Genomic DNA, 236,317 nt, shown 5'->3' with positions numbered 1-236,317 from the left:
GGCCTGCTTATTTACGTAAGTCCAGCAAGAAAAGCAATTGACCATAGAGGTTCTTTTGAATCTGCTTTGCGTGCACGTTTCATAAGGAATCCCCAGATTGAACTTTTACATGCCTCTCGAGACCAGGAGACCATGCCAAGAACATGCCATCAGACTTGTCTGTAATACTTATAGATTTGGGTCAGTTCCTCTCTTCTTAAGGTCCCCCAAAGATCCTGAGGTTCCTGCATCTGCTGGGAAGTGGCCTCCCTTACTCACCTGGTAAGGCTGCTGGGAACCGTGTAAGCAAGGTACCAGGCTCTTTTTCCAAGGGGCTTTATGGCTTCATAAAGTCAACCTTAGTTCCTTAAAGCCATCCAGTCATATCTGAGTCTATGCATGTCTTTCTCAAATACGACATTCCAATCAAAGCCTTGGTAATATAACCAATGTTCCCAAATGTGTCCTATTATAGTAAAGAAGATAGATTCTTAATGAACTTATGTAAATAACTATATTGCCATGAGAATAAGAATATTCACTAAGAGTTTCCAAATTCTGGAGGAATCAAGTAGGGATAAATGTTTGAATTCTACTTACAAATGCATCATTTACTAAATTGCTGTTAGTCATAGTATAAAAGGAAAGGTTTCTTTATATTTGGAGAACAAAAATTTAGTATTTCAGACAAAGAGTCATAAAAATTATAATCATATTCATCAGTTTATTCAGTTCCATGTGATTAATTTTTGTTGATCTTGGTCTTCTTTTAGCAGTTTTATGGAGCCATCAAGTTTTTCATTAGTGTTCTGTAATTTCTTGCCCAATTCAGTGGTATGATCTGAAAGTTATCAGAAAACTATATATGTCAAAAAGTCCATTCTATGAATCTTCTTGAAGATGAAGCTTTTTTGCAAAAGCATCAGAGTAAAACAATAACTGTTTATAAATAAGAAAAATGGCATGGTTAAAGATCTAATCACAATGCAGTTGACAAAGAAATTTGGTTATTTCTGCAATATACAATATTTTAAGATAATAACTAGAATTGTGATGGGTAATATTATATCAGGACATATCTGAAATTCAGAAATTTCATATAATTTCTAGAACATTTATATTAATAACGTTTATCCACATAATATAACCTAAGAAGGTTTACCAACACCCTTTGACAATGCTTCCCATGTAATTTAACATACTAAATAAAACTAATTAATTTAATATTGCTCTTTTGAGATGTTTCAGGGCCCTCTGAAACAGCCCAAAGTTAGCTAGAGGTCAAAAGGACTTCATTTAGAATTTAATTGCAGAAAGTTTGTCAAAGGTATCAAAATTTGTTTAAACACTTGGTCAAATAGGATCATAGGTCACTGTGAAACAATATTTATTCATGTAATCAAAGTGACAATAAAAGGTTTCAAAGGCAAATACAGAAATTTACAACACATTACTTAAAAGGTAAAAAAAACTTTATAATCTGTTATCAAAAGCAGATCGATATTCTAAGAAAACTCTGTCCTCTTAACAGAAAGAAAATCAAATTCTAGTTTCTTACCAGCTTACCTTTAATATTAAAAAGCATTCAGGGCTTCCCTGGTGGCGCAGTGGTTGAGAGTCCGCCTGCCGATGCAGGGGACATGGGCTCGTACCCCGGTCCGGGAAGATCCCACATGCCGCAGAGCGGCTGGGCCCGTGAGCACATGGCCGCTGGGCCTGCGCGTCGGAGCCTGTGCTCCGCAACGGGAGAGACCACAACAGTGAGAGGCCCGCGTACCGCAAAAAAAAAAAAAAAAAAAAAAAGCATTCACTCACCAAAGCTATCTTGAGAAAGAAGAACAGAGCTAGAGGTATCATACTCCCTGATTTCAGATGATATTACAAAGATACAGTAATCAAAACAGTACAGTACTGACACAAAACAGATACATAAATCAATGGAAAAGAAATAAACCCACGTACTTATGGCCAATAAATCTACAACAAAAGAGGCAAGAATATACAACGGAGAAAAGACAGTCTCTTCAATAAGTAGTGCTGGGAAGACTGGACAGCTATGTGTGAAAGAATAAAATTAGAACATTCTCTAACACCACATACAAAAATAAACTCAAAATTGATTAAAGGCCTAAGTGGAAGACCAGAAACCAAAAAACTCCTAGGATAAAACATAGGTTAAACAATTTTTGACATAAGTCATAGTAATATTTGGGGGGCCTGTCTCCTAAGGCAAAGGAAACAAAAGCAAAAATAAACAAATGGGAGCTAATCAAACCCAAAAGCTTTTGAACAGTAAAGGAAACCATCGACAAAACAAAAGACAACCTACCAAATGGGAGCAATATTTGCAAATGATATGACCAATAAGGGGTTAATATCCAAAACATATAAACAACTCATACAACTCAATATCAGAAAACCAAACAACCCAATTAAAAAATGGGCAGAAGACCTGAATAGACATTTTTCCAAAGAAAACATAGACATGGCCGACAAGCACATGAAAAGATACTCAACATCACTAATCATCAGGGTAAAGCAAATCAAAACCACAGTGAGATCCCCTTGGGAGACCCCAGTGACTGGGACAGGACCCTGAGAGGTATTTCTGGGTGCTAGTCATGTTTTATTTCTTTATCTGTGAGCAAACTACATAGGTGTACTTACTTTTTGACACCCATGATTTGTGTACATTTCTTTATGTATGTTACACTCAAATAAAAAGTTTACTTGAAAAAAAGAAACACAATGAGATATTATTTCAAAGCTGTCAGAATGGCTCTCATCAAAAAGAACACAAATAACAAATGTTGGCGAGGATGTAGAGAAAAGCGAACCATTGTACACTGTTGGTGGGAATGTAAATTGGTGCAGACACTATGGAAAACAATATGGAGGTTCCTCAAAAAACTAAAAATAGAACTACCATATAATCCAGCAATTCCATTCCTGGGTATATATCCAAAGAAAATAAAAACACTAGTTCAAAAAGATTCATGCACCCCAATGTTCATAGCAGGATGATGATGATGAGTATCAATAGCCAATATATGGAAGCAACTTAAATGTACATCAATAGATGAATGGATAAAGATGTGATATATATATATATATATAGGTGTATATATATATAGGTGTATATATATATATAGATAGATATAGATGTGATATATATATATATATAGGAATATATGTTCCTATATATATATGTGATATATATATATATACATATATATATAGGAATACTACTCAGTCATAAAAAAGAATGAAATTTTGCCATTTGCAACAACATGGATGGACTTGGAGGATATTATGCTTACTGAAATAAGTCAGACAGAGAAAGACAAATACTGTATGTTATCACTTTTATGTGGAATCTAAAAAATCAAACAAACGAATATAACAAAATAGAAACAGACTCCAATATATAGAGAACACACTAGTGGTTACCAGTGCGAGAGGGAATGGGGTAGGGGCAAAATAGGGGTAGGGGACTAAGAGGGACAAACTACTATGTATAAAACAAGTAAGCTGCAAGGATATATTGTACAGCACAGGGACTCTATAGACAATACTTTATAATATTGGGCTGGCCAAAAAGTTCGTTCAGCTTTTTCCATAAGATGGCCCTAGTAGCGCTTAGTTGTCTGTAACTTCATTTGAAACAATTTTGTTAGATTGTATTGTGACAGCTGTCACATCAGCGTGCATTAAAAAAAAATTATCAAAGTTGGTGAATCTTTGTGTAGCCATTTTACTATTAAAGATGGAAGAAAAAAAGCAACATTTTCGGCATATTGTGCTTTATTATTTCAAGAAAGGTAAAAACACAACTGAAACGCTAAAAAAGATTTGTACAGTCTATGGAGAAGGTGCTGTGACTGATCGAACATGTCAAAAGTGGTTTGCGAAGTTTCATGCTAGAGATTTCTCACTGGACGATGCTCCACGGTCGGGTAGACCAGTTGAAGCTGGTAGCAATCAAATCGAGACATTAATTGAGAACAATCAACGTTATACCACGTGGGAGATAGCCGACATACTCAAAATATCCAAATCAAGCATTGAATATCATTTTTCCAGCTTGGTTATGTTAATCGCTTTGATGGTTGGGTTCCACGTAAGTTAAGTGAAAAAAACTTTCTTGACCATATTTCCTCATGCGATTCTCTACTTAAAAAGTAACGAAAACGTTCCGTTTTTAAAACAAATTGTGACGGGTAATGAAAAGTGGATACCGCACAATAATGTGGAAGAGAAGAGATAGTGCAGCAAGTGAAATGAACCACCACCAACCACACCAAAAGAAGGTGATGTTGTGTATATGGTGGGATTGGAAGGGAGTCCTCTATTATGAGCTCCTTCCACAAAACCAAATGATTAGTCCCAACAAGTACTGCTCCCAGTTAGACCAACTGAAAGCAGCACTCAACAAAAAGTGTCCGGAATAGTCAACAGAAAACGTATAATCTTCCATCAGGATAATGCAAGGTTGCATGTTTCTTTGATGACCAGGCAAAAACTGTTACAGCTTGGCTGGGTACTTCTGATTCATCTGCCCTATTCACCAGACATTGCACCTTTGGATATCCATTTATTTTGGTCTTTACAAAATTCTCTTAATGGAAAAAATGTAAATTACTTGGAAGACTGTAAAAGGTACCTGGGACAGTTCTTTGCTCAAAAAGGTAAAAAGTTTGGGCTTCCCTGGTGGCGCAGTGGTTGAAAGTCCACCTGCCGATGCAGGGGACACGAGTTTGTGCCCCGGTCCGGGAAGATCCCACGTGCCGTGGAGCAGCTAGGCCCGTGAGCCATGGCCACTGAGCCTGTGCGTCCGGAGCCTGTGCTCCGCAACAGGAGAGGCCACAACAGTGAGAGGCCCACGTACCGAAAAAAAAAAAAAGGATAAAAAGTTTTGGGAAGATGGAATTATGAAGTTGCCAGAAAAATTGCAGAAGATAATGGAACAGTGAATACGTTGTTCAATAAAGCTCTTGGTGAAAATGAAAAATGTGTCTTTTATTTTTACTTAAAAACCAAAGGAATTTTTGGCCAACCCAATATTTTATAGTAACTTTAAGTGGAATACAATCTATAAAATTTTTGAATCACTATGTTGTACAACTGAAACTAATACAATATTGTATATCAACTATACATCAATAAGGGACTTCCCTGGTGGTGCAGTGGTTAAGAATCTGCCTGTCAATGCAGGGGACACGGGTTTGAGCCCTGGTCCGGGAAGATCCCGCATGCCACGGAGCAACTAAGCCCATGTGCCACAACTACTGAGCCCATGTGCTGCAACTACTGAAGCCCACATGCCTAGAGCCCGTGCTCTGCAACAAGAGAAGCCACCACAATGAGAAGCCCATGCACTGCAATGAAGAGTAGTCCCCGCTCGCCTCAACTAGAGAAAGCCCACACACAGCAACAAAGACCGAACTCAGCCAAAAATAAATAAATTTATTTAAAAAATTATACACAAATTCTTTTTGCACAGAGGCTTGACAAGGGCAATCAACAAGAGACTTTCAAAAAAGAATGTTGAATAAAGTTCAGTAGAGGGAAGAGAAATGGAAATGTAAATTTAAGGAGAAAAATGGAGAAAAAGAAGAACTTATTCAATAATTTGTTTAACTGGATGGTGGTAACAAACTACTATGTATTTACATTCCATTGGCTACTCTCAGAATGCTGTTCTGGTTTTGTTTTAAAGTTCGTGTTTAAAATACACCACATCTCCAAAGAAGACATACAGATGGCCAATAGGCACATGAAAAGATGCTCATCATCCCTAATTATTAGAGAAATGCAAATCAAAACAACAATGAGGTTCCATCTCATACCAGTCAGAATGGCCATCATTAAAAAGTCTACAAACAATAAACTCTAGAGAGGGTGTGGAGAAAAGCGCACCCTCCTACACTGTTGGTGGGAATGTAAGTTGGTGCAGCCACTGTGGAAAACAGTATGGAGGTTCCTCAGAAAACTAAAAATAGAATTACTATATGATCCAGCAATCCCACTCCTGAGCATATATCCAGACAAAACTATAATTCAAAAAGATACATGCACTGCTGTGTTCATAGCAGCACTATTCACAATAGCCAAGACTTGGGGAAAAAAAAGAAAAGACTTGGAAACAACCTAAATGTCCATCGACAGATGAATGGATAAAGAAGAAGTGGTACACATATACAATGGAATACTACTCAGCCATAAAAAAGAATGAAATAATGCCATTTGCAGCAACATGGATGAAACTAGAGATTATCATACTAAACGAAGTAAGTCAGAAAGAGAAAGACAAATACCACATAATATCACTTATATGTGGAATCTAAAATATGACACAAGTGAACATATCTATGAAAAAGAAACAGACTCACAGACATATAGAACAGACTGTGGTTGCCAAGGGGGAGGGGGGAGGGCTAGGGAAGCTTTGGGAGTTTGGGATTAGCAGATGCAAACTAGTATATATAGGATGGATAAACAACAAGGTCCTACTGTATAGTACAGGGAACTATATTCAATATCCTGTGATAAACTGTAATGGAAAAGAATATGAAAAAGAATATATATATAACTGAAACACTTTGCTGTACAGCAGAAATTAACACATTGTAAGTCAACTATACTTCAATAAAGTAAAAATAAAAAATAAAATAAAATACACTGCAAATATATCCTTTACAACTACAATCTTATAAAACTTTTAGTAATCAGTCTAACAGTGTATGTGTGAGGCAGGGAAAAGGTAGACGGACACATAGATTTCTAAAATTCTTTTGGAGGTACCTGAGCAAAAATGTTTGGTGACAACCACTGTGGGATTTGGAAACTTAAGTGGCAGCATGTAACCTCACTTCCCCTCAACCTGTGCTGTGCAGTGCAGTAGCTACTAGCCAATATCACTCTTGAGCACCTGAAATATCGTTAGTCTGAATAAGAAACAAATGCTATAAGTGTAAAATACATACTGGGTTTCAAAATTTAGTATTAAAAAATGTAAACTATCTCATCAATAATTTTTATATTGATTACATGTTGAAATTATAATATTTTGGATATATTGGGTTGAATGAAATATATTATTAAAATTAATGTCACCTATTTCTTTTTTAATGTGGCTAACTAGAAAAATTTAAATTGTATAGGTGACTTGCATTTGTGGCTCACATATTTCTATTGAACAGCTCTGTGCCTAGACAAATGCTTCCCACATCCCAGGCATCCCCAGAGCCCTGTAAGATTTTTGCAATATCTGCTATTACTGGTGGTACTATTATTATGTACTCAATATTGACTCACATTTTTACTTAAAGTTATTTTTAAAGGAAGCTACACATATCATGGGCTTAATATATGAACTCAAGTTGTTAATACACATTAAGTAAATATATAACCCTTAAAATAAAAATTGCTTGTGTCTCAGGACTTCCCTTGTGGTCCAGTGGTTGACTCCGCCCTTCCATTGCAGGGGGCACGGGTTCCATCCCTGGTCGGAGAGCTAAGATCCCACATGCCGTGTGGTGCGTCAAAAAAAGAAAAAAGAAAAAAGAAATGTTCTGTCTCAGTGTACCCCTGAAATCATGTTATGATGTGGTAGTAACAGACCCACATGTGTTGGGAAACTCTTCCCTGGATGAAGGAAGAGGAGTTTGGGGGGAATCTCTCCGGGTGGTAGAAGCTCTAGGCCCACTCCTGAACAGTGCTATTTCCGGCCACCCAAAGACTGGCCACCACGAGCCGTGGCCCTGGAGGCAGCAGTGAGGCAGAGTGGGATCTGAGCTTCCGAGGAGGCATGGAGCTGCCTCTCTTACGGGGATTCAGACAGTTTAGATGGCAAGCATCTCAGCAGCAAGCAGGTGGACTGAGTAATAAAGACCTTTCTTTATTTTCCATACCCCCTCAAACACCCACCTCAACACCCCATTCTGGTGTAGTACTCCAAGAAAAGAGTGCCCCACCTTGACATAGGGGCTGAAGTCAGGTTAAATTTGATTTAGAAAACAACGTGATTTCTTTTTTCTTTTTTATAAATTTATTCATTTTATTTATTTATTTTTGGCAGTGTTGGGTCTTTGTTGATGCGCGGGGGCTTTCTCTAGTTGCGGCGAGCGGGGCCTACTCTTCATTGCCATGTGCAGGCTTCCCATTGCAGTGGCTTCTCTTGTTGCAAAGCATGGGCTCTAGGCACATGGGCTTCAGTACTTGTGGCACGCAGGCTCAGTAGTTGTGGCGCATGGGCTTAGTTGCTCCGCAGCATGTGGGATCTTCCCGGACCAGGGCTCGGACCTGTGTCCCCTGCATTGGCAGGCGGATTCTTAACCACTGTGCCACCAGGGAAGCCCCAAACAACATGATTTCTGCCTCCAGGATTGTGAAGTAAAATTCAGATCCCTTACACACCTCTGCAACATGGGTACTGTTATCCTTATATGTAGATGGAACTCAGATGATGTAAGGGACCCCCCAAGGTCATGCAGCTAGCAAGTGACACATAGCTGACTTCAACCTTGGAGGCGTTGCTATTTCCATCTGCTCCCATTTTGCAATAGGCATCATGGACACAAGAGAGATGTGATCCTACCCTCTACACACTTGAAATCTAATTGGGACCCAAAATATTTTCGTCTTGTATTATCAGGAAAACATCAGAAAAAATTTTCACTGGCAAACATACATCCAACTCATTTCCATAAACAAAATTTAAAGCCATATTCAACATCCTTTTGGGCCCACAAAGTAGTTTCTTTTTTTTTTTTTAATTTATTTATTTATTTATGTTATTTTTTATTTTTGGCTGTGTTGGGTCTTCCTTGCTGAGTGTGGGCTTTCTCTAGCTGCGGTGCGTGGGGACTACTCTTCGTTGCGGTGCACAGGCTTCTCATTGTCTTGGCTTCTCTTGTTGTGGAGCACGGGCTCCAGGCGCCCGGGCTTCAGTAGTTGTGTCACATGGGCTCAGTAGCTGTGGCTCGCGGGCTCTAGAGCTCAGGCTCAGTAGTTGGGGCGCATGGGCTTAGTTGCTCCGCGGCATGTGGGATCTTCCTGGGCCAGGGCTGAAACCCGTGTCCCTTGCATTGGCAGGCAGATTCTTAACCACTGCGCCACCAGGGAAGCCCTAGTTTCTTTTATTTTAATATTTTCCTCTGACCACAAGGAAATGACCATTTGGCAGATATGGTAAAAATAGTCCAGGCTGATGTCTGACAGACCTGGATTCCACATCCTAATTCTGCCCTTCACTGTGTGACCTTGGGGAAATAATCTCTCTGGGCTGCAATCTCATTTTCAAAAAAGGAAAAGTTGTTTTGAGAATTAGAAATAATGTATGCAAAGGACCTTGCAAAAGTACCATAAGTAATAATTATGATGATGATTATAGTAAATGATCATTCCTTATGCCTCTTTGTCCTCAAAATCTTCCTTCAGCTTTAAAACAAAATGAGACCAAGGCTTTCGTCTTTCAAAGAAAAAAAAAGCCTAAAGGCTGTTTGTGTGGCTGCACCTGTCTATTCACTTACTTAGTGTCATCATTTCCTGGGAATCATACGATTATTTGCCCCTGGACATAGTTTCCCGGCAACACACATCTTGAGCCAATTCAGGTGAATTTTCTCTGTCATTATGGTCACCTGGCTCCTGCATCAAGCGGCTCCTTGCAACCTTCCATAAATATTAGAATTATGTTGGCTACAGGGAAACTGAGCAAAGGTTATGTTTATACACCGTCTTTCTCTTGGGATTTTACAACACTGAGCAAAGAGCCATCAGCTGAGGCCACCACAGTCTCTTTGAAAGCAGCTGGGTGGGTATTTTTGTGCCATGCAAACAGAGCAGAACAGATTTATTCCTAGGGTTTTCTGACCAGAAGCAAAAGGAGTACCCTCAGTGAATCCTCAACAACTATTGCTGATGATCAGAAGAGACCCAGGAAATAATCTGATTTTCCTGAACAAGGGTCTACCCTGACATTTTCTCTTTCTTTCCACTGGGAGCAGGCTGGCAAATACGTTTAAAGCAAAGTAACAGTCAAGTTATTGCTAAACCATTTAGCAAACAGTGTATGAATTTTCCATGTTTTAAGTGTAAATATTCTTCACTTTAAATTCTGTTTATCCTTCCAAGTCTGATTTTTAAAAAAAATTTTATGTTGTTTGAATCCCTGCAGGCAAGACTTTTACTTTGATATTCATCAAATAGGTTTTTGTGATTGCTAAGCAAACATATCATATTTTTAATAATGATGTATAGGTTTTTTAATTTGAAAAATGATGACAATTATTTTTGATAGGATTAAAATATTCCCTAATCTCACCACCATGTTATCAATTTGCTATATTTCTTTTTAATAGTTTTCCTATGTACAAATGGTGGTTTTATTTTGTATTTTTATATTCCATTGGCAACCTACTTTTTTCTTTTACCACTATATTAATTTTTCCATGTTACAACAAAACTTTCATAGCTACTTTTTAAAAAAACTGGCTTACTACCCAGTTAATTTGATAAAATCTATTAACGATAGAGTACTTGATCACTGACTATCGCTCAAGGACAATCACTCTAAGAGACAGACGTATGGGGCTTCCCTGGTGGTGCAGTGATTAAGAATCCACCTGCCAACGCAGGGGACACAGGTTCAAGCCCTGGTCCAGGAAGATCCCACATGCCACGGAACAACTAAGCCCATGCGCCACAACTACTGAGCCTGCGTGTCACAACTACTGAAACCCACACGCCTAGAGGCCATGCTCCGCAACAAGAGAAGCCACCGCAATGAGAAGCACGTGCATTGCAATGAAGAGTAGCCCCAGCTCGCCGCAACTAGAGAAAGCCCGTGTGCAGCAACGAAGACCCAAAGCAGCCGAAAATAAATAAATTAATAAATTTTTTAAAAAGGGAGAACAAATGTATGGACACCTAGGGGGGAAAAGGGGGTGTGATGAATTGGGAGATTGGGACTGACAGCCATATATACACTACTATGTATAAAACAGATAACTAATGAGAACCTGCTGTATAGCACAGGGAACTCTACTCAACGTTCTGTGGTGACCTAAATGTGAAGGAAATACAAAAAAGAGGGGATATATGTATACGTATAGCTGATTCACTTCACTGTACAGCAGAAGGGTCTTCAATTTGTATTGATAAGTAAATTACCGTTTGCTTGTAAGGTATTTTTGCTTATTCTGTACTTACATAAAAATCTCAAGTACAAACAATGTGACCTTGTGTACGTTATTTAGCTTCTAAACTCAGCCTCTTTATCTGTAAAATGGGAATAAGAGACCCTAGCTCAAGAAGATGTGAGATCAGTGCCTCTCATACGCTAAGCAATCAATAAATGCTATTGACAAATGTATGTTTTAAACAGGATTCATTTCCCATCAAAATAAACGGAAAAGGAACAGTTGGACTTTTCCTAACAGATGTCCAATTAGGTTACGATCTTGCCCAATGCGTAGGGGGCAGCTAAAGGAATGTAAGTTGTACAGTCAGTGGAGAATGTTATCTCCTGATCCAGCAGTGTCAAGCTTGCCTTCCTCAGCCCCTGCCAGCTCTGTCTCTGGCAGAATCACAGACCACAGTACAGCGGCACCTCGGGGCTCTGCACTGGTCAGCTCAGTGCCTCCCACCAAGCCTGCCCGTCCTGTCCCTCTCAGCTATCAAGCAGATCTTAATGTTTTCCTGCAAAGCACAGGACCTGTTATTTCTCTTTAGCCTTCAAATATCTAGATGTTATCCCAAACACAATTTTGTAATTTGGAGCCCACATTTGGAATTTATTGAAAGCTACTTTTCAAAGATTCTGAAATGCCTTTTACAGGCTCCGGACGCGCAGGCTCAGCGGCCATGGCTCACGGGCCCAGTCGCTCCGCAGCATGTGGGATCTTCCCAGACCGGGGCACGAACCCGCGTTCCCTGCATCGGCAGGCAGACTCTCAACCACTGTGCCACCAGGGAAGCCCCCAGAGGCATATTTTAAGCAACACTTTTTGCTCTGGGTTTTTCCCAAACCCACACATCTCAAAACAATATGCTTCTACTGCTATTTCTTACTAATCAACTTTGGACATTTAGTTTTAAGTTCCCAACATGAAAAACAAGAATTTAGCCCATTTAATCCCTCTCTCTCTTAGAGATATCATTGTTCTTAGTTCTTACTCTAGTCACCTCTGTATCTTCAATCAACATACTTAAGTCTCAACTTTGGCTCCAGTCACCAAGTGAAATGACCTGCTTAGTAAGCAGAGGATATTAGCATTCTAATTCCTTACCCTCTTCCCTTCACTTAAAGGCTGTACCTTTACTTTTACATTGTCAATATATAACATTATCATTCTGTTCTAGAAGCACCATTCAAACGTCCATAATTTGTCTATGAGTTCACCTTACAAGGTGGAAAGCTAATAACTTACATTTCCATGACGATGTGACCAAGTAAGTAGCATGCTAGGAGTCCTTCTCCACAGGGCGGGATCATGACCGCTGGTCACTTAGTGGAGAAGTTCCCTGCATCAAACTGAAGTGGGATTCTACCTTTTACCTCCACCAAATCCCTGGATCGTATCTTTGTGATTTTCCAACTCCTGGCTACTAGCTGATCAGTCATTGTCTTGGCATCTGTGTTTTGTCTCTGGCTTATTCCTTCCTTCTCAGTCTTTGTGAGCATCAGGAACACCACTCCCTTACCCTCCGCCTCCCCCTCAGCCCCCCACCTCTGCCTTCGGAATACCAGAACTCACTGCTCTGGTTCTCCCTAGGAAATTTGCTCACTTTCTTTAGAATAGCCTTCCATTTTAATTAGTTGCCAAAAATGAAACAAATTCAGGAGACTTCACACAAATTCTAGATTTCTGTCTTCTACTGAAAATGGTAAGATTGGGTAACTCTGGGCTCAAATTCTACAGCAATGGCCTAGGGTGCAACTGTACTAGCTTTCTTCCCTTTACCTGTCTGGACCCTATGGTAATGGGTTCTCAACCCTTGAAATATAGACTTAATCTCCTTGGCTCCAGCCCCACGCCTCACTCCTGCCCTGATCGGAAGCCTCTCTCATGTTCCACAGGGCAGGCTGTGCCCTCCTGGGCCATAGCCCCTCCTTATATATTCTCCCTTGTTACTTACTCAACAGGCGGTCCTCGGACCAGACCAGCCTCAGGGGCATCACCTGGGAGCTTTTTAGAGATGCAGAACCTCATGCCCCACCCTAGACTTATTGAACCATAATCTGCATTTTAATGAGCTCTCTTGGTGATTAGTAGGCCAGTTAAGAAAAGAGCTGGCCTAGGTTATAATTTCCCTGCCTTGCTTTATTGGGCATCCCTCGCTTTTTGTCCTCCTAAATTTACTGAATTCTCTCATTCATGGATGTCCCTCATCCCTTTCACTTCATCATCAATTTTGTGGATTTATTTACTTTCTATATTCATTTCTTTTCCATTGTTTTGTGGGATCTCTGGAGGCAAAGGGAAAACAATTTTGCATGGTCAGTAATTCAGCAAGCAGTTTGACAGTTTTCAGACACAGGTCTTAAAACACTAGAGTAATAGAAAGTGTTGCTATGCCGTTTTTGTTTTGTTTTGTTGGCTTGGTTGTGTTTTATAGCTGTTATCTCAGTAAGAACACAGATGTGAGAGGGGATGATAGATGTTTACGATCTTGATGAACAGCTTCTCATGTGAGTCTCCTGATGCCCTTTGGTTGCCTAACTGAGCAACGGCTTGTGTGCCTGTGGGCAGACGCAGGTGTTTGCAGCAAAGTAAGGGCTTACTGCAGGGTGCCAAGCAAGGGAGTGGGAGACAAGCCTCAGATCCACTGCCACCTGGTCTTTGAGTTAGGGGTTTTTTTTTTTTTTTTGAGTTAGGGGGTTTTTTAAATGGGAAGAACAAAGAAACTGGGATTAAGTATCGTCTTGTGACATTTCCTTTCTTTCATTTTTTAAAAATTGAAGTATAGTTAATTTACAATGTTGTGTCAGTTTCAAGTGTACAGCAAAGTGATTCAGTTATACATATATATATTCTTTTTAAGATTCTTTTCCATTATAGGTTATTACAAGATAGTGAGTATAGTACCCTGTGCTATACAGTAGGTCCTTGTTGTTTCCCTATTTTATATTACAGTAGTGTGTATATGCTAATCCCAAACTCCTAATTTATCCCACCTTCCTTCTATCCCCTTTGGTAACCAGAGGTTATTTTTCTATGTCTGTTGAGTCTATTTCATTTTTGTAAATAAGTTCATTTGTATCATTTTTTAAGATTCCACATATAAGTGCGATCATATGATATTTGTCTTTCTCTGTCTTGTGACATTTTTATTTTTTTGGCTGCACCAAGTGGCATGTGGGATCCCAGTTCCCCAAGCAGGGATCGAACCGGCACCCCCTGCATTGGAAGCATAGAGTCTTAACCACTGGACCCCCAGGGAAGTCCCTGTGACATTTCTTAATCGTAGTTTCAAGAGTCTGGATGCCTACAGTTAATGAGTCTCTGGTCTGAGGGTCCAATGGCCGGGTGATCTGTTAGCTCATCCTGCCCTAGAGAAAACAACCTGTATGTTAGTGATAAGTAATTGACAACAGCAACTTTAGCACATTAACGATGTTATTGACAACAGCAATTTTAGTCCTCTGACTCTGGTTGATTAGTCTTCAGTATGCACAGGACTGAGGTCAGAGGGGACAAGACAGGGAATAAAATTTTGTACAGAGAGGTTAACCATAAACTCTTCAGGGGAGCTCGTTTTTAGGGGGACCTGGTTTCAGTTGATTACTTTACACCTGAAAAACTCAGAGACATTGCTGCCTGTAAGACTGGTGGCCACCATTTTGCCAGAAGATATCAGCATTAAAAAAAGCAAACTGGAAATTACAATAAAGACAAAGGGAATGGAACAGCTTAGCAGAGTTGTGCAAAGCCATGTTTCTTTGTTGTTCTGGGTGTATTTGTATTTTTAGCATCACGACTGCTACTGTACATTTGTCCCAGCCAGTCATCCAAGTCTTTGTGGAAATTAACTGCAATGTTATGAATGTTTCACAGATGGATGAACCAAAACTGATGAGAAAACAAACTGGTTCTGATCTTTTCACCATTTGGGGAATCTGAGTTTTATCTGGCTGAAATAAATGTTTGCAATCAGAAACTGTATCATGAAGGATATTTTTTTTCCTGCCAAAAATGGAATACCCAACTAAAAGTGGCCTGGACTGGTGGTTCTCAAAATTGGCTGCACATTGGAATCACCTGGGAAACCTGACTCCTACATGGTGAAATCTGATTTCATTGGTCTGGGGTATGACTTGGGCCTTGAGAGGGATTCTCAAGTGCAGCCAAGGTTGAGAACCACCTGCTTAAACAATTCAGACACATTGTTTCGCTTAATCAGAGTCCTGGAGGTGGCATTGTAGGCATGGATGGGAGACTCAAGAGTGTTATCAAGGACCCAGGCTCTCCCCGACTTCCTCCTTAGTCATTCTCAGCATGTTGTCAGTGCCTGCCCTTCCAGACACAGATGGCTGCTATCGCTCTGAGCATCAAGTGTTCAAACACAGCAGGGAAAATGAAACCGCCTCCTCCTCTTTGTCAGCGAGGAAGACTTTCTAAGAAGCTCCCCACCGCCACCCACCCCAGGAGATTTCTCCTTATTTCTTTGGTTAAAACACAGCCACCCAAAGACCAACTGCTGGCAAAGAATGGCTTACATCAATTGTTGCTGTTACAAAACAAAATGAGGGTGCCGTTACACTAAGTAAAAAGAAAGGCTGTTAGGTAGGCAACCAACAGCGTCTCTGTAGCCTTGTTATCCAAAGCAAATTAGCCGATTGTGTTAGTTGGGTACCTAGGCTAACTTTGTTGGACTTATGAACAAATTGGACTTACGAACAAGCTCTAGGAACGGAACTCGTTCATATGTAGGGAACTTGTTCATATGTTAATGATGTAATTCATCATTAACCCGTGGAATACCATCAGGCTCCATTGGACCTGATATTAGTTTTTAAATTTCCTTTTGGAGCAGTTCTAACTATTTGTAAGGAGTAATCTTTTGACTTTTTCTTTCTTAGAGGTCTTCCAAAAAACAAAGGGAAAATTTAATTTTAAAAAATAGAATAAAATTCATTCTATCCTGGTGATTACCATATGGGCCACTGACGCTTTTATAAATCTAAGATACGTTAGGGGATTTTACTGATCTCAGTCTTCTTAGTTCAGGTTTTGCTATTTCATCACTTAGGAAATTCTTTTTTTTTTAAAATAAATTTATTTATTTTTGGCTGTGTTGGGTCTTCGCTGCTGCGTGCGGACTTTCTCTAGTTGTGGTGAGCAGGGGCTACTCTTTGCTGAGATGCTCAGGCTTCTCATTGAGGTGGCTTCTCTTGTTGCGGAGCACGGGCTCTAGGTATGTGGGCTTCAGTAGTTGTGGCACGCGGGCTCTAGAGTGCAGGATCAGTAGTTGTGGTGCAAGGGCTTAGTTGCTCCGCGGCATGTGGGATCTTCCTGAACCAGGGCTTGAACCCGTGTCCCCTGCGTTGGCAGGCAGATTCTTAACCACTGCGCCACCAGGGAAGCCCTGAGAAATTCTTTTATCATACACTTCAATTTTTCCCAGCTATATTTAAAAAAGGAATTAAATTATAAGAAAATGGAAAAATGATGGAATCACCTAAAAGGATGATGCAATGTCTACAAAAATGCTATATTGCAGTTTTCTTATTATAATGCCCAAAGTATTGCCTCATTTTCAAGAAGGAAAAAAAGAAGACTGGAGGGATTATCTTTATAGTTTGCTTTAAGGTTTCATAGAACAAGTTGAGAATTCAGAATTTTTCATTTTCCATCCATAGTGGCAAAAAAAGGGAAACTGACAGGGGAAGATGTTTCAAAGTTATTAGATGAATCAGAAGATAAATGCAAGGAGACAAATAGCAGCACTCTAGACTCTATTAATGATGGTGGAATTGGTCATATAAATGGAATCTCAGGTTATGAGTTTTCAGATCAAGTTATCGTAGATGAATTGTTCTCAAACTCAAGAATTAATGTGACCTATATATTCCTAAGGACACAAAAGCAATGTGCTATTTTCATCCAGTTAGTCATTTGACAGGAAGCATGTCATCATGCAATATTTTGTGACAAGAACTTGGACCGTCTTGTTTTGTCAAAATGATGTATGATGATATTCTTTCATCTTTTTTATTGGTTGTGCACCGGTGTTTGAGTTGAAGAGGTTTGGTATGTTTTAATTCTTGTCGACATTCCTAATAAAGTTTTCTTCTTACTATCCCTTTATTCTTCTGCAAATTAATCATAAAATGACTTCAAAAATATAATGAATATTTTTCTTGGAATATTGACAAAGAACATTCAGATTTCTCAGTTGTGAGCTCAAAATCCTTTATCAGTGTTGACAAGAGAAACATACTGATTATCTTGTTTAGGAGAGGCACTGTGCCAGGTTCTGACAATACAAGGAAACCCAGGTCTGCTCTTAAAGAGCTTATAACCCTGTTGGGGGTCAGGAATATAAATTCTCTTCCATGAGCTACAAATACCTCATTAGGGTTTTTCATTTCCAGTTGTAGTATATCCTCAGATATCCCCTCCCAGTGTTAATATCTTACGGAACGATAGTATAATATCAAAACCAAGAAATTGACACTGAAATAATCTGTACAACTTATTCAGATTTTACCAGTACAGAGTTACTTGTGTGTGTGTGTACCTCTATGTAATTTTATCACGTGTAAATCCTTGTGAAACCACCACCATGATCGAGATACTCAATTACACCATCACCACAAGACTTGTTCTCACTCATCCCTGTATAGCCACATCCCTCCTTTCCCCATCTTTACCTCTGGCAACCACTAATATATTTTCCATCTCTCTATTATTTCATGAATGTTATATAAATGGAATCATGCAGTGGAATGGAATCAAAACATCCTTTTGAGATTGGTCTTCTTTCACTCAGCTTAATTTTCTTGAGGTTATTCCAAATTGTTGCTTTCATCAATAGTTTGTTCCTTTTCATTGCTGAGTAGTATACCATGCACGGTATGAATGTACTATAGATTAACTATTTAGTCATTGAGGGACATTTGGGTAGTTGAGCTGCGGGCTTCCCTGGTGGCGCAGTGGTTGAGAGTCCGCCTGCCGATGCAGGGGACATGGGTTCGTGCCCCGGTCCGGGAAGATCCCACATGCCGCGGAGTGGCTGGGCCCGTGAGCCGTGGCCGCTGAGCCTGCGCATCCGGAGCCTGTGCTCCGCAACGGGAGAGGCCACAACAGTGAGAGGCCCGCGAACCCAAAAAAAAAAAAAAAAAAAAAAAACCTGCTATGAACAATCATGCACAAGTTCCTGTGTGAAAATAAGTTTTCATTTCTCGGGGATAAGTGCTTAAGAGGGCAATTGCTGGTTATACAGTAAGTCCCTTTTAGTTTTGAAAGGAACTGCCAAACTGTGTTCTAGAGTGGCTGTACCATTTTATGTTCCCACCAGCAACATGAGTGATCCAGTTTCTCTGCATCCTTACTTGTATTTGGTGTTATCATTATATTTCATTTTAGCTGTTTTGATAGGTGTACAGTGAAATCTCACTGTAGTTTCAATTTGCACTTCTCTAGTAATTAATGCTCTTGAACATCTTTTCATGTGTTTGCCTTTTGTATACCCTCTTAGTGAAATGTGTGTTTTCCTCATTTCTAATTGGATTATATGTTTTGTTTTTAATGCTGAGTTTATGAGTTCTTTATATATTCTAGATATGCCCAGCTACTATTTTTAATCAGCTGCTATAACATTTGAGGGAGAAATGATGTCATGAAGAGTCTCTATCTCACTGAAGCACATTAATACTCCTCCCTCTTTACAAAACCCATCTATATCAATTCCAATCCAGCTGTTTTCAGAGAACACTCTTTGTGGGGGCCAGTTTCCAACCTTCGGTGAACACTTTATTTGCCACTGATATGCTCCACACTACTCTTGAAGAATTGGAGTGCCACTCTTCATCTTCCTTTCTCTAGAACTTTTGTTATCAGGGCCACAAAAGCAGCTGAGATAATGTTGACCTGACAATTTTTGTTTGTTTTTAATTTTTTCCTCACTTTTCCACTTTCACTAGATGTATTTCTTCTGCTCACTTGTTTCTCTGCTTTCCCACAACTTTAGCTTTCCCCTGCTGTTGCTATGACACTTGCCTCTACATCCCTGTGCAGCTCAGTTCCTCAGATTAAAGAATTCTGCTTCTGTGTCCAAATTCCAAATATCAGGGAGAGAGATGGGATCACTGAATCCTGGGGTCAGTCATGCAATTCTGGTGCAGTGTGGCCTGCGGAAGTGACAGCAAGTGATATGTGACTATCCTGGGATGGTTCTCTGAGAAGGAGGTCTAAGCAAAAAATTGCTGTCATTTTTATTACAAGGACCATAGGAGTTAGAGAGATTAAGTGGTTCCCAGAGCCACATAGCTCCAGTGGTAGAGGCAGTATATAAACCCTAAGCCTACCAAGTTCCAAAGATTACACTGTATCAACTATGCCAATCACCCCACCAACACAGCTCTTGACCTTGAAAACCTGGGTCTCTTGGTGAGATCAACAAGCATCTACAATTATTGATATAATAGAGATACATACAATCCGACAGAAAAGTATACCCGGAGAAAACAGCAGACAGAGGTCTATTAAATGAAATACAATTTACAACTAAAAGAACAATAGCATTCTTCTCTTTCTAAAAAAGTTTGGCAGTAGTTTAAATTTATGCTTATATTATTACCCTCATTATAAAAATACATTAATGTGTTTATGAGCCCTTGGGTGAAATGGTTCAGTAACATACAAAGTTAATTCCATACAGTGTCAGAAAAAACCAGAATGCACAAATCCCTTTAAACAAGATACATGCTTTATGCAAGACACTTTTTGTTCTTTAATCAACATTAACTGACTTTCTAATGTTAGACCAATGTTGTATTCTTGTGATTAAGTCAATGGGGTAACTAAATAGTATCTTTTTTAATACAATGTTGGATCTGGTCTACTAAAATTTTTACTTAGGAGTTTTCTTCTATGTTCATGAGTGAGATTGGTTTAAAATTTTCCTTCTTAAAACTAACCTTGTCAGGTTTCAACATCAAGGTTATGACAGCTGCTATACTAGATAATTTGTAGAAGATTGTAACTTTTACTTGACTGTGATAGAACTTGACTCTTCACCCAGAATTTTAAATATAGACTAATTTTTAAAATTGGTTATAGACTATTCTGATTTTCTATTTCTCTGAGTCAGTTTTTTTCTTCCAGTTTTACTGAGACATAACTGATGTACAGTAGTGTATACGTTTAAGGTGTAAAACATAATGATTTTGGACTTCCCTGGTGGCGCAGTGGATAAGAATCCGCCTGCCAGTGCGGGGGACATGGATCCGAGCCCTGGTCCAGGAAGATCCCACATGCCGTGGACCAACTAAGCCCGTGAGCCACAACTACTGAGCCTGCACTCTAGAGCCTGCGAGCCACAACTCTGAGCCTGTGTGCCACAACTACTGCAGCCCGTGCACCTAGAGCCTGTGCTCCGCAACAAGAGAAGCAATCACAATGAGAAGCCTGCGCACTGCAATGAGGAGTAGCCCCCACTCACTGCAACTAGAGAAAGCTTGCGTGCAGCAACTAGGACCCAACCAGCCAAAAATAAAAATATAAATTAAAACAAAAAAACCCAATGATTTGACTTACAACACGAAGTAATTATCACAGTAAGTTCAATGGATATCCATCATCTCATATAGATAAAAAATTAAAGAAATTAAATATTTTTCTTGTGATGGGAACTCAGGATTTACTCTCTTAACTTCCATATATTGATATAACATAGCAGTGTTAATTATATATATCATGTTGTACTTTACATCCCTAGTACTTATTTGTATCTTACAGCTAGAAGTTTGTACCTTTTGACTGTCTTCATCCAATTCCCCTCCCTTCCACCCCTGCCTCTGGTAACCACAAATCTGATCTCTTTGTCTATAAGTTTGTTTGTTTTGAAGTATAATTGACCTACAATACTTTGTTGGTTCCCATTAACACAATGTGGTGATTTGATATTTTTATACATTTCAAAATGATCACATAAATCTAGTTATGATCTATCATCAAAGATATTACATAATTATTGACAATATTCTTCACACTGTACATTTCATACTCATGACTCATTTATTTTGCAACTGGAAGTTTGTACCTTGATTCAGTTTTTTTATAACAACTTTATAGAGACATAATTCACATACCATATATTCACCCACTTAAAGTGTACAATTCAGTGATTTTTAGTAAATTTAGAGTTGTGCAATCACTGCCACTATCCAATTCCGGAATATTTTTGTCACTCCAAAAAGAAACCCTGTACCGATCAGCAGTCAGCCACCCACCCTCTCCTCTTAACCTCCAGCCCGAGGCAACTACCAATCTACTTTCTGTCTCTATAGATTTGCCTAGTCTGGACATTTCATAGAAATGAAGTCATATAAAATATCATCTTTTGTGACTGGCTTCTTTCACTTAGCATGTTTTCATGGTTTGCCCATGTTGTAACATGTATCAGTACTTCATTTCTTTTTATTAACAAATAATATTCCGTTGTATGGACATACCACTTTTGTTTATCCATTCGTCACTTGATGGACATTTGGGTTGTTTTAACTTTTTGGCTATTATAGTTTAACGGTGCTCTGAACAATCATGTACAAGTTTTTGTGTGGACATGTTTTTATTACTCTTGGGTTTATACCTAGTTGTGGAAATGCTGGGTCATTTGATAACTCTGTGTTTAACCTTTTGAAGAACTGCCAAACCACCATTTTACATCCTACCAGTGACGTCTGAGGGTTCCAATTGCTCCACATCCTCACCAACACTTGTTATTGTCCATCTTTTTCATTATAGCCATCCTAGTGGATGTGAAGTTGTATCTCTTTGTGATTTGATTTGCATTTTCCTGTTGCCTAAGGATCTTGAGTATCTTTTCATGTGCGGATTGGCCATTTGTATATTGTCTTTTGGAGAAATGTTGATATATTTTAAGAGTTGTTGATACATTTTAGTTACAAGTTCCTTATCAGATATATGATTTCCAAAAAACTTTTCGCTTTCTGTGGCTTGTTTTTTGCACGTTCTTGATGGTGTTCTTTGAAGCACAAACATTTTAAATTTTGATGATGTTGACTTCACCTATTTTGCTTGTGCTTCTGGTGCTATACCTAAGAAACCATTACTTAGTCCAAGGTCACAAAGATTTACACCTACGTTTTCTTCTAAGACTTGTAGTTTTAGTTTACATTTATGTCTTGATACAGCTGGGATTTTTTTATATGGTGTGAGAGAGGGGTCCAACTTCATTCTTTTGCATGTTTCCAGTTGTCCCAGCACCGTTTGTGGAAAAGACTATCCTCTCCCCATTTACTTGCCCTGGCACCTTGTCAAAAATCAACTGACTCTAAGTGTGAGAGTTTATTCCTGGACTCTCCATTCCATTGATCTGTAGGTCTATTCTCATGCCAGTACCACACTGTCTTGATTAATATAGCTTTGTAGTTTTTAAATTGGGAAGTATGAATCCTCTAACTTGTTCTTTTTCAATATTATTTTGGCTATTCCAAGTCCCTTGATTTTCTGTATGAACATTTGGATTAGCTTGTCATTTTCTACAAAGAAGCCAGCTGGGGTTTTGATAGGATAGCATTGAATCTGTAGATCACTTTGGGGGGTATTGCCATCTTAACACTAGTAAGTCTTCTGCTCCCTAAACACAGGATCTTTCCATTTATTTGGGTCTTCTTGTATGTCTTTCAACAATGTTTTATAGTTCAAAGAATAAGTTTTGCACTTGTTAAATTTATTCCTAAGTATTTTAGTCTTTTTTGTAGAAACTTGTTCATTTCATCAGAATTTTCCAACTTACTGTCAGAAAGCTGTTTAAAAGTCTCGAATTAGTCAGTGTTCAACTGGAGAAACAGAACCGGTGGGAATATATATATTGATTTATTGCAAGAAATTGACTCACATGATTATAGAGGCTGCAAGGCAGGTCTGAAATCCCAAACCATAGGGGAGACCTTCAGGAAAGGCAGGCTGAAAAATCTCAAGGCCTGAGTGGAAGCTGCGATCTACAGGTGTGGTATCTTCTTCTCCCTCAGGGAACTATCAGTTCTGCTCTTAAGGCCTTTCAACTGATTGAGTTGGGACCACGCAGACTATCTAGGATAATCTCTTACCTTAAGTCAATTGGTTATGAACTTTAAAACAATCTATAAAATACCTTCACAGCAACACATAGGTTAGTGTTTGACTGAATAACATCTGTAGCCTAGCCAGTTGACACATAAAACTGACCATCATAAACCTCGTACCTTTAAAAAATCTGTACTGTTTTTGTAGTTAATAATTTCCTTTTCATTCCTAATATTACTTATTCATGCTTTTCTCTTTGTATCATGATTAATCTTGTCAGATATTTTTCTAATTTATCAGTCTTTCAAAGAACCAACTTTTGGCTTTCTGATTCCATTATGTTTACTTTCTACTCCATATGTTTTTGCCCTTTATGACACAGCTGCAGAGTAGGTAGAAATTGGTGTCAATTACAGGAACACTACAAGCAAAAGGCCACACTTTAAACTACAGGCTTGAGTTGTTTTGTTTTTTCCTTTATGCCTCTACTCAGCATGAATTTGGACTGCACACCTATGTAACAAAAAGCAACACATATACAGAAAAATGCCTAATGACATACACTAAAATGTTAACAGTGGTTATCTCTGGATATTAGGATTAGGGATGATGTTCTTCCTCACTCTTTCTTGTATAAAAAAAAAGTATATACTTCTAATAATTAAATACAATTCAATATTCTTTTTTAAAAAATATTTTATTTGTTTATTTTTGGCTGCATTGGGTCTTCATCGTTGGGTCTTTGTTGCTGCATGCAGGCTTTCTCTAGCTGTGGTGAGCGGGGGCTACTCTTTGATACAGTGCACGGGCTTCTCACTGCAGTGGCTTCTCTTGCTGTGGAACACTGGTTCTAGGCGCACGGGCTTCAGTAGCTGTAGCACACGGGCTCAGTAGTTGTGGCGCATGGGCTCTAGAGTGCAGGCTCAGTAGTTGTGGTGCAAGGGCTTAGTTACTCCATGGCACGTGGATCTTCCCAGACCAGGGCTCGAACATGTGCCCCCTTCATTGGCAGGCGGATTCTTAACCACCAGGGAGGTCCCAATTCAACATTCTTGATTGATCCTAGATTTGGCGGGGGGGAAGGCTAGAAAGGGTACTTCGGGGGAAATTTTTTTTTTAATATTTATTTATTTGGCTGCGCCAGATTTGAGTTGCAGCATGTGAACTCTTAGTTGCAGCATGTGGGATCCAGTTCCCCAACCAGGGATTGAACTCAGGCCCCCTGCATTGGGAGTGTGCAGTCTTGACCACTGGACCACCAGGGAAGTCCCAAAGATTTTTTTTTCTTAAAAGAAGTTTAATATTATATAGAAAAGGAATAAGTATGATATTTCTTGGTTTCAAAGTTCTGATTTGGAAGTTAAACCAGGTCAATACAAAAACCTTCCTTCAACCAAACAAAAGTAGGAGATTAAAAAAACCTTTTGCAGGGACTTCCCTGGTGGTCCAGTGGGCAAGACTCCACACTTCCACTCCAGGGGGTATGGGTTCGATCCCTGGTCGGGGAACTAAGATCCTGCATGCCGCACGGCATGGTCAAAGGAACAAAAGAAAGAAAAAACCTTTTGAAAATCCTTGGTGTTATCAGGTTCCTATGGATCTGAAATATAACACTCAAGGATTATATCCTTAAGTATTATATACTGTGGTAATAAGCAAGTTGAGGAAGTAAAAACAAAATACATGTCTATAAACATGCTTTCCAAAGTAATATAAATAAACTTTTACTTCAGGATCTTGAAATCAAAATTAATTCATACATAATTAATTCAGAATCAAACCTAATGACAAAGCAAGATGAACCAGCCAACAGCATAGTAACAATAGCTGATATGTATATAAAACATTACTATGTGCCAGGTAAGTGCTATTACCTCATTTAATTCTCATAACAACCCTCTAAAGTAGTTACTATTAATATACCCATTTTACAGATGAGTGGACAAAGGCTAGAACTTACCCAAGGTTATTTAGCTGGTAGTATTGCAGTGGTCCTTTGAGCCCAGGTAGTCCGGCTTTGAAATCTGTGCTCCTAACCTTTATGCTACAATGTTTCTCAATACCAGGTACTAATTAAAAAATCAGAAATGTATTCCTTCGCAACCTTAATCATCATGAGACAAGGAATATCCTTTGGCTCCTATACATCTAAATTTTCAACATATTTTGTTCCTTCCAACCTATAAAACTACCCTAGATTTTGAGCCACCTGATTTTATTTTACTACTATCCCTCTACCCCAACCTCACCCCTTGTACTTTGCCCTCATTAAGTGGCTGCATTTGTATTAAGTTCTGCTTAGAATACTAACCAAAAAATGTATGAAATACTTAATTAAATCTTGTTTTTTCAAAATAAAAGAGGAGTTAAACACTTTCCATTACTCTTCAACCACTCTCTTATCAAGGCTTCAAAGACTTGCTCAGAAAAGCACTGCTGATGCTGATAACCAGAGTAGCTTACAAGGAGCACATTACACGCTGGGCTGTAATGCTATCAAAACAGTACCTTCAATTCTCTTCTGTGTGTATACTGTGTAATAGGATGGGGGGTGGTAGAAATTACGGTAATAAATATAAAATATATTTTCTAGAAATACTTCCATTTCATGGAAATACAATGTGAAGACCATATCAAGCTAAATATGGAAATGTGAAAAAATTTTATTTTAAAAAAAAAGGCTACACAAATAATTAAAGGTAATATATGAAGAAACTGCCAAAACAAACAAAAGGTCTCATCTACAAAATTATTTACATGTTTAGGGCCCATACTAAAAAAAAAAAAACATGGTCCCCTTGGGCCAGTATAGACATAGAGAGCAGTCTATGGTAGCACACTTGGGAAGAGGACTTTTGTAGTACTTCCCAGTACATGACATGAACCAAACAAGGAAAACCCTACAAGGTACTTCAATGTTCAGAGGTTTTAAGACCTTGGCTTTGATGATTTTTAAGGTAAGAAACAAAAACAAATCAGCTTCCAATGGGACATGACAGTGGCCTCCAGTCAGTGACCATGACCACAATGCTTCTGAATGGCCCTCCATTTGGGGGCAGAGCAATCTGAAGAGATGATAGTTTTTACAGATGCCCTGCTACCTACACCAATATAATTACTACAGTATCTTATAAAGACAAATACCAGTCTTTAAACTCTTTTAAAAATATATAAAGAGTTTCCTAAAGATTTTTTTTAAAAGGTCTAGATTCATCAAAGATGAGTAAAAAATCCATTACTTTCCTAAGTACACTTCCTTACTCTATTCCTGATTAAATGCAAAAGCTGACAGTTTCTGATTCGTAGAAAGATCTAAAGGTTTTTGCTTTTTAGGCAAATTCAGATTCTCCTTCGTTTTTTCTTTCTGGTTTTCAGTTTCGTGACTATCATCGACCACACGTTTTCGTTTCTTTTCAGCTCCATCACTTGCAGTTCCTCCTTTGGCCTTGGCAGCCCATGCCTTTATAAAAATATTGCAGGAGAAAAGTTTTTAGGCATTAACAAAGAAATAGGAAGGACAAGATTTCGTTACTTTTGCAGGCAACATTCCTTTATGTAAAGCAGCATAATTAGCATTTGAATTGTTAAACTAATCATTAAGGGTTCTGTTCTTTTTTAAACAAATCTTTTATTACTTAATTGCAGGGCACGTTAAAAAATTTACATTCTACCTCTATAATATTTCAATCTAAACTCTGCTTGTATTTAAGCATATTAAGTGCAAAACACTATAACTGCAGGTACTTTTTTAGAAAGAAAACCTTTTAACATTATTATAGATTTCCATGCAGTTGTAGGAAATAATACAGAAAGCCACCGTGTTCCCTTTACTCAGTTTCCCTCAATGGTTGCATCTTGCAAAACTGTAGTGCGCTATTACAACTAGGATATTGACGTTGATAAAATCCCCTTTTTTATTTCTACTTGTTTGTGTGTGTGTGTATAATTCTATTGTAGGCTGTGTATTTACCACCACATTCAGGATACAGGACAGTAGTTCCATAAGCATGAGGATCCCACATGTTGCCCCACCCCACTCCTCTCCCAGGCCCTAACCCCTGGCAATCAGTTCTCTGTTCTTCATCCCCATCACTTTGTCATATCAGGAACGTTATATACAGTATACACTCTTTTGGGATTGGTTTCCACTCACTAAGCAAGAACCTAACAAGCTTCACTCATTTCATTTACCTCTTAAACCTCTTTTAATCTATAACAATTCCTCCTCCTCCTACTTTATTTTCCTTCCTAGTCATTGTTGTTGAAACGGGACCATTTGACCTGTAGTATTGTTCACATTAACAGACTGGATTTAAGAAATGTTTAAGGTTTACACTAAAAATATTGATTACATTTTTAAGTATTCAAGAACACAATCACAACTTTTGCCAAATCTCTTCCTCTTTTCCTAATAAGGTCTTATTCATTCAGATGTCATTTTATCTAATTCTTTACAATTTTTATCCTTTTATAAATACTTATAAAAAATGAGAAAGACAAAGATGCTAATGAGATTCTAAAGGAGGCTAGAGGTGGTAAGACCAGTTTCTAGCTTCCTAATTTTGCATTAGTTTTATTCGTAAAAACCAGCTTATCAAGGTAAGTAACTATGTCACAAGGTGCCCATGCTGCACGCAGTCATTCCTAGGGAAGGGAAGTCTGAGATTTATTGATACAACACACACAATCCTCCCCCTTGCAAAAGAAAGCTGCTCTTAGCCTTCTTTCACATGGCAGAAACTGACATGAGGAGCAATAGGTACAAGCCACCTGTCCTAATTTCCACATGAAAGGCTAGAACAGAACACCAGATTTTTCCCCCCAAAGCAGTATTCTCATTTAGTATTCAATGTGTAAGTAAACAGCATTTTAAGAAATTCTGCTTACAAGGACTTTAGAGTAGTAGTGTCCAAAAATGTGAATTAATTTCATTTTTACTTATTAATCTTTTTTGCTTTTGATAAGTAATGCACTTTTTCTTGGGGTATTCCCCTAACTTACAATATGCAGAAACTTATATAGATGTAAGCAGTACATCTGCCAAAAAATTAACCATCAGCACTAAATAATAATTATTACATATCCATAGGTTCAAAGCTGACATTTTGCTTGTTGTATTTCCTCTCCACCAAGAGTTTATCAGAATGCATTCAATTTCTAAAAACAGAAAAAGGCACTTTCTTTAAGAATTTTTAAAACCTGGGAATTCACTGAAGTCCCCATCTCAGTACAATTATCCTTACAAATGGGACCTAATGAATCTTAAAAGCTTTTGTATAGCAAAGGAAACTATAAACAAGACAAAAAGACAATCCTCAGAATGGGAGAAAATATTTGCAAATGAATCAACGGACAATCAAAGGATTAATCTCCAAAATATATAAACAGCTCATGCAACTCAATATCAAAAAAACAAACAACCCAATCAAAAAATGGGCAGAAGACCTAAATAGACATTTCTCCAAAGAAGACATACAGATTGCCAAGAAGCACATGAAAAGCTGCTCAACATCACTAATTATTAGAGAAATGCAAATCAAAACTACAATGATGTATCACCTCACACAGGTTAGAATGGGCATCATCAGAAAATCTATAAACAATAAATGCCAGCGAGGGTGTGGAGAAAAGGGAACCCTCTTGCACTGTTGGTGGGAATGTAAACTGACACAGCCACTATGGAGAACAGTATGGAGGTTCCTTAAAAAATTAAAAATAGAATTACCATATGACCCAGCAATGCCACTACTGGGCATATACCCAGAGAAAACTCTAATTCAAGAAGACACATGCACCCCAATGTTCACTGCAGCACTATTTACAATAGCCAGGTCATGGAAGCAACCTAAATGTCCATCAACAGAGGAATGGATAAAGAAGATGTGGTACTTATATACAATGGAATATTACTCAACCATAAAAACGAATGAAATTGGGTTATTTATAGAGACGTGGATGGACCTAGAGATTGTCATACAGAGTGAAGTAAGTCAGAAAGAGAAGAACAAATATCGTATATTAATGCATATATGTGGAACCTGGAAAAATGGTACAGATGAACTGGTGTTCAAGGCAGAAATAGAGACACAGATGTAGAGAACAAATGTATGGACAGCAAGTGGGGAAAGTGAGGGCGGGGGGATGAATTGGGAGATTGGGATTGATATATACACACTAATATGTATAAAATAGATAACGAATAAGAATCTGCTGTATAGCACAGGGAACTCCACTTCGCTGTACAGTAGAAACTAACACAACATTGTAAAACAACTATACCCCAATTAAACAAAAAAAACCCCTGGGAATTCACTGAAGTCTCATTCTCAATACAATTATCCTTACTTACCTTCCTTTCTTCAGTTGACAATACTCTAAATCGAACCATTCCTTCTTTTATTATGTCTGCTTCATCTGAAAAGTCAGGATTGTCAGACAAAATATTACATCTGTTTTCTTCCAGCCACATCTGGAACCCGGTCTTTGGCCTAAAATAGCAGTTATGTAAAAAAATTTTATAATTAAGACAGTCTTAAAAGTGCTTCATGATTTTTCAGGTTAGTGATTAACCATTAGCATACCTATATATAAAGTAAGAGAGACACAGTTAATTACACTTGTTAATATTCATAATTACATATTACTTAAAACTGCCTAGAGACTGCAGGAATAATGAGCTGAAAAAATCCTTTATAAGATCAATTCAAAGGGATTACTCACATTTGTATTTTCCAAGTACAGCAAAACTCTGAACTTTCAACTCTTTTATGAATGTTGACAGGCTCAAGGTCTCCAATCCTACTTCGCCCCTCTAGCCCAATATAACCCTTCCATGTATCTTTGGTAGCCTTTCTCCATTTCCCAAACCAGCTGTTGGAAATCCTCACCCCTGCCCTCACAGCTGACCTGAGAGTGTGGGTCCTTTCTTGTACCATTATTATGTAAAGCATGGACACAGCATACTTGTCAGTTTCATTAGATTTCAGTTCTGACACAAACTGTCTTTAGGTCACAAGTGAAGATTTAATGCAAACATTTAATATCTACTGAGCACTTTTTTTCTGTATAGCCTGTTGATAGTATAAAAAATGGAATCTTCTTAAATAAAAATTTCACTGTTTAATATCTAAATTAAATTCAGAACAAAATAGGAAAAAATAAAAACCACAGCTATCCCTTCAAATTAAATTGGTTAACATCAGATATTGGTTAAATGAGATACATAACACTAAAAATGAAACGGTGACTTTTCAATTTAGCTGATGTATTTTAAATAAATCTAGCATACAAGAGATCAAGAAATTTGGTAACACTGAGTTGGTGGACAAACAGGATATGGACAAATAGGAACTCTCATATTGCTGGGGGTGTATAAAATAATACAACATCCATGCAGAACAATTTTGCAATATCTATTGAAATTACAATTGTACATTAGCTTGAACCATACAGGAATCCATCTTACAGCTATAGGTATATAATATTCATATAAAGTTATTCACTGTACTACTATTTGTACTAGCAAAAGACCAGCAACTACCTTTTGTCCACCAGTAGAGAACTAAATAAATTATGGTATAGCCATTCAATGGAAGTAAAAAGATTAAAGAAACTCTTCATGTAGTAATAAGAAATCATCTGCAAAAGTTATTAAATGAAAAAAATAAGGCACAGAACAATGAGTATACTACCATTTCTGTAAAACTAAAAAAAAACAGATAAATCTAAGTGTACATGCATAGGATAATTCCAGAAGGCTATATAAGAAACTTGTGCAGTGACTATTTGTGGAGGGGAAACTGGGTGGGTAGGGAAAAGATTTACTCTTCATCACAAATCTCTTTCTATCTTTTGACTGTGTTTCTCCCATGTAACTATACTAACGATTTAAAAACAAACAAATGAAAAAATGAACTAATTATAAAATATAGTGTCCCAGCAAAACGTATCCACAATTTAAAACATGTATGCAGTTTATCAAAGCATACTTTAATAAGTAATATAAATAGACATTAATCAATATTTGTGGCTTCCCTAAAGTTACAAGTGTTCAGAATGCCTACTACCTGTGCCAATGTATTATTTACATGAATGAATAATAGGGCCACATAATTTTGTATTGCTACTTCTGTATGCCTTTTACTGGAATACTACATCTTGAGAACACTATATTTCTCTATGTACTGACCTTTGGTTTTCAGTGTTTTGAGGACACATAGCTGGGGTTTCAGATGATGGATTTTTAGGATTTTCTTCTTTCACTTCCTCAGTCCTATCAGCTTGGGAAGTTCTTTTCCGGAAAAAGGATGCTGCAGATGCCTGTAAAAACAAACATAATGAACACCGCAACAAAATCTAGTATGATTTTATATGTTACAAGCAAATTTTGAAAAATGTGGAGAAATATAACTATTTAGAATTCTTACACCAACATGTAAAGTCCCGAGAGGTTCTCTGTTGAAAATAAACATGTATAAACACACACACAAACCCCCAAAAAACTGTACCTCAAATTTCATGTATTCTAGATGAATAAAATTATATGAAATGGAAATTACAAATGATAGGTCTATTTTACTGACGACAAATCTGTGATAAAATACCAAAACTGGGACACAATCTGGGAGGCAAAATCAGAATACAAAACAAGGAAAGATTAGGGCTAGGCACTAAACCAACTGTCATTAAATAGGGACATGCATCAGAACCATTTGGAAAATGAAAAAAAATACAGATAGATGCATGAGTCCCTGTCCTGGGTCTACATATTTTTAAAAACTGATTCTGATGCAAAACCAGAATTGAGAACCATTGCCCTCACTAGACAATCACTTATAAACAACTGGAGCCTCCTGTCTCATACCCGAAAGAGTGAACAAAACTAAAGTAAGACAGACAGACTATGAGTTGTGTACTGCAGATGGGGGCAGGTGAAATCATACCTGCTTAGACTTTGGTTTTGGAACCAGAGGCTTTATAACTGGAGACTTTTCATAATTTGTAGCTCGATTAAGTGCAGTAGATTTCTTGGATGATTTGTTCATATTGTCTAAAATATTACTTGAACGTACTGAATTCACTGAAATGGATGGCTCTTTGGAATTGCCTGATACCTACAAAGCAAACTAATATTAGCATTTAATGTTTAAAGAAGAAAAAAAAATGCCAAGAGATTTATTTTTCCTTTAAATTTCTGTTAAGTTTGTATTGTAGTCTCACCTTCGGAAATGAATATATTTGGTATAATCTAAATTAAGACTGATGCGCATATTCCCAAATACCACATCCCCAAGTTTTGAAAACCTTCAAAACTGTAGGTTCTCAGAAGATAAGTAGAAAATGTAACTCCTGGTCCAAGCAGGAACTAGTGCTGCTTTCATCTTTGTTTATTTTAAAATATTTACTTATTTAAATATTTTAAAATTTAATCTGTTGCAGTCTTTAATGCCTCTTAAGTCTGGGGAGGGTCGTCTGGTAGTTTGGAAATATTTCTCTGTATGGAAATGTATTTAAATAATAGAAAACATCACTGGAAAGAGTTTACCTTGAAGGGGTTTATTCGTCCTTGGTTGCTAGAGGTAACTGCACCTTTCATAAGAAAGAAACCCTCACTTAATAGTGGTAAAACTCAGAAGACTTATGACTTCTATAAGAATTATGGAATATTTTAATCTGTATTATATGAAAATAATGTACTTTGCAACTTTAAAACTATAAATAACTATATATGACCTCCTTCCTATTTCTAAGACAAAATAAAAGCTATTAGATGATGGGAACTATCCCAATTTGCCACTATGAAATAGACAGATACAATATGTAGAGATCTCTTCTTTTCTCCTGTTACCAGGGAAGAATGGTGCCTTATTTTAGCTAGTTAATAATTCTACAAATGCTCTAGATCCCACCCACTCCTGCTTTTCAAGAAACCTGTGTTATCAATGGCTACACGTGTCATCTTTGACTTTTCCTTCTTTATTGGCTCAAGTTTCCCAACTTAAAGAAACAAAAACCAAACACGCTCTCTGCCACATCCCCTTCTCGCCCTCCACATAATTTTCCCTCACCTCCCCTAAGCAGCCAAATTTCTCAAGAGTTGTCTACACAGCTATTCCCATTTCCTCACTATTCACATGTTCCTCCATCCAATACATGGCTTCCAGCCCTACTACCCTGCAGAATCTGCTCTTGCTAAGAACTCAGTAAACCCTATGCAGCCAAAACTGGTGGATCTTTTCCAGCCCTCACCTTGTGTGACCTCTCAACAGCATTCCACATAGCGGAGTGTTCCTTTCTTCTTGATACTATCTCCCCTTTGACTTCTGAGATACCGCATTCCCTGGCTTACCTCCTTCCTCACTTTCTTTTGATGGTTCGTCCTCCTCCTCTCTAGGCCTAACCTCATTTTTCTCCTCACTTTGATCCTCCCTCAGTGCTCACTCACCCATACCCATGGTTTAAACTGCTATACTTATGTCAACAATTTTCACTTTATATCTCCATCCCAGAGATCCTACTTTCCTGAACAGCCAATAGTAACTCATCGTCCTCCTATCTAAACCCACGTTTTCCTAGTGTTTCCTGACTCAGTAAATGGCACCATCATTCACTCAAGTACTCAAGCCAGAAACTGACAGTTATTCTTCACACCCTGAACTTCCATCCTCTCTATATCATCTTCAGAAACACCTCTTCAATTCCCCCCATGCTTTCTACCAGCAATCACCACGACCCCAGTCTATTCAATCTCACTTGGGACTACCTCAGAAGTCTCCTTATACGCAGTCCTCCTCTTCACAGTGTGCCATACTCTGCCCCTCATTAAAACCTACAACAGCCTCCCAGCAACCTCAGAATAAAGGTCCAGATCCTACCATGGCCTACATGGATCTGCAAGGTTTGGCTCCTGCTCATTGCTCCAAAACCATTCAGCACCACTTCCTCTTTGCTCTCTGTGCTCTTCAAGCCTCTCTTACAGTCTTCACACATGCTGTTCCTTAAGCCCACATGCTTTTCTTCTGCTTCTGCTCCCACCCACCTTTGCCTGGCTGACTCATTCATCCTTTAGATCTCTGCTTTAAACATTCCACGTGGCAGCTTCCCTGGTGGCGCAGTGGTTAAGAATCTGCCTGCCAATGCAGGGGACACGGGTTACAGCCCTGGTCTGGGAAGATCCCACATGCTGCAGAGCAACTAAGCCCCTGCGCCACAACTACTAAGCCCATGTGCCACATCTAATGAAGCCCGCGGGCCTAGAGCCCGTGCTCCACAACAAGAGAAGCCACCGCAATAAGAAGCCCGCGCACCACAATGAAGAGCAGCCCCCGCTCGCCGCAACTAGAGAAAGCCCACGTACAGCAATGAAGACCCAGTGCAGCCAAAAATAAATTTAAAAAGTAAAATAGGGCTTCCCTGGTGGCGCAGTGGTTGAGAGTCAGCCTGCCGATGCAGGGGACACGGGTTCGTGCCCTGGTCCGGGAAGATCCCACATGCTGCGGAGCGGCTAGGCCCATGAGCCATGACTGCTGAGCCTGCGCGTCTGGAGCCTGTGCTCCACAATGGGAGAGGCCACAACAGTGAGAGGCCCGCGTACCACAAATAAATAAATAAATAAATAAATAAAATAAACATTCCATGAGGCCTTCCTTGGGGTCCCAAACCATCCCCCACCACTGACTAGATTACAGCCACCTGTTATATGCTCTTTTAATAATCTGTACACATGTAAAAGTATATTAAAATCAAACATATATATATATATGTATACTTTTTTTTTTTTTTTTGCTGTACGCGGGCCTCTCACTGTTGTGGCCTCCCCCGTTGTGGAGCACAGGCTCCGGAGGCGCAGGCTCAGCGGCTATGGCTCACGGGACCAGCCGCTCCGCGGCATGTGGGATCTTCCCGGACCGGGGCACGAACCCGTGTCCCCTGCATCGGCAGGCGGACTCTCAACCACTGCGCCACCAGGGAAGCCCTACATATGTATACTTTTAAAAGCCAGCTGGTACTATAATGTTTATGCAGGGATCAAACATGCATGTCTACTTGACCACTGTAGCCCCCCACCCCAGGCAAATACTAGACACAAAATAGGCATTTAATAAGTATTTGTTAAATGACCACTGTTTCACAAACATTTCTGATTAAAAACAACAACAACAAAACAGGCCCTGAAGAGTAAGGTGTATTTGAGTAGATGTATCACTGTAAAGGCTACTTCAAAATCTTCTCGATGTTACAAAATCCAAATTTTCTTACCTGACTTAATAGCTGGCATATCAGAGGAATTTGCACTTTTGAAAAACGGGTTTTCTCCTACAGAATAATTAAGATAAAACAATACAATGTAAATGGGAAGATAAAGTCATCTTCTGTAATCAACAATCAGACAGGAAAGACGTCTTGAAAAAGTATGGGTATTCAATTTCCCTCAGCCAAGTAAAAGGGGAGAAGTCACACACATGACACATCTCATCTTTCAACTGCCTTAAAGATGTTATCTTACCATGTTTATGTATTTCTGGTTTTTCTTCTATATCATCAGCTTCTCCAGTATCCTCTGAATCTTCTTCAACTTGATTTCTGAGCCTTGGCTGACTCCACTCTGTAGGAGTATTACTGTAACTAAAAGACAATGATATTATTCAATAAAGGGCTATAAAAAGACCAAGTCAATATTCAGGATGGTAAAACTCAAACATTTCTTACCCAGCATTCAACTTTTTTTTGAAATCCTCTTCTTCTTCTTCCTCTTCTTCAGCTTGGGTGGCTGCCGATTCTGCTGCTTTCTCTACAGCCAGTTCACTAAGTCTCTGGGCCAATATTAATCTCCGAGAACGAGAAGCATATTTAATGGCTAAATTCACAGCATTTTGAGTCATTAGATCAGCAAGTTCCACACAACGAAATTCCCGCTCCAGTTTACAAGAAAGCTAAAGGAAAAAAAGGGGGGAAAAAGTCAAATTATGTTGAGTAAAACTTTTTAAAAATAAAAGAATGATACCACTAGTAGAACTGAGAAAAGTCTTCTAGATATTGTATCCCTAATTCTAAGAGGCACATTTTTACACATTTTAACATCTGTCTCTGAAGTTGAGAACCATCTTACAATTGATGGTGAGCCAGTTTAAATGGAAGCATTTCTTTCTGTCTTAGTGACTTAAATAAGTAAAATACCGGTGCATTTCACAATCAACAATGAAATATGACATATCATTTCAAGTTACTGATTGCAAGGAGAGTAAGAGATTTATTTAAAAATTCAAAAATGGTTCTCCTAAATTTGTTTTCCTGCCCATTCCACCACCTGCACTCACAAAACAGGGTAGCAAATTGAAAGAAAGAATAAATTATAAATGATTTGTTATTACTTTGCCTAGAATTGGCACACAAATGCTACTAAGTGAATGTGGGTGGGCAAATAGATTTACCCATTAGCTTTTTAAGTATGATTGTCTATGATCTCTAACTACCAGAAACAGTTACACAACTTCCAAATTAGCAAACAACCTCCTTTTTCTTGCTCTATTTTTTACACTTACAATATAAAATGAAAAACATTCATTTATCATGACTTTTTCTTTTGGTATGAATTTTGACGACTCAAAGTGAGGCAACTGAAGTACAATGTGAGGAAAATAATATTTTGAAGACTACTAAAGGTCTCATAATTCACAGAAGAATTACTTTGTTACTTAGACACGTCAAGTCTGATTCATCAGCATAGATGCTTTAGATATTTACCTGCATGTCCTTCTCAAGTTTTCCAGAATCACTTATCTGTAAGCAGTACTTCTCAATCAGGGTAGTACTCTGCCTCAGAGGGCATTTGGAAATGAAAGTAGTATGGTTTTCCCAGTAATTAGGTGGAACTATGGGCATCTGCCTGGGGGCAGGAATGCTAAAGAACTAACAGGATGCTACTAGCACCCTGCTGAGGAACACTGCACCCCAGCGGAAAAGCTCCTCTAAGGCTAAATGGTAAATAAACCAAACATGTTTCCTTACATAAGCTGTAGAAAATAAAAAGGTTACTAGTTCATGTTGGTGTACAAATGGGACTTTGTGAATGGAACAAAACTTACTCTATAGTAAACTAATTAAATTTCTTTAATACTAAATGCAAGGCAGTGTTGCATAGAGGTGACAGTAGTGAATATCACCTTTTGGAGACAAGTTACAATAAGCTCTGTGGTCTCAGATATCACTTTGCCCTCAGAAGTTTTTTTCCTCAACTTTAAAATGGAAAGTCTGGGCCATTTACTCTCTTAGGAAATACTGAGGTGCACTATGTATCAGACACTACATCAGTGCCTGGCATACATTAGTGAACAGGACATGGTCACTGCCCTCAAGGTGTTTACAGTCTAGTGCAAGAAGAGCACAGAAGAAATTACATTATACTCCTCCTCATAAGCCAACCTGGAATGAGGACACAAACTTATGAATCTTATGTTTCAAAAAGTTTTTTATCTCTAAAGATAAATGTATTTAAATATCCAGGGGACCAAACCTGGTCACTGGCTACAGACAAACTTTTACCTAAGAGGATAACAAAAGGCAGGCATGTCTAAAAGCCTGATCAAAGTTCTTAAGACTGCTCAGCCTGCAGACCTAAAAGTCTACACTCAAACTTTATTTGCTGCACATGATAAGAGCAGGAGCTAGGGCCAGTCCTCAAACTTTATTAATAAGCATCTGAATCACCTACAGGGCCTATTAAAACACAGACCAGTCGGCAAAAACAAAACAGGGAGGTAGCACCAGAAGAGTTTATTTCTTCCTATGATCTTAGATACAAGGCAATGTCGTAAATATTTTATCTGCAACGTGAACTGGGAAACAGAACTTTTAAGGGAGAAAAACACCACCAGATACAACTTAGGAATTCTAGGTTGTGGAACCTGGTGCTCATTCACATCCCATTAAGAAATTCAACCTAGAGGAAAAAAATTAACTTTTCTTCCCCACTATACTTATTTTACTCACCGCAAGCATTTTCATTAAAAGTTCCTGTTGTTCTTTTATTGCTTGATTTTTAGTGCTCTCTTCATATTCATAACCATTTTTAGCTAAATAATCAAGGTGGTTGTGAAACATAACTGAACGCCAGTACTGTTCCTGCAAAAGTGGAAAAACTGCTTAGAGCCAACTATCAGCTGAATACCACGCAAGTGTTAAACATTTATCATATGACACCAGTTTCTGAATAAAATATTTTTTGAAATATTCCTTTCTACAGCTTATTTTACAATTCTAATGTGATATTATGGCTTGACTTTATCTTCTATCCTTAAACAAAAAAAAGGGAAATACAGTGACCCTTGAACAATGTAGCAGGCAGAGGTGCCTACCCTCTGTGTAGTTGAAAATCTGCATATAACTTATAGTCAGCCCTCCATATATATGCGGTTCCTCCATATTTGAGGTTCGGCATCCTCAGATTCAACCAATCTTGCATGGTGCTGTACTGTAGTATTTACTACTGAAAAAAACCCATGTATAAATGGACCCACACCGTTCAAACCCATGTTCTTCAAGGGTCAACTGTATATAGCATTTTAAAGTTTCCTAGCTATCATAGTTGATGCTCAGAGAACTTGGTAAACTAGATTTTTATAAGCTGATTTGTTTCTTGTTTAGAATAACTAACTGCAAGATATCGAATGACTTTTGATGACGCAGGGCTAGGAGTAAGGTGAGGCAAGCCTGGCACCTAAGGGTACAAAATTCATGAAGGCATTGTCCTCTTAGGCACTTGTCCAAGCCCGAGAGTGAGCGCCTTACCCTAGGGAGGCCCTGACAGTCACACCCATTTACCTCTTAGATAAAGTCCCTGGAAGCAGCCCTCTTCCCTCACAGCTACTGCTATTTCTTTAATTATAAAGTAATGAATACTCAACACTGGTCATCAGAATAATTTTAAATGTCTGTGTCACAGGCAGGGTATTATCAAACTCAGAGTGTCAAGGTAAGATTTGTGCATACCTCCATTTGTCCTTTCTCTGTGGCAGTCTGACAGTAAGGAAGCTTAAAGGGTAATACAGCTACAGCAGGGCGTGGAAGGGTGGGAGGAAATCGGGAACCTTTGCAAGGAATACACCTGTCAGGAAAGAAACAGTCTCACCATAAAAACTTTCCAAAATATCATAAAAACCGCTACATTATAAATTTTCCAAAAGTTAGTAACTTGGAATAATAATATTCCAATAGCTGGTTTAATAATATATAAAAGATTCCTCTTTTAAAAAAGTACTTTAGGCCTGATTAAGTATCAAAATTATCCCTCCACGTACTTCAAGGACTTCAAAAATCCCTCCTCACATCAGCTTTATTAAATTAACAATCACTAAAAGTGAAATCAGCTCTTTTCAGATTTTCCTTAGCAAAATGCCCACTTCCAAAATACAGAAATTGTGCCGTAAACACTTGTCATGGGATCCATGTTATAAAACAGATCGCCCTAAGATAAAATGCTGATAAAGCATATTCACTTTCATTCTTCAGTTTGGAAATATTGGTACTGTTGGTAGAAAGTGTCATATAAGAGAAAAAGAGGGTGAAATGTCCAATAAGTGTTTATTATTAGATATTGGTGAGAGTGAAGCAGAAAATCCATTATCATTATAAAAAGGTTATACTGTACATCTGCTCTGCTAAATGAAGGAAGGGTTGCCTTATGCGGTAATAGTTCCCTTGGCAAGGACTTTTCTGACTAGAATATGTAAGGCACTCATATATGCCCATCAGGATTGAGTATTAATGCAATTTATGAATTAAAAAGTATCCATTCATCAGAGTGATTTATATATGCAGAATACTCTTTTAATGTATTTACTCCAAATTATTTATAAGAAAAACATAATTGCACACTCTAAGTACTATAGATAAATTTTCTAATTTTCATAAAGTCATTTAAAAAACATACACCCTTGTTCAATGCTTACTAACAGCCATCCGGTAATATAGCCTTTTAATCAGGGCTTTAAGTTATGACTTTCTTGAAGGAAAATACTAAGTAGAAATTAGGCCCTTAGGTTTAAAATTTTTTTCATAAATATCTTCTAATATTATCAAATGTCCACTAGAATAGTTAAAAAATAAATAAGTGGCATTACCCAGGAATATTACATAGGCTCCCTTTCTAGTAAGATTTAAATACTCCCTTTCCTTCTTTTTGCGAAAATATAATAAAAACAAACATGTTTTTAGAGTTACAGTATTTTTTAACATAAATCCTCATTTCTTTCTACCTCCTCCCCTTTTATGATTTCCCATAAATCAGTGGTTTTCACCACATAGTATGAGGTGGCAATGTGAATACTGAGCATTTGAAAAATCTCTTGTAGTAATTCTGTTATGCACCTATTCACAAAACCATTTTAGTCATGCAAAACGGAAGACAGAACATGTGCATTCAGAAAGGACGAGTGCAATTACGTATGCATATATGTACATTAACAAAACTAGGAGGAACATTGGGAGTAATCTTAATTGCCTTAACATTCTTTTTTCTATAAAGTGACCTAGACTCTGTTTAAAAACATTTTACAACTCGAATACTTTATTTAGTCATAGTAAGCGATTATCATAAAGAAAAATTGATAAGGATTTTACTAATAGCTTTTTTAAAGCCACATTTACATCAAAGCAGAGCACCAATTCACATTTCTTATCCTTTTCTTAGCTCTAAAGACTTGAAGTAAAATGACCTTTTCTCTGTTAGATATCTCTTTCATGGAAGAAGAGGAAAAAACAAACTCATTTGACTGCTAATTTGATGGGTTCTGCCTACAATGAATGAGTTTCCTGGAAACTGGAAACTGTGGCTAAACCATTTGGAGGAGATAAAATGTGAAAAAATAAACCACAGTTTACTAAGGAGACAAAATTACTTCAATTCCTTTCCAAACAAATCACAAAATTTGTTCTCTTATATTAAAGAGTTGAAAAATATCAAACTGGAGAAAACGGGGGCCAATGTCCAGAATAAGTTTCTAAGAGTTAGTGAGTTTTGCTTGTCGTCTGTGTTGCGTGGGACTCTTTTCAGTGTTCGAGGGGATTTAACTCTTTTAGAGCACTGACTCAGGAGTAGATAATGATTTTACCAGCCAACTCTTCCAGGCTGCTGGCCCAATTTATCTTCATGTAGCATAGGACATGTAGTCAGTACTTTTAGCAAATGCTTGTTAAATGAACATAACTTGCAAAAAAAAGTCTGTTTTCAAGTGCATTAAATAACTCTTAAGAGTTTTTAAAAACCAAAGAGAATGCCTGATATGAAGTGCCTGCATAAAATATCGTTAAATAAATATGTTCTAATATCAAAAAATAAAGCAGAATAAGGTAAAAAACAAAACTAAAGAGAAAAGGAACACTGATGTTTGTAGAAAGCAAATTAGATTGTGGCACGAAAATTAGTAAACTCTCAGTTATGTATTAACCAGTGGTGACAATAAAAAAAATCTTCAGAGGAAACCATAAAGACAATTTCTGCTAAACTGAAGTTCATTTCAAACAGAGGTAGGAAATCAGATATGCTACACATCAGTAATTAAAGGCAGGTGTTTTGTACTGATTCAAATGAATTTTTTAAAAATTATTTTAAAAAAATTATTTTAAATTATTTTTAACAAAATGTATTTCCTCACCAAAAAGAAAGCATAAATGCTGCTGAATCTGGGTTAGAAAATGTATTTTAAATGGAAAGATTATAGAAACAGATAATCATTAACCATGAAATACAAGGCCTTAAAGTAGTGACGGTAAGAAAACTACTGTTGTTATTAACAACTGACATTCAATGAACACTCACTAAGGGCCAGGCACTGTTCTAAGTACTCCTACAACACTTCATCTTCACAGTAGTTCTGTGAGATGGGTACTAGCTTCATCCTGGTTTTAGAAATGAGGAAACAGAGGCACAGAGAGTCTAAATGTCATGGCCAGGGCTACACAGTGAGCATTTCAGCCAGGATACTGCAGCAGGCTCCAGCGCTGGACCATTATGAAATGCTGCCTTTCCAGAGGAGCAAGTGGTTTGCTATCTTTACCATGAACACTGAGAGCAAACGGAAGTGTGAGATTTAAATAAATATAAGAATGAATTTCTTTCTTTTTTTTTTTTCGGTACACGGGCCTCTCACTGTTGTGGCCTCTCCCGGTGCGGAGCACAGGCTCCGGACGCGCAGGCTCAGCGGCCATGGCTCACGGGCCTAGCTGCTCCGCGGCATGTGGGATCTTCCCAGACCGGGGCATGAACCCGTGTCCCCTGCATCAGCAGAAGGACTCTCAACCACTGTGCCACCAGGGAAGCCCAAGAATAAATTTCTTGATAGCAAGGATAATTAAGTCTCATTAAACACAGCAGCAGGCTACTAAAGATGGTTGTACAGTTTTCTTCCCTGGGCTTTCACGGACCTCTCTAACAATAGAAAGGAAATTAATCATCCTCTACGTGTGACTAAATGTAAGGAAAGCTGGTATGAGAAGCGCAGTAGGCCATACTGAGAAATGTAACTTCCAATCTTTGAAAAACATTCTTATTCAAGTTGATTCTTCCAGAATAAAGCCAGGAAAAAATGAAAAACATTCTGATCAATTTATCACAGTATATACAAGTACATATATTTTTCAGCATTATCTTCTCAGTGTTTCAAATGTCAGCTGTATGAGATTCCCCTCGGTAATTCAATTATTCCCCTAGAATAAGCCAGTCCTTAAGGGATAAGTTTATTCTTTCAATCTATTTATCAACTCAACTTCCACTGTTCCTGTATTTCAAGAGAAAATATAGGAACTTTTTTGCTACTAACTAGCTGTGTGATCCCAAGTTACTTAATCTTTTTGGGCCTCAGTTTTCTCACCTGTAAAAATTGGGGAAAAGGACCAGGAGTAAAGGCAGAGCACAGGAACTAGACCAAAAGAAACTGGTGGTTCTCATTTTTTTTATCCTGTAGGGCTGCTGAGCTATTGCAAAATGACCATGCATTCACAAGGGCACCATGAACTGTCTGCAGAATGAATAAAAGAGTTTCCACTTTATGTACTAGAATTTTCACATGCATGTACCTGATGTAACTTATAATACAAATTTAGGTTCAAATATAATCTTTAGGTCTACAGAAACTTCCTGCTATTATGGATTTTCTCTATCAACTGATACTCACTGTACAAGCTGCTATCATCTGTAGTTCATGAAATGCTTTGACATATAAAAGGACTCTTATGCTTAAAAATGTCAGGAGCCACTGGCCTAGACAATTTCTAAAATCCTTCCAAGTCTAAAAACTGTAATTTAGAGTCCATTATTTTTTTATCCCATGTTGAAAATTTTTTTAATTAATTAATTTATCTATTTTTGGCTGCGTTGGGTCTTCGTTACTGCACGCAGGCTTTCTCTAGTTGTGGTGAGCAGGGGCTACTCTTTGTTGTGGTGCACGGGCTTCCCATTGCGGTGGCTTCTCCTGCTGCAGAGCACGGGCTCTAGGCGTGCAGGCTTCAGTAGTTGTGGCTCACGGGCTTCAGAGCAGAGGCTCAGTAGCTGTGGCACATGGGCTTAGTTGCTCCGTGGCATGTGGGATCTTCCCGGGCCATGGCTTGAACCCATGTCCCCTGCACTGGCAGGCGGATTCTTAACCACTGAGCCACCAGGGAAGCCCTCCCATGTTGAATTTAAGTTAAATGTTACCAGCTGTAATTATCATGTCTTTTAATGAGAGTTAAAACTCTTCACAGATCTTAACTATAAAGCAAGTAAGAAAAAAAAGCCAGCTGTACAAATTATTAGGGGGTGTAAAAATTGAACTTGATAAAATAGTTTTAATATTAAATGAAAAACCAAAATTATTCATTGCAAATGAATAACTTCATGTACTTCCTTAAGATAATAATATTAACAAACAAAATGAATCATCTTACTTGAATAAACATTAGATGGAACAGTAAAAATCCTTCTAGATTAAAAACTAAACCTCTGATTAAGATAAAATATGAATTCTTTCATTCAAGTTACTAAAAACTTGATTCCTGGAAACAGACATGTAAAAATATCCCTGAGAACAACCTACACTCTAAGAACTGTTAGAAACAGTTAACTAGGGACTTCCTCGATGGTGCAGTGGTTAAGAATCTGCCTGCCAATACAGGGGACACGGGTTTGAGCCCTGGTCCTGGAAGATCCCACATGCTGCAGAGCAACTAAGCCCGTGCACCACAACTGCTGAGCCTGTGCTCTAGAGCCCGCGAGCCACAACTACTGAAGCCCGAGTGCCTAGAGCCTGTGTTCTGCAACAAGAGAAGCCACCACAATGAGAAGCCTGTGAAGTGCAACGAAGAGTAGCCCCCGCTTGCCTCAACTAGAGAAAAGCCCGTGTGCAGCAACAGAGACCCAAAGCAGCCAAAACTTAATTCGAATTTTTTAAAAGTTTAATAAATTCCTTCTGATACTAAATATGTCAATAATGGACTATCTGGAGACTTTGAAAACACACGACATACAGAAATAATAACTAGCAATTCCTCTATGATTTTCTACTAAGCTCAATTTCATATTCTTTAAGAAGACTATGTCTTCTCAAACATCCACACTGCCAACCAATGCCTTCAAAAATACCCTCTATCTTGCTTCAAAATCTGCCACCAAAACAGAAGGCATCAGACAAGAATTCCTGTCACCTTTCATCCACTAAATCTATCTGCCTTTGCACCTATCTTCTTCCCTCTCATTACACCTGATAAAATATCTTTTAAAAAATCATATAGGGCTTCCCTGGTGGCGCAATGGTTGAGAGTCCACCTGCCGATGCAGGGGACACAGGTTCGTGCCCTGGTCCGGCAAGATCCCACATGCCGCGGAGCGGCTGGGCCTGTGAGCCATGGCCGCTGAGCCTGCGCGTCCAGAGCCTGTGCTCCGCAACGGGAAAAGCCACAACAGTGAGAGGCCCGCGTACTGCAAAAAAAAAAAAAATCATGTATATATACCACATCTTCTTTATCCATTCAGCAGTTGATGGACACTTAGGCTGCTTCCGTAACTTGACAACTGTAAATAACGCTGCTACGAACACGGGGATGCATGAATCTTGTCCACTTAGTGTTTTTGGTTTTCTTCAGATATATACCCAGCAGTGGAATTTCTGGGTCATTTCTGGGTTTATTTTTAGCTTTTTAAGAAACTTCCATACTGTTCTCCACAGTGGCTGTACCAATTTACATTCCCAACAACAGTATATGTGGGTTCCCTTTTCTCCACACCCTTGCCAACATTTATTATATGTGTTCTTTTCCATGGATTATACTTCAAATAGCAAGTACTAGTTTTTCAGAAGGATAAATCCTAAAGACAGATTCACTGGATCAAAGGGCATATGCATTTCTAATTCTGATAGTTCTTGACAAATTGCCTTCCACAGGGATTGTGACCAACTTACACTCCCATCAGCAATACATAAACGTGGTTATTTCCCCACAGCCTCACCAGCTAAGAGTGTTATCAAATTTTCAGATTTTTCTAATTTAATAGGTAAAAAGAGAAATCTCTTTTTAGTTCTCATTTGTGTTTAATCTTACTGCAAGTGACATCAATCATCTTTTCATATATTTGAAAGCCATTTTAATTTCACTTTCTGATTATTGCTTCTTGAAATAGTCTCCACTTATAGTTTCTATGACATGACCCTCTTCAGGCGATTTTTCTCTTAATTGCTTAGTTAATCTTCCTTTTTCTCATTCAAAAGCTTCTACTCCAATAACTGACCTCTAAATGCTGGAATTTCTTTGGGGTTGGACTGATACCTTTTGTCTCTTTCTTCTCATTTATTACTATAACTTTATATACCTTCTATAATCTGATGATTCCCAAATGTATATAACCAGCCAAAATTTCTGAGTTTGAATCATATATTCCAATACCTTCCTTTTTTTTCTTTTTAAACTTAAGCATTTTCTCTTTCTTTTTTTTTTTAATTAATTTATTTATTTTTGGTCATTTTGGGTCTTCGTTGCTGCGAGTGGGCTTTTCTCTGGTTGCGGTGAGCAGGGGCTACTCTTTGTTGTGGTGCGCAGGCTTCTCATTGCGGAGGCTTCTCTTGTTGCGGAGCACGGGCTCTAGGTGCGTGGGCTTCAGTAGTTGTGGCATGCAGGCTCAGTAGTTGTAGCTGGCGGGCTCTAGAGAGCAGGCTCAGTAGTTGTGGCGCACGGCCTTAGTTGCTCTGTGGCACGTGGGATCTTCCCAGACCAGGGCCCAAACCCATGTCTCCTGCATTGGCAGGCGGATTCTTAAACACTGCTTCACCAGGGAAGCCCCCAATACCTTCTTCATATCTTCCTTTGGATATTGTGCAGGCTTAACACACCCAAGAGAGTATTCATTTTTATCTTCCTTATTTCTATAAATGGTACAACTCTTTATCTAGTAGCTTTAACTAGAAATGTAGTGTCATTGATTCTTCTCTCATTCCCAACCCCCAAACTACCAGCAAATCCTGTGTCTATCTTGAATCTGCTTCTCTTCATTTCCACTTCCCCACACTAGTTCCAGCCTACTCCGAATGATAGAGTAAGTCCTAATCCTTGTGACAACTAAAAACAATACCCCACATTTCTAAACATCCCCAGAAGAGTGGAAAAACCCCTGGTTGAAAAATTGGTCTCCCTGCTTCCAGTCCTACCCTTGCCAATCCATTTACCACATACATTTTTCTTTTTATAGTATAAATCAGAGTATATCATTCCCCTGGATAAAACACTTGAATGACTTCTTGTTATACTTCAAAGAAAATCCAAACTTCTCTATCATGGCCTATAATGCAGCCTATGTCTAACTTACTGATACCAACTTGGATTTATATTCCCTGCTACCTCTTGCTTCTTTGTACTCCAGCCATGTTTACATCCTTTTAATTCCTCAAACACACCAAGTTCTTTCTGAACTCACAGACTTTGTACATGCTGTTTACTCTTCATGGATTGCTTTTCAATCCATTCTTCCATAACAGACCCCCTTGGCCACCAGGTCTCATTCTAAATACTACCTCCATTAAAAGTCTTCTATGACTGGGACTTCCCTGGTGGCGCAGTGGTGAAGAATCCACCTGCCAATTCAGGGAACACGGGTTCGAGTCCTGGTCCAGGAAGATCTCACATGCTACGGAGCAACTAAGCCCGTGCACTATAACTACTAAGCCTGCGCCCTAGAGCCCACAAGCCACAACTACTGAGCCATGTGCCACAGCTACTGAGCCCGCAAGCCTAGAGCCTGTGCACCACAACGAAGTGTAGCCCCCACTTACTACAACTAGAGAAAGCTCGTACGCAGCAACGAAGACCCAATGCAGCCAAAAATAAATAAATAAATACATAAATTTATTAAAAAAAAATGAGTCTTCTATGACCATACTATCTAAAAAATGCTCTTCTGTTATTCTTTATCATGGGTCTGCTCAGATTAATGGGTAGTATTTATTCTAATAGTAATTAATATTTAGTTGTTTCTGTTATCTGTCTCCCCAATCAGACTATAAGCTCCATGAAAGCAGAGACTTCTTTGTTCACCAAGTATCTGTCCAATGTCACTGACAGTCTTTTAGACCAAGAAGATATCTGGTGTCAAAAAAGAGGTAAATACTCAACACAATACTGAATAGAGACTATATGTACTGAGAATTCTACACTTGCATTCAACTACTAAATTTCTACTAGCCCACTCCCCTATAACAATAATTAAGCTAAAAATCTCAAAAAGCAACTAAATTATATATTCAATTCTAAATCAAAGTTTAAAATAAAAGGCTATAATAAAAGATGAAATGTGATGTTTACCCCGAACTCCCCTCCCTATCTGGCTGAAATAATGCTAGTCACACTAATAAAATTGTTTTCTTTTCTTTTTTTTAGGCCATGCAGCTCGGCTTGCAGGATCTTAGTTCTCCGACCAGGGATTAAAACCATGCCCCCTGCAGTGGAAGCGCAGAGTCCTAACCACTGGACCTCCAGGGAATTCCCTTAGTTTCTATTTTGCTCAATAGGTTCCAAGTCAAGCAACTGGTTGAAAACTTCAAAGTGAATGTAAACAAATTCCTAATTTAGTGAATATGGAAAGCAAGTAAATGAGCTAAGGTTAAAGATTTTAAAAATACCTTTAAAGATAAGCATAATAAAGAATTTCAAAGTACTTTTTAAAAAGAGTCAACTAAGCATTTTCTAATAGCCCACCTCAGTTGCTGGGGATTTTCATGGATACCAACCACCCAGTAGTGATCAGATTTTCCTTTGCAGTGTTCTCTTGTGTTACATACAGGAGTCCATGTATGACCAAGTCCTCTGTTAAGCATTCGAACAATGCCTTCTGAATCCACGTAAAATGGGGTACCTATATACCAACAGAAAAACAAATCACTTGGAAACATAGCTACATATTTGTTAAATAACCTTTTTCAAATACACACACCAATCAATCAACTTTCAATTCAAAAGCAAAACAAAAAACAAACAAAAAAACCCAAACCAAAAAAATCCTCCCAAAACCCAAAAGGCAAATAATCCAAGATTATTTCCCATAAAATTTCACTAACCACATAGAGTAAGACCTAACTGAATCAGAGGAAAAAAAAATTGCATGTGATGTGACTAAAATTTATCCAAAAAAAAGAGGAAAAAAAACCCTGATCAATTCAGAGAAAACTATGCCACCTGCTGGAATACAGCAGTTTTTCAAAGCCAATTTCAGTAAAGAAGTTAAAATTGAATCTGAAGTTTCCTTGGTCAAGAGAGACTTGGAAAAATGAGGAGAACCTAATGCAAGGTGATGATGTAGACAAATCTGTCTTTAGTACTCTTCTTCCTCCCCCCTCTCTCGGCCTTGTCACTGTTCTGTTCCCCAACAGTTCCCCACTGTTCTGCTCCTAGACTTACCTAGGAAACAAGTAAGCATCCCTGTTTCCCACCTACTCTGCTCCCATTTCAGGAAGTACATGGCAAATTCCCTAATTATCCTTTTTTTATCTGTGACTTCACACCCCTCTTACTCTGCAAACAGCAGTTTCCTCAGGGTCTAGATCTGATTGGTAACTGGGAGAAAAAAATAAAGCTATATGAATGGAAGTTATTAATGGTCACATTATTAAAGCATAAGTGACTAATTAATATCCCAATAGAAAACACATCCAGAAATGGTTGGGTTTTTTAAAAGACAAACTGGAGTTTCCAATGATGTAATTAAAGGGCATGAATCTCCAATAATAGAAATATTTAAGCCAGAAGACAGGGTTAACAAGTGCCTTAAAATAAGGTACTCCTCAGTGTCCTTCAAATCATCTGTCATAACCCACTGTTAAGTGAGTCTACAACAGCACACTGTTCAACAGAAATATCATGTGGGCCACAAATGTAATTTTTAATTTCCTCCTGCCACATGACAAAAGGGGAAAAAAAGTGAAGTTAATAATATATTTTATTAAATCCAATACATCCAAAATATTATCATTTTAACATGTAATCAATATAAAAGAATTATTGAAAATTTTTACATTTTTTAAATTTCATACTAAGCCTTCAAAACTTGGAGAGTATTTTATAGTTATAGCACATCTCAACTCAAATTAGCCACTTTTCAAGTGCTCTATATATAGCCACATGTGGTTAGTGGTTACTATAGTGGAAATCAGTAGAAAATTCCTGATTTTCACGTAGAATCTGCTAAAAAAGCCAAAACTTGAACACTGATTTGTATCTCCTTTTTGCTAGCTAATAAACTTTCAGAAAAATTTATTTCCCTCTTTGTAAGTTTTCTAATCAGAATTCTGATGAAGAGATCTTGTACATAAAACAGTGGCTACCTCGCCTGGAAATTCCAGTTTCCAGCTCTGCCAATATATTAAAATAAATAAATTTAAACATAAAATATAGACAATTTATCTTTAAGCAAATTAATTAGGAATAAATAATGAAGCAATTTTCTTCTTGAGAAATGACTTTAATATAAATGAATTTATCTTGCCTTCAGCTGAAAAGCCAAGCCATACAAGGTAGGATTTCCTTGAAAGAGGAAGAGGATCACCATGTAAAATTTGTTTTTTCTTTTTGCCCAGCTCCAGCAGTTGAACTCCAAGGCACTGATCCCCATCAAATCCTGTACCTAGTGAGAAAATGTAAATATAAATCAGGTATCAAAGGTTTTTTAGCTATGATGTAGTTTAAATTATTTTCTCTGAATTGAATTTTATTTTGTGATAAATTCCTAAATTAGCAGTGCTTTTTATAGATAATCCACTTACCTGAGGCACCATTCAGGGATTAGAAGCAGAATAGTATGTTACGTGGACTATTTATATAAAGTGTTTATAAGTGGTATTCATTCACTCAAGAAGTATTTAAAGAGAGCTTACTTTGTACCAGGTACTGAGGCTACAACGGTAAACAAGACAAAGTCAGCGTTCTCATGAAACTCATATTCAGGTGGGAGAGGAAAAACTAATATAAAAAGAAAGAAAATACTAAGTGTCATGATCAAAGATGAAAACACTAATGTGATACAGAGTGTCAGACTGAGTGGCTACTTTAGATTGGACAGACAAAAGTGGCCTTTTGAGAAAGTGAAATTTAAACCGAGATATGATTTGCAAGTTGGAGTCAGCCATCCAAACGATAGGGGGAGGGGCACTACAGTAGACAGGGAAAAGCTAATGAAAAGGGCCTAAGTTGGGAACAAGCTTGGTGAGTTTGAAGAACACAAAGAAGCCAGTAGGGCCAGAACCAGTAACAAGAAAAAAAGTGGTAAGAGATGAGGTTGAAGAGGCAGGCAAAGGTCAGATCATGTAGGACCTTGCCACCTGGGATAACAAGTTTGATTTTTATTCTAAAGCAATAGGAAGACATCAGAGGATTCTGAGCAGAAGAGGGAAGTGATTGGATTTGTTTTTAAGAAATCACCTAGGTTGCTATGTGGAGAATGGATTGTGGCAGGCAAGAATTGAAACTGAAAAGCTAGTTAGGAGGTTATTCCAACAGTCCAAGAGATGATGTCTGGGTTGCACTGGGGTTTTAGGGGAGATAAAAAGGGACAGATGTGCAATGCGTTGTGTGAACTGACATGATAATGACTTTGCTGACAAAGTCAGAAATGTGGGGATGTGAGGGAAAGAAAGGATAACTCTTAACATTTCTGGCTTGAGTAGCTAGATTGATAGTATGCCGTTTACTGAAATGGAAAAACTAAGAAGCAAGTTTGGAGGGAAAAAGAAAGCCCAGAGGCTTTATTGTGACCAAGTTAAGTATGAGATAAATATCAAAACTCTACATAGAGATTTCAAGTCGGCAATTGGATATGTAAGTCTGGAGACACAAGGAGGGGGTAGGGCTGGTGATATTAATTTAGAAGTCATGAACATATAGATGTATTAAAGCCATGGGTGTTAATGAGATATCCCAAAGTAGTTTCTCAAACTGCATTTTTTGACCTGTGAGTCATGAAATCAATCCAGAGTTACAACCAGAATTTAAAGAAAAATGAAATCAAAAAGTAAATATTGTCCATGAGACTTTCATTCTAGTTATATCTGCAGGTATGTATAGAATAGCAACATAGAATATATTTCTCACTAGGGCTAAGCAGTCGAAAGACTAATAGCTCCTGACCTAGTGAAAGGAAGAGAAGGGGGCTGTGACTGCGCCCTGGAGTACTCCAGGTAAGAGGGGGGCACAGGAATAGGAGCCAGCAAAGGAGCTGAAAGAGTTATCAGCTCCTAAGGAAAAAAAAATCGGCGAGTGACATCACAGAAGCCAAGAGAAGAAAGTATTTCTGGTGGAATTATTTACATAAATAAGCATAAAAAGATCATCGCTAACCTTAATAAAACCAGCCTTAGCACAGCGATGGGGACTGAGGACAGAATATGAAGTGAGGAAAAGGAGGCAACAACTTTTTAAGTCACATTCAAAGTTGCTTTGGTCCTTCACACAAGGAGTTAGTTTATTTTTTGAGGCATTTAAACTCTGATAATTCTTATAAGATATAGACATGGAAGCAATTAACCAAACTCTACCTTAGAATTCTTTCTATAGTACAGTTTTTCTATAAATAAAATGATTTCATTTTCATTGCTATTAGTGAATACAACAAAATTCTGTACAAAGATTATACTGATTCAAATACTAAAATAAATGCAAAAGGAGATACAATCCAAAACAGAAAAAAAGCTTAAGTAATTTCCATTTTACTTCAGGTCATGGTAAAACTATAAAATAGTAGAAAAAATCTACCTCTGTGATAAACAATGACAAGCTGTTCTCCATGTCCTGCCACTGACACAACAGGCCCAGGGAGACTGAAGACCTCTTTCTGAACACCTCCAATGGTAAACAAGCGAAGGAGCAAGGTGCTAGTGGCAGCAGCAGCCCATCCCTGACCAAGACATATGGCTTCAATATTTTCATTCTGAGGCATGTCTACTATCCACTCTTTGCTTGAATCCCATGAACTAAAGTGCAGGCAATGAAGCTTGCTAAAAATTAAAACAAGACAGAAACAATCAAACTTTCACATTTGATATTTTATACATATATATAACTAATCATTACACCCAGTAACAATCAAATAGTTTATTTTTCTATTACACACAAATAATACAAAAATGGCTTTAAGAAAGTAATTATGAAATATCCTTAAAATGAACTATGTTAAAACCATTAATAGTCATGTTACTGAAGAATATTTAAAGATACAGGAAAATGCTCACAATATAATGTTAAATGAAAAAAAGCAGGATAAAATCAGCAGAGTGTGATCCTAGGCTGCAAATACGCACAAAAATCACAACCAAATTTTTAAAACGGAAGGAAGCATCAAAATGTTAGGCAAGAGTCCTCTCTTTGCAAAAAAGAAAATTCAATATGGGAGAACAAAGAGAAAAAGAAAAAAAAATCATAATCCCACCAGCAAGATTACCAACCACTGCTAACAATCTGATTTGTGTTTCCAGTCTTTTTTCTTTGCATATTTACATACATGCAAGTTATTATGAAACTTAAGCTTCAAAACGTAGATACCATAGTATTTAGAATCAGAGGCAGTACTGACTTCCTAAACAGTAATTTAAAATTCAAATTTAAAATAAAGAGAGATGAGGGACTTCCTTGGTGGTCCAGTGGGTAAGACTCCACGCTCCCAAAGCAGGGGGCTTGGGTTCCACCCCTGGTTAGGTAACTAGATCCGGCGTGCATGCCACAACTAAGAAGTCTGCGTGCTGCAACTAAAAGATCCCGCATGCCGCAACGAACACCCAGTGCAGCCAAAATAAATAAATAAATAAAAATAAAATAAAGGGGGATGGGAATTCCCTAGCGGTCCAGTGGTTAAGATTCCGCGTTTTCACTACTGAGGATGTGGGTCAATCCCTGGTCAGGGAACTAAGATCCCCCAAGCCACGCAGCTCAGCCGGAAAAAAACAGGGGTGGGGGGGTGGACCTAGACATTATCATGTTAATTGAAGTAAATCAGAAAGAGAAAGACAAATATCATATGATATCACTTATATGTGGATAAAATACAACACAAATGAACATATCCAAGAAAGAGAAACAGACTCACAGACATAGAGAACGGACTTGTGGTTGCCAAGCGAGAGGGTGGGTGGGGGAGGGAAGGATTGGGAGTTTGGGATTAACAGATGCAAACTAGAATATATAGGATGGATAAACAACAAGGTCCTACTGTATAGCAGAGGAACCTATACTCAATATCCAGTGATAAACCATAATGGAAAAGAATATGAAAAAGAATATATATAACTGAATCACTTAGCTGTACAGCAGTAATTAACATAATATTGTAAATCAACTACACTTCAATAAAATATTTAAAAAATAAAATAAAATAAATAAAAGGATAACATCGTATATGACTCTGAAATAATATATCTAGGAAAACAAAGAGAAGAACAATGATCAATCAGGAAACCATAACAATCTTAACAATCTGAAATCAAAATTGCACATGGAGCCAAGGGGGAAGGGGGATGTGAGGGGATGGATTGGGAGTCTGGGGTTAGTAGATGCAAACTATTATACATAGAATTGGATAAACACTGAGGTCCAACTGTATAGCACAGGAAACTATATTCAATATCCTGTGATAAACCATAATGGAAAAGAATATAAAGAAGAATGTATACATATGTATAGCTAAATCACTTTGCTATACAGCAGAAACTAACATAACATTGTAAAACAACTATACTTCAATTTAAAAAAACTGCCATGGAAATAAATGTTCTAATTATGTAAGATATTCTGAGTTAGAGACACTGAGTCAACAGTGATTATTTTAGTAAACTGATTTAATTCAATAATAAAGTATTGAGTTGATTTTACAATGTGTAAATTAGGAAACCAATTAAAATATTAAAATGACCCAATTTGGTGTTTCTCAGGCTTTAATGCATACTCTATCACCTGAGGATCTTGTTAAAATGCAGATTCTGACTCAGAAGGTCTGGGTTTGGGTCTGTGATTCTGTGTTTTCAACATGCTCCCACGTGACCCACGCCCCTAGTTTGTGGACCATAATTTGAGCAGCGAGGAACTAATATATCCAGTCAGAAGGATTTTAATTTCAAATCACCTGGGAGTTAGTAAAATCTATGATCAAGTGTATAAGCACTATGATCAGCTGAAAAAATTAACAGGGCAAACTGGCTGAAATAACAAAGCTGAATAAAATATTTTTTCTTCTTTAAAAAAAAATACAGATTCTGCATCCACTGCTTTTCCATCATAATTTTCTTCTCTCTATATCTACCTACCTACCCGGCAACCAACCAATATATCTAAGTTAAAGGTTTTCAAGTTAAAAAGTCAAAATGACAAATAGTACTAATAACATTTTTAGTGTGTTTTTCCTTTTTTTTTTTTTAAAGAGAAGTTTCAAATCTAATCTATAGTGACAAAACCCACATCAGTAGTTGTCCAAGGCTGGGATTAGATTAACTGTTAATTGTTAACAGTAGTTATATCTGAGAGAAGAATTCTGGGGGGAATTTTCATTTTCTAAAAATTCTGTACTACTTAAGCTTGCTTGTTTACAATTAATCCGTTTATTACTCTTATGTAAGAAGGGGTCAAATAAGCAAAAACAGACATATGTTCTGAGGTATTATGGGTGTGCTGCAATTTGTACTAAACTCTTCCTTCTGAAATTCCATACTATAAAAGACATAATTTTGTTTTTTGTCTTACAAACTTTTTGTACTGACTTTCAACATTTTAGTACAACAGTTCAACAGTAACAAATTCTTCCTAATAATCTTGAATTTACCTTGCTAGTTCATCAGTGCTTTCACATGCCAACAAAACAGCTTCATGGGAAAGATCCGCTACTGTATAATTCAAAGTGTTTGCTAAGTGTGTTGCATGGTGTATGGAGGTATCATGGAACTCCACATCTATGGCATTGTCTTGCTCATCATTATAGCAGCGAATAATTCCAATAGAGTTCCACACCTACAAACATGTAAGGTTAAATACAAGTCTGAGAAAGAGTAAAGTTCTTAGAATCAACAGACTAAAATAGTACAAATTAACAAATAATGTAGTCTGTATCAGGGATTAAGTTATGGGAGCAACCACAGCTTACTTACCTCTAAATAGTTTCAGGTAACAGTAGTAACATCGGAGCAACAATTACTAATTATTCTCTTCCTCATGAGAAGAAGGTACATATATACTTATTTATTAGCAAATGGAATATTTTACCTAATATTTAAAAAAATTATATTACTGTCATAAAAAAAATACTTTACAATTCACCTTTGGACAACTGAACCATTAAATTCATCAAACAAAACATTTCAAAAATGTATTTACTTACAAATATGACTGCATATTTCTTTTGGTCCAACTAGCTGGTTTATAGTTATGGCATAAATATATACATTTTAAGGCAGCATAGGACTTCCCTCGTGGCTCAGTGGTTGAGAATCCGCCTGCCAATGCAGGGGACACGGGCTCGATCCCTGGTCTGGGAAGATCCCACGTGCCATGGAGCAACTAAGCCCGTGTGCCACAACTACTGAGACTGCATTCTAGAGCCCGCAAGCCACAACTACTGAGCCCACGTGCCACAACTACTGAAGCCCATGAGCCCTAAAGCCTGTGCACTGCGACTAGTGAGCCCACGCGTGGCAACTACTGAAGCCCACATGCTCTAGGGCTCATGTGCTGCAACTACTGAGCCTGCATGCCTAGAGCCTGTGCTCTGCAACAAGAGAAGCCACCGCAGTGAGAAGCCCGTGCATTGCAACAAGAGTAGGCCCCGCTCGCTGCATCTAGAGAAAGCCTGCTCGCAGCAGCAAAGACCCAACACAGCCAAAACTAAATAAAAATAATTAAACACACACACACACACACACACACACACAAAACAGGAATTAAAAAAAAAAGGCAGCATAAATTGATACCATTTGGAAAACTTGTCTTCCACTCATGTACACTACAGGCTCACACTACGCAGGGTAGGCCCTAGTGTTTCCTTTCCCCTACCACAAATACAACTATAAAGTATCTGACAATATTAGAAAAATTAAGATCTATTACTTGATGATGGTTACTGATGGCAATAAAAAGGTTGTTTTTTTTTTTTTAATAAAACATCACCTTTAATATTTATCTACAAATTTATGCCAGGACCATACAATTTAAGAAGGACAACTGTCAAAGTCCTCAGTGGAAAACCTCAAATAATCAACAAATAAAAATATTAAACTTTTTTAGCTCTCAAACTTAAGACAAAAAGTTAATATAGTCATTCATCCATAAATATATATTGAATGCCTATTGTGCCATACCTTGTTCTAAGTGCTATCAGTAAACAAAACAGAAAAATCTCTGTGCTTCTGGAGAATATATTCCATTGGCATGGGGAAAAGGGGCAGATAGCTTTTTTTTTCATAGCACTTATCACCTTCTAATAGTATACCATACCAGTGGTTGCTTTCTAAAAAACACCTTCTAACTAGTGTGCTGGAATCAGTACAATCTCCTATATAAAAACTAATATGAGAAGTAAAGTTTGGAAGTATAGCCAAGAGGTACTACAAGATATACAGTCACATTTATTATGTTCATTATATGTCATTTTGCAAAGCAGAATTTTATTTAACACAACATTCAATAATAAGGTTGAAATAAGATTAAAACTGTGAGTTAACCATAAAATAAATCAAGCACAAAATTATAATCAATCAAAGTGTTCCAGGCCAGTTAACCACGGTTTTTAACAAATATTTTTACCACACAAAATTAACTGCAGTGAGATAAAATGCTTAAAAGTGAGATAAAACTATTTTAAAGTTACATGTAGATGAAAGGCTTACCATGAATCTGTGAGTGAGATGCAAGGGTGTAGAACCTGACTGGAATGGCTTTTGCCGGGGCGTTGGCATAGGACCATCATAAAATGGCCTTTGGGATGTTACAACTGGTAGATTGTGAATGCTGCCTGCCTGATCATCCTCCTCCTCTTCTTTGAGAAAACCAGAACCAGTTTTTATCATTGTAACATCTAGAAAACAAAGGATTATAATTAGAGAATCATAAATACCTATTACCTTGAAAAAGAAAAGCATTACGAAATCTAATAACCTTGTCCATTCATATTTAGTAATACTAACACTTTAATACTATTTGCCTCTTTCACTGTGTTAACATCTGCAGTGATCATTCAAAAGCAATGGAGGGTAAAACTGCTGGTACCTTAGCATGAATCAAAGCAGTGGCACCAATCTGTATTAGTAGTCAGTATATTGTTAACCAATTGCAGTAAAAATAGTAAAAATATTAATTTTATTAAATCTTGATCTTTGCATAGATTTTTAAAAAATGTTCTCTGTGTTAAAATGGGAAGTGTGCATAAAGAATTGTGATGGGGGATTTCCCTGGTGGTCCAGTGGTTAAGACTCAGTGCTTCCAATGCAGGGGTTGTAGGTTTAAAACTGGAGTTTTCAAGTGAAAATCAGAATAGTGAAAAACGTGTATCTGCCACCATGAGCTTGACTGCTTTGTAATATTTAAAAACTTCTGATGAGATTGGCGATGATACTAACAAATATTATTCTGGATAACGTGTCAATATTAGGAAGGTCTGCAAAGCTCAGGAAACAGTATTTTCCAAATTAACAATGCATATGTGAAAAAATCAAACATGGTAAAAGATCCATTCAAGTTAGACCAATGGATTTTAATGTAATAATAGAGTTGAAAAGTTCACCGAAAAGTTTTCAGATTCCACATTGCAAGTAATCTTTAAGAAATTATCATTTGTTGCGTTTTGGTGCAACATCGAAGAAGAATATCCGCAATTCTTTCAATAGGCTATTAAAATACTTCTCCTTTTTCAAACTACATATTGTGTGAGGTTAAATTTTTTTCACATACTTCAAACAAAAACAAATATATGGCAGTAGACTGAATCCTGAAGCACATGAAAGAATCCAGCTGTCTTCTATGCTAAGATCTGCAAAATGGTAAAATAATATCATTTTTCTAGAGTTGTTTTATTTTCATAAAAAATGTTATTTTCATATAATGAGTTTATTAATGTTACTTTAAAATGAATATTTTTTAAATTTCTCAGTTTTAATTTCTAACATAGTAAATAACAATAAATATAACTCCACAAACAATTTTCTTTGGGGTCCTCAAAAAATTTTAGGAATGTAATGAGCTCCTGAAACCAAACATTTGAGGAGTGCTATCCTATAAACCCTATATGCTTTAAATGCAGCACAACTTACCACTGTACACTGGCATTTCACTTGGTAATGTTCAAATGTGTTAATTTTAGCATATAAGTTGTAACAGTCACTTTATTTAAAGGTTTTTCATTACAATCCCAGTATCTTTAACAGATACCAAACTATTCAGGTTACCTATTTCTTTTTGTTTAAAAATTTTTAATATTTATTTATTTAATTGGCTGCACCAGGTCTTAGTTGCCACGTGTGGGATCTTTAGTTGCAGCACGCAGATCTTTTAGTTGCGGCCAGGTTACCTATTTCTTGAGTTAGCTTGGTAGTTTGTGTCTTTCAAAGAATTTATCTATTTTATCTAAGTTGTTGAATTTATGGACACAAAGTTGTTCATAATATTCACCTATTAAACTTTTGTTATTAATAGCAGTGCTATCTCACAGAAATATAATGTGAGTTACATATGTAACTTAAAATTTTCTAGTAGCCATAAATAGTAAAAAGAAACAGGTGTAATTAATTGTAATAATATACTGCATTTAAAATATAATTTCAACATGTACTCAATGTAAAAAACGACCAAGATATTTTACATTCTCCTTTTTGTACTGTCTTCAAAATCTGGTTGCATTTTATACTTAAAACACACCTCAATTTGAACTAGCCACATTTTAAGTGCTCAAAAGCCGTAAGTGGCTAGTGGCTATCATATTGGATAGTGAAGGTCTATGGGATACACGGTGATGATACCCCTTTCATTTCTTATATTAGTCATTTGTGTCTTTCTTTCTTGATCAATCAGGATAGAGATTTATCAGTTTTATTGATCTTTTCAAAGAATAAGCTTTCGGTTTTACTGACTTTTCTATAGCTTTTGGTTGTCAATTTCATTGAATTCTGTTCTTTATCATTTCCTTCCTTTTGCTCGCTTGGGGTTTAATTTCCTCTTCTTCTAGTTTGCTAAAGCAGAAGCTTAGATCATTGTTTTGAAACCTTTTTCAACATACGTATTTAATGCTATAGCTACATGCTACGAATCCAGTACTGACTTTACATAATAGTTTTAATAAAAAATTGAAAATATTGATCAGTAAGATGGATCATCACATTCACAAAGTCAATTCATACCAACTGAGTTTTCATCATCTTCTAGGATATGACTTCGCTGTCTAGGACGACCTGAAGCCAGCATGAGGTCATCATCATCTTCCTCATCATTTATAATCCGTTTTGAAAAAGAGCGGGTTTCGACTGCATTGTCATTTAGAAAATCACCAGCACTACTTGTATCTTCTCCATCAAAAAGATCATTATAATCCTTTTCTACTCTGCTAGATACCTTGAACAAATTAATACAAATTAGAAAGTATTAGTGAACTACTTAAACACAATTACTCAAAAGGCAATCTTTTAATATGCACTTATAAACTCTACCAAGTAAGCAAGTGCCTTGGTAAAAATAATTAACAAATATGTTTATGAGGATTGTATTATATTTATATAAGACCTAGTCCATACTTTAAATGCCTATAGTCTACGGATAAGGTGGAAGTATAAGACAGACATGTAAAGAAATACATGTGTATACCCAAATATAAAGAAAAATTTTATTCCTCACAATCATTCTCCAGAAAAGAAGTCACCTATGAGTACTTACAAAGTCACTCATTATAAGATATTCTCTCATTTACTTTTATTTTGAACAAGATACTGCTTAGGTAAGATGTTTACTTTAAATGATCTCAGTTAAAGCTTGTCTTTGGGGTATTTTTTGATGCTTATAGAAGTAAACAAATAGAACCAAAAGAAAAACAAAAGTGGCAAATAAATCCAACATTAATCATTGATTCCTAGGAACATGAACATATTGCAAGTACTGAATGTCACTGTAAACAATTTTTGAGATCACTTTAAAAAGTGAATAGTAAGCAGATACATTGTAAGGATCACAATTATTCCTACAGAATGAATAAAAACTGTACAATGTTAAGTCAATGGAAACTTATAGTTGGGTATAAAAGTCTAATGAGAACACCATTAATGGATTCAAAAGGGACTACATCACAAATCTTTTAGATGGAAGTGCATATAACTGTGTTCTGGAAAGTTGACATTTAAAGAAATGAGAGAACAGAAAAAATACTCCTAAATTCATATGTTTAAACAAATGATTTGAATAATTAAATTAATAACTATTGATAAATGCTATAAGAAGATATTTAACTATTTTATCCATAGTCCTAAAAGCTTATGTACTCAAGTTGGTCAAAAACTTTTTTCGGGAGGGGGCTTCCCTGGTGGCGCAGTGGTTGAGAGTCTGCCTGCCGATGCAGGGGACCCGGATTTGTGCCCTGGTCTGGGAAGATCTCACATGCCGCGGAGTGGCTGGGCCCGTGAGCCATGGCCGCTGAGCCTGCGCGAACTTTTTTCGGACTTTCTTATCAAAAATGAGGGTTTTAACTTACGGTGAGAGGTGTTGTAACAGAAACATGTACTATGAGGAGTAAAAGCAAAAAGGAGAGAGTGGGCAATTCTGGATAGAAGGGTTAAGGTTTTATAAGAGGTGACCTTTAAACTAAAATATTTTTAATTTTTTTTTTTTTTTTTTTTTGCAGTACGCAGGCCTCTCACTGCTGTGGCCTCTCCCATTGCGGAGCACAGGCTCCGGACGCGCAGTTGATTTACAGTGTTGTATTAATTTCTGTTGATTCAGTTATATGTATATGTATTCTTTTTCATATCCTTTCCCATTATGGTTTATCACAGGTTACTGAATATAGTTCCCTGTGCTATACAACAGGACATTGTTGTTGAACTAAAAATTGTTTCTTAATTTAATTTTCTTTTTTATCAACGTTAGACATGCATATAAATTAGTCAGTTATAAGATTTAACATAAAAATGAAAACAATCCTCTGCACAGCCTCCGACTTACTTCTCTGCTCTCAATTGTTTCTTTTGATACTTTCCTCTACACTTGTAAATCATATTCCAGTGAAATATTTTGATTTTTCAGTTTTAATTACCTATTTAATGATGTTACTAACTTCTTTCTGTTAAGAAAGATGAGGATTTGGTGCCATTTTTCAACCACCACTACTTCCCTTGTATGCATACACACCATTCACCTACTCCTGTCCACCCAATATAGATATATTCTCATTTTGCTTGGATCAATTTACAGTATTTAGATTTATTATAACCATGTAAATGCTATTCATAGCTGAACCCTAAAGTAAAGGAAATAAAAGCAAAAATAAATAAATGAAACCTAATTAAACCAAAAAGCTTTTGCATAGCAAAGAAAACCTTTGACAAAACAAAAGGACAACTTACTGAATAGGAGAAAATATTTGCAAATGATATGACCGATAAGGGGTTAATATCTGAAATACATAAACAGCTCATACAACTCAACATCAAAAAAACAAACAACTCAATTAAGAAATGGGGAGAGGGCTTCCCTGGTGGCGCAGTGGTTGAGAGTCCGCCTGCTGATGCAGGGGACACGGGGTCGTGCCCCGGTCCGGGAAGATCCCACATGCCGCGGAGAAGCTGGGCCCGTGCGCCATGGCACGGAGCCTGCGCATCCGGAGCCTGTGCTCCACAACGGGAGAGGCCACAACAGTGAGAGGTCCGCGTACCACAAAAAAAAAAAAAAAAAAAAAGGGGCAGAAAAGCTGAATAGACATTTTTGCAAAGAGGAAATGCAGATGGCCAACAGGCACACAAAAAGATGCTCAACATTGCTAATCATCAGGGAAATGCAAATCAAAACCACAATGAGATATCACCTCACACCTGTCAGAATGGCTCTTATCAAAAGGAACACAAATAACAAATATTGGCAAGGATGTAGAGAAAAGGGAACCCTCCTACACTGTTGGTGGGAATGTAAATTGGTGTAGCCACTGTGGAAAACAGTATGGAGGGTTCTCAAAAAACTAAAAATGGAACTACCATATGACCCATCAATTCTACTCCTGGGTGTACATCCGAAAAAAACCAAATACACTAGCTGGAAAAGATACATGCACCCCAATGTTCATAGCAGCATTATTTACAGTTGTCAAGTTATAGAACCAACCTAAGTGTCCATCAACAGCTGAATGGATAAAGAAGATGTGATATAGATAGACAGATAGATAGATACTGGAATACTACTCAGCCATAAAAAAAGAATGAAATTTTGCCATTTGCAACAACATCGATGGACTTGGAGCTTAAGGTATTATGCTAAGAGAAATAAGTCAAACAGAGAAAGACAAATACTATATGATATCACTTACATGTGGAATATAAAAAATACAACAAACTAGTGAGTATAACGAAAAGAAACAGACTCACAGATACAGAGAACAAACTAGTGGGGAGAGGGGTGGGGAGAGGGGCAATATATGGGTAGGGGATTAAAAGGCACAAGCTATACTGTATAAAATGAGCTACAAAGATACGTACAACAGGGAATACAGCCAATATTTTATAATAACTATAAATGGAGTACATCCTTTAAAAATTATGAATCACTATACTTCAATAAAAATAAAATAAAATAAAGAATTTCTCTGTTTTGGTTTTTTCTTACACGGATTCCCCAAAGATCTTCCAATCTCCTGCCTGAAAAACATAAGACTGGCTGACAACACTCTGGGAGCCAAGTATGAAAAGTGAGCTGGGAATTTCAACGTTCAAGTATATACATTTTCATTTAATCCTTTTCAGTACAGTATTCCTCCTTCACCCAACACCACTCAATTGTACCCAGTGTCCCTGGATCTGAATCTTTGGGGACTCAGGCAAGCTAAGTGGCACCTCAGGGGAAATAATGAACAAAAACAAGGAAATAGAAAAGAAGGCAGCATGTTTAAAGCAGTTCAGTCAGGCTGTGCAGCTAAGCATAAGAAGTATATAGTTAGCTCTAAGAGTTAAGGGAATTCATGACAGAAAAACTTAGGCTAAACTAAGTTACAGTTATTAACTAATTTTCATCTATAAAATATTTATTTAACTAAAAACACCTAGAACACCAGGATACTAAAAAATTACAGTTTTTCACAAAGGTATTCCTTGGAAAGCCATGAAATATTAATGGATATTATATGGAGGGAAAGAAGTTCCTTAGTAAAACGTATTTGGGAAACGTTAGGTTAAACAAGTTTAAACGTTCTTTGTGATAGAGCATTACTGAACATCTAATAACATAAATTATAATTTTCAAAGAAACTAATGTAGTTTGTGGTGTTTCCCAAATTCATATGACCACAGAAAGACTTTGAAGAAACTGTTCTACCCTATTACTTATTACCTTACTGCTTGACATCTTTCCACTGGGGTCACAAACATTCTCCAGGACTCCCAGATTTCCTTCTGCATCAGTATAAGCTATTTGACCACAAGTAGGATGCCATGACAGGCCACAAATTGCATAACCTTTCTCATGTTTCACCCTAAAAATTAAAAAGTGAATTCTTAAAACACTGTCAAGAAAAATATAAGCTATACATTTCTTTAGGTAAATTTTAGTTAGAAAAAGTTTTGATAAACATAGCTATATGTCTGCATTTTAACAATCTAATGATTGCAGATGTGAAATGTTTAATAATAAAAAAAACAAACATCTAATAGAAATAAGCAAAAAAGAGACAAAAGATTTACTGAATCATACCTTTCCATGCAATCTTTGGTTTCCACATTCCAAACTATAATTAAACCATTAATACTCCCTGCAGCTAAATATTGTCCACAAGGAGACCAGGTTACTATATTTAGGGTCTAGTAAAGAAAAACAATAAATAAATAATAATTTCATATAATTTAAAACTAAAAACTCATTTTATTACCAAATTCAAATTTTTATAACCCTTATTGTATGCAATTTCTAATTAAATCTGATACATAAACAGCAAGACAAAGTTTGCTTACTTTTTAACTTTCTTTTTCAATAATATTCAACAATCAAAGTAATAGCAGCTTTTACTTTATCACAAGAAAATTACACTAGCACAATTTTAAAAGCAAAAGCTAAAAAATGTTTTTATCCTAGAAAGAAAGACAACACAAGTTATCCTCTTAGCAGTCACCATCAAGATGAAGAGAACTAGGAAGTGAAGTGAATCGTACTAAGCCATTGCTGACCTACTGGGCCTCTGTTTCCTAACTGCAAAATGGGTATATATGAGAGAAGGGGGTGGGGGGAGGGAGAGAGAGAGAGAAAGAAACACAGACTAACAACCTTTCCTGCTCTAAAACTCCAGTGTCCATAGTCACAAGTCTCAGTGAAACTCACTTAACAATAAATATTACTAATAATGTGAGAATTACCTATTCTAATACTATGCTAGGGTTAAATTTGACTTCTTATAAATTAAAAGATTTTTCTTACCAAATTTCACAAAGGAGAAAGGTCAGATAGGACCTAGCAAAGACTTATCTACTAGTTATTCACTAAGTGAAGAAAGGCTGAGGGGTAAAAGGTGGACACATGCACAGCAGTCCGGAGTTGTTCTCCATTTCCAACAATATTTAGCTGTAATTGTATTAAAGAAAAGTATGCATTAACTATTCCCATTAGCCTACTGAAAGTATCACTTACAAAACCTACCTGAGAGATGAAATTATCTGAAAGATCAAATTGATTACTCCAAGTTTCTCTTCTATATAGCTTAACAGATTTTTCCACAGGAACTGCTAGTAACTATTAGGAAAGATAAATGATTTAAACAAAAGTTTACACTAAATTAAGTTTAAAGAGAAAAAAAAGCAGAAAATTCATCTAAATAAGACTAAAAAACATAAAAGCAAATTTGTATTTGAATTGGCAACTAACAAAACTCAGAAAGCTACTTAAAATTTTGATAAAGAATGGGTGATGGGGCTTCCCTGGTGGCGCAGTGGTTGAGAGTCCGCCTGCCAATGCAGGGGACATGGATTCGTGCCCCGGTCTGGGAAGATCCCACATGCCGCGGAGCGGCTAGGCCCATGAGCCTTGGCCGCTGAGCCTGTGCTCCGCAATGGGAAAGGCTACAACAGTGAGAGGCCCGCGTACCACACACACACACAAAAAAAAAGAATGGGAGATGATCATTATTGCTTGCACTGAAAGACAGAGAACTTATAGTCACTAATATTTTTAACACTATTTCTTAAGGAATATAAGCCCTTTGGATCTAAAAATTCATCTTATTTGCTGGCAGGAGAGAAACAGAGCCAAAATACTTTGAATATCTTTGGAAAAGGAAACTTATCTTCTTACATATACTTCCAAAAACAGATTAGTAGAAAAAATAAAACTGACATATTCTTTCCATGCTTATCAAAAAACGAAGAAAAATGTATTATTTATGAATAGTAAAACTATGTTTAATTTTTTTTTAATTAGATTGTTTCATAAGCAAAGAAGAAATACATACTGGATTTCCCAACTATCACTTTAGTGCAGAATGTACCCTTAAAAGTTTACATGACACAAAAGGTCATACATTGAAAAGAAAGTCTCCCTCCAATCCCTAAATCCTATTTCTACTTCCCAAAGGCAAAAAACATAAGCATAGACCATATAAGAATGCATATGTACTTATACACAAGTAGACACACAATTAAACAGTAGCATTCTATCTACTATCTATACCTACTGCTCTACAGCTTGATGTTTTTAATATATCTAAAGACTGATTATTCCATGTGAAGACACACAGATATACCTCATTCTAACAGTTGCAGAGTATTCCATTTTCAGGAATAAATTCCACAGTTTATTTAACCAGTTCTCTATTAATGAACATTCAGGATGTTTACAATCTTTTGCTACTATAAACAATGATACAAAATTTTCATTATACATACTCTGTAGTGCATATGAATAAATATGTTTATAGAATATATGCCTAGAACTAGTACTACTGGTCATTCATTCTAATAAAAACTGCCATATCCTCTTCCACACAGTATATATCAAACTTCTGATCTTTGACCATCTGACAAATGAAAAACAGAAAATCATATTTCAATTTGTATTTCTTTTAGTATGAAAGGTTGCATGTATTTTCATATGTTAAAAGCCATCTGTGTATCTTTTTCTGTACACTGTCTGCTCATGTCCTTGTTCATCTTTTTACTGGGATCTTATTGATTTATAAGAACTCTTCGAATATTAAGGAAATTAGCTCTGTCATATTGTTTCAAACTTTTTCTCAGTTTATCATTTGTCCTTTGACACTGAAATATTTATCTTTTTACTTTTCATATTGTTGAGTTTATAAATTTTTTCTGGAAATTTTCACATATGCAGAGAAGTTAAAAAGATGATACAGCAAATACCTATACAATGAGATTCACCATGTGATAGGAAGTCTCCAAGATGATTCTCAGTAATTCTCACCTCCTGGTATTCATGCCCTTTGCCAGTACATTTATTAAATCTCCTTTTCTCCACCTTTATAATACACTAAATTCCCATATATACTGGATCTATCTCTCTGTTTAATAGATATCTGTCTATTCATGAATTAGTATCACACTTTTAATTCCCATAGCATTATAATGTTATATCTGATTGAATTAGACTTTACCACTTTTGTTTTTCAAGACTTTTGCTTTTCCATATGGCTTTAGAATCAGTTCTATTTGGTTCCCCCAAACATCTTACTGATATTTTATATTGAATGCTTCAAAACTATAGATAATTCAGGGAAGAACTGATATCTTTATAACAAAAATTCATTTCTAAGAATAGGATATATTTTTCTATGTGTTTTTCTAAATGTTGCCATTTGCAACAACTTGAATGAACCTAGAGGGTATTATGGTTAGTGAGATAAGTCAGAGAGAGAAAGACAAATACTGTATGCTATCACTTACATGCGGAATCTAAAAAATAAAATAAAAATAAGTAAATAAAATGAATAAATATAACAAAACAGAAAGAGACTCAGAAATATAAAGAAGAAACTAGTGGTTACCAGTGGGAAGAGGGGAGGGGGTAGGGCAAAACAGGGGTGGGGGATTAAGAGATACAAACTATTATGTATAAAATAAATAAGCTTTTCAGCTTATCCTTTTGGATATATTATATAGCACAGGGAATATAGCCAATATTTTATAATAACTTTAAATGGAATATTACCTATAAAAATTTTGAATCACTATGCTGTACACCTGAAACTAATATAACATTGTAAATCAACTATACCTCAATAAATAAATAACGAAAAAGAATGGGATACATATTTTCTATTTAAGTCTTCTTTTACTCTTCTTTGTAGCATGTTTAAATTTTCTTTACATAGCTCTTTCACATTTTTTGGTAAGTTTATTCCTAGTTATTTTATCTTTTTTTAAAATTTTAAAATATTTTTTGATTTCACAGTTAGTGCATTATTTTCTCTCACCATGTTTTCTAAATGGCTACTGTTTGTATATAGGACTATAGGTTTCATATATTAATTTTGCTTCCAACTACCTTACTGAATTTTCTTATTAGTAATATTTTCCCCCAGTTGATTTTCTTGGGATTTCCTCATATATAAGCATTTCATTTGCAAATAATGAGCATTCTCCTTCCTTTCTTTCAAACCTCTCATATCTTTCTATTGTCTAACTGTATCAGCTAGTACCTCCAAAATGTTAAACACTAGTAGTAAGAGTTGATATAACAAGACTGTTTCCAAAGTTGCCCCATTAAACATGAATGTAGGGCTTCCCTGGCGGCACGGTGGTTGAGAGTCCGCCTGCCAATGCAGGGGACATGGGTTCATGCCCCGGTCCGGGAAGATCCCACATGCTGTGGAGCGGCTGGGCCCATGAGCCATGGCCACTGAGCCTGCACGTCCAGAGCCTGTGCTCCGCAACGGAAGAGGCCACAACAGTGAGAGGCCCACATACCACAAAAAAAAAAAAAAAAAACATGAATGTAAAGAAAAAGGTAAAATCAATTCATTCCTGCCAAATGTACTCTTCAAAAAAGAACCTTTAAAAAGTTGAAATGTTTCTTACAGCATTTCAATAATTAATTTGCTTGGAGCTCTAAAATTTATAATCTAAATGAAATAGTTACAATTAAAAAAACTATTCTTACATTCAAAGATAACAAGGACTGGAACATATAATTAAAACAAAATAAGGGACTTCCCCGGTGGTGCAGTGGTTAGGCCTCTGTGCTCCCAATGCAGGGGGCCCAGGTTCCATCCCTGGTCAGGGAACTAGATCCCACATGCATGCCACAACTGAAGAGTTCGCATGCCACAACTAAGGAGCCTGTGTGCTGCAACTAAGACCCAGCACAACCAAAGAAGTAAATAAATAAATATTTTAAAAACAAAACAAAACAAAAAACAAAATAAGAGTCACTCACCTTCCCACCTTTTGGCTGCCAAGCAAGTCTGCAGATTGATTTTGCATTTATCACATCATTGCATTTTTGCAGCAGTGGCCAACTGATAGCACATGTCTGATTTAAAAAAAAAAAGAAAATGTAAGTCTTGTGACTGAAAAATAATCTTTTTAAATAAATAAAAATGAAAAATAAAATGCCAAAAGAAAAAAAGAAAATTTATTTCCCCTTATGAAAATTCTCCCAAAAAAGATATGCAGCACTGAGTACATTTAATAAGTGGTTTCTTCAAACTGATAGATAGCTCGGAAAAAAGCAATTTAATTCACTTTAACCTAATTATAATATTTGATTTACCTAAGTTACTTTATGTTTTTCACAGTTATAAAGAGCACAAGTCTTAAATAATTAACTCAAATAGGAGTATTTCCTATGTAGAATAAGCAAACAGTATACTCACCGAATAAACGTACACAAACAAAAAAAACCCCAATACATTAAAATCTTAAAGTAACTATGAAAATAAACTTGAGAGATCTACTACGAAATGTTAAGGTGTCAAAGTCAATCCTTTTAAATAGTTCAAAAGTGAGGGAAGAAACTGTGGCTATGAGCTGAAGCATATCTGTGAGGGGTGTTTTCCTCATCAGCTACATCATTCCTAGAAATGCCAAGCCCTCTCTGATTGCCTCAGGAAGAATTCATTGTTCCCTCTGCCAATCCAGAAAGCATTTTCTCCATACCTCCTTTAAAGCTATTACCAGGCTGGGTCAGAGTAAGTTATGTGACTCTCCAAATCAAGTGTGGCCCATGCCTTACTTTCGTATCCCCAACACCTGGGGACCAACATATGGTAGTTAGCTTATAAATATATAATGACTGAATTTCCCTTTATGATTAGATACAGAATCAATTAGTCTTCAACATATTTACTTTTGCTTAGATTGTTGGGGAATTTAATCACAAAACCAGTATTTAATGCTACTCAAAAGAAACAAACTATGAAGAATTATTAATTTGGTCCAATAATACATTATGTAACGTCCAATATATGATGGAAATAGGCAAAAAGCTTTAAATTCAAATTGATGAGCTTACCTGATCTGAAATTTGCCACACCTTTACAGATCCATCACAACTAGCTGATGCCTGCAGAATAAAACAGTAGATTTCTCTATAGTTACAGCCATAATACTATATGGAGACTGGTTCAACTGATAAATTAAAGAGGCTTTTAACAATTGTGTGAAACTTTCTGCTAATTCTTTCGCAGTTTTAAACATATTCACAAAAAATGCAAAAAGAGAGGGAAAAAAATGATTACCAGAAAGATGTCCTTAGGGTCAAAGGAAAGACTTAAAACAGGGGCATCGTGTCCTCGAAATGTTTTCTGTTGGCTGCAATCCGCCACATCCACAACTTTGACTAGAAAATCACTAAGAACAAGTGTAACGTACATCAATAAATGTCAATACAAGACTCTCAAAAGCTATGACCCAAATATTTCAAAGTAATGAGTAAATGCCATAATTTCTTTATAGCAACATGTGAAATTTGGCACCCATATTACCTTTTAGTTTGGGTCTATAAAGATGCTAAAAACATAACTCAAGATTTCTCATATGTTAAAATATAAATACTTTTAGAAAGTGGCTTCCTTAGTTAGATCTTAAGCTTCTATTATTTGCTAATCTAATTACAGCCACAACCATTTTTAAAAGCATTATGCCTTTTACTCCAACTCAGCAATTCATCAATTACATTTTTTTCCTATGACAAATAAGCAACAAGAAAAACAACAAAAATCCTGATTGTACAGTCTAGGTTGTACCAAAAATAATTTTTAAAATTTTGTATCCAACTATCATCTTTCCCCAGTCTTTTCCAGCATTTACTGAGCAGCCTGTCGGCAAAGCAATATACCTCAATTCACAAAGAAGCACAAGTTTGTCATCAAAAACCTTTACCAGAAAGAAGACTTGAATATAATAATTAAATAACAACAACAAATAAGGTACAGAGTCCTGAAAATGTTACCCTGAATCCAATGAATGAGGCCATTTTGTTCTAATATTATTTCATTTTCTGATATCAAAGAGCCTTACCTAGATCCAGCAGCAATTTTTGCACCATCCCCATTAAAGACCACATGGTTTGCATTTGTGGTGAAGCGAGTCAATATACCATCTGGAACTCCTTCAGGAAACGTGTGCACTTGAACAGTATTGTTAGATGCTGCAGTGACCAATTTCCCATTCTAAAAGAAAAATGAAAGAAACATTGGCAAAAATTAGTTAATTAATTGGGAGTCTCTCCATAGTTAAAAATCCGGTAAAAAACAAAAAAAACTTATAAATGTAGTTCATGTCAAGAGAAAAATAATCAATATATAATTTTTCTGAAATGGCTATTAGCAAGAAAAATTTACTTGCTGCCTTTAGAAAATTTAATTCCCTCTTCATCAGCCAAACTTTTAGCCTCTGATTTCTCTTGTACTTCTGGCAAGAAAAATATTTAAATAGTGTTTTTGTGGATTCCCAAATGTCATAAGAAGGAGACTCAGAACAAGAAAACATAGCTAATCTCAATGAGGGAAGAGCACAATGGACACAATTAGTATTGCCCTGTGTTTCCAGAAAACAATCATTAGATGTGTTTTCAGAGTAGGGTAAAGTCTAAATGTGAATCCATGAATCCACGGCTCCTGTTTTTTTTTTTTTTTCGGCCGCACTGCAGGGCATGCGGAATCTTAGTTCCCCAACCAGGGATCGAACCTGTGCCCCCTGCAGTGGAAGCGCAGTGTTTATTTAGTGTTTTAAAAACACTAAATAGAAAGTTTTAGGATCCGAAAATGATCTGCAAACACCGTTGTTTTGCACAGCTTTTAGCTAAGAATCATAAAAGGTCAGGGATCTGCCCTACCACCTTAATTTTATTACTTACCCAGGAGGAATTAAGTCCTGATGGACTAAATCATAGTCTACCAACCTCATACACAATTCGATATATCATATGGTCAATTTATTAATTTATGTTAAATAACTACCAAAAGAAACAAACTACTCAAGTTTGTTAATGAACATACTTTACCCTATAGCAATAGGTCTCAGCCGTATTTGCGCACTTAGGACCCTTAGCTTATCTACAGCATCTGCTCCCATTCTAATGGGAAAAGAACCTGGTAATACAATGACATGTTACTATATAGCAACATTTGGGGAAATGTGTACATTTGTTCAAATAACAGTACAGATGATTCAAATTTGAACTGTGATAAATACCTTCAAGTTCAATTACTGGAAAACTGGTGAAAAATACTGTTTATGCCTACATTGCAACTACTGTATATAATTAAATCCATAATAAACTAAATTCATAATGTTGAAGTTAAGCTAACAATAATTTAAATGTGAAAACCAGAAGAGAATCAACAAAATGCTATAACCAACTCAACACAACACTGATACTGCTAAGTGTTCTTTGGCAAAACTGCAGAAACACCAACTATTTATTTGTGTGCATGTACAGAAATTTTGCAACCTTGGCTGTGCTTTACTTCACAGACAGATTTCTTAGTAGAATACTGACTAAGCATCCTCAGTTAGCTCTAGTAAATAATCTTGGTAATTCTTTAACAAAACTTTAACTAGCCCTCTATTCATGTGAAAATGTTAAAGTATATAACAGCACTAACTCACCTGGGAGACCTGAATAAAGGCCTTGCTTTGAAGTCATTTTCAAACAAATCTACTGGGAAACCAAATCACTACCAGTATACGGTATCAACTAGTAAAAATTTAAAAAAAAGAAACCATCAGAGCTGTGGTCCGGATCTGGTCAGACTATTCTTCTCCCTGGTGGATAGGGAGGAATGGAACCCAGCACATTATGACTTGGGCCCACTGTGTTCCTAACTATGTCATTTGACTTTCCTCTGAGCTTTGATTTTCCCAAGAATAAAATGGAGATAATTCCACATACCTCTCCTTACCTTTGTTAAAGACAACGTAAAATACTATGCAAGTGTTAACTATTACTACCTACAAATATGTTGATATATCCCAGTTTCACTATTTTGGAGGGTGATTTTTTTTCTGCTTTGTTCTCAAATAAAGCACCTAATTGTACTTCCCTATAGCACTGAATCCATAAAGTACGTATTTACGTATTTATAAGCAATTATGCTTTAAATGAAATTGTCAACTTTGCATGGCTATTTGGTAACATCATTTCATTGAAGAATTATAAACTCCATTCCTAAAGCCAAACATTTTAGCACTGAATATGAGCCTTGTAGTCAGCTGAACAGTGGCCCCTAAAAGACATGTCTAAATCCTAAGCCCAGGTACCTGTTACCATAGCCCTAGGAAACTACCATAAGCCCACTTTCATTTTTTTCTTCTTTAAAGTCTTTTTCATATACAAAAGCAGTACATACTTATTGTAGGAAAAAAAACACGAAACTGTCCTGAGCAGACATTGAGTTTCCCTACTCTTGTGAAGCAATTTCCATTAACATGTTGGGGTTAAGTCTTTTTAACTTTATTCTATAGATATGCAAATCACAAATATTTGTGTACTTAAACCCTTTATTTTAACAAACATAAGACTATTCTATAACAGACTGTTATGAAACTCTATTTTTCATTTTTTCAATTAATTGTAAACATCTTTTCAAATGAAGGTATACAGCACTCTCGCATTTTTTTAGTGGTTGCATAGTATTACATTATATGACTACCAAAATTTATAAAATGTATTCTCTATTCAGGGACACTTCAATTGTTTCTTTTGCTATTATAAACAATGGGTTTTACTAATATTCTTGTCCACAGAAATGAATGTGTGTACTTCCTTAGGGTAAATAGCCAGAAATGACTGTGTGCATTCTAACTGTGATACACCATTATCAATTTATTCCAAAAAAAGTTCATCAGTTATACTTCCAGCAACTGTTGTGTGAAAATACTGTGAGACAGAAAATATATATTGGTCTCTACCCTCAGTTCCTGGCACAGAGTTCCTAAAACCCTTGAACTGTCCTAAGTGATAAGAGCACCAGGAGCACCTTTTGTTCCAAACTTTGGTCTTTGACTGATTCCTGACACAAAGCTCCCAAATCCCTTGGAACTTTCTGGGTGATAGGAATGTCTTTTGTTCTAATGAGGTGTGTCTTGGTGGGCTACTGGATAGCTTCAGCATGGTGGCTGGTCACCAGAAAGATCAAGTCATGATCAGAAGCTTGGAATTTTCAGTCCCACACCCCTATCATCCAGGAAGGGGAGAGGGGCTGGAAATGAAGTTAATAATCAGTCATGCCCATGTGATGAGCCTCCATAAAAATCCCAATAACATGGAGTTCAAGGAGCTTCCAGGTTGGTGGTGCACCCCAACTCCACATCTCCATTCTCCAGACCTCACCCCATGTTCTCTTCATCTGGCTGTTCATCTGTATCCTTTATTATGTAATAAACTGGTAAACTTATTTCCCTGATTTCTGTGAGCTCTTCTAGCAAATGATCTTATCCAAGGAGGGGGTCATGGAAATCCCCATTTGCAGCCAAGCTGAACAGAAGTTGTAGGTCATCTGGGGACCTAATACTCGCGACTGGTGTCTGAAGTGGGGGACAGTCTTGTGGGACTGAGACCTTAACCTGTGAGGTCTGAGCTAACTCCAGTTAATGTCAAAATTGAACTGAATTGTAGGACACCCAGTATTGCAAAGAACTTATTGATATGGGGAAAACCCCATATATCTGGTGTCAGAAGTGTTGTGAGCATGGTAGTGTGAGAGTAAAGGAGAAACACAGGAAAACAGTTGTTTTTCCTTTATAAATACTTCTCCAAGCCCTCACTATTACTGGGATCAGGAATATTTTTCACCTTTGTCAATCTTACAGGAAAAAAAAATCCAATTGTTTAATTTGCATTTCTTTGCTTATTAGTGAGATTTAGCTCATATTTAATGTACATTAGTCATTTATATTTTTTCTCCTAGGAATACATTTTCCATTATATATGACCATTTTTTAAAAAGCATCTAAAGTATCTAAAGACCATCTCATCTACCTTAATGAGTCTGGGTTTGAAAAAAATATGAATTCTGTAGAAAGATTTTTTTTTCCTATCCAAATACAATACACTCAACTTAAAATTCATCACAAATAAAAAGGTTAGATACTTAGTTTGCAAAGTCCTTCTGAAAACATATCTCCATTCTCCAAGTACATCTCATTCCCATATTTACTTTACATAAAACATTAGAAATGTGAAATAAGTATATATCTTGAAAAAGTTAATGAAACAGTCCTTTTTTCCAGTACAATTCCTCATTATCTGAATTAGTGGGCTAAAAATTTGAAACTGCACTGAGTTTTCCTTCAAAGAAAAAAAAAGATACATTTAAATCTCTTAAAAGATAAAGTATAATTTCCTGCATATATTTTAATTGGCTCATCATTACTATCCATTAATCACCTTTAATAAACCATTCAGATTTTACCTGTAAAAGTTTTGGGCAAATTATGGCATTATTACACATTTTTTAATATTATTATTTCATAAGAGAAATGAAAAAGTTTATATTCAAAACTTCTATAAAAGTATTTTTCATCCATGTATAAAACATCACATGGCAGTAACATTTCATATCAGCTGCTGTAATTGTTTTAATACCTTCAAAGCGCATGAATATGCTTTTTCTCCAACATTAATGGACTTAGGATCATCATCATCCAAGTCTTCCCAAATCCTCACATCACCATCACTTCCACAAGTTACAATACAACTGTGAAGGAAACACACTCGTTAAAAAGTCACCCAGTTTTAGGCTTATTAATTTTTTTGGAATGCTACTTTATCTCTTTTCTAATAAAATCAAGGTATTAGCCAATATGTCTCCTCATTTTACATACATAAACCTCAATAACAAGGACTGTTAACCTCCTATTCTGTAAAATGAAAGGTAAATTTATGCTTCCTACAGTTTCTCCTTGGCATAAAATTCCTTATATATTTGTAACAATGTAAGAAAAATGAATGTAATCTCTGTAACAACAGGGACCAGGTCTACTTTGCTTACCATTGTGTCTCTAGCACAAAGTAGTCTCTAACAAATAGAAGCTTTGATAAATGTTGAATGAATAAACGGATGAATGGAAGAGCTCAATTATCCAAAGGCGATTATTCAAATGGCTATCTGTCAACTCCCAAATTGTTTTCTGAGTGCTTTTCTTCATGCGGTATGTGTCCTCTCTGGGCACATACAAAAGCAAATAAAATACAAAAATAAAATGGTAAATGGTGGAGTCTCGATGTGCAACCGATCCCAGGTTAAGATGGAGCAGGGAGCCAAGGGCCTAAGCCAGTGGCATGTGGCTCTGCACCAGTTCAGAGACCTGCCCACAGCATTCCCACTCAGGATACTGAGAAGTCAATGTCCATCTTGGACGTGTCTTCATCTTCCAGAAGCAGTGGAGTGCACACCTCTTGGAATCATGGCCCATCAGGCATTCAACATGCTCCTCAGTGCACAGAGCTGGAGAGGATCCCCTTGGTCTCTGCTGAGGCACCCAGGCAGAATGCCAGTGAAATGGGGCCACACTTCAGTATGTCGCTGCCTGACTATGGTGTGAGCTACTGCCCTCAAGTGACTTTCACTCCTTCCCAGATGATTTACACTCAGGGAATGTCTCCTACCCAGCCAGGAATGATGATTTTCAAGGGGCCCCAGGTGATGCCTTTAGGAGAGCCCAGTATTCCAGGGGTGGCCCCGACCTTTGGTGGGAATCTAAGGATGCCCCCCAATGGGCTGCCAGTTCTCACCTGCCAGTGGAATCCCAATGATGTCCCACATCAGAATGTGAACAATGCCTTATTCTGGCCTCCCAACAGTAACTTCTTAACAGAGGCCCTTTAACACCTAAAACATTATTGGATCCAACCATGCCTTCCACTGAGGCCCCGGCAATGCTCCCCTCTTTGGATCAGATGTTGCCTCCTAGAAACCGCACAACTTTGCGATGCCCCCAGCTGGATCCCCATTATTGCTGGCTTTGGAATCCCAGGGCTCTCTTGTGAGACAGCCAGTCTCCCAGGAAGACCCCTTACTACCTAAGCAGCCCTTACCTGCTCCACAGAGAGCAGAGCAGTACTCCGGGGCCCAAGAAAGGGCTCCCAGGAGAAGACCCCCAGTTTCAAGGCCTTACCGCTGCGACTATGAGAACTGTGAAAAAGCTTATACTGAGCACTCCCACCTCGTGAGTCACCAACGCAAACACACAGGTGAAAGGTCCTATAAATGCATGTGAGAAGACTGCACTTGGTCCTTCTTCCGTTCCAATGAACTTAGAAGACATACTCGGATACACACCAAATACCGACGACGTAAATGTGACCAGTGCGGCCGACAATTCATGAGATCTGACCATCTCAGGCAACACCAAAGGACTCGTATGCGGGTGCCAACATCCCCAGACCCACCGGCTGACAGTGGACGTACGGCTGGCTGGTCCTCCTGCTTCTGGTCTTTAGGTCAATCTGCTCTTCCCCTCATTTTGGCTTCTCTGCTCAGATCCTGCCTGCCTCTGACCAGCTAGTCTCTTTGGTAGGTGTAGGCTTTGATGAAGACAGAAAGATTATGAAACAGTGTGGAAGCCCATATGAGCTCTGGACCTAGTCGGGGCTCCTCAAAAACTGTCTTGGGTGTCCTCACATCTCTGGGGCCACCTACTTTTGTGCCAAGTTCAGCCACATGGGAAGATGGAGCAAAGTAGAGATTGGGAGCTTTATAAAAAGCTCTTTATCTTATGTCACTCCCAGCTTGAAACCCTTTAGCCACTCTCCTTTGCCTGCTACATAAAATCCAAGTTCCTTATCTTGGTCTTTGACAGTTTCCAGAGACAGACTATGTTCAAATCCTGAATTTACCACTTACTAGCCATGTGACTTTGGGAAAGGTCTTTGATCATTATGTCAGATTCTCTCTTCTGGTAAAAGAAAAACAGTATTGGACTGTTGTGAACACATCTTATGTACAAAATCAGATTCTCTCCGGCACTCACCAGCCTCATGCCCAGAGTTTGCCTCCTCCCATCATTTGCAGACTTGGATGGAATGCCCCCACTGGACATGGGATCTGGCACCTCAAGTACCCACTAGCAACCCAGGAATGTGGAAGAGTTAGTGCTCCTGGGGTAATATTTAACTAATGGGAGATGGGAGAAATCCAGGACGATAAATTCCCTCTTCTTCCCTCCCTTCCCTGAACTGGTGCAAGACACCATTTCTCCCAGTGGGGAGACCTCCCAAGTAGCCAGTGGACACACCTTCTGTGCCTCTTCCAGGCTTGTCATGAAGCAGACTCAATCTATCACCTGGCATTGCCTCCCATTTTTCCTGAGTCGAGTCCCTTTTCTCACTCTCAATGCTCTGTATTTGCATCACCCAAATAAAACATTGGTACTTAAAAAAAAAAAAAAAAAGGTGGGAGGGAGGGAGACGCAAGAGGGAAGAGCTATGGGAACATATGTATATGTATAACTGATTCACTTTGTTATAAAGCAGAAACTAACACACCATTGTAAAGCAATTATACTCCAATAAAGATGTAAAAAAAAAGAAAATAAGCTAATGTCATAAGAAAGCACACATACACACACACACACAAAACGAGATTTTCACATTTTAAAAAAAAAAGGGGGGGCTTCCCTGGTGGCGCAGTGGTTGAGAGTCCGCCTGCCGATGCAGGGGACACGGGTTTGTGCCCCGGTCCAGAAGGATCCCACATGCCGCGGAGCGGCTGGGACTGTGAGCCATGGCTGCTGAGCCTGCGCGTCCAGAGCCTGTGCTCTAAAACGGGAGAGGCCCGCGTACCACAAAAAAAAAAAAAAAAAAAAAAAAAAAGGTAAATGGTGCGACTTCCCTGATGGTCCACTGGGTAAGACTCCATGCTCCCAATGCAGGGGCCCCAGGTTCAATCCCTGGTCAGGGAACTAGATCCCGCATGCATGCCGCAACTAAAGAGTTCGCATGCTGCAACTAAGAAACCCACAGGCCACAACTAAGAAACCTGCAGGCTGCAACTAAGAGCCCACATGCCACAACAAAGGTCCTGTGTGAAGACCTGGTGCAGCCTAAATAAATAAATAATAATTTTAAAAAGGTAAATGGCAAAGAGAAGCCATATAAAAAACTATGGATGTTCAGAAGACAAAAATTAATTCCCACTTGGAAAATCAGAAGGGTTCATAAGAAAAGTATTTACATTGGGAAATTAAAGGACAGGTAGGACTGGATATGCTGAGATTGGTAAAAAGGACAGTTGCAAACAGACAAAACTACATGAACCAAAATATGAAGTTAGTAAAGCATAGGGGAGTTTACATGGAGCAGGCAGGCCAGGAAATTGAGGGGAAAAAAAGTAGATTGGGGTCATCCTATTTAAGATGACCTTAAGGCCAGAGTAAGGACCTTGGTCTCGGTTCTATAAGAAATAAATAAGAGGACTATAAGTCTCAGTTTGCCCAGGACATTCCTGATTTATGCATCCAGCTGGTTTGGCATTCGTCCTGATTTTTCACTTAAAAACACATTAGTATTAGTTGAATCAAAATTGGTGAGTTTGACAGACTTCTTTGCACTTCCAGCTTCTGTCATGATCTTGTTTGGTAGTATAACATGTGCAATGAATAGTGTTCTCACCTCAACATGTAGGTAAATCTGAAAGACAACCAGTGATAACCCATCTCTCCCTTTCCAACCCTTCCCTGATGTAACATAACACCTCCTTTCAAGGACAATAGGTGTTAACTGATAAAAAACTGGAGTCAGACAAGAGCCGCTAGAAAGAGCAATTTCTTTCCGTCTCCAGTGGTGATGGGAGGAGCATTTCATATCCCCGTCACTACTGGCTATTTGGTGTATCAGCTAGGTGCACCGAGGGAGATGTTACAGGTGCCAGCTGGAGACGCCAGTGGGAAATTGCAATGAAATAATAGCGGAATTAATGAGAAACATATGGAAGAATTAGAGTTAAGAAGTCCTTTGAAGGGCTTTTGGAGTAGTCTGAACATTCTTCCTACAATGTTTTGTCATTTACTGTAGGAATAAAAGTAACCACAGGGCTTCCCTGGTGGCGCAGTGGTTGAGAGTCCGCCTGCCGATGCAGGGGACACGGGTCCGTGCCCCGGTCCAGGAAGATCCCACATGCCGCGGAGCGGCTGGGCCCGTGAGCCATGGCCGCTGAGCCTGTGCGTCCGGAGCTCCGCAACGGGAGAGGCCACAACAGTGAGAGGCCCACGTACCGCAAAAAAAAAAAAAAAAAAAAAAAATCAAAAAGGAGTAACTACAGTTCAGGCATTCAATAATGGAGCTGGGTGGCCATTGTGGATACGGTTTTAGACACGTTCCTACATTACTAAGAACTTGAATTTTCTTAACTGTATCATACTCAAGGATACCACCAGCTGTTCTCAAAACAATATCTGAGAGCAGCTGCCAACTGCAACCTTATGGTCTCAAGGTCTCCCCTATAACTAGGCAACCATATTGGACCCTAATCCTTACTTAACAAGCACCCTTACTTCTTGCAACTCCAATTATAATTCTCACAAACAACATGTAATTTTGCAGTCTGTGCTGTTATAAGCCTCCCCCATTTTGTAGTCCGACAGAATGCAATTCAAATGCTTCTTTAATCTGTGTCTTCTGGGCTATAGTCCTCAGTTCGGCTCAAATAAAACTCTTTTATATTCCTCGCACAGATTGTTTATTGATTATACCCCTCTAACAGGGACTAGAATAACCCTGAGAAAATATCATCATTTAGGAATCAAGCAGAGGAAATAAATTAGAAAAAAAAGCTGTCAGAAAGTTAAAAACAATTTTAAAAAGAAAAGAGCATCACAAAAGGCAAGGGAGGATAAAATACCAAAAAGTTAGAATGGGCCACTAAATTTGACAAGCAGGCAGCTACCGTTCTGACAAAATAACTGATAATGTGAGATGCAGAAAGGAAGTGAACAAAGGGGAAATGTGGGGGAAAGCTCATATCATTCCAACTCCTCTGGAAGTAAGATTTCACACTCGTTGGCTTTCTTGATATACTAAAACTGCCATGCTGGTCCGAATTAAACAGTAAATCTAAGAACATTTATGTGCCGTTTTAGATATCAACCTTATTTCTATCTGGATGAGTAATTTTAGGCAGAACTGCTTACATGACATACAAGAATAACTTCTAACATTCACACCTGAAACGTTCTTTTTGTTTCTCAAAGTACCTTACCTCCCAGAATCATCAAAACAGACATCTGTGTGTCCCTCTGTGTGCCCATATCTCATCGGCTTCTTTGTAGCAGGCATTTTTTCCTTTACCTATCTGAAAATGTTTTATAAAAGTCAGTATTATTTTAAAGGACAGGAAAGCCGGGGGCTGAACAGGAAGAAGGGAGGTTAGTCTCCTGCGGGACACGCCCTCGGCAGCCCCTTTTCCCCCACCCGAGGGGCACAAACAGGGAATAGGGATGGGTCTGTCCGACACTAAGCCGGGAAGAGGACACGCTTCTCTTCGTTGGGCCGCACGCACGCGGGCAGCGGGAGGGAGCACTCACCGAAGCTCCGCGACTGAGGAAAGGCGACAAGGAGCAGCACCGGTGGAGGAGCAGCACGAGTGCATGGAGCTTCCCGCGCTCGGCGTGCTCCCACACTGCGCCTGCGCCGGCCCGCCCACGCCCGGCGCGGTCCCGACCCAGGTCGCTGGGCGGTGGCGTCAGCTGCGCGCCCGCCGGCAGGGAAAAAGCCGGTTGCTGGGTGAGTGAGGAAGAAAGGGAGGGACCCGAACACGGAAGTGGCGGCAGCGCCGGCGAAGCAGGTGGGGGCGGTGACTGCGACGTCTGAGATGAGAACCCCGCACCGAAGGGTGGGGGCTTGCAGGCAGGCATCAGTCTTAGAGGACCTACATGAGGTGCCGGAGTGGTTGGGTCTCCCTTCTCCAGCTTAGCGAGCACCCAGAGTGATGGCGGTGGTGATGGCGGCAGTTACTCGGACAGCCCCAGTTAAACTGCGCTCCGAGAGGTGAGTGGGGGAAGGGTGGTTGCTGCTTGGCCTTGCCCAGCGGAGTCTGCTTCTACTTTCCGGGCGCTCCTCACAGGCAGCCATATCCGGGTCCCCGTACGGGTCCAGCCCCTCCTTGGGACCCGGCTAGAGAACGAGATGTTTGGGCATGTTCTTTCGAGAAAAGGAAGCTGAGACCCTTCTCAAGCCTTTAATCTTGGCATCCTTGGCGCCTTCATCTTGTCATTTCTATACCGGTAAAGGAAGGAAGACTTAATCTCAGTTCATGGTTCCTGGAGGTCTGGCGTGTACATTAATGCTTACTCTATAGGACATTTTACATATATCCCTTAAGAAGAAAGTAATTCGGGATTCCCTATTCAAACCCCACCTAAAGTTCACTGAAGTACATATTTAGATGTAAAAGAAGAGCTAGAACTAAAGTATATTGTTGAATACTTCATTCGATCTTTACAATCTTTGCTAAGGTCTTGGCCATTAAGTTTATGCTTTGCTTGGGTCTTCACGTTCTCCATGTTGGGAGACCTGTCTCTGATGAAAACCTTCACAATGATATTTTTCGTGCTACCCACCTTCTATTCTCAATCGGAACTTGTTTATGACATAAGAGAAACGTTTTTCTGTTGTAGAGTTTTCCCCATTGTTTTTCAGTCTAGTTCCATTGGGAAAACTTGCGAACAGATTTAGACAAACCGTGGTATAGTTCTTACCGTGGTGGCATTGTGAAAGGTGTTGCTTTGAGTACTAGGGCTCCAAATAGGCTTGCTAGACACTGAGGTTTGGTACGTGAATGAAGAGGAAGAGTGGTTGGCTGAAAAAGAACTTGGGATTTGTGGAAAAATAACCAACCTATCCTTGATTTCCCACAAGAGCAAAAGATACCTGAGATGATTCTTTCCGAGTGACTTAATTTTATTTGGATAGCATTCGTTGTTTAGATAGACTGATTTCTAATTTTTTTTAAATCCAATATCACTGGATAGACTGGGGTTCAAGAAGAAGTCCGATAATACATCAAATAAATCATCGTGAGATTTCAGTGTAGTGCTTTTCAGAGCTCAGCATAAGAAGAATCTGCCAATTTGGAACAAGATTTATAGCTATAAAATGCCGTAACTATAAAATATGTTAACACCATGTGACTTCAAAACTATGAATGGTGTTTGCGCTTCTCTCCTTTCACTCTGCTTTAGCAATGAACACATTTGATTCATAGGGTTTTTTGTTTTGTTTGTTTGTTTTTTTACAAATTTCACATGTATGGAAAGAGCTTGGGCCTTAGAGTTGAACAATCCTAGATTTTAATTTTGACTCTGACAGTTACTCGTGTGACCTTGAATATACTTCTTTACTTTTACTGAATGTCAGATTCCTCATCTCTAAAATGAAGATGACACCTTCTTCCATATATAGAAGACACTCATGGATGTATAAAACTAATTGTCTTGTGTTATTAATGGGGTACTTTGGGTGGGCATTTAATGGTTTCATTTAAAATGGAGTTGTTTGAATCATTATCCATTAAATTTTTTCAACTGTTAAAAGATGTATTCTTGCTTTTGCCAGTATGTTTTCACAAGTCCATTTCTATTTCAGTCAGATTTTAAAAAGACAAATTTTAAAGTCCTCAGTGAATTCACAATCTTGGTGAGGGAAACAGACATTCAAATAATATGTACAAGACTAATAGTGTGGTAATGAAATGTGTAACTTAAATCTTAAATTGCCTGGTTATTTAAGATAATATAGCTTTTAAAAAGAAATCAGTGTAGCTGTCCGTCACCAATGTGGGTGTCAGGTGCATGTCTCATAGGAGTGGATAGCTGAATGAACTCACTGAAAATCATGCCAAGGTCGCAGCTTCGATTGCAGTGAAGGTTAGTTACCATTTCTCTGTTGTGACCATTCATAGTACCCTTAGGCTCACAAATATTGTTGTTCTCAAGGACAATAGGGTGAGAAAGCATGAATATATTACCGTTCTACTTGTGGCAGTATTATCTATAAATGTCATATAATCTTAGTTTATCCAGGAGGCATATCAGTATTGCCTTATGAGAGGAGTTTTTAAATTCCTTTTTAATAAAATATGTATTGATATTTGATGTAAAAATTATTAATCCTATGAAACATAAGGCTAGAAGAAGAGAGTAATAACAAAACTGAGAACAGAGTATTGAAAAAAAAACATTGAAGGCAGTTTAGAAATCTGAAGATTTTTATATCTCTGAAAGTGTCCTGAATCTTACCAGCCTATTTAATTTATTTTGGGGGTAAATAATACTTGTGCATGTATAAACTTTCTAAGGTGTAAAAGGGAATACAGGAAAGTCCTACTCTCAACCTACCCAGTTCCGCTGGCCAAAGACGGCTAATATTTGACTCTTGTGTTGTTACAGTGGCAGTGGATCCTTACTACGGCGAGACAGATATAATCATTGTTTTATGAATGAAAAAAACCAAGGCTCAGAAAGGTTGTGAGTTGTCCAAGGTCACACACCTAACCAACTGTCTGAACTAGAAATAGAACCCAGGTCTATTAACTTCTGATCCAAGTAGTCTACCATACTGCCTCTCCAAGTCATAACTGTTGCCATAAAACTTAGAATTTAGTTTTATCGGAACATGAAAACAATTTTATTTAATTCTAGAATAACATTATACTAGTTTGTAGGTAAAACTTGTTACCCAAGCTTAAATGTAAGCAGACGTAGTTATCATAAAGCAATGAAAAGAATAATCTATGATCGTTTTTTTAAAAAAAAAACTTTGCCTACTATTACTGTTGAAACCTGTTTATTTACTAAGTTAGCTTGTAAGAAATTACAAACTTTTTATAATTAAGTTTGGTTATTTACACCCATACTACTTTTCAAGAATTTAAAGCTTAAAAACACTTTTTAAAAGAGCATGTTTAGTATCAGGAGTAATAGAAAGTGCTTTATGATATCTCACAAATGCCAAAGCATCCTCAGCCTCAGGCTTTTGAGATGTTTTTGTCTGGATTTTCTAGCCTTACATGTAGCCTTTGTTTCCTTTCATTCTTTTCCCTTAATTTTGCCACTTTCCCATCTCTCATTTTTAGAAATTAGCTTATTCTACATGGAAGGTTCTGAGAAGACAACGTATTACAGAACGTAGTATGTATTCTCATTAAGCTCAATGTATGCTGTTTTCATAGATTTTAATCCTGGCAGGAAAAACATGGGGCAGCTGATGGTATCCAGATTTAACAATGTGAACACTGAAGCTAAATGAGATTCTAAAAGTCAGGAGAGATAGCTAGTAAGTGACAAAGTCTAAATTTTAGATCATGTTTGATGATTTAGCAACTCATGCTGTTGTTTCATCTGCACCATGCTTCATTTTTAAATATGGTATAGTGAAAAACTAGATTGTTAATTTTTTATAGATCTTTATAACTTAAAAATTTCCTCTTTAGACTAAATTGTACTCATAGGAAGAAAGACTACAAGGAAATTGGCCAAAATGTCTAAATTGATTGCCTCTAGGTAATTGAATTACAGGTTTTTTTCCTCCTTTTTGAACTTTTCTGAATGCTCCATATATTTTATAATGAGCATATATTATTTTTATAATTAAAAAATTACAAATTGAAAGGAAGAAGTACATCTGTACAATCCAATTTATTCTCTAAGAGTCACAATTGAATATCTTAAATATTCTGGTTTCTAAGATTCTGTTAAGGTTCTTGCGCTTTTAATTTTTAAAAAAATTTTTTAAAATAAATTTATTTATTTTATTTTTATTTTTGGCTGCGTTGTGTCTTCATTGCTGTGGACAGGCTTTCTCTAGTTGCAGCGAGCAGGGGCTACTCTTCATTGTGGTGCATGGGCTTCTCATTGCGGTGGCTTCTCTTGTTGCGGAGCACAGGCTCTAGGCGGGCGGGCTTCGGTAGTTGTGGCTCGTGGGCTCTAGAGTGCAGGTTCAATAGTTGTGGTACATGGGCTTAGTTGCTCTGCGGCAGATGGGATCTTCCCGGACCAGGGCTCGAACCCGTGTCCCATGCATTGGCAGATGGATTCTTAACCACTGTGCTACCAGGGAAGTCCTGGTTCTTGCACTTTTAGAAGTTTATAGTGCCAGCTCTTAGTTTTCTGTTCCCTCTTCACACTAAATTAACCCTCTTCAGTGACAGGTCCTGGACATTTCTCTTAATCTTTAGCTAGCATGCTCAGGGAATGTACACTTATTTTAATGTTAGCCCAAGTTAATGTTTCTCCCACAGTTTCTTCCACAAAACGGCTCTATGATGAGTTAAATAAAGGAAACTGTGGCTTAAGCAGGTTTCTTAACTGAAGGACCTCTTGGAACCTTTTGCTGAAGGTGCCTTGTAATCTTTCAGGGGGGAAGTGATTCCCAAACTTGTTTAATAAGGAAACCTCTGTTTCTCTAGAACATGTATATATTAACATCTTTTAGCACTAGTGTACACAGGAGTTCAGATTGGGGGACACTGACTTAAGCAAAATATAATTAGGAAAGTAAGTGGAGAAAGTTTGGAGAAGGGAAGGAAGGGTGTAGTGGTGCTAATCAGTGTGTGTGTGTGTGTGTGTGTGTGTGTGTGTGTGTGTGTGTGTGTGTGTGTGTGTGTGTGTGTGTGTGTGTGTGTGTGTGTGTGTGTGTGTGTGTGTGTGTGTGTGTCTGTGTGTGTGTGTCTGTGTGTGTGTGTGTGTCTGTGTGTGTGTTTTCCCAAATAAATCTAGTTAAGTCCCATGAGCCATGGCTTGGTAGCATGAAAAAGGAGATATTTTAAAATATTTACTGGAAAATGAACCTGTATTGCTTTCGTAATGAGAAAAAAACACTTTATACTTCAGAGATGTTTCTCATTTGAACAAACCCATTTTTTATGTTTTTTTATTAACATTCCAAGGAATTTACCTCTCTTGTACTATCCAGTATATTCCATTCATGGACTCTTAAGTGTTCCCATAGAATCCAACTCAAATATTAGGCTATGATCAAACATCAAGGGCTCTAACCCACAGAATCCAATTCAAATAACATGGACTGTGATCAGAATGCATTCAAGGAGTTTTGGGGACACATAATGGCAGGTAAACTTTGGAATCATAGATTTGATAAGGTAGTTCCCAGGGTTAAATAACTACCAGAATAATAAGTTATTTGTGAATTCTTTGTAGTATAGTAAATTATTCTTTATAACATCAAATTTAATATTTACATGAATTCTGGCCTTAGGTAGACATCAGCATTGTAGACACAGTAGTTCAATGAATGATTAATATGTACAATAATGCTCTGTTATCCAACATCATAGAGATACAATGCAGTTTCTAGATGAATGAAGTTTAACCCTTTAATTACTGGCTTTTAAAAAAGTTTTCAAGGAATTTGAATTAAAATCACCTTCCCAACCTTATTCAAGAGTACTAACTAAATGTTATTTAAATCTGTTGTTAGCATAGAAGGGTCACATTGGGTATTAATTCGTTTATCACTGTTCAGTGCAATTGATTATAGAACCTGGGATCAAATGGCTAGTGAATCTGAGAACTTGATTTTTTGAAAAAGGTTTAAATAAACTTGCTTTAGACGTTTGCCTCTTGCTCATTAAGAAATAACAATAAAAAAAAGTCACTGTGTATTCCCCAGGGCATTGTAACTTAGATGCCTTCATAAAAAAGTAATTATTGAATCAAGAGTCAAAGCACTTTCTCCCAAGTGATTCTTTCACCTTCTTTAAAAAAAAAAAAAAAGCTTCTTTGTAGTTACTAACAAAGATTGTTGATTTGTGAACATTTTTCAAAGTATCATCGTTGATTTCTATACTACATAAAGTTGGTATTAAAGTCACTTTTTTTCCATTTTGTATCTCATCTTCTACTTCATTTCTATGAAGTTTGTATAAAATTCCAACGATTAATGATAGGGTATTTGAAAGGACTCATTCAGATTCAGAACCTTACACTTTTTTTTTTAACATTCAGATTTTACATGTATAGGCAAGACACCAAAAGCAGTTTTTTAAAACTCATTTTTAGTCTTTAAAAATAAAAAAATTTTTTCACTAAAAGTAATGTTAACACATTGTAAAGCAATTATACGCCAATAAAGATGTTTAAAAAATTAATAATGTTATTTTTATTGAGAGAAATGTGATTGAATTTTTTTAATTTTATGAATTTTGATTTAATGCAACTTTTGGAAGAGATTAGAAGATCTTTTGCCATCTGTTTAAAGTGTAAAGATGCGAGAGTTATATACATGATGCATTTTTATCATTATTGTAATAAAATCATGGGATAGTGAAGGAAATTCTGAATATCTTTTTTTCTAAAAAGATCTCACCATAGCATAAGTTTTTTTTTAAGTTACCTGAACCATGAAGAGACCAGTTAAATGTTTTGTTTTGCCTTTTTTCTTAATGTATCTGCTAAGTAGCTTCTCAGAGCCAACTATTATCCCAATAAAGGTCATCAAACTTAGAACACTTGTCATTTTGTAAAAGAAAAATACATAACTTGTCTTAAAATTTCAGCAACTTAAGTACTTTGCCCTGAAATAACTAGCAAACCTCGTGTGTTATAAAATTTCTGTGATTGTGTCTATTTACAAAGTATTGTAAAGATTCTCTTACCTAGGATAATATAATCCACAAATGTATTCCAGCAACATGGAATCAGTTGCGGTGCACTAAAAGGGCACAAAGAAATGGAGAGGGTTGCCATCAAGTCCTTAGCTTTTTGGAGCTCCCACTCTTCCCTCAGGAATAGCACCTCATCAGACAAATAACCATCTCACAATGAGTGATGGGAACATTGTCAATCATATATTCAATATTCATAAATTTTAAGTTTTCTAATTTTTAGGCAAGTATAAATAGAAGTTAAATTTTCTTCCTACTTTGAAGATTACAACATTAAGTGACATTCTGGCCCATATAGTGATACGGTATATTTTACCAAATATATATATATAAATTTCTTTTTTTTTTTTTTTTTGCGGTACGCGGGCCTCTCACTGTTGTGGCCTCTCCCGCTGCGGAGCACAGGCTCCGGACGCGCAGGCTCAGTGGCCATGGTTCACGGGCCCAGCCGCTCCGCGGCATGCGGGACCCTCCCGGACCAGGGCACAAACCCGCATCCCCCGTATCGGCAGGCGGACTCCCAACCACCGCGCCACCAGGGGAGCTCCACCAAATATATTTTTTACCATAACAATTTATAAAAGTGGGACTTCTGAAGCATGAACTGTTTTCTATCACAAGAATGCTATGTAAAATTTATATAAGGCTGTAGTTCTTAGATACAAAAAGATAACCAGTCAAAAGAAGATTTTCTATGCATTAACTCTTTAAGTATAGGTAAATGTGTGGAAAATTCATCTAGGGCTATGGCATTTTTTGCTTTATTTTATGGATCCCTGCAGCATTAGCATACGTAAGAACAATTAACCTAAAATCCAGAGATACTTGATGGATTGCTACCTATTATGTACAAGTTGGTAAGCCTTGCTAAAGTAAATCTGTTATGTTAGCATGTAAACTTGTATAGAGTAAGGCTGGAAATCAGTTCTCTGAGGGAAAATGTCAAATTGTTCTGTAGCTTCATGGTCTGTTGAGTTTCAGCTGTATTTAGTGTATTGATCCTTTTTCATTTTGAAACATTAGTTATCATCCTGAAAATTATATTTGCTCATAAATTTTATAGTTAGCATGGGCTAGAGACAGAGGTATTTCTGTGATTTTTTTCCTTTATGAACCATTTCTATAAAACTGGCTTGGGCGCTATAATAAAACATATGTAATATCTGTTTCTTTTTTTAAAAAAGAAAAAATATGTTAAACTTTATTTTATACTTGGTACATTTAGAATCTGAGCTAGGTATATACTTCACATACATTATTTCATTTAATTCCCACCAGCCTAATGAAATAGATAGCATCAGTAACTCCATTTTACAGATGAAGAAACTGAGCTTTCAAGGTCATATGGCTAGTACAAAATAAACTGGGCTCAAACCATATTTCTAATGTCTGCCATCATTGTGCTATGGAACTGCATCCTTGTCATGTACATGTATAGAGATACTGAAAATGTTATAACGGTTACTGCTGGGTGGTAGGATTATGGATAGTTTTTACTTTTTTCTTCATAACTTTAAGTTTGAATTTTTCACAGTGAGTATAAAGTACTGTTATTTTTATTTATGGTCATCAAAATGATATGTGTACATAGGTTCAAGTTAAATTAAGCTGAAAAGCTTAGATAAGCTAAGTAATGCCGCATTCCTCTCCTACCCATCTCAAAGGCTTCTACTTTCATAATTTGTCTTTCTGGTATTTATCTTCACATTTCTAAATCATATGCTTATACTTCTCTCTTGATGCATCAATTATTAGACATTATTGGTTGAGTTCCTCTTCTGATAGAAGAGGATAGATGTGGTTATACGAACTAGTTGCTCTCCAGCAGCGCCAAACACCCTGTTGTCTGGAAACTTCCCTTCTTAAGCATCCCAGGAATTCACATTTCCTTTCTCATATGTTAAATACCTTGTTTCCTATGTTATGCCATTTGTTTTAGGTTTACACTCTTATTTTAGAAGAGCACATCCTCCAATATGAGGTAAAATTGTTGTTACTTTCATGTCTGAAAATTTCTTTATTTTATCCTATTTGATTGATTGTTAGGCTGGTTATCTTCAAGGTTGGAAGCTATCCTCTAGCTTCCACTGTTACTGTTGAGAAAACAGATGTTATTTTATTTACAGCCCTTTGTGACTTTTTTCCCTCAGGAAGCCTTTTTTCTTTTTTTGGCTGGGTTACATACATAAATCGATTGATTGAACACTTAACATGAGGTCTACTCTCTTTAACAGATTTATAAGCATACAATACTTAGAGTATTGTTGTCTATAAGGTAGGAAGACTTCGGTATCATCTCTTTATCTCTAGGGTTCTGACATTTTAGAATAATGTAACTTGGTGTGTATTTTCCCTTGTGCGGGGCACTCATTGTGCTCCTTCTGTATGGAGACTCATGTCCTTCAGTTCTGGGAAATTTTCTAATATATTTTCTTTTATAATTTCCCTCTCCATTTTGGTATTTTCTGTGAAGTCTGTATTGATCCTCTAATTTTCTTGTCTTCTCTGTCTAGTTAACCATTTTTTTCCTCTTTCCTATTATTTCCTCAGCTTACCTCCAACTTTCCTATTGAATATTTTTTTTCCTGCAATCATGGTTTTAATTTCCAAATTTTTCTTATTCTCTGATTGTCCCTACCTCATTTTATTCATTGGTATAATATATTCTTTTAACTTGGAAGAGATCTATTTTATTACCTGCTGCTTTCATGGTTACTTTTTTCTCCAAGTTCTTTGTTTTATTCGCTTGTTTATTTTAGAGGCTTTCCTCAAAAGTCTGGTGACATGCCATATTCTAGAGTAAATGAAGCACAGCAGTGCTGCCTGAAAGCACTATGTAAGTAGGCTGGGCTTATGGATGGATGAGCTTCACAGCATGCTTGGGTGGCCCTCCAGCTTCTTATTGGAGGATTTCCAGTTATCAGCATCTATAGGTCTTTTCTCTTTGGCCATTCTGTTTCTCCAGCATAGTATCTTCCAGTCTCCTATTAGGAGGTGTAAGTTTGGCTGCTGGAGTTCTAGAAGCTGGATGGAAGAAGGAAGCAGGGAATTTTCTTTCTGATTTTAGTCCCAAGCCTCCCATCTATCCTCACCATGCCTAGTATCCAAAGTCCTGAGCCTCTCTGGTTCAGCTTCTCCAAATAATATTGATAAATTTCCCATCTCCTCTAAGTATGAGAGTAACAACCAGAGACATCTAACTGCACATATGCAAATTTTCAACCTACCTCCCCATTTTCTGCCCTGTTCTCCATCCATACTTTCTGTAGCACCTCGTACCTCTGGGTGTCCTGGACTTTGCCTGCTCTGTTGGCTTGCTTCTCATCAACGTTGCCTTTGTGCCTGGTGTCACCTTCCTCTCCACTGCTGAGTCAGTCATTGCTCCTCTGTTCATTTTCTGTCCTTGTATTTTGTCACTCAGGTTATGGATATCTGCTAGTTTCATTGAAGATGAGGTTTGTTTTTATTTCTCATTTTCCCTTGTTTTGGGCTGACTTCTGAGAGAAAGATGGAGCAAAAAGATTTTCACATAGCTATTTTAAACTGGATCATTATTTCTTTTATAATTAGAGAAAAACAAAACTATTTTCTTTTTGAGAGGAAATCAAGTTATACTACTCATTAAGAAATTTAATATGGAATGCAGCAATTATAACTAAAGGAAGCATTGGAATCACTAAAACAGTTTATAGGAGACTTGGTTGTTTTTGAAGGCAGAGAGAAGTTAAGAGCTAGCAATGGAAGCAGGCCCTGGTAAAGGTGAGAATGTCATCAAGAGCAGAGGTACGGGGTGGGATAGGGAGGGTGGAGGGAGACGCAAGAGGGAGGATACATGGGGATATATGTATATGTATAGCTGATTCACTTTGTTATCCAGCAGAAACTAGCACACCACTGTAAAGCAATTACATTCCAATAAAGATGTTTTTAAAAAAGAGAGAGAGAGCAGAGGTACAGACTTAGCTTTGATATAGAAATAAAGGAAGATGAAGATGCTCACACCCAGTGGAGTAAAGTTGATCATAGAGTTAATAATCTGCTACTTTCATATTTTTAAAGTAAATAAAAACACCAGGTATTTTAAACCTTACATGATAACTTTTCACATTATTATGCTGAATAAAAAAGTTGAAAGTATGTAGTGTTAACAAAAAAATATCTGCTTGGGGCTCCTTTTTAATTTTTTATTTGAAAAATACAAGTGTAAGCTGTTAGTAACTAGTGTCTCTTCTGATCACTGACTCTTCATATACTTCAGCCTACTTTGTAGCTTCTGCCTGTTTATTTTTGTTCAGTGGAATTTAGTCAATGAACAACCAAAGCATGCTGTTGAATATAATTTTGGTATACTAAGTGATGATGTTTCTTTCAAATTTAGATTTTCAAATATTTTTTCCCTGTGGATTTTAAATTATTACGTACCAGTGAGCTCACTAAATCAAAATAATACGTATAATCACCCGATGCTATTCATTGTTTAGTAATGGGGTACTTTATATGGCAAGCCTGTGTCATTAGTTCACACTTTTAAGCACTTCCCAATTATATTTGCCTCTGCAGATGCTTGTTTCAAACCCTACTGCCATGAAAATAGATTCACATAGTTCTAAACATTTACTTGACTGTTGGGATTGTTAATGTTCCTCTGATATAATCAGAAGCTTAATCATGATCAGAATGTTGAGTACAACTGATTTTCTCAGTCTCAAAATTCAACTTTCATTTGTAAAATATTTGAGATTATAGAATCCCTCCCCCCAATTCTGGGCTTAAATCTTTTTCCATCTAAGAATAGTTAAGTAGTTTCTACCTATGACCAATCATTACTATTAGTCTTAATAAAACTTTATTTACATTATAAATTCTAGTATAGCTAGCCAATTTCATAGGAAAGGCATTGCCCTATAGAACTTTATCTGATTGTTTTTTGAAATTATCAAGAAGAATAGGGCTTTCCTGGTGGCGCAGTGGTTGAGAGTCTGCCTGCCGATGCAGGGGACGCGGGTTCGTGCCCCGATCCGGGAGGATCCCACATGCCGCGGAGCGTCTAGGCCCGTGAGCCATGGCCGGTGAGCCTGCGCGTCCGGAGCCTGTGCTCTGCAGCGGGAGAAGCCACAGCGGTAAGAGGCCCGCGTACCGCAAAAAAAAAAAAAAAAAAAAAAAAAGAATATAAGGAAGTGTATGTGTGTATAAAATAACAAATTTTTATCCAATTCCAAATTTTCTACAAACTGCCTAGACTGATAGTGAAGTTGACCAGATATTTAAATGAGTTGACAAAAATTGCGTTGGGAATTCTTGCATGACATTCCTAGTATTCAGTGATGATTATTTATTTAATAAATTCTTAACAGCTTTTATAACTTAAAACTGTTCATATTTTCAATCAATAGGAAAGAAAACAGAGAGAAGGAGGGTGGTGGTCATCATACACCAGCTCATAGGTTTCTCATCTCTTAACAAAGAATTTCTTGGTCTGCTGTGAAATTAAAAAATAAGGAGAGGAGAGATGGGCATAAGATGTACCTAAAAACCGGAAATTGTTCATATTTCAGATGTATATTTTGGCTGAGAGGATGCTTAGCTTTTTTGATTCACATCGAAACTAGCTGTGGGAAAGGAACTCAGATTCTTGACTCCATGGCACTATGGAATTATTAGCATAAGGTAAAGTAGTTTATTTAGGTGGGAACAAAATATCTTGGAACTGCCTTCCAACATTTCTAATAGTTTGTTTTTAATGTATTATCCTTTTTCATCTTTTCATCTTATGTATAATTGGGGTTTGATATATAATCTATACAATGTTAATGACAAACGATTAATGATCTTTTTCTTCCTTAGATATATCCAGAAAGTGCCCAGAAGAAACATTCTACCGGAAAAACTGAAAGAGCAGTATTTATAACACTGGAATTTGTGGACAGTTTGTTAAAATGGCAGAAAATAGTGAAAGTAATAGTAAAAATGTAGATGTAAGGCCCAAAACTAGTCGGAGTCGAAGTGCTGACAGAAAGGATGGTTATGTATGGAGTGGAAAGAAGTTATCTTGGTCAAAAAAGAGTGAAAGTTGTTCAGATGCTGAAACAGTGAGTGCTATAGAGAAAACTGAAGTTCCTTTAAGGAGCCAAGAAAGGAAGCACAGCTGTTCATCTATCGAGTTGGATTTAGATCATTCCTGTGGGCATAGATTTTTAGGCCGATCTCTTAAACAGAAGCTGCAAGATGCTGTGGGGCAGTGTTTTCCAATAAAGAATTGTAGTAGTCGGCACTCTTCAGGGCTTCCGTCTAAAAGAAAAATTCATATCAGTGAACTCATGTTAGATAAGTGTCCTTTCCCACCTCGATCAGATTTAGCCTTTAGGTGGCATTTTATTAAACGACACACTGCTCCTATAAGTCCCAAATCAGATGAATGGGTAAGCACAGACTTGTCTCAGACTGAATTGAGGGATGGTCAACTAAAACAACGAAGAAACATGGAAGAGGTCAACTGCTTCTCACATACCAGTGTTCAGCCCTGTGTCATAACCAATAACGATTCTTCGGGTAGAGGTGGTCCTGGGACTGGCTCTATAATGAACCTGGCTTCAAATAACAGTATAGAAGATAGTGATATGGATTCAGATGATGAAATTATAACACTTTGCACAAGTTCCAGGAAAAGAAACAAACCCAAATGGGAAATTGATGAAGAAACCCTGCAACTGGAAACACCTCCTAAGTACCATACCCAGATTGATTATGTCCACTGTCTTGTACCAGACCTCCTTCAGATCAATAATAATCCATGTTACTGGGGCGTTATGGATAAATATGCAGCTGAAGCTCTACTAGAAGGAAAACCAGAGGGTACCTTTTTACTGCGAGATTCAGCACAGGAAGACTATTTATTCTCCGTTAGTTTTAGACGCTATAGTCGTTCTCTTCATGCTAGAATTGAACAGTGGAATCACAACTTTAGCTTTGATGCACATGATCCTTGTGTCTTCCATTCTCCTGACATAACTGGGCTCCTAGAGCATTATAAGGACCCGAGTGCCTGTATGTTCTTTGAACCACTTTTATCCACTCCTTTAATTCGGACTTTCCCCTTTCCCCTGCAGCATATATGCAGAACAGTTATTTGTAACTGTACAACTTATGATGGCATTGATGCCCTTCCAATTCCTTCTTCCATGAAATTATATCTGAAGGAATATCACTATAAATCAAAAGTTAGAGTACTCAGGATTGATGCACCAGAACAGCAATGCTAGGAAAAGGGTAGGAACACAGGAGTGATTATATACATATTTTCATTTAATATTTTATTTTTCTTATTATGCCACTTTGAATTTTTCTACAGGGGCAGTTAAAGTCCAAAATAAACTTATGCCCTAAATTTTACTTCCAGATCAGTTTATTTTTCTTAGGATACAATAATTGTTTAACAATAATAATTGTTTAATAATTGTTACACATTAGGAGTTAATGGATATTTTTGACTAGGTGTTTGGTTTTTGTTTTTACCATGTAGATTGTATACTTAATTTTTTTCTTTTCTTAACTGTAATTTGCATATGATCCAGGGATATTTGAAGTTTGGTAGGCATTGCAAACACAGTTAAATAATCTGTATTTCATACTTTTCTTTAAAAGTAATCCTGTCCTTTCTTACATATAAAATGCTTTGTTAACCTATGCCATTGGCATTCCTATACATAGGATACAGTTTCCCCATCATCCTTTTCATTTGGTTTAAAAGTCTTCAGTAAAGCTGAGTGTGTTGTAATTTACAATCCATACTAATGTAATTGACTTCTATAATTTACTAATAGGGATGTTAAAGGTTAGCAAAATGGCTTAAAATCAAACTTCATGTGTTTTAATTTTAAATATTAACTGTAAAGCAGAATTACTAAATTTGATTAATCAGGTCGGTAAAAATCAAATGAGGACATGATATTTTGGGGGTGAATTTATTCTTCTATAATGTGGCATGGTCATTTATTATTCCTTGAGTAGATCTTTCTCTCAAACTAGGAAGAGTTACCATCTTCAGAACATAAGTATTGTTCCTTTCTCACTGGAAGCTTTAAAAATAATGGTAACACTATTAGTAACTAGTAGTTACTAAAGTAATAAAGCAACTAAGGTTTTTCTGAATTTACTTATGAACTGTTGCTTCTGCTTAGCTCTGTTTTAGAAACTCTGAGCCTGTTAGTTTGGAGAGATGCCACAGTTTATATAAACAGCCACAAATTTCCATTGGTAACCAAAGAGAACTAGGTAGTTTTTCATTATTTTGAATTGAGCTTGAATAAAGATTCAAGAAGTAAACGTGGAGCTCAGTATTCAGGGAGCTTAATAATGGTTTTGATCTTCAGGTTCCAGATAATTATTCCTATTTTCAGAACTAACGTCTTTAGTATGGCTTCAAAAAGGAAACATTTTGAGAGATACGTGGCTTATGCCATACTGAACAATACTGGGCACCAGGCGTAATATTTTGAATTTAACATCCCCAGAACGGGGAAGTATTTTTAGAAATGTTATATAATAAGATAGATGGAATGATAGCCTACTCTTCTTTTTTAAAGAATCAGTGAATAATAAATATCCTAGACAGTTATTCCTTCTGGTGAGTTGTCTACCCCTTTGTACAAGTTGGCATTTTTAATATCATAGTAACTGATTTCTTGATGCTAGTTTAGCTCTAGTAGGAAGCTGCTTCTACCTGTATTGAAAGAAATTTGACTTAGATTTCCACGTTAGAGTAGATGTTTCTTAAGCAACATTGCTTTTGTGTTGAAGTAGCATTTCCCTTTCCTGCAGTTCTGCTGATAACATAAAGATGGCATTTAAAAATAATTGCTTTAAAATAACTTTTTAGCAATTATCACAAAATTAAAATCTGTTACCATTGTCTTCTAACATATTTTTTTCTCAGTGATCTCAAGATTGTCTTGGTTCCAGTGAGGGTTAGCTACTAAAATGGCACCTCTCTTAGCAGTGATGAGGCTCGGGATATCAACACCAGTGTCAGGATAAATATCTCTTCTAAAGATGATATTTCCCTTTTACAAAAGTGGGACAGTCTCATACTACCTCATCTTTATTGTGGCGCTTTTGTAGATCACTGAGAAGCTTATCTTATTTACCAATATAGCACTTCCTAAATGTCCATCTTTGGTGAAAGAAAATTAATAGTATGGTAAGACTCTACCCATAATTATAGTTTTTTATCAGAATTTGATATTGAGACTTTCTGTTTCTATGAAACAATATTGTTTTAAATATTTTTCTTTTAAAAATAACTTTTTATCAATACAGAAGAACCTAAGGAATGACTAGCTAGTGAATATTCTGTTAAAAGGTAATTTTATAAAGAAAAATATTACATTGTCTTTTATAATGGTAAAAATTAGTATTTATATGAAAATCAAGATCTAAGTAGCCTTTCGTATATTCAGACTGGTTGCTTGTGATATATTTTCTCTGGCTTTCTTATTTTTTCACCTTCAAGGTATTGATAGCTGTTAACATTTTCAAAATACTGCCATTTATATAGCCTTGAAGTAGGTGATCTAATAAATGAGAGCAGGAAGGAGACTCATTTACGCTGAAACGGTTTGTATTTTTTCCTTTGGTATTTGCTACAGAAAAGAAATCGGGAAAGTAGAAATGTAAGATTTGAGAAAGGAATTGTTTACCATGAAGGAAAAAGAAGAGTAATAATAAATTTTTCAAAGCGTGAAGGAATTGGAATTTAGAAAGGTTTAACCCTTTCTCAGTGACTTGTGGACACATTTGGAAGAGCATTCGGTATTCAGAAACTTAACTCATTAAAAATGTAATTACTGAAATTATGTATAAGTAAATGAGTATAAGTTTTGAAAGGAACAATGTGGGGAGATACAAATGTATCAGGTTGGCCAAAAAGTTCGTTCGGGTTTTTCTGTATATGAAAAACCCGAACGAACTTTTTGGCCAACCCAATAAATTTTGTAACTAAGTTGGACATGGTGAGCGTTTGAAAAGTGTAAATTGCAGGGTTGAGAAAGCATTCAGCATGGTGGGAATGTGTGGCCCTTATTGGTGAGAGAGGATGGGGCTAAAAGAAACAAGATAAAATATTAAAATTAAGACTTTAGGCATTACCTCAGGGGATAGCCTTGATAGTGAAAGGGGACTACTTGATCACTAATAGCTAGTCTGGACCAGACACTTAAATGTGCTTTGGGAATCATCCTGCCCTAACCAGGAAATAAACTTGACTTTTCTATTTCTCTCTGAAGCTTTCAGGAATACCCCCAAGCCCCCCTCTCCTTTTTTAAGCTACAGCATCTTGATTCATACTATAATTCCTGAAACATGCTGAATGGATTTTTTAGGTTCCTTGAGCATTTTTGTATGAAGAATCATATCTGATCTTTCTATAACCATGCCATTCACTTAAATAATTCACAGAGGGAAGGGTTTAATTTAAAGGAAGACCTAATAGGAAGAAGATTAAAGGAAGCTTTTAGTCAGTCTGTGGCTAGATTTATTGATTTGGTGATCAGACCTGTGTTCCTTCCTGAATGTCAGCTAATGGCAAACTGTGGTCAAAAAAATGGCTTTCAGTTAAAAGTTTTGACTTCTTATTGTAAATAATATAAAGAATGTCTAAGTCATTAGAAATCCTTTTTAGAAAAGTAGAGCAAATGTGGCAAATAGGACTCATATCATTACACAAATTACATTTCTTTTTATAAGAAAAACACAAACCATTATCATTTATTCATGAGCCAAAGCCATTAGGAAGATAAATCAAGTTATCAGCTTCCTGTCTGTCTGAAGTTTGGATCATTTTATAGATCCATGTAATAAGAGAGCTTCCTTCCTATGAAACAAAAGCCTTGAGACCTAACTCTTACAAATATACTCTTAGTTTGCATTAAAAGTCTTTTTTGTTACTTTTAGCTATAATCAGAGTCAAATAGGTTATATATTGATTTTGGTAGAGCAAATTTAACAGGAAGTGGACTTAATTATATAATATTCCTGGAGATAACACAAGGGAAACAGTGTTTAAATGTAAAATAGATTGTGTGTTAGGTAATTTAATGCCCAAATGAATAAAAGATTTTAAGTCAAGCAGATTATTGTTTCTACTTTGGAAGAAAATCTTTACAATCTTAGTTTTACATAATCAGTTTTACATCCATTTTTATTTCTAAAGAACAGAAAGCACAAGAGGTTTTCCTTTTTTAATGGTCTACTAGAAATGAGCAACACTACAAGAGTCTGTCTATACTATCCTTAACACATTAGATATTGGAGACAAAATGGAGGTAACTTTTGGAAATGGTTTGGCTTTTAAATAGAAATGTAGACTAAATAGAATAGTAGACTAATGGATATAACCCAATGGAAAGGAATTTAAGGCACATGACTCCTGTTTCAAATAAAGCCAGTCTTTTTAATTTACTTTTTAATTTTGAATAGATTACTCAATCCTAAATCTTTGTTTACTTTCATTTCCTAGCACATAAAATATAGATAATAATACTTGTCTCTTGACTTTCTGAAGGTTAATTCTTCAGTTAAGAGGTGACCCTTGGAGCATACTTGAAAATAATTTCTGTACAGCTGTTAAGTACTAACGTGATGATAGGTTTTCAACGTATTCCCTTAGTGGACCCTGCAGATTCACATTCACTTCTTTTAGCCTGTAATAGGCTTTCTTGACTTGATTTGACAATAAAGATAATGGTACAATTTGAATTTATGGTTTAGACTCTGCAATTAGATGAACAGTTGCAATTTCCTCCTACCCTTAATAAGGTTTGTGTGAAATTGATGTTTGCCTAAGTTATTTTAAAAGTTGATTACATTTGCAGGAAGTAAAGATAATCACTTTTGCCATGGTTATAATCAAATCTAAGCTTTCAGACTTGAGAGTGTAAAACTCAAGGAGATTTACTTAAAGTATTCTGACTTTGCTAGAATTGGATAAATTCTGTATAAACCAAGTACGCACTCGATATATACTTGAATATACAGAGTTTAAGTAGTAACTTCACAAAGCTATTAGTACTCTTATCAGGCTTGTATCCACCCCTTACCCAAAAAGAAGTAGAGTGTTCCCATTTTTATTTCTAATCCTGAAGTTGAATGTTTCTTCTTGGATGTGAGTTCAAATAAATTGATCTGAATAAATTTTCGTTTCTTATTAATTAAAACTTCATATATAAAATCCAAAAGCTTTGTAGTTTTAAAAACATTGTACTGTATGTTACCTGGCACATTCAACTTTATATATGAGAAATTTAAAAATCTGTATTACACATTTTCCTTTCAGTTTTTTGTGTCATTTTGGGTCTTCCAGAAACATGTCAAGATGTGATTAAATGTGCAAGAGATTTATCGGAGGGGGATGGACACCTATGAAGAATAAATGAGAATGGGACTTCCCTGGCGGTCCAGTGGTTAAGACTCTGGGCTTACACACACATAAACACACAGACAAAAGAATAAAGGGGAAGAGAGCAGGAGAAGGTGGGGAAATCATACCAAACTGCATGTCTGACATCTGTGAAAGAAACTGAAGGAAGCATTGGGTAGGGTGGGCAATGTAGTTCTAAAAATGCTAGGCGTGGATGTAGTTCCCAACAGGTTACCTGTAGGAGCCCACATGGGACAGGAATGGCCTACCTCTAGAACTCCCGCCATGCTCGGTTATTGACTGGGAACATGGGAAAAGCTGGAGGTTGTTGGTCACTCTAATGCACGTGACCAGGAGTAGAATGAGACACAATGTGGGCACAAATTTTTTTTGACCATAAACTCAGTAATGAAAATTTTGTGTGCAACATTTAAAAATCAGAATTAATGCAAAACAAAAGGCCCTATGATGAGCAAAATATCAAAAACTTAAATATAGCACTATGTTGCTGACTTACTGTTGCTTCAGGCTTCCTATGGCACTGCTTCCCATGCCACAAGGCACTGCTGATTCACTGCCTCCCATTAGGGCAGGGTAGGTAGTTCACACTAGTGGTATTATTTTCCATAGGCCACTGCCCCTAACCAAAAACATGTCTTCCCCAGGCTTAGGTATTTGAAGTTTCTCTGTTGCTCATTTTTCAGAATGAGAATTATGTGTGCTGTGGAGTAAACCCAAACAAGTCGTTTAAGAAGTTTATATAAAATGTCCACCCACCGATCCACTAACAGCAAATGAAAACAAAGAAGTAAAATGTTGTAAGAATATTGCATACTTTTAAGTTTTACATTAAAATATATGTATGTTATGTGTGTATATTTTGTACACCACATAATTATGACATCTTCATTAGTAGCTAGCACGTTCCCTGACGGCTGGGGCCACGTGTCAATCCATCATCTTTTGGGCCTGACATAGAGTAGGTAGGTAAAGGTTTATTCAAGACTGAACTGTGGGAGAAGAAATACTGATCAGAAAAAAATCTGCAAAGACATCCGTTCCTTTAGTTAATATCGATTTGTCAAGCCATTTGCAAACGTCTTCCCCTTCCTGTATTGCTTTTAGCTCTCTCCAATTTTGGCCAACGGATCCATGTCCCGGGGTTAGGCTGCATTCTCACCTAGCCAGCTTCGAGGCCTGGCCCTAAAGACCGCAAGCGTAGGGAATCCAGAACCTGCCTTCAACCTTCTCTTCAGGAGACAAGTTAACAATTTCCGCCAGGGTGCCCAGAACGCCACCGGCCACTGGCGTTTCCTCCAGACTGCTCAGAACTCCGGAACATCGGGGCTCTTTCCTCCCGCCCACCGAGAGAAAACAGCCGCCCGGGAGCGAGCGCAAGGAACAGCCGCGCCGCCGGGGCCGGGCGGGCCGCAGTGCCACCCGGGCCCTGTAGGGGGCGCGCGCGGCCGGGCCCGGCCGACCAGAGGAGAGGCGGAGCGCGGGCGGGGGCAGCGCGCTCGAAGCTCTGCGCTTCCTGTTCCGGCGCCAGGAGGAGCCGCGCGCTGCTGGTGCTGCTGCCGCCCCCATCTCCGTCGCCGCTGCTGTCGGTCGGGCTGCGCTCAGTTCTTCAGCGATCAGTTCCCTCGGACCCATCGCCGCTTCTAGACCTTGCTGCGGGTTCGGATCTTGCCGGGTGAGGCTGCCTCGGCGCTGGCGGGGTCGTGGAGGGGAGCAAAGGAGCACGCCCAAGCGGGACGCGGGCGCAGTAACGGAGATGCCTGAGTCGCTTCTTTGGGAGCCGGGGGCTAAGGGTTTCTCCCTGTCGTCTTCCTCCCGGCTGCGGGATGTCGGCCCTCTCGCCCCCCAAGGAGAAGGCGTCGGAGGCGGGTGACGTCGCGCCCGATGGGTTTCTCCGCGCGTGACGTCAGGCCTGGCTGGGGGCGGGGCGGGGAGCGGCCTGGCCCCTCCCCCACCCCTTCCCGGGCAGGCGCGACCCGCTCGGAGGCCGGTTCGCTCCGGTTGATCCCGGACTCCTTTTGTTCGTTTGGCCCTTTAGGGCTGCCGGCCTCCCGCCCCTTGGCCCTGACCCCCTCCCCCACTCAGTAATTTCCAATGAAAGGGAGAGGGAGGCCTAAACAGATTCTTGGTGGAGTCTGTGACGCTAGTTTAAGATTTTTCGCATTGTGACGTTTTGGTCATTATTTTCTAGAGGAGTTGCTAGCAGATACCTTAGATGAATACCCATGACAGAAACGATGAGAAGTGTTGAGTTCTGTAATACTCCCTTTTTGTAGGATTTAGGAGCACTTGGTGGCTTTGGACCGTTTTCTTCTGAAAACCAAGCGTAGTGCTTTTAATAAATGAGGATTCTAATGTTGGAGCATCGAATCGTACTCACTTGACTGAAAAAAATTTTTTTTATAGCATTGCTACTAAAGAAATACTCGTACACGTGGTGGTTGTATGGGCCTCATTACAGGGGAAGGTAGCCTTCAGAAATCTTTCAGAAGTTCTTTGTTTAGGAGTGTTCTTTGGGCAGGGAGAACAGACATTTTTCTTGCTACTGGTGTCTTGAACCTCCTATTCAAAATTAGTTTGTTTCAGAAACTTGAGCTGTGTGTACTAGAATGTCCTTTTCCCATCTCCAGGAGGAACGGAGACCCAGAGACAACCCCTTAACCGAAATCCTTGGGACCAGTGTGTTTTGGAATTCAGAAATCTTTGGATTTTATCTTTAGATTTTAGAAAGACAATAAGGTGCAAAGATGAGAGATCACACCAGCAGAGTCGGGGCAGCATCCTCTAATCCAACAGTAATATTTGTTCAGCGAATAGGGGAGAATTAATGGAAACTGTAAAATAGCCTCAGGTCAGGTTTTGCCACCAAGTAAGTTTTATGCCAGACCTGGGAGCATTTCTTTCATTTTTAGAGGTTTCTGAACTGAGAACTGTAGATAAAGGTTTGTGGACCTATCGTAGCAATTTGTAAAAGCTAACATTTGTTGAGTTTTCGCTATGTGCCAGACAGTGACCAAGAGAGTTGTTTATTATGTAAGTCTCACAGCAAATCTATGAAGTGGATGCTACTCCTGTCTACTTTCACCTCTGGGGTTGGCACAGCTCAGCTTGTTCAGAGCCAGCCAGTGAAGTGCAGTGTTACGTAGTCTGTCATACTATTGGCGTTCACTCTTTTTAACCATAAGCAATATGCCCACACACAGAGGAGGACAAGATAATGTGTCTGTTTTCCGGGCACTTTTATTATAGGCACTTGATTTACCAGTCCCATTTAGTCTCTCCTGTTACTGGTCCGTTCTTTATAGTTGAAGTAACAGGTTCCTTCAGGTGAGCTGACTCAGAGACATTCAAACCTTGGTCTAGAGACTCTCTGCTAAGGCTTTCATATTCCTCCATTTTCTACATTCTAACCAATTGGAAGTGCTTACACCAGGGGTCCCCAACCGCGAGGCCACGGACCCGTACGGACCCGCGCGTCCGTGGCCAGTTAGGAACCAGGCCGCACGGCAGGAGGTGAGCTGCGGTGAGCGAGCAAAGCTTCATCTGCCGCTCCCCATCGCTCTCATTACCGCCTGAGCCATCCCCTCCCCCCACCCCCGCTTCCGTGGAAAATTTGTTTTCCGTGAAACCGGCCCCTGGTGCTGAAAAGGTTGGGCACTGCTGGCTTACACTTCCCACAGATCTCTTGTCCCCCTCTCAGCTTTTGCACAAACTTCTCCTTTCCCTAGGGCCTATCGTAGCTCTTCACCTCATTGTTCTCCCAGACTGCAAAGGCACCACTCCTCGGGACTCCTTGTCTGATACTCCTTTCCTTGATTCCTTTAGGAGCTTTTTGAGGTGCTCCCATAGAGCCCTGCGCTTACCCCAGGTAACCTACTGTTTAAATGGTAGTTCTCCGCCATACTGTGAACGCCTTTAAGCGTTTATTCCACGCAATACTATTCATTTCCCCAAGGCCCAACGCAGTACCTGGCACCTATGTTCCAATAAGTATCTGAGTGTAGAAAATACGGCTGACATGAGGTTGTGGGAAAAAAAAAAATTTTAATTACATGTTTTTAAGTAATTTAAAATGTTCAAAAACTTGTAGATCCCCAATTTCTTGAGTTGCCCAAATGTAAATTAGAGTGTATCTGATAAACGCCAATACTAAAATTTATCCTATATGCTCATTCAAAATTTATATTTTCAGTACAATATATTACCACTACTGTATCCTCTCTCCATACTAAACAAAACCATGCAAAAATCCTGATTTCCCTTAGTGACTCTTAATAAATGTGTTACTTGTTTATAACTGTAGATTATTAAATATTTTACTTATCTGTGAAGTAGTCGGGAATTATAACTGTTTTGCTGATGGGAAGATGGTCTCTGGTTAAAAAGTTTGCCTTTTTCAAAAGATTCAGATAAAAGGATTGGTGTCCATGTTTCATAACTGTGTAGTCCCATACTGTTTATGACTCCACTACAATTTGATGGCCTGTTGAAATATTCCTTTTCCAATAGTCACTAGTAATTTATGGAGTTCAACTTTTTTTAAACCTCCCCACGATGGAATTACCATTTTTACTCTAAAGGCCATACGCTTACAGAAATGTTTTACTTTTCTAGTGCATGTTGAAAGAAATTTTGTACTCTTGTTTTAAAATTGCTCCTCAGAAAATACAATGATTGGGCTTCCCTGGTGGCGCAGTGGATTAGAATCCACCTGCCAACGCAGGGGACATGGGTTCAAGCCCTGGTCCAGGAAGATCCCACATGCCGCGGAGCAACTAAACCCGTGTGCCACAACTACTGAGCCTGCACTCTAGAGCTCGGGAGCCACAACTACTGAGCCCTCGTGCCACAACCACTAAAGCCCACGCGCCTAGAGCCCATGGTCCGTAGCAGGAGAAGCCACCGCAGTGAGAAGCCCATGCACCGCAATGAAGAGTAGCCACTGCTTGCCACAACTAGAGAAAGCCCACACGCAGCAACAAAGACCCAACACAGCCAAAAATTTAAAAAAATAAAAATACAGTGATTATTCTTCACACATGTACTGCCATAAAGTATTAACAGAAAGTTTTGGAAGTGATAGCTTTAGATTATTCTGAAAAGAAAATTAAAATCTTCCTTGATTTTACACTTTTTTTTCCTAGTTCAAGGTTGCATTGGCCTCATCTTAATTAGCATAATCCATATGTTTGAGAATCGTTTTTTAGAAAATCTAGGGTTTGGAGAATCCCCTGGCTGTCCATTGGTTAGGACTTGGCACTTTCATTGCTGGGATCCCAGGTTCAATCCCTGGTGGGGAAGCTAAGATTCCACAAGCCACGCGGCACGGCCAAAAAAAAGAAATAAGAAAACCTAGGGGTTTTTGTGGTGGTTTTTTTTTTACATTCTGCAACTCTTCTCATATTGGAATAGTGATGTCCAACTCTATTTTTTATTTTTTTGCGGTACGCGGGCCTCTCACTGTTGTGGCCTCTCTAGCTGCGGAGCACAGGCTCCAGACGCGCAGGCCCAGCGGCCACGGCTCACGGGCCCAGCCGCTCCGCGGCATGTGGGATCCTCCCGGACCGGAGCACGAACCCGCGTCCCCTGCATCGGCAGGCGGACTCCCAACCACTGCGCCAACAGGGAAGCCCCCAACTCTATTTTTTAACCTTTTTATGATGAAAGTATTCTCCAAGTAATAAATTGGAATGTTTCCAATTAATATGAACACTGTTTATTCTAGGCATGGAGAGCAGGTCACTTTACTATGCAGTTCTGTAGAACAGGAAGTGACTTATTTCTAATCCCTTTGGTCAGGGCTTTATTATTTCCTCTGTCTTCCAGGATTTGATTTTGAATTTAAACTTTTGAAAGCCAGAGTTGTGAATCAGTTTGATATTATTAACTAATGGAATATATTTTAATGTAATGCTATGATTAATTAACTATAGTTTTTCAAAAACTAAGAGGGAGATGAGTAATTCTGAAAACGCAAACTGTAAGACCACATGAAATTCATTGAGTTGCTTAGTTGGTTAGGTTTTCTGCTCCAGAATTAGTGTGAACTTTGATACAGAACTATTTTCTGTTTCGAAAAGGCTCACCCTGTTTGAAAAGAATGTTAGTCTTAGGTAGACTTTAAACTTGTGCATGGATAAACTTTAGTCCTAAGAATTTACTATTGTGTGATGTGACATTTTAGTATAAAACAAACCTTAACATGGGAATGACTAGGTAATTGTATTTGCTATACATTCATGATGTGTTTTTTAATATTATGAATTAAGAGCAGGGTTATAGCAGTTGCAGCAGTAGGCTTCCTGTTCATTTTCTTTATCATTCCTCATGATAACCAAATCATAAATAATAAAATTGTAAATGCAAGGATGGCTCAATATTAAGCAATATATATGTAACTATATTGTGATTGATGGGACAAAGGAGAAGAACTGCAAGATCAACTCATTAGATGCCAAAAAAAATCATCTGAAGAAATTCAGTGTTGGATTTTTTATTTTTAACTAGCAAAATAGGAATAAATAAGTTTAGCAAAATAGGCATAGATAGAAACTTCCTTACTGTAATTTTTTTTAAATCTCAAAACTAAAAATGAGTCATATAAACATTAGAAGCATTGCCAGGAGAGTTGAGAAGAAGACTGCTGTGCTCACACTATCTTATTTAATATTTCATTGTTTAAGTCCTAGCTTAGGCCAAAGAGAAAAGAGGTGTAAGTACTGCAAAGAGAAGGTAAAATGATTTTTTGCTAATGACATAATCCTTTATCTGCAGATTCCAGAGAGTCAACTGAGAGACTTTCAGGATAAAATAATTCAATAATGTCACTGCTTACAAAAGTAACACACTAAAATTTGAAAGGCTTTCCCATATATGAACAACCAATTAGAAAATATAATGGAAGAACCAATTTACAACCACAAGAAAACGTTTACCATTTAGAAATCTAACTCAAAAAATGTGTAGGAGTCTTGATTTTTAAAAACTGAGTGGGGACTTCCCTGGTGGCGCAGTGGTTGGGAATCCGCCTGCCAATGCAGGGGACATGGGTTCGAGCCCCGGTCCGGGAAAATCCCACATGCCGCGGAGCAACAAAGCCCGTGTGCCACAACTACTGAGCCTGCACTCTAGAGCCCATGAGCCACAACTGCTGAGCCCATGTGCCACAACTACTGAAGCCCGCGTGCCTAGAGCCCGTGCTCCGCAACAAGAGAAGCCACCGCAATAAGAAGCCCATGCACCGCAACGAAGAGTAGCCCCCGCTACCAGCAACTAGAGAAAGCCCGCACGCAGCAATGAAGACCCAACGCAGCCAAAAGTAAAATAAATAAATTTATTTAAAAAAAAATAACTACTGAGTGATAATAAATGACAGTGATGGGAACTAGAAAGACATACCTTGTTCTTGAATGGGAATATTTTATACTTTAAATGTATGAAATGTCCCCTAAATTAATCTGTAAATTTAATGTTTTTTTGTTGTGTTGTTGTGTTTTGTTTGTTTTGTTTTTTTACAAAATGATCTAGAAAAAAATAAGCATGAAAATATTCAGGAAAATCTGAAATAAACAGTAATAGTAGGTCATAAAATTTGTTTAAAATTTAAAGCTGCCCTGATAAGATGAGATGTTATAGTGTGGATCAGTAGGAAAGAATAGAGTTCACAATACCTTTGGGAAATGATGGAGGCTCTATGACTTGGTGGTTAAGAGCCTTGGCTCTGGGGGCTTCCCTGGTGGCGCAGTGGTTAAGAATCCGCCTGCCAATGCAGGGGACAGGGGTTTGAGCCCTGGTCCAGGAAGATCCCACGTGCCACAGAGCAACTAAGCCCAAGCACCACAACTACTGAAGCCCACGCACATAGAGCCCGTGCTCCACAACAAGAGAAGCCACTACAATGAGAAGCCAGTGCACCGCAATGAAGAGTAGCCCCCGCTTGCCGCAACTAGAGAAAAAGCCCGCGCACAGCAACGAAGACCCAATGCAGCCAAAAATACATAAATAAATTTATTAAAAAAAAAAAAAGAAGAATCTGCCTGCCAATGCAGGGGACACAGGTTCGAGCCCTGGTCCGGGAAGATCCCACATGCTGCGGAGCAACCAAGCCCATGCACCACAACTACTGAGCCTGCGTGCCTAGAGCCTGTGCTCCACAACGAAAGAAGCCCACACACCGCCAAGAAGAGTAGCCCCTGCTCACCACAGCTAGAGAAAGCCCATGCACAGCAATGAAGACCCAACACAGCCAAAAATAAATAAGTAAAATAAATAAATTTATTTAAAATATATATTTAAAAAACAAAAAAAAGAGCCTTGGCTCTGCAGTCAGACGATACCTGGATTTGAATCTCTTCTCTGCTTGTCACTAGCTCTGACCTTAAACAGGGTAACTTGCTAAGCTTCCTTTTCTCCAGCTGTACACTGGGAGTGGTAATAGAATCTGCATCTATTAAACGAGATTATACACCTAAAGCACTTAGCATGGTGCCTGTTCCATGATATATTTACATATATGTGTGTATGTATGTATATACAGTGTTTGTTGTCAATAGCAACTGTATAATGTGTTAAAGGTAGCTTGTCAAATGGGTTCAAGCCCTGGTCCGGGAAGATCCCACATGCTGTGGAGCAACTAAGCCTGTGCGCCACAACTGCTGAGCCTGCGCTATGGAGCCTGTGCTCCGCAACAAGAGAAGCTCCCCCTCACCGCAACTAGAGAAAAGCCCATGCACAGCAACGAAGACCCAACGCAGCCAAAAATAAAAATAAATAAATAATAAATAAATTTTTTTTAAAAAGTAGCTTGTCAAGTCTGTTGAAATAAGATAGATTATTCAGTAATTGTTGTTTGAAAGAACAGAAAGATTTTAAACAAGTTAAACCATAGAAGTACTATTAGAAGGCATAGGTGAATTTTTTTTTGTCTCATATGACAGACATCTAATTTCCTTAATGTCTTACAACGCATTAAAAAAAAGATGTACTACTAAGTAGTAAAATGATCAAAGTCAAAATAGAGTTCATACTGTGTTATTCTATTTATGTGAAGTCAAGGAACAAGTGAAAACTAAGAAAGTGATTGCTGAGTGGTAAAGGGGAATTGATTGGAATGTGGCATGAGTAAACCTATGGAGTGAAGGAAATGTTCTGTCTTGGATGGTTACAGGGGCATATGCAACTGTCAGAGCTTGTTTACCTGAACACTGATACGTGCATTTTATTGAAAGTGAATTATACTTCAGTTATAAAAATTGATAAAAGTGGTCCAAGGGCATGTGCATATTCACAGAAAAAGAAGTCTAAATGTGGTATTAAATTTAAATGATGCTCTACTTTCCACTTAAAGAAATGTAGGTTAAAACAAGATGCCAATTTTTAACCTATTATAATGGAAAATGATTTATAAATTTAATAACATCCAGTGGTGAAGAGGAGTTTTAAAAAGGTAGAGTGTAAATTGGCATGGGCTTTTTGAGATGGATCTTAGATGACTTTACCTGTTGACTATGTATTTCACTTCTGTACTTTTTCCTGGTGATAGACTCGAAAAGATAGGTGTTTAAAGATGTTCACTGTGTCATTGTTTAAAACAATTCAAACTGTGAACAACCTAAACTGCCACCAACTTGAGACTGTAAACTAAATTATGGATCACTTTTATATGATGTGCAGCCAGTAAAAAGGGATGAAGTTTACAGAGGTGTATGAACTATTATGGAAATTTTTCCTATATAAAGAAAATCATTATATAAATGATTAAGATTCCATTTAAGTAAAAATAGTGTATGCATAGTTCCTTAAAGAATATATAAGAAATTAAACACTGGTTTTGAAATATTCCTTCTTTCTTTTTTTTTCTTTTTTTTTTTTTTTTGTTTGTTTGGTCTTGTTTTTAGGAAAATGTCTGATGAATTTTCGGTAAGTTGATGCATTTACTCTTCATAAGTTTTTTGGCTCTTAGAAAAAAGACATGGTCCTAACTGTGGGCCCTAAGTCTTCCAATGTAAAAGAGATGCAGTTTGTGATTCTTGGTTTTTGTTTTTGTTTTTGTTTTTTTAGCATGTGATTTTGATAGATGATTTGCCCTAATTTACTTAGCTATGTTTGAAAATGCATTCTGTCGTATTTATTTCTTTATGAATCCTTAAGTAAAAAATTTTTTAAAGGGTTACTTCTGTTCTCTTTTAACCTGATAGTGTTAATAATAGCCAACATTTATTGAAAATTACATACCAGGCACTGTGTTAAGTGCATTAAATGAGTTATCTCATTTAGGCCTCAGGTTAACCCTAAACTGTTTTGAAAATGAGGAAACTGAAGCTCAGAGAGGGTATATAACTTGTTTGAGGTAAAGCCAGGATCGAGATCACACTATGTTAATCAGTTGTATTTAGAAAACTTGAGCTTCTCTGAGGAATTTGCATTGTAAAGCTGCTGTTTGAGGTAACTCCTAAATTTTGTATTAAATGAGTTGTTTTTTAAAAAACTGAACAGCTTGGCTTTTGAAGAATCCCTGACCCTATAGCTTACTATCCTTTATGGGTTTGTAATTATGTTTGGCATTGCTTGTCCCTGAATAAGGTCAGTAAGACACGCCTGTTTTGTATTCCAGTTGGCAGATGCGCTACCTGAACACTCCCCTGCCAAAACCTCTGCTGTGAGCAATACAAAACCCGGCCAACCTCCTCAAGGCTGGCCAGGTTCCAACCCTTGGAATAACCCAAGTGCTCCACCTTCTGTGCCATCTGGACTCCCACCAAGTGCAACACCCTCCACTGTGCCTTTTGGACCAGCACCAACAGGAATGTATCCCTCTGTGCCTCCCACCGGACCACCTCCAGGACCCCCTGCACCCTTTCCTCCTTCTGGACCATCATGCCCCCCACCTGGTGGTCCTTATCCAGCCCCAACTGTGCCAGGCCCTGGCCCCACAGGGCCATATCCGACACCAAATATGCCCTTTCCAGAGCTTCCAAGACCCTATGGTGCGCCCACAGATCCAGCTGCAGCTGGTCCTTTAGGTCCATGGGGATCCATGTCTTCTGGACCTTGGGCACCAGGAATGGGAGGGCAGTATCCTACCCCTAATATGCCATATCCATCTCCAGGGCCGTATCCTGCCCCTCCTCCTCCCCAAGCACCAGGGGCTGCACCACCTGTTCCATGGGGCACTGTTCCACCAGGAGCCTGGGGACCACCAGCGCCATATCCTGCCCCTGCAGGATCATATCCCACACCAGGACTCTATCCCAGTCCCAACAATCCTTTTCAAGTGCCTTCAGGACCTTCCGGTGCTCCACCGATGCCCGGTGGCCCCCATGTGAGTGTTTAATTTGTTATTTAACATGCAGTAATAGTCCCATAAGCACAACTGAAAGATTGTCTCCACTTTCGGATGGAAGATTAGAAAGCTTTTAAACCTTTTTTAAAAAGGTGTGTGTATATTAAAAAAGTAACTTTCAAACTTCAGGTAAACTTAGGTAAAGCATTTAAAAGGATGAAAACAATATTCCTGGTACTAAAAATAGAAAAATTCCCCAAATATCCCCAAAGACTTTGTAATGTAGTAAGCAGTGTCCTCAACAGCATCCTTGAGGTAAACTCAAAGATGTGTTTCATTGGATTTTTTTTTTTTTTTAACATTTCTCAGTACTGTTTTATAGCATCACACCAAAGCACAAGTTCACTAAAAGTAATCTCTGCCAGTCTGGCTAGGTATAGAGGTAGATTTTTAGAGAATCCAGGGCAGTGAATGTGTAACGTTGCCCATCTTTCATGCAACTGTCCATAGTGTTTCTCAGCCAACGTTTTGTTAGATCCTTAACAGTACTGATCTCAAGATTATACCAATCTCTGCATTGCCAATTATATGTAATGCTGTGTGCTTTACTGTCAGCCAGGCTGGAGTAGGGTTGACATCTTAGTTGAGGACCCTTTCTTGGGCGTATGACCAAATAGAAAAGCACCCCGTTTCCCTATGAACTGAGCCAAGTCAGATGCTCCATAGGGGCGAAAAAATCTATTTATTCTTAACAAAGTACTAATCAGATCTCCAGCCAGATTAATCAAACATCCACCTCAATTGTAAAGGAGAAATACCTTAATAAAGTGCCCCTAAAACTTCTTTTCATTAGTGTAACTTTTTGCTCTCTATATATTGTCTTAAAAAATTATTTTTGTAAATTGTATGCCAGAATAAGTGAGATGATTAGCTGTTTGGCTTTATTAAGCAATAAGTTTATTTTAAGCCACAGCAAGGAGTTAATCAACTCCATTTACAAAATCTAGAAGTTTACTTTTTCTTTTTTCTATTGCAGTCTTACCATTAAGTTAACAATGGATGAAGAGATGACGCTTTGCTTTTTGAAGTACATATATATATATGCACTTGAATGCATATATAAAAATTGCTGTTTCACTATTCTTAGAGGGCATTCATGAAAGAACAACTCTTGCACCTCTCAGAAGATATCTGCCTCTTGTGCTTGGATGTATAGTACATCTGATGGAAACAATCAGATAAAAATGTAAAAGTAAATCATTCAAATGTGATTTTTATTCGGTTTTTATGGAAAGTTAAAGTAATTAAGTATATTGAATAGCTCTTTGATACAATTTGTTTAAAACAAATTTTCGATTTGTTTAAATTATGAAACTAAATACTTATCACTTTTTCCCCTAAATAAACACACTTTGAAAACAATCACATTGTCATAATTTAAACAAATGATGCCTCTCAACATCTTGAGCTGCTCTATCTATAGGATAAATAAACCTGGTCCTTCTGAGGTTATCTTTTGGATATACATTTTAAAACTTGGTAATTATTGTCAGATGTTGAGTTCATTTTTATCCTTGAGCTTTTAGTAAAAACTTCATTTTGAGTTCCACCTGATTTATTTTTAGCCATATGGGTCATACAGCTCTAAAATCTGCCCTTTATGGAAACTGTTTTCTTTTTAATGCAGGCTAACATGTATATGTAAATTATATTCTTAGCGAATTGGTGATCTCTTTGTACTTGTAGAATAGATTATGATGTGTCCATATTACTTCGGAAAGAGCTCAAGGACGGAAATATTTCTCTCCTTTGTCTTGAACCTCAAACTAGAAGAGACCCTAGGAACTGCTTCATAGTAACAAGTAATTTGCAGTCCTACAAAACACTCTTCTACAGGAGTCTTCCTGTAGTCCCCTCCCCCTCGGTTCTTTAGAAGGAGCACTTCCCTTCATTCCATCCTGATGCAGAAAACTGGCACACTCGAGGGGTCTATCACAAACACAGAAGTTATGTTTAGAGAACCTTAGTCACACAGACATGACTGTTCTCTTTGTACAAGCGTGATCGAAACACGTTACGTCTTTCAGAGTCTGGCTAAGCTATGTCATCGTCTCTTGCATAGTTTTCCTGGATTTGTAACGTGCTTATGGCTGACAGTTCAGTTCTGTATTTGTTGACAGGTAAGACAGGTAAATAGGTAGAAGAATGAGTGCCATCCTCAAAAATTATTCTCTAGCTGTGACACTGAGGATAATCATAAAGTGTAGATCTCTGCAATTGAGTTTAAAGCAGTGTGACTGTGTTACTTAAAAATAAGTGGTGTTTGTAACCTCCAGAATAGCTTTTTGGCACCTTATCTTTAAATCCGATTTTTAGATTTGGGATAGAACTGACCATGTTATTTGTCAAATTTTGAATGTATTCATTAGGTTCCTAAAATGTATTGTGACTTTCTTGACCAGTATATGAGAGATTTATGCTGGAGCTCTTACCTTTGCTTAGAAATAAAATATTTAGTAGTTTATTTCTCTTACAGTTAAAATGTCAAGAATGCCAAATGCTGCCAATTTAATGGTTTGATAGCTACCTCCTTTTAAGAAAGCAAGATTGTCACCTTTGAGAGGAACATTCAGTCTTTAGGCCTCCCTTAAGTAGATGATAGATTCAGGCTTTCAGAACTGAAACTAATCTGTTTAGATATTTTCAGACTGGGGAATGTTAGACAGCCCTTTCATAGTGGCACAGTCTTTCTTTCACTTCTTTGCAGGGACAAGTGGCAGCTATCTGCAACACTCTTGGAATCTGTTGTAGCCTTCAGTTTATAAGGCAGTAGCCTTAGAAGGTGTCATAGCTTAACTTATCAATCAATATCATAATGTCAGCTAACTCTGGAGGGATGAAAGGCAAAGTGAGATGGCAGCAAAGATATCGCTCCTTTTGGTTATTTTGGTTGTCCTACCTTGGAATAAGTTGACAACTCTGGCTTTAGATAAAATATTTAACACTAGAGAGGATAACGTTTGACTACAAGAAGAATAGGTAGCAAGTTTGGGAATCTCTTATTGTGGAGACCATTTACTATCAGAGAAGATCTTATGCTAAAGGATTTAAAGGGCCATGAATACAAGATTTGGAATTATTACCCCTTATAAGTATATCAACTGCTGGTGACCCATACTGCCCAGTGTGTCCTAGATGATACTGCCGTTTTAAACTTGGCTTTTTGAGGATTTTCCAACTGATTTTTGGGAAATTTTTTTTAAATATAAGAATTGAAATCAAAGGGAATAGAATTTACTTTTACATTCTTTTTAATTTTCAAGCATCATTTCTCAACTTGAGGGAGGGGCATCTCAATTCTTGTGGGTACTTGGGGGCAAAAGGTAGTTTTAGGTTCAGGGTGGAGTTAAGAAAAGCAGAAGTTGTTTCAAGGGAGGAATGGAGGAAAGCATCTAAGAAGGTTTTTTTCTTTACAAGGGAATAATGTTGCTTTTAAAACAAGTTATGCTAGGCTGAGATTGGTTTGTGGAAGAGGCTGCTTGTTAGAAAGTATGTTTGGTCTTAAAGGGATATGAAGTACGGAATATGCTGCCATTTGGACTTTCAGAGCAGGAATTTTAAGATAAATTTGATGGAGATAGTTGAGATGTGTTGAGAAATAGTGTCTCTGAAGTTAGAATCTTAGATTTTGAAATTTTGAGCCTAAAAATGACAATGAAAAATTAAAGTATAGACCTTAGGTCCTCATTCACACACTCAGTCCTCGAGAATGAAGGCTCCTTAAAGGAGTGCTTACAATGCCTTGGGTTGTCTGAACTGGACCCGGCCTGACACTTTTTCATGCTTTTGAAGATGGCTGTTTACAGCTGTGACTCCATAGCCCTGTTTTCTGTAAAGTAATATATTGATTATTTGGGAATAGACAATACATTTTTTTAATTACCCAAGGGCCTCCTTCATTCTTTGTCAGTTTTACTGTTTATTGTTTTCAGTAGAGAATAATAAAAGGGCAGAGAAGAAAGGGGGTGAATTTTGGGCCTTGGTCTGTCATACCACTACAATGGGATACTAGAATATTTTCTAGGAAAGAAGTCAGTTTTTCCCCTGCTGTTTTTACCTCACAGTTATTAGTGCTACCTGTTGTAGTCAGATGTACAGCTTTTGAAACTATTCGTGTGTATCAGCATAGCTCTACTCAGAGTTTCAGTTAAAATACTGTGCCTAGTTTGCATATCAATCAGTTGCCTACACTTCCAAAAGATTCGTGCCAATGTCTTCCTTCCTCACCCTGAATAATCTAGTGCTAGATTTATAAAATGCCTGGTTTATAAACCTTGGAAATTCAACCTAAGCACAGACCTTCAAGTGTTCAAGTTTTTGAAAAGCGTAAGGCTTGCTTCAGATGAATCACACTGATCCACTGTACTGTGCATAGAAAGTGGTGGGTGGCTTTCAGGGAAGACTATAATTTTATCTTAATAAAGCAATATTTAGTATTGAAGACAGACACTGTTTTATTTTCAGAATTCTGCCAAGTATAACAAAAATTGCCAATAAAATAATCAGTATTAAAGAAATGGCCATGCAAGCTTCTGGCAATAGACAGCATCTGAAAACTGCATTCATTCAGCAGACACTCAGATGTCAATGATCCAGGTGCTTTGCCAGATGCCAGAGATACAGAGACGAAGAGAATGCCTGTCTTTCAGAGGCTTACAGCCTAGGGGGAGGCATTACAGAATTGATGAGTACATCCAGTATTAGTTTACCTGGACAAACATATTTTAGTATTGCCGCTGGTGGAATTTATAGACTAGCCTTTGAGCATTTAAAGAACAAAGTAGGGCATACCTTTTTTTAAAGTAAGAAAATGCTTTCAAGACTGTAGAGTTTGTCAGTGCAACTATCAAGAGTGCAAAGTAATGGGATGTTTTTCCTGTAATTTTCCCCTGGATAAAGGCACTTTCACTGCCTGTCACTGATTAGTAGATCCTGATTTATTGCCATTAAGTAAACTTGACTTCTTATGCGTGTTCTATAAAGCATTTTTTTTCCTTGATATTTTTGTATTTTTTCTTGATATTGTGATTTTTTTCATTGACTTAATAATGACAAATTTAATGTATGTAATTGTCTATGCATTTTAAGTTAAACTGCCTAAAATGTGATTTGACACATACACATTTGTTTGTATTATGAACTGTAAGCAATCTGTTTGAGATGTTAGGTTTTATCACCTGCTGCTGTATTTGTAAACAAAGACAAATGTTGCTTTAAGACGTAATTATAATTAGGAATAGTCTATGGATGTGATACTTGATATTTTTTAAGATAAACTTGTTTGCTTTTGTGTATTACACCTGAAAAGTTTTTTTTTTAAATGTATTTTCATGGTTTCACAGTTTTTCCATTTCTTTTAATCTTTAAGCCCAATTCTGGGCTTCCCAGAGCAAGTCCAAAGCTTGATTAACTGCAAATTTGTTGTCATAAAGAGAGAAAGAAAAACAGCCCGAGACATCCCTCTGTATGTGATCTGCCATTCACTAAGGCATTTAAACAGGCTGCCTGGGAACAACCCCTCCTCCACAAACCATCTTTCAGCAACACATTGTCCACTGTGAGGATTTCCTTTTCTCCCTTCAAGGCTAGCCTTGCTTTGTAACCAAGTTATCTACACATGAAGTCAGGGAACTTTCCCTATCTGCCCCTGCTGCCACCACCCCGCTTTCTTTTATGAAAGATACTGCTATGCCTGTAGTAAGGGTCACATTATTAAACTTGGTATATAGTTGCTGTTTTCTTTCCACAGGAAAAGGTTTGCTAGCCTTTCTTGAAACCCATTGTGAGTGGGGCTATAAACAAGTGAATAATTTGTGGTATATTGTTTTCGGAAAGGATTTCTGCTTTTTGCCTTTGGACAAAAAAAAACATAAATTTTTAAAGTTGCATTTGATGTCTTAACATATCTCCTAAAAGTACCCACCTAAAGTGGAGCTGTGAAATAGGTAGTGAAATATAAGATCACTCTGGAGCAGGGCTGGGGGTTTCCCATCGTGAAATGACATTCCTTTGACCAACACATTCTTGCCTGGGTACCTGACACAAGCAAGTTCTTTTTTTACCACCATTTTAAAACTTAGCACTAGTCCTTTTGCAACAGTCCTTTTGCAAAATAGAATCCTAACTATAAGCTCATTTATTTTAGATAAGACAAGGCAATAGAATTCTAATACCAGAAGAGAATTTGGGCCTTCTCATAGAGTTTGTTCCTATCGCATTTGAACAGTATTCTCAATGAGGGCAGGTTTTTATGTTGATGCATTAAACAATTTCTTTTCGTACTGTATCTTGCAGTTCTCTGGGATTCCCAGAACGAGGAGGAGACAAAGCAGGTTCAGCTTAGTTCCTCTCTGCTTTCTCTAGAGCAGTTCCACTGTATGGCAGTTTGGGCTGCCATAACAAAATATCATAGACTGGGTGGCTTAAACAGTATAAATTCTTATGGTTCTGGAAGCTAGGAAGTCCACGATCAAGGTGCTAGCTAGTTCAGTTCTCAGTTTCGATGAGAGCTCTTCCTGGCTTGCAGACGGCTCCTCACTGTTTCCTCCCATGTGGAGAGAGAAGCAAGCTCTCAGTTGTCCCCTTTTATACAGACACTAATCCCATCATAAAGGCCCCATCTCCAAATACCATCATGTTGCAGTTTAGGACTTAAACATGGATTAGGGTGGCAGGGGCACAATTTGGTTCATAGCACTTACAGATAAGGTGTTTGAGGGGACACAAAGTTTTGCTGCTTTTAAATTCTTAAAAACTATTGTAGATGACCACATCTCTAGCTGAGGTTAGCTAAAATCAATCGAATCTCCATCCATCTAGAATTCTAAACTATGCTTAAAGTGTTAGTGTCACACAAGAAAAGAGGATTATTTAACAAGTTTTTGCTCTGCCTTGTTTTATATTAGGCCTTATTTTTTAAGATGGTCATTTGGATGAGCATTCCTTAAAGATAGGTAGATTTAAAAGACAGCCTTTTTTTTTTAGGGATAAGGAAATCTTTAAAAGAGGTTAAGTAGGGCTTCCCTGGTGGTGCAGTGGTTGAGAGTCTGCCTGCCGACGCAGGGGACACGGGTTCATGACCCAGTCCGGGAAGATCCCACATGCCGCGGAGTGGCTGGGCCCGTGAGCCATGGCCACTGAGCCTGCGCGTCCGGAGCCTGTGCTCCGCAGCGGGGGAGGCCACAACAGTGAGAGGCCCACGTACCGCAAAAAAAAAAAAAAAAAAAAAAAAAAAGGTTAAGTAAATCCCAAGGTCTCCTTACATGACAATGGCATCAAAACAGGGTTTGTCCACTAGATTATATTTTGCTCAGATATCCAGTACCCTTTATATGCAGTTCCTTGATTACCAATCTAGACCCTTGCCTTTTCTCTTCCACAAGACATCCTGACTTGTTCTTGTCCCCTTAACCACTGAGTAGATTCCAAAGCTATGGGAAAACTAGGAAAACACTCAACTGGTTAACTTTTTAGATAAAGAGGCCAAGTTAAACTGAGCTTCATGTATTGTCCTACTTCTTACCCAGCTTCATTTCCTGGGAGCTAGTAACTATAGCTCTTCTGTACACTTTACATACTTTAGCTCATGGAACTCTTAACACCCTGCATTTGAGATATACACAATCTAGGAGAAGACAAGTCTAGTTGACTGTTGAAATGCACTGTCCCAATTAAGACAACAAACCTCTAAGACAAGGACAGTTCTTAATCCTCATTTTACAGATGATGAAACTACAGCTAAGAGGTAGAGATCACATAGCTGGTATGTTATGGAACTGAGAATCCTAGGTGTGACCGATCACAAAGCTTTGTTCTGTTCCAGTTTGCTGCAGAATGCTGCTTTCCTAAGAACAGGTTCTCCATCTTACACGTGCCTGCCATGGTTGCCTTAGTGCTGTAGTTCTGCTTCCAAAATTGTATACCTGGAAAGTCAAATCCATCTAACATGTATTGAATGTTATGTAGCAGACCTTTCACACAGTTTATGTCACTGAATAAGTTTCATTAGATATTCACTTTAAAAATCTAGTGTTTGTTTGAAATGTATATCCTTAGTGTCTGGTGAATAAGCACAGTTCTTAAACTGCTAACTTGGAGAGTTGTATTTTCACAAACAAAGACAAATAATATTCAGAGGTGTAGCATTAAGAGTAGGTTAAAATATGGATGTGAGAATTGTTACAAAAGGTCCTGGATGATCAAATCACTGGTTTCAGCCCTACCGATTATTGAAGACACTGCTTATCCAGCTGCCCCAAAGTGGGAAAGGCTTGGACAAGGCTGTCAGAGCGGCTGAGACAAAAGAGGTTTCTGTTAGTAGTAGATGAGCAGCCAAGATGTACAGGAACTGTACAGAGGGTGGGAGAGTCCAAGGGAGGTTCTACCGAGTATGGCTTGACAGTTCTTTTTTTAAACTTGCTGATGCAGGACATGCTAAGTTAAAACATCTAAACTGTTGCTTAGTTACTGCAACACAGAAAAATCCCAAGTACTAAACTTAATGAATACCTGGATCCCTTCTTGACTGCACAAAGAAATCTTTACTAAAAAAGCCCAAACTACATGACGAACGATCAGGACTCAGTACTTGGTCTCTTTATAGAAGGGGGATGAAGAAGATTAATGTAAACTAGGAGAAGCCTGTTGACAAACTTCACAAGACTTCTTACCTGAAAGGTGGTAACAAGTCTCCACCTCTGGCGAGTCCGTAATAGAAATCTGATCAAATTCTAGAATACAGTTTTTCATGGTTCAGTGAGCAGCACAATTGCTAGGGATTCAAGGGCAGAGTTTTTAGTTTTGAGCTCAGCCTGGCAGTGTGATTTGGTACAATTGACTAGCTTCCTGTGCTGATTTACCTTATCTATAAAACAGATAATCATGCTCAAAATACTCAAAGCACCAGGAGGGAAAAATGGAACATTCTTTCTTGGAGGGATTCTATTTAGTGTACTAGCATTAACTAAAAGATTACACATCTAATATATAGTATCACTGTTAATGCTTTTTAAAAAAATCAGATTGTCAAGCTTGAAGGCTACACAATGTGATGATATATTTATTAAACACAAAGATTGCCTTATAAGTGGCCATACATGCCAGTTTGCCTGGGACAACTCTGGTTTATGTTGTCCAGGCGTAATTTTTTTTTTTTTTTTTTTTTTTTTTTTTTGCGGTATGCGGGCCTCTCACTGCTGTGGCTTCTCCCGTTGTGGAGCACAGGCTCCGGACGCGCAGGCTCAGGGGCCCAGCCGCTCCGCGGCATGTGGGATCTTCCCGGACCGGAGCACGAACCCATGTCCCCTGCATCGGCAGGCGGACTCTCAACCACTGCGCCACCAGGGAAGCCCAGGCATAATTATTAACAGTACCCTCCTTGCATTCTCAAAAGTGTCCCGGATTTAAGGATAAATTATATGGTTATCTTAACTATAACAAAATAGAATGCAAGTGAAGATTTTCCATGTTTGTTTCCTGAGATAAAAAACATCCTAAACATGTTTTAGCATAGAATTAACCTTTCCTTCACATATATTATCTAGGGTGCAACTTATACTGCATCTTATAAAGGTGAAGAAAAATATCCCAGTCACTTAATTGCAGCCACAATTGTCTTCAGAAAATCCCCAGAGAAGAGAGCACATTCTAGTCCTAGAACAGGAAGCCATGCCTTTTTTAAACAGAGAAGCTAGATAGAGAAGGGGAGATGGGAATAAGGCTTCCTACTTTTCTGGGCATCTGTCCAAAGGTTCTTGCCTCATAGCCTCAAATGTGTTTCTTTTCCCCCCATTCTGAAAGCAATTTCCCTTAAAGCTCCAAGTTCTTTCCTAACTTAATCTTCTCACAAACTCAGTAGCACTGAAAATCATGTCCAATTTTGGGGGTCTTTAGCTGCTACATACAAACATCACTAAATCTCTGGTAGAACTGCATTTCATTTCCTCCAGTCCTGGGCTGACACGAGTGTTTCTAATTCACAATAATGGTGGAGGGGAGGGGACAGTGAAATTATTAGTTCATAGGGTCCATTAGTGGCAGGAAATAAATGATGAAAACTTAAACCATTTCAGAAATATCTGTTGGCTGTAGTAATCGTTTTCCAGTTTTTGCTATTTAAGCACATTTTTTAATACTAGAACTTGGGATCTCCTGTAAGGATTCAGTGCTTCAGGGGTTGCCACGCTAGTCTTCATCAAGCTGTTGGTAGAATGTCTGCTGCCACGACCAAGTTCTCAGAACGATCAAGTTCTCTCACATGACTGCATGGCGAAGTACTTGGAGTTGCTGGAAACCATGTTTCCTCGGTGCTGGTGTGCTAGCACACTCCCTCGTCCCTCCTGCAGTTTGAGTCCTGCCCTTTACCACAGGCAGCGGCTTCTTAGCTTAGAATTCCGACAGCATTGCCATAAAAGTACATGTCCCCCACGGTGGTAAAAATCAGTTTTGCATCTTGACCACAATTTAGTGACACATCTGTTCTCAGCACACTATTATGCTGCAGTGGTTGTGAAGTTAGAATCGGAAACAGCTCACTGAAAACATCCGATTGAATAGAAAGTGAAACCTCAAAATAAGTTTGAATATCCATTTGCTGCTAGTACCTTTCATAACAAAGTACTTGGGAATCACATCTGACTTACTCATCAGAAAATTATTACTCTCAAACAGCCCATACTCTGTATAATGAAAAGCATATTAGCATTACCAGGGGGAGGGTTGGAAGGAGATGCAACTGGGATGGGTACATGGAGGACTTGTTAGAGTCTGATAATGTTCTATTGAGTGGGGTGAGGGCTATACATGAGTATTCGTTCTATTTATTTAACTCCAAAGATATGTAATACTCTTTTGTATGTACAATTTACTTGTTAAAGCATATGGGGCCTGAGCACCTAATAGTGAAAGGAAACCCCAGTTTCACCCAGACTCCCTTTGAGAAAGGTAGAAAGGCCAGGCTTCAGTGTGACTGATTCCTGAGACATGTAACAGTATCATAGGGCTGTGCCTAGCGTCAGTTTTTCCTTTGTCCTCATAACTGAAGATCTCAATTGCTTTAGGAGACAGATGGTTGTCATTAAGAACACAAAACATAAAGGGTCTGCATAGTGGTCCATTCAGTCTAGCATCCAGGCTGACAATGACAACAAGAAATGTTCTGTGAAAGAGCATAACTGGTACCTAAACCCAGCACGAGACAAGTGGAGAGGCGATTAAAAGCATTCGATTTTATAAGGCATTGTGTTAGGCTAGTACAAAGAGAATCACAGAATAAATATAGCCCCTCCCACACAGGAGGAGAGGATAGGGATGGTATGCTCCATGGTGATATTAGGATAAGTGGAGAAAAACGAGGAAAACACAGACTGAGGATGAAGTGGTGCAGGAGCGTGTAAAGAGCACAGGTTCTGGAACCTGACCAGCCATATACACCGCTTACTAGATATGTCACATTGGGTGAGTTACTTAACCTCTTGCTGCCTCCATTTCCTCAGCTATAAAAGGCAGATAACAATAATTCCTAACTCCATAGTGTTTTGAGAATTAAATGAAGTAATCCAGGTAAAGCACACAGTGCTTGATGTCATAACCACTCAACAAATGTGAATGTACCACGGGACCTGGAAGGCACTCTTCTAGGTGTTAACATTCTAGCAGAAGAAAGAGAAAAGTGAACAGGTCGTTTTCATTCGGTGTGATGTTCCAAATGCAGGAGATGCAGATGACTCAGAAGACCCAAGCAGCACCTGAGAGTTAAGCGGCTACCATATTTTGAGCACTACAGCCTCCTAAGGGCTTGCATCACATGATCCCGTTGAGTCAGGGGGTAAAATTCAGCTCTGTGAATGCAGAGCTGCATTCTTTCCCCTTTGCGATGCAGATCTCCATCAGTGATTCAAGGCATCTGGCCCTTCAGAAAAAGTCCTGTCTCAGAGAAAATGAATACAAGAGGGAGACTGTCCTCACCTCCAGCCTGTTTGCCCCTGGCCACATTTTCCTAATCACATCCATACTCTGTTTGAAAGCAGCTGACTTTGGGGTAGGCTAAGGAATGGTTATGTGAGTAAGTTTCCGGAGAGATGCGAGGCAAGCAGCTACTCTGGGGAGGAGCTGATTGAAGCTGCTTGAGTGTAACTATGTGTTCCCAACATTCCAGAGAACAGCTAGCCCCACCCTGGAACGGCTTTCCCAGCATTATTTCCCAGTGACGTCAGCAGCATACCTGCGAACACAGCTTGTTTCATGGCTGCCCACAGCTACACCATTCCTTCTTGCTGGCCTTTGGGAGTACACAAGACCTATTCATTACAGAGTCTCAGGCCACTAGGAACTCTGAACACCGCATTTTTAAACAGAGAGCCCTGCTTTTCCAAGGCTCCTTTGCTCCAGATTACATGAGAGACTTTAGCCCATATACAGGGATGCCAACTACTACTTTGATCAGGGAATAGATAAGAGAGGCATTTCTTGGAATGAATACGGGAGGATCTGAGCCTCGGATAAAGGGAATTGAGAAGACTTTGACCTAAGACAGAGGAAGACAGAACAGTCCTAACTTAAATGAGCAAAAATGTATCAGCACATAGAGTTTTTCATTCAACTGGTATTTTTAAAAATTTATTTATTTTATTTATTTATTTTTGGCTGTGTTGGGTCTTCATTGCTGTGTGCGGGCTTTCTCTAGTTGCGGCGAGCAAGGGCTACTCTTCGTTGCGGTGCGTGGGCTTCTCATTGCGGTGGTTTCTCTTGTTGTGGAGCACGGGCTCTAGGCTTGCGGGCTCAGTAGTTGTGGTATGCGGGCTTAATTGCTCTGCGGCAGGTGGGATCTTCCCGGACCAGGGCTCGAACCCGTGTCCTCTGCACTGGCAGGTGGATTCTTAACCACTGCGCCACCAGGGAAGTCCTCAACTGGTATTTTTATTAACCACTTGCACTGTGCCATGTGCTAGTAATTCAACAGTGAACTAGTCAGTTTCTGCTCTCACGCAGCTCACAAGCTAGTGGCAGAGACAATCATTAGATAACATTAATTGCACTTGTGATAAGTGATGGGGAGAGAAGCATAACCTAGTTTGTAGGAGTCCAGTAAAGCTCGCCAGAGGAAACAACATTTGAACTGCCATCTGAGGGGTGAGCAGGATTTAGGCAGGAGACAAATTGGGAGAAGGGTGCCAGGAAGACAATATAAGAGGGGCAAGAAGGCAGTCCTTGAGCGCAGGGAGGGAGGGAGGGCCGGGAGTGGGGGTACCTGCCTCCCTGTTGACGGTGCTGGGGCAGACGATGTGAAATGGAGCACACACAATAGGGTGGAAGCCTGGTGATCGGCTCTACTTCTTTCCCCCGTTTTGTCTACTAGATTAAGTCAACTATCTTCCTATTGACAAATGCAGAGACTCCAATAAACTCAGCTTCAAGTCTTTAGAATCCCTTGACAGTCCAGGGTAACCATACCAGGGAGATCCTTTTCATAGAGATCTGGGTTCCCTGAGGTCTCATTAAACTAATATTTTCCCAGCCTGGTGGAAGAGGAGGTCTTCAGTTTTATTTGTTTGTTTGTTTCTTAATTTCTTCAACTTTATCTTTTTATTTATTTATTTATTGGCTGCTTTGGGTCTTTGGTTGCTGTGCCCGGGCTTTCTCTATTTGCGGTGAGCGGGGGCTGCTCTCTGCTGAGATGTGCAGGCTTCTCATTGCGGTGGCTTCTCTTTGTTACGGAGCACAGGCTCTAGGCACACAGGCTGCAGTACTTGTGACACATGGATTCAGTAGTTGTGGCGTGCAGGCTCTAGAGTGCAGGCTCAGTAGTTGTGGCGCACGGGCTTAGTTGCTCTGCGGCACGTGGGATCTTCCCGGACCAGGGATCGAACCCGTGTCCCCTGCATTGGCAGGCGGATTCTTAACCACTGTGCCACTAGGGAAGTCCCCATAGATTTATTTCTAACCCAGAAAAGCTGAAGTCTATATAAGGTACACAAGGGAATTTCAAATCAACTGCTTAGTCTATGGCTGCCTTAGGAAACATCTACATTTCCTAGCCCTCTTTAAGGCCTTGCACAGAGCAGTCCCCTAGGGGGCATTTCCCAGGATGTGTTCTATAGAACACTAATTGCTAGATATATACCTCGAGTAGAGTTCCATGGGTCAGTAAGTTTGGGAACACTACGAAAGGTACCCCTACATGAGTGTGTTAAGGCACTAACAAGTCCTGCAGTAAAGAAACCCAATAGTTCCCACGTGTATTTAACTACGGGAACTTTTTGTTTGAATAATTATATTTCTATGGCAAGACTACAAGAGGGTATTGCTTATTTTTTTAAGATTTATTCAGTGTACACCATGTCCAAAGTAGGTGAGTGTGTCACAGAGAGATGAAGGAATAACAGACAGGGAGAGTTTAGTACATTTGATGTATAGTTTTAATATATTTAATTCTGTAGACGATAAGAAATGGATGGATAAACTCATAAGATACATCAAGTAAAGGTCAGAATTAGTAAATAGAACATGTGTGGGTTAAACATTGATGAAAAAGGGCTAGAAGAACCAAGAGTACATGAGGTAATAAACATACATGAGGGGCGCCTGGGCACTAAATATTCAACGATACATTCGATATCAATATTCATGAGTCCTTAATTCGGCCACCCATTAGTGATACCTAGTCTGGCTCCATGTGCCCTCCATGGCTGTTCAACAGACGATTTGACAAGCTACAACTGTGGCTATAACTTCATGTCTCCAACAGAGCAAGTATGTATCACTGACATAGGACCCCCTAGCTCGAACCTCAACTCTAGTCTTTGTATCTGCATTGCCAGCAAGCAGGGAAAGCTGACACAGCACAGAAAGAGAAAGACAGAAGTCCTATGAACATAGCACACCCCAGGATTTCAGTAGCACAGTCCTATCAATTCCACTGGTCCCTATCCTAAGTGTTTGTTTAACGTAGCCATTTCCACTCCCTTGTTTCTCACAGTGTGTTTTACATTGACTTAATAAACTTTGTGATCCAAGCACTTCGATTTGGTGTGTGATCTTTTATATTCCATGAACCCCGGGATAGCTTGCCTAGTAGTGTATTTAGAGGCTACTATTGGATGAAGGTAATTTTCCACATAACAGAGTGACACACATAGATTTTTTTTAAATTAGCTAATCTAGTCAATAGCATTGGTAAACCTAGGCTAGATTGATCAGGAAAAAAAAAAAGGAAGAAAACACAAACTACCAATATTAGGAATGAGAGAGAGGACATTTCTACACATTCTGCAGATACTAAAAGAATAAGGAAATATCAACAACTTCATGCCAATAAATTCAACAACTTACATGAAAGTGACAAATTCTGTGGAAGACATAAACTATCAGTGCTCACTCAAGATGAAATAAATAATCTAAGTAGCCCCATCTTTTAAAGAAATTGAAGTTGTAGTTTAAAACCTTCCCATAATTGTACAGCCACTTGGAAAACAGCCTGGCAATTTCTTCAGAGGTTAAACCCAGAGTTACCATATGACCCAGTAATTCCACTCCTAGGTATATACTCAAGAAAAATGAAAACATATGTCTACACAAACAACTGTACACAAATGTTCATAGCAACATTATTCGTAATAGCCAAAAAGTAGAAAGAACCCAAATGTTCATCAACTGATAAATAGATGAACAAAATGTGGTATATCCATACTATAGAATATTATTCAGCCATAAAAAGGAATGAAATACTGATATATGCTATAACATAGATAAACCTTGAAAACATGCTAAGTCAAAGAAGCCAGTCACAAAGGACCACACTGAGTATGATTCCATTCATATGAAATGTCCAGAATTAGCAAATCCGTAGAAGTAGATTGGTGGTTGCCAGGGCCTGGGGACAGGGGGGAAGTAGGGAATGACTCCTAATAGGTACAGAGTTTCTCTTTGGGGTAAAGAAAATGTTATGGCATTCTGATTGCAGTAATGAGTGCACAGCTCTATAAATATAGTAAAATCCACAGAATTGTACCCTCTAAAAGGGTAAACTTTATGCTCTATGAATTATGTCTTAGTAAAGCTATTATTAAATCAATCTATGTAATTCACCATATTAAAGACTAAAAAGGAAAAAAAATCATAATTGTATCAGTAGACACAGAAAAATACTTGGCAAAATCCAACATCAATTCTTGATTAAAAGAAAAAAACCTCTTAGCAAACTAAGAATAGAAAGGAACTTCCTCAACCTGTTATAGGGAATCTATAGCTAACATCATACTAAATGGTAAGAGACTGAATGCCTTCCCTCTAAAATTAGGAACAAGGGAAGGATGTCTGCTTTCATCACTTCTATTTAATATTGTACTGGTTCAAGCCAGTATAATAAGGCAAGGAAAAGAAATAAAAGACAATCAAATTGAAAAGAAAGTAGTAAAACTATTCATAGAGGACATGATTGTCGATGCAGAAAATCCTATGGAGTCTACAAAAATAGCTTATAAAAATAATAAGTGAGGTTAGCATGACTCCTGGATATAAGTTCAATATATAAAAATCAACTGTATATCAATATATTAGCAAACAACTGAAACCTGAAATTAAAAATCGTACCATTTACCCTCGTACCAAAAATGTCAAATGCAGAACAATAAAATTGACAGAAGTGCATGTCCTGTACACTGAAAACTACAAAATATAGCTGAGAGAAATTAAAGGAGACCTCAATAAATAAAGAGCTACTCTATATTTGTGGACCAGAATACTCAGTATTGTTAAGATGTCAATTATCCCTGAGTTTACACATAGATTCAATGCTATTCTAATCAAAACCCCAGCAGGTTTTTTGTATAAAACTTGACAAGCTAATTCTAAATTTTATTTGAAAATGAAAACAATCTAATAGCTAAACAACTTTGGAAAAGACACAGTAATCAAGACAGTATAGTATTGGCATGAAGACAGATCACTGGGGGAAAAATAGAGTGTGGAAACAGACCTACACATATATGGTAAATTGATTTTTCAACAAACATGTAAAAGTGATTTAGTAGAGAAAGGATTGTCTTAACAGTGCTGAAATATTGCCTATCCAAGGGGGAAAAAAGACTACTTTGATTCATATCTCACACCATACACAAAAATTAACCTAACATTTATAGACCTACATGTAAAACTTAAAACTATAAAACTTCTAGAGGAAAACATAGGAGAAATCTTTGTGACCTTGGATCATAATACCAAAGGCATGACCCATAAAAGAAAAAATTGATAAATTGTATTTCTTTACAATTAAGAATTTCTATTCTTTGAAAGACAGTGCTAGGAGAATAATAAGACAAGTTACTGACTTCAAGAAAATATTTGTAAATCACATAAAGGATTTATATACACAATATATTTTTGAAGTCTCAAAACTCAAAAATAAGAAAACAAAACCCCATCAATATTGCGTAAACAATTTCAACAGATAATTCATCAAAAAGATGAATGGCACAGTGGTTGAGAGTCCGCCTTCCGATGCAGGGGATGCGGGTTCGTGCCCCGGTCCGGGAGGATCCCACATGCCGCGGAGCGGCTGGGCCCGTGAGCCATGGTCGCTGAGCCTGCGCGTCTGGAGCCTGTGCTCCGCAATGGGAGAGGCCACAACAGTGAGAGTCCCATGTACCGCAAAAAAAAAAAAAAAATTATATATATATATATATATATATATATATGGCGAAAAAGAGCACATTTTAAAATGCTCAACATCATTACTCATTAGGGAAATTAAAATTAAAATCATAAAGAGATACTACTACATACCTATTAGAATATCCAAAATCAAAAAGACTGATCATACCAACTATTGTCATCAATGTGGAGCAGCTGGAACTCTCATATGCTACTAAGGGGAATGGAAAATGGTACAACCACTTGGAAACTAATTTGGCAGTTTCTTGAAAAATTTAACATTTACCTACCTTATGACCCACCCATTCTACTCCCAGGAGAAACATAAGTTTGTGCCCATATAAAGACTTGTACACAAATGTTCATAGTAGTTTTGTTTCTAATATTTCAAAACTGAAACAACCCACATATCCATCAGTAGGTGAGTGGATAAACAAATTGGGGTATATCTACCTAGCATTTGATATACTCAACAGCGGAAAATTACTAAGCAACTGATAGATACACTCAACAATATAGATGAATTTCAAAATAATGCTGAGTGAAAGAAGCCAAAAAAATAGTGCATACTATATGATTCCATTTATATACAATTCTAGCAAATGCAAGCTAATCTGTAGAGACAGAGAGTAGATAGTGGTTGCCTGAGGACAAGTAAATGGATTACAAAAGATATAAGGAAACTTTAGGGGGTTATGAATATGTTCATTAACTTGATTATGGTTTCACAGATGTGTACATGTTAAAACTTATGACATTATATACTTTAAACATGTACAGTGTATATTACATCTCAATTACTTCAATAAAACTGCTTAGGGAATTCCCTGGTGGTCCACTGGTTAGGACTCCGAGTTACCACTGCAGGTGGCGCAGGCTCGATCCCTGGTGGGGGAACTAAGGTCCCACATGCCTCGTGGCAAAGACAAAAAAAAAAAAAAAAAAGGAGTAGAAAGATCAGAGAATAGATAGAGTTTTCCAAAATAAATGGAGTACTTACTTAAAAAATAATAGCCAATATTTATTGAACATTTTTAAATGCCAAACGCTATGCTAGTTAAGAGTTACTACTTCCTTTCATTCCCGGTAACTTTATGAGGGAGGTACTATTGTTTCCATTAAGTAGTTCACTCAGATTACACAAGCCAGTGAGATGCTAAGCCAGTATGTGAACCCTGGACCATTTGACTTCACTACCCACAATCATAACCACTTGATAACATGATTCCAGGAGGCCTTCAAGGAATTTAAAGTCCAGGGGAGACAGAGACACCACCCCTCCCCAACTACAAGAGAATAACTGAAGGGGAAAGAAAGAGAAATTTTAGTAAAGCTGAAACTAATCTCTTGCAAGGTTCCAAACCAGACCATTGGCACTGCATGGGTAAGGCTCTAGATACAGAGTCATGGTGCTTCTATAGGGCCACTGGAGAAGAAAGGGGCTGGCAAAAGATGGGAAGCCTCTATGTAGACCAAAGGAGATTGGACTGTGCACACTCGGTGCAGGCAGTCCCACCAGGCAGAGCTCCCCCAGTTTCTGCCCAAGTTAAAGACAGTCAGAAGCAACTGAGCAGACATTGCCTTATCCCACTTCAGGAGTACCAAGAGAGGTGTTTTTTTTGTTTTTCTGTTTTGTTTGTTTTGTATTAATTTTTACTGGAGTATAGTTGCTTCACAATGTTGTGTTAGTTTCTACTGTACAGCAAAATGAATCAGCTATACATATACATATATACCCTCTTTTTTGGATTTCCTTCCCATTTAGTTCACCACAGTGCATTAGAGTTCCCTGTGCTATACACAGTATGTTCTCATTAGTTGTCTATTTTATACATAGTATCAATAGTGTATATGTGTCAATCCCAATCTCCCAATTCCTCCCACCACCCCCCCCACCAAGAGAGGTTTTTAACTGAAAGACCTAAGGTTTAGAACTTCGGGTGAGTCCTTTCACTGCTCAGTATTCCTACTTCCTCATCTCTAAGATGGGAAAGTTGAACTAGGTGTTGCTGTGGTTCCTTCTAGGTCTCACATGCTCTGTCCCAGTCTGTTATTATGGTTTTCCCAAAGAGTATGAAGGCTCTGATGGCCATCCATGAAGTGTTTAGTAAGGTGACTTGACTTCTCTCAGCAGCTCTGCTGATTACAGGAAAATGTACTGCGATTACAAAGCAGCATCATTAAATGACTAAAAAGGAAAATCATTAACTTCAGATGCCTTTATATTATTAGTTACTTTTCTGATTACCAAAGTAACAGAGGTGAATTATAGACATTTAAGAAAATTCAGACTGTGAGGAAAGAGTTAACACAGCAGGTCTGGTTGCCTACTCCCTACCTGTCTTCAAGGACCCATGATTAACCCTTGGCCAACCGCTGGGAATGTGGGCTTAGAGTGTTCTTTTTGTTAGTGATTGATGGGTTTCTTATACACACCTGGAGCAATGGACTGTGTCATACCTGCTTGTCAGGTTGCTTTGCACAAACATCAAAATCTACGATCTGCACCTGGTTTCATTATTAAGGTCCTGAGTTTCGGTTGTCATGGTTGGTTGCATAACAGGATATACCTATGTGACCAGCTCCCCATAAAACCTTTAGACTCTGAGACTCAAACAGCTTCTATGGGCAAAGACATTTCACACGTGTTCATAGTCAACAGTAAGAGAAAGAGTACTCCTGTGTGACCTCCGAGAAGGAAGGACATCGGAAGCCTGTTTTGAACCTCTCTGGATGCCATTAATGCATGTCTTTCTCCTGCTGCTTTTACTCTGTACCTTTGTTATCATAAATCCCAGTGAGTATATAACCTGCTATTGGGTCTCGTGGATCCTTCTGATGAATCACTGGAGGAAACACAAATATATCTATGTATATATTTAAAAATAACTATGTATATAGATATATTTAAAACCCAAATCCCTCCACCTAGATATAGCCATCTGGCTAACTTTAAAAACAGGTTTTGACTGCACGAAGATGGCACGTAAGGCGAAGAAGGAAGCCCCTGTCCCTCCCAAAGCTGAAGCCAGAGCAAAAGCTTTGAAGGCCAAGAAAGCAGTGTTGAAAGGCATCCACAGCCACGAAAAAAAGATCCGGACGCCACCTACCTTCCGATGGCCCAAAACACCGAGGCTCAGGAGGCAGCCCAAATATCCTCGGAAGGGCGCCCCTAGGAGAAACAAGCTTGACCACTACGCCATCGTCAAGTTCCCCCTGACCACTGAGTCAGCCATGAAGAAAATAGAAGACAGCAACACACTGGTGTTCATTGTGGACGTCGAGGCCAACAAGCACCAGATTAAACAGGCTGTGAAGGAGCTCTATGACATTGACGTGGCTAAGGTCAACACCCTGATCAGGCCTGATGGAGAGAAGGCATATGTTTAACTGGGTCCTGACTATGATGCTTTGGATACTGCCAACAAAATTGGGATCGTCTAAACTGAGGTCAGCTGGCTAATTCTAAATACCAAAGTTTTCCCTATAAAAAAAAAAAAACAACACAGGTTTTGACCTACTAAATCACCGTGTGAAAGTCCTTCTAAATTGTCAGAAGGCAAACAAAACTGCTAACTGATGATAAGCTGTATTGTGGCGTGAAGATTAAATTTTATGGAAGCCCCATATTAAGACTTAAAAGAATAATTTTGCTGTTTTAAATAATTACCAAGATTTATTGTACTTTGCTTTTGTGACATAATAATGGCTTAGTCCATTAAATTGGAATCCAACTTTTAAGCTTGATTGGGTTCTGATGGGAAGAAACAGGACACTCTATAAGAAATTGCTTTATAATATCCCCCAGGAACAGGTAGTGAAAAGCTGAGACTGCCTGTACATGAGAGTTTGGAGAGACAAGGGGGGGAGGTGAGCAAGATTAACTCCCCTGCCATGTACCCGTCACTCTTTAAATCCCCTTCTTTGACAACTTCCCTCAATAATCTTAATAATAATAACTAACATTTACTGAATACTTACTCTGAGCCAGACACTATTCTACGCACATGTTTTGTCTTAATCTTCATAATAGCCTATTCAGTAAATATTACTATTTTCTCTTTTATACAAATGAAGAAACCAAGGCTAAATATAATTGAGTAGCTAGTTCATGAAGCTAGTACGTGAAATGGGACTGGAACTTAAACCTGAACTCAGAAAGTCACCTGCTATATACTTCGTGTCTCTTTACATTCAATATATTCAAATGAGATGTCACTGATATAAAATGGAATTCGGACTAGGTTTTGCATCAGTCAGGGTTCTCCATGGAAACAGAACCAACAGGAGATATATATATACACACACACACACACACACATATATATAATATACACACACACATACATACAGTTGAAACGCTTGAACAATGCAGGTTTGAACTGCGTGGGTCCACTTTTACCTGATATTTTTCAATAGTAAATACTACAGTACTACACGGTCTGTGGTTGGTTGAATCCGTGGATGTGGAGGAACTATGGATACGAGGGCTGACTATATACTGGATTAAAGTGCACACTGTTGAAGGGTCAACTGTATACACACACACACACACACACACACACACACACAGTTTTATCTTAAGGAATTGGCTCACATGATTGTGAGGACTGACAAGTCTGGAATTTATAGAGCAGGCTGGCAACCTGGAAATTCAGGGAAGAGTTGATGTTGTAGTATTGAATTCAAAATCTGCAGGTTGGAAACACAGAGTTCCTATGTTGCGGCCTTGAAGGAGAAATTATTTGGGAAACCTCAGTTTTTGCTCTTAAGGATAAGGTCCAGCCACATTCGGAGAGTAAAAAAAGGACTGATTTAAATGTTAACCACACATAAAACTAGCCATCATAGTTGTGATCTTTCGTTTTTGAAGAGGAAAGGAAGGGTGGATCCCCAAATGTGATTTATCCAAGACTAACCCCAAGATGAGCCTGCTCCCAAGTGAACAACCAGACCCGTGTCGCAAGCCCCTCACCCTAGCCACAGCCGTGCAAGTGTGGCCTTGGCCAGAAGAGGGCACTGCCATCTACTTGTGTGACTATCTGCTTGGGAACCAATAGGGTGGAAGAGGTTTTGACACGACTTTCAATTAATTATTAATTTTGACAGCCCCTGAGTTAGCATAGTACAACCTTTGGGAGAATAAATGGCTGTGAACTTTTAGCGTCACTGTGAGACCAAAGCACCTCCCTGACATTACTCAAACCTGACATTCAATAATGCAAGAGGGTGTGGAATGCTCGTGTCATTTGGCTTTCCTGGTGCCTTAAAACTGGTCCAGCTGGGCAGAGTCAAACCAAACAGATTTTCCAGATCAGGACAACTCAGGGTGATGCAGAGGAAACAAAGAAGTTGGGCACTTGGGGACTGAGAGGAAAAACTGGGAGGACCCCTGGGGCTCCAGGCAGGTGAGGAATCTTCTGGTACCATACAGAGGAGGACAGGCTTGGGAGGTTACTCTATGTGTCTGGGTTTGAGAGAATAATATTACAGGCCCCTCTGGCAATACCACTCTGTCTAGCAGAGCAGTTAATCTAATCTCTGGATTCTTCATTGGAAACGGAAATTCACACCAGTATAGTTGTTCTTTAGTTCTCATTAATAATTAAAAGTCTCCCTCCCCTGCTTCCACGTTAATGACAGCTTCCATTCATGCAGCTTGAGACTTTGCAGAGGGCTTTCCCACCCACAGCAAGGAATAGAGCAGGTACTGATTATTTCCAGTTTACAGTTGAGGAAACACAGAGAGTGAGTGGTTTACTCTGGCTCCCCTGTAATCCAAGCCTGGGAGGTGACCAGAGGTCTGGGGCCTGATCTTAGCCCTGTGCTCTGTCCCCTATCAATACTACATTCCTGGGCTTCCCTGGTGGCGCAGTGGTTAAGAATCCGCCTGCCAATGCATGGCACACAGGTTCGAGCCCTGGTCTGGGAAGATCCCAAATGCCGTGGAGCAACTAAGCCCGTGCGCCACAACTACTGAGCCTGTGCTCTAGAGCCCGCGAGCCACAACTACTGAAGCCCATGTGCCACAACTACTGAAACCCACACACCTAGAGCCCCTGCTCCACAACAAGAGAAGCCACCGCAATGAGAAGCCCGTGTACTGCAGCAAAGAGTAGCCCCCGCTCGCCACAACTAGAGAAAGCCCACATGCAGCAATGAAGACCCAATGCAGCCAAAAGTAAATAAATTTATTAAAAAAAAAAAACCCACTACATTCCTAACTCTTGCCACTGCTGTTTCCAAGGTCTGTTAAAAGCTGAATGTAGGGCTTCCCTGGTGGCGCAGCGGTTGAGAGTCCACCTGCCGATGCAGGGGACACGGGTTCGTGCCCTGGTCTGGGAGGATCCCACATGCCATGGAGCGGCTGGGCCCGTGAGCCATGGCCGCTGAGCCTGTGCGTCCGGAGCCTGTGCTCCGCTCGCAACGGGAGAGGCCACAACAGTGAGAGGCCCGAGTACCGCAAAAAAAAAAGCTGAATGTATGCAAACCCTGTGACTCAGCAATTCCACCTGTAGGAATGTATACAGCAGAAGTGGGTGCCCACAGGCACCAAAAGGTATGTGCAAAACTGTTCATAGCAACATAATGTGCAATAGCCCCAAATGAAAACCAACCCCAAACCCCACCAACATAGAATGGATAAATGGACTGTGGTATACTTCTATCATGAATTCCATGTGGTAATGAGAATAATAAACAGAATCTATGCAAAATGTGAATAAATTTCACAAATATATATAAAGTTCAAAACAGTCAAAATTAATATAAAGTGTTGAAAGGTTAGTGGTTATACCTCAAAGGACTAGTAAATGGGAGGGGGGGATACAGGGGTCTACTGGGGTGCCAATAATGTTCTACTCCTTGACCTAGGTAGGAGTTATATGGGTGACATAGGTGTGTTCACTTTGCACAAATTCACTAAGCTGTATGTTTATAATTCATGCACTTTTCTGCATGTAAGTTACACTTCAATGAAAAGCTTTAAAATCCTGATTTGTCTAAATAAATTACTTTTGCATGAGCAACTTTAGTACTGCTCAAACGTAGCTCATCCCTGATTAAAGCAGACTTGCTTGTTGCTCTGCTCTGACAGTGACCACACCACCATTCCCCAGAGAGTTCCCAAAGGGTTGAGAGAGCAGGTCAACATCTGCCTTTGCAGTTGTGCGTGCAAGAATACATTTCAGGAGGCTGCCACATGGGAAGTTCAGCCCCTGCCTCCACTGCTACAAACATATGTTCATTCTGTGTGTCCAGAAAGTAAAAAAGAAGGAAACACGCAAGCAGGATAAGCCAAACACAGCAAACATCTCCCCCAAATGGCAAAGCTCCCCGGCCTGTCCCATTTTTAACAGCCAATGACACTAGCACTATCTTGCAGGAAAAACAAGAACTCTAACCCCAGCACCCTAAAGACGCAGATGGCACCTCTAGACAAGAGACCCAAAGCACAGGGCAGCAAACTGAAGCTGTTCAGACTTCCATGGTAGGGCCCGATGAAGTCATAAATGGAACCAGATTTCCTGTTTCCCAGAGTACAGCCTGCTTCTCATTAGCCCTTACTGCTTCTTACAGGGCCAGGGGGCTTGAAAATCTTAAAGCACAAAAGTACAACAACACGTTAGATCAAGGACTGGCTATCTCCATCCATGGGCCAAGGACGTTTAGTCTAGGGCCACACACACACACACACACACACACACACACACACCATACTCCGTGGCTCCCTCTGCTGCTTTGGAGAGCTTCTAACACCACTTCAGCTCCTTGTATCTCCTATGTCAGTTCCCAGGAGCAAAAGAGTGAGGATCTTGAAAACCACTTTGATAGGCAGCCACTTTCAGACTTTCTCCAACTGGATTGCATTTGGAAAAGCTGGCCTTCTTTTCTTCCCTCCCAACAGTCAGAGGGACTAGTTAGCCATACTTTTTGCACCTTTGCATGATGTGGTGGTGTTGTCAGGACTCTGGAAGCTGGGCCATAAAGTATTCTCGACCACAACAGCAGAAAAATAGGACGAGAGCAGAGGTCAGGACTGAGCCTGCTCGAGCTCCTCCAAAGCCTAAATGAGTACTGGCCGTAGCGGAGACACCCTAGGGTAGGCATAGCTGAAGCCCAACACCAGGAGTCAGGTAGATGGCACAACAACACACACACAAATGAGTTCACTGCAGCACTGTCGTCAAAGAGAAAAATGAGAAGCAAGTGAAGCATCCAACAACAAAATGTGTTACATTATATGATCTCATTATATACAATGGATTATCATGCAGCCATGAAAAAGAATCAGGCAGCTCTATACTAACTAACACAGAAAGTGGTCTACACTTTAAAGTTAAATGGTAAAGGCAAGTTGGCGATAACTACATATAGCATGATTCCATTTATATATTTTAAAAATCCTGTATGCATACACATACAATCTCACACACGCTAGCACTGTTAAATGATCTAGAAGGATACACACTTATCAGGTTACCTCTGGGGAAGGGAATGGAAGTAGGAGGTGAGGGGGAATCTTTCCAAATTTGCCATTTTTTGTTTCTATAGTATTTGTTTATGCTGTACCAGTAGCTCTATAGTAATTTAAAAAGCAATCTAAAAAACCAAGCCTATGGGAATCGGGTATGGAGGAGGCACATCTGATGGGGGTGGTCAGCACAGCCAGACAGGGAGACATGACCAAGTGTTGAGGTGCTGTGCCTTTTAATGTAACTATCATTAGTAAATTGTGTTATTCTGGAAGTATATTCCAGGCCAGATATTCTCTGGAGCTGCGTCAAAAATCAGTAGGAATGAGGAGTGTAGACTAGTGCAGGAACCGAATCAGCATCTAGCCTGTAGGAGGAGCAGACTCATTGGCACCAGAGATTGCAAAAGACTGGAAAAGGAACTGGAAATCAAATCTGGGATTGCCAAGGAAGAGCAGCACAACAAAATCTAAGTCCGGGCACTGAGGTGGCATGAGCCTTGGAGCGGGAGAGCCCAGAGTAGAGCACAAGATGAAGATGGGGGTTCAAAACCAGGGCAGCTAATTGATGTCTTCAGACTAAGCAAAATACTGGAACAGTGGTTGCCTCAGGTGGGTGGGGGGGACTGACTGGGAAGAAACACGATGGGACTTTCTGAGAAGATACAGAGATGAATGTCCCATATCTTGAAAGAAGTGTGGGTTATGTGGGTACAGCTATTTGTCAAAAGCCGTTGAACTGTATACTTAGGATTTGTGCATTTCAATGTATGTAAATTTTACCTAAAAAAACAGTAAACAAATCGAACCTTGGTTAGGTTTACTTTTAGTAGTGCTAGGAATTAGCAATTCTGAAACTACAAGCTGTATATTCTTGGGCACGAGGTAAGCGGGAGTCTGATTTCCAATTGTTGGGGAGAGAAATTACAGATACAGAAAAGGTGTTTTTTGCATTGGAATTGGAGTTATCCATATAACTATATATGACTAATATATCTCTATATATGCCTCCAATATATTTCTAATACATTATTAGAAATAATCTATTTATAGATAGAAAATAATCTATTTCTGTGTGTTTATGTAGGTAATATAATCTAATTCTGTCTGCTAAAAGGGACTAGAAGCAATGACACAGTGGGAATGAGCATATTTAACTCCCAGACCTTGGTTTCTAAATACCATTCCCCACTGAAGGAACCAGGGATCCTTGAGAAATGGCTTGTTCCAGGGTTGGGGGCAGGAAAAGTACAGGATGAGCCTGGAACATCTTGTTGAGCCAAAAAGTAAAGAAATACTCAAAGAATCATGTTGAAAGGACTCAGAAGCTAGCTGGATGGGGCTCCCGCTGGCCCGATCTGGGACAATCTTGCATCAAAATAAATAATATTTGTAATGGATTATACCCCACTAAACAAAAGAAGAATCCATATTGATATAAATAAATAAATGAACAAATAAATAAATGGAGGTAAAGGGAAACCTCTTCACTACAGTAGAACACCAAAATAACAGAGGTAGAAAACTGATAGGGAAAAGTTTGACAGAAAATTGGATAATTACTGGACTTCCCTCGTGGTGCAGTGGTTAAGAATCCGCCTGTCAATGCAGGGAACACAGGTTCAATCCCTGGTCTGGGAAGATCCCACATGCTGTGGAGCAACTAAGCCCATGCGCCACAACTACTGAAGCCCACGCGCCTAGAGCCCATGCTCCGCAACAAGAGAAGCCACCTCAATGAGAAGCCCGCGCACTGCAACGAAGAGTAGCCCCCGCTCACTGCAACTAGAGAAACCCCGTGTGCAGCAATGAAGACCCAACACAGCCAAAAAAATTAAAAAAAAAGAATGAGTCTCAAAAAAAAAAAAAGGACAATTACAGAGTTGCAAAGTATGCCCCCCAATTACTTATTGACTAGAAAGGAAAAAATAACAACTTCACAGTTATTATTAAGGCAGAAAGCACTTAATCAAGTAATCAAACCTAACAATGCTATATTGATATAAACCAATATCCAATACCATGTGCCTTGGATTGGGATACTTGGAGAAGGACACACCAACAATTCTGTGATATTCCTGCCAAAAATGCATAACCTGAATCTAATCATGGAAACATGAAACAAACTCACATTGAAAGACATTCTACAAAATAACTGGCCTGTACTCTTTTAAAATGTTAGGGTCAAGAAACATAAAGAAAAGCTGAAGGAATGTTCCAGAATAAAGGAAAATAAATAGATCTGACAACTAAATGTTGTGTGTGATCTTGGATTTGGTCCTGGACTTGGAGAGAAAAAAAAAAGTAAGGACATTTTGGGAACAATTGATGAAATAGATAGTAGTATTGGATTAATGCTTAATTCCCTGATTGTGTTAACTGAACTGTGGTAAGAGAATGTCTTCCTGGAAAATGCACACTGCAGTATTCAGCAGTAAAGGGGCACCACATCTCCAACTCACTTTTAAAAGGGAGGGAGGGAAGGAAGGGGTGGGAGGGGAAAGAGGGAGAGAGAGAGAGAGAGAGAGTGTGCACCCAAGTGCAAATAAGGCAAGAATGCAAATAAATGGATCAAAGATTGTAGGAGCTCCTTGTACTGTTCTTGTAATTTTTCTGTAAAATTGAAATTGTATCAAAACAAAAATTCCTCTTTAGCAAGTGGTGCTGGGAAACTTGGACAGCCACATGTAAATCAATGAAGTTAGAACACACACAGCATACACAAAAATAAACTCAAAGCGGCTTAAAGACTTAAATATAAGACAAGATGCCATAAAACACCTAGAAGAGAACATAGGCAAAACATTCCCTGACATAAATCATACCAATGTTTTCTTAGGTGAGTCTCCCAAGGCAATAGAAATAAAAGCAAAAAATAAACAAATGGGACCTCTTTAAGCTTATAAGCTTTTACACAGCAAAGGAAAGCATAAACAAAATGAAAAGACAACCTATGGAATGGGAGAAAATATTTGCAAATGATGCGACCAATAAGGGCCTAATTTCCAAAATATATAAACAGCTCATAAATTCAATAACAAAACAAAAAAAACAACCCAATCAAAGAATGAGCAGAAGACCTAAATAGGCATTTCTCCAAAGAAAACATACAGATGGCAAACAGGCACATGAAAAGATGCTCATCATCGCTAATTACTAGAGAAATGCAAATCAAAACTACAATGAGGTAGTGACTACCTCACACAGGTCAAACTGGCCATCATTAAAAAGTCTACAAATAATCAATGTTGGAGAGGGTGTAGAGAAAAGGGAACCTTCTTACACTGTTGGTGGGAATGTAAATTGGTGCAGCCACTATGGAGAACAGTATGGAGGTTCCTCAAAAAACTAAAAAATAGAGTTGCTAAATGATCCAGCAATCCCACTCCTGGGCATATAGACAGACAAAATATAATCTGAAAAGATGCATGTGCCACTGTGTTCATAGCAGCACTATGTACAATAGCCAAGACATGGCAACAAACTAAATGTCCACTGACAGATGAATGGATAAAGAAGATGTGAGATATATATATATATATAGATATAGATATATATAGATATATATATAGATATACAGTGGAATATTACTCAGCCATTAAAAAGAATGAAATAATGTCATTTGCAGCAACATGGATGGACCTAGAGATTATCATACTAAGCGAAGTAAGTCAGACAGAGAAAGACAAATACCATATGATATCACGTATATGTGGAATCTAAAATACAACACAAATGAACATATCTATAAAACAGAAACAGACTCACAGACACAGAGAACAGACTTGTGGTTGCCAAGGAGTGGGGGAGGGGAAGGGAAGGATTGGGAGTCTGGGATTAGCAGACGCAAACTGTTATATATAAGATGGATAAACAACAAGGTCCTACTGTATAGCACAGGGAACTAGATTCCATATCCTGTGATAAACCATAATGGAAAAGAATATATATATGTATAACTGAGTCACTCTGCTGTACAGAAGAAATTAACACAACATTGTAAATCAACACTATATTTCAATGAAATTTTAAAAATAAATTAAAAAAATAAAAAGATCCTCCCCAAAATGAAAGAAAGCAAACAAATCTACGGGTGTGGTCAGGAACCAGGCAACACTCTGGCACCAGCAGCCAAGAGGCCTGTGTTTCCTGCTGGGGCGGGAGCCAGTCCAAAGTATGGCCATTCCAGGGACTGCAGGAGGGGAGGGGTAGCCACCCTGTGGGGTAGGCTTAGTGGGCTGGAACTCGTGTTATGTAAATTTTGTCATCGACTAGACCACAAACTGGGGTGCAGCTCCTGGTAGAGCATGGAACTTATACCATCATGTCCTTATAGCAGAGAGGCCTTACAGCTGTTTTGTGTCAGATGACTCATAGATACGATGCAGCAAACAGAAAATCATTGGGAAATGTGTGGACTGTGGTCAGATTTCATCTCTTTTTATAAAACTGACTATTGTTTAAGTCTTCTGCTTTTGTTACAGCCCATCTAGAGATAGAAATGTGTTTGCATTTTTGCAAGGAGGCCTGAATTTTTTAAATCTGGTAAAAGAGTTTAAGGTTAAAAGAATTTAAGGTAAAATCAGTCAAGGTTTTCCCATTTAGCAGTAGCAGGAATTAAGGCATAAGCTTTCCCTAAGCAATTCCTTTCCAAAGAGAAGCATATGTTTAAACGTAATTCATTAATATCTCTTCTGTGGCCATTATCCAGTGTTTGGCCTTCTGCCACAGCTCTAGAGCACAGTGATTTCTTTTTCTCTGTCATCTCTTTTTTTCTTTTTGGCCAGAGATTCTGAGAATCTCTAAATCGCTAATTCTATGATTTCCTCTGGTTTGCCCCCAAAAGCTTAACAGTCTGATTTTTTTTTTTTCCAGGAAATTGATGCCCCACAAATCTAAGACCAATTAGCTGAAAATAAGACAGGCTTCTTCACACAACCCCTAGGTGGATATCACCACTGCCTTTTCTCAGAGTCACAGATAGCCAAATGGATCTCACGGGCTTCCCTGGTGGCGCAGTGGTTGAGAGTCCGCCTGCCGATGCAGGGGACGCGGGTTCGTGCCCCGGTCCGGGAGGATCCCACATGCCGCGGAGCGGCTGGGCCCGTGAGCCATGGCCGCTGAGCCTGCGCATCCGGAGCCTGTGCTCCGCAACGGGAGAGGCCACAGCAGTGAGAGGCCCGCGTACCGCAAAAAAAAAAAAAAAAAAAAAAAAAAAAAAAATGGATCTCACTACAGAAGTTCTTCCTAACCCTTAACTGGTGCTGGGGAAAGGCCAAGAGTGGCTGCAGTGTGTTGGGGAGTGGGACACACCGGAATTCACCTTCCCTTTCCCTCTGCCTGCCTGTGGGGAGTGTTTCTGACTCACGTCCCGGCTCAGGCAGGGCTCTGGTGGCCTAGGCAGCACCTGGCCGACGTTAGAGGGGGCGCTGCCCCAGTAAGGCCTACAACACACAGCTCGTTAGAGCGAGGCTGAGTCGTGGGGTATGGAGGCTGTTGGGTCCCATTCCTGCAACATAACAAGCAAACAGAGTACTGGCAGAGAAAATCCAGACTGTGGAGTCTGTAAAACTTTTTCAAGGCCAGTTCACAAAGGCATTCACCAGGTCTGTGAGAGTGAAATGAAAGGTTAACAGAGCCGGTCAGAACTGCACAAGGTTAGGTTAGCCCGGGGCTGACCTGAAAGAAGAGGCCTCTGGAAAGGCAAATACCTTTCGGGGGTCTGAAGTCTCCAGCAGAGGGAGGGCATGCAGCCTTACTTATAAAAAGGGCTAAAGGGACTTCCCTGGTGGTGCAGTGGTTAAGAATCCGCCTGCCAATGCAGGGGACACGGGTTCGAGCCCTGGTCCGGGAAGATCCCACATGCCACGGAGCAACTAAGCCCGTGTGCCACAACTACTGAGCCTGTGCTCTAGAGCCCGCGAGCCACAACTACTGAAGCCCAAGCACAACAAGAGAAGCCACCACAATGAGAAGCCCGCACATGGCAACGAAAAGTAGCCCCCAATCGCCGCAACTAGAGAAAGCCCACACACAGCAACGAAAACCCAACTCACACAAAAGTAAGTAAATAAATTTATAAAAAGATTTAAAAAATAAATAAAAAGGGCTAAGGATTGAGAAGCGACCTCTCTCAGGGCGACTGGGTAAATCTCTTACAAGCCTCTGGGCTCCAGCTTTAACTACTCTTGGTCTTGAACTCCTACCAGGACAGAGTTTACCAAAGCAGGATGTAGCCCTTCGTACCCTGAATACCAGGCAGAGAGGAGTGCTTTGAAACTGAGATCTGTTTCCAGGGCATAATTGGTTCAGATCTCTGAAACTGGAAGATGAAAATACGGTACATCTGAGAAGCAGGTTTGCTGGAACCTGAAGGTTCACGTAGAATAATTGAGACAGACCTAACTTGTTTTCTTCGTAGCTTAAAACCATTTCTTTCAGGCAATGATCTGAAGGGGAACACCTGGCCCTGAGACCAAACTAAGCGTTCATCCTTACAAGGACATGTTTCCGATTGATCAAATAGTAGGAGTCCACGCAAGCCGAGAATGCTGAGGCTAACACACTGGTGTGATGGCCACACCCACCTCCGGTATGGACACCACCTCCCCAACAGGACATCTTGAACCTGGCATTGAATATGCTATGAGAAACATGAAACATGTTTGTTTTCACTCTCATGATCAAAGGGTGAGAGATGCTTTCTGCCTTCTTTTTTTGGCCATGGCATGCAACTTGCGGGATCTTAGTTTCCCGAGCAGGAATTGAACCCGGGCCCTTGGCAATGAAAGTGCCAAGTCCTAACCACTGGACCACTAGGGAATTCCCACTTTCTGCCTTCTTGCCTTTGGTTAGTTTTCTCCCATTTCCCAAGCTTGGCTGAGGAAAAGAAAAGGTAGGAGAAACCTCGGAAGAGAAGAAACTTCCTCCTGTCCTCTCACAAATTTCTGTTCTGCTCCTGTGGCTGCGGAGCCAGGGCCTGGAATGGGTAGTCTGCTCACCCACATTCTGGTCATTTTCTTTCTAAAGTAGGATGACTAGCACCTCCACTTGTGTTGAACGTTTCTGTCCAGGGCCTGTGTATAGTCCTGCAGACGTGTCGCTGGCAGCAAGGAGGTGCCAGGTTTGGCTGTGTATGGTGAGATGCAAGTCCCTCTTGCCTCTGGGAAAACAAGTCAAAGGCAGGCCTTACTCAGGGTAGGCAGACCCCCTCTAAACCCAGTATTATGGGATGCAGAAGAGAGGAGAACTAACATTTGTTGGGGGCCAGCTAAGTGTGCTGGACACTTTGGTTATATTCTCACTTAACCTCGCAACAACTCTGAGGCAGACGGCATTATACCCATCTTACAGATAAGGAAACTGCAGCTGTGTATCTGATAAGGTACTAGATGCAGGACCTTAGGTAACCAGCAGAGTTAGGACTTGAACCCAGGTGGTACACGCAGAGGGCTGTGTGCTTTCCAAGGGGCTCTGCACGCTGTGCTCGCCTTTTCCACTGGCTTGACCTCCAGCCATTTGGTCATCTCTGGTCACCCAGAGCATCTTCAATCTTCCGTGAGTTTTTGCATATTGTTAGGAATGATGGAGAGGTCACTAGTGATTTGAATTTGATTTGAATTTCACCTTCTAGCTATATTTGATTTGAATTTTATATTTTAAATATACCTGGATTTCATTTTTTAGCATACATTTAAAACTATAATTAAAAACACAAACATGCAGCTGTGTTAGCTATCAAATCATAACAATGGAAAACACTGGCACAAACTTTTTTTTTAACATCTTTATTGGAGTATAATTGCTTTACAATATTGTGTTAGTTTCTGTTGTACAACAAAGTGAATCTGCTATATGTATACATATATCCTCATATCCCCTCCCTCTTGCGTCTCCCAGCCTCCAACCCTCCCTATCCCACCCCTCTAGGTGGTCACAAAGCACCGAGCTGATCTCCCTGTGCTACGCGGCTGCTTCCCACTAGCTATCTATTTTACGTTTGGTAGTGTATATATATGTCCATGCCACTCTCTCACTTCATCCCAGCTTCCCCTTCCCCCCCGTGTCCTCAAGTCCATTCTCTATGTCTGTGTCTTTATTCCTGCCCTGCCACTAGGTTTATCAGAACCACTTTTTTAGATTCCATATATGTGGCACACAAACTTTTGCTGACAAGTTTATGAGCAAATCCTGGAATACAGCTTCTTGGGCCCTCCCTGCTTCTCTCTCTTCTCCCTCTCTCTTTCAGCCAATAGGACTTTGAAGTATAATTTACCTACAGTCAAATGCACAATTCTTAGGTATACAGCTCATGAATTTTCACACATATATACTCCATATAACCGCCACCCATATCAAGATATAGACAATGTCCAGCACTGCAGAGAGTCCCCTTATGCCCTTTCAAGTCACTGGCACCCTTCCCCCATCACCATCTGACTCTACCACCATAGACTAGTCAGTCATGTACCACTGATTAGGAAGGTTATGGGTCTGCACTGACCTTTTATGTCTGTTCCTGTAACAAAGTTCTCCAAAATGCAGCACTCAGTCACACCAGACTCAGAAGCTTCTATTTGGTCCCTGCTCTTGTCAGGCCTCAGTGATCTTTCACAAGTGAATGCGTAACCTGTCACCTGGCTCTACTGCTTATAAAAAGTGTTGGGTAGTTCATGACTGACTTTTGTATCCTGGACAAGAAATTCAATAGTCTTAATTATGATTATCTGGAAACTTTTAAATGTTCTAGTACTCCTTTTTTCAAATTTCTGGATCAGTTTAAATAATAGGTGATAAGGCAAGCTGTTTTTGTTTTGTTTTCTAATAAATATTTGTTTACTCTTTGCAACTAAAATAAAGTATAGAAGTAAATTAAATGCTGAGCTTATGTAAGATTGCAATGGTCATACCTATATTAATTGTTCCAAATTTGGTATTCATCAAGACAATAATTTTTCCTCATAGATTAACTTTATAAGAAGTGAATGTTAAATAAGTTTTAACTTTAAATGTATACAAAAAAATTATTTAAACATTAAAAAAAATTAGGGTTCATATAAGATTTGGCTGAAAAAGTTATAATACTAAAAATTTGCAACCCACATCCTGGGACAAAATATTTCTGGACATAGAAACTTGATGGCCCTTAAAGTAGCTGGATTTTCTCTTCTTGACATGCAGTTGATCTCAAGCTTACATTCTTCTGGACCGCCCTTGTTCTTTTCCTATCCAGCTTCAAGTGATTTCTCTATTTGTGGGAGCAGTGGAAACAAGGTAGTTAATATTCTACCACTTTCACCAGGAGAACCCTACCAGTCCCCTTCCATGTAAGCCTGGTTTTTGAAAGCCCCTTTTGGAGAGTGTGTGTACGTGTGTGTGTGTGTGTGTGTGTGTGTGTGTTATTAACATCATTAGGGATTGCTGTTCTTATTCTGTGTGAGAAGTATTTTTCTATTCTTAAAAAAAAAAATAGTGAGACCGTTCTCAAAAGTCATTTCCTGAAATAAAGTGGGGAGGGAAGGCATGGGCGTGAGGGCAGTGAGTCATCAGAAGGCAGCTTGGGGAGAGCACGGGGTTGCTGGCGTGAGCTGGGGGAGCCTTGCTTAATCCTGCACAAGCCTCTCCCATCAGTGAGCTGAGCAGGATATCAGGCCCTTCTGATGTGAGAAGAGGGCCTCGTGAGAGGTCCAGAGGGGGCTGATGTACAGGATGGTGGGCAGCTGGGGGCAGCTGGAGGTACAGGGGGAAGGCAGACAGACAGGTTCTGGGATTTCGGCGGGGGCCACTCAGCTGCTGGAAAATGAGGCTCAGAGAGTTGCTTGGACTGTGTGAATCTGGACTTAGGATAGACCGAGCCGTAACACTTGGTTAGGTAACACACACTTCAGGCACCCTGCGCAGGGATGTGAACTGGATCATGGGAAAAGGCAAGACTTCGAAGTGCAAGAGGGCAGAGGGAGCATAAGGGGGCAACTCTACCATCAGCGCACCAGCCTGCGGCCCTGAGAGGAATCACGGGGCTCCCAACTTGGACTTGATTCAAGCAATTGCAGAGAAGAAGGGCCAAAGGGCAACCAGGAGGCCCTAACCAGAGGAAAAACCGAGGAGGAAGTTCTTAAAGAGGTTGCAGAATCCATGGTTGGGCAACTAGGGCAACCCAGTTCTGCTCCCAGCTAAAACTGGAGATCATGACTCTAGCAGCTGACCCTGTAGGTGGTGGGTGAGTGGGAGGATGATATTCTAGATAAAACCTAATTGACAGGGGCTTCCCTGGTGGGTCAGTGGTTAAGAATCCACCTGCCAATGCAGGGAACACGGGTTTGAGCCCTGGGCCGGGAGCAACGAAGCCCGTGCACCACAACTACTGAAGCCCGCGTGCCTAGAGACTGTGTTCTGCAACAAGAGAAGCCACCACAATGAGAAGCCGGCGCACTGCAATAAAGAGTAGTCCCCGCTCTCCGCAGCCAAAAAAAAAAAAAAAAAAAAAAAAACTGACAAGTCCCACTAGAGCTTTGAAGAAGGAATTAGGAAAGAGGGACCACGAGTTGCCTAGTCCCACTTGTATCAAATTTAGAGTAAGTCCCACATGACCAGGGACTTAGTCTAAGTTTTTTAGTCTAAGGTTTTTTTAAAAAATTAATTTATTAATTTATTTTTATTTTTGGCTGTGTTGGGTCTTCTTTGCTGCGCACAGGCTTTCTCTAGTTGCAGCGAGCAGGGGCTACTCTTCGTTGCGGTGCCGCAGGCTTCTCACTGCAGTGGCTTCTCTTGTTGCACAGCACAGGCTCTAGGCACGCAGGCTTCAGTAGCTGTAGCACACGGGCACAGTAGTTGTGGCTCACAGGCTGTAAAGCGCAGGCTCAGTAGCTGTGGTGCACGGGCTTAGTTGCTCCGCGGCATGTGGGATCTTCCCAGACCAGGGCTCGAACCCATGTCTCCTGCATTGGCAGACAGATTCTTTTTTTTTTTTTTTTTTTTTTGCGGTACACGGGCCTCTCACTGTTGCGGCCTCTCCCGTCGCGGAGCACAGGCTCCGGACGCACAGGCCCAGCGGCCATGGCTCATGGGCCCAGCCGCTCCACGGCACGTGGGATCCTCCCGGACCAGGGCACGAACCCCTGTCCCCTGCATCGGCAGGCGGACTCTCAACCACTGCGCCACCAGGAAAGCCCCCAGACAGATTCTTAACCACTGTGCCACCAGGGAAGCAGCTCAACTGCTCTGTCATTTGCTACCTTTGCTATCTTCTATTTCTCAATAATTAGGAGTGCATTGCAGTGAATAACAGTGGTCAAAAAATCAGACTGCCTGGCTTCATACTCTAGCTCTGCCACTTATTAACTGTGTGGTCTTGGCCAAGTTTTTTTGTTTTTATTTTTGTTTTTGTTTTTAGCCAAGTGTTTTTTTAATGTCCCTGAGTTTCTATTTCTTTAATTGTGAAGCAGAAATATTGATAGAAACAACTCATGACATAAATGTGATTAAATCAAATGTAGAGCCTTTGGCACAGGGTAAGGGTTCAATAAACATTTACCCATTGTGGTGATGAGGCTAGAAATAATAGCACTAGGAGTAATGATAGCGACAAACCAAACGGCAGTCAGGGACTTGTTTCAGGGATGGGAGAGTGGAATAGAAGTTGGGAGTGGTGCCCTATAGGTTTGGGCTTCCTTCCGTGGTTAATCTCTGGGCACCTCATCATCCCAGATTGGTTCCCTTAAGCCTGCACATAGCTCTGGAAATCCTCCTTTCCTTCAGTCTCTACTTTGGAACCATGACAGTGGATTCCTTCTACTGCTGGGACCTGACTGATCCAGTACCTGACGGTGGTTGTGTGTCTTTCCATCAGTCTTTCGTGCTAGGACTCAAACCAGCCCCTTCTTCCAACTCCCCCCCTTGGCTGTGGGTAACAGCATATGACTTTCAGTCATCCCTGACTGGTTCTTCCCTCTCCCTGAGCCCCCCACAATGCAACATCCTGAGACCCTACATTCCCACCTCACAGAATACCTCACGTCCTCCCCTCATCTCTCTTCCCATGGCTTCTCCTTCCCATTCAGGTCCTTCTTACTGCCCCCTTGGGCTATGACAAGAGCATCCTAACTAGACTCACAGCCTCCAGTTTCCTCCTCTGCACCCCTAATTCAGCCTCTGATTTGTCATCAGATTAGTCTTCCTAACTCTGGGGCTTTCAAAATTTTTTGGCCATGACTCACAATAAGGAATATATTTTAGGGACTTCCTGCGTGGCTCAGTGGTGAAGAATCCGCCTGCCAATACAGGGGACCCGGGTTCGAACCCTGCTCCAGGAGGATCCCTCCACATGCCATGGAGCAACTAAGTCCGTGTACCACAACTACTGATCCTGTGCCCTAGAGCCCGCGAGCCACAACTACTGAGCCCTCGTGCCGCAACTGCTGAAGCCCGCCCGCCTAGAACCCGTGCTCCACAACAAGAGAAGCCACCGCAATGAGAAGCCCGCGCGCCGCAATGAAGAGTGGCCCCCGCTCACCGCAACTAGGAAAAAGCCCATGTGCAGCAACAAAGACCCAATGCAGCCAAAAATAAATAAATAAATAAATAAATAAATAAATAAAAAATATATATTTTTTACCTCACAACCCAGTACACACATACAAAACACACAAAACAATACTGCACTCTGATATTTTTTTTATCGTGAGACCCACAAAATTGAATTTGTGAGCCACTAATGGATCATATCCCACAGTCTGGAAACACTGCCCCCCACAGAGCTTTAATCACGTCACTACCCCAGTGAAAGATGTCAGTAGTCCCCATCATTGACTGAATTTAGTACAAGTTGTTTGACCTGGCATCAAAGGCTTCTATAGGATGCCCTCAATTTGTCTGCCTAAACATTTCTCTCCCTACCTCCATTTATGGCATTTTAACCTCTCTGAGCTTTTGTGGTCTAATATATAGAATAAGAACAAAAATATTTCTCCAGCATGAAGGCCAGGGGTAGACCAGATGATACGTTAAGTTTCCTCTTTAAGGGCTATAATTCTGGGATTGTAAGTGCCCAATATCCAGTAACCAAACATACCTCCTCTCTGGTCTCCATACACTCCCAGATCTATGTCATCTATGTTCCTATTGCCCCCTTTAGCCATCTTCCTCCATCTCCCTCTATCTTCCTATGTTGAAATCCCATCAAAGTCTAGCAAGGGCAAAGGACATGGGAAGGAAGGATCAGAACATACTCAAGCAATGCAATTAGTCCCCTAAGAGTGGAGCCACTAAGGCTGGTATGTTACACACAGGTGGGAAGAAAGATGAGACTAAAGAGGTGGGCTAGGCTAGATTATGCCAAACCGAGACCCTCAGGCTGAGATTTCGTCTTAATTTAGAGGTCATGGGGAGTCACTGAGAGTTTCTGAACAGGTGTGATATGACCAAAGGTGAGGTTTAAGAAAACTGATTTGCCTGGAGCTGGGGCATCAGAGGTTTTTCAGTAGTAAAATTGACATAGCCTAGATGTAGTTGGTCTCATGACAGGCCGGGTCAGGGATGGATCCCAGAAATTCAGGCAGGCCGCATCAAGGAGGTTCAGCTTTGGCCACAGATAAGCATCCTGGAGAGCCCAAGGAACATGGTGTCTAGTTATAAGGAGCAGACTTGAGCAGAGGGCCAACAAGGTGCCTGGCTTCCACCAGCTCTGGCAACACAGTGCAGGGGCCCAGCCAAGAACTGGGACTCAGGGGCAGGAGGCCAGTCCTCGACAGGGCTGGTGAGAGCAAAGCTTCTGGCAAAAAAAGAAAAGGAACCACACCCTTTCCTCAGATCCTGTATGTGACAGTTTCTCTGCCAAGCACTTTTGCACACTGGCCTATCGGACTCCAAAGCCTGAAGTGTGAATGACACCAAACTGCTCCCAGTGCCTCTGAGGACAAGAAGCGAATTCTCTCTCCTCCTGTGACCTGGCAGTGCTTGTACAGAGTAAGCCTAGATAAATATTTGTTGGATCGAACTGAAAAGAGATGATCATTCCTATCACCCCATGGATATTGCTGCTGGTTCGTCTGTCTTGACTGGTGATTCCTGATGTCCTGGGCCTTACGCTGTTTAACTGAAAGAGCCTGAATACCAAAGCTCTGTGGAGGATTATACTGATACTCTGAATTCATTAACCTAAATGTATTTCTGGATGAAAGGATTCAGGTGTGGCTTTAACGACTGACTATGTGTGAACAGCCAAGGGAGAAATGAGCGTTAGTGTCGTCTTTCATCCCAAAGGCTTTGCGGGGCAGCGAGAGCTCAGCTCTGCGGCAAAACAGGAACTATAAATCATCATGAGATTTGTTTCCCCTCGTGCAGTGGGAGAAACCTGCACTATTATTATGTCTCTTTTCACGTGCCCTCTTCCAGATATATCTTGGTCTCCCCACCACCCAAGGTGCTCAGTAGATGGGTGGAGCCATTCGAGGAGCAACCGGGGTTGGGAGGAAGCTGAGTCTTGTGCTAGAGCTGTTGGGCTCTGTGTGGAGCTCACTGCAGCCCTGGCAGCTCTGGCAGCCCTGGCAGGGGAGGTAGCAGCTGGCTGTGTTCCCTTGGGAGCAGTACATTCTCGGGGGGCGAACGGGAGATATATGACTGCCAGGAAAAGGGTGTAGAACTGTTTCTCTTGGTAAACTGTCCATAATCGTGTATTATTCAGACTCCCTGCCTCCTAGTTATTCAATCAACACTTACTTACTAACAGCCCCTGTTAGTAAGAGCAAGAAAGCAGAGTGAAGGCAGGTCAATTCCATCTTTGAGGCTCCTAGGATATTTAAAAAATGAACAATGGCTAAATAAGATTTTAAGTAATAGTAAGTTTTAATGTTTGTGTATTTAAAATTAAAATTATATGATGAATACTGTCTTCTTTCCCTCCTGTAACTACAGCTTTGTGTCTGAATTCATAACCTCATTTGCAGGTAGTGCAGAAGTCCAAATTTGAGGCTCTTATGAATATGGGAACTGGATCTCTTGCCCCTAAACCCCCAGGCCTCCTGCCTTGTTGCCTACCAGGCCCAGGTGCACGGAGGACTGAACCACAGTTCGTATGGCTTTGACTAACATCAGACCGTCCACTGCTTCCATTCAACCACAGAGGCTCCCTTTGACTTCAAGTCTGGAGCTGTGAACTGCCCTGAGGGGCTACATCCAGATGCAAGACTCTGTCCTTGTCTGAAGCACGTCTCCTGGGTCATGAGAGTCTCTACTGCCAACTCAGTGCAAGCCAATAAACCATGCTACTTGGCTTGAGTTCTATCTATGTTTTCCTCACATGCACTTAAGCTGTGAGGACGCCCTATTTCTAAATGCTTGGACACACTCACCTGTAGCAACAGGAGACGAAGGGATTCCCCAGAGAGGCTCTTATGCTTAGGCACATGACACATACCTCTAAACCCACTGAGCCAGGAATAGGAGGTACCCTGATGTCCAAACACAGAAACACATGATTCGATGTCATTGTGATAATATGAGGAACCACCAAGCATCCTCTTTTAAAACACAGCCAAAGGGACCTAACCCAAAACATTAACACATCTACTCCGTAAGATTTTGGCTTTAGGGAACGATGGTCAGAGGGACCCATTTCTTTGGGATGGCTGAATCTGCCTCTTATCCAGCTTTGCGAGGACCCACCCTGGGGGCTCCTACAAGGCCAACTGACCTCCGACTCAAAACCACGTTGGATTTTCCTCACTCAGACCTTTCCTCTAAGAATCTCAAATCTGTTTCGAGCGAATTAAGGAGTTAGCAACCAACCTGTACAGTCCCCATAAAAAAAACAGGGGTTCTGTCTCTTCAAGAAGTGGGAAATCTGAGGCCCTGGGGCCTGTTCTGTGTCCTGGGGTGGCAGACCTGATTCCTGCCCCAGAGTTCACTGACAGTTGAAAATATAATGAGGTGGTGAGGAACGGGGAGTGACGCAGTTAGAGAGAGCTGTCTAAAGATCTCAGTAACCTGGAAACTACTGACGTGTAAAAGTGCCTACTGTTCCGAAAAAGCAGATAAGCAGATGAGAAAGAGCAGAAGGAATAACATAGACTCTATAGTATCATTAAAGGAATAAAAATGTTTTTTACAAACCTCATCTTAATTATAAGGAGGTACAAATATAATGACGAAGCTGCAAGAATTATGATTTTTTTGGGCAAAAAGCTATGCAATTTGGGGGCTTCCCTGGTGGCGCAGTGGTTAAGAATCCGCCTGCCAATGCAGGGGACACAGGTTCGATCCCTGGTCTAGGAAGATCCCACATGCCGCGGAGCAACGAAGCCCGTGCGCCACAACTACTGAGCCTATGCTCTAGAGCCCGTGAGCCACAACTAATGAGCCCGCGTGCCACAACTACTGAAGCCTGTGTGCCTAGAGCCCGTGCTCCACAACTAGAGAAGCCACCGCAATGAGAAGCCCGCACACCGCAACAAAGAGTAGCCCCCGCTCGCCACAACTAGAGAAAGCCCGTGCGCAGCAACGAAGATCCAACACAGCCAAAAATAAATAAATTAAATAAATAAATTTATTTTTTAAAAAAAGCTATGCAATTTTGTTTCCTCACAGGCTATGTCAAAGGGAAAACACTGAAAAAAAATTTTTTAATCCCAAAGGGAAAAAAAGACACAAGTGGAAGAAACACTTTTTTCCCAGACCTGATCGCACTTACATTTGAAAAAATAGTGCACCTGTATTTATTTTAGAAAGTTTCCACCTATCAGAGAAATGCTAGAAGACAAAGCTGGTTATTCTATGTTTGTCTGGGTGTTATCTCTTGAAAGAAAAGTATAAAGGAAGTACCATATCCATCATTAGTCACTGAGCTTTAGAAATACTTAGTCACATCACTTTTAGTGTGTATTTCTTTTTTTTTTTTAATTTATTTATTATTTTTGGCTGCGTTGGGTCTTCGTTTCTGTGCGAGGGCTTTCTCTAGTTGCGGCGAGTGGGGGCCACTCTTCACCGCGGTGCGCGGGCCTCTCACTGTCGCGGCCTCTCTTGTTGTGGAGCACAGGCTCCAGACGCGCGGGCTCAGTTGTGGCTCGCAGGCCTAGTTGCTCCGCGGCATGTGGGATCTTCCCAGACCAGGGCTCGAACCTGTGTCCCCTGCATTGGCAGGCAGATTCTCAACCACTGCGCCACCAGGGAAGCCCTAGTGTGTATTTCTAAAGGAAATATTGCCTGTTGCCTTTCTTTCTTTGTCTTTAAGAGTGGAAATTCTGGTATAGCTTTTATATGAATTCTGGTGGATTTGATCATAACTGGACCACCAGTTTCTCTGCCCACACCTGCACTCTTCATCACCTTCTTTATCACCAGTTAAAAAAGATTGTCTCGGGGCCTGGAGGAAGAGGCTTGTCCAGTAAGAACAGAATGGGTGAGGCATCTGCGCAGTACAACCCAGAGCCCCCGCCCCCTCCTCGCACCCAATACTCCAACATCCAGGCCAATGAGAGTGAGAAGGCCCAGCAGTTCCGGAGGCTCTTTGCCCAGCTGGCTGGAGAGGACACGGAGGTCAGTGCCACAGAACTCATGAACATTCTCAACAAAGTCGTGACCCGACATCCTGATCTGAAGACTGATGGTTTTGGCATTGACACATGTCGCAGCATGGTGGACGTTATGGATAGAGACACGACCGGCAAGCTGGGCTTCAAGGAATTCACGTACTTGTGGAACAACATCAAAAAGTGGCAGGCCATATACAAACAGTTCGACATTGACTGTTCAGGGACCATTGGCAGCAGTGAGCTCCCAGGGGCCTTTGAGGCAGCAGGATTCCGCCTGAATGAGCATCTCTACAACATGATCATCCGACGCTACTCAGATGAGGGAGGGAACACTGATTTTGACGACTTCATCAGCTGCCTGGTCAGACTGGATGCGATGTTCCGTGCCTTCAAATCTCTTGACAAAGATGGCACTGGACAAACCCAGGTGAACACCCAGGAGTGGCTGCAGCTGACCATGCATTCCTGAACGGGAGTCCCAGACCTGCCCCCTCGTCGCCTCGCTGTAGGAGTCACCTTGGACTCTTCAGTCTCCCCCAGGGCTGACCCTGTTTGCAGTCACATCTTCATGGCTCCTGCTGACCCACAGGCCTTTCTGTTCTCCCAGCCCTTGGCACCCGGATTCTCAGTCAACAGCCAGGGCCCAACATGCTTCAACACACCCTGCCCCAGCACACCCATTCACATCTACTCCATAACCCCTCTCTTGCCTCTGTGCCAAGCCCAACATTTGTGTTGCTTGCACACCCCAAGGGCCCTTCTCTCAGTTCTGGGAGGATCACTCCAGTCCCTACACACCCTGGCACACCCACCCAGTTACCACCCAGGCAGCTGAACTCCAGGCCATAACAGGTCACATGCCCCAGTGCCTTTGTCTGTATTCTGCTCCCAGCCTGCCAGGCCCAGGAGGAAATAAATGCACCCTAGTTGCTGCTCTCTCTGAAAAAAAAACCAAAAAAAAGGTTGTCTCCACCCCTTGCTATCAAGAATATTAGTCCTAGTGACTCCTTCCTTCATGTCTAAGAAAAGGGGATGCTATTTAACCATTTATTCACTTTATTCAGCATGTATTCATTCAGTGCCTGGTGGTGTTTTTTTTTTTAAGACCATTTTTATTTTCATTTATTTTTTAATTAATCTTATTTACTTTTGGCTGCGTTGGGTCTTCGTTGCTGTGCACGGGCTTTCTCTAGTTGCAGCAAGCGGGGGCTACTCTTTGTTGCGGTGCAGGGGCTTCTCATTGCGGTGACTTCTCTTGTTGTGGAGCACGGGCTCTAGGCACGTGGGCTTCAGTAGTTGTGGCGTGCGGGTTCAGTAGTTGTGGCTTGCAGGCTCTGAGCACAGGCTCAGTAGTTGTGGCGCACGGGCTTCGTTGCTCCGCGGCATGTGGGATCTTCCCGGACCGGGGCCTGAACCCGTGTCCTCTGCATCAGCAGGCGCACTCCCAACCACTGCGCCACCAGGGAAGCCCCGCCCAGATTTTTTTCTTTCTTTTTTTTTGATGGGGGGAAGACCCAGCCGTCCACAAGTCACATGGACTTCAGTGAAGCCCCATGAGGGCCTATGTTCTACATTAAGGCTCCTTGATGGCAAGCGACAGAAACCAGCTTCAGCAAGCCTAAGCAGAAAAAGGGGGGATGGGAGTGGCAGCAAGAGTGACATCGAAAATCCACATGCAGAAATGAGACTTGGCCTCTGAAAAGGCATGGAACCAGACATTTAAATACTACATCAGGACTCTCTGTGCGTCTTGTCTCTTCTCCCCGTGCAGCTTCTTGATTCATCTCTGCAGACCAGCTTGCTCTGCTCTTCATTTCATGTGGCAGAACATTTCACGTGACTCCCAAGTTTACGTGGTACAGATGCGGCCACACATACCGACTGACTGATGGTCTCTCAGGGCCCCAGATCCAAGCTCCCAGGTGAGAGAATCCAAATGCTCAGCTGGTTTCAAGAGTTTGCTCCTGATCTTATCAACTCCAGCTGGGGCAAGAGGTCTTGCCAACAGGGCTGCTGGACGGCGGGAGGGACTTCTGAGAGAAGTGGGCCGGAGAAGAAGTCCAGTAGATGTCTACCCTGTCACTTGTCTCTGCTGCTCTCAGTGTTGTTCGTGTTGGTCCCTCATTCCCCAGGTCTTTACTGTTTACGTCTCAGCTCCATTATCATCTCCCTGGAGACGGGATCCCTGACCATACCAATTAAAATAACACTCACCCTCTCTCCACCCCTTCCCATTCTCTCTCTGTTGTGGGCTGAATCATGTCCCCCCCAAATCCATATGTTGAAGTCCTAACTCCCACTACCTCAGAATGTGACTGTATTTGGAGAGAAGGCCTTTAAAGAGGTAATTAAGTTAAAATTAAGTCATTAGGGTGGGCTCCAAGGCAATATGACTGATGTCCTTATAAGAAGAGGAAATTTGGATAAAGACATGTATAAAGGAAAGACCATGTGAGGCCACAGTGAGAAGGTGGCCATCTGTCTGCAAGCCATGGAGAGAGGCTGAGAAGAAACCAACCCTGCCGACACCTTGATCTCAGACTTCCAGCCTCCAGAACTGTGGGAAAATACATTTTTATTATTGAAGCCACCCAGCCTGTTGAACTTTGTCACAGCAGCCCTAGCAATGAATTCCTTGTTTGATGTTTCCTTAAAGAGGCAGTTTAAACAGTGGTTGATGCCCAGACTGTGGCTCTGGGCTCTCTCAACAGTAATGGCAGCAGCTGGTGTGGCAGGTATGGGGGTTTTGGTGGAGTTGGGGAGAAGGCAGGCCTAGGTCAGGCTCCAGGGACAGGCAAGGCATGGCTCAGGTGGCCAGGCCAAGGCAAGGCTGGAGAATGGCCTTTCCACCTGCTTTGGTGCCAGGGAGACCTTTTTACTGGTGCTACTGTCTTCCCCATCCAAGAAGGGGTGGGGGGAGGGAGTGTCTCCCTGCTCCCCTGTACTCCTGAGGGGCTCTAGTTAGAGTATGGCAGGGGACCTTACAAACCAGCACTGAGCTTGTCACTGCCACTGACCCCATTTCACTTGTTGACCAGGCTTTGATGAACCCATCATCCGGTGACCTAGTGGGGGTAGATTTTGCAAAATGGTTGAGGCACATATTAGGCCCCCATTAAATACCTCTAAAATGAAGGGAGTATGTGCAAACAACCAGGAATAGAAATAGCACACAGGCACAATCACTTTGTCCTGGATTTGGAAATTTCTCTGCTTCACAGGATATATTGTGTCCTCATAACACCCAGTATCTCCTTCAGTCATGCCAGCCACATGTTCCACATGTTTCCAAGCTCAGAATCCAGTTGCGGGCATCAGATAGACCAAACGTCCCAGTGCCTGGCACAACTTCTCACTTGTCACCTGGATGTGTTGATACTCTGTGGACACAGACAGAATTGCCAAACTTGCCAGGGGTTCTCCAGGGTCCAAGATCTGTTTGTTTTCCCTTATCTGGCTGTTCCTGTATTCTGTTTTCTATAAGACTTACTATCAACATATTTTTGTTTATATCTCACACCTTATATCTCATAAGGGCTTCATCTTTCGTCAGACAGTCTTTCCTTATTTGGCCCAGTGTCATGCTAGTTTCTGGGTAGTTTTTCATCATCTCTTTTCTGGCTTGTTCCAGCTCACTCAGACTTTTTATATGTCCATAATTCTCCTATTGTCCTCTCTATATTCTTCCTCTCCAATTCTATTTTCCTATTAAAAATTTGGCTGTGCTTTCTCCCCCACTTTTTTTCTTCTCTCTTTTCTTTCTTTTCTTTTTTTAAAAAGAAAGCATAGTTACTCTACCTACTTTTTTTTTTAAATAAATAAATTTATGTATTTATTTATTTTTGGCTGTTTTGGGTCTTCGTTTCTGTGCAAGGGCTTTCTCTAGTTGCAGCGAGCGGGGGCCACTCTTCATCGCGGTGCACGGGCCTCTCGCTGTTGCGGCCTCTCTTGTTGCAGAGCACAGGCTCCAGACGCGCAGGCTCAGTAGCTGTGGCGCACGGGCTTAGCTGCTCCGCAGCATGTGGGATCTTTTCTTTACTCACTCTCTTTGCTTCCTTCTTTGTCTATTCTCCCCTGGCTCTCTCTAACAAAAGTTCCCCTCATTCAGGCGCCCTCAGGATCTTCTGGCATGCCACCAGCTTCCTCAAAGTTCCTCCTCCCCATCCTGGTGAGAGGCCTCTCCCAGGGTCCTTGCTTTCATGGCAGGGTCCTAAAAATCTCTTTATCAGTAGAAATCAGCCAAACTATTGCTCGAGGGCTAATACTGGGCTTGTCCCTTATTTCAAATAGCATAGTGATTTGTATATAGTAGTCACTCAATGATATTTTTATTGATGTTATTAGATTGCTTTTTACACTTATCTTGGAAGAGTTTTATAGGCTTTGGGTAGGATACTGTTGACTCATTTACTGCATGTATACAAATTATAAATTCCCAGGCACACCCGATCATAGCAAAACCCTTTTGTTAGCTCTAAGGGGCATGGATTTGACACCAAAAAGCGGTGCTTGGGGATGTGCAATTAAGGAAGTGAAGCGAAAAAGATGTTTGAGCACATGATGAGCCCACTAAGTAGCAAGGGCCTGAGCTTTATGTATCCCTGAAATGACCGAGGATTACTGGAAAGAAAGGCAAGAGGGTGACTCATCTCTTGTCTTCATAACAACTGCTTTGGCCATCCCTTTTTCTTATTACCAGAGGCTAGCCCTCTAAGGACAGCGATGCCACTCCTCGCCCTGTGGCCTCATGACTCAGTCTTAAGATTTACAGCATTTTCTGAAGAGGCAAAGGCCCTTCCTGTCGGCAACTCCTTTTTAATACTCATAGGTTAGTCACTTACTATGGATGATGCTTTCAAGTCAATTGGTTGCCAGGCACCCTCTTCAGAGAAGGGGTTATATTTTCATAAACAATCCCCAGCATACAGTGACTTCTATGTATAAGCCTAGAGGGGACAGCAATGAAAAAACAGTACCAGCCACTAAGGCACTTTCAAATGCATCCTAAAGGATGCAAGACACCTTCCCAATTCCCTCAAGTGAGTCCTTCATGTGCACACTTCCCTCCTATGGTAGAAAACTGGATGAAAGAATTCATCTTTACACAATGAATTATTTGGTTATTTTAGAGAGGACAGGAATTATTTAGGAACCAGATTATACCTGGTTTCCTCCCTAGTTTACATAAGCCAGTCCCTGCAAGGATTCACTGCTCCGTGTTTGTCTAGATAAGTTGTAAAAGTCAGGACTTCTGTTCTGTTCCTAGACATCGATGAGCTTGGATAACTGTCACTTTCCCTGACAGTAAAAATGAGATGATAATACTTATGTATGTCTTCCAACAAAAGGATAAGACAAAGTTAAAAGGAGAGTATACATAATATGACTTTCCTGTGCAAAATGTACTAAGGAGGGGCTTCCCTGGTGGCGCAGTGGTTGAGAGTTCGCCTGCCGACGCAGAGGACATGGGTTCATGCCCCGGTCTGGGAAGATCCCATGTGCCGCGGAGCGGCTGGGCCCGTGAGCCATGGCTGCTGAGCCTGCGCGTCTGGAGCCTGTGCTCCGCAAGGGGAGAGGCCACAGCAGTGAGAGGCCCGCATACCGCAAAAAAATTTAAAACGTTTTTTTTTGCTTTTTATTGTTTTGTTTGTATTTTACAAACATAGCAACCTATTAATTGAATTCTTCATTATTAAAATTTTAATCATTTTAAGAAGCATTAAATAGTTAACTAAGAGGGAAAAGCACTGAAAGTGATAAAATCAAACGGCCACAGGGTTTTTCTCCAGTGCTCACACTATGAATTTATTTACTTAGCAAATGTTGAGTGCCTACTATGTGCCTCTTTGATTCATCAGTGAATAATACAGCAAAGAACTCCGCGGTCAGGGAGGGGAGTAGAAGAAAGTCAGGGGGAACCAACAATAGACAGAAAAAAAAAAAAAAACAATAGACAGTAGGTACAAGAAATAAATCAATTCTGTAGCATGTTGGAAATTGATAAATACCATGAAGAAAAGAAAAATTAGAGCAGGGTAAAGGGGGACCAGCAGCACGAGGAACTGGGGAACTTTTGAGCTGCAATTTTGAATAAGGTGCTAAAATATTGAATAGTAGACTCCTGGAGAAGGGCCATTCGAGCAAAGACTTGAAGGAGGTGACAGTCGGTAATGGGAGGAGAGAGTTTCACATATGGGGACAGCCAGGCAAGGATGCTAAGCTCAGAGTGTGCAGGGATGGAACAGCTGGGGGCCCTTGTGGCCCCAGTGTGTAAGCAAGGGGAGGAGAATAGGAGAGAAGTCAGAGTTAAACTCCAAATATAAATGTTTGCTTCCTTCAACTTTCTTAGGGGCAATACAGCTTTATATATTACATATCCTTCGTTCTCTGACATCATAAGGCCCACGCAAGCAACATTGTCAGGCTACCTGGGTCACCTTAATGTAATGTCGGAGTTCACAGGAACGTTGCAGTCCATCATGAATCATACATTTTAAAAACATTAATGTATCTTAGTTTTCAGAGTTATTTACAGATACATGGAGTGATAAATATTTATATATCTAAATATATTCTGCGGACATAAAATGTAATTTGGACTTTTCATAAATTTCTACCCTTCGATCCTATTGTATCAGAGATTACACCACGAGGCCACATTTCCATTTTCCACTTTGGTTTACTGAGTGAACTCATTGCCCAAAACACAGAACACATGTAACTATCACCAAGTTACATCACAACTCCCAGTTGGCCAGTTCTAGCGAGGCCTCCTTTGTCCCACTGTGGGACTATGCCTCCCATAGTCCGTTCTGGTACAGAGCAGAGCCCTCCGCAGCCCCTCCCCTGCTCAGTTCACCCCAAAGAAGTAACCTGTGTGGACCATACTCATGCTAACAAACCAGTGTGCCGGCCACCTCACCTCACTCCCCTACCCCCCACCCCAGCCCCTGGCAGATGCAGCCTCTGCCCGCCCCTTGGGAAATGTCCATTACCTACATGAGGGAACTCCCAGCGCCAGTGGGTCTTCCTGGTGAGAACGCCAACGTCGGTCCCAGGAGTCTGCTCTGGAAATCTGCAAAGAGCCAGCAAGTCCTGGGGTGTGTGCAGAAGGGGAAAGGACAGACGCCTTATACCCCAGAGCTGTATTTTGTCACTTGGGCCTTGATGCTACTTCTCAAAAAGCTTTCACAAAGACAGCCCCATCAGTTTCTGGCCCCATTCCTCTCTCCCTGGGGCTCCAGCCCAGCAAAAGAGGCTGGACTGGAATTGGTTTCGACATCCCCTCCCTAGTTCTCTGTCCTTACTCCATTGTCCAGCACCAAGTCCCTTCCTCCTCTAGCCAAAAACCCAAAAGCTCCCAGACACAGGTCAAGCAAATACAGAGGCTTTCTCACATATGCTATCAGCCAGACACAGAATCCCACTATAAGATAGAAAACTGTCCCTCAGAATTGAAACACTGGAATCAAAAGAGCAAGTCTGCTCCTCTGTTCTTTCAGAGATCATTTCACGGTGAGGTCAATTCTTCTTTCCTTTTCTGAATGATCCCCTCCAACTTCTAAATCTACCAATTTTTGGTGGTCTGCTGGCAGTGGCGTTTTCCCTCCCTCCCTCCCTTCCTTCCATCGTTCATTGGTGTATTCTTTGCCTCAATCTGTGGAATAGCAAATCCCATTTCCAAAGGCTTATTTCTTAGACCCTGACATACTTTCAACTTGATCTGTGTTGTGATCTTGGTCATATCTAATTCTCTATGCCTCAGTTTTTTCATCTTTAAAATAGGGATAAAAATACCTACCTCCCCCCCCATATATGCATGTAAAGCACTAGGTATAATACAAAGCACATAAGAAGTGCTTGATGAATAGTAGCCGTTAATATTATCTAAACTTCATTTACATATACACATAAAATGAGATATATTTATGTATAATGGATATATATACATATATATATATATGAAATGATTACCACAATAGTTACCACATCCATCACTTCACATAGTTACCTTTCTGTGTGTGTGTGATGAGAATATTTAAGATCTACTCTCTTAGCAACTTTCAAGTATTGTTAACTATAGTCACCTTGCTATACATGAGATCCCAGAACGTATTCATCCTGTAACTGGAAGTTTGTGCCCTTTGACCAATATCTCCCCATTTCTCTCATCCCCCAGCCTCTGGCAACCATCAAACTATGTTTCTGTTTCTATGAGTTCGACTTTTTTAGATTCCACATGAGTGAGATCATTTCGGTATTTGTCTTTCTCTGACTTACTTCACTGAGCATAATGCCCTCAAGTTTCATCCATGTTGTCACAAATGGCAGGATTTCCTTCCTGCCATTTTTTATGACTGAATAATATTTCACTGTGTGTGTGTGTATGAATGTGTATAGATATAGAGACAGTATATAGCTATAGATATGTATCTCACATTTTCTTCATCCCATTCATTCATCCACGGACATTTAGGTTGTTTTCAGGTCTTGGCTATTATAAATAATTTTGCAATGAACATGGGGGAGCAGATATCTCTTCAAGATAGTGATCTGATTTCCTTTGGATATGTACCTAGAAGTGGAATTGCTGGATCATATGGTAGTTCTAGTTTTAAGTTTTTGAGGAACTTCCATACTGTTTCAATTTACATTCCCACTAAAAGTACACAAAGGTTCTCTTTTCTCCATCCACATCGTCTCCAACACTTATCTCTTGTCTTTTTGGATAATAGCCATTCTAACAGGCATGAGGTGATACTTCATTGTGGGTTTGATTGGCATTTCCCTGATGATTAGTGACGCTGAGCACCTTTTCATGTACCTGTTGGCCATTTGTATATCTTCTCTGGAAAAGTGTCTGTTTGGTTCCTCTGCCCATTTTTTAATCAGATTTGGTTTTTTTTGTAATTGAGTTGTATGAATGAATTCCTTACATATTTTGGATATTAACCTCTTCTTTGGATATATGATTTGCAAATATTTTCTCCAATTCTGTAGGTTGCCTTTTCACTTTGTTGATAGTTTCCTTTGCTGTGCAGAAGCTTTTTATTTATATATTGGCTGCATTTGGTCTTTGTTTCTGCACGCGGGCTTTCTCTAGTTGTGGCGAGCAGGAGCTACCCTTAGTCGCGGTGCACGGGTTTCTCATTGTGGTGGCTTCTCTTGTTGCGGAACACGGGCCCTAGAGTGCATGAGCTTCTGTAGTTGTGGCTCGCTGGCTTAGTTGCTCCACGGCAGGTGGGATCTTCCCAAACCAGGGATTGAACCTGTGTCCCCTGCATTGGCAGGCAGATGCTTAACCACTGCGCCACCAGTGAAGTCCCTGTACAGAAGCTTTTTAGTTTGATGTACTGCCACTTGTTTACTCTGAGCTTTTATTGCTTGTGCTTTTGGTGTCATAGCCAAAAAAATCATTGCTAAAATCAATGTCAAGGAGTTTTCCCCTGTTTTCCTCTAGGAGCTTTATAGCTTCAGGTCTTACATTTAGGTCTTTAATCCATTTTGAGTTAATCTTTTTTTTTTTTTGAAGTATAGTATAGTTTACAATGTTGAAGTATAGTTGATTTACAATGTTTCAGTGTACAGCAAAGTGATTCAGTCATATATATATTATTTTTCAGATTCTTTTCCATTATAGGTATTACAAGATATTGACTATAGTTCCCTGTGCTATACAGTAGTTCCTTGTTTTTTATTCTATATATTGTAGTATGTATCTGTTAATCCCAAATTCCTATTTATCCCCCCCTCACTTTCCCCGTTGGTAACCATAAATTTGTTTTCGATGTCTGTGAGTCGAGTTAATTTTTGTGAGTGTGAACTTAAAAAGAAATTCATCTTTGACATCCTTAGCCATTTCACTCAGCTATTACCCAGCTAAATGCTACCAAACAAATACCATTTCTCTTGGAAGCATCACTACTTGTTGTAACAACCTTTTTGGAGCCATAGCTTTATTTTATTTAATTCTTCCCTCCTTTATCAGGACTCTTCCCAATAGGAAGTGATTCACCATTTCAATCATTCATTCATTAAACAAATATTTACCAAACACAGGATAGATGCTAAGGATGCAGCGGGGAGCAAACAGCAAAACAATTTAGGGCTCCTAGTCTGAGGTGTGGACCCACATCACAGTTCATAAAGGGAATGAAAGCAAGGCCAGGAACAGGGAGCATCTCACCTAGCATCTCAGAAAACTGTGACCCAAGTCACTGTGCGAAGGCTTTGATGCTGAGAAGGGATTTAGGTAAAGTAAATGCAGAAGGGCTGAGAGTGCCTGAGATTCAGGCAGAAAAAGAGTAAACACAGTTAAAGCAAGTAAGCAAGCAAAACTCCCCAAAGAAACACACACAAAAAGCTTCGCAGACTCTCCCTATCTTGGTCTGAGGAGTTAGCAGGTGAATCTGGCGAGAGGGCGGTGAACCCCGATCTCCAGCGGCTGCGGAGGGGACCGACTGGACGCTGCGGGGATGGAGGCCTCGGGTCAGGGTCCCACCCGCCGCTGTTCCGAGTCAGGCGTCTCCTCTGCGCCCTGCAACCGCGGCGCCTGGGCGCCCGGGTGTCCAGCGAGGCCGGGGACTCGCCCCGCCTGGTCCGCAGAGCGAGGCCGTGGGTGGCAGGGGTGGCGGCCCCGCCCCGGGAAAGGCGGGCCTGGCCCGGCGTATTTGAGGCGCAGAGCCGGCCGCCACCCAGCCAGGACGACAGCACCTCTGCCGAAGCCACCCCCGCAGCGCGCGAGCTAGTGCCGAGGCGTCGGGTGAGTGGCGCGGGGCGCCGGGACTGGGGCGCGCACGGGCTTGCTGGCGGCTGAGCCTGTCAGGGCGAGGACTCCCGGGCGCTGCTCGGTGCGCGGCCGGGGCTTGACTTCCTGGAGGCCCGCGGGAGGGGGTCGCCGAGAAGGGAGAGCGGAGTCTGAGACTCGGGGAAAGTTAGCAACGCCTTACAAGGACTCACCTGCATTTACTCGAGGCGGACGGGTGTGTTACCCTCTGAGGCGACTGGGAGGCTCAGCCCCGGCGTCGCGCCCTCCCGTCGTCGGCCGCCCAGGGCCGCCGGCGGTGAGCGGCGGGCGCGCGCGCATCACCCCAGCCGCGCGCTCCAGCTGGGCGGGAGGAAGCAGGCCTTCCTGCCCCCAGTCCACAGAGGGTACTGCTCCCGGACTCTGTCGGGCGGCTCCACGACCCCTGACTTGGCTGTCGACCACTTGATCTTGCTGTGGGATGGGAATGCGCCCTGCTACCTGGCCAACAGGGTCAAGGGCTGCAGCCTCTCTCAGGATGCTGATCCCGTAGAAAAGGGTGCTGCCCCAAGGCTGAGTGGACATGTGCCCGGCTTGACAAAGACCGTACACCCTCAGTTTTTGCAAATCAGTGACTCATCCCTGTCCAGGTTTGGGCATTAACGATCTGTGCCGGGGATATGTGGGGTGTGGCACAATGTTGGTCCCAGGGTGCAGAGGCCTAGCTGAGGCGGGGGTGGGGAGGCTTTTCAAACATGTTTGAGCATTTATTCTGGATTGTGAGTTGCTCAAATCAAAGCACTAAAATGCATGCATTTTGAGGAGTAAGAGCTCAGGGACACAGGGCTTGAGGCCGTGCCTTAGGCTTCATTCATGCCCTCCCCTTAGCGATTCCTATTCCAGATACCGTGGAATATTTGTAAACTGACTCCTGGGAGTTGGGTTGCTGGACAATGAGGACAGTTGGACCTCAGTGACCCAGTCTGTTTCTAGGATTCTGGAAAGGGAATGGAAGAAAGGCTCATTTAGTTCTGAAGAAAATGATAGCAATGAAAATTGACCTCTTGGCACAGAGCATGAGAGAAAATTTTCACCAGCTTCCAAAATTCTGACTCATTTGCCTCAAGTTTATCTTTCATACTAGGAAATTGTTTCCATAAAAGTTAAAGTTTAATAATAAAAATTTATTGTTCCACAGTAGTCTCCTTTTCAGACATTGACTTTGAATCCCTAGAGGAGAGTCTTTCAATCCTTTGATGGCTATGCCTCATCCTTGATCTATGGGAGATTGGAGCTCTTTCCTAAGTTAATAATGTGTGGGCGTTATACTTAGAATCAGCATTTACTTCATATTCTTGGGAGAAGTTTGATGATGGGTCTTGAATGTTTTGAGCTTAGAAATATTAGGTGGTGCCTCACCAGGTTACATAAGAAGCAGAAAAGAAGGAGCATTGACCCCAAAAGCTAGTTTTTTGGGGGTTTTTTTTGTTTTTTTTTTTTTGCGGTACGCGGGCCTCTCACTGCTGTGGCCTCTCCCGTTGCGGAGCACAGGCTCCAGACGCGCAGGCCCAGCGGCCATGGCTCACGGACCCAGCCGCCCCGCGGCATGTGGGATCCTCCCCGACCGGGGCACGAACCCGCGTCCCCTGCATCAGCAGGCGGACTCTGCGCCACCAGGGAAGCCCTGGTTTTTTTTTAACACATGCTTTTCTTTTGTAAGTCACCAATGCCTTTTTAATTTTTATTTATTTATTTAAATTTATTTTATTTATTTATTTTTGGCTGTGTTGGGTCTTCGTTGCTGTGCGCGGGCTTTCTCTAGTTGCAGCGAGCGGGGGCTACTCTGCGGTGCACGGGCTTCTCATTGCGGTGGCTTCTCTTGTTGTGGAGCACGGACTCTAGAGCGCAGGCTCAGTAGTTGTGGCGCACGGGCTTAGTCGTTTCGCGGCATGTGTGATCTTCCCGGACCAGGGCTCGAATCCGTGCCCCCTGCATTGACAGGCGGACTCTTAACCACTGCTCCACCAGGGAAGTGCAAAAGCTAGTTTTAAAAAAAATGGAATAGCAAATTTCACTCTGTTGAGGGGTCCTTAATCAATGACATTTTGCTATGCCACAAATATGCAGAAGTGCTTTATAAAGACTTTTTACTTACTGCTAGTGAGGTCAAAGGCCAATATTGGTCTCACCTGTGATTTAGATACTGTTTGCCTAGAACCTTCATCAGTCAGACTCTAAATTTTAACTGTAATACAGATATTTATTCATATAGTAAAACTTGAGACTCTTATGTTACCTTAAATACCAGTTGGCTTGTAAACGTCATATACCTGAGACTCATAGTAACTGATCTAAAACTTAGCCTCTCTTTCCTGTGATAGTTTGGGACACAGGCTTCTCTGAGGACAGCTAGTTAACATTTTGTGTCTGGTGCCTGAATGGGTTCTTCTCATTAAATTCTGAGTGGTAAGCCTGCCAGGGCAGTAATTCCAATGTGCTGCTGACTAAGTATCATGTGTTCTCTCTTGACTGATGTTCAGCTTTTCCATAAGGGAAAAAAAAATCAGTAACTGAGAGGCACAAAGTAACTTTACCTTCCTTGATGCTGAGGAACAATGATGAAAAAGAAATCCTAGTAAAGGACCAGTTTCCTTTATTCTAACCAGCATCATTGAATTTGGCTTTGGTAAGTGAGCGTTCCTCAAGGCCTGTTCTGTGTTTCTGTAAGTCCAGGACGTAGACTGCCTGTCCTGTGTTCTTTGGGGAGGAGTGTGGGCAGTGCTTGGGGTTCTGAGGAAATACGTTTGTGATCTACTTCCCTTACAGCTCCTATAAAAGTTGGGGCCCTTCGTGGGCAGAAATTTCAGAAGTGCTCCTGGGAACCCTGGCAACTGAATTAATTGCTGCATGGGCCTAGAATAGCTTAGTACAGTGGATAGCTACTCTTTATTGAAGGGCAGAGCTGCAATTAACAACCGATTAAAGTGCCCTGCGTTCTGACTCATGTTTCAATTCCTTATTGCAAAGCAATACTGAACTACTTTCTGTAGGTTTTTCCAAATGTGAAGACTCAGGTAGTAGTTTTTAAATGTTTTTGTCTTTGACATAGTGTTTCTATCCTGGCTTTTCAAAATTCTCTGATTCTGGGAATGCCAGAGTTCACAAACCTATAGTACCTGTGGAGTGGGAAGATTTTTTAAATTTTACATTTGATTGTCTCTATAAGCTACTCCTCTAAAAAAAAAAAAAAAAGAAAGAAAGAAAGAAAGAAAAAAAAAGAAAATTTCCAGGCAAGTAGGGAAGATATTTACCCAAATAGATGTGTTGGTTTTTTTTTTATTCTTTTTTTGGTTCCTTTTTTTGTTTTTAAGTTCTAAGGTTGCTAACCTTGATTTCAAAAGAACATTGGTTAGAACCTGTTTCATCAGAGATCTGATGGTTGGGAGTTGACATAATCAAAACAATGCATACCCAATTTTTGGAAAAGTAAGCTTTATCGGTTTAAATGTGGTTATAATTAGCAAAGTGACTGTGCAAAATGCCATCCTTGTATTCAATATCACTGCACACTGAGTCACCCAGCTAGTTTTCTGACAAAAACATGATTTTTTTTAACTTATTCATTTTATTTACTTATTTTTGTCTGCATTGGGTCTTCGTTGCTATGGGCGGGGCTTCTCATTGTGGTAGCGCACAGGCTCAGCTGCTCCACGGCATGTGGGATCTTCCCGGGCCAGGGCTCGAACCCATGTCCCCTGCATTGGCAGGAGGATTCTCAACCACTGTGCCACCAGGGAAGTCCCCATGATCTCTTTTTAATTTGTTTACAATTTCAGCATGTTTATGCAGTTCTGAATGTTTAAGCCAGAGAATGAATTTCTAAATGAAGTAACTAACACTTTCGAAGGACTATACTTTAAAATTTCAAAGTGTGAGGTTTTATACTAGTGTAAAATCAGCCTGAATTAGGAGTCAGGATGCTTGGACCCTGGTCCTTGGCCTGCCAATGACAGAATGACTTTGGGTCACCACATTACCTCTCTGAGACTCAGTTTCCTCACCTTTAAAGTGAGGATATTAATTTTTCCCTGTCAATCTCATAAGATTATTATCAGAATCAAAATAGGTAAGGTATGTGAAAGTGCTTTGTAAACTGAAAAGCACCACATAAATGCAGGGTGTCATTATTCTAATGGGCTTGTCTAATGTGTCACAACACAATCCAAACACAACACAATCCAAATCCACAATCCAAGGACGCGTCATCCTTGGTGTCATGTGAAACACAGTAGAAATAAAGTGGAATCTGCTTTGTTTCTTAAATTGTTTGGGGCTAGTCGGAAAATAAACTGAATATGCTTGAACAGAAACTTTGAAAAGAATAAATGTTACATTTTAGAAATGTAAATGTCTTTGTGTGAGTTTCTGGTTATGATCAGCCTTTAAACACATCTAAGTTTAATTGGATTTATGTTAATACGACACTTTATGAGGCCAATGGAACAGATTTAGCTAGTTTTAACAATTGAAACTACCTTTCTGTTTTTTATTGACCTGCATAGGTACATTTATGTGAGGATACATATGCTAATTAGCCTACACCAGTGGTTCTCAAACCAGGCACAATTTTGCCCTCTTCCCGCTTCCCCCAGGGTTATTTGGCAATGTCTTAAGACATTCTGCATTATCACGATGGCGCGGGAGGGGTGCTACTGGCATCTTGTGTGTTGAAGCCAGGGATGCTGCTGCAGGTACTGCAATGCACGGGACAGCCCCTCCCTACAAAGTATCCCACCTGAAATGTCAGTGGTGTGAGGTTGGGAATAAGCCTGAACACAATGGGGATATTTAAAAGAAGTCAAAACACTTACAATGTTATTGCTGAGGCTTTGATACGTTGCCCAGGAGTGTAATCAAAGGAACTAAGCTTTCTGCCCACTATGAAGTTCAAGATTGTTTCCTACTGGCATCCAAAATGAGAAGCTTTATTTTCTTGACTTAAGAAATGTCCTTTCTTTCTCTTTAACAACTCTTAAGTTCTTTCCAGGGTAGCAGCACAGTTTTCAAGGCAGTGGTAGCCTTTTGGGGAAGGAAGCACAGAAGAGCACCTGACTTTTGCTTTAAAAGGTCAAATACTATATACTAAATACAGTGAATATAAGCCCTGGGAGAGTCACCATGACTTCCTAATCAAATTGCTAGCAGTTTCCATGTTGGAAGATGGGCACAGTGGTAACAGTGACAACCTGAGTGTTTCCAAATATATTTGAGAATGCCCAGATTAAAAGAGATGTGCAAAAAGAAAGAGTATTTTATCCTACAGCAGAGTAGGATAAAATATCTGGTGTATAAATAAAGCACACATTAAGTTCTAGGAGGAGGTCTGCCTGTTTGGTTTTTTAACAATAAAATCTAATATTTTACATTTTTAGGACCTATCAAGTAGCCACCATTTACTCAATTATTTTAAGAAGAATAATTGAGTAACTATCACAAATAGGCGACTTAAGGAGAAAGAGATTCTGATTGTTCAAGTCCAGGTAATTTTGGCCACAGCACCAGTGATCCTGAGCTGAGAAAACTCACCCAGACCTGAGGAGTCCAAAGCTACTCTCCTCCCCTCACCGCTAGAGAGCACCCGCAGCGGGAGCAGGTGTAAAACATCGTGTTTGGATGGGGCCTTGGCACAGGGGGAGGAGCCGGAGAAGCAAGAATGATGTCTCGGGGCTACCCTTTGAGGCAGCTGTGGGCAAGGCCAACCCTTTCTGGTAGCATCCTACCCAAAAATATTTTCCTCCACATTGTCTGACTTTTTTTTTTTTTTTTTCTTTTCTGCGGTACGCGGGCCTCTCACTGTTGTGGCCTCTCCCGTTGCGGAGCACAGGCTCCGGACGCGCAGGCTCAGCGGCCATGGCTCACGGGCCCAGCCGCTCCGCGGCACGTGGGATCTTCGCGGACTGGGTCACGAACCCGAGTCCCCTGCATTGTCAGGCGGACTCTCAACCACTGCGGCACCAGGGAAACCCTGACTTTTTTTTTTAAACCTTAGTTGTTTGTTATACTGCCAGACATTTCATTTGGAATAACAAGTATCTTTAAAAAAAAAAAAAGGGAATCATCTTGTGCCCGCCTTTCTTCTTTATTGCTCCACATCACAATCTCACCTTTCCTTCAAGGCTTAGCTCAAGCAACACTGTCTCTTCCCCTGTTAGAAGTCATCTTTCGAGTTGTGACTTCCCACAGCATGCAGTCTGGCTCACAGCGTCCATCACTTGTGACCCCCTTCTGGCCTCTGGACCCTTTGGCCATACATCTTGGTCGATTTCATCTTCAAACCCAGACAGGAGCCACCCGGTGCCTGGCCCAGAGTAGGCATAAATGTGTACAAATAAAGGAATAAATCAACAGCAGCAACTAGGTCTTGGAGGGTGGGGCGGGGAAGGCAAGGATTGTCTTTCAAATCTCAGTAGGAAGAACCAACTGCTTCCTCCCAAAACCCAGAGCAGGGTGTGGGGCTGTTAGAGGGAACCGGAGGGGAGGTGGGTGAGATTAATGCACTGAACACTTTTTATGAGGTGGTAGAAAAAGAACACAGGAAGGAAGGTGAAGGAGGACCAAAAACCCAGGACCGTTTACATTTGTTACCTAGGAAAGGGGCAGAGCATTTTATTCCCCCCTCTCCCACCTGCCTTGGGTCGCCTGGTACTCCCAGGATTCAGGCCACAGGCTAGTGTGATTAGAGTTTAAAGGTATGAGTTAAATAGGGCGTGGTGATCCAGGTGGAGTGCATCTCCGCCCTTTGATGAGACATTTTTGTGGTTCCCCGCTAATGATTTCAGCATATTTGAGGAATAGACTGGCTTGTGTTAGGAGAATGCCTGTGCACTGACTAGACCTGCACAATGAGCTGTTTGTGATGTTAAATTCATACGGAAACCAGTGAAATCTTTTAGGATCAATAACCTGTGTTTGTTTGTTTGTTTCTCCTTTCAGGAAAATGGCAGACAGTTTTTCGGTAAGTGTTTTATGTCTGTTTTCCTACCCTAATATGTATACAGTCATGCAGGTTGAAGGTTGTTTTTTTTTAACCACTCAAGTTTTCCTAACTCTCCCACCACTTGGCTTCCTCTGGCCTCACCCGTCCAATGAGGGCTTGTTAGCTGGAGTCTTGTTTTTCCAGCAACAGATTTGGGAAGAAAGCCAGGAAGAGAGAGGCCTGGGCCTCACTAACAGTAACCCCTTTACCCAAGGCCTAGGACAGAAGTGGGTGGATTCCACTGGCAGGAGCTGAGAAACCAGCTGAACAAAGGGCAGTGTGGTACAGTCTGAGCATCCTGATTTTTTTTTTTTTAAATCCTGCAGTGCCCTCTACTCCTCCTTTCCCAAATGCTGGAGTAAGAAGCAGCCAAAATAAATTCCTATTAGCATGCTTATGTATTCTCAAATTCCTTAACAGAATGACTCACACCACCTACAGCCAGGAGCTTGAGTTGTTTTCTAAATCCGGTTTACTTTCCGTCGTCATCCAGCCCTCTGTTTCTCTCTCCCCCTCCCCCAGACCCCATGGGCTCCCTTCACAGCCTCACTCTGCTGCCCCGATACCAGGTCTGGGGTTGGGTTCCTGATGCACCAAAGGGTCAGACAATCCTGGCAGATCATATTCAATCAACGTAGAAGTTTTTACTGAGTATCTTCCATGTACCACCTAGCGCTCTGCTAAATACTGTAGATGTCAGAGAGGGAGAAGGCAGAGTCTCCTCCTGGAGAGAAAGGACACAAACCGACACTGGCACAGCATCTTGCGGTCTATAAAGAGCCGTCCCAAATGCTGCCTCATGTGTTCCTCACAACAATCACATGAGATAAGATCATTATCCTTGTTACACAGACAGAGACACTAAGTCCTGTACAAGTGGCATGATGGCTCCAAGAGTTTGGGGCTCTTGAAGGATGGCACTGGATTTCAAACCAGATCTTGTGATTCCACATCCCTGTGTACAAGGCAGCTTCTCTGATACTAGCCTGGATGCCACTAAGTGGTGACTAACCTGGTGCACCTGAAGTGCAGTAGACATCCAGCCAAGGGAAGGCCAAGGCAACCAGCGCCAGCTTGGTGGAGGTTTTCCAGCCCACATGCATCTTGATTTTCATGATTGTTTTTCTCGTGTCAGAAAGTATGTGCTTTTACACAGAGGATGGCTAGCTCCTGACTTTAGCAAATTACGAAAAGGCAACCCTTAATGATCTGAGACGATGGGAAGCAAGAATAGAGTGATCAAGCATGTATAATCCTAAAGTCTAATTTTAGTCTTAGGAACTCAAAACTAATAGGTGGGGGAAATTTTATTGATATGAATTTCGTATCTTCAGCATGTCGCTCTAATTCTTAGATCACATATTCCTGAAAATTCTGTTGTGGTGAATGTCTTTCATCCTGTAACTGTTTATGTCTTTCTTTCCAGCTTAATGATGCCTTATCTGGGTCTGGAAACCCAAACCCTCAAGGATGGCCTGGTCCATGGGGAAACCAGCCTGCTGGGGCAGGAGGCTACCCGGGAGCATCCTATCCTGGGGCCTACCCTGGCCAGGTACCACCCGGCCCCTACCCTGGCCAGGGGTTACCCCCAGGGGTAACCCCTCCTGGGGGTTACCCAGGCCAGGCACCTCCAGGGGCCTACCCTGGCCCAACTGCACCTGGTTATCCTGGACCAACTGCACCAGGTGCCTACCCTGGGCCTGGGGTCTACCCACCTCCTGGACAGCCAAGTGCTCCTGGAGCCTACCCTGCTGCTGGCCCTTATGGCGTCCCCTCTGGACCCCTGGTAAGATGGTGTTAGTCATTTCGTATGCTTGACTGTGATCAGGACAAAGCTAATGAAGCCCGTAGCAATTGTCTGGAGCAGTGGTGCCATCACTTTGAGGTGCTGTGGCTGGGAGCTGGCTCTGGGTACTGACCTGCAAAGGGCTCCTGGGAGAGCTGAAGCTTTAAACTCACTGCTTACAGCTGCTTTGCAAGGACCAGCCACAGTGTATGTTGGTCCAATAGAAAAAATTGCTGCTCGTGTTGAGTTCAATATGTGTACTGTTAAAGAGAAGCTAGTGCATCTTTTAAAGGCATCTGTAAAGCAGCTTTAATATAAATCAAGTTAAGATCATAGCAATGGGGGAAGTTTTGGTTATTATTATGAATAAACACTGAGTATATAACATGTCCCAGCTGTGTGCTTCTACATGGATGATCTCATTCAACCCCATAAGCACCCTCTAAGATACTGTTGTTATCCCCACTTCACAAATGAGGAAATGGGGCAATAAAGAGTTATACAACCTTCCCATGGTCATAGAGGGAACCTTTGGGGGAACCACGGTAATCGGGTTTTTAAAAACCTTCTAAAGATAATTTTGTCATCTAAGGATTAAATTTTCACTTACATTAAAACCCATTTTAATAAATGAGTTCTAAGCATAAAACTCTGTGGGGCTCCAGCCACATCTCAGACACAGACCCTTCCCTTCCAAATAGTGTAGTTGGGAGAAAAGATACAGATATGAGGAAAGAGTTCAATAGCACAGGACTATTGAGTTCCGGGAGGAAGCACAGGACTAGTACAGATCAGACAGATCAGTGCAAGAGAGAAAAGACTTGGGTGATGGTCGAACCCAGGGGGAAACAATTTTACAGGAAAAAGAGAAGAGGCCAAGGACAGAGCATTGGGAATATTTACAGCACCTTGAACATAGAAGGTCAAGAAATATTTGTAAAATGAACTGGGGAAGGTATTAATTGGAAAGTGTCCATTCTACAAATATCAAGTACCTGCCACATTCGAAGCACTCCTCAGGGCCTTGTGTGAGTGGAACATAGGGGGCCTCAGAAGCCCAGAAGGTACCACAGTGCCTGCCCACAGGGAGCAGAACAACCTGACAGAGAATGTTATATGACAAGGGTCTTTCCAAAAAATAGGTGAAGTGGATGAGTTATAGATTGGGATGGGCCTTGTCATGAGAGATACAGTGCTCCGAAAGGGAACATGTTCTGCCTTTGGCACCAATTAACTGATGGCCTTATTCTCGATTATTAGCTGCAGTTGTGTAGGGAGCCTTCTCTCTCCAGGCCCTGGGCAAGGTGGCCTGAGAGTCTGAAAAGATGGCTAAAGTAGGGTTATGTGTTATTCACACATATTAAAAGCGGTTGAACTTTAGGATATCTTTTTCTTTCTTGCCTCAAGAAAACATGACTCTTTATTGATATATATATATATATTTTTTTTTTTAATTCCCAGAATGTGCCTTATGACCTGCCTTTTTCCGGAGGAGTCATGCCTCGCATGCTGATAACAATCCTGGGCACAGTAAAGCCCGACGCAAACAGGTAAAGAGCAAAGTCAGCAAGTCTAACATATTTACTGATTGCTTTTGGAATAAAGGGTGATCTGTTTTGAATTTTGATAGAGTTTTTAAAATGGCACATTTAGAATCTTGGCTATACCATAGTTTGGGATTTCCCCATAAATCAATACGCATTCCCACCAAGAAGACAAGGTTTCCCTCACTAAATCTTGTGTTTCTCCCAGAACCAGAATAAAACAGAGTTCTACTTTGTGAGGACAAAGAGGAAGAGCAGGAAAACCCATTCTGTTGGTTCTTCTAGGCAGTGAAAGCCTTAGAATTAAAGGAAAGTAGAGCCTTTGTAATGTAATGTTTGGCCATCCCTCCACCTCTGAGCCATAGATTGTCTAAAACACAAAGCCCATCAAAAATTAGGGTCAGGGACTTCTATGGTGGTTCAGGGGCTAAGACTCCATGCTCCCAATGCAGGGGGCCGGGGTTTGATCCCTGGTCAGGGAACTAGATCCCACATGCCTCAACTAAGAGTTCTCAGGTTACAACTAAAAAAGATCCCACATGCCACAGCTGAAAGATCCTGCATGTCGCAACGAAGATCATGCGTGCTGCAACTAAGACCCGGTGGAGCCAAATAAATAAATATAAAAAAAAAAAACAAACTAGGGTCAAAGACAAAAAGATGTCTAGTTGATCTGAGAGTTTAAATATTATACCTCTCGGGGCTTCCCTGGTGGCGCAGTGGTTGAGAGTCCGCCTGCCGATGCAGGGGACACGGGTTCGTGCCCCGGTCCGGGAAGATCCCACATGCCGCGGAGCGGCTAGGCCTGTGAGCCATGGCCGCTGAGCCTGCGCGTCCGGAGCCTGTGCTCCGCAACGGGAGAGGCCACAACAGTGAGAGGCCCGCGTACCGCAAAAAAAAAAAAAAAAAAAAAAAAAAAATTATACCTCTCTGTCCTCATAGTGGTACAAATCTCCCTGCAGTTGTGCAGGTCTTGGTGCACTCTCAGATTTGTGAGCTTGGCCGCCATTTCTGTCTTCATACCGGGTGAAACAGCAGAGTCACAGATTCCCACGTGTCGGCCTGGTCTACAGATAAGTGACAAGGTGGGGAACCCCAGTCTTTTGAGTAGACACTGTTTACTTAAAAAGTTTGAAAAGACTCTGCAAGTTAAAGACTTTGTAAAAATAAGTCAGCCTCTGCTATTGGTACTGGTGGGGTGAGCTCGGGGCGGGTAAGACTTTGAGCTCACTTAGGAAAATCCATGCTGATTTACGGGCTGCCCTGGGATGCTTGGCTCTGGTTATCACCACTGGTTATATTTATATATAATACAAGCAGGCTAGGGCTATCCTGAAGCTGTTCAGTATGTCTGTCCTTGAGGTTAGTAGTACTATTAAAGCTCCTAGATTAACTAATATCTGCTTCTGGGTCTTATAGACAGGACACAAAAGGTACAAATTCCAGCTGTGTACACAGGTTTATTTAAGAATCTATAAACAGCCCCTGTGAGTGCCTGTCATCTTGATCTGCGTGAATCGGCAGGAGCAACCTCCTCTGTTACCAGGAGGTGGACTCAGATTCTGATCTGATCGTTTTACATTCAGCTAACCAGTTCACTCCACCTCCAGCCAGCCTCCTCTGGTTCTACGTGGTAGTCACTACCCTAAGCCAGCTCTTTCTTCCACACAGCCTATACAGCTTCTCTCAGCACAATACTTCCCTACATAATAAAGCTTGTCTCACAGCAAGTTACACAACATATATATCCTCTGCCTGTGTCCTTATCCATCTTGCCTCCCAAAATAACATAGGACCCAGCGCCCTGATCCTCTGCAGACAGCACTCACGATTTGGTAATATCTGCTCTCCTCCTGCTGCAGCTGCTGTCACGCAGGACCACACTGGTATCTTTGCCTTATTTATGACTGTTGCACTAAAAAGGTTAGTTCCAATAACAATAGAGATGTTGACTGAGACTGGCAGGTCAAAACCAATTTTGGTTGAAATGATTAAGGTGGTAGTAAACTGAGAAATGTATTGCTTTGATCTGCAAAATCTATGTGAGCAGTTACATGAAAGAAAAAAATCCGTACGGCAGTAGAGTTGACAATTATCTTCCTTTTCACTGCTGAGAAAATACAGGCATTGCGTATTTAGTCAAATACAACTTCTATTGCCATTTGACCATATTGGTCCTTTCCCTGTGAATTTAATCATTGGTGGTTGTATGTGTCTGTTACTGGGTGAATTAAATACCCAAGGAATCATTGTTAGTAGGTCTAGAAAGCAGACCTTGCTTTTTTTAAAAAAATTTGACTCAATTGAATTTTTTTAAAAAATTTATTTTTATTTATTTTTGGCTGCGTTGGGTCTTTGTTGCTGCGCACAGGCTTTCTCTAGTTGTGGTGCACGAGCTTCTCATTGCGGTGGCTTCTCTTGTTGTGGAGCACGGGCTCTAGGCACCCATAGTTGTGGCATGTGGGCTCTAGAGCACAGGCTCAGTAGCTGTGGCGCACGGGCTTAGTTGCTCCACGGCACGTGGGATCTTCCCGGACCAGGGCTCGAACCCGTGTCCCCTGCATTGGCAGGCGGATTCTTAACCACTGCACCACCAGGGAAAAAAAATAGAACGCTTCATGAATTTGCGTGTCATCCTTGCCCAGGGGCCATGCTAATCCTCTCTGTATCGTTCCAATTTTAGTATATGTGCTGCCGAAGCGAGCACACCTTGACTGTTTCATGTGTAGAGAGTAAAAAGAATTACAGCTGAATAGAAGGATATGACCAAAGACAACGAGGCCAAAAAACTCAACACATATTGTCTTGTTTACTTTGAGATACTGTGGTAGTACATCGAATACAGTAGTACCCCCTTATCTGAGGTTTCCCCTTCCACGATTTCAGTTACCCAGGGTCAATCACGGTCTGAAAATATTAAATGGAAATTCCCAGAAATAAGCAGTTCATAAGTTTTAAGTTGCCACCGTTGTGAGCAGCATGGTGAAATCTCACGCTGTCCAGCCCCATCCTGCCCAGTACGTGAAATCATCCCTTTGTGCAGCAATATCTGGCCTATTAGTCACTTAGTAGCTCTCCGTTATCAGATCCACTGTCGTGGTACCCTGGTGCTTGTGTCCAAGTAAACTTTTACTTAATAATGACCCCAAAAGCAAGAGTAGTGATGCTGGCAATTCATATATGCCAAAGAGAAGCTATAAAAGGCTCCTTTTAAGTGAAAAAGGGAAGGTTCTTGACTTAATGGAAAGAAAAAAATTGTATACTGAGGTTGCTAAGATCTATAGTAAGTACAAATCTTCTGTCCATGAAATTGTGAGAAAGGAAAGAAACTCATGCTAGTTTTTTTTTTTTCCTGTCATACCTCAAACTGCAAAAGTTACAGCCCCAGTGCATAAGTGATTAGTTCAGATGGAAAAGGCATTAAATGTGTACAATATTTTGAAAGACAACATTCACATCACTTTTACAACAGTATATTGCTGTAATTGTTCTATTTTATTATTAATCTCTTACTGTACCTAATTTATAAATTAAACTTTATCATAGGTATACATGTATAGGAAAAAAGTGTGCGTGGATAGCTAGCCAGCTAGCTAGCTAGCTAAATAGATGTTTGGTTCGGTACTATCCATGGTTTCAGGCATCCACTGGGGTCTTAGAACATACCCTCTGCACATAAAGTGGAACTACTGTACTTGGCCCAGTATACTTTCCAGTTTGAACCCATTCTCTGGTTTATTTGCTTTCTGTTTAGAAATTTTTCCTGTATTTTATAAATGATTTGCTCTTTAGAAAATTTTATGTTCTTCACTTGATACAAATGTACAACTTGAATAATTTTACTAACTCTGGTCTTTGGTTTAAAACAGACTTGCTTTAGATTTCAAGACAGGAAATGATGTCGCCTTCCACTTTAACCCACGCTTCAATGAGGACAACAGGAAAGTCATCGTTTGCAATTCGAAGCTGAATAATAACTGGGGGAAGGAAGAAAGACAGACGGTTTTCCCATTTGAAAGTGGTAAACCTTTCAAAGTAAGTTATTGCTACTATTATTTATTGATAATGTGTATTTCTCATGGGGAATCACTCTTAAACCACAATGCACTGGAAATGAATTTTCATCAGCTGTCCTGGGACACCTAACCAGTACATTTGCTCTCCATACCAGGGGACAGGTCTCAGAAATAGTGGCACTCTCCCCAACTCCATTCAGGCACCTTACCATCACCCGTTACCACCCTTCTGAGTTTAAGCTTTTCTGGAAGTGAGAAAAATAGCATCTTTAATTTAAAAAGTAGAGTCTTTATGGTACAGTTGGGCTGAGACTTAATTCCTCAAAACAACATAGTTAGCATGGCAATCAAAACGAAATATTGGATTTCCCTGGTGGTCCAGTGGTTAAGACTCCATGCTTCCAATGCAGGGGGCGTGAGTTCAATCCCTGGTTGGGGAACTAAGATCCCACATGCCGTGTGGCATAGTCAAAAAAAATTTAAAAACCTAAAATTTTTAAATTCTAAAAGTAATACATACTTGTTTTATGAAAAGAAAAATTTATAGATTTTTAAAAATTAACTAAAAAGTCCTCCATCCTTTACTGCTTCCCCCATCCTCACAAAGGTTTCAACATGAGTAACTTTCCAGTGTTTTCTATGACAAGCAACACACTTTTCATTTTTAAGCACTGCTTCACAAATATTTATTAGGTCCACAGTATCAGGTAAGGGTTGACTATAGATTGGGTTATAAAACAGCTAGACCGGGCTTCCCTGGTGGCGCAGTGGTTGAGAATCCACCTGCCAATGAAGGGGACACGGGTTCGATCACTGGCCCAGGAAGATCCCACATGCTGCGGAGCACCTAAGCCCGTGTGCCACAACTACTGAGCCTGTGCTCTAGAGCCCATGAGCCACAACTACTGAAGCCCGTGGGCCTAGAGCCCGTGCTCCGCAGCAAGAGAAGACACCACAGTGAGAAGCCCGTGAACCGCAACAAAGAGTAGCCCCCGCTCGCCGCAACTAGAGAAAGCCTGTGCGTAGCAACGAAGACCCAACACAGCCACATATAAAAATAGATAAATTAATTTAAAAAAAACAGCTAGACCGCCAGCTCAAGGGCAGGGTCTAACAGGGACCATATTCTACATTTGGTGGACATCTTTCCTTATGAGAACATTGCCACCTAATAGTACTTCATTGTTCAGATGTGTAATAATTCAGCCTGTACCCTACTGATGAAAATTTGGAGTATGGAAATATTCCAAACAAATAAAACCGGGAAAGTTTTATTTATTTTACTAAAATACTGTGATAACTATCCTTATAAATCTTTGCTTCCTAGAATAACTTTACTCAAAGAATATACATGTTTAAAATTTAGATAAGGATATTGCCAAAGTGCTGCTTCCAAAAGGATGTAAGGATTAACACATCCTCTAACTACTGGGAGAGTGTTTCCCCTACTCTTGCCAAAACTGGTTATTATCAATCTTCATAACATTTGCCACTCTAAGTAGAGGATTCCTATTTTAGCATTTATTTTTAGTTTTAGTTTTAGGTGGTTGAGGCCATCCAAAAACTTTACCTAATCTTTTCCTCTGTGGCTTCAAATATATCCTTCTAAAAATTTTATCATTTTGTTTTGTTTAAATCTTGAATAAGTTGGAGTTTATTTTTGCTGTAAAGTTACTTTTTCTGACTTTAATTAGTTCTACAATTGATCATAAAGGTGAAATGCTGGACATCCTGAGCTCAGGCCACACTGGTTTTGTGATGAATGGGCATTCCTAACAGTTTTGTGTACGTGCCATTTCAGATACAAGTCCTGGTTGAAGCTGACCACTTCAAGGTTGCGGTCAATGATGCTCACTTGTTGCAGTACAATCATCGGGTGAAAAATCTCGGGGAAATCAGCAAACTGGGAATTTCTGGTGACATAAATCTCACCAGTGCTTCGCACACCATGATATAAAGGGGCAGATACTTTTTAAAGAAATGAAATTGAATGTAAACCTTACACATTTAAAAGTTTCATGTTCACTATGAGTGAAAAATTTTACCTTTATTCATCAATGTCCTTCTTGCAAATCATCCATTTAATAAAGAGTTACCTGTCTTCATATGTCATTTAATTGGGGCAGTTTATTCTTGATAATGCGCAATGGACTCAATGGAAAAGGACTCAATGGAAAAAGAAATATGTAGCAATGTTAATACTGCATCAGAGTCTCCCGAAGTTTTCAATATTTGTTAAACTATTTTTTAAAAAGGAGGGACTTCCCTGGCAGTGCAGTGGTTAAGACTTCGCCTTCCAATGCAGGAAGTGCAGGTTCATCCCTGGTCAGGGAGCTAAGATCCCACATGCCTCATGGCCAAAAAACATAAAACAGAAGCAATATTATAACAAATTCAATAAAGACAAAAAAAAAAAGTAAATAGGAGTAAATACTACCCCCAAATTAACCTCTCCAACAGATGCTACAAAGAAATTGTTCTATTTTCTTACTTCAGGAAACATAATATATTCAGGAAATGAGAAAAGCAGAAAGAAAAAGTTTACATATAGGCGACCCATAGACAATTACTGTTAGCATTCTGGTATCTTTCTCTGGACTCCTTTTAACTATTTCATCTCCCTAAACTATACTTCACTGCTTTCAAATCAGTAATGGATACCAATATCAGACAATCTTCCCGTGGGTTCTTTTGGTTTTATGAAATCTCCAGATTTATAGAGGGAAAAAAAAGTAGGTTTTTAATTAGAAATGTAATCAGCTTGAAAAAGTTAATAGTTCCCATTGGTAATACTCTCAACCATGCCTTTCTGCCCTTCCTTATTACCAGCAAGGCCAAAGATTAATATAATTTCAAAACCAGGGTGTGCTCACATCACCTCATTTTATAGGAGACCAAATATTATTTGATCTATTATTGTTTCTACAATACCATCTTCTCAAGTATTTTTTTGCCACAGGTTGTGTCCCCCAGGAGGCAAAGAGATTAGAATGCAAGAGGTTTATGAAGGAGTGCCCTTTCTCTCAACAGGTGTGGAGACGAGAAGGCACACAATTAGGCAGAGTAAGAAGTTGAACATCCATGCCTCAGCCTACACTATAGGGGTTATGAGCTGGGATGATGTTTTAGAGCTGTCAAGAGGGGGATGCCTTCATATTTTCACTTCAGTCAGTTGATACAGGCGACAGTCTGATCTTAGGAAACAGTCTGATCTTGGGTGAAGTGGCTTTCTTCACCTGAGACAGTTCTCACACGGGATGATTCCCAAGGACTGTCTGCTAGCAGCAGTTATAGCAACTAAAAAAATGAGTCCTTCAGTCCTAAAGTGGGATGTGAGCAGCACATCACGTCTCATTTCAAAAAGTATGTTAATTCCTTATTCTAACATTCTGATCTTGACTGTTGTAGTCCAGTGATTAAACAGAAGAACATAGTAAGCTATGGAGAAAAAAGGGAATTTGGTTTATACAAAATTACTTAAATCCTCTGAGCCTTGGTTCCTTTGTCTGTAAAACGAACTGTATAATACATTTTATAACACATCTTTTGTCTATAAAATGGGTTACTATGACCATTGAATAAAATATTGTTTGCAAAGAGGTTGTCATATAGTAGGTCCTCAATAAATGGAAATTCCTTTTTTTTTTCTTTTTGGAAAGGCTCTTGTTCTACCCAGTTTTCTTTCATTTTGTCTTTAAAGATTTTCTTAATACCTCATAATTCTAGAGTCCAATAGCCCAAGGACACTCTCTCTAGTTGTAGGACACATTGATGGCTGCCTACCCAACTCATTCCCTGCTTCCTAACAGTCCTGGTTTTACCCAGGTATAATCCCAGATAAAATAGGGAAACCTGATTAGTTTAATCAAACCCCAGCTGATCTGCAGATGGAGATGTGGCATTAGCTGGCCTAACCAGACTAAAGGGAAGGACACAGCTCTGATTACCACTAGCACCATCATATGACTCCAAAAGGACCCAGCTTTAGAGACACTGACACCAAGGATGCCAGAATGAACTATGAACAGATGTTGGACTTCAATGGCATCATTGAGCTGTTGATTGTAAAGTGCCTGAAATCACCCTGACAACTTGTGAAATAATAAATTTCCTTACTGTTAAGCCAATTCGAGTTCAATTCATTATCACTTAATAGCCAAAAGCTTTCTAAATGATTCAATAGTACATCTTATTAAACCTACCAAAAAAAATCATGTTTACTCACATTGTTTTATTCTCATCTACTTTATCCTTGAGGGCAAACATTATTTTATTGTTATGTTGCATTTTATTTTTTTTATTTTTTTATTTTTTTTTATTTCATATTAATTTATTCCTTCTACACCCTCTTCCATTACATGGATCTGAGTTTTTTATTTATTTATTTATTTATTTATTTTTTTAATTTTTTTACATCTTTATTGGGGTATTGTTATGTTGCATTTTAAAAAAAAAATTTATTTACTTGGTTGCGCCAGGTCTTAGTTGCGACAGGCAGGCTCCTTAGTTGTGGCTCCAGGGATCCTGAGTTGCGGCTCGCCAGCTCCTTAGCTGCGGCACACGGGCTCCTTAGTTGTGGTATGCATGTGGGATATAGTTCCCTGACCGGGGATCGAACCCGGGCCCCCTGCATTGGGAGCTCGGAGTCTTATCCACTGCACCACCAGGCCAGTCCCATTGTTGCATATTGCTTTATATAGATTCTAAGTCTTGGGTTGCTTGGGTACCCATCTCTTTTACATGTTCATGGCCCTGGACCCTTAGATAACCCTAACTTTTACATAAAATGTTTCTTTGTTCTGAATGTCTTGCTTGGATTATTCATTAATGGGCTGTTAAAGCTGCTTTTATATTTTGTTAAGACTAGGCATTCTGAGAATATGCTTCTAAACTAGCACCTCACATACTGCTAACTGCTCACATGGGCTTGATAATAAATACTGTCTTTTCCACAAGCCTAACATACCTTCCTCTGACAACAAAAGTAGATGTGCTTTCCCTTCTTGTTTGCAAACTCTTCACCTTAAAGGACTATCCATAAAGTTGCTGCTTGTTTGGTGAATACCTCGAACACTCACCTCATTTGCAAACAGAAATAACTGGATCCAGGTCTGGTGACAGCTTTAGCTACAATGAGTCATCTTGGTGCTCTGTTATTCTGATCACCCTGTCTTCTACAAATCCTGTAGTTAAGAGTTTCATAAAAGAGAAAATATTTCGAACGCATTAAGTGATTGATATAATTCTCTTTAAGGGAAGGCAGCATTTCCTTCAAAGGCTGTCAGTCACGTCAAGGGGAAAATGAAAAAAAAAATACAAGAATTTAATGGGAACCGCTTATAATTTAACCATGTGAAACTGCAGCATGTAAACTGACTTCAGAATCCAGAAAGCTCATCTAAAGAAACTCAACGTACCCTGGAAAATGCACTATGCAAAGCTGTTCAACATCAACAAATTTAAGAGTTCAAATTAAGAATAAAGTATAAAGGAATGCAAATATTTCTGTCAGAGTTTAACACTGTATTTTGATTAAATGAAAGAATGTTCATAAGCTCTGAGTAGGTATACTTAACATTTAAGCTTATACATTTTAAACAAGAGAGGCAAGGCACAGTACATTTTTATTCTGCATGGTTAATATACAAAATTTCCCCACTTCCCTTGAGATACAGTATCATATCTAAAACATACTTTGATGAACACTGAATATTGAAATAGTATACAGTTGTTCCTCAGAATCCTGGGGTGGGGGGTATTGGTTCCAGGACACCCCCCCTCCCCTCATACACATGCACAGATATCAAAATTCAAGGATGCTCAAGTCCCCAACAGTAGGCCCTCAGTATATGGAGGGCTGCTGTATGACACTATATAAATGGATTGAATGGAAGTGAACACAAATACATACTCTTCAACTTTTCAATATTCTAAGAATATACCACAGCACTGATAACATGAAGAAAAATGTCTGGATTTATTTTTAAATTCAAAATTCTTCTGGTTGATCTCCACTGAGGGGCTTTAGAGGTGAAAACGTAATCAGGTTACCACCAAAGGGAATGTGTCTGGTACATTCTTGATGTCTTCTTTCCACCTGAGTGAATGTATTACTGCAGTTTAGGCCTGGCTAGAGAATAAATTTAGAGAAGTCACTAAAGTAACCATCAAGAGTTTCACCAATTAAGTTTTCAACATTGCAAATTAGTAATGGATTAACTAATAATATAAATGACGTTTCTTATACACAATAAAAAGTTATTAATGACATGCTTATGCTACTTTCCATGGATCTAATTTCAAACATATAGTTTTTTTTAACTGAAAAGCATATTAGGAATATACGCCTTAAAAGGTGATTACTAATATGTAAATGGACTTCAGCAACATATGCAGGATGAATAAAACTGAGGCCACTTATGCAAATTCCACAAATCCTAGTCCATATAATTGTACTTCATAGGTCTTTTACTAGTGTGATCCTGCTGGGGTCCTTTTCTTTGTTCCCTCTCAAACCCTACTTCAAGTTCAAATGATGCACAGAGCTAGTAATAATGTGGGTCTAAAATAGACAGGTGGACCTATTAAAATAAAAATCCAAAAATATAACTTCTAAAATTTATGGAAGTGGAAAATAATTCACAGGGAGACTAAGTTTTAAGATACTAAGATTTATCAACAAGATAATATATGATAACTGTGAAGCAATTTTAATCATATTACTAATGTATCAAAAATAGAATATTATGATTCATTAACATCCAGATTTACTTATAATACCACATATTATCAGAACCAATCATTCAGAATTCAGCTCTGAGAACAAGATTAAATCAGGTTTATATAACTTGGCCTTATGCTGAAATCCCTGTCTCTCTAGGTCTCAGCCTAGGATTAAAGAAACCCAAGACTGGGACTTCCCTGGTGGCACAGTGGTTAAGAATCCACCTGCCAATGCAGGGGACACGGGTTCAAGCCCTGGTCCGGAAAGATCGCACATGCCGTGGCAACTAAAGCCCGTGAGCCACAACTACTGAGCCTGTGCGCCACAACTACTGAGCCCGCGCGCCTAGAGCCTGTGCTCTGCAACTTACAATGAAGAGTAGCCCCTGCTCGCCACAACTAGAGAAAGCCTGCACACAGCAATGAAGACCCAATGCAACCAAAATAAATTAATTAATTAATTAAAAAAAAAAAAAGGCGGCTTGGACTGGGACTTCCCTAGTGGTGCAGTGGTTAAGAATCTCCCTGCCAATGCAGGGCACACGGGTTCCAGCCCTGGTCCAGGAAGATCCCACACGCTGTGGAGCAACTAAGCCCGTGTGCCACAACTACTGAGCCTGCATGCCTAGAACCCATGGTCTGCAACAAGAGAAGCCACCACAATGAGAAGCCCGCGCACTGTAACGAAGAGTAGCCCCCGCTCACCACAACTAGAGAAAGCCCATGTGAAGCAACGAAGACCCAATGCAGCCAAAAATAAAATAAATAAATTTATTTTTAAAATAAATAAATAAAGAAGGCCAAGACTAAGAAGGAACAGTGTGGTTGCAGTAACACACTCCGTTCAGCTCCTGAGACGTAGCCACCCCAGAAGGCTGAATACAAAGAAGGCATCTTCGAAAGATAATAAAAGTCAACATATTCGGAGGTCCTTAAGGAATTAGTGGCTTAAGGACGCCAAGCATTTGCCAGGCTTCATGAGGTTAACAAAAATTGTTTCTGTTTGATCCTACATTTGCCTTAATGAATTTTTTATATTCTGAGATCGAAGATTAGCAAACCAAAGCCACTCCCTGATTTATTTTAGCAATTGGTCCTGGAAAATTTCAAGGTAAGGTTATAAACCAGAGTTGTTGACCATGGCCACATGTTAGAATCGCCTGACAAACATCCTAATACAGATCATTGAAATAAAAATATCTGGCAGTAGGGGTGAAAGCCAATGCTGTAAACACTTAGTAGGCAAGAGAGCACTATTCCATTCATGCCCTACTATTCAGTGCCAGCACCCAAGAATGCGAATCAGACAGCTCTGCCTAAAGAGGAATGTATAGTTAATAAGGGAAATAGATTCCTGAAAGTACAATATGTTTTAGGAATACAGTATCGTTTATTCATATTATACTCTTCAAAAGAGATTCAATGTGTGCACTGTATGCATTGTGCACCTGTGCCTATACAGAAATTAACATGCGAGAGATGAGAGCTTATACAGGAAGGCTTCACAGATGGGCAAATGTTTGAACTCGATTTAAAGGCAAGAGGTCACTAAAAGTAAAGGCTGGGGAGCTTCCAAATAAAATAGCAGGACATAAATATAGTAATCTAAAAGAACTAGAATGAAAATAAGCAATGACTGAAGGTAGGACAGACATCTCCCCAACTGTAAGCTTCAAAAGTACAGAAATCTTGCATTATATTTTTCATACATCACTGAGAACTACCCAGCATAATCCAAGCTACGTATTAGATGTTCAAGTATTCAACCACTTTGTCACAACAAATTTGATACATAAACCATATAGAGAATTAAATCTTCAGAGTTTAATACTAAAGCACACTATATTTTAAAGTATTAATATAACAATACAATTTTTCCCATTTTGAGAAAAAATGAATAAAAGTGGATTTCAGAGTAAATAAAACAATGACAAGATGTAAACTTTGCACGTAAATTGAAAAGTGAGTAATATTCATTTTATAAAACAAATCTGGAATATAAAGAACTTTTCAAATCAAGTTGGAAAACTTACTGAATCAAGAAGATGGCATTCAGTAGTGAGACTTTTATTATCAAATAGTACTGAAAAACAAAAAGGAATAATTTTTAACTTTTAAAGTAATATTCTCGCAGTTAAGTGTTGTTAGAAAGGAACAAAGCCTTGAAAGATATGAAAAATTCCATACATCATATGCTAAGAAAAATATGGATCATCTTATGCTATAATATTTTTTAAATGTAGTTAAATTTCTTTGTAAAATTCTCATCCTTAATTTCAGTATTAAAAAAGGCTTCTATAAATAAATCTCATGCTTGTAATTTAAAGGTACCCAAAAGATGCTAGAACATAGCTGGAGTGCCTTAAATGTCTGACCAAGGTTATAATGTTTATTTTGCCTTAGACCCCAGCCAGAAGGGCACCACGCAGTAGCAGATGAAAATAGTAGGTGAAACCATCACACATTATATTATAACAAAACTACAAGAGCCATTTCCTACTGAACAATCACAACACAGTAGGTGGGAAAAGGCACTAGGGCAGAAAAAGAGGGTGTTTTGAAGAAAGGTTTGAGGATGTTTGATGGAAAAGAAGAGAACTAAAAAAACTTCAGGGAATTTTTCTGAGTCTTCACAAACAACAAAGGATGCCACATAGTTAGGTCTAATGTAAAGTGCTGCTGACATCCAATATGGATCAGTATCTGTTGTTGATTTTTAATGGGTCTACCTCAAAAGGTTTGGGTGGATAGTAGGGTACCACAACACAAACTAATTCTCACAAGATATTTACTGCAAGTGTCCAATTCCTCAACCTTCATTCTTGGAAACTGTATCCCGAAGTGTTTATAATAATCTATACTTTAGTCCAAGTTCATTTATTTAACAAAGCCTCATTTATATATATTAAAAGACTTTACCTGACTGAGAAATTTTAGTTTCTTCTTCCTGTGAGATGTTATTTTGTGATGGTACATTTTTTTCAGGGCTAATCATCAAAACATCCTGTGCTGTAATTGAATTTAGCTCCATTCCATACACAACATCTGAAATTTCTTCCTTTTTGTTAGTATTAACATCATCTGCCGCTTTGCCAGCAAGGAGAGCCAAATTCATTCTTTCACTAGGCAAACAATTTATTTCAAAGTTTATCTTATTTACATCCTGGAAGTAAAAATGTTATTACATTTAATTACCCCAAATTGAAATAAACAGAAAAAGTCTTATTGCTATTAAAAATAAGAAATAATACAAGGATGACATTCTGAGCACAAGCTAAAGAACACCGTAAATCCTACCATCTTGCTTCTTGAACAATTAGATCAGATAATATTACAGCAATAGTACAAATGAAGGAAAGTTTCTCATCAAGTACCAACAGTCCAGCTCAGAGATTGGCAAACATTCCATGTGATAGGCCAGGTAGTACAGTTGACCCTTGAACAACATGGGTTTGAACTGCGAGGGCCCACTTATACGCAGAATCTTTACAATTGTAAATACTACAGGATCTGTGGTTGGTTGAATCCACGGATGCGGACCCACAAATATGGAAGAACCAAGTATAAGGGGTGCACCAACTGTAAGTTATACGTGGATTTTTGACTGTGCAGAGGGATGGCAACCCCTCATGCTGTTGTTCAAGAGCCAACTATAAATATTTTAAGCTTTGTGATCCAAAGAGTCTCTGCACAAACATGAACACTCTACCGTTATATTTTGAAAGCAGCCAGATACAATACATAAACAAATGACTGTGGCTGTGATACCATAAAACTTTATTTACAAAAATAATCTTGATGTGAGCTGAAAACCAAATTGGCACTATGATCTCAAACAAGTCTTTGAAATAAGAACTGTAATTCTATATGACTGCTTTAGATTTCCAATGGAAATTCTGGAGGTTGTTTATGGAGTTACTATATATAATGATATAAATAGATAACATACTGGGCTATCTAATGCACTGGAATAGGACTTACATGGTTTACTTCAATTAAATCTTGTAATCCAGGACACTTAGCATCTTCTACTATGCTGTTCCTGAAAAAGGAAAAAAGCAGCATTGTACTCAGATAATTAAACATTTTGCTATGTTTTGACTTGTGTTTTGAGACTATCCTTTATAGGTCAAAGATGCAGCCTCATCCAAGATCAGGCCTGTTCCAAATAGATTAGTTTTGGATGACAGCTACTTCAGGATGGCCTTACAAACCAAACGCATTTTCCTCAGAAAGCTCACAAGCTGTGACCGTGCTGGTCAGTCTGCTGGCAATCTTTTGAACCTCAGCCAAATCCAGAGCCACATACTAGAAAAAGTCAGGATAAAGCTTACTTCTGGGGGATTAAAGCATCAACTCAATTATTGTATGGCTGGAGTTGCCTACCTTTACTTGTTAGCTAGTTATAGCACAATATATTCTAATCCTGAAGTTCTTAACTTGCATTTTACTAGAAACATTTGTCTCAACCTCTTGGAGTCATTTAAAAATATGTATATATACTCTATTTTTCTGGTTTTCAGCTTCACTTTGCCTTCATTGTACGAAGTTGTTTATTTGTAAGATGCTCTTTCAGGACTATTATCAGAAATAAAGTAAAAAAATTTTTAAAGAGTACTTGTAATATCACTTAAATACAATTTTGGATCTTCTTAGTACAGGATAATGAACTACAGGGTATACAAAGTAAAGTAACTTGCATTTAAGAAATGACAATAAATTGGTATTTTATAATCCACAGATTTCTAAAACATCTAAAATAATTTAATTTAATAATTTAATTTAATTTAATCTACAAAGGCTAAATATACTTTAGTTTATACTGAAAACTAGAAATTTTATAACTTGTTCCATGAAATATTTAAAAAGAAAAACTTTCATTTGTTTCCCCATTGAAATAGTCAATGCATAGGGTGTTCTTTATTTTTTGACAACCTTGTTTGGTGTGACGGCAGAATATTCAATGCTGTCCCATCTCCAGATTAATAATAAATCCAACAGTGCTATCTTGGCTCCAGACTACAATTTTATTTCCTACTTAAAGTATCTTTTTCCTATCATATTTCTGGTACATTTATGTTCCATGAACAAGGACTATATAGGTAATTTTGATGCATCTTTGCAGAGGCAGTACTATGTAGCATAAAGAATGTAGGTAACATCCACTCTCACCAACTGTAAGCTGAATTTGGGTAAGTTACTAACTTTTCAAGTTTCCTCATTTTTTAAAAATGGAGATCTAGTACCTCACATGGTTGTTTTGAGGATTAAATGAGATAATATATGATAGGAACCTTGAACAATGTCCAGCCCATAATAATTGTTCAGTACATATTAGCTCCCCCTTCTCTCACTCTGCCATCTGTCAAGTCAGCAACCTCAAGGTACTTTCTATAATGGCCGGTACAAAAGTGCCTACCTCTCAACGACACTGCAGGGAGGTATCAGCACTGTTTTGTGGATGATGAATCTGAAGCTTAGTGAGTTAATTAAACTTGTCCTGAAGTTTCATAGCTAGTATGTCATAGAGCTGGTTTTGAGCTCAGATCTGTCAAGCACCAAAATTTCAGGCCGTTTATCAACAAAGAACACTATATTACTTCTTTTCTTCTTGGTTCTGCAGCATTTACTTTGCCCATCTAGATATGACCATTTACCAATCTGAAATGTGAAGCCCTAATTTCCTCATTTATAAAATAGAAGTATTGCCTATACGTTACAGGGTCATTGTGAAATTTAATAAACAATACATATCTTGCATACTTAACCAGGTTAACAATCTGAAATGGTATTTAATGTCTGCATCTGTTAAACTCTTAATATTAAAGAAATACCTGTTTCCAGGAATATTTGAAATCAAAGTCTTATCAACATGTTCACTTTTGGTGCCCTGAGGATCAGGATTCTCTGGTGATGTGGTTTGTCTTAGAACGCCCATCTCAGCCCTGCTCTCAGACGCAGTTTTGCTGGCAGACTTAGGTATTCTAAGTCGTTGAGAAAGACATTCAGAAGAAAGTCCTAGAAGATGAGAGAAATCATCTTAATACCAAAAAGCTCTTTCATTCATTTTTCACTATAACTAGGAAGACAGTGCAAATTCTTCCTATACCCCTACCTTTCTCCTATAAAATAACGTTTGTTAAAGTCAATGCCTGGGACTTTCAGTTAAAGGTAGTACTGAATACACACACTAAACTGCTTCCTCTTGACATTCCACTACTATAAACAGTAACAGATAATCTTGAAAGGTTGAATGCTACAAGGACAAAGCATCCTTTTTTAAGGTCAGTGGCTTTTAAAATTTGAAATATAATTTTCAAGGACAAAGGAAACTAAACCAGAAACAACAAAACTCAGAAAAATTTGGAAGCGTAATATAGATAGATGAGTGGGATATTACTTAGTAGACTCAAGAAAATAAATCCTAAGCCACTAGTCAGGAAAGATGTGAATCAACCCAGTTTATACCGCAGCACCTCTCAAAAGAATTGGTGGCCTCAAGAATCTCTGCAAGCAGAGGTAAAAACAGGAAGATTCGTTGAAAGTCAGTTTAAAGAACAATTAGTCCAGATTCCTTTCCTCATTATGCACAGCTGGGAGACTGTCAACAACCCCCTCCCACCACCAAGATAAAAAAAACTAGAGGCTTATCTCCCCAAAAAGGTGAAACAGGGCATCTCTGGTTTAGGGGATAAGGTTGAGAGACGGGTACTATATGGTAAAGGGGGGATTAAATGAGTATTATTTAAATTGTTGATACACTCAGTTTCCCTCCTCCCATGTGGTTCCTGAAAGACTGGAAGCCAGAATTATACCCTCCAGGCAACAGATCAGAAGGATCTTCTCTGGGGAATCTAACTAGCCCATGAGAAAAAGACTTAAATACAGTGATGGTGTGCAGGTTCCCAGCATAATGGTGCAGCTAAATCACCCCACAGTAAAGACCTTATTACCCACACACTGCCGTGCAGAGTCCCGCTCTTAACCACGAGCAAGCAGTGAATGATCATCAGACACCCGATGGAAGACTCTAATACGAGAGACAGAAACCAAAACCAAACAGATGAGAGTATCTTGGAACAAATTATCCAAGGGAAGAATACGTAAAAGCTATCGTTAACGTCTGTAGAAAAATAAGACAGTGCACTTATGAAACAAGTACAGAATGTTATAAAATGGAACATTCAAAGACTAAGAAAGAGTTCTTGGGAATTAAAAACATGATAGCCAAAAGGAAAGTTGAAGAAATTCAGGAAGTAGAAGAAAATGACAAGTACAGGAAAGAATGATAAAAACAGTCTATTTACCAGGAGAAAGATAAGAGTTTCTGAAAGAAAGATCAGAGAAAACCAAGGAAAGTACATCAAAGGAATAATTCAAGAAAAAAATCTACACCTTGTTTAGAGAGGGCTGTAAACAATACCCCAAGACTCCTTTAAGCATTGGAAGTGGTTGCCTTTAGGAAGTGACAAACGGGATGAGTGGGGCTTCCTGGGGAACTTCTGTTTTGTAACAAACCTCATATAAACTATGAGTTCTACAATTAAAACTCTATTGAGTTCTATAATTAAAAATCAATTTCAGAAAGATCAATTTTGATCAAAAACCTTGATCTCTCTGGTCATAAGTACCAAGATGGCTCCCTGAAAGAATAGACAGTGGTGGGCCCATAGTCATGGAAACCACTAGGATCCTTGGGAAGTAAGTAACAAGGACCCATGCCATTAGCAGTGAGGCAATTCCTGGAGTCCAGGGAGTGCAGCTGCTTGGTGTAAAGGAAACACACCAAAACCACCCACTAGGTGTGATACCTAAATTGACAGGGAGGTAATAATATACTTGAGGTGATAAATTTACATTTTAATGTAAATATTAAGTAGCAACTCAAGTTTATTGTCAGAAATCTTCCAAGTGGACACAGTTAAATAATAGGAAAAAAAACCCTTCTCCTGATTAGTACTTAAAGAGGACTTAGCCCCTTTCTCCTTGAAAATAAACATCTAGCACTTAAAGCATTAATAGAAGTGTCAGGCTTCCCTGGTGGTGCAGTGGTTGAGAGTCCGCCTGCCAATGCAGAGGATATGGGTTCGTGCCCCGGTCTGGGAAGATCCCACATGCCGCGGAGCGGCTGAGCCCATGAGCCATGGCCGCTGAGCCTGCACGTCCGGAGCCTGTGCTCCGCAGCGGGAGAGGCCACAACAGTGAGAGGCCTGCACACCGCAAAAAAAAAAAAAAAAAAAAAAAAAAAGTGTCTACCAAGATTGAAGGAACAGATTACCTCAACTATGACCTCTCATTATATGGCTTATATATAATTTCAATCTAGGTAAATAAATTCAATCTAATAAAGATAGCCTATGGAAAATAGCTATTGAAAAATACAACCAGAGTTAGAAAATCATAAGAAAGAATGGTTTCCTGAAGTAGTAAAAGCTGGTTACACTGCAATATTTTAAAATTAGGAAAATGGGGGACTTCCCTGGTGGTTCAGTGGCTAAGACTCCGCGCTCCCAATGCAGGGGGCCCAGGTTCGATCCCTGATCAGGGAACTAGATCCCACATGCCGCAACTAAGAGTTCGCATGCCGCAACTAAGACCCGGTGCAGCCAAATAAATAAATTAAAAAAAAATTTTTTTTAATAAAATAAGGAAATTGGTACATTTACTGTATTTCAAAACGATAATAGGAGGGGCTTCCCTGGTGGCGCAGTGGTTGAGAGTACACCTGCCGATGCAGGGGACACGGGTTCGTGCCCCGGTCCGGGAAGATCCCACATGCCGTGGAGCAGCTGGGCCCATGAGCCATGGCCGCTAAGCCTGCGCGTCCGGAGCCTGTGCTCCACAATGGGAGAGGCCACAACAGTGAGAGGCCCGTGTACCACAAAAAAAAAAAAAAAAAAGATAGGAGGAAAATTTTTACTCCAAATGAAAATTAAACCAAACCCACCTTCCATAAGCTATTTCTCAGAAATCACAGAAAACACATAAATCTTCATGTGAAAACTATTTTTCACCTCTTACACAAGCTCCCATCCAACCCAAATATTTCCGTTTAGTAGTCTCAGCAGAAAAACTAACCTGAGAATGACTTAACGGGACTTTCAATTCTGAAAAATCCAGCATCAAACACTATTTTATCCACTTCCTTTGGCATTGCAGAGGCTGCTGCCTCAGCATGTTCTTTCTGCTTAATTCTCTCTCTCACTGCATTTTTTATGGCAGCTAGGCGATTTCTAGCTGCAATTCTTCCACCATCATCCTGTTTGGGTTTACTCACTATACCTGAGACAACTTTTTTCTGTGAAGAGAAATTATGACTTATTAAAGGGATTCATTACCATCTTATAAGAAAAACAAATAAGGCATACATGGAATACTCAACACATTCATCATATACTTACCAAGCTCCTAATACGTGCTAAAATGCTTGTTGGGGGCGGGGGTTGGACTTCCCTGGTGGCGCAGTGGTTAAGAATCCGCTTGCCAATACAGGGGACACAGGTTTAACCCCTGGTCCAGGAAGATCTCTCATGCCACGGAGCAACTAAACTCGTGTACCACAGCTACTGAGTCTGCTCCAAAGCCCATGGGCTACAACTACTGAGTCCGAGTGCTGCAACTACTGAAGCCTGCGTGCCTAGAGCCCGTGCCCCACAATAAGAGAAGCCACCGCAATGAGAAGCCTGCGCGCCGCAACGAAGAGAGGCCCCGCTTGCTGCAACTAGAGAAAGTCCACATGCAGTAACGAAGACCCAAAGCAGGCAAAAATTTAAAAATAATAAATTTTTAATAAATAAATAAATAAAATGCTGGGGGTCAAAAGGTAAAGGACAAAGTTCCTGCCCTCAAGGAGTTCCCAGCTTCACAGTGGAAGAGCTAGATAAGGACACTGAGAAGAATAAATGTCGTGTTAGAAATAAATTCAGAGGGCTGAATTTATCAATTAATCAACCTTCAGAGGCACCAAGAAGGCTTATAGGAAGTAGCACCTGAGCTGAAATCACAGCTAGATGGGCTACAAGATGGGATGACGAAAGGGCTAAGTAGAGAGAATAGCATGTTTGCAAAACCAGAAATGAAAGAAAGCACAGAGGAGTTGGCAAGAGGTAAGTAACAGCTAATTATGATCCCTCACATGTAACCATTTTGAGGAGCTACATTTACACAGAGGACAAAGTAATAGAGGTTACTGATGATTTTTAATCAGGAGGTTAACATTATCAAATTTGCGTTCTGGAAAAGTCACTCTGTGTCCAGCCTGGAGAATGGATTGGAGGGTTACAAGCCAGTTAGGAAGGCGATTACTTCAGTGATACTGGAAAAAGATGCTAGTGGTTAGATTACGGAGGGAAAAATGGAAAAAAGTAAACAGATTCAGGGGATATGAGGAAGAATTGAGAGGACTTAGCAATCTTTTAGATAGGTGGAATGAAGGTGGTGAAATACAGAAAGGAAAGGACCACAGAAGATAGCCAGGTTTCTATCTTGGATGCCTGGAGGGATGATAATACCATTCTCTGAGACAGGGAAACATCGATGTGTGTGAAGATGATTTCAGTTTGGGATACACAGATTTTAAAGTATTACTGTGTCAGCAGTAAGAGTGGTTTGAAATACAGATTCGGGAATCATCGCCGAGTGGGTAAGATTGCGCATGAAGAATATGGAAGGAGAGAAGAGAGTTGAGGTAGGAACTGGAGTATCACAAACACTTAAGGGATAAATGGAAAGAAACTTGCAAACATGACTGATAAAAAGGGACAGAGGTAGGAAGAAAATCAGTATAAAATAATTTCAAGAAAGAGGGAGTAGACTGTATTTAATACTGCAGAGCGAGTAGATTTTATAATTAAGTACCTAATAACTGCAGCAATTAGTGGATCAATAACCTTGGTTATAACTGTTCTGGAAGCATAGAGGGGGTGAAGCTGAATTGCAGTGAGTTGGAAAGGTAAGTGGGAATCAAAATAATAAAGACAGAGTATAGACAACTTTTTCAGGAAGCTTGTCTGTGACTGGGAAGAAAGAAATGGGAATGGGGGAAGGAGAGGTACAGATAACTGTAAGAGATGTGGACCTCACAGGTTTAGCTGTTGTTGTTTTGCTTTTTCCTAATGTAAACAGAGATGAGACCCTTAAACATATCTAAAAACTGATGGAAAAAAGAGGGAAAGATGAAAACAGGATAAGTGATGGAATGAGAGGCAATGAATAGGAGGTAGAAGGGAATGGTAACAAAGTATAGGTAAAAGATAAATTTTATTTTATTTGTCCAATATCTTAACAGTAGCCTATAAATAAAGTAGGAGGAGAGAGACACCTGGTGACAAGGGGCAGAATTACAAGGCTCTGATATACTGCTGTACTGATACAGCCATTATCTGCATCACTGATGATATTAATGTTTCCAGGACTAAGTACTCAATAAGAAATATCCACAGTAGCTTCAAAATGTTCAAGCATCCTTCATTGTTTAGTAGATTTAAAACTCATTCAATCAATTTTGTCAATGTCCTTTGAGTCTTTGTCATAACAATTAGTAAAATAATTTTATTAAAATGTTTCTTTAATACCCTAACAGCTTAAACTCCTAAGAATTTAAAACAGTTTTGCTATGGATTACATAGCATGATAAAGTACCAATCTAGAAACCTGATTTTATAACCACAGACATTTTTCTAAAATCTAAAAGGAAAACTGGCAATGCTCTACTGTGGTTTGAGAAGCATTCATCTGAATCAAAAACTCTGAGTTTAAAACATTACTAGAAAAAATTCTACAAATAGATAAGAATGGAAGCTATCATGATAAAGTAATAGGAAATTTTACAAGACAAAGTATAGGGAAGAAGACAGACATTCTAAAGAGCCATTGTTCCTCTTTCTTTTCTATTTAAAAAATTATTTCAGGACGTCTGTGGTGGTCCAGTGGTTAGGACTCTGCGTTTACATTGCAGGGCGCGCCCAGGTTCGATCTGTGGTCGGGGAGCTAAGATCCCGCAAGCCACTCGGCATGGCCAAAAAAACCCAAAAAATCTTTCATTTTGAAATATATCACACAAAAGCACAGCCTACTGGATAAGAATAGGAATTCTGGAATGAGAAAGTCTGGCCTGAAACCCAGCTCCACCTTGGGCAAGTAACTTAATCTTTCTGGACCTCATATTCCTCAACTGTAAAATGGGGATAACAGTACCCACCTCATGAGGATTGTTGAGGATTAAATGAGTTAAAACATGTAAAGTATTTGGAACAACATTTGTCACATACTAAGCATTATATAAATTATCTAATTCTACCATTATTATTACCAAAAAATGTATAAACACAATTTAAAGAATAAAACACACACACACCCACTATGTAGCAACTCAGAAGCTCTCAATCAATCACAGCCCCAATTCAATCATAGCCCCTATCCTTCCTCCCTCCGGAAATAACCATCCTGAATTTTGCATTGCTCATTTCCTTTCTTTCTTCAAAGACAATCAGCACATTGTAAGCAATATATGAAACTTATTTTAAAAAATGATAAAAAATCTGAAGCTAAATGTTTATAAAGCTTGAAAATAAAAATTATTTAGAGTAGAAGAGTCTATATTAGAAACCCACAAACTTACCCGAAAAACTTTTTTGCTTGTATTGTTATTGTTTTGCCACCCAGATTCCTCAAGTTTGGTCAGATTGTTGAATTTTTGATTTACGTCTTCTATCTATTAATAAATAAAGCACAAGTTTATCAGATTAATGCTAACCACATTAAAATTACAAACTAATAAATTGAAGCTTCAAAAAAATTGAGAATGGCAACATAAAATTAGACTAAATCACCCTGAATTTAGTATTCAAGTGAAAAACTCTTATAAGTAAAATTGTTCATTGTTCTTTTTGGTCTTACAAACCTTCAAAATCTACACAGAGAATGTCATATATGGGGGCTTCCCTGGTGCCACAGTGGTTGAGAGTCTGCCTGCCGATGCAGGGGACACAGGTTCGTGCCCCAGTCCGGGAAGATCCCGCATGCCGCGGAGCGGCTAGGCCTGTGAGCCATGGCCGCTGAGCCTGCGCTCCGCAACGGGAGAGGCCACAGCAGTGAGAGGCCTGCGTACCGCAAAAAAAAAAAAAAAAAAAAAAGAATGCCATATATGGATAACTCTCCTAAATTATTTTTGATCACTAAATGGTAGGAGAGATATCCTAAATTTTTTTTGTTTCCTAAATTATACAATATGAATACAATCTCTCTCTCTTTGTTTACAGGACATCTTGGTTGCTTCCAAGTTTTGGCAATTATAAATAAAGATGCTATAAACACCTGTGTACACATATGTTTTCAACCATTTGGGAAAATACCAAGGACTGTGATTGCTGGATTGTATGATAAGAGCATGTTTAGTTTTGTAAAAAACTGTCAAACTGTCTTCCAAAGTGGCTGTACCATTTTGCAATGTACCACCAGCAATGAATCAGAGTTCCTGCTGCTCTCCATATTCACCAGCTTTTGGTGTTGTCAGTGGTTTGGATTTTTGCCATTCTAATAGGCATCCAGTGGTAGCTTATTGTAGTTTTAATTGGCAATTCCTTAATGATCTACGATGTTGAGCCTTATCTTGTCATATGCTTACTTGCCATCTGTGTATCTTCTTTGGTGAAGGGTCTGACCAGGTCTTTTCTCCATTTAAAAATCAGGTTGTTTGAAGGGTTCTTTGTATATTTTGATACAGATGTTTATATCAAATATCAGATACATCTTTTATAAATATTCATTTCCCAGTCTGTGGCATGCCTTCTCATTCTCTTCACACAATCTCATTTTAAAAGATTCAAATAATATCCCCATCCTTCTGGTATTTCCAATCTCCTCCAACGAGGTAACCACTGTCAACAGTTTGGTAAACTTGCTTCAAGTCCCCTTACTATGCATTTATATTCATATGTATTCTCAATCTCTCTCTCTCAAAAAAAAAATTTAAATGTCAAAACGACTCAGGATTACATTTATGATCACTGATTTTCAACAAGTTGCCACTGTAATTCAATGAGGAAAAGACAATCTTTTCAAGAAACAGTACTGGGAAAATTGGATATCCTCAAGAAAAAAGATGAATTTAGACTCTTATCTACACCATACAGAAAAACGAACTACAAATGGATCACAGACCTAACCGTAAGAGCTGAAACTATAACACTTTTAGAAGAAAACATAAGAGAAAATCTTTGTGACCTGTGGTTAGGCAAAAAGAGTTCTTAGACATGTACACAACATAAAAGAAAAAAAGTTGATAAATTGAACTTCATCAAAATCAAAAACACTTGGGACTTCCCCAGTGGTCCAGTGGTTAAGACTCTGCACTCCCAATTTAGGGGCACGGGTTCAGTCCCTAGTCAGGGAACCAAGATCCTGCATGCCGTGCAGTATGGCCAAAAAATACAAAAATCAGAAACATTTATACTGCAAAAGACATCATTAAGAAATTATAACAGAAGCCACAAATTGGGAGAAAATATTTGCAAATAATATTTCTGATAAAGGACTTGTATCCAGGATATATGAAAAACACCACTCAGTAATAAAGGCAAACCAATTTAAAAATGGGCAAAAGATTTTACTAGACATTTTGCCAAAAAAGACATATGAATGGCTAATAAGCACATGAAAAGATGCTTAACATCATTATCAAAACTATAGAAACACTTCTCACCCACTAGGATGGCTGTATTAAAAAAGACAGACAATAACAAGTATGGATGTGGTGAAACAGGAGCACACATTGTTGGTGGAGACGTAAAATGGAGTAATCACTTTGGAAAACTGTTTGGCACTTTCTTAAAAAGTTAAACATAAATTTACTACATGATCCAGCAAAATCTAGGTATCTACCCGAGAGAAATGACAATATATATCCACACTGATATTTGTATATGAATATTCATAGAGACTATTCATAATCACCAAAGAGTAGAAACAATATAAATGTCCATCAATTGATAAATATCGATACAAGCTACAACATGGATGAACCTCAAAAACATGCTAAGTGAAAGAAGTCACATACAAAAGACCACATATTGTATTATTCTACATAATGTGAAATGCCCAGAAAAGGCAAATCTACAAAGACAGCAAGATTAGTGATGCCTGGGGCTAGGAGTGAGAATGGGGATTGACTTGCAAATAGGCAGGATGGATCCTTTTGTGGTGCTAAAAATGTTCTAAATTTGGATTACGGTCACGGTGTGCAACTCTGTAAATTTACTGACAGTCATTGAATTGTACACTTAAAACAGGCAAATTTTTTTTAACATCTTTATTGGAGTATAATTGCTTTACAATGTTGTGTTAGTTTCTGCTGTATAACAACGTGAATCAGCTATATGTATACCTATATCCCCATATCTCCTCCCTCTTGCATCTCCCTCCCTCCCACCCCTCTAGGTGGTCACAAAGCACCGAGCTGATCTCCCTGTGCTATGTGGCTGCTTCCCACTAGCTATCTATTTTACATTTGGTAGTGTATATATGTCCTTGCCACTCTCTCACTTCGTCCCAGCCTACCCTTCCCCCTCCCCGTGTCCTCAAATCCATTCTCAATGTCTGCGTCTTTATTCCTGTCCTGCCTCTGGGTTCTTCAGAACCATTTTCTTTTTTTTTAGATTCCATATATATGTGTTAGCATACGGTATTTAAAACAGGCTAATTTTGTGATACACAGATTGTACTTCAATACAACTCTTAAAAAAAAAAAAAAAAGGCCCCAGCAGCCAGTTTGAAGAGGCTGTCATTGGCCAAAGCTGAGAAACGAGCATCAGTAAAGACAGTAACTGCAAATAATGAAAACACATCAAATATCTTTAAATCCATAAATTAACAATGATAGTAAGAAACACAGAATTAATTGACCACCATCAAAGAATACTAGTTAACCAACTCATCAATATGAAAACTGGTAAATGTATAAAAACTGCTCACAAAGTAATGCTTATATTATGACTACATAAACACTATTCACATCTGGGCCATAAAGTTATTGAGACTATTATGTTCCCTTACTCACTTTTCTCTAGACGTAATAATTGTTTTGCTTTTTGTTTGCTTAGTTGTTCATGTGTCTATCATCGATTCAGTCTAAACTCTGCACAGTAAGTATAAATCTCCTCTTAAGGACTTCCCTGGTGGCGCAGTGGTTAAGAATCGGCCTGCCAATGCAGGGGACACGGGTTCGATCCCTGGTCCGGGAAAATCCCACATGCCGCGGAGCAACTAAGCCCGTGCGTTACAGCTACTGAGCCTGTGCTCTAGAGTCCTAGAGCCACAACTACTGAACCCACGTGCCACAACTACTGAAGCCCATGCACCTAGAGCCCGTGCTCCGCAACAAGAGAAGCCACCGCAGTGAGAAGACCACGCACTGCAACAGAGTAGCCCCTGCTTGCCACAACTAGAGAAAGCCCACGCGTAGCAACAAAGACCCAACGCAGTCAAGAATAAATAAATAAAATAAATTTTAAAAATAGAAAAGAAAAAAAAGAATGCATTAAATCTCCTCTTAATAAAAAACAAATCAGGCATTTTACTCAGTTCAGCTTTCCAGAGACAGGTCTGGTAGAGCCCCTGGTCCCCTTGTGCTGATCAGGAAGTGCTGCTTCCTAAGCATGCTTCACACATTCTTGTCTCCCCTCGGCCTCAATTCTCTTGGCCCCTTGCTGGGGATCCAACCCACCTCCTCCTCCATTCTCGGCTTACTCCCTCATTTCTGTGAGGTACTTTCTCACTTAGCTTGCTAAGAAAGAGTGCTTAGGAGGTAAAATCTGAGACTGTGTGTGTTTGGAAAATGCCCTTCCACCCTCACACTTGATTGGTTGGCTACAGAGCTCCAGGTTGGAAGTCATTTCCCTCAGAAGTTTGAGGGCATTGTTCTCCCAGCTTTAAATGTTGCAGTTGAGAAATCCACGGCTACTGTGATCCTTGACCCTTTGTATGAAACTTGTTATCTCTCTGGAAGCTTCTACAGTTTTCTCTTCATCCCAAGGGTTCTACAGTTATACTTAATGGTATACGTTGGTGTGGGTCTACACCTGATTCACAGTGACAGGCACTCAGTGGGCTCCTTCAATCTGGAACTCATCTCATGCAGTACTGGGGAAAATTTTTAAACCATTTCATTGATGATTTTCTATTTTTTCAGTACTCCTTTTCTGGAATTCCTATTATTTGGATACTATACTTCCTAGATTGGTCCACTTCCTCCATCCAAATACCTTTCTTCTTATTTTTGCTTTGGCTTCTTTCTTTCAGGTTTGAGGCTTTCTTGAAATGTCTAATAGTTGTTGACTATAGGTTCCTGAAATAGTAATTTATATGCTTATTTCTAAAATATGCTCAAAAAGCTACAAAGTATCATCTCCTCCCATGCCTTTACTGATCTTCCTAGTGATTCCCTGTCTCATAGCACTTTTTTTTTTTTTTTTTTTTTTGGTACGCGGGCCTCTCACTGCTGTGGCCTCTCCCGTTGCGGAGCACAGGCTCCGGACGCGCAGGCTCAGCGGCCATGGCTCACGGGCCCAGCCGCTCCGCGGCACGCGGGATCTTCCCGGACCGGGGCACGAACCCACGTCCCCTGCATCGGCAGGCAGACTCTCAACCACTGCGCCACCAGGGAAACCCTCATAGCACTTTTTTACATTAGATTGGAATTATATATTTTGTCTAACTCACTAATCAAACTACAAACTCCTTTGAGGCCGAGAATGTGCCTTATTTTATCAACTCCTAGTACAATGTCTGGCACACGGTAGGAACTCAGTAACTGATGGATGAACGGAACTACTAAAGACTAGATTTACTCATCTTCTCACATGTAGAATCATTACAGATTATTCAACAGTTGAATATAATCTCAGTTTCCAACTCAAATAGAAATCATACTGACAATATAGGGGAGGAGAAGAAATCAGTCATCAAATTTAGACAGCACTTGGGACTTCCCTGGTGGTCCAGTGGCTAAGACTCTGCACTCCCAATGCAGGGGGCCTGGGTTCGATCCCTGGTCAGGAAACTAGATCCCACATGCCGCAACTAAGAGTTCACGTGCTGCAACTAAAGATCCTGCATGTCACAACTAAAAGATTTCCGAATGCCGCAACTAAAAGACCCCACATGCCACAACGGAGATCCCGTGTGCTGCAACTAAGACCCGACGTAGTCAAATAAATAAATAAATAAAATAAAAATTTAGATAGCACATTACAGTTTATTAAGGTGCTAATATCTCATTTAATATTACAGGCACAGGGACTTCCCTGTTGGAGCAGTGGTTAAGAATCCGCCTGCCAATGCAGGGGACACGGGTTCGAGCCCTGGTCCGGGAAGATACCACATGCCGCGGAGCAACTAAGCCTGTGCGCCACAACTACTGAGCCTGTGCTCTAGAGCCCACGAGAAATAACTTCTGAAGCCCGTGAGCCACAACTACTGAAGCCCACGTGCCACAACTACTGAAGCCCGCGTGCCACAACTACTGAAGCCCGCACACCTAGAGCCCATGCTCCACAACAAGAGAAGCCCCCGCTCGCCACAACTAGAGAAAGCCCACGCTCAGCAACGAAGACCCAATGCAGCCACAAATAAATAAAGAAATACATAACTAATATTACAGGCACATAAGTAGCTAATACTAACCCTTTTATACTACTGTTACCTCATTTTCAAAAAAACCAAAAAAACAAAAAAACAGACTCAAAGTTAACATATTCAAAATACTTGACCACATACCTGAAAACTAAGCATATCCCAAAATCCATCCAGATCTGTACAGGTAGTTTCCTTTTCACCTCGTTTATATTCACAATTGTCCACCAGTCCTTCAAACTGTTTGAACCTTTCTTTCATAAGGAGTCTTGTTTGACCAACTGCTGTGCGAATAAGATCTTTACCTAAAAGAAATATGAGGTTTTTAAAAGTTAAGGGACAAGACAGGACCTTTACTGCAAGCCAACCAGCTGATAAGACGACCTCATTCCAAATATCCTACAGTTACAGAATCAAATTCTTACTTTAAAACAAAACAAAAAATATCTACTACAAAACTTTGTCATACAAATATTGAGCATTTACTATCTGCTTCAATTCCTGCTAAAAATTATCAATATACATTCTCATACATATTGCTACACAGTAAAGAGCATTCTACTTCTCCTTGTATTTTATAAGAATTCAACGTCAAACAACTCACTGCACATCAGTATCTAAGGACTGATGTGGCAGTACACAAACGACTTTTTTCTAAATAGCTTTCCTGGATAGGTAAGGTTGGAACTTTTCAGAAAACTTGATTGATTTTGATTTGATTTCATATTGATTTAGGTAATTTTTGTTCAGAAAATATTTTTGTATAATTAAGCAATACCAGCTATAGCTGTCATTCATAAAGTCACAGTAAAAAAATCTAATAATAAAATAGGCAAATGTCTAACTCTCAGGAATCATAGTCAATATTCTAACTACTTATATCTTTTAAGTCAGGTACCATTTTAGCACAGAGATATTAGTGAACATATGTGAGATATGAAAAATTCTTGCTATTTTGAATAACAATGAAATTATAAAGTTGGACAACACTGGATTTTTGTGTTTCAAATAAATGTAACCATATTAAAAAAAATAAAGATAAGACATAAAAACATATAAATGTTCCCTCACCGTCATCTGGAATGTCCAATTCAAGCTTTCTGTCCCACTCAAGGCAGTGTGAAGTTAACTTCTCAGTTTCTGACTGGAGAGTATTTCTAAAATGATGACATACATTAGCACTATGACAATTATACAACATTAACTTCCCAGAGCTGATGCTTAATTATTTTATGAAATGTGATATGTTAAAATCCATAAATACAATTTGATATTCTATGTATGTCTATCCTTCCACACCTAAAACTTAAGTGGATGGTTAATGCCAAGAGCCCATTTTTCAAGCTAATATTTCTAGTCTTTTCTGTTCTTATTTTTCAGTGGCTAAGCAGAAAGAATCAGACATTCCTTAGTTCTGTTATTTTCCATGAAACTAAGGCGAATTCAATCGCCAAGAGTAAGATGAAGCTAAAAACTGTTAAGTCTCAAATTACTGTAAGTCTCAAATTACAGTGATAGGGCCTTAAAGATTCTATTAGGCTTTGCTTGTCCAAAGGCAGTGGTTCTCAACTGGGTCAATTTTTCCTACCAGGGAGTATTTGGCAATATCTAGAAGCATTTTTGATTGTCACGAACTGGAGGAGTGCTACTGGCCAGGGATGCTACAAAACGTCCTGCAATGCAGGGGACAGACCCCACAACAAGAATTATCCAGTCTAAAATGTCAGTAGTGCCAAGGTTAAGAAACCCAGGCTCGGGCTTCCCTGGTGGCGCAGTGGTTAAGAATCTGCCTGCCAATGCAGGGCACACGGGTTCGAGCCCTGGTCCAGGAAGATCCCACATGCCACAGAGCAACTAAGCCCATGCCCCAGAACTACTGAGCCTGCGCTCTAGAGCCCATGAGCCACAACTACTGAGCCTGCGAGCCACAACTACTGAAGCCCACACACCTAGAGCCTGTGCTCCACAACAAGAGAAGCTACTGCAACGAGGAGCCCATGCACCACAACGAAGAGTAGCCCCCGCTCGCCACAGCTAGAGAAAGCCCGCGCGCAGCAACGAAGACCCAACACAGCCAAAAATAAATTTAAAAAATAAAATAAATTTATAAAAAAAAAAGAAACCCTGGCTTAAAAATTTAAACTGTTTCTTTACAAAAACATCCAAGCAGGAAAACTGAGGCTAGTTTTTCTTAGAAGAATTTAGCTGCCTATGTCCAGTGGCAACAGGGAACAGCTTAATTAATGAGAAAGAGACCTGGCTTGGATCTGACATTATTTAGTTGGATAAATTGTTTATCATCTCAATGTCTCAGTTGAACAACACAGTGGATTAGCTAATCTCTGAAAGACCTTATAATCCTAAAACATTATGCTCTAAAAACAATTGAAGTGGTTCCCCAAAATATAAAAAGATACTCATTCATAATAGAAAGAATGGATAGTAGAACTAGAGTAAGGGGAATTCCCTGGCGGTCCAGTGGTTAGGACTCCAAGCGTTCACTGCAGGGGGCACAGGTTCGATCCCCGGTCAGAGAACTAAGATCTCATACACCACACAGCGCAGCCAAAATAAATAAATTAATTAATTAAAAATAAATAAATAAAATAAACTAGAGAAAGCTAATATTTTTTATCTGTTTGATTGGTAAAGCTCAAAAATTGTTAACATTGTATTGGAAAAGGTATGGGAATTTTCTTGCTGTATTCAAAGATAACAGAATGTAATCATTTTCTGTGTGATGTGGAATGTTAAGGCCTTTCTCGAAATGCAGGCCTCTGATATGCTTCCAAGGCATTTAGGTGACATGTTGAAGTTCCCCAAACAGGATGTTAATTTTCAATTCAGTTAGAGAAACATAATCCTATCTCATAATTTGGTGGGCCAAAGAGCCTCCTACCATCTCCCATTATCCTTCTTTTATAAAATAAACTTTAATTTAGTTCTTTGTGGAGGAAAAAAAAAGGTATGAGAAAATAGGAACTCCCATACCTTGCTGGGGGGAATGTAAATTGAGGTCCTTATATACTTGTACACGAGAAAATTGAAACATAATACAAGTTTGTTGTTGGCAGCCTTGATTGTAATAGTAAGAGACTGAACCCAATGTAAATAACCACCAACAGGGACCTATTAAGTAAATTATGGTATATCCATATTATTGGATACTATGTGGCCATTAAAGAACACACACACACACACACACACACACAAAACAACATGAGAAAGCTCTTTAAGTACTAAAATGGAATGTCTACTACATTTAACATTAAATGAAACAATATTAAAATATATATATATATATATTTATGTTAGTTTACATATGCATTATCTACCTCTGGAAATATTCACAAGAAACGAGTAACACTTGCCTCCGTGGAAGGTTCAAACTATCCCCTGGGAGGCAGAGTTGGGAAAAAGACTTCTCACTTGTACCTTTTTCTACCTTTTGAATTAGGAACCACATGAATGTACTAGTTACTGAAAAAAAATCATTAAAATTTAAAAGATAAATGAAAATCACCAAAATTCAATTTCCCCCAACTCATCTATTATATTCAGGTTAAAAATAGTATAATTTTGGTTTTAAATGTCTAGACATTGATACAAAATTCTTACACTAGGAACAAATGGACAAACCTGAAATATGGCACATCATGCTGTGGCTGAGATATCTGATCTTGATTTACTTCAAGTGATGGGACTTCTTCTTTTATTGAGAGGCCATCTGAATTTTTATTAGTACTTTCATTTTTATTTAAAACATGTTCTATAGATTAAAGAAAATATTACATATAAATTTCAAAGCAGTAACTCATAAAATGACATCCCCCACAAGACAAATTTTTAAAAAATCCTTAAATTTTTTTCAGATTTGAATTTTAAAATTTTATTTCTGACTCAATGATTTCATTCACCACATATCCTCTAAAGTGTCTCCTTATATTCATCTCCTCAAATTTACATTTATTTCCCCCCATCTTCTCAGTCTGTATTCCTTATTCCAACTCTTTCTCTCTCCAGATATCTTTCCCCATGTTTTCCCATCTCTCCTGACCCTGAGATCGCATCCCTGAACTATATGTTGAAAAGGGCTCTAAACAAATGTCTGATAAATCACAATCCAGAAAAGCAAGTAAAAAATTAATTAAAATACAATACCTTTATTCCAAACTGTTAGAGAACCCAAAGGACATTGTAGTTTACTTGAATCTTGATGTACTGTCTTGGCAGAGAAAGTTTTACATTTTTGTGCCAAGATTTCTTTTGTTGCTACAGTCTTATCACTAAAAACAATAGCAAAAAAATACTTTATGAAACATGAGCCTCCTATATCTAACTGAAGGATTTCAAAATGATGTTACTTTTTAAAAACCTGGGATTTAATAGAAATATGTTTCTATTTTTTTTTTAATGTGTCTTTCTGGAGGGGAAAAATTTAAACACCTAGAGTGGAATGTCCATCTTTACTAATTATAATGAGATCCAAAGACTGTGAAGATCTCCTCATGGAACATAAGCGCTCATAGTCTTGGATGCTGCTGAGCAGTTTCTAGTAAATTTGCCGCCAGCCAGTCTTTGCAAAACAACCTTGCTGTTTCTCTTAATGATTCCAACTGATTTTCCCCCCACTTTGCAAGTTAATTATCTTTGGCTTTAGAAGTAGTTTTTCTAAAGTAATACTTGGCAAAAAAACAAACCAAAAAAACCCCAAACCATGTCTGAACTACAGTACTATAGAAATCTCTTCCTTCTAAACATTTATTTCTAAGTATTATAATAAAGACACTTATAAAAAGCAAAAAAACACAAAGTGTACCATGAAAATAATGATAAAAACAATGTATAGGAAATACCAAAACTGTCAAATACATTACTGTAGCCTTCTGAAGAATTTTTTTAAAAGACCAAAGTTTCATGATTTATAATTAATATAATTTACTAACTAAATATTAACTTTTAAAAAGCACAGGACAAATCTAAGAAAGGCATTTGTTAACCATCTTAGCAAGGAATTCATTATTAACATTAAATTCTTACACTTCTGTGTTTAAAGGGGTCCAGGTATAACTGGGTGTCAAGAAAGCACTGGCACTTCTGGGAGTCATAGGTGTTACTTGATAGGTCTTCAGACCATCTAGTGGCTGAAACATAAAATCTTTAGGTGCAAAGGAATTCTTCCCCTTCATTTTTGCACTATTTGTCTTAGATAAATTTTCCATTTTTGATAAGACACCATCTGGATCCATTCCAATTGTTGTACTGGTTTGTGAATCCAAAGTACTTTCTTCACTATCAACTTTAAAAGAAATGGCCTAGATGGGAGGAAACAGAATGGAGTAAGAATTTCTCTTCTGGGGATATATTCAAACCAATTTTTACAGGCCTGAAAATATGAAAGTTGAGATATGTGTCCCTTGTGCATAATTTAGGAGAAAAAAATAAATACAATTAAATGTAAATATGGAATCAGTAGCCAGCTAACTAAACCACTGTCATGATCCAGAGAGACACAGAACCAATCCTCATTAAAAGGACTAAATAATAGGTTTTAAGTATTAAAATTAAATATATGAAAACTAAGGTGGAAAAATTACCCACCTAACAAACACCTACCTTTTTATTTAAATTATGTTGATAATTACAATGGTTGAGAATCAGAAATCCAATGTTTATTGGATGACTACTATTGTCAAGGACCAAATCCTCTTTTAAAATCACCTTGATTATAAATAAATTTATCATGAGAAAAATATTTTTCAGTGTGACGACACAGTGAGATTAACCATATAAAATGTGCTTATTTTCTCTGTCAATTTAATTATTTGGTTTTTTTAAAACTGAGATATAACTGACATATAACATTATATTAGTATCAGGTGTGCAACACAATGATTTGATATTTGTATATACTGCAAAATGATCTAGACGATGAGCCTAATGAACAACTGTCACTACACAAAGTTACAATTTTTTTTTCTTGTGATGAGAACTTTAATGACCTACCCTCTTTGCAACTTTCAAATATACAACACAGTATTATTAACCATAGTCACTATGTTTTATAGTGAATCCCCAGGACTCACTTTGTAACTGGAAGTTTATAACTTTTGACCACCTTCACCGATTTCACCCACCCATATAAACATAATTTTTAGAGGTTTTTACATTTCTGATTTTTAATTTTTAGTTAAGAATCTAGCCACATTTCTTATACTTTGGCATAACTTTTTTTCTTTTAAAATAAATTTATTTTTGGCTGCGTTGGGTGTTCATTGCTGCACACAGTCTTTCTCTAGTTGCAGTGAGTGGGGACTACTCTTCATTGCAGTGCATGGGCTTCTCATTGCAGTGGCTTCTCTTATTGAGAAGCATGGGCTCTAGGCACATGGGTTTCAGTAGTTGTGGCATGCAGGCTCAGTAGTTGTAGCTCGCGGGCTCTAGAGCTCAGGCTCAGTAGTTGTGGTGCACGGGCTTAGTTGCTCCACAGCATGTGGGATCTTCCCGGACCAGGGCTCAAATCCGTGTCCCCTGCAGTGGCAGGCGGATTCTTAACCACTGCGCCACCAGGGAAGTCCCTAACTTTTTTAAGGTTAAGGAACTGTGTAGCATGGATTATAAAACAAGGCATTGGGGCCTCAAAATTGTGGCTCTTTTTTGAAGACTCTACCATGTACTATGGTAGACGCTATCAGAAATGTTAGGTTATTTAATTCTTAAAACTACTCCATGTAGGTATTACGGGTTGGAGATGGGAAAACAAATTCCTAAGTTGTCCAAGGTTATATAGCTAATTGGAAGCAGAGACAATATTCAAACTCAGGCCTAGCTGAATCCAAAGTCAATGCATTTCACCCTACTCCATCCTATCTCTTAGCTAGTTCCCACATGCAGGTTTCGGTCAGCTGTGTTTTTATCACTTTTCTCTATTTCCTGTTAATCAAATTATGCTTTCTCTACCTATAAAACTCTGAGGATAAGACACCTGAAAAACAACAGTAAATCCTCCTGATGCTTCTTTATGGTTCAAGAGATTTTAACACATGTTGTAAGTTATCTTCTTGAAGCAGTTCTATAGGCTTAATTTCAATTTTATGAAAGTAGTAGTGAGATTTTCAAAGTACCTAGAAATAAACAGATGTTTATACTCTACCTTGTCAGGTTTTGTTTCTATCTTTTTGGCAGGTCTTCCTTGATTTGGTGTTTCTGCTTCATTAACTAAAATAAAAGTGAAATAAGCCATCCATTTAGACTAGATAAAAAATGCTGCATTAAAAGTACTAGGTAATTTGGGAAAGGAAAACAGGCAATAGGAATGTATATCAAAGAATTTTATGATTAAAAGTCACATTATAAAATAGGAAAAAAATAGATGAAATTTCCTGCCAAGTTTAGGCCATCTGTTTTCAAAACAAAAGTGTTAAGGTATTTTACCTTTTGCCTCTGAATATCAAATATGTATTTATTATAGAAAATTAGAAAAAAATTTAAAAAGCACAAAAACAACAACAATCAAAAATTTTACCCAAGCTTACACTACTCAGTGGTAATCACTATTGACACTTCAGAGTACGTTTTCCCAGTTTTTTCCTATGTTCACATTCATATACATATTTCAGAATTTCAATCATACTGTTCAGAGTTTGAGCTGATTATCTTTGCCCACTTAATACGAACCATGTCATTAAGTGTTCTTTCATACATTGTTCTTAAATGGTTACATTGTATTCCACCAAATGGATGGACTGTAACTTATTGGGGCCATTAATTTTTCACTTTGAAGCACTGCTTATACCAATTCAGTACTTAAACATTTGAGCACCCACGGGGATATCAGGGCACAAAACCTATCTTCGGGAATTAGAATCTCCATTTCCTCCTCTCCTACTCAAAGAAGAACATGATGATTTTAAAAATTGAACACAGGGGCTTGCCTGGTGGTGCAGTAGTTAAGAATCCACCTGCCAATGCAGGGGACACGGGTTCGACCCCTGGCCCGGGAAGATCCCACATGCTGCGGAGCAACTAAGCCCGTGTGCCACAACTACTGAGCCTGTGCTCTAGAGCCCAAGAGCCACAACTACTGAAGCCAGTGCGCCTAGAGTCCATGCTCCGCAACAAGAGAAGCCAATGCAATGAGAAGGCTGTGCACCACAATGAAGAGTAGCCCCCGCTGGCTGCAACTAGACAAAGCCCGCGCGCAGCAACGAAGACCCAATGCAGCCAAAAATTAATTAATTTTTAAAAATTGAACACAAAGAACCTTAAGTACCAAAACATCCTAGCTCAGTCACTGATCAAGAAATGTTCTTACCATTAGTAGCCCTTGTCACTGGCTTTCTTGCTGTAGTAGGCGGGACTGTTCTGGCAATCTGCTTTGCTGCTTGAGTAGCCGATCGAGTCATTCTCACTGGTGGCATTACAGGTTGTATAGCTGTGGGAACAAATAATAAAATCAAATGTTTGTGGTAATTTTAAATTATTGTTGTGGCAACATCAGAACTTACCTTTTTTCTCTTTGTCCAACACTTTCTTTTCAGAAGCCTGTCTTTGACCAGGTCGGATTGCTGGAACATCACTCCCATTATCAATCTATTCAAAATATTAGGTACTATGTGATTTAATTGCATAATGAACCAAACCACCACATTTTTAATGTGTAAATTGACCCCTCATCTGAAACCTGATATTGTAAATGACTCAGCAAAAAAACCACTACCCCAAATAAAATGAGATGAAGAAACAAGTTTTCCATTATATACATTTCCTTACAAGCTTTTTCAGAAACCTAGAATTTAGAAAATGCTAATAACCTAAGCTATTAAAAAAATAACTGACTATAATCTTCTGAGACTCCTTAAACATACCAGGCATGTTTTCAATTCAAGACCTTTGAATTTTGTCTAGAAAATTCTTCTCCTGGAAGAAAGCTCTTTCCCACAGTTCACTCTTCTATTTCCTTAAAGACTTCATTTAAAATGCCACCATCTGGGAACTTCCCTGGTGGCGCAGTGGTTAAGAATCTGCCTGCCAATGCAGGGGACACAGGTTTGAGCCTTGGTCTGGGAAGATCCCACATGCCACGGAGCAACTAAGCCTGTGCACCACAACTACTGAGCCCACGCACTGCAACTACTGAAGCCCGCATGCCTAGAGCCCGTGCTCTGCAACAAGAGAAGCCACCACAATAAGAAGCCTGCGCACTGCAACAAACAGTAGCCCCTGCTCGCAGCAACTAGAGAAAAGCCTGCGCACAGCAATGAAGACCCAACACAGTCAAAAATAAATAAATAAATTTATTAAAAATAAAATAAAATGCCACCATCTCAGTGAGGCCTGATCAAAATTCCACCCTACACCTACTTCAAAACTCCCCACCTCCCTTCTTCTTTTTTTTTAATCTCCCCCATAATACTTAATACTTTTGGCCATCTGACACACTATATAGTTCTTTTTTTAGTGCTATCTCTCATGTAAGCTCCTTGAAAACAGGGAATTTTGTTTGTTTTGCTCAGTTATATTCTAGAGCCTAAAGGAACATGGTAGTGACTCAAATTCATTGAATACATGAAACTTAGCTTCTTCTCCTGACAAAGAGGCATACTATTTCCCTCTTTGCCCACTTGACTTTATTTTAGTAATCCTCCTAATAAGCTTATCCATAACCGTGTTTTGAAGACCCAAAAGTTTATAACACTCACCCTGTATGCTTTATATCCCTATCTGCACTTCATGGTGACATGGGATGCATAATAGAAGCCCGGTAAACAAACAAACAAAAAAGAGTGTGGCACAGAGCTTAGTATAGATCTCATAAGGGATGTCTGCGCAAAGAATATTTTAAGTGACTATTTCCTTAGCATCTAGCCAAATCTGCTCTGCCACCATACCAAAACAGTGATTTTGGTAGTACTATCGACTCTAGTAAAATAATCACTACGCTTGAAGATGGTATTAGATTAAAAATAAATTTACTTACTCTGAGGAAAAAAAAGTACAATTTGTCATTTTAGTAACAATGACCTACTAACTATCAACCTTACCTTTGTCAGCTCCATTTGGTCTTTGGCCTTTGACCTTGTAATCCGTACAGAAGATGGAACAGCCTTAAAACAGTCAAAAGAAGATAAAGTTAAAAAAATAAATAAACTGGCAAAATTTACTTCCATGTTTCATTATGAAATAAAGTTTCCATTTTAAAGTTAAATTTTATCCTTAATAATTTATGGCAAAAAGAGACTTGCTAACTTAAATTAATTTTTTTTTAATTTAAATTTTAATTTTTTTCGGCCGTGCCGTGCAGCTTGCGGGTCTTAGTTCCCCAACCAGGGATTGAACCCAGGCCTCTGGCAGTGAAAGCACTGAGTCCTAACCCCTGGACTGCCAGGGAATTCCCTAAGTTATTGTTTTTTCTGGTTCTGGCTTGATTTAAATTATGTTTAAGTTAATAACTTCAAAACTTACCCATATTTTTCAATGAGGAGAGAGAAGAAATTTCAAAGCATATTTTCCAAGTATTAGGATCCTCATTAATGTGATTAGCTAGACATATTTAAAAGGGGGTAGATGAACAAACTAGAGTATTAGGATCTTTTGTTTTCTGTTTATGAAAAGATACTGTACAGCTTACTTCCCTAGCTTTGACAATTTGCCTTCAAATCTCATGATTATACACCTGTCCATTGTCAGTAAGAAAATGGAGACCTAATCACAAAATGTGAAAAAAATTTAGCATGAGAAAGACCAATTAAAAAATTATAAGGTATTTATCAACTCTGTAAAATTTCTTAAGAAACATAATCAGGGACTTCCCCAGTGGTCCAGTGGTTAAGAATCCACCTTCCAATGCAGGGGACATGGGTTTGATCCTTGGTTGGGGAACTAAGATCCCACATGCCACGGCGCAACTAAGCCCGTGCGCCACAACTAGAGAAGTCCACATGCAGCAACGAAAACCCAACGCAGCCAAAATTTAAAAAAAAAAACAAAAAACCCACAACGATGTGTCTCTTGTTCCTCCTACACATATTTTTAAGATATTTTAAAATAGTTGTTTACAGTGTAGACCAATGATTGGTATCTACATATTCCTAAAAAGACAGCTTAAATCTAATCCCAAGAGGTCTTCTTTGATGTTCCTCCAAATATAAGCAATCTATCCTTCCTCTAATATAAAGAACATATTTATCTGTATCTTTCCACCATGAACTACAGTTTATTAATTTTGGTCTCTTCTACAGTGTCCTAAGATCATACAGTGTAAATAAATCAAAGATCTGTCAAATGAATCATTGAGATTCATGAAGCCTAGAAAAACAAGCAATATCTTCGGCCTTTATATTATTCAGTTCTTATTTAAATCAGGAATGAGTATACAGTCAATGAGATCTTTTATACATATCTTTAAATAGCAAATCAGGGATTTCCCTGGTGGCGCAGTGGTTAAGAATCCGCTTGCCAATGCAGGGGACACGGGTTCGAGCCCTGGTCCGGGAAGATCCCACATGCCGCGGAGCAACTAAGCCTGTGCGGCACAACAACTGAGCCTGTGCTCTAGGGCCCACGAGCCACAATAACTGAGCCTGCATGCCACAACTACTGAAGCCCGCGCGCCTAGAGCCCATGCTCCGCAAAGAGAAGCCACCTCAGTGAGAAGCCTGCGCACCACAATGAAGAGTAGCGCCGGCTTGCTGCAACTAGAGAAAGCCTGCACAGAGCAACGAAGACCCAACGCAGCCAAAAATAAATAAATAAATAATAAAATAAATAAATAGCAAATCACCAGTGACTAGCAAGTTTACAAATCCAACTGATCTGTTCAAACTTCATCCTCCCTGATTCACTAACCATTCTCTTTAGATCACTCCTCCTTTAGCTTCTATCCTCCATTTTAGCTCTGCTGCCACTCTGACCAGTCCTTTTCAGCATATCACTGCCCACCTAAAGGTGTTCTCTAGACCTCACTCTTTCATAATTTTATATACCCTAATTGGAATGGTCTCATTTAGTCCTACAGCTTAAGTGTCCATTCATACTCCCAATATCATATCCAAAATCCACATCTTAGCATGGATCCCCATCCTGATTTCCTAATTTTTATTCCCAACTGCCTGATGTCTAGATGGCCCAAATAGGATTTTTTTTAAAAAGGGCATTAATATTCACCCACTTAAGCTTTTCTTGCCTTCCTCATCTCTTCTAGCAGCAGCAAAATTTGTATTATTGATCAAACTATTATCTTCAGAATCATCATCTTATCTCTAACTTTTCAACTTCCTCCACCCTTCACCATCTACTTGGTCACCAGTCCTATCAAATTTATCTCTTAAGATGTCTTACATGACACCTGTTAGAATGGCTATTATCAAAAAGACAAGAAATAATAAGTGTTGGTGAGGATATGGAGAAACAGGAACCCCTGAGCACTGTTGGTAGGAATGTAAATTGGTGCAGCCACTATGAAAAACAGTATGGAAGATCCTCAAAAAATTAAAATTAGAACTACCATATGATCCAGCATTTCCAATTCTGAGTATTTATCCAAAGGAAATGAAAACACTAACTCAAAAATATATATGTATCCCCATGCACGTTGCAGTATTATTTACAATAGCCAAGACTTGTAAACAACTCAGGTGTCCATCACTTGAGTGAGGTGCAGGGTAGGTGAAATGGGCGAAGGTGGTCAAAAAGTACAAACTTCCAGGTTTAAAATAAGTAATTCCCGGGAATGTAATATACAGTATGGTGCCTACAGTTAATAATACTGTATTGTATATTTGAAAGTTGCTAAGAGAGTATATCTGAAATGTTCTCATCACAAGAAAAAAAGTTTTGTAACTATGTGTGGTGATGGATGGTAACTAGACTAACTGTGGTGATCATCTTGTAATGTATACAAATAATGAATCATTATGGTGTACACCTGAAACTAATATGTCAATTATATCTCCAGAAAAATGATATCTTAAACCTATTTCTTTTTTTTGGTTTTTCGTTTTTTTGCGGTACACGGGCCTCTCACTGTTGTGGCCTCTCCCGCTGCGGAGCACGGCTCCGGACGCGCAGGCTCAGCGGCCATGGCTCACGGGCCCAGCCGCTCCACAGCATATAGGATCCTCCCAGACCAGGGCATGAACCCGCGTCCCCTGCATCGGCAGGCGGACTCTCAACCACTGCACCACCAGGGAAGCCCCCTATTTCTTCTTTTTAAACAAATGTCTCAGTCCACTTATCTCATCTCACCTATTCTATAAAGAATATTCACAATATAAACTCACAACTAGTCTTCCTATCTATAAATGCTTCCCTTTCTAGACTATAATCCTCAAGTCCAGCCTAATCTTCCCTGAGTATTACTTTGATAATGGTACAACCTCGTTTATAAACCTCCCTTGACTCTCCATATCCTAGAGGATAAATGCCAAATACTTTGGTATAGCATTCACTGTTCAGCCTGGCTCTACCAGCTGTCCTAGTTTTATCCAATCTCAACCTAAATATAGCTACATCAAGAGACCCTGTTTTCATCTTCTGAGTTACTATTATGTCATTCCCACCTCCTACCAGCTAATTAAATGAATAAAGGGACTCGGGGAAATGGTTATTTTAGTCATCTAATCTCCCAAAGAAAATTCCAGTTAAAAGGAATATATATCAAGTTAGGATACTAAACTTACCTTTTTTGGCTCAGCTTTCATAGTACTCTGGTTTGAGAAAAGAAAACTAGGAATATCAGGTCTATAAAGACCCACTTTAAATACTCCTCGTTTAGCTTTCTCTCTCTGCTCTTTCAATTTTTGAAGCTGCTTTTCTTCTTTGTATTTTTGGAGCATTTGCTTTCGTTGATCACCTAGAATAGCTTTCACTGACTCTAAGTAGGAAAAAGAAAAAAAGAAAAATACAATATATAAAACATTTCAGATAAAAAGTTAGGCAAACAACTTCTAACTTCAACTGTTGCTAAGAAATGCTTTTAGTAACTTCTTGTTAATTCCTTAGCACTTCAAGTTATTTCCACCCCTATTTTAAAATTCCTATTTCTTTCACCTTCATTTGTTCAAATATATAACTGTTTACTATATACTAGGCATGTATTACTTCATGTTTAAATTAATTAGCTTCTATGATAGTCAGCCTCCAAGCTGACCTCCAGCGATTCTCACCTCCTGGTAGACATGCCTTGTGTCATCCCCTCCCGTACTGAATAGGGCTGACCTGTGTAACCAAGAAAGTACTGTGGAAATGATAGAGAATGACTCCCACAACTAGGCCATTAAAGACATCACAGCTTTTGTCCTGCTCTCTCTTGGATCCCTTGCTCTGGGGGGAAGCCAGTGGCCACGTGGAACCTTAAGGAACTCAAGCGGCCCCATGGAGATGTCCACATGACAAAGAACTAAGGCCTCCTGCCAAAAGCCAGCATCATCTTGCTGGTAATGTGAATGAGTCACCTTAGAAGCAGATCCTTTACAATAATCAAAACAGGGACTTCTCTGGTGGTCCAGTGGTTAAGACTCCCAATGCAGGGGGCCCGGGTTCAATCCCTGGTTGGGGAACTAAGATCCACATACCACAACTAAGCCTGTGCACCGCAACTACTGAGCCCAGGCACCACAACTAGAGAAGCCCATGTGCCGCAAGTAAGAAGCCTGCGTGCCGCAACTAAGACCCGGCGCAGCCAAAAAAAAAAAAAAAAAAGCCAATGTCCTTATAATGATGGCCCTCAGGGCTCCATGGGAGCTAAGCTGTTTGCCTTCTCCAGCCATGCTTACCTACTTGCTTTCTCTGGAACATACCAGACCCACTCCCACCTCCAGGTCTTCGCAAATGAGGAATAAAAGATATTCTAATAGCATATTGACAAGGTTAAATTTTGTTTGAAAGATTTTGGTCGAGGAAAGAAGCATTTGAGAGGGTATGAGTAGAGGAAGGTAATGTCACCTCTTCTCAGACAGAAAATGTCTAGCTCTTCCTTCAAAGGCCATCCTATATAATCCTACGACCCAGTGTTCATTTTCTCTGAACTCCTAAGAGATGTTATTCTTTACTCTATCCCCCTCAACCACCAACCCACTTCCTTTGACCTTCAAACATAAACTGATCACTTCATCTCAAAAACAAAAAAGTACCCTATGACACTTTAATCCAATTCCTTTCTCTCACTTTCCTTTAGAATCACAAAAATGACAAATCTGGAAGAAATAGTTTAGCCCAACCTCCCCTTTTACAGAAGCAATTAAGCTGAATATGTTGAGTGTCTTGTACGTGTCACACATTACACTGGTTCTGGAAAAATGATAAAACTGAAGTAGTGAACACGTAAAACAACTTGACATCTCATTTCTTTCTCTATAAAACTTCTAAGACTTCATCTTTCTGCCATTTCTTCACAATTTATCCTTGCTTTATTTCACTGCAATCTAGCTCCTAGTGCCTGTTATATAAACACAACTAAATAGGAGTCCAATAAGTCCTTCCGATTAAATGCATGTCATTTCCCAGTTCTCTTCCTTCTTTTCTATAGCATCCCTTGCCTTCTAAGACATCCATTTTTATTATTTTTATCTCTTGCTGAGATCATTCTCTTTTCTGGTTGGTTCTTTCCCTACTAATTACCCCAAATCCTTTTGGGCAAACTACAGGGATGAATCCTTTGCTCTTCCCTCTAAGAAGTGTTCCCATTGGCAAAGTACCCTTACTTCATGGATACTTCAAATCAGTTCTATTTTTATGTCCCTTATCAATTTATCTTGTCAATATTTATCTTATCCAAGCTCCAGAAGTAAGAACTTTAGGATTCCTGTAAGGCCATATACGTAAAAAGTGTTATAATACTCCATAGGTGAATGGCTTTAGCCTAGCTAGGACGTCCACAGCCTTTACTTGAGTGCTTTTTTTTGGGGGGAGGGGGGCACGCCAGGCAGCCTGCAGGATCTTAGTTCCCCCACCAAGGATCAAACCCGGGCCCCTGGCAGTGGAAGTGTGGAGTCCTAAGTACTGGACCATCTGGGAATTCCCAACACAGCCTTTACTTGAAATAGACAGTATTTAGTTGTAGAAAACACCAAGTTATTTATTTAGAATGGCATTTCAAAACTCCATTCTTCTGGTCAGGGTTGTTTTTAACCTCAGGTATTAAATCAACTTTTATTCACTCTTCAAACACTTGAAATTACAATAGACTTTTACTTACTTGGCTTGACATCGGCCTTTTCTGGAACAAGCTCATGAGATATCTCATCTAATTCAAGAAGAATTCTACCTTCCAAGGTTGGAACGTTGACATCTTTCAAACCAAAGTGTCTATTTCGTTCATATTCCTTATGTCTGTTTTCTTTCTGAGACAGTGATTTCCTATGAGCAATTTTAGTTCTAATCATGTCAGTACTTAATTGCTTTTTGTGTCGACTGGCAAAATGTGATGAAGCCATCCTATCAGGAAAAAGAGAGAAAGACCAACTTACGTGAAATTTCATTTGATTATTTAAAAAGTTAGGATTCCAGTTCACCTCCCACCCCAGAGTCTTCTGAAAAAAAAAAATTAAAATACAGCTCTCTGGGCTCAGACCTAGGTTGTGGCAACATGGCTAAACGCACCAAGGTCAGAATCGTGGGTAAATACGGGACCCACGTTGCCTCCCTCAGGAAAATGGTGAAGAAAACTGAAATCAGCCAGCATGCCTAGCACACTTGCTCCTGTGGCAAAACCAAGATGAAGAGACAAGCTGTGGGCATTTGGCATTTCCTGCATGAAAACGGTTGTTGATGGTGCCTGGACCTACAACACCACTTCTGCCGTCACAGTAAAGTCACCAGAAGACTGAAGGAACTGAAGGACCAGTAGAAGGCCACCATTTGAAACATTGCTAGCCTATAATAAATGGGTTAATTTACATAATAAAAAATACAAAATGGAATAAATATGTGACTGAAGAGTGGGAAGGAGGTTATCAAAAGATAAAACACTACTACCTATTTTGAGGTTCTGAACAGGAACTTGCTTGACAGATGAAGTGAAGCCCAGGAAGCTAAAGTCCAGAATATAAATAAGAGGGTCTAGGCTTACCATAGAGAGCACTGCAAAATAGAGTAGGAAGTAAAGGTGAAAATAGGGATATAGTATACAGAATAGTTTCCTTAACTTTCCCCTGGTGATGAACGCAGGCAGGCTAGCATTTTTTCTCAAGCCAAAAAACAAAACAAACAAAACACACAAGATGCCTATTAGGTAGGTAGGAATGATAAATAGGCAGTTAGATATACGAGATTGAGAAAAAGAAGGTGTTTTTTTGGTTTTTTTTTTTGCGGTACGCGGGCCTCTCACTGCTGTGGCCTCTCCCGCTGCGGAGCACAGGCTCCGGACGCGCAGGCCCGCGGCATGCGGGATCTTCCCGGACCGGGGCACGAAGCCACGTCCCCTGCATCAGCAGGCGGACTCCCAACCACTGCGTCACCAGGGAAGCCCAAAAAGGGTTTTCAGAAGTACCATGGTGATGCAGAAGGTGACCACCTAGAGGGGTGGGATAGGGAGGGTGGGAGGGAGGCTCAAGAGGGAGGGGATATGGGGATATATGTATGCATATGACTGATTCGCTTTGCTGTGCAACAGAAACTAACACAGTATTGTGAAGCAATTATACTCCAATAAAGGTCTATTTAAAAAAAAAAAGATACAAGCACACTATACCTTCAACAACAAGAAGAGCGTCCACTAGAAAAATGCAGATAAAAAAACTGCACAAGAAATGCAACAAATTAAAATGTTGTATTATTTTAGGTAATCAAGAGTATAAAAACATGAGAATTCATCTGACCTGGATGCTAATAACATTCTCCTTTAAGGGCCCAGGGGAAGTGACAAAGGACTGTGCTTTTTTAATCAAGAACTCTCCTCTACTATTTGATTTGCCACTTCCCGCAAATATTAAAGAAAATTAAAATTACGTACTAGGTATTTAAAAACACAGCATAGAACTATACACGGCAAATAGAGAGAGAGAGAGAGAGAGAGAGAGAACTAACACCGAAGGCATATTTAATTATCGCCTAAACCCTAAAAGGTATTTAGTATAACTGCCGTTATACAGATGAGCTAAACTAACTGCCCACATTTGCACAGCTAAAAGGTAGTGGAGCTGGAATCTTAAGCCAGGCAGCCTGGCTCTTCACACACATCTAAGTTCTCTTCTTTGGCTGACTGGAGTTTCTTCCAGCTTGAAAGTCTAGAATGCCTTAGTTTTGCTTGCCAAGGTTGTCAACCCAGGCGTTTTTAGTTGTCATAGAACCTGGAAAGAGCCACTGGAATAATCTTGGGGCCCAAAGCCAATAACGCCCCGGTGGTGAAATGATGCTGCTACACAGATCATGGCAACAAATATTTACTCTTCCGAAGGACTGCGTCATCAGCTTCGGGAAGGACAGGTAACACGGTCCTAAGAGGAGCCTCCCCTGAGCGGCGTCCAGCTCGCAGCCGCCGGTCCTCCGACCCTTCTAGACCTTCTAGAAGGAAGCGGACCAGCGCCCTCCCCCCAGCTCCCCAGCATCCACCTACCTGAGGCAGCTTCTAGCGTGAAACCTCAACCAAACTAAAAGTAAAGGAACCCTCTGGGCCTGGAAGACCACCGTCGCCTCCGAAGAAGGAACGCCTACAAGACTCGGCAAAATTCAAACTTCCCACACCGAACTTCTGATTGGAGGTATTTTAAGCAACACTTCCTGTAAAAGTACCCGCCTCTTCCCTTCGCCGAGGCTTACGATTGGTTAGCTCCTTGCTATGTTTGAATTGATTGAAAGGTGAACGGACCGTTCAAAGGGTGGCTGTGAGCTGAATCAATGGGCGGGTCCGCGATGCGATATTGATGAGGCGGGGAGCGGTGGGAGCACTGGGGCTGGCGGGGAGCTACAATGGCCGGCGGTTGAGAGGGCGCTACGCCTGAAACCGCCCTGGAGTTCCCGGGGCCTCGCGGGTATCCGAGAAAAGACCGAGGAACTCGGACGGAGGAGAGGGGACTCAGACTCTGAGTCCTTATTTGATTACGTAAATCCAGCAGAGCTTATTGGAATATTTTCTTCACTTAACGTTTTAAAGAAAGGGCTTATTACCACATCAAATTTCTTCTTACATCTTTTACTGTTACCTTTCAGCGTTACCAGTCTTTTTTTTCTCGTCCTTTTTTTTTTCTTTTTAAATAGAGGTAAAATTATCCAATACAGTGAAAAGCATAGTTTTTTTAGTATATGATTTGATGAGTTTTGCTAAATGTAAACAGCTGTGTAACCACCACCCAATCAGGATATAGAGCATTTCCATCACCCGGTTCTCTCAAGCCCCCTTCCAAATCTCCCACAGCTTAGACAATCACTCTTCTGATTTCTATCACCTTAAAAATAGGAGTGGTAGTTACTCTTGTCTGCCTTCTTTCTCCCAGTGTAATGTTTTCGAGATCCATCCCTACTGTTATGAATCAGTCGTTGTTTTTATTGCTGAAAAGTATTCCATTGAATAATTTGCTTATCCATTCTCCTGTTGATGGATATTGGATTATTCCAATTTTTAGCTATTATGAATAAAGTTGCTATAAACATTCTTGTACAAGTCTTTTTGTGGTCATGTTTTATTTCTCTTGGGGAAATGTAGGTGTGGAATTTTTTTTTTAACTGAGTTCTAATTAACATACAGTATTAGTTTCAGGTGTACAACATAGTGATTCAATATTTTTATACATTATGAAATGAGCACCACAATAAATCCAGTTACCATCAGTCACCATACAAAGTTGTTACAATATTATTTACCATATTCTGTGACATTTGTTTTATAACTGAAAATTTTTGCCTCTTAATCCCCTTCACCTATTTGGTCCTTTCCCTGACACTCCCTCCCTGGGCAACGAACAGTTTGTTTTCTGTATCTATGAGTCTGTTTCTTGCCGCGGACCAGCCGGAGGAAGAGGATTTCACCGCCCAGGGTCAGAAGGGAAGGGGTAAGGAACCGAAGCAGTACCGACGAATGGGGTCAGAAGGACCAAGACAACTGATGGTGACAAGGCAAATTTTATTATGCTACAGTTGCAGATTATATAGACTAGAAAAAGGGAAGTTGGTTGCCAGATGGTGGTTTACATCATCTACAGACTGTCTCGGCTTCAAGGTTAACTTCCCTGGGAGAAAACCCAGAATTATCCAAAATAACCTGCACGTGCAGGGGGGAGACAGCTTTGCTTGTCTCATTTTACATTCTTTCTGATCTCTGGGCCCTGGTGATTTAGCTCCCATGGAACGAAACAAGGAGGGGAACAAGTAGGGACAGTCCCTTCGAGCAGTGGCAGCATGCCTGGCATGTCCACAGCTTGCTCTCAAGGCTGACCATTTCCCACAGTTTCTGTTTTGTTTGTTTGTTTTGATTTTTATATATAAATGAAATCATATGGTATTTGTTTTTCTCTGTCTGACTTATTTCATTTAGCATATTACCCTCCAGTTCCATCTATGTTGCCACAAATGGTGAGATTTCATTCTTTTTTAATGGTTGAGTAACATTCCTGTGTGTGTGTGTGTGTGTGTGTGTGTGTGTGTGTCTTTGTATACTACATCTTATTATACCACCGACTCATCCATTGATAGACATTTAGGTTGCTTCTATATTTTGACTATTGTAAATAGTGCTGCAATGAACATAGGGGTATATATTTTTTGAATTATGTTTTCATTTTCTACAGATAAAAACCCAGAAGTGGAATCACTGGATCATATGGTAGTTCTATTTTTATTTTTTTACGGAACCTCCATACTGTTTTCCATAGTGCCTGCACCAGTTCACATTTCCACTAACAGTGCAAAAGTGTTCCCTTTTCTCTACATCTCTACAGTGCAAAAGTGTTCCCTTTTCTCTACATCCTTTTCTCTACATCTCTACATTCTCTACATTTCTCTACATCTACATCTACAACAACACTTGTTGTTTCTTGTCTTTTTGATAATAGCCATTCTGACAGGTGTGGGGTGGTAGCTCATTGGGGTTTTGATTTGTATCAATATTTCCCTGATGATAAGGGAGGCTGAGCACATTTTCATGTGTCTATTGGCCATCTATATGTCTTCTTCGGAAAAATGTCTATTCAGGTCCTCTTATTGGAGAATGGTACTAGAAACCAAGATCTGGACAGTAGGTGTGCTCCTTGCTACTAGGGAGTTTCTCAGCTGATAGGGTGAGAAAGTAGACTAACATATGTATATACAGATCTATAAATATTTCTATATGTAAACATCTGTACCTACATTAAGCTAATCGTGAGTTCATGCTGATGCCTCCAACTCTAATCCATTACCACATGGATCATTCTAGCCTCCTCCCCTTGCTTATCTGTAACCTCCCACCCTAACAGTAGAAAACCTGGCTCTGTTGGTTGCCTTTGCATTTTCTTAGCATCACTGGTGAGCAGAGGGTTTAAGTTTGATGAAGTCTAATTTAAAATATTTTTCTTCTATCTTTCGTGCTTTGTTTCCTCTCTAAGAACTATTTGCCTACCACAAGATCATAACGTTATTCTCCTATGTTTTTGTTCTAGAAACTTGGTAGTTTTAGCTCTTATGTTTAGGTCTGTGATCCATCTTCAATTAATTTGTGTGTGGTATCTTCAATCTTTTCTCACTTTTTTAATACATTGTCCAGCATCACATGTAAATAAAATCCATGTGTATAGCTGTTTGTGGGAAAAGTTCCCCCTGCAAAGCCTCAGATGATTTTTTTGAGTTAACTATAACTAAAGCACTTTAGTGCATTAAGAAATAATAAAGCAAAGCATAACATATGGAAGGACACAGCATTGCACGTTCAATCCGTTTAGCAGCAAGGGTGTGATTGGCAGCTTTGGTGAGAATTATTTCAGCTGAAGGGTGGCGGCAGAAACCATACTGCAATGAATTAAAATTTCATTAGGAATTACTGAAACACAGGCAGAGAGTATAACTGAGGAATTAGCAGCTTTAGTGATGGAAAGGACTTTGAAGATGACTGACTTGTACAAGATCCCACAGCTAACTAAGTAGCAGAATCAGGACTCAAACTGAGGTATTTTCATTTTCCTGGCTGGAAACATAGCTTGTTTCCGTGTTGATTTGAGAATGGAAAAGGGCATAGGCTTTGGGGTCAAATGGATGGCATTTAAAATGGCCACTTCACATTGACAAGTTTTCTGTACTTCTCTGAATCTCCATTTCCTTATCTACCTCTTAGGAATGTTAGGAAAATTAAACGAAATAATTAGTTCCTGTTCCGCTTCCTACAAGATGCTGACAAAGTAAAGTTACTAGCTCCTTCCCCCAAGATCAATCTCAGAGGAGCTACAGAGAGAAAACAAAAAACAGAAAACAGCCAAGTTACCTAGTAAACACCCAAATACCAAGGAAATAGAAAATTCTGGGGCAATATGGCTGTTCTGAACTGGTGTTTATGGGATAATGCATATGGCATGGGGCATAAGGCAATGGAGGATAAAATATGATAGAAATTGTTTGGCTTTTGTGTCATCCCTGCTATTCTCTTGGGACAAACTGCACCTACTTCTATATAGCAGCAGGTACAGAGAGACAAACAGATATTTTAAGATGAGCAAATACCTTTGAAATATTTGTTGTTGTTTAAAAACTGCTACGAGCAAAGGAAAAGGAGAGCATATATTTAAACTAACCTAGAATGAAACACTCTAGATAATAAGATATGGAAAGTGGAAATGAAGGAAAAACAAGGGATATGAAGATGTCATAAAATTCTTGTCTACTATATCATTTTTTAAAGTAGAAAATATGAAAAAGGTGAGATAAATTGAAATTACAAATTAAGATGATAGAAAAAGTTACAAAGATATCAATAATTATAGTAAGTATAAATGAAGTAATCTCACCAGTCAGAAGATAGATGGGATTTTAGAAATCCAGACATATTCTGTTTAAAAGACGTATGCCCAAAGCGCATGGATATAAAGAATGAAAAATAAAAGGATGGTATATACTATGTCAGGCAATAACTAACCAGAAAAAAGCTGGTACATGTTAGGGGTGGAGACGTTCATGGTGGAATGATAAAAGGTTCAATTTACCAAGCTAGAGCAGTCTGAGACATGTATGCACCTAACAAAATAGCTTCACAGTAGATGAAACAAATATTTATAGCGCTACAGAAAAAAATGGATAAATCCACCATTATTGTGAGCAATTCAATACACGTCTCTCATTATTGATAGGCCAAACAGACAAAATTTTAGCAAGGACATATGGAAGATGTCAACAAAACAATTAACAACTAGGCCAGATAAACATCCAACAATCAGAGAATACATATTTTTCTCAAGTATACATGGAACAGTTACAAATAATCATATATTAGGCCATGAAGAAAGCTTCAACAAATTTCAAAGCATATATGTACAATAAAGTTAGTCACTGAGGGACTTCCCTGGTGGCGCAGTGGTTAAGAATCTGCCTGCCAATGCAGCGGACACGGGTTCGAGCCCTGGTCTGGGAAGATCCCACGTGCCGCAGAGCAACTAAGCCCACGCACCACAACTACTGAGACTGTGCTCTAGAGCCCGCGTGCCACAACTACTAAAGCCTGCTCACCCTAGAGCCCACGTGCTGCAACAAGAGCAGCCACCACAATGAGAAGCCTGTACGCCACACGGTGAACGGGGGCTACTCTTCATTGTGGTGCACAGATTTCTCATTACGGTGGCTTCTCTTGTTGCGGAGCACAGGCTCTAGGCGTGTGAGCTTCAGTAGTTGTGGCTCATGGGCTCTAGAGTACAGGCTCAGTAGTTGTGGCACATGGGCTTAGTTGCTCCGCGGCATGTGGGATCTTCCCGGACCAGGGCTCGAACCCGTGTCCCCTGTAATGGCAGGTGGATTCTTAACCACTGTGCCACCAGGGAAGCCCTGCCAAAACTCTTTAATGCTGACTCCAGGCACTTCTAATTATTTCTGTCCAAAGGAACCTGTGGTGTGTCTTACTTGTAACAGCATCAAATTTCAGGGAAGAGCTTTGAAAAACTTCTTTATAGTCCCTTTATGCTGTCAGGGATGTACTTGGAAGATGTAGACGATAATGTCTCTATTTCACAATAATGATAGAATCTCTGCAAAGGGGAGGAAACTGGGCTGATCAGCCGTCCTGAGCTTCGATTTAGGGTAGCCGGGCCTGCCCTGCAGCTGAAGAGAAAAACTGGAATCTAAGAAAATCGAGAGTACTTTTAGCGTGGCAGAGAATTTGTGGTACAAAAAAGGTGGGATAGGATAAGAAAGAACTAAGGATATCGCATGCCACAACTACTGAGGCTGTGTGCCACAACTATTGAAGCCTGTGCACCTAGAGCCCGTGCTCCGCAACAAGAGAAGCCACCGCAGTGAGAAGCCCGCGCACCACAATGAAGAGTATCCCCCACTCACCGCAACTAGAGAAAGCCCGCGCGCAGCAACGAAGACCCAACACAGCCATAAATAAAATTAAAGAATAAATAAAAATTTTAAAAAAAGAACTAAGGATAATGTGAACCTATAAAATCTGCTTTCACTAGTTACCATCAAGGGCATGGTGATGAGAAAACTTGTTCTCTAAAATCATGGACCTGACCTATCCAACATGGTTGCCACCAGCCACATGTGGCTAAAATGTAACTAGGGTGACTGAGGAACTGAATTTTAAATTTTACTTACTCTTAATTAGTCTAAATTTGAATTTACAACCTGATACCCGATTCAGTTATTAGAAAACTCAAGTATGTTTGGAACAACTTTGGTCCGTGAGTACACTTTTTCAACTGTAAATTTTATGACATCTAAATACAGATAAACTATTGCAATGAAAATCTAAACTCAGAACTGAGATCTGCTATACTGGATTTTGGAGACTTCGTATGAATAAAAGAAAGTGAGATGTCTAATTTAACTTTTTTTTTAATATATTGATTCTGTATTGAAATCATATTTTGGATACATTGTGAATCTATTGAGTTAAAATATATTACTAAACTTAATTTCACCTGCTGTTTTTAAAAATTTATTTTTATTTATTTATTTATTTATTTCCGGGAAGAGCTTTATTGCTTCCATGATGGATGCCCAGGATGGCTGCCACAGCCTGAGTGAGGTCCTTGAGACTCACTTCCCTCTGGTCCAGGTCCAAGGACCTGGCAGTCTCATTGCTGAAACTCAGAACAGCTGCCAGGTTGGTCACTCCAGGCCTCAGGCACAGTCCTAGGGGCTGGTGGCAGCTGGGGGGTGGGGCCCATCAGGCTGGGCCAGGCCTCACCTCCCAGGCTCTGAAGTTCTCTCTGCTCAAGCCCGGGGCATCTTGTTGGCTTAAAGGATGGCTCCAGGGTTTCCCTGTGGGAAAGCTGGGGGCTGCTGAGTGGGAATATCCCATCTGCTTCCCAAAAAAGCCAAACTGTGTCATGAGCTGGAGTGGGCTGGCCTGAGATCCTGCCCCCCTTCCCGGAGCCCGAGAGCAGGCTAGTCCTGGCACTCCCACTCTACAGGAAGCCCACTGGTTGGGCTTGAGGGGCCCTTCAGTGGGTCTCTTTCCGCACTGCCAGTGGACCAAACTTACATCTCCAACCTTATTGAGAAATAAATTAGCCCTACCTTCCCCCCACCACAAATGCACAAAATGATAATACTCTGAACACTGATTGGAGAAATGATTCTGGCAGCAGCCTTGCTGCCTAGTGTCCACCTCCTGCATGCTGGGCATGGCCAGTGGCCTCCTGGTCCTCTGGCTTCGAGGACACAGGCTGAGAGGGAGGCTGAGAGCTGGTGTCCGAGGCTGACCTCTGAGCAGACACAGCTCTGGCTGCCCCACGAAGGCCTCGCCACTCACCCGTTTCTTTTTAATGTGGCTGTTAGAAAAATTTTAATTGCGTGTCTGGCTCACATTACATTTCTACTGGGAAATGCCATTGTAGTTTATGAGAAACTTCGCTGTCTGAAATATCAAGGAAAATGGAACGTCTCACTCCCTGTGGCTTACTTTGACACAGGGAAGGAGCCTCAATTTCCAACCCAGGGATTCAGAAAAGAGGTTTTTAAATGGTAGTTTCCAAGAAACAGGTAATCAGACCAGAATATGTCTAACAGAAGTTTAAAAAATGTTTGCAACAGGAGGAGGCCAAGGCCATGTAAACAATGTTTCTCCTCAGGCTGTACAATTCCTCTCCTTTGGAGTGATCACTGCTTTCTTACCAGTGACATCGCCTGCTCTGCTTTTGCTTCCAGAACAAAGGTGACAGAGAAACCTCAATTGCTAAAGTGCCCCTGTTCGTGACAGCACCAGTCCACAGTGGATCCCCGCTTCTTCTGCTCCCTCCTCAGCACTACTCAGCACTGGCCCATGCCCTGAGGTAAGCCCCTCCCAAGTCTCTCTTGCCCAGACATCCCAGGATCCCCGGGAGAGGCTGCATGCTCTCTTGCAGCAGCAAGTAAATTAACCAAACTTAAACCACAAGTGTGTTCCCGGTGGTCTTCGTCTGATGGGCTTTATCTGTGGACCTCTTGAAGTGGAGTCTTGAAATCTTGAAACTGGATTACCAAAAAGGAATGAATCATTCATTGATTCAAGAAACATTTATGATGTAAAGGGTGGAGTTTTAGAGTCCAGCCAACCTGGGCTGAGTCCTGGGTTGCTCAATGTCTGTTCTCAAACTTCATTGATGCAGGTTCTATCAATACCTACTTGGTAAGTTTGTCGTGATGATTAAATAAAATACCCTATCTGAAGAGCTCAGCAGAGCAGCTAACGTACAGCGAACACTTAAAAAATGGTTGTTACGGTTAGCTGACCACAAAGGGGAAAAGTTAGGATGAGAACCAAATCCTGTGGACATTCCTGTGTTCTCTGGACCAGCCCTGCTTCTGACAAGGCAGGGAGAGGGGTTTGGGTGGCAAATGGAATTAATTAATTAATTAATCAATTTGCCTGTAACAGTTAAAGTTGAAAGGAGAGTGAAAGGGCCTCTAATCTCCACTGGAATTAAAGGGTGAAGGAATTACGCACAAAGGCTTCTCCTTTTCTGTTTTCCCAGGTTTTAAAGATGCTTTTACTTTATATGCTTAATAAACTTTTTTTTTAAACATCTTTACTGGAATATAATTGCTTTACAATGGTGTGTTAGTTTCTGCTTTATAACAAAGTGAATCAGCTATACATATACATATATCTCCATATCCCCTCCCTCTTGCTTCTCCCTCCCACCCTCCCTATCCCACCCCTCTAGGTGGTCACAAAGCACCGAGCTGATCTCCCTGTGCTTTGCGGCTGCTTCCCACTAGCTATCTATTTTACATTTGGTAGTGTATATCTGTCCATGCCACTCTCTCACTGCGTCCCAGCTTCCCCTTCCCCTCCCCATGTCCTCAAGTCCGTTCTCTATGTCTGCGTCTCTATTCCTGTCCTGCCCCTAGGTTCTTCAGAACCATTGTTTTTTTAGATTCCATATATATGTGTTAGCATAAGGTACTTGTTTTCCTCTTTCTGACTTACTTCACTCTGTAACTTAATAAACTTTTAATGCCTAGTGGCTCCAGGGTCCATGTAAACCAAGCCTGGGATTAGCAGGCTACCAAGATGAGTATAGCATAGTGTGGAAAGAGTATGGGCTTTGGCTCCATAGCTTTGGGTTTAAATCCCAACACTGCCACATTTTCAATCCATAGGTTAAAGGCCACATATGGCCTTGGACAAGAGACTCAATCCTTCCAGAGCCTCTGTTTGATAACACCTTCCTCATGGAATTTTAAGATAAAGATACATTATATAAAATACTTGGCAAATAGTAGATTTTCAATGAATGGTACTTTAAAATAATAACAGTGACAAAAATAAGAATAATAACAGTATCCTTGAATCTACCAATAGAAACTATGCGCACTTCTAATTAAAATATTGAGAAATAAAGTGCAAGACGTATTGCTATCAAAAATTAGTAGGAATGACAAAATTAACGTTAGTTGGTCAAAATTATAAACTGGTAAGGTCTTTCCAGAAAACAAGCATAAGAGGGCTTCCCTGGTGGCGCAGTGGTTAAGAATCCACATGCCAATGCAGGGGACATGGGTTCGAGCCCTGGTCCAGGAATATCCCACATGCCGCGGAGCAACTAAGCCCGTGCGCCACAACTACTGAGCCTGCACTCTAGAGCCCACAAGCCACAACTACTGAAGCCTGCATGCCTAGAGCTCCGCAACAAGAGAAGCCACCGCAACTAGAAGCCTGCACACTACAACAAAGAGTAGCGCTACCCCGCTCACCGCAACTAGAGAAAGCCCGTGCACAGCAATGAAGACCCAATGAGCCAAAAATAAATAAATAAAATAAAGAACACTACCTAACACCATACACAAAAATAAACTCCAAATGGATTAAAGACCTAAATGTAAGACCAGACACTATAAAACTCTTAGAGGAAAACATAGGAAAAACATGCTTTGACATAAATCACAGCAAGATCTTTTTTGGCCCACCTCCTAGAGTAAAGGAAATAAAAACAAAAATAAACAAATGGTACTTAATTAAACTTAAAAGCTTTTGCACAGCAAAGGAAACCATAAAGAAGACAAAAAGACAACCCTCAGAATGGGAGAAAATACTTGCAAGTGAAACAACAGACAGAGGATTAATCTCCAAAATATACAAACAACCCAATCCAAAAATGGGCAGAAGACTTAAATAGACATTTCACCAAGGAAGACATACAGATGGCCAAGAGGCACATGAAAAGATGCTCAACATCACTAATTATTAGATAAATGCAAATCAAAACTGCAATGAGGTATCACCTCATGCCGGCTATTATCAGAAAATCTAGAAACAGTAAATGCTGGAAAGGGTGTGGTGAAAAGGGAACCCTCCTGCACTGTTGGTGGGAATGTAAACTGGTACAACCACTATGGAAAACAGTAAGGAGATTCCTTAAAAAATTAAAAATAGAATTACCATATGACCCAGCAATCCCACTACTGGGCATATACCCTGAGAAAACCATAATTCAGAAAGAGGCGTGTAGGGCTTCCCCGGTGGCGCAGTGGTTAAGACTCCGCCTGCCAATGCAGGGGACACGGGTTTGAGCCCTGGTCCGGGAAGATCCCACATGCCGCGGAGCAACTAAGCCCGTGTGCCACAACTACTGAGCCCGCTCACCTAGAGCCCATGCTCGGCAGCAATAGAGGCCACCACAATGAGAGGCCCACACACTGCAACGAAGAGCGGCCCCTGCTCACTGCAACTAGAGAAAATCCTGCGCACAGCAACGAAGACCCAATGCAGCCAAAAATAAATAAACAAACAAACAAATAAATAAATAAATATATATATTAAAAAAGAGAGAGAGACATGTACCACAGTGTTCATTGCAGCCCTATTTACAAC

General features: G+C 39.6%; 7 protein-coding genes, 1 non-coding gene and 2 pseudogenes across 12 annotated transcripts; 7 read left to right on the top strand and 3 right to left on the bottom strand.

Moving 5' to 3' along the window:
- Nucleotides 1-775: 775 nt before the first annotated feature.
- Nucleotides 776-81,997, bottom strand: WDHD1 (WD repeat and HMG-box DNA binding protein 1). 3 transcript variants are annotated; one of them, XR_009543671.1, is made up of 27 exons: nt 81,917-81,997; nt 81,592-81,684; nt 75,981-76,092; nt 71,411-71,562; nt 70,630-70,741; nt 70,404-70,454; nt 69,327-69,422; nt 65,580-65,672; nt 64,644-64,750; nt 64,284-64,425; nt 60,107-60,317; nt 57,605-57,792; nt 55,549-55,733; nt 52,497-52,738; nt 50,236-50,373; nt 48,453-48,609; nt 39,228-39,342; nt 38,229-38,360; nt 35,949-36,172; nt 35,746-35,864; nt 35,499-35,555; nt 32,785-32,828; nt 32,183-32,353; nt 31,429-31,559; nt 29,590-29,728; nt 12,414-13,453; nt 776-820 (listed from the first exon to the last, which is right to left on the bottom strand). XR_009543671.1 is itself a non-coding variant. In XM_060167191.1 (26 exons), the coding sequence occupies exons 2-26, from the start codon at nt 81,666-81,668 to the stop codon at nt 26,503-26,505; spliced, it is 3,393 nt and encodes a 1,130-aa protein (XP_060023174.1). In that variant the 5' UTR covers nt 81,669-81,684; nt 81,917-81,997; the 3' UTR covers nt 25,905-26,502. The 3 variants fall into 3 exon arrangements, 2 of the variants coding, with proteins under 2 accessions (XP_060023174.1, XP_060023175.1); XM_060167191.1 differs by lacking the exons at nt 776-820; nt 12,414-13,453 and adding an exon at nt 25,905-26,700; XM_060167192.1 differs by lacking the exons at nt 776-820; nt 12,414-13,453 and adding an exon at nt 25,905-26,700 and having other exon boundaries at nt 32,785-32,822.
- On the top strand, nt 76,643-77,902 carry LOC132525556 (Krueppel-like factor 17; annotated as a pseudogene).
- Nucleotides 81,998-82,145: 148 nt separating the features above from the next.
- On the top strand, nt 82,146-101,199 carry SOCS4 (suppressor of cytokine signaling 4). 3 transcript variants are annotated; one of them, XM_060142308.1, is made up of 3 exons: nt 82,146-82,379; nt 85,561-85,664; nt 94,858-101,199. In XM_060142308.1, exon 3 carries the CDS (start codon nt 94,950-94,952, stop codon nt 96,270-96,272), a length of 1,323 nt encoding a protein of 440 aa, XP_059998291.1. In that variant the 5' UTR covers nt 82,146-82,379; nt 85,561-85,664; nt 94,858-94,949; the 3' UTR covers nt 96,273-101,199. The 3 variants fall into 3 exon arrangements, with proteins under 3 accessions (XP_059998291.1, XP_059998277.1, XP_059998285.1); XM_060142294.1 differs by lacking the exon at nt 85,561-85,664; XM_060142302.1 differs by lacking the exons at nt 82,146-82,379; nt 85,561-85,664 and adding an exon at nt 93,898-94,133.
- A 1,770-nt stretch (nt 101,200-102,969) lies between these two features.
- MAPK1IP1L (mitogen-activated protein kinase 1 interacting protein 1 like) lies at nt 102,970-118,081 on the top strand. The gene is made up of 4 exons (XM_060142281.1): nt 102,970-103,118; nt 111,340-111,361; nt 112,056-112,763; nt 113,761-118,081. The coding sequence occupies exons 2-4, from the start codon at nt 111,344-111,346 to the stop codon at nt 113,770-113,772; spliced, it is 738 nt and encodes a 245-aa protein (XP_059998264.1). The 5' UTR covers nt 102,970-103,118; nt 111,340-111,343; the 3' UTR covers nt 113,773-118,081.
- Nucleotides 118,082-133,409: 15,328 nt separating this feature from the next.
- LOC132530076 (large ribosomal subunit protein uL23-like) lies at nt 133,410-133,820 on the top strand. The gene has a single exon (XM_060167190.1). It carries the CDS (start codon nt 133,410-133,412, stop codon nt 133,818-133,820), a length of 411 nt encoding a protein of 136 aa, XP_060023173.1.
- A 22,471-nt stretch (nt 133,821-156,291) lies between these two features.
- LOC132524835 (calpain small subunit 1-like) lies at nt 156,292-157,103 on the top strand. Its single transcript, XM_060157604.1, has one exon. It carries the CDS (start codon nt 156,292-156,294, stop codon nt 156,895-156,897), a length of 606 nt encoding a protein of 201 aa, XP_060013587.1. The 3' UTR covers nt 156,898-157,103.
- Nucleotides 157,104-167,054: 9,951 nt separating this feature from the next.
- LGALS3 (galectin 3) lies at nt 167,055-183,664 on the top strand. The gene is made up of 6 exons (XM_060142322.1): nt 167,055-167,190; nt 174,166-174,187; nt 175,635-175,994; nt 177,456-177,544; nt 181,408-181,573; nt 183,356-183,664. The coding sequence occupies exons 2-6, from the start codon at nt 174,170-174,172 to the stop codon at nt 183,509-183,511; spliced, it is 789 nt and encodes a 262-aa protein (XP_059998305.1). The 5' UTR covers nt 167,055-167,190; nt 174,166-174,169; the 3' UTR covers nt 183,512-183,664.
- Nucleotides 180,139-180,245, bottom strand: LOC132506081 (U6 spliceosomal RNA). The gene has a single exon (XR_009535699.1). It is a non-coding gene; the product is annotated as a U6 spliceosomal RNA (small nuclear RNA).
- A 3,549-nt stretch (nt 183,665-187,213) lies between the features above and the next one.
- Nucleotides 187,214-225,559, bottom strand: DLGAP5 (DLG associated protein 5). The gene is made up of 19 exons (XM_060167176.1): nt 225,458-225,559; nt 223,100-223,338; nt 220,584-220,777; nt 216,948-217,010; nt 215,412-215,496; nt 215,219-215,338; nt 214,058-214,122; nt 211,945-212,219; nt 211,066-211,190; nt 210,544-210,673; nt 207,976-208,061; nt 207,049-207,209; nt 200,897-200,989; nt 197,356-197,575; nt 194,112-194,295; nt 192,259-192,319; nt 191,197-191,440; nt 190,311-190,360; nt 187,214-187,684 (listed from the first exon to the last, which is right to left on the bottom strand). The coding sequence occupies exons 2-19, from the start codon at nt 223,335-223,337 to the stop codon at nt 187,544-187,546; spliced, it is 2,535 nt and encodes an 844-aa protein (XP_060023159.1). The 5' UTR covers nt 223,338; nt 225,458-225,559; the 3' UTR covers nt 187,214-187,543.
- Nucleotides 223,490-223,750, top strand: LOC132530066 (large ribosomal subunit protein eL43-like; annotated as a pseudogene).
- Nucleotides 225,560-236,317: the final 10,758 nt, after the last annotated feature.

The sequence above is a fragment of the Lagenorhynchus albirostris genome, chromosome 1 (genome assembly GCF_949774975.1).
Source record: "Lagenorhynchus albirostris chromosome 1, mLagAlb1.1, whole genome shotgun sequence".
Lineage (NCBI taxonomy): Eukaryota > Metazoa > Chordata > Mammalia > Artiodactyla > Delphinidae > Lagenorhynchus > Lagenorhynchus albirostris.
Note: the sequence above shows the minus strand (reverse complement) of the source record. Positions and strands in the feature narration are given on the sequence as shown.

Bases quoted from the DNA above. Each gene is read 5' to 3' on its own strand.
- WDHD1 (XM_060167191.1), bottom strand. From the start codon at position 81,668: ATGCCTGCTACAAAGAAGCCGATGAGATATGGGCACACAGAGGGACAC. The intron at 38,361-39,227 runs GTATGCACAAAT...CCACTTTTGCAG, and splicing joins CAGAGAAAGGACAAATGGAG to GAACAGTACTGGCGTTCAGT. The intron at 26,701-29,589 runs GTAAGTAAGGAT...ATTTTTATAAAG, and splicing joins TGTCAACTGAAGAAAGGAAG to GCATGGGCTGCCAAGGCCAA.
- SOCS4 (XM_060142294.1), top strand. From the start codon at position 94,950: ATGGCAGAAAATAGTGAAAGTAATAGTAAAAATGTAGATGTAAGGCCC.
- LOC132530076 (XM_060167190.1), top strand. From the start codon at position 133,410: ATGGCACGTAAGGCGAAGAAGGAAGCCCCTGTCCCTCCCAAAGCTGAA.
- LOC132524835 (XM_060157604.1), top strand. From the start codon at position 156,292: ATGGGTGAGGCATCTGCGCAGTACAACCCAGAGCCCCCGCCCCCTCCT.
- LGALS3 (XM_060142322.1), top strand. The intron at 175,995-177,455 runs GTAAGATGGTGT...TTTAATTCCCAG, and splicing joins GCGTCCCCTCTGGACCCCTG to AATGTGCCTTATGACCTGCC. The intron at 177,545-181,407 runs GTAAAGAGCAAA...GGTTTAAAACAG, and splicing joins GTAAAGCCCGACGCAAACAG to ACTTGCTTTAGATTTCAAGA.
- DLGAP5 (XM_060167176.1), bottom strand. From the start codon at position 223,337: ATGGCTTCATCACATTTTGCCAGTCGACACAAAAAGCAATTAAGTACT. The intron at 208,062-210,543 runs GTTTGTCCATTT...TCATCATTTTAG, and splicing joins CATGATGTGCCATATTTCAG to AAATACTCTCCAGTCAGAAA. The intron at 192,320-194,111 runs GTATTTCTTTAA...TTCCTTTTTCAG, and splicing joins TCAAATATTCCTGGAAACAG to GAACAGCATAGTAGAAGATG.